This window comes from Lepisma saccharinum, chromosome 10 (genome assembly GCF_977018435.1).
Source record: "Lepisma saccharinum chromosome 10, izLepSacc3.1, whole genome shotgun sequence".
Classification (NCBI taxonomy): domain Eukaryota; kingdom Metazoa; phylum Arthropoda; class Insecta; order Zygentoma; family Lepismatidae; genus Lepisma; species Lepisma saccharinum.
In genome coordinates this window covers 16,844,711-17,133,068 of record NC_139238.1, presented here as the reverse complement: position 1 = coordinate 17,133,068, position 288,358 = coordinate 16,844,711, and the positions used below count along the sequence as shown (strand labels likewise).

Genomic DNA, 288,358 nt, shown 5'->3' with positions numbered 1-288,358 from the left:
GTTTTCAGATTGAAGCGACAAGCGATATCGGGATTTCGCAAGAAGCATTCGATCTAAAGCAAACCATTCACCAGTCACGCTTACGCAAGTAACAGGCCGGGGCAACACAATGCACGGTATTGATATAACGGCCCATTCCGAGCGACAAGCGACACCTGCAATTTGTCGTGTCTCTTTAATTCGGAAGGTGTTGTTTATTTTTGTATGTTGGTTTCCAAGAGACACGTATCGCTGCAGTCTGAAAGCTACTTTCGAACCAATTCACCACGAGAAAATGCACGTGTCGCTTGGTCTGGGCTGTTGTTTTCTCAGTACCATGCATCGTGTCGCGTCGGTCTGTTGTACTCGTATGCAAGGTGAATTGTTTCCTTTAGAGTAAAGGGGGTTGTTACTTGTCGCTTCGGTATGTAATCTCCGTGACACTTAAAAGTGAATCCTCAGTGATAAATGACATTTTTCGAACCGAAGCGACACGACAAGCTGCACGTGTCGCTCAGATTTCCAATGGTGTGTATTGTGCCGCCTGAGACTTGATTTCCCATGAGCGGTAAATGCTTATTTATAGACTAAATGGGCCTGTGTCGCTTTTCACTTCGGTACGAACCACTGCTATCGCGTGTCGCTTCGGTTTGAAACCTCACTAAGAGGCGTGCTTTTCACCACAACACAATACGCAGATAAACGTCCAACATGTTTGTAACAAAATGCAAGTCGTACAAATCCTTTCCGGGTACCAATCCTTTCTTCGTTCTGCTTGTATCAATAGGTTTCGTCTCTCTACGTCCTCGGAAACCTACGAGAAGTGATACTTGACTCAATAAATTTGTTCCCGATCGAACTGTACAACCATATGCTACCCAGCTGACACCCTATTTCCTTGTAAAAGAATCTCCACTTTGCCCTTTCATATTAACGTCCATAGCACTATAAGCGTAACCGGATGTTCGAGGGGGACCAGACGAGTGCACATGCTCCGCAGTAGCTCCGCCTTTAACAGCCCCTTAGCTGCCAGTTTAATGCAACACGCACAGCAATTGTGTTCGACGCAATCCGTGGAACACCGTGGGAGTCAGTGTTACCAACTATCTAAAAAAGTTATCAGACGTGAAAGACTTCATGTCAGTGTAAATTTGGGTGTATATACTCAAACATCAAAGAAGATTTTTTTCGAATAAATACGTGTGTGTGTGTGTGTGTGTGTGCATTTAATATGTACGTAATTTAAAACATATACATTAGTGTTCACGTGCTTATGCGAACATTATCAGGCGACGCGCCTGCATACACCATACATACACCGGTCTGGAAGGTAGTGTAGACACCAAATACACTACTTGACTCCAAATCAACGAACTAATTTAGACGACTTGGTGTTGCACCATGCAACCAACTAGACGCTTTGGTGCAAAGTGCAGCCAACTAGACTGTGAGACGGGACTTATACTTGCAATCGGTGCACGCTGAAAGTTATCTTGGTTGGAAGTTACGGAACTGTCAACAGATGGCAGAAACTGTTGTAGTGCGGAGAGTGCTAGAACGAGTTTTCTGCTTTTCGCCAGTATTTTATTTCTAGTTTCGTTTAACTTTTTAACAGCCTCCAGTGTCGGATTAAGGTGGGTGCTATTGATGCTGCAGCATTAGGCCCATTCCTGAAATAGGCCTAGATGAAAACAGGCGAATATATTCCGAAAGCTGAACAGTTTTCTTTCGCTATATTAACCTGAAAATAAATCTTAGAATGGAATTTGGAGCCCAATTTCGGACGCCTAGGCACAGATAGTAAAATTTTCACCTTGAAAGTTTGTTGTATACAAAAAGAAAAAAAAAATCCACGGTATGCAGCATCAGGCCCAATTTCGTCTTAATCCGGCCCTGACAGCCTCTACTCTGTATTGGGGAAAAAATAAGCAGCAACAGAAGAAAATAAACAGTTATTTGTTGTAATAATATAATATAATATACAATATAACAAACAAACATGTACGTCTTCTTACATGTATTTTATTACAATTATTAATGATCATTGATGTGTGTACTATGGTTGCAAGAAAATGTGCACAATTAGGAATTTCAGCAGAAAGTAACTGTAAAAAGTAACTTACAGTTAATTTTCAAGTACCAGTAACTGTAAATGGGTTACTTTTTAAAATGACTCACTGTAACCAGTTACTTTCTGAACCAAGTAACTGCAAGTGTAAGTTACTTTTTAAAGCTTATCGAGCACTGGATAGTGGAGAAGTTTATCCTGTATCTTCCTTCGCGTCTTTCACTTTAGCATCCAGAGATGACAGAAATCTGGCACCCCTTTATGCAAGTAATATCTATCAATTTTAACATCAGACTCTGTAACTGTAGCTACTTAACACGCATATTGAATTTATGACGGAAACACGATATCGGAGATTATGTAATGCAATGTTATTACTTTCTTTCTTTTTCCCCTGAAAAGTGTAAAATACGTTTTCTTACAAACGACAAGAAATGATACGAAATAAACTCTTCAACACGAAGCAGTTATGTAAAATCCCGAAACTGTGTGCTGTAGAATTTGGGATTGAGAAATTCACTTCTTTACACAGGAATAAGCTTGAAAATACTCGAAGAACCAGATAAATGTGCTATTAGAGAGGAATTTTCCCACTTGTGTAGGATTTTTCCCACCATTTTAACACTGAAATGCCCATTTCAGGTTGCCTACAACTTTTCATCCCGAAATGTATTCATTTCTTGTACTTATATCTTGACCTTCTATTTACCAGAAATATGTCTCTCTGCTTATCACAGAGGGGCACTTAAAAATAAACAGAGTTTGCAAATTTTGTTTGAAATGTTTTAAACGGTGATTTTAATCAAACGTGTTTTAAACAAATATAACGTTTAAAACATGTGTCAAGAACACTTATTTTCTTAGATGAATAGTTGATAAGGAAAATCTTAAATCATCCAAGTACTGTGTTTCTAGTTATAAAGTAAACACTTGACTAACTTCTCAAAATACCTATTTACTTGTAAAGTTCCCTTGTGGGCTGTTCGAAAAGGTTCAACTATTCCACCCTTGCTAGGCCTCGCTCTATCCACGTAGTAGCTACTCTTTCCTTTTTAGACATGACATTTTATATAATGTAACAAAATACACTAACAACGTTGAGTACGGAACAAAACTATTTTATTCATATACTATTCAATTGTAGAATTGTTCTCAACATGTTTTTAACACTTGTAAAAACAGGCGTGTGTTTCAAAAGTTTCAAACATGACGCTTTAAACACTAATGACATTTCTATGCAGGTCAAAAATTCGGTTATGATTAATTCATGTGAGTGTTAGAAACAAATACATTTACTTTAGATTTTATGTCAACTGAGAAATAGGATCTGTGGAATAACTTCAACCCTACCTCCATACTGACAGATACGTTATCTATAATTGTTTGTTTTTGATAAGAAGGTATTGCGACTCACACTTCGTCGTTCAACTTTCTATAGCGGGTTTTACAGGTAGAAAAAAAAAATATTTCCTGAGGTGCAATACAACTACTATATTTTACTATTCCGCACCAGTTACAAACACAATATACACATATTCAGTTTCGGACATCGAATATGACAAGTCGTGATTTTCACAAATACTTGAATAGGTATGTTCGTTGGTAAGGTGCAATCATTGACCCGCTATCAGAGACAAAAGGTAGATAAAATGCCTGTAAGATTAGTTAAGAAGAAAAGTACACAAAGCAGGTAAGATTAGAAGTGTTGCCTGCCCTCTTGGTTGTTGCACAAAATTACGAAATGTATTGAACGGACATAGAACAGAAAATCAAGTTAGCTAACCTTTCCCTATTTTATTTGGTTGCTCAAATTGCTTTTCTGCCTTTGAAGGTAGTGGAGGAAGGAATTTATTCAGAATTTTCAGTCAATCAAGGTGATTTCATCATCTTAAGGGATTACATTATTTAACCCAGTGGCGCCGAAACCGGGGGGGGGGGGGGGCTCTGCTTACGCTAGTGGCACTGTGTCAAGTACATAAGGAAAAACTGTAAAATAATATTGACACTAAAGGGACCATGAAATATTTCATTGAATGTTGTTTCCCTTCGTAAAAGTAGAGTAGAAGTTGAAAATATTTTGTTTTGCAATATGCCACTGTATTATTTATTCACGATTAGTATTTTTTACTTTATATACCTGTAAACATATGTGTGCTACTCATGGGCGTCCGGAGGGGGGGCAAGGGGGCCGTGCCCCCCCGGAAAATGAAACCAAAAATTATATATTTCACACATATAATTTCATTTCAGCCACAATAATGTGTTAATTATTGTATGAATATGATAAATTCAAATTTAAGCAATGTTTTTTGAGGCAACAACACAATTATTGGGGAAAATGTGCCTTGTTTGTGCCCCCCATGAAAAAATACCTTCCTTGCCCCTCCCTGGAAAATATCCTGCGGACGTCCATTGTGCTACTTACTTCATACTGCATTACTGTGGCTAGCGTTATACAATACGTTAACAACGTTAGAAAATACGTTTGTGTGTTATATGTGTGAGGAAAAAGTACAGCACATAAACAGAATATGATAATGCAATTCTCAATCAAAAGTTACTACATAATTATATAATCACAATATGGTAATAATCGGGGCCTATGATTTAACCTTAATAATAGATCGCGCCATAGATATCTATTGTCTTTTTTCATCCACAACCTCAATTTCTGTGCAAATGTTTGCACCGCTATATACACATAACCTAGTCTTGAGTCTCGAGAAATAGTCTGTAGCAGCGATTCTCAAAGTGTGCTCCGCGACGCTTTCCGTGAAAAATCAAAATTTTATATTTAGCAGACCTAGGTCCGCAAGGAAAGCGTGATACTGTTTTCACGGCATCTGACAAAATTTGTGCTTTCAATGTAAGGATGTATTTAGGGTAGGGGTCCTTGGGGTCAGGACCCCCCCACTGAAAGACTAACCAAAATTATTTTTTTTAAAAAAATACTTTCTTTGGTAGGACAACTATGTTTGTACAAATACTAATTATATTAACTACACATAAGCCAGATAAATAATACATGCTATTCTTTATCTGTTCGTGCAACAATAACAGTAATAATAATTATTAATTTTCATATTAAGATATCATTATCATTATTTCAATCTTATTAATATATCATTATCATTATTTCAATATTATTGATATATTGATTATAAACTATTATTACTATCAATTACTATTATTATTACTTTATTTTGCAATTCTGGACTGAATGTTTTCGAAACCACGAGCTTGGTAGATTCCCATAGTAGTCAATAAGTCAAGGGGCGAGGGTGGGGTGGGAAGGGGTTGACATTTTCGAAGAGAGAGAGAGAGATGAAAAGGTCGCGGCCCAGAAAGAAAGAAAGAAGGAAAGAACATTCTTTTCTCTCTCTCTCTCCCTCTCTCTCGGGAAGGGGGCGGAGTGGTGCCCCCTCCCCCCCAGCTTCTACTTCCCTTGAGAGAGAGGGGGCAGGGGGCATTGTCTCTCTCTTTCCTCTTTCTCTCTCCCCCTCCTTTCTTCTATCATCTCTCTCTTTTTCTTTCTCTTCCAGGAGAGAGAGAGAGAGAGAGAGAGAGAGAGAGAGAAAAGAAAGAGAGAGAAAGGTGAAAGAAAGAAATTCCTTCTCTCTCTCTCTCTTTCTGGAGAAAAGAGAGAGAAAGAGAAAGGAAAGTAGGAAAGCAAGAGAGAGAGAGAGACAGAGAGAAAAGGAGAGGGAAAAGGAAGCGAGAGAGAGAGAGAGAGAGAAAACTTTCTTCCTTCCCCCCTCTCTCTCTCTAGTGAGAGATAGAGATTCTTTCCTCTTTAAAAAGAGAGAGAGAGAGAGAAAGGGGGGAGGGGTTGGACCCCCAAGGACCTCCTGGAAGAGCTCGAAGGAAGCATCGGAATACTTTTAATAAACTACCGTTGGGTGAATAATTAAAACACTTTTCTTTTACGAATACTTTTCATGCAGTTCTAAGAGCATTTACATACAATTTTATTAATATATTTTTTTAACTAGATGCTAGAACATCAGAAAAACTAAAAGTATACGTATGGTGTTAGCTAAAACCAATACTTCTGAGAAACGCAATTCCTGAATTCTCATTGGCTGCAAAAATACAAATTTGTTCTGACGGACATAGAAAAGGTGTTGGGGCTTCGCTCCGCAGTTTGAAAAGTTCGAGAACCGCTGGTCTATAGTATACATAACCTACACAGCCTGTCCCAGCGCAAACTTTACAACGGAAGGGAAAAAAAGCTGCCAATTTTTCAATTTGACGCCTACCAACCCAAGAAAACCTTAATATTATCCTGAATATGTGCAACCACGTAGCACAAGTTTTAGTTGCCACTAATGGATTGACTTTGGTAAGTACACTTTGATAAATGACCCCGTTTATCATTTTTGTCTATGAACAAATTCTAAAACGCGGGTCAAAAATGGTAATTGTGAAATATTTTATTGTGTACCCCGCCCCTCCGAAAAAAAAAATGCGTATGCTAGTGCTGGCGACGTCACTAAATTGGATTTCATTATCCCTTAACTGAAAAGCCACTCGATTTTCATAACGTATTTGTAGCCTTGAGGTCCTCAGGACCCTGACTTATCATGTATCTGAATGAGAGGGGTGTAGATTCGTATTGCCACGAGACAAGACTTTGGCATGTCTCGTCTCGTCTCGTCTCGTGAAAATGCCACATTGTGTAAAAAAAAAATTGCCTCGTCTCGTGAGAAACAGTAGTGTGGACAAGTCACTGATTCGAGTTTTGGGTTGTGTTTCACAAATGAAAATACAGGGCGTGGGATTGGAGTCATGCATCTGTTAGAAAATCAACTCAAAAGGCCACCAGTACAACATTTGTTGGTTTCATGCAAATCAGCTTTAACTTCGTCATTTAGTCAAGTTCGGCAGAAACTGCAAGCAGGCAAGGGTGTGTTGTGGACAAGACCAAAGAGGAGCAAAATTAAGAGCTGCACTTATGTCTAGGGACAAATTGCAAAAGTTTGGATCAAAATCGAACTATACTAAAACTGCCCAGCAAGAGTGGATGAGAGCAGGGTTGTGAGAGTCCCAGGAAGGAAAATCAGAAAGCGTAAATAGGTTCTGGACCGTAAAGAACCTTTCAATGTGTAAAATATTTCAATTCGGTCCAGGAACTTTTTTCCGGATTAATTTAAATACGGTCCAGGAACCTCTTTTCCGGATAAATTTAAATACGGTGTAGGACAGGGGCGGCGCCAGAAATTTTCGACCGGGTGGGCAGAAGCTCCATATTGATAGATTAGGGTGGACAGTATAAATGTAAGACCATATATAGTATATAATACGTATGTATCCCCCTCTCTATTACACTCCCTATTTTCCTCTTACTTCTTTTCCCTTTTCTTTTCTTGTTTTCCTCTTTATTTTTTTAAATCTATTCTCGCATCTTGTTCCATTTCCTTGCGCTTTGTCTCTAATGGACACAATTATTTCAAGGAAGTATTTACCCATGCGCAGCCATTTCTAATCACATTCTTTCATGCATGTTAATACAGTGAAATAAATGTGAATTAGGTTTAAGCTTGTGTTGCAAATACAAGGCACATACTTGATTTTATGTATTCGGCGACAATAATAGAAAGTGCGATGCTAGACAAGCGTGAAGTTGTCTCGTAATTTAAATGCATGTTCCTAAGCATTTTTCATCGTATGAGTTTTTGACTGAAAGAGTTTTCTTACTTCTTGGGGGTCACTTTTCCTACCTTACAGGGTTTGTACAACTGACAAATCTATCTGAATGTTTGTAGTAGCGGCGATTGGGTGACAACATTTGAGGGACAAGGACAATATACTTTTCTTGGTACGAAAGGCTTAGCTTAAAGAGGCCATAGTGCGGGGGCAAAAAGTGGCAAAATGTGGCGGGGCGAACTGCATCCCCCACTTCACGCTCTTCCTAATCGCCGCCACTGAATGTTTGGATTAAAATGAAAATTCTTTGTTCATTGTCCGTGAACTATTCCTAGGCTAATGAAAGGCTATTTTGACAAAATATCACTCATAAGTAACAAACAAGCAAGATTGAAAAATCTGTTCAGAATTGAAGAGATTATTAGCTAAGTTGCTATTCGTTTTCTAAACAGTCATGTTACTAATGCGGAAGAAGCAATACACGTATGGTTACATGTGCATATTTTTTGAGGTAACACAATGATTTAGGACACAAGGAATTAATCGAAGTTGATTACCGTACCAGTAATAATTCATCTATTTTTCATAGATGACTTGGGTTGTATGGCGTGACCATTTCGAACGCACTAGAATGTCAACCTCTATCCTGTGCAGCATACCCTGGAGACTTTATTCGTTCAGGGCAACGAGTCCCTGGCGCCTAGAACCACTGTCAGGGTAATAATTTATGAATTCATGAGGGTTTGTATTTTGAGTGTCGGCATGTGTTTGTTTACGCCCCTTCGTTGCTTTCATGAAACTTATCGTAGTCATTATCAAATTTAGCAGAAAAATGACTTAAAATATAACAAATCAACCACAACTTACTCTTCCAAAAATGGAGTTTCATTAGTTCATACCTCTTAGAAAGTTGAGGTGGTAGTTTTATTTGCACAGCGTTTCATTAGTGGATCAAGGCAGCTAATTCCGTGAACAATGATGTTGTTTTCCGAAAGTCTCAAATATTTGTCTCAGGCAATCCAATCCCCCTCTTAAAATGGACGCATCTTCTGTGGTGATAAAATGACACGTTTGGTGCGAGTTCTTTCTGTATATTTTTTCCCCAATGGCATAACGCTGTCGCATTATAATGAAGAGGTTCTGTGTTCGACTCCCCCTTCCTCTGGTGGAAGCAAAATGCACACTGGTCCGGACTCCACTTTAAACTGTAGGTTCAGTCCCGATTAGCCTATCTGAGCATAAAAGTGGATTTAAAAACAAACTAACAAAATCATCTTCTGGATACTTCGTGACATAACTTTTTTTTTCTTTACTTCAGCTGCATCTACAGATTCTGTTGACATTTTCGGCTGATTCATGTGACAAAATTTATGTGTGGAACAAGGATTTCTAAATAGGATAAGCCACTCATTACCAATTCTGTAGCTTTTTCCATACATAACTGGTATATTAAAATTTATTCACTTCGGTATTGTAGTGAATATTGTGATTCTTTCTTATTAGTAGAACAAATATAAAGTTGATATTTCGCATACCATATTGATATTTGAAAATGACAGGTATATAAAAATTGTAATGAAATAAAAAAGAAGGCACACTTCTGGAATTTCAATGCAGAGCTAATTGAAACTTTATTATACACTCTAGCATACTTAAACCCGAAGATTTATGGCTGCAGCAACACAAGCCTTCCATCTGTGCCTATCCAGGGCAAGATCAATCCAGTATTTTCCATCCTTACTGATGTATTTTAGGTTCATCTCAACGTTATCCCTCCATCCTCGTCTTGGCCTTCTTACTGGTCGCTTACCATCAGGTTTCTTAACAAGAATCCTGTAAACTATTATTTCCTCTGCCATTCGTGTCACATGGCCTGCCCATCTAAGTCTTCTTGATAAACTTATTCTAATAATAATTTAAAAGTCGAAATAATTTATTGTGTAGCCGGAGGAAGTAATGCTAAGATGATGTTTTTATTTGCTTATTTGGAGATTATTTTAACCATACCCAGGCCGGGATTTATGTACGTATGTGGAGGCCTGGAGCTTACAGAACCAAGACCTCACTCCAATTCCCTCTACACAGTTTCAGTTATAACTTCTCGCCAAGTTACATTGTGTGGTTTGTTATTATACTTTTTACCACATCCGAAGTACCTATTTTTTTCATTGTGTGGTACTTTTCAAAGCAGTCTTTCCCAGTGAAGGCCCGAAGCTGCAGTCTTCAAGTTCACCCTAAATTCTGATCAAATCTTGAGCATACCCTGCATAATTTTGAGCCTCCTAAGCCTACTACCTACTTTTAATCATGGAAATATTCATTTGATCATAGTATTCATTTTAATAGCTTTTTATGGGTTGATAATATGTGAACATTTCTAGTATAGATGATATTCACAAGTAAAATATACATGTTATGAACACCAGAATACACTTATTTATTGAAGCATTTACATATCCCCAAGTATATGTACTTATTGAATTTGATTGGGTGGGCAATCGGGTGGGCACAGGAAATTTTGGGTGGGCGCTTGCCCACCCGTGCCCACCCCTGTCGCCGTCCCTGGTGTAGGATACTTTATTTCGGATCAATTTAAATACGGTCCAGCAACCTTTTCTCGGATCAAATGTAAATACGGGGTCCAGGAACCTTTTTTCAATGAAAGAATCCGCAACTTGGACCGAATTTAAATTGTGCGAGAAAAAAAGGTTCCGGTCCTACAGCAGAACCTAACAGAATTTATCCTGGATGAGAGGGCGCAGGCAGACTCAACGTGCAACCATCGCGCTACGACGCCAGGGGTCCCGGGTTCGAATCCTGGCCTGGGCATGGATGTTCGTGAGTGTCCATTCATCAATTTAATCATATCATAATTCATCTCCACCTTCGCAAATTAGCCAAAAGTGGCACAAAAGACGAAGTAAAATAAATCAAATAAAATCAAATCAAAATCAAATCAATGTTCAATCATTTCCTCGCAGTCGGACAGGGTCAGCGACGTCGGAACTCATTTTGGAGTGGGGGGGGGGCAGGTTTTGAAATCCATAAAACCAATATATATATATATATATATATATATATATATATATATATATATATATATATATATATATACAGTAGAGCGTCGATTATCCGAACGTCGGTCAACCGAACGACCGCTTAACCGAACTGTGTACTCGCTCGCACCTGTTACTCTCCCACCCTACCGTCCATCATCCCCCTCACTCCCAAACCAAGCTTCCCACAGTAGTCGCCGCACTGAGCCACCGCTGGCGGAACATTGCTTCTAATGGGGCCTTCATAAGGCGCTGCTGACCGGCCAAGCCGCCAGTCGCTGTGTTTCAACAATCAGCACACTTCTGTCGGTTTGGCACTGGCTGTAGAAGTAGCGGCAGTATCAAAGCTGTTCACAGCAACAGCTGCGCCAGCTTAGAGTTGAGGCGTGCCGCTCCGCGCAGTTTGAAGGATTGCGCGCCCCCAAGAAGAGCTTCTCACGGTGCAAACATGTACAGTTCGATTATCCGAACAAACCAGTTTTCCGAACACCCATGTCCCCCAATTACTTCGGATAATCGACGCTCTACTGTATATATATATATATATATATATAATTAATATCGCATTATATTTTATAGTTATAATTATATAGTTATTGAATATCCACAGTGGCAAAGCCTCATAAGAGGAAGCCCAGAGGCCTCTATTACGAATTATTTTGTTACTTATAATTCCATTAAACGGCGCTACTACATGAAATCTGAAATTTTAGGTCTTACGATAATTACAGCAAACTTCCATTTCTGCATGGCACCCGATCTTCTCATGCAGCGAGGAATTCCTTTAATGATTTTGTAACATAACTGAAAACGCACTACTTTTAAAAGGGGGCGAAGTACACCTGCAATCGTATTGAGAAAATCCATGTTTCTGAAAGTTTCTCTTCTATGTGTTGCAAAGAAAGTTGCCCGTGTTCTCATATCATTATTTTAGAAATCGTAGTATAATTTTAACAAAAACGTCGCATACTAAAAGAAGAATTAAATGAATGAAAGAGTTTAAAATAAATAATTTAATGAGAGATTTGGTTTATTTTACTTCACTTTTCTGCCATTTTTGGCTAATCGCGAAGGCAGACGATGAGATCGAGGCAATGTGGTATATTTTATTATGTAGGCGCTATATTTTTCATAATTTAACATATAAAATATTTCTGCTTCCAAAATGGTGTACAAAAACGATTCTTTCACCTTTACTGCTATTTTCAAATTTCAGACTTCTATTCAGAGATTGAGATTAAGAAATGAAACAATCAGTAATTTTAGAGCATTTGCTATAGTCTAAAATTTTGCAACGAAGACTTTCAGGTACATGGTTGGAGAGGGCCGAGGTGTCAAATAAGGGGCAAGTCTCCACGCTACGCCAACAGCTTTAAAATTAGATATTTTGATCTGTAATTATCATAAAACTAAATTACCTAAAACTAAACAATTACTTCTCTCACAAGGTAAAAATGAATCAATCACCCGTGAACATAAGAATAAATGTTGTTACCTCTCTCTGAGATTAAAAAAAAATACGTTATCAGCCCCGAACATTACGTTTAAAACAAACAGTAAACTTTTAACAAATCTAAATGGTCAAGAAATAAAAGGTTCTTCCCTTTCCACGAGAGGAGGTGGTTTATACATTCCAAGGTTTGCAGCATTAAAGCCCGAAAGGGCAGGGAATTGATGGTGTATCGAGACGATACTTGTCTGTCTCTAGTCTTGTCTTCTTCTGTCCTTTCACACAGAAAATATAAATTAGTAAAGACAACGTAAGGAGAGAAGTAAAACTTACCAGCCTCTTAATTCTATATCAGGCAACTATTGCAGTGCAGTGACGCGATATTTCAGTCGGTCTACTTTCTGCAAAATGATTTAAATATATAAATGCACAGTTGTATAGCTTGGTCCGGAAGGAAATACAAACTCATCACTACAATTTTCCAGAGTAACTGCCGAAACTAGTGATGGGTCGTTCGTGAACGAGTCGTTCCTTTTGAACGACTCCCTCTTGGGAACTGTGAACTGCTCGCTCCTTCGGAGTGAACGAGCAGTTCCTCTGTGGTCGTTCCTCGGAGTCGTGAGCTTTGAGTGTACGTTGTCAACCGCTTCTGCAGTTCCAGCTCCGTCGATGACTCATGACTGCGAGAGAGAGCGACGGTGTTTTGTTTTGTTTCTGCTGTGTACGTGCTCTGGTTTTCTTGTGGTAGGTGGAGTAGTAGGCGGTGTTCCCTCTCTCCTAATTCTTTTCACTCAAGCTAACTCCAGCAAGTCCTTCCCCCCCCCCTCCCCTCACTTCAGCTGCACGAAACCAACATCGAGAGGAGTTGATCGTTCCTTTGAACGGCTGCTTGAGTGAGCGAGCTCCGGTGAACTGCCTCCCGAAAAGGAACTGCCATGACAAGTGGTAGTTCCTCAGGAGTCGTGAGCTTTGCTTGTATGCTGCCAACGCTCCCAGTCGATGACTCACTCCTACGAACCTGCGCGAGAGAGGGAGAGAAAGAGAGAGCGCGAGAGCGAGCGAGGTCCCGTCTTTTGTTGCTGGTTGTTGATAGCGGCGGTTTTCCGCTTAGTTATGCGTGCAACTCTGTTTACAACAGCAATGCTGCAGTAGCTCAACAATGAGGGAGGGATGATGATTTAAGAGGTTCTTCAGTTACCAATTTGGTTTTCCTGATTTTTTTAAAAAATACTTTTAGTTGAAACTTTTGAATTTCTTAAAATTTCGGGAGGGAACTGCAGCCCCATGAGTCCCCCTCGACCCAATCACCCATTCAATATTACATAAATTCTGAATTCAACCTAAATTTCAGGATCTTACTAAACATTCTGTAGATACTCTTGTGAGGATATCAGTCAAAAAAATAATGTTCGTTCACTTCCAATCAATATATAATTCACTATTTGATATCGCTGTGTAGACAACAATGAAATTAATATAAACTATAAAGGATGGATAATATTGAGTAATCGGAAGTCGACGTAGCTCATCGTCCCCCCCCCCCCCCCCCGAGAGAATCCACTCTCAAAAAGGCCAAGCACGGCGAAGCCGGTTGCCTAGGGGTAGCAAGCGAAAGCGTGGGTCTCCGCCTCCCTGCCTCTGCCTGAAATGCGAGCGAGCGAAGGGTGCATGTTGACAGGAAAAGATGTCCTGTACGACTGGACAAAAAAAAAAAATCAGACTCTCAGACGTTTGGCAACACCGCTTCCGCCCCCCCTTTTCACACTAGCACAAGTGGAGACGAAAAGTCTGGGGTTCCTCAAGTCCAAACTCTAGCCGGAGTGACTTTAGTAGCTGTTTATGTTTTCTTCCATTCTTGCGCGAAGGCGGATTCCTCCCCTCTAATTCTTTCCATCCCCTCCCCCGCCCAACGAAACCAACTTGGAGCTGTGTTGGTATGGTAGCTCCTGTGAACGACTCTTTCAACGAGCAAGCTCCAATGAACTGCCTTTCTAAAAGGAACTGCCTCGTCCGAGAGCATGCTCCGTGGCCTCGTCGTTCCTTTGAACGACTCCTGGTGAACGACTCCTTTCGGTGAGCGAGCTCCGATGAACTGCCTCCCGAAAAGGAACTGCCATGACCCATCACTACACCATCTGCAGTTATTTTACTCTGAACAATGCCCTTCCTCTGTCGTTTCTTCACATCAGGCAATACTGAAAGCACTGTGTAGAGGCAGAACAACCAATGGATGAACTTTTATTTCTTGGCCATTTAGATTTACTAAAAGTTTACTCTTTGTTTTAAATGTCATGTTCATTGCTGGTGAGATCAGCACCAAGCTCCGGCCGCATTTAACTCCCAGGGTTACCCATTCATTTGAAGCTGGGCGAGCCCCGGAGTCGATTTATGCGGGGACAAGGCCGGAAAAATTCCTACCTTAGATCACCCACACCGAAAATCGAACCTGGGTCTCCGCTTGGGAGTCTGAAGCCCTACCGAATAGACGAGGCGTTCGCCTCGAATTTATTCCACCTTCAACTTTTTACCTAGAAGGTTCAAACTCCAACTGGCACCCCTGATTTGGAGCCCTTGCGTCCCACAGGGGGGACTCATGACGCGCCTGAGTCATCGGAATTTTTTTTTTTGGGGGGGGGGACAAAATTTCGTAATTTACGTGCCAATTCTAAATATCTTCACAGAAAATTGAGGGGATCGTTTCGTTTGATTGACTCGTTATTTATTTTAGTTATGGTTGTTAGATGTTCTGCATCTACTTCATGATTTAACAACTTCCACAAGAATACTATTTCCTGTAGCAAAGTGAACTGTACTTTTTCTATCTTTAGTCTTTTAATTTCAACTACAATGAAAGGTTTCGAATGTCATGCGCCTTTTGATTGTTGGCATCTCGACCCGTGGTAAAGAATGCCTGGTGTTTTCTTTCCGTTTTAGTGTTGGATGATTTCAGGCACGATTAGTTTCGCTTGTATGTGTTCCCCTGTGCTACGACTGACTGGAAAATTGTAAAATACTGCCAGCTTTCATCTAAACTTACATATTTCGAAAATTTATTTTTTTAAAAAATGAAATCAAATTATCCACATTCAAACAGAAATCAATAATTGCGCGTTTATCCAAACTATATTTGTGTGTGTATTGGGAAGGGTTATGATGAACAATTCTTTTGGGGGGATTTTGAAGAACGACTTTGGGGGGGATGGGCACCCCTGCTCTGCCCCTCCTTTCATCGAGGTACGCTGGGTTTATTGTTTCACACCGCCAGCACCTGCACATACAATACCTGGGAAAGGAAAACTGGGAACCGAAGCAGCGAATTCAAACGGGAATAATTGCACGTTACTCTTGATTTGCTGAGACGTGGCTGCAATTCTTATCTGCACATGGATCTTCCTGTCACTTACTTCTTGCTGGTAGCGAAAACTTGAGTCCATGTTCATTTAACTAGTGCAAGAATATTTTTCCTTTTTTTTTTCAAAACGAAACATAAGTTGGAAAAAATATAGATAATTTTTAGCACGCGACGGGGGGGGGGAGTAAAAATACTATATTGCCCCCTCGTTGATGAGTGGGGGGACATGCCGCCCCTGCCCCCTCGGTTCCGACGTTCCTGCACAGGGTAACGCTAAGAGTTGCACATTTTTGCTTCGCTTTTGCATATATGTATTCTCAAGTTTTCGAACTGGAAACAGATCAAACATGAGTGAAACGACCAAAAACACAAGACTCTTGGTAAACCAGCGCGTACGCACTGTTTTTTCTGAACATTCATGCTCGCAGTTGGAGAAATCACCTGCAAATCGCTTAAAAGTAGCATGTATTGGTTAGTTGCATAAACAAAACATTTCGAAGCCGTTGGAACGAGCCTTAGAATCGAGATATCGACGTAAAAATTTAAACTCGTCTTACAAGTCAAATTTAAATTTTTTTTAAAATTTTCCACTCCACCCTAATGTACAGCGATTTGTGTCACTTCGGCACGAAAGGTTGCATTTATTTCTGAAGCTCCGTTTCCAAGTGGCAAGTGTCGCTTCCTCTCACGTCACATAAGTAGCGTACTTCCGTTGTAAAGAACTATAATTATCGCAATAGACAATAGTATTACCTCCTTATTCATTGAGCGTCACTTCCTAAAGATAAGATATCATCCGCAAACTTCTCTTCATGAGTAAGCATCTTACAGCAGGTGATACCATGGAACCCATATATGGTAGGATTGGAGCATTTCGCCAACAAACAATTGCCTACAAACGAAAGCATATTCAGATTTCAATCACTTTGATCAACCTCAAAAATCATCTCGCCGGAACTAAACTGTCGAACAGAATTTAGTTATAAAGTATCCTATGTTTAGAAGATGGCGCTTTCAAACGTCATCTGAGACTTGATAAAAATAAAAATACTTCTTTAGTTCTTGGAAAACATAGTTGAATGTATACCTGTGCCATGGATGCTACCCTGTGAGTGTCATTTAGGCAATTTCATCAAGTCATCATTCACCCTCGTCGCCACGATTAGCTTAATGTGACAAAATTCGGCGTAAAATAACAAAAATTAAAATAAAAAATTCTCAGTCTAATCACTAGGACTCCGATTTCTACGACCTAAACGTATGCTTTTCTGCACTAAAATTACCAAAGTATGACCTAAAAGTTGAAAATATAACCTAAAAATATTTGTAAAAGTTACAAAGTATAACTTTATTAAGCATTTTACAATAACATTACTGTCTTTGGGCCCGCACCGTGGCCTTGCGATGTGTCAGGCTGTGGGTTTGGATTACGGGATGCGCGCTGGTTGGAGTCTTTTGGAGGGAAACGTAACAACTTTTCTCCTGAGATTTTGGTCAGTGTGTGGGACCGGTGGCCACCCACTAACATGAGGTAATTGGGGAGCTACGAATGAGTAGCGTAACCTAATTTGGAAACCTATAATAACGACTGGGGCTTCGTCGTGCTGACCACACGTCACCTAGTAACTGGTTAGATGCTCGCCCACTGCTGAGGCATGTGGAAGTGAGGGCGCCAGTCGGTAGGTAAGCCTTTGCCCACAAGCGCTCTTGCGGCACGGGCTATTATTATTATTATTATTATTATTATTATTATTATTGTTGTTGTTGTTGTTGTTTCCTTCTGCAGTAAACAAACACCTAAAAACTTGTTAATGTAGCAAGGGCATGCATTAACGAAACACAAACTAAAAGCCGTGTAGGAACCGTGGGTTTGATTAATTTAAAACTAATGTTACGTTGAAACAGGAATGTGCTTCATTGCCTTGACTGGATGCTGGGTGAACCACAGAGCCGTTCTATGCAGGAATTAGTCCGGAAAAATCACCTACCCCTGCAATCGAAGCCCAGTCTCCCGCGTGAGAGTCAGACGTCCTACTGAACCTCCGCGATTCTGTGTTTACATGTAATACAAATGCCAAACCAATGGTAAACCAGATGAATGACAAGAGAAAACAGTGTTGTAACACACGCACAAATTGTGGACTGCCGAGTAATGGAAGACTGTCATCTGGTCCAATTAATCGTAAATTAACACACTGTTACCAACCTTAGGACGAGTTTTACCTGTGGTCTGCGGAGAACACCGAACCGAACGTACGAGCAAGACTATCGGTGAAGCATGGGAAGGGGAGGGGGAGGGAGGGGAAGCCATGGTGTGGGTGGCCACATTTTGAGTGACCATGTCCATCCCATGGTACAAATAATATTCCCTGCAAGATTACCTTGTACCAAAATGACAATGTCCCGATTCATACCGCTACATTTGGTCAGTCATGGTTCGATGAGCATGAAGACGAGGTTTCGCGCTTTTCCTGGCCGCCACAGTCACCGGATCTCAATGTCATGGAGCCCCTGTGGTTAGTTTTGGAGAACAGTGTTCGGACTCGTTATCAGCATCCCTGAATGAACTTGATTTAGTTGATTGGTTGATTTAGTGTTTTAAGTCCACTTTATGCACAGTAAGGCTAATCGGGACTGGACCTACAGTTTAAAGTGGAATCCGAACCACTATGTCCCTCCATCGGGTATCGAACCCGGGACCCCTTGATTACCTGAATGAACTGGAAAATGTTTTACACAAAGAAGGGAATAAGATTCCATTAACCACCATCCCCATTCGCCCATTGCAAGGAGAATTCAGGCCGTCGCGTAGGCTCCCCTTTTCACCTCCACACTCTTCAACACCCAGGGTATCCTACATGCATGGGCGTCCGGAAGGGGGGGCAAGGGGGGGCCGTGCCCCCCCCCTGGAAAATGAAAGTCAACCAAAAAATATGTATTTCACACATACAATTTCATTTTAGCCACAATAATATGTGTTAATTATTGCATGAACACCATAAATTCAAATTTAAGCAATGTTTTTTAGGGAACAACACTATTTTTGGGAAAAATTTGTCTTCGTTTGCCCCCCCCCTGGAAAAAAATACCTTCCTTGCCCCTCCCTGGAAAAAATCCTGCGGACGTCCATGCCTACATGATATCAGATAAGGAAGTATAGCTTTTGTCATTTGTTTCCATATTCTTTGTCCGACCCCTGTACATGATTGAGGAGAAAAGAAACCCTACGAACTCAGTCATTGTTGCGTAGCAGGGGTTATGGCAGGTAGAATTTAGTTATGCTACACCGTGTTCCCTTCTGATGGAAATATTTCTACATATCCAGGATTCTAATGCCTACGAACGATCTGGTCATGTTCTTGCCTCTAATTTCTAAAAGGTGTTGGTCGGAATCCCATCCAAAATTAAAACTGTGCTCATGCATTTTAAGTTAAAAATGTATGTTAAGGTTCGTACTCTGCAAATGGAAAGGGTATACGAATACATTGAAAATCCCCAGCTTGCCTTTTTACGAAGTAACAATATATATCTCGTTATCTCTTAATTGTTCGACTAACTTCACCACCCTTCGAGTTTATAAACAATTCCTGTTTAACAAATAAAAATAGTGGGTTTGATAGATCCTCTATTGTTGAAACAATTGTTACGATTGACATGCCCTAAGCTCAAATTTACTTTATCTTTGCAGATACTTAGGTGATGATGTTGTCTTTGACGATGGGTGATTGACTGGTTGCCAATCAGAGATTTCGTTACAAAATACATTTTGTTTCCATTTGACAGCTTTGTTCTAGAAAGGTTCGCATTCCATTTTCATTAAAAACATTTCATTTCCTAAATGCGTGGGATAACAGCGTCATCTTGTGTCACACACCACACTTGTTTATCTTATCAGGTTGTCCGGTTGTGAAAGATTTGGATCTCTCCACAAACATAACGAGGTGAGCTGCTTCATACGTCGATATCAGTGCCTTCGAGCCCGGTTGAAAGTCTGGGCGTGTTACAATAATGGCGAACATTAAGAACTGTTTTCTCACAGTTGGAATTTTGGGGTTTGTTTTGTGTGCGTGTGGGGACGAGGTGGGTGACAATGTAGAACTGTTCCCCGAGATTCCCAAAAGTGAACCAAGGGATGTGGATGCGAAGCTTACATTCGACCTGTCGACTTACGGTGAGTTATCTTTCTTGTCTCTTACACCTTGTGAGGAAACCTATCACTTTTACCTGCAGTTGGACTCGTTTCCTATCACGGCGAAAAACAGAGGACTGAAAAAAATTTCAGTTTGAAGAAAAATAAGCGATTTCCAAAAATTAACACCCTTTAAAGCATATAAGTTCCACATTGTTTCGGAATTTTCTGAGGGTGAGTTTCTGGGAAGAATGTCTAGATTTGTAGAATATGGCAATGCCTCCCAATTTACCTTGTTATTCCAAAGTATTATGTTTTATATTTATTTTTATAGAAAATATTAAGCCAATAGACGCCCATCAACCCTCCTTGACATGCCCAGGTCTTAAATTTAAAACAGTTCGTTTATTGTCTCTCTCTTGAAAAAAGAAGTAGTGGAATTGACAGCGTTGAAGAGTAATACAAACACGCCCCACCATGTTCTGCACCAAGTTCTGGCGGCTACCTATTTTACATATGTAAATATTATACGTTGTATATTACACTTTCTTCCGTTTTCTATCATACTGGGCGTTCGTTTTATTCGTCTATCATTTCATCACTCAGAAGATCCAAAACGTTTGCCTATCACTGACCAACGTGATGGATTGGCGTGATCGTTGGCGAAAAAAACATGGCGTCGCGACTCATGCTAATACGCATATGTATAAATATATTAATATCAATTAAAGTAAAATAATCAAATTATATCTAAAGCCACTCGCGTAAAAAAGAAATAGTAAGTATACTGTTGCAATAATTATTCCATGCATTCTATTTAGCATAGTAGAATGGTTGGTTTTCCACGCCGAGGTCATGACGCCATCTTGAAAGGAAAACAAGTGCCAGTGATTCATAACTAGTGAGTCTTCTTCTCTTGATGGATTGGTTAGCAATCCCATAGCTACATGAATATTTTAGGGAATTTATTACGGCGGGACTCAAAACTTTTTTGGTTTGCAGTAATACACGTGACAATGACGTAGTGAGGTTTGAACCAGAATGCCACGCCCATCAGTCAGGTGGTCAGTGGCGACGCCAAGGAGTGTCATACTCCCCAGAATACGATTACCTCCCTCCCCTCCCCTCAATTTTAGGGCCAATATTATTTTAAACATTACCATGTCCCTATAAAATATTACAAAACGAACTCTCAGAAAAACAAAACAAAATTTTGCTTCGATTTATTTCTGAGACTAGAAACTGCATTCTCCCCCGGAAGTGTTTACTGCTTCCATGGCATTGATGCGAACTGTGATAGCAAGAGAAGCGACCCCAAGGATTACACATGCAGCCTCGAATTATTTTGTTTCATTTCTTGATTTACTGTTGGTTGCAAGGATATCACTGATTTGGTAGTGTTCCAAAATTGCAAGAAAGATTGCTTTCATGTTCGGAAGTATTTATGTCTTTGAGTGTAAGTTTTCCTCCATGAAAGCAATGCAATCTACTCAGAGAAATCTACTGAATAACGTCCACTCCATGATTTGTTAGCAGTGGCGGCGCTTGGGTTCCAAAACTAGGGGAAAGGAAAGTTTACTTTCCCTTGGCAAAAAGTAGAGGGGCACTGTCCCTCACCCACCTAATCGCTGCCACTGTTTGTTACTCTTTTGCCTTCCAAAAATAGTTCCTTTTCTGAGAGATATACACTTTAGTGGCACAACAGGGTCAAGGCCTGCACATCGGCTTTTCGGCATAGCTCTTAGTTATCCCAAGGTGACATTTTCATTTCCGTAACTCTGCAAGTAGTTCTCTCTAGTGATCGCCACCTGATCATTTCACCGGGGCTGTGCTCTACCAAGAGTCGTATCATTAGCAGGTGCAATCATTGGCCTCCTTGATGACATAGTTGTAAAGTTGCCATCTCATAATCAAGGGGTCCCAGGTTCCATACCCGGCCGAGGCACGTGGTGGTTTGGATCCTACTTTAAACTGTAGGCCCAGTCGCGATTAGCTTAACTGAGCATCAAATGGACAAATGCAAAGCAACAGAAACATTAAATGATGATGCACCTCACGTTAAGGAGACCCACTTGCAGAGGCGCCGACTTGAAAATGTTATTGGGGGGGAGGGGGGCAAGAATATAGCCATGCTTGTTGCAAGTTCTTGGCTTGGCACATAAGGTGCAATAACTTGTTAAAGTTGCTTGTTTCATTAGTATGCCCTTGCATTGCAAGCCCCTGCACTGCACTGTTTTTTTCCTTTCTTTTTACCTGGCTGAGTACATTAGCATTAGAATTCAGGATTTACATTTAATTTCAGTACAGCTTCCCTATGGCAGCCTGAACTTTCATGCACTTCCAGCTTTACTACCACCTTTTTCGGTGGCGTGCCCCCACCCCCCTTTTGGTCCAGAATTCCTGAAAATCTTGTGTTTTGGTGCAGAGAAGGTTCCAAAGAACGTTTAGAAAAACACCTCCAGCGGAGACAAGTATTCAGAGATGGTACGAAAAGTTTAAACCTACAGGAAGTGTAGCAGATTTGTTACGTAGTGGGAGGGCAAGAGAGAGTGACGATGTGGTGGATGAAGAGCATGGAACGGAGTCCAATGAAATATCTTAAACGAAGATCCTTGGAACTGGGAGTGGCGAGGTCTACGTTACACAGTATCTTACGCAAGAAGGTGAAAGCCAGGCCCTACAAGTTGAGATTTGTGCACGATCTGATAGAAGAGGACTGTGATGAGGAAATAATTTTGTGAATTGATATTAACCGATTAAATGGTGATGGTAGTGATGCCCTTCAGTCTCTTATTATGATGAGGCCATGCTCCATGTTTCGGGAAAAGTGAATAAACACAATTGCCAAATTTGAGAGGTTGAGAATCCACACGAGTTAAGAGACACATAAGCGGGATAGCCCCAAGGTCAGTATGTGGTGCGCATGGTCCTCATTGGTCCATTCTTCTTCGAGGAGGACACAGTGAACGGTGCCGGCTACCTGAAAATGTTACAGACATTCGTTGTCCCAGAACTTCAGAGGTTAGGTATCATAATGAGGTCCACTTCCAGCAAGATGGTGCCCTCTCCCCCAATTAGCCCTTGAAGTTCGTGACTTTCTTGATGGTCAATTTGGGGAGATAAGGATTAGCTGCAGGGAACCCACACCTTGGCCCGCAAGATCACCACATCTTAAGCCTTGCGATTACTGGCTGTGGGGACATGTCGAGACTCAGGTGAATGCACAGAAACCAACAGATCTTGACGACCTGAAGTTTAAGATACGTGATGTACCGGTTAAGCACCATCAAAATGCAATTCTCGGATTCAAATGAAGATTGCAAGAGTGTTTGGACGTGAATGGTGCCCAGCTGGAGATCTCACGATAAAACAAACTACATCAAACATTAATTTTAAAGTTTCCTCTGTGTAACAAACAATATTTCGTTGTAAAAAACCTATCACTTTAAAAGTTATAGGTTTTTAGAATCCTGCAGGACATTTAAAATACACTGTGTTTCACACATTGTCGATGTTCAATAAGTTAAATCAGTCACACTATAAACCATAACATGAAAAATGAAGATCAGCATAATTGTTGTTATTTGTAATATTATTATTATCTTCATTATTATTACAGAGAGCAGTTAACCAAATTACCTCACCTATAAAGTATGGAAATTTCTATTAATTATTTTGTGAGACACAGAACATAACAAGAAGTGCAAAAATAAATATCTAACATGAAAACTTGTGTGTTTTATAAAAGAAATGCCCAAACAGTGATGAGTCATTTGACCTGGTGAAAATGGCACAAAAAGTATGTTCACCATCTGGGGCAAAGGCAGTCACTCTGATTGCTTACACATTTGAAGAGCCAGAGGCTGAACCTCAACAAGAGTGGATAAAGAAATTTGAATTTGAAATTTGAAGGTTACCACATAGTCTCTCGTGATGAATTCCAAAATCTGATGTAATATTAAGTGGAAAGTCACCATAGCAGCAAAACAAGCCACTTACGTGTTTAAAGAGCTGTAGGTGTTGCAAACTTCATTTCCTCTTTCTTGTTGAAGAAATGCAATATCAGACCACTTACACTTTCACAGTCATAAACTCAGTGCTCTGAGAACCAGTGTCCTCCAAGCAGCTATTAATTGAATTATCATATTTATCCTATTTAAAAGATGATTGGATTATACTGCATCTAGTCCACTTGCTGCTGTTTTCTGGCTTTTGAGACTGGAGGACAGGGGCTCTCCAACTGCACTCATGATGCTGGGCGATCATCAAAATTTTGGAGATCTCCCACTTGGCATGGAAACAGGGACTGTCCACATAAAAGGTGGGGCTAACCATTTTTCTCCATGATAGCCCACTGTCTCTCACAGTCAACAAGGAAATAACAAAGTATAAGATAAACACACGGGAGAAGAGTAAATATCAAAAAGTTAAAGATATACAAATAAACAACAGGAAATTTGAAATAGTTGAGAAGTTCAAATATATAGGGGCAATCTTAAAAGATATGAATAATATAAGTGCAGAGATAAACAACAGAATAGCTGCAGGCAATAGATGATATTTTTCCCCCTTGAGGTTATTCAGATCAAAGAGCATATCTAAACATGTCAAAATAAGGCTCTACAAGACTGTAATAAGACCCACAGTTACATATGGAGCAGAAGCATGGTGTCTGACAGCACAAGATGAGAAAAACCAACTCGTATGGGAACGGGAAAGTCTTAAGGAAAATATGTGGACCAGTGAATAAAGGGGACTCTGGCATAAGAACAAACAAAGAAATCCAGGACTTATCAGCAACCTGATATTGTGAATGAAATCAAGAGGATGTGACTAAGATGGTTAGGACATGTGGGAAAGGATGGAGGGAAGGAAGTGTGTGAGAAAACTAATGTATTAAAGACCAGAGGGAAAAAGAAGGGCAAAGGAAGAGGTGGCTGCAGGAGGCTGAGGAAGATCTAAGGAAGCTGGGACTGGGAATGAGAGGATGACACAAGAGATACACCACTTTGGCAGTCCATTGTGGAGGAAGGCAAGGTCCTACAGGGGCTGTAGAGCCACAAATAGCCCACTCTCACAGTCATTAGTCAGCTAAACTTGAAACACACAACAGCCTTTGAGGGCCAGGGCTTACCTACTGACTGCTGGCCTCACTTTGCATGCCTTACCAGAGGTTGGAGATGATCCAACCCATGATCCATGGAATGAAGGGAATGAGTCATTCCCTTACAAAGTAAAAGTATTAACTGTGTTTATGTTGTCAATTTATTTTTACAGTTTCATTAAAACTATTCTTAGGTAGTCTCATATGAGCATAGCTATTTCTAAGGGCTGTTGTAAAAATAGCGAGACATGTGTCCTCGTCGTGGTCCTACAGGTAGCCAGCAGACGACCATCAGTGTTGCTCACCCTCGGGAAAGGAAAGGGAGCATTCAGCATTCTTAGTAGATCTTCGACTCTGTCTTCAGCATGGGGAATGCATGACCTTCACTCATTCCATTCTCAGTTTCTTTCGATTTAAATCCGTGCAAAAAAAAAATATTTTGCAGTATTTGTTTCTTCGTTTACAGCGAATTTTGTGTTGTCAGTTATCCCAGTAAATTTCATGTGTGTTATTTCTGGAATTTGTATGAAACAGATAGGTTTAAAAATCATACTTAACAGTTGATTAAATCAGCACGGTTCAATTGACTCGGAAGGGAATGAATCCACAGAACTCATTCCGGGTCTTGCGGCAGATAGCTAAGGTGCGCATGACAGGGTAGGTGGGTGCTAGAAACACTCTTCGTTCAGGGCTTGAGATCAAGAAGTTTTGAAGAGAAAGGGGGGGGGGAGTTATTTCTGGTGGTAGATCAATGCCCGATTTAGACTCTACCGGGTGTAATAAAGTAAAAATGTGTTCGACATTTTAATCAGACGAATTGTGGAATAATAGGTGGTTGCGGAAGAGCATTAGAACTCCACTGTTGGCTTTTGGTCACATTTTCAAATGAGATCTGTCCTAAGCCCACTTCATGCTTAGACAAGCTAATCGGGGCTGGACCTATAGTTTAAAGTTGGATCCGTTGTGCCTCCACCGGGTATCTAACTCTATATCCCTTCATTACAGGCGACAACATTACCACTCTACCATCCGGCAGGACCTTTTTTCAAATAAAAAAGGTTTTATAGTTTATAGATCAGGTTTTGATGACATGAACAATTTACTTAAACATCACAGCGTCATCGGCAAACTCAAATCCATGCCGAAATTCTCCTGACAACGTTTGCAACTACGAGAATAAACTTGTAAGATCAACAGTGTAAACTGGACATAATGAATCAAAAATAGGAATTAAAGTTTTTACAATTAGTTGATGAAAATAATGCAAAAAAATGTTTTCCTGAAGACACTTTCTATTCTTTGAAATTGAGTTATGGTCATCATTTGACATGGTTCGTCATAGAAGTGAACTAAGTGTCCCTTATTCCTCAGATTAATATATCTCGATGAGAGTACAAAAACCTTTGCTTTACTTGAAAAAAAGCTTTTTTTGAATTGTTCAAGTTAAGTTCGTTCGTTTAAACAATTCCCGTATCTAGTGCTAGTGCTGAATGATCTTTTCATCATTTCACCGAATTCACTGTTAATGTAGAAATACTCAAGGACAGTAATTGAGAAGACACTGCTAAAACTGAACTGAAAATGCAGAAGAGGAATTCTACAATTTAGTGATAGAAGAATTCATAAAGGAGGCGTTAAAATAATAATGCTTTTTTAAAATTTCTTACGACATGTGCTTCCCTTGCTGTAAAAGTCACGGACCGCCCCTGATCCAACCAATTACAGTACGGCAACCCCCCCCCCCCTTGCTGTTGTAGTTTTCCATGACCCTGTTATGCTATTTATTCGTAGGTCCCCTATTTCCTCATGATGGTGTTATAATTCCCCAAGAGACTTGTACCAGGGTGCATTATGTAGACTGAGCCCAAAGCCTGATGCCTTAGACCACATGGCCAGGTATGGACAAGTGTGTTTCTCAGGCATGATAAATCTTAAATTAGCAACCGAGTTACGCTGTCCTCCAACCCCCATCCTAGTGGACGACTTCTAATGAATGCAGCAGAAGATTCCACTCCCAATATGTCTGTAGTTTTGACCTTGAAATCTTTGCCAAAATATGAACTGACGTATGATTTGTAAATGCTCCTGGCAAGATTGATATGCAACCTCCCCCAATACATGCCTCTTCTACAATGGGGAAACAAGCAAATGAGACATGAGTCTAGATTTCAGTGGCTCATCATGAAAACCTTATGCTGTTTACCACAACATTTCTTGTTATTGGGTAGCAAACATTAGTATTGCTGATGTACGCGTGCCTACAATGAACTTTATGGAATGCGTGGATGGTGAGAAATGGTAAACTGCTATCAAAAAATGAAAGCAAAATTTAGCACACCCACTCACCCTTCTCTGAAACAAATTTAAAATAGTTGCTCCTTCAGTACTGTCTAACCTACAATGATCATAATCATGATCATTTATGTTTATCCATTGACCAATTATTACATGAGTATGAACATCATAAAGATACATGAATACACAAAATAACTAATAATAATATGTGGAAATTGGTATACTTTGTATATTGTAAAAATACTTTGCTACTGTTCAGTTGGTAGAGAGAGCGAGTATTCTTTAAAAAATAACACGTATGTAGGAAGATGAAGAACAATTAGCTGATAAGCAGTACAAGATAATCTTATCTCACTTCAAATAACTGGACACGACCCTGATATACTAACTTGTTTTCCACACAAGTTTCCCTTTAATTCTCAAATCAAAGACAATTTACTAAATCCACCTATCCACAAAACAATGGGGAAAAATAAAATTCTTATGCATCATAGTTTAGATATTTGATTCCAAATTTCAGAGATTTCATCAAAATAATACTTCTTTTTGTGCAGAGAAGAAAATAGAAAATAGCTAAAATGTAAATACGAGATACGAAAATTGCATGTTACAATCATGTATGTTAATATAGAAAAGAGTGCCAAAAAAACTTTTCAATTAACGTTGTAATAATGATAATTTCATTACTTTTTTGAATAGAGTAGCTACAGTAAATTGTGTCTTTTGAAATTAACCAAGTGTAGAGAGGGTAATTCAGAAATTTGTTATTCCACATTTGGATATTTTCAAAAGTGTTTTGTCCTTACCTTACAAAAGTCAATTCAAATTGTTCATTACAATGTTAAAAGCAAAGAAAGTGTACTATTTAAAATATTTATCAAACACACAATCCGATGTGGATGGTGACAGCAGGCTAGAATTGATCTCCAGGGGGGCTCATGGGTTATCAGGGGGGGGGGCTTTGTAAACCAATTCCATTTTTTAAAAAAATTAACAGTATTAAATGAAGAAAAAATATGTGTGGCGGGAGGGGTCATCACGTTACATACAATTTATAAATATCACACAAATACTAAATTTCTCTACATCTTTTAAAATATCTCTTGAAATGTTAATTTGCTTGTAACTGAAATCATCCCTTACACACTCCACATTGCTTTATATGATACAGATATTTATATCACACAAAAATGCACAATATTGAATCACAGTGCCTACAGTACATTCCACCCCCGCCTGAAGCAATGAATCTCCACTTCGTTCCCAAAACTTGGGAGCTGTTGACCATTGATGCAGATGCGAAGAAAATTTGCATGATGACATCAAAGTCACAGATTTCTGTCTAAATGGAGGCCGCAACAGGGGCAGTGAAGGTACAGATAAAGAAGCTCCTCTATGAAAGAACTTACGAAGTCTAGATAATCTTCTAAATACTTTCAGCTACTTAGACTTCATCTCATAAACAAGATGAGCGAATGTAATAGCTGCTCTTCATGTTCTGTAAATTTATCCTTAAAGTTGTGAGCTGTCTATAAATTTTCACTCTTCACTGCAAACAAATTATACAAAATAGTTTTACCTAATGTCAAGGGTGGCTGATGACAGTGCCATGGGGGGCTACAATCAGTTCCAGGTGGGGTTGAACCCCCCTGACCCCTGCCTGGGTGACAGCGGTGTATTAATTAATCAAGCAAAATAAACCGGTATGCAGCAGATACGTCCCCACATTTCTTGTGTAGGGCTACGTGAAAAAATATTCTAATTTTTAAAAATTGTGTAAGCGCCAGTAATGTTTTCTGCCACCACTGTTGTTGGATTTGTGTTGCAAATAATATGTCACTAATGCCATGGGCATATTGGGACCTAGCTTGTGGGGATTGGGCAGAATCAAAGCTGGGGCTTAAATTTGAGGGGGGGGGGGCAGAATAGAAAAGTTTTCAATTCCATAAAACTAGCATCCAGTATTATTTGCTAAATAACTGTTACATTTGCAAAATCACAAATATTAATCTTTGTTACTTCGTTCCTCAACTTTCAGAAGTACTCTTGTAAAGATTAATAAACCTATAAAATTTGGGGAGGGCTAGCATCCCCCTTGCCTCCGCCAAGTTACGTTATGACTAAAGTCACAAAGTCAAAATTCTCCAGTAGATTTAGAAGCTTGTGTCTAATAGGTGTCTAAAATAAGTGATAAATTATTAAAACATTTGTTTTAAAAATACTTATTTCATTAAAATTTATACTATAACTTTTTGTATTTTTGCTGAACAGATCCTTTGAGATCAAGAAGAGCCCCACCAAATTACAGGGAAGTGCATGCAGATGCACCATATGTGATTACAGAGTCACGGCTGGCTGAAATCAGGAAAGAGTTTATATACTGGTACTTTGACCAAGAGTACAATGGTTTAGGATTTGGGGACTGGCAAGAAAACATCCATGCATCCACTCCTCAGTTGCACAAGAATCTCAACTTCCAGCTGCCGTTCTTTGGTTTTCGATACAACTATACTCGGGTAAGTGTATGGAAAAAATTATGCATAGTGTCCCAAAATAATGTTTACACTCTTTGAACTTTAATAACAGAGAAACTATTAAAGATGACTTGATCGGGCTTTTTGCATTTGAAGCTGCAATGTCTATTTTGAGCATGGTGAGAGCATATATGCCTTTTTTTGGGTCCTGTCACAGCCTACCAAGCGGTGGACATTTGTTTACACAAAATGGCAGAGGTGAGGATTTTTTTTCTTTCGAGAAACATGAGAAGAGTTGAATATCCATTCAGATCTCCTGATTTAACACAGTTAAATTACTACCTGTGGGGAACTGTAATGAATGCTGTGTACATCACAAAGCCAGAAACACTGAGGGACGTGGAACATGCAATTGAGACAACCTACGCTTCCCTTCCTACAGAAACTGCATCTGCTGTTTATCGATCTGCTCAGATTACACATAATGTATTACTGCCAATGGTGGTCATTTTGAACATCTATAACGTTAAGGTATGTGACACCAAAAGAAGTCCATGCTTGCTGTAATTAGTGTTCCTGTTATTGACGTTCAAAGAGTGTAAATAATATTTTGAGACGCTGCATTTACAGAATATGTATTTTGTAGAATAATTAGAACAATGGAGGTTTAATTACATTCCAACTGGGGGTTACCACACGTGCTCTGTTTCTTGGAGTGCATTTTGAAGGTATTGTTTATGTCATACAATTTGAGCATCACTGAATTCTCATTAAGAAAATTTTCCATTTGGAGATATCACAGAATAAATTACTCTACTATGATTTACTAGGGTATAGTATCTGTAGTAGGGACTTCTAAATACCCAAATAACAAGCTCTCTCTCACCTTTGGTGTTAGCAGTCCTGGGTTCGATTCCCAGCGGGAGCCTCCAAAATTTCCATGTTGACCCAGCATCATGAGGACAATTGGGGAGGTAATTGAAAAGAAGAAGTACTAGTTGGTTCTGGTCTCAAAAGCCAGAAAAACAGTGGCGATGGGACTCGATGAAAATGTCAGTCTCACAGACCCTGGCTATTAGAGGCTGTTCCACCATTGAGCTTTCAGTATGTGTAATTGATACTCTACTATAATCTTCTTGTAGATTCTCTAAAAGGTTTGGTATTGTTCTCATACAATTTCAAGGACTTTATAATTTTTTGACCAATCTTAAATTTTTGTCAAGAATTGATTCTTTGAAGAAGTATGGTTGAAACATATTTAGTAGCTAAAACAAGTGTTCTAGGTTACCAACCACATTAAGTTGGCATTAGCATACATTTCAAGCACATATATTGTTCTCATCATCAGGGAATGTTGATTTCAGACCAAGTGTGAGGTTAACACATTATTTGCCACGTGAGTTGTATTTGACAGTAGTTTTACGCCTGGGGCCTCTTCAGCATATTTAACTCACACCTCCCTTTACTTTGGGAGCCTCGTGGTGCATCAGCAACTCATGCTACCATGCTATAACATACATGTTACGTGACGAGTAGCCCGATGGACAAAATTTTGCAGATGGTTCATGAAAATCTTATTTAGTGATGCTGTTATTGTTCCCAGCTGGAAAATTTTTCAATTAGTTCTGATAGTCAATACGAGTTTTTAGACACTCTATCGGAACCGATGGGTCTATCGGAACCGATTGGTCAATTGTAATGAATTGGTTTCTATTGGAAAGTATTTTATTGTTTTCAATATATTGCTTATGGAAAAATCTCATCTATACAACTGTAAATGCAATGGAGAAATCATATAAAACAACTAAAATAAAACTCTGGTAAAGCATGTGGAATTTGTAACTTAGAAAAAACTTTCACATAAAACAAATTCTCAAATATATGAACGTTTTTAACTCCGTAGCTTCATTGTGTTTAACAAACTTATAGAAAATCGAAAAAAAAATGCTGCTTCAGTCAAAATTGACATGTTGTTTCTTCCTTCATACATGCAAAAACAGCAAAAAAAAAATAGGTTAAACAAAGAATTTGACCCACAACACTTGAGAAGGTGATGAACAAACAAAACACTGTCGAGATCGACTTAGTTGATCAAAAGATTGCTCATTTTTCCAATTGCATTACATACAAATAAGATTAACCATGGAAATTCCATATTGAAAAAAAACAAGAGCTAATGTGAACATTTATTCCAATTGCGTTAAGGTTGAGTTGGTTCTTAAGAAATAGTTCTTCTTGGGTATTTATTAAGATAAATCTGACTTCAGTAGTATGCATTAGAATTTAGAAGAAATTCAGTCAAGTGTGTTGTTCTTCCAAAGAACTTCTAAATTACAGGAAATGTGGTGTCAAGAATTAAACTACCTATGCTTTGAGTCAATAAATGAATTTATAACATATTGATTCTACAATATATACAAACTTACAATTGGATACAATTCACCAATTGGAAATTGTCTTGATTTTCCATTTGGTTTCAGTTGAGATTCTGATTGAAACCAATACATTCTGATAGCTGTATTAGGCATCCAATAGAATCCGATTCATTCCAATTGAAACCAATTCAATCCAATTGAAATTTCAATTGGAATCAATAGAAAATTCCAGCTACAATTAATACAAACAATAAAAAGTGTGGATGTACATCAATTTATTTTATATTTATTCTTGTCTCTAAATTTAATTTAAATCTGACAAGTAAGCAAAAAAACATTTTCATTCATGAACAGTTTTAAAGTTTTTTCCATTGTGTATTTGGCTTTAAATTATTGCTGGCAAGTTCCTCGAACAATATCGAGACAATAGTATACTGCAGAGTCATGTTGCAAATAACAAAAGATGCAATGCTCAGAAAGAAACAATAAATATGCTGTGAGTCAAATATAACTCACGTGGTGTGCAGTATAATAATTGATTCTAGCAGTGCATGAGTTGCATATGACACACACATAAAATAATTAAAAATAACAATTTTTCATCTAATCAAGAAACATATTGCTTTCAACGTTTTTTATAATATTCTTGTAATATAACATTGTGGCCCCAGAGAATTCTTCTTTCTTCTAATGTGGCAGTGAATGTGCTAAATATGCATGGATGAGGAGGTGGAGCTTAGATTCTGTCCTGTGATTGGTTCATCTGGATCTGGGTGTTTATTGTCATACTGTTCTTCTCTTTCAGTTATCAATGAATGGGTATTTGGAATTCAGTGACCCTCCAGAGAACTACAAGTATCCGCTAGTGTTTCCTGTGAGAGAGTGGCCAAAGAGAAACGATCCAGCATTCATTGGGATATTTTTCAGCAAATGCCGAATTGGTGAAATTCCAATTACAGACATAGACCAGAGGAAGCCTGGAGTGTATTTCCGATTGGAGAGGGACCTGCAGGGAAGAACTGACCAGTTTGGTGTTGAAGTGCGTGAAAGAGTCATGTGGGACATCAGAGAGGGCGTTATTGGTTCAGAAACCTTTGTTCCGAAACATGTGGCAATGATTACTTGGAAGAATATGTCCTTCGCTGGTGGTTTTGCAAATGCTCTTGGAAAGGTAAAAAATTAGTAAAATTACATTGTTTCAACATTATCTAATTGTCTATATATTTTTTAAAGATACCTTCAATTAAGTATACACATTCAATCAAAATCTAACTTGAATTTGAATTTCTGTTTTAAGTCTATGCAAAGAGAGGCTAATCAGGACTGGATGTAGAGTTTAAAGTGGGATTCGAACCTCTGTGCAATGTGCCTTCAGCAGGTATCCAAACTTGATTACAAGGTGACAACTTTACCACTATGCCATTGGGGAGGTCTGATCAATAAAAACCTAAATCAATCTCGCTATTTACTTATTCAATCTAGAGATTTCTACCCAAAGTTCCAAAACCTGGATTTGCTATCCAAATAACAAATCAAGAATTTGATACCTAAGTCCCAAAATTTATCATTCCAATACCTTGTAGTATTACTCGAAATCTTTAAATTGATTCCTGAATTAAAAACTTGATACTCAAGCCCACAGTGAGCAAATCTAATATGAATTTACATTTGAAAGCGATGCATATATAAGGGAGGGCTATTGACTAGGGCTGCTCATCGGGACCCCTGGCATCATAGCTTGCTGTGCTAAACACTCCAGCATGGAGGTTAGCTCCTGCATGTGAATACCTACACCCTTCCCCTAAAAGCAACAGTTTAATTCCACTGAAGGTACAATTATAATGCAATCATATCATTTGCACACTGGAGATATATACTAATGTGCTCTGTTATTCACCCAACCAAATGGAATCATATATATGCCACTGTATGAAACGTCATATTTGGGTTTATAAGTGATATCTTTCCCACTAGACCAGCTGCGTGTAAAACTGGCAAAGTAATAATCCAGATGTCACATCCTCTTTACAAAATTTTTGGGTATGTTACTTCAAATAGAAAGATAAAGATAGCCAGAGCTATAGATAAGACATAAGGTATGACATCAATGCTAAAATAAAACCATGATGACAATTGGAGTTTTCTCGTTTAGAGAGCACAGAGCAAGAGCTTTCTTTTTTAATTTGTGAAGAAATGTCTCTGACTGATAAAATATTTTTTTCTCTAAAAGATACTTCTAAGATAAGATAAGATAAAATAAATTCTTTCTTTCATAGTCAACATATAGTGATTTCTCAACAAAGATTTTAATGTATGATGTATGAATTTTTCTATGGAATGGATTTGTTAGATGTGATATTTATGTTGATATTAAATTAGGTGATTCACAATGAGTTATAAAGTAAGTATGAACAATATATGTAGAACAACTAACTGGACTGGTAAAGTCACTAGGGCTTTGCAGTGCTTTCCAATGTATTTATTCTAACACATCAGCATGTCACTGCTGAAGTCCAAATGTTACAAAATTAACCATTAGCAAAATAATTTGGCCAGAGATAAAACGAAAATAAATGAAATTAAATCAAATCATTTCTATTCACTTTTCATATCATGGGAATATAATGACAAAGAGTTACATGAAACACTGATGTAGAACCACCACAATTATGGTCTGTCGGCCACACCCCAGACCTTTTTTTGTTTGCCCCACCCAGGTTACTTATACGAAGTCAAAGTTTATTTTGAAGTATTATCCTTAGTTTAAGTATAATGTGATAATGGTCTGGAAGTAACTGTTGATCCTACATATAAATAAAGTTTATCTCACAGTATATTTGCTGTGAGTCATACTCTACAGTCACATCTTATACCACCCAGTTCACTGCCTACCTTGAACACAATCAAATTGACAAAATGGGCATGAGTTGATGTAGTGTGTCTTTTAAAGGCATCAGAAGATCTGGACATTGTCGTCACCACATCTCCATACACCTATCATTATTAGCACTGAAAATATGCTTCCAGGGAAGCAACCCTGTCTCCACACTTGAAACCCATCACCATTTTTCTCAGTGACTGTCAACAGTACATGCGCTGCACATATATGTGTAGATATTATTCTCAGTAATGCTTGGTAAGTGTGATACACCTGAAACTTTCAAGACAGAACATTCTCCTAAACAATGTCTCTAAGCATTGTAGCATTTGTGCATGCATAATGAAAACTACACAGTGGGATAAAAGTCGCCTTCCCTGAAAATGTAAATTGCTCATTTCCTGGAGAAAGTTACTTTTGTCCCACCCTGTACTTGTACACACTGTATAAAAGTTCCAGTAAAATTTGTTACAAAGTTTTGGAGTAAAAGTTTGGACAATATTTAGCAGGGATTTGCCCTTAACAAGATCTAATTCTCCTAAGTTAAGCTCGTGCAAGAGAAAAAATAAATTAAAAAAAAAAGAAGCAGCAGCAGAAGCCTTGGATCCCATATACATACCAAAGCAGTGCTCAAAGTGGAAATTGCTAGCTCAGAGATTCTCTGTCAAGTTTCGGGATAGGTGGGAAGGGGGGGGGGGGGGTGCTTGTATGGATCAGACATCCATACATTTAAGGTTTGGTGAGCCACGAGGACATTGTCGGAAAAATTCCCACCTGAGAACACCCACCTTACTGACTAGACCACTGCAGCCCTTCATAAGAAAATAATGGAATAAAATGGAATAAAAATATAATCAAATAAGGTGATAATAGACAATTGCTAATGGAGAACGTTAGAAAATATAAAATGGAAAAACAAATCTAGTAAAATTATCTGCAGCACAAATGTGGAAAATTCTGATTTGTTGATTCCAAACAATATTTAAAATTTATAAATTTTCATTTGATAGCCAAATAACAACTGAATCAGTAGTTTCATCCGGTTGTGCACTTCTGAAAATTTTCTATCTAGGAAAACTAGGGGTTTTTATGTAAATGTTTTTCAATGTATTTTGCGTGGTTTTGTTTTTAACTTCTTTTTAACATTTTACTTTTTCTCTTTCCAGACAAACACTTTCCAAATGGTTCTCGCAACTGACGAGGTGTACACATATGCTATATTTAATTACTTACTTCTGGAATGGACTTCACACACTGAAGCAGGTGGTGATACATCTGGTGGGGAAGGAGGCGTTCCTGCTTTTGTAAGTATATGGAAAGGGAAACCTTAAAAAATCAAAATGCATTTATTAGCTTTGATTTGGAAGGCTGAAAACAGCCTGCAGATAAATAATAGGAATATTTCATGCAAGTGATTAGTGTCCAGTGTGGTATTTCTAAGGGAGACGGTGAGAATGTCCTTCTGGATGCTGAATACCCCCTGTGCAGGCATGAGCAGATGGGGGAGGTGGGCTCCAAACCAAGTGTCTTAGAAATAATAACAATAATATAAATGTTTAAATTGATATGTTAATATAATTTATAGTCTATTCATAATATGTAAATTGTATTGTCATTATTACATGAATAGGTAAAAAGATGGTATAAGAATAGAGATACAACAGCACATATTCATTATCTAACTTACGTATAGTTAAGATCACCAAACAACTGTCCTCACAAGAAAATTAATGTCAAAAAGATAAAGGATTGAATATTTATTGAATAACATAAAAGGATCGATTAAATGAAAAGTAAAGTTCTGATTAATATTTTATACATATTATTGTAAGTAGTAGTGTGCAAAAATCTTCAAAGCCGTATAATCCCCATCTAATCCTTGCTTACCAATAAGTTCAGCAGAATGAAATAAATAAACCTCAAGGGCCTCCTTGGTGGCATAGTGGTAACGTTGTCACCTTGTAATCAAGGGGTCCTCGGTTTGATACCCGGTGGAGGCACATAGTGTTTTGGATTCCACTTTAAACAGTATGGCCAGTCCTGATTAGTCTTTCTGTGCATAAAGTGGACTCTAAAAAAAACTCGAGAAATAACCCTCAATTGTTCAATAAATGCTAAAAAGTATATTTTCATTATTTAATTTTTGTACTTGGTAAGTCTTTCTGGGTGAGTCAGGAGCTCCCCCAAAATACATCCATCCTTGCTCCTGTTGTTCCAAATTTCTATGGAGGAGCATGCTTTATACTGTCCATTCTTCAAAAGAGATTACTGGAATTCTCCTCCCAATGGAATTTTTTCAAATTTCATATTGTTAGTTGGAGTTGGATTATTTTTATGCACAGCTAGGCTAATCACAATTGGACCTATAGTTTAAAGTGGGATCTGTACTGCAGGCGCGGAGCGTCCATGTAAGCCGTGTAAGCTGGGCTTACACTTTATTAGTTCTAGTAAAATGTATGTAATTATATGGCAAAATTCGTAAAAACTTCAAAGTTTATCTCGGCCCGATACCAGTCTTCGAGATCCTGTTTGTTAGATTGCAACACTTCAGCACCAGATGGTACATGAGAACTCCCGCCTTTTGCTTGGGGAAAGTTGTAAGCCGTCTGAATGTTGCCTTACAAATTTCTAACCGCGAAGGAGCAGTGCTACCGTCGCCCAACGTATCTGGATGGAGAAGAGCAAGGAATATAGGGAGAAGAGCGCGTCGAAACCCTAGGTGTGTAAACCTACGGGCAGAGGCTTACAGCAGCGTTGCAAACCTCATGTTTAGAAAAAGTGTTGTTCATGGACGTCCGCAGTATTTGTTTCCACCAGGGAGGATTAAGCAAAGTATTTTTTTTTCAGGGGTTGGGGTAAACTAGGTATATTTCCCCTTCTCAAAATTCAATTTGAAGTTCACATTTTTCTGCAACGCACTTACAATAATTAACAATTTGATGTGACTCAAATGAAATTATATGTGTGAAAATGGTTGACATTCATTTTTCAGGAAGTGCCTCCTCTCCTTTTCCCCTTCTGGACATCCATGGTGTCATTTAAACTCTAAAATTAAGCTACATACTACTAAATTCTTCTGGGATTTTCATATTATAAATATTAATTTATAACAAAAACAAATATAAATTCGAATGGTTCAACCAACAGCATGGGTTCGACGTTATGTGAAAAGTTTGAGAAAATTCAACCACAACGAAAAGCGGCCTGTTGTTTTATTTATATCTCCAACTTACAAACGACTTTTTAAACTTGTGCGAGATTTAGCACCATTATGCTTGGGTTGGCTTCACTGAATACGCGCCAACGAGACACAGGTCCTGCAAGAGGAGGGGCTCCAGCGTTGTCGGGTATGAATGGTTGACTGCAAAGGAAATTTGAGCCGGTGGTGCTTCAAGGAGTTTTTTTTTCCAGGAACAGGGAATTCTGAAGCAAAAAACTAACAGGAAGGGGGAAAAGGAGAAACCTAGAAATGAGCCGGATACGGGAAAACTAGATACACATTGATGTGCTAAATTCTTGTTGTTTCTGTTTTTCGCTTGTAGGAGAGCATAAACATTAGAAATATTAAGATCTCTGTTTTCTGTTTATGTATGAACTCAGCTGGTAATAATTTAGTTAAAAAGTGAAATAAATAAGTAAATAAATAAATAAATGTTAATGAAAACTGAATATTGAACCAATTTTACAAATTTCATGTCAAATGTGAACCAAATATTATTAATTACATAGTCCATGATTCAAACACTCTTCGAACAATGTACGAAAAGTCTGTTTATGATCTTTTAGGTGCTAGATTTGCTTTTACACTATCCTAAGAAAGCACTTACATGACCTTTGATATAAATTTCTGGATATATCCCTACAATTTGTGAGCATTTCTTTTATATTTTATATTGTATTTTTTTTTTTTACTAAATATAGGGAATTTTAAGGCAAAAGGGGAATTTATTTATATCCGAAAGGGATATTCCCCTCACAGTCCGAAAGATCACTGCTTTGAGCAGTGATCAATTTTGGATCTGGTTTAATTTTGTTTCCCCGTTCTTGTTGTGTGTTTGTTAAAGTCTCGAGGTATTGCTTTTGCGAATTCCATCTATTGAAAAGCAGACTGTCGTCCGTCCCTGTGCTGTTGTGTGATAGTGAAGTGCATTATGGAATAAAATGAGCGTGATTGTGCAGTGGGGTGGAGAACTTGTTGAAGATGCCGTTGTTCAGCAAGGATTTAGCCAAGAAGAAACTTGTGGATATAGGAAGGCCCACCCCTTCCTTCTCTAGCAAAAACGAAAAATAAAGTAGTAACAGAAACGAAAAATAAAGTGCGCCAATTTTGCGATTCATGGTAAGGAGATGATACTTGGTTATGCGGTTGTAAAAAGTATTCAGCACTTTTCTGTTTCCTTCTGTTTTCGTTTGTTTATTATTATTATTATTATTATTATTATTATTATTAATTTTATCTAACTTTGCATATCTTTTATCGATACGTTACTTATTGTGATAGGAATAACACTGACTTATTTATCAGATATCCAGAATTTTTAATTTAGTGAAAAATTCCAGGGAAGTGTTCTGAAAAAATTGGGGGGGGGGGGTCGATGTGTGTGGATAAATCACTAACCATGTCAGCCCAAAAAATAGGCACAACGGGAAATAGCCTTCGTCATGTTAGGCTTACACTGTTGGAAAGGTCACGCTCCGCCACTGCTGTACCGCTATGTGCCTCTACTGGTTATCGAACCCACGACTACTTGATTACAAAGACATCGGCATAACCACTATACATCGGGAGGCCCTCCATTCTGTTAGCGTCCATTTACCAAATAATAGACAACTTCTAAGTTGGGCAATTTTTAATCCTTGCAGGTTGGATTCAATGCTGGAAATGGGTCACAAGCTGTGGAGTACTTGCCTTACTCCCAAAGAACAACTGTAAGGGATCTTCCAATCAGAGGCTGGGCAAATGGGTTCCCTGGGAGACACATATTCAGGATAGACGAAAAGATTATGCTTGGAACGTGCAACAAAGATATTGGTATGTATTTGTTGATAGTTTTATTTCTTTTTTCACCCCCCCCCCCTTTTCTGTCATACTTGAAAGTAAAAGTCTTTAAAAATTATAACTTCGTAACATGTATATTATACTATTTCTACACTATTTATTGTCGGTATATTTTTCTAGGACAGAATGTGTCATGAAAATTATGGAATTTTAGAAATTAAAATGACATCTAAGAAAAAAATAACAATTCCAGTTCTCATAAGAAGTAAAGCTTTTGTATTATGCACAAACATCCTTTCACTTTCATGAAAATTATATTTCCAGTGTAAACAATGATTTACTTTGACATTAAAAATATACTTAAAAAGAATAAGTTTAACCATGCTTAACCTCATTATTTTAGAAACGAATTTTACAAATATGCTATACAAGACAACAGATGTGTCATGCTTACACAGATACAGTGTATGTACATAATCAAGTCTACATGCTAACACAATCACACAGTTCTGTAGATGGGTCAATTTTGATCCATGATAGTTTTTTTGTATTATTTACAACAAACGAGATTATGAAAAATAGGCTCTTTTCCATATCTTCCAACCCATATTGTGAAAAATATGCTTTTGTATTATGCACAAACATCCTTTCACTTTCATGAAAATTATATTTCCAGTGTAAACAATGATTTACCTTGACATTAAAAATATATTTAAAAAGAATAAGTTTAACCATGCTTAACCTTATTATTTTAGAAACGAATTTTACAAATATGCTATACAAGACAACAGATGTGTCATGCATACACAGATACAGTGTACGCACATAATCAAGTCTACATGCTAACACAATCACACAGTTCTGTAGATGGGTCAATTTTGAGCCATGATAGTTTTTTTGTATTATTTACAACAAACGAGATTATGAAAAATAGGCTCTTTTCCATATCTTCCAACCCATATTGTGAGAAATCTTTAGGTGATCAGATGATTATAGGTGAATCGATTCAGAAAATGGAGATCACATTTGAAACAAGTAAACAAAATGACATAAAAACAGTCATTACTTTGCAGACACCTGTCAGTGACCCACATTTTGCAGCCCTGTGGTATTGTTGTGGTCCTGTAGGTTGTATTATTGTGCTCAACTACATAGGGGTAACTTAAGGGTCAGGCTACTGCCCAAGTTGCTCCCCACGAGGACATCAAACTGGCCGTGCCTCTTCAGTAGTGCCAAAACCGTATTTCACATTATAAAAGCATGGCTATTTGTTTTACAAAGATTGTGCAGACAAAAATTAATTGACATTACTGCTGCACAACTTAATAAGTATATTGCAAACTCATGCAGCAATTTACTGTTGTTACTGTTATTTTGATATCATTGTGTAGGTATTAAATAAATACATCTACAAAAAATATGTTCTTTAACAGTAATACATAAGATATTTAAAAAATAAAACTTTTTTTTGCCTTGTTAAAACTGTAAATGTATAATTATCATTTTTTTTATGAATGTTGGAAAGCATAGGGACCAGGGTGGAAAGTTATGGGAGTGGCAGTAGAAATTATGGAGGACACCAAAAATTCACCTTGCCATGGTGAAAATTTTATCTTGAATCGTCCCTGCAACTATAAAATAAGTAATATATGTGATTTCTTCTTTTCCTTTGCAGCTGGTGCCAATTTGCCATTAGTATTTGCTCCAGAGAGTGGAAACATGTTGGGAGGAACTGTGGTTAATATAACCGGCCCATGTTTCGACACAAATCAAAGAATAAGATGCAGGTAATGTCTTATCAATTTCCTACCATATTCATGTGTCCAATCCACAGTAATATTCCTTACAATGTAAATAAATAAACATGTGTATTTACTAGGGCTAGAATTTTCATGGCTTTGCATATTTTTTTGATATAATATGTTCCTGAAATATATAGAAATTCATGTTATTAGAAACTATTCAATTTTAATGTGCTTTTTAAGGCACGTGTGTGCATTGGCCATTTATGGATGATTGAGCACATTTTAACCTTCTCCAGTAATATTCAGCCCATTCTTGCTTTTTCAAAGTGTAAAGTACTTTATTTATACATTTAGGTATTTCCCAAGGACATATCTTGTAGTGTGTAATGCTAGAGTGGGAACCAATCGAAAGCTCACAGTCATTGTCCTGCCTTTTTCTTCTGCCCATGAAGGTTGTTAATAGGGGTACAGGATAGAGACACCCTACGGCTGATTAATTTGGTTTACTTCATTTTTCTGCCGCTTTTGTCTAATTGTGAAGATGAGAATGAGTGGTGATATGATGAATGAATGAAGAGACATTCACAAATAACATCCATGTCCAGGCTGAGGTATGAATCCAGGACACATTACGTTGTAGTATGCTATACCATTGTGCTAACCATTCCACATCAAACTAATACTAATATTTAGTGACTGTAACAAATATAGGTCATATTTGAAATCAGCATGCAAAATGACATAAAAACAGTCATTATATTATGTATATGTAAGATAATGGTACATTTTACACACCCTTATCTTTTTGGAATTCTCCTTTAGAAGATTATGAAGATTTTATATGTGGTCCGAGTTAATGCAAATGTGAGAAAGGAATACCTGTTCATCTACTTCAATCAGTACTTGAAGTGAGGAGGTACGTGGAGGGGAGGATAACATCCCCAGTTAAGAAAATTTTCATAAAGCATCCAACAGCTAGAATAATTTGCATAGACATTCTCCTCCTATTGGGAGTTAGGGTGGTAGTCAGTGGTAAGGCATCTGACTGCCAAGCAGGAGACCCAGGTTCAATTCCAAGGGTGGGTGATCCAAGGTTGGAATTTATCCGGCCTTCTCCCCACATAAACTGTCTCTGTGGCTCACCCAGCCTCAATTATGGGTACCTGGGGGTAAGCCTGGGTGGTAAAGGTGGCCAGAACATGGTGCTGATCACATCACCTCCAAAATGGCCGAGATCAATAGAATGTGTGAGGCCCTACCCCTCCCCCCCATCCCCTCATGGCATGGTGCTCTTTATGTTTTACCATCCTCTACCTATGCAATGTCTTCATGTTCATCTCCAAACTTGAAAATTATTGCATAACTGTGCATAAAGTAGGCTTAAAACAAAAACCCAACACTTTGGGTGGGCATTGTTGAATATAAATTTCTCTTTTGTCTTTCAGGTTTGATACAGAAGAGGTTAATGGAGCAGTTGTAGATAGAAACAGGGCCATATGTATCCAACCCTACTTGATGGCTGAAGGTTTTGTTAACTTTGAAGTAGCAATTGGAGATGGAAAGTATGATTGGAAGGGGAAGTATTTTGTTGGTAAGTATTTTTTATATGAGAAAAAATAAAAATATTTACAATAAAACCCAAATGTTGAAGGTGAACTGCAACAACTATTATGGATCACATAACACAAAACATATTTCATGTTAAAAAAAAAAGTCTCTTAAATATCAGACTTGCAGCTGAGTTTACTCTCTCAAACTGTCTTCACCACAAGGTGGAAAAGAGAAATGTTACCAAGTTATATTACATTAAGAAAGATCAGTTTATGGATATGCTTGTTACATATAGTACAAATTTGCAGGTTTATCGTAATATTATAAACAGAGCAAAAAAAAATGTACTAATACATGTCTGGAAAATATGTTATTCTACCTCTTTTGTACAACCAGTGATAACATAAAGATTCATTTTTTCCTTGTTTAGAAACACCTGCTACAGCTCCAGAGAGAATCCATTTTGAAACCAATGACATTCATGAAACATATCCAAAGGAGATCAAAATCACATGGGAAAGGAGCAATTTGACCACCAACAACAATGCTCAAATACGAATTTCAATTTGGGGTTACAGGGAAACAACAATAAGGCCAGAATTGATGTACATTGATAGCATTGAGGTAATGTATCTGACTATCAAAACAAATTCAATTTGATTGATTAGACAAATTGAACTTAGATATAGTGCATTATTAGAAACTTAAATTTTATCTTTAGTCTTGTGAAATAAATATATTATAAACAATCACTTTTCTATTTTTCATGTTATCACACCCTTAAAAAAACTGTAAAGAGGTTTGAAGTGGTAATTCTATTATATACACTAGTAAAGTTTTGAATTATAAGCTTCTCTATCATAAGCCGTCTCTTCCCACTCTACTCATTTTATACTTTTTAAACCAGTGTCACAATTATTTTAGTCCTAACAAATACTTATTTCACGAGTCTAAATGTTGGCTGTATTTCCAAAAATACCACTTTAGTTATTTCCAAAATATTCCTATTGATTTACGGGCCTCCACGATGGAGCAGTGGTAGCTGACTGCCATGTAATTCAAGGGGTCCCAGGTTCGATACCCGGTGGAGGCACATAATGGTTCGGATCCCACTTTAAACTGTAGGTCCAGTCCTGATTAACCTTACTGTGCAGTGGATGTAAAACACCAACTTCATCGATTCCTATTGATTAATCAATTTTGCTGACTCATTATATTAGGTAGTAGTGGTATATTTTTCTTAATTTCATACATTTCCTCTTTTATTTTTTAATTTTGCAAAAGTTTAGGTAATGGGTGACTAATCCCTCTAAATCACCCCAATGAGTACATCATTCTTGTTGCATTCTAAAAGATGAGCTTGTTATAGAGTATAATATATTTTTCTTATCTTTACAGACTAGTACAACCAACACAGGAATTTATCGCATCAGACCAGATACATACAAGAACAGAGGGAATTGGGACAGGCTTGAATTGCAGTTTGGTTTTATCCAGATCAATTTAACCAATCCACAACACTACAGCAACAACCTAACTGTTACTCCGTAAGTAAAATTCAATACAGATCAGGATCTTATTTCAGGACTTAATGAACATGTGGCAACTTTTGTTGATCATCACATTAACAAATGAATCACAAGCATCGAGCACCAAGATGTACATAAGCTATTAAAAATTTAGCAGAAAGGAAGGAAAAGCAGTTACATTGTAAATAATATTATAAAGAAGAACTTTTGTACAGCAAAGTGCTCCCGTGTGCTTTGCACCATGCCATGAAGGCATATAAGGGGGTGTGGAGTTCTTAATCACAGCTGAAGGTAGAGGTGATGTGATCAGCACCATGCCCCTGCTCCTGGCTGCCTTTACCCCCCAGAGTTTCCTCCAGGTACCCACTTTATACAATGCTCGATGTGCACCGGAGCCACTTGAACAGGTGGAAAAAATTCCGGTTCTCCCCTGCCAGGGATCAAACCTGGGTCTCTTGCATGGTAGTCAGACGGGCTTTGACTACTTGATTGATTTAATTTATTTTACTTTGCTTTTGTAAAGATGCGGATGAATGATGATATAATGAAATTTATGAAGGGGCACTCACAAAGAACACCCATGTTCAGGCTGAGATTCAAACCTGGGACTCCTGGCATCACAGCATGCACTGATAATCACTCCGCCATGGAGGTCAGCTGATCAAGTATGGCATATGTGAAAAACAATATGTAGGTGAGCAATTTGCAAAAGTACATTTACAGGTGAGTCATTCCATGCGAAATCAACACAGCCTTTGACCTGACCATCTCCGATTTTCATGAAATTTGGGGAGTTGAAACTATGCATGGAACTTAGTAACTATGAAAATTTTTAGTCTCGTGCGTCTTGTAATTGTTAAATTATTCAAGGTCAAAGTTAGCAGAAATTGCCCTTTTTGAGTCCGCTTAGCTATACTAAATGTGCTGTAACTCCGCCACTATTTCGCCTAGAAAGCTCAAATAAAGCTTATTGTACAGGAAATTGAACAAGCTTTCCAGTGATATATAACAAGCCCACACTATGTGAACATTCTTCATGGTAAATTTCTACGTAGATTGATGGGCAGATGGGGATCTATTAAAAGGCATGCACATTCCCCAGATCTAACATCTTAGGAGGACTTTTACCTTCAGAAACATTTGAAGAGAATGGTGCATGCACTAAAAGTCCCTGATATTGACCATCTGAGAGAAGGCATAGTTGCTGCTTGCGATGATGGTGCACCTGCTACATTGCCAAATGTTCTATGTGAGTGTGAGAGACGTCAACGAGTCTGCTCACAGGAATATTGACAACACTACAATGTGCATCTATCGTAACTGAAAGATATGCGTATAACGTTTTGCTGGCTAAAGATACGTTGGAGAAACTTTCGTCACATAATTTCTCGTGAAATTCTAGCCTGATTTGATATTTCACATCACCCACTTTCCTTTGAAATGTTTGCGTTGAATTCAAAATGGCGGTCAACAATATGCCGGACCTGCGCTTGACACACACAGCTAGAGATCTCCCTGTGCCTAACCTATTTCTTTCATGACTAATTATACCCAGGATAACTCCTTTACATTTTGTAGGGGGTGTTAAAGGACTTTTGACTCGTCATAGTTCATGTAATGAGGCTTTTATCAGTCACATAGTTAAACATATTATTTTGTATCTTCTGATCCCACTGCAGTCCCAGAATGATTTTTTGATATGTTTTAGAGTATGGCATGAGGGACCAAATATATTGTTTTCACGATTTTTTGGTGATGACATGTTTTGAGATATTCAAGGTCAAATGTCAAGGTCACGTGACAAAATTATATTTTTATCGAAAGGTGGGCTTGTTATATATCACTGGAAAGCTTGTTCAATTTCCTGTACAATAAGCTTTATTTGAGCTTTCTAGGCGAAATAGTGGCGGAGTTACAGCACATTTAGTGTAGCTAAGCGGACTCAAAAAGGACAATTTCTGCTAACTTTGACCTTGAATAATCTAACAATTACAAGACGCACGAGACTAAAAATTTTCATAGTTACTAAGTTCCATGCATAGTTTCAACTCCCCAAATTTCATGAAAATCGGAGATGGTCAGGTTGAAAATTGCACATATCTGTGTTGATTTGGCATGGAATGACTCAGGTGTAACATGAACTGCTATAAGAGAGCATGGTTTGAAAGACTGTATTAAAAACAGCAAGACTTTAAAAATGGAGAGGAAAGGCAGAAAAAAGAAAAGTTGCAGAAGCCCAATTTACCACCACTTTCAGGGCACAATCAACAAATAACAATCACCAAATATTACAAATTTTGATAATAACAGACATTAGTAATATCTACCTACCTAGGTGCATACGTAGACATGTTTGTGTCTATATGATATTCTTGTACTACAGATAAATTGAAGGACATAAACAGTTATTTAACAATTAATTGATTACTGCTGCTTTCAGAAATATATTGTCTTTAATTCTTATATCATTGGTGCGTGTTTTCTCCATTAGATTTTAGACAATACAAGGCCAATGTACTAAAAAATATGTATTTTAATTGTATTCTTATTTCAATCATGCAACAATGATAATGTGTTTTTTATTTTTATTGTAGTGTAATGAAGTGTATTTTTTCATTTTTACTTTGGTGTAGTGATGTAATGTACTACACAATGTTTCTTCTTTTTTGTTATGATGTACTTAACTAATTATTATTTCATTATGTATCTTGACGTTTTCCATGCCCATTTAAACAAGGGTCAACGGAAGAAAAATAAAATTCAAATTCAAATTCAAATTCAAATTGTATTCTGCTCTTTAGTTATGTGCACTACATTGAAATGTTGAACAAATTTCATAATTTTATCCATTATCTTATTCATATTCATATTATTTGTAAGATGGCTGTGACTGCAGAGACTATTATACTTGCATTCTAGAAGCTATTGTGCCTGACTTTAAAAATTAGATTTGTTTCAAAATACATTCATATGTTGGTATCATGAAATGCTCTATGTATATGGAGTTATCTCATCTTTACTCTTTCCTAATAACACCAGACTCTCTAACCAAGCAGTGTGTCCAGTCACAGTACATTGATTGTATAGATTTGCCAAGATAAAATCAAGTATGTAGTAACTTTCCAAATGCACTCTACTTGTGATGTTTGTTGGTACAATATGTAAAACACAACTTGCAGGCAAAAGTGTAATTATAATTTCTTCATACAGTGTAATATGGAGCAGACCTATTCCATTAGGTTGGTATTTTGCCCCACAATGGGAAAGGCAATTTGGAAAAGAATGGGCAAAATATCTCTGCAATGAATGGATAAAAGACGACCGATACTTGAAGAACTTTGCATCTGATTTACCAATGTGTCCTTGCACAATGGAACAAGCTATGTCAGACAAAGGACGGTTTGTTCCAGACCCTCAGTGTGACATAGTTGCAAATCCTTCCTGCATATATCACAAAGGAGCTTTGCATTGCGTTCGACTGGGAATACCAACGTAAGTGTCTTAGTTCTTGCAATATGTACATTTTCTTTTTAACTGTTCAATAGTTTTCTAATCCAATATAAAATGGCAGAAATTTCATAAATAACCTGAATGATTCCTGCTGTATTAATTTAATGTTCCTTTTATGAGAGTTTTTTGGTGCCGATTCCAATATAGAACCAGGTTTAGTGCATTTTCTTGAGAATAATGTTCACATGGTTCAATGTTATTATCACTAAAGGTTTGTACATTTATTTTTAATGCTGGATAATATATATTAGTGATAAAGTGTAAATAACTTTCTTTTAATTTGTACATACACTTTCTCCTCCGTGATTCGATTCTATTTCATTATAGTCTTGATGGTGCAGACCAGCAATGTTGCTATGACAAGAATCACTACTTGATGATGACATATGACCAGCAATGGGGATCTAGGCCAGCAAGATCCCACAATCTTGGAACGTTGCCATGGAATGAGGCTAACAAGGTAGATCTATATGCTATGTCTAGACCTCCGATTTTAGGTTTTATAACCAGAATGATTACTCTAGCACCATGATAAAATTCAAGTATAATTCCCAGTATTCAAAGCGAAGTTTCCAAAAATTCAAGGCTACAAGCAGATGTTTTCTCTATTTCAACCTTACTTATTAACACCTCCCCCCCCCCGCCCACCAAATATATTAACAATATAAAAGGTCTGTGGGATTCCAGTTTATCCACAACTCTAATTCTCCCTATAAATATACTTCTGTTTGCCGATGACTGTAAACTCTTCACAGAAATCTCATCAGAACACGATGCTTTAATCTTACAGCAAGCTCTTCCAGAACTACTTGTGTGGTGTCGCCAGTGGAAACTTCAATTGAATCCTAAGAAATGCCCCTGCCTCACCATTTCCCTAAAAAGGAACAAACTCGATTCTGCTTATTATCTTGAAAACAATCCCATCAAAAAAAAGTTTCCTCTCAAAAAGATCTCGGAGTTATCATCGACGAAAAACTAAACTTTAATGAGCACATTACAAACACTACTAAAAGAGCAATGCGTCTTCTCGGTCTTCTGTACAGATTCACTGAAATCCAAAACCAATCATCCATCAGCATATTTTACAAATCTCTTATCTCCCCCATCTCTTATCTGGACCATGGCTTCAAAAAAAATCTTTCCCAGATTGATTCTGTCCTCAACTTTTTCTTCGCCATTGCTCGCCACAGAATACCTTCTCTGAGGCACCTTCACAAAACAGATATTATGTCTGTCTTCAATATCCAACCACCACACACTCGTTGCGAATTAGCAGACATGACATTTTTGCACAAAATCATGAATGGCAAACTTAAACGCGAATTTCTGCTCAACAAATTTCATCTACGCATCCCCTCACGGCCAACCCGCAACGTTAAGCTCTTTCACAATCCCACCACAAGGCTCTCCCTTCTACAGCAGTCTCTTTTCTACAGGCTTCCTCGCTCATACAATAACCTGCCTCCGAATGTGGACATATTCTTGCCAGAACAAAGTTTTAGAAAATTGTTAACGATGTATTTATAATTTTGATTTGTTTTCAGTGCCATCTTGTACTCTATTTTGTTGTTGTTGTTGTTGTTGTTATTTTCCTGCTGTTACTGTTTCAGTGCAAAATGGTCATTCAGTACTGTATCTGAAACTTTAGGTAAAATAAATAAAATAAATAAATTAAACTGCACACATATATATTTCCTTTGCAGGTAAATAAGAAATAACAAATTACATCAGCGTTTCATTTATAAATGCAACAGCTAATGAAGTTTTATAGTGCCTAAAATAACCTATTTTACTTGTTAGAACTTATTGTAGGTTTTTGTACCTAAATCAAACTTTTTTTTTTAGGTCTTTATGTATATATTAAGATTTTACAGGATGCTATAATAATGGCACTGAGAAAGAGCTAATTATATGCCATTGTTCTTTACAGGTTCCCACTCTATCAAACTGGTATCATGACATGATCCCTTTCTACTCATGTTGCTTATGGCAGCATGAACAGGCAACCACATGCGAAACCATGCGTTTTGAGAGAAGGCCAACTCAGGATTGTGTATCCTACCAATCTCCTGCTGTAGGTCAGTAGAACTTCGCATCTGAATCTGATTCAACAGTTGTTATTATTTAATATCATTTTCTTCCAAGGCTTGATTTATTTAATTGCGTTATATGCAATTACATGACAAAAAAAAAGAAAAGAGAGAAAAGTCAACTGAAGGGAATAAGAGACACTCATCAGTCTTGTATTGTCGAATCAGTGTCTCCCATTTCCGTCAATAAATAAATAAATATACACAAATACACAGAGGGGGAGTTGATGGAGCTGCAGCTCCCTCTGAAATTTTGAGAAAATTGAAAATTTCAAATGCAAACAATAAAGTTTACGGAAAAACAAAAGTGGTAAATGCAAACTCCTTTAAAATGGTCTCTGGTTACCATATTTGTCTTTGAACAACTTTTAAAACTAAGGTTAGAAATGGTAATAATTAAATATTTTATTGTTAGGGAGACAAATTTATGGTAAATAAAAACTGAGGAGAGCGGTAAATAAAATGTTAGATCAGTGGTATATACCAGCAGTGGAAAACAAAATTGGCACACACTTTTTCATTATGAGAGGAAAGAACATACAAAAGAGCTATAAATTGATAAACTACTTCATGTTTATATACTCTACACATAAACAAGTACTTAGCTGTCCAATCAAAAAGAAAACATCAACACAAAATCACTTCATTTCTAAATTGCATATTTCAAGTGATTTATTGTATGTATTTAAAGGATATCCTTGCTGTCCAACAAATAAAATAATCACTACTGCACATACACAAACACATGTTGAAAATCACATGATGATAAACAAAATTCATTCATGACTGAACACAAATGACACCATTCTTTCCTATGATGTGCGGGAACAGACTAATCTTATTGCTGCTACAGCTAGCAAGTTCAATGAAACTGGAAGTTGAGTAGACATTCGGGGGAAGAAAGGAATGCAGCTTGACAGGGAGCGAAGTTTTCGAACTGAGATTATGTGCATGGGAAATCCCAATTTGCAGCGTCTTCCTGATGTGATCGAAGATAAATCGTTCTTCAGCTGCAAGTGGTAGGAAACTTTAGGCAAACGTTTCATTACAAATCGACAGTTTGCGTGCACAATCTCGATTTCCGGTTTTTGCGTGTTTTCTACTTAATTTGATGATATTTCACGGTTATTTCGCAATAAAGCGTTCATTTCGTGGAAAAGCACACATTTCGCATTACTTGGCCAATAAAACCCATGTATATTTCATCATTGGGGGTGTAGTTACGTGCAGAATGTTCAAAATTGAATCTTTTTTTCACATTTCACGATTTCGCGCATCGCGAAAATTCAATGTCCCTATTTATTGTGTATCGCATCCCTTCTCGAAAGCAGCCCTCTGAAAAAAAATTCTGTGTATGCTAGTGTACATGCATACACACACGCATTCACATGGTGGAACTTCTTTCTTATGTTCTTGGATTTTTAAATTTTCCCATTTTATATATTTTACCTTTCCTGTCCCAGTGAAGAAAAATATTTTAGACTTGTCCAAGATTATATGCTTTCCCAAATTCCCCACCACCCACAGTTCCCTGAAAAATGTGTAATTGATGCTGTACTTTATCTCTCTGTGCATGTGTGTGCACTTATTTTGAAAAGGTACACAAATGTAAGTGTCAAGTTGAATATTTTCAGATTATCTAATAGGTTTTTTGTTTGAGTTGGTTTTTATGTCTACTTTATACACAGAAAGGGTAATTGGGACTAGACGTACAGTTTAAAGTGGGATCCAAATCAGTATATGCCTCCACCAGGTATCAAACACTGGTCAGTATGATTAAGTAATACGTTTCCCTGATAGCAAAATAGTGGGTAAATTTCATATTTGATTTACCTTGTAACAGGAAATGAAAAAAAAAACATTCAACACTAATCCTTCAACCTTGATGTAGACCCATCACCACACCAGAGAACAAAATTTCAAATAAATTGGAGGAAAAATTACATATTTCACTAAACTGTTGGAGACAGACCATCTTCCAACAGATCTGAAATTATCCCCCCTAACGAGTCCCAACCTAGAGGAGTAGAGAAGAGTCGAATACTATAACTTTAAACAGGGTGGCCCTGGTCGATAGCCTGAGAGAATATTTTCATAAATACAAAGTGTCTTGTGATTCCAATGTATCCAAAAATTCTAATTCAATTCAATTAAACGGTATACATATTTAAAATTTTAATTTAAGGTTCAGAGTTTACATTTGCCATTTCACATACTCAGACTCGAAATACATCTACAATCACATGTCCCAAATTTTAAGGAATATACTAATCTACGAAAATTTGTTAATTGTAGAAGAATTTCAAACTCAACATTACCCAGTCAACTTCAAGATATCTTCTCTTGCAATAATCTTCTGCCTGTCAGATAGATTGTGCTGCAAAGGGCACTAACAAAGTAAACTGATTGAGAGAATTCTGTTTTATTTTCCATGCAGATTTATTTTCCTTCCTTCATAAAATAAAAGCTAAACTGTTAAAAACTTGCCTCAGGGCATTTATAAATATGTATAATTTCAACGGGATTTGGATTAGCAAAGTTGCAATTTTTCACGTCTACGGAGCCAATAATTCATGCATAATTCCTGGAATTTAATGAATTCCCGGTGAATAGCCACCCCTGTTATAAGTATACAAACTAACAAATACCAAATAAAAGCATGAGCCACCACTGTACTTATGTGTCTAACAATTTTATTTTCCAGCTGCTGTATTTGGAGATCCTCATATCATCACATTCGATGGGTTTGAATACACTTTCAATGGAAAAGGAGAATTTGTGCTTGTTCATGCTGATTCAGCTCGACAAAAAATGGATGTACAAGCTCGATTTGAACAAATTCCAGTGAATAAATATGGTGAAGCAAAAGCTACACTACTGACATCTATTGTTGGTAAGTGATGATGTAATGTATACTTCTTAGGGGTCGTTATAGTGTAGTTTATAATAAGAGTTACATACTAACTTTGACATTTATTAATAGAAAAACACTGTGAGTTGCATTTTGTTTGGTTTCTTGCCATTTTAAGATTCTTTGATATACTTCCCTTTAGAAGTTCCAATTTTTTGATCTTCTCAAACTAACTAACTCACTCTCTAGCCTTCTTGGACTCAACGTTATATCTCCATCTTCATCTTGGCCTTCCTACATGTCTCTTACCATCAGGTTTCCCAACAAGAATCCTGTAAAGTCTTATTTTCTGTCCCATTCATGTCACATGGTCTACCCACCTAAGTCTTCTTGATTTAATTATTATAAAATTATTTGGACAGGAATACAAATTGTGCAGTTCTACATTATGTAACCTTCTCCACTCACCTGTTTCCTCATCCCTTTTAGGTCCAAATATTTTCCTAAGGATTTTATTTTCAAATACTCTCAATGTATGTTCCTCTCTTAATGTAAGGGACCAAGTTTCACATCCATATAACACTACAGGCAAAATTACTGTTTTGTATATTTTAACTTTTAGTTTCTTAGATATTATAGGAGAAGATAAAAGTTTATGAAGAGAAAAGTAACTCGCATTTCCTGAATTAAGTCTGCTTTTTATTTCCTCATTAATATCATATTCATTTGTTAGTACCTGAATTTGGAAACTGATTCAAACGACCCAAGTAACCACCACCATTATGTTGGGCCAACGGTGGTTGCCAACGTTTGCCCAACCATGGAAACGTGAGTCAAAATCAGTTTTATAAACAACTATTTAATGCTAAGACAACTTTCAGGAGAATGCTGAAAATTCTAGACTGTAAAATAAGTGACATGTAACAGTGTTTCTTTTCGAATATTACAGTCACAGCACACACTGGAAACATAATATATTTTTAATAAAAGTAGATGCTATTCTTTACTTGCAGTCACTCACCAGTCCTTTGTCAGCTGCCATGGATGAAAGATGTGTTGGGAATTACTTATTATTGTTTGTCTCTTCTGCTGTAGTAGTACAAGAACATTCTTACAGGTGTTATTGTGAAGGGTGGTTAAGCAATGTTATGTGCAGACTAAATTCCATGAAAGATGGAAAAATTAGTAAACTCTAGAAGGTTTTTGTACTACAACTTGAAGGTATGGTGCCTTGTAAACAATGATATCATCTGACTGAGAAAGTGCTGTGTATTTTTTTATTTTCATAAATAACTTGAACTATTGTTTACATTTGGCCTCACAATAAATTATGTATATATCAGAAAACAAACCTATCCATTCTTTAGTTTTCAGTACGTTGGGCCAACATAAAAACCACACGTTGGCTCAACGTTGGAACCATTGGCCAACAGTATGTTTTTGCGTTGGGCCAACCATTGGCCAACCATTTTCAGTACGGTTGGCCCAACGTTGAGTCAACCACTTTTGGTTACTTGGGGAGTTATCAATAATTAAATTTTGATTATTACCTAACACTTGGTTTCGGCCTGTAAGCATATACGTATTTGGTTTTCTCTTTGCAAACTTCCAACCCTATATCTTTAGCTGCTTTTAAAAAATATTTTAGCATTATTCTTAATTGTATTTCTTTGATCTTTTCAGCAAAGGAAAATTCATCTTCTACTGTAGAAGTTCGTCTTCGCCCCCCAATTGCCCGCTGGAGATACCATTTGGATGTGTTTGTAGATTCAAGGAGAGTCTACTTTGACCGATCTGCACTGAAATTCCAACATTTTCATGGTATGAAAGATATTTACATTTCTATTATCCTAATATTTTTTACCAATTAACGACACTTATTATCACATTAATATAATTAGTTGTATTGCAGTCACTCTTTGTGAGATATTATGTAATTATATGAAATATTGTATGCAATTTTTGTAATCAGTATCATTTTGCAACTACAATAAATTAGTTAATTGGAATTAAATTAATAGTAATGTTGATGCATTTGAAGCATAATTCCAATGTAATTATGTTAGGAATGAAGAGCAAATTTATTTGAGGTATTAAGGTTACCCTATGCATTTCTTTTCATTACAATTCAACACATAACTACTAAAGGGTGAGTGTAAAGAATCTATTGTGTAAAATTAGCTGTTAAGTTATCTGTTGATAGAAATAAAATACAATATACATGAAGAATTGCAGCCGGCTCAGTGGCCAAGCATGTTAAGTGGTCAACTTTTTATCACCATCAAAGTTCTCAGGTTCAAATTCTGGCATGGTTATTCTTTGTGAGTGTGTGTCAATTTCATTGTATCATCACTTATCCCTATCAGTGCAGTTAGCTAAAAGTGGCACAAAAGTGGCTGTAAATAACAAAAATACAAAATAAAAATACATGAAGAATTACAGGTTAACCAATAACTTTTCTAGCTTTAGTATTCAATATAACATAATGTAATGCTATATTCTGTTCTTTGCTATTAACATCTTTATTACAAATAGTTGCACAGATTTACTTTCTCAAGCACACAGGAGTACTAATGTGTTAGAATATATTTTTATGGATTCATTTCAGGCGTCACCGTTTACACACCAACTTACATTTTGAACCAATCAGAGGTGGTTATAATGTTCCAATCAGGTGCAGGAGTTGAGGTGGTGGAAGAGAAAGGCTACATGACTGCACGTGTTTATTTGCCCTGGACATTTATGGTAAGTATTTCTAAAATGCAGTAATGTAATTTGTTATAGATGAGCACATTTTATGCCTCCTGTCATCAACATCCTCACTAGAATCATGGAGAGTAAGTACATCATGATACGCCTAAGAACTGATCTTCAGGAATTTAGAAAAAGTAAGATAATATTAGTTCATGCTTTGGGGTAAGAGGGCATGGTAGTATAAATTAATATACTGAAATGAAGTTCTCACTTTTTCTGCAAAAGGTTACTTTTTTTTTATTATTATGATGATGTTCCATTAATTTTGGTGGTCACTGCAACCTTCTCACAAGTACTAATTGTAATGTTGCTTAATGAGTTTGACAGGTACCTAGTAATTTTCTTTCTTTTCTACACTAAAGTAATACCAATTAAAAGTGAATGTGTATGCATTTTACATTTCTGTTGCAATAAAAATCTTCATCAAATTTTGATATAGAGCAATTCCAAAGGTAACGTACTGACACTTTGGAAGTAATTTTATTTATATCTTTGTATGTGATTCATGAAATATATAATGAAAAAAATATATAACCTTCTTTATAGTAATACCTATCATAATTGGAGGATTTGGAAATTGATTAGTACCTCTAAAAATTGAGGCCCCCGATATAGCCTTCCAGAAAATTTACAAGTAGTGATCTTTCTACTTAAGTAAAGTAAAGTGCTCCCCTGTGCTTTGCACCATGCCATGAAGGCATATAGGGGTGTGGGGTTAGGGCCTCACACTTTATTGATCTCGGCTGACCTGGGTTTGATGTGATCAGCACCACGCCCTTGCCTGCCTTTACCCCTCAGTTTCCTCCAGGTGCCCATTTTTTATGATGCTGGTTGGGTGCCGGAGCTGCTTAAACAGGTTGAAAAAGTCCCGGTTCTTCCCCACTGGGGATCAAACCTGGGTCTCTCACATGGTAGTCAGATGCCTTAACGACTGAGCGACTGCAGCCTTTCTACTTTCATAGCAAAATTTCTTCAAATCCATTCTGTCAGTACCATACAAAAATAAATTTGAAGGTAACACACTGACACAATTAGCAACCTATGAATCTGGATTTTTTAAATCAAAGTTGGTGGAACAGTATTTGATGAGGTAAATTTCTACAGACAGATTTTAGAGTTTCTATTCACAATCTAAAGATGTTCTCATTTAAAACAATGTATGGCACATTACTCTTCACTGATATACAATTTTGACCTCAAGATTGACACTTTTCTGGAATTGTTCTATACATGTTTATCAAGAGAATACCATCGTGGAAGTCATGTTGTGTTACACTGTATATTGATTTCTTGATTTGGTGTTTTAAGTCCACTTTATGCACAGTAAAGCTAATCGGGACTGGACCTACAGTTTAAAGTGGGATCCAAACCACTATGTGCCTCCACTTTGAATTGAACCCAGGACCCCTTGATTACAAATTCAAATTTTCTTTATTAAAGGGCGAGGTTTAGTCTGTGGCTGAAGGCGACAATGCTACCACTGTGCCATCGGGGAGGCCCTACACTGTATATTGCCCTATAAGTGTGAAATTTAAACTTTTGTAGTACAATCTTAAGGGTGAAATGAAAACAGTGGAAGCATTTTTATTTTAATTAGAATTGTCAAAAGCGAGTAATAGACATATATTCATAATTTTTCCATCTTTTTTTGTTATTATTATTCCATTTAATTTGAAGATAGGGGCAATTATTTGTATTTTAAATTGTAACATCTTTAATTAAAAATATTATTCCTAACAATAGAATTATTCTTTCCAGAATGAGACGAGAGGCTTAATGGGGAATTACAGTTATGACATAATGGATGATTTCACTCTTCCTGATGGAACATGGGGCCCTGCAGGTCAAGTCAACAACTTGGAAGTGATTCACAAGGACTTTGCTCTCCACTGTAAGTATGGAATGTATTTGTTCTCATCACACACCGATTTTAAGAGAATTTCATTAGGATAGGCCCAATAGTGAATGAATGTTTGAATACATTTGCAAAATTTAGAATTAAACTAAGGAGAGTAATGAATTCAGGCTCAGATTTACAGGGTCTTGGGGGCTCTAGCCCTGGGCATTCATATCTACAAAGGAGCCTCAATTGGGGCTTCAAAAGGATCATGAAATGAAAAAAAATTAGGTATTTGAAATGTGAAAAGATTCCCTCAGGCTATGACCAGGTGAGATCAGGCAACTTTTCCAATCTTTCAAGAGCTAACATCACTTTTTCAGGGTAGAACCGCAGTGCTGAGTGTCAACCCGGTTAATGTGTATTTGAAGGTGGAGGTTCCTGGTGAAGGTGGACCAAGTGGGAGCTGTCCCTACTGTATGCACGCTGCCTGTTGACTATTTATAGCCAGGCTGGGTCCAGTTCAAGCCCGTAACTGAGCTTGTGTTTTTCTCCATGAATGGCTATTGCCTCTTTAAATAGCCACTGCTTCTTCGAATAGCCAGTCATGGGGAAAAACACAAGTTCAATCATGATGCGGGGCTCAAACTGGACCCAGCCTGGCAGCAGGCACAGCTCCCGATTGCTCCACCAGCACTGCACTTCTACTCTGAAGATGAGAGTGACATTAGCTCTTGAAAGTTTGGAAATGTTGCCAGATCTTACTGGTTTGATAGCCCAAGAGAATCTTTTCATAATTTGCCACCAGGAAAGCTTCAAGACTTACATTTGAAATGTGGTAAAAATATTACTAACAATCTGACATATTTTGACCTAAAAGTTAAAACTATATTTGTTCACAGAAGTTGAATTGGGTAGAAGTTTAAGTCCACTTTGTGCAAAGATAGACTAATTGAAACTACAGTTTAAAATGGGATCTGTACCACCAATTGCCTCCACAAGATCAAACCCAGAGGGTGGGGGATCATGATATTATTAACTCCAGGGCTCTATTTATCTAAATGTGGAAATAAATAAATTATGACGATGTTGGGTATGCATCAGGCATTTATTGCTATTTTAGTTTTAGAGGTCACTGTACATTACTACAATTAGTTTATTCTCATTTCGGTGTTACTTCCCCAGGGATGCTTGAAGATAAAGAGGAAAAAGACAAAGGAGGATCATTATTTGTGCATGAATATGGAAAAACTGCTAGTTACTATGCAAACAGAACTTTTGAGCCAGAGTGGAGGCTTCGACCAGAAGAAATCATACCAAGTAACAGGTAAATATATCAGTGGTGTACTCTCCCATGTTATGTAGTTTACCACCTTTAAACCAACTTTTTTTCATACTTATAGAAATTGCTGGAAAATTTGAAGTTGTCAGATGCCTGTTTTCGTTTTACGTGCATGCCTTGATTGGTGTTTTATTCCTATTATATCTAATTAACATGTATTAAATATATACAACAAAAATAATTGTTGCAGTAAATCAGGTGAAATTTTCAGAAAATGCCACTGAAATATATTATTATGTAAAGTACTCGATAAGTATCGGCAGATATGTACATCAGTGGAACCTCGATTTTATGTTTTGCAGGGGACCATGCTGAAAAAAACTTAAAATGCAGGAAAATGAAATCAAGAAAAAAATTTATAACATTTCGCTATGTTGGGACCATCAAGATCGAACGTATAATAGTGAAAAATGTAAAATCAGGGTTCCACTGTTTACCATGATTTCTTTATCAAGCACAAAGCTTCTGCAGTCACCTAATCACATACATTAGTTGAGGAAGTAAAAAACCAATGGGATATTTGTAATTTTATATTGGATTGGGTGAATGCCAGTTATTGGCATAAAAAAATTCACACTGGTCTCCCCCCTAATATATGGACTTTTGTTAACCACAGTGAGAAAGAAGAGGGGATCCATTGATATCTTTTACAATTTTAATGTTATAATTTCTTATATTTTAAATGAAGTGTTGTATGTTTTCAATGAATTTATGTATGCACTTTGTAATTTCAGAACACAAGAAATAACAGAAGCTCATGCCTTATGTGGGGACTCTTATCAGTGCCAGTATGACTATGCTGTTAGCTTAAACAAAGAGCTGGCATTTTATTCAAAATCTCACCAGGACAGTTATGTAAACATCAAAGCTGCAAATCAGAAGAGAGGTAAAATGTCTTGTTTAAATTATAGCAGCTCAGTAGCATAAAACTGTACATGTTCGTTCATGAGTACTCTTTCAAGTTCAGAGACCAAAATTTTCCAAGTTCTATATGTTGAACCAAACTGGGAATGACAAGAGGGCGGTGGTAATTGTCATCAACAGGGCACCCTCTTGAACAATGAATCAAAAATTGTAACAGAAATTCATTGCAAATTATTAAAATTTTGTCTTGGTGTGTGTGCACTACTACAAAACTGTTTTGTGTTACCTGTACCAAGATCAAACTATCCTACAACAATGTAGGTTTATTGTTGTCCTATTAAAATATTTTATTAAGTTTTCTGTTTCCTGTAGACCCTAATGCTTATCAATTCTACTCAATATTGCAGTAATGTATTATAAATTACCCAATTTCTGTTGTTATGGCAGAGGAGTGACATAAAACAACAGGAACAGAATAATTTACAAAGCATTCCTATGCCATATATTGAGTAGAGTTATTAATACTTAGGAACTACGGTATACAAGAAAATATTAATAAAATATCATAATTGAACAACATTGTAATAATGATGCATGTGCTTCACATATAATAGATTACCACGATGAAACATTATTGGGGCATTCCATGTGAAAGTATCCCTGAACCTCATTTTTAAAAATTAAATATAATGCTGTAAATTTATCCTATCTTGTGAGTGAACAATCTTAAAATGTCATTTGCATAAAAATTCAAGTATTATACATAATTAAGGTAGAAGGTAAAAGGTATTTTACATATTGCTCGTTTATTTTAACCTTTTGGTTAATTTGTGTTTTCTATTGTGTCCCACCCGTGACACCAAAAAGCAATTAATTTCTCCTTTAACTGTTACATTTCCCCCTCAACTCTACTAGAATATTAAAAGGTCAATTATATTCTCCCTTTCTCTCTAATAATTTATTTTTCGTAATTTGATAATTCACAGAAATTAAAATAAATCTCTTACTATGTGAAGAGGCAGTGTTTCACCTGTCCCACTCGTGACACAAAATTGTTCACTTATGGCTACAAATCTGGGAAAGTATTATAAGGGTAGTTATGTTTAAACAACACTGTTAAGTTTCATATTTCATTGCACAGAAACTTTAAGAAAAATGTTGCTTAACTATCAGTAGAGTATTTAATAAAAAATAAAAAATGTAGTCCGCGTGCTCCACCCGTGACAATAGAATGCCCCTATTTTATAATTGTAATTATTAAATAATTAAAAACATTTAATTGCAGCATGCCAACATGCATTTCAGATTTTGACCCTTTTTCATTTACATTAACAAATCATATATAATAATAGTTCTTTAATATAAGAACTTACAAACTTTATGATTTGATTTGAGTTATTTGCATCCAAGGACTACAGGTTTTGTACATGTGACTTCCAGAAACATTTATACATGTTGATATTGGTGGGAATCACTACAAGTATTAGTATCAGTTCAAAGTGATATCAGCTCAACCTTAGTTTTAACTACAGGGTGTCTGAGAAGTCCCCATCCTGTTGCGACCATGTTGAAAATTGGCCACTATTCGGTTGTTTGCAAGTGAATTCATTTTTGTGGTTGGTATCCCTGCTCTGAAGGTCACTTGTTATGCTCGCCTGAATTCGTATGTAAGTTGTCACACCATCGCTGATGTGAGTGGACATGTTTACAGTGTTGAGGAACGGCTAGTGACGCAGCTGTGGGTGCATGAATGACAAAGCACAGGGCACACAATGTACTGTAACATAATGTAAAGTTCCACAAGTATAGTGCATGTAAATAGATACATGTTTATAATAAATAAATGTCATAAGGTATATATCTGGGGGTAATATGTACTATTTAATGTAATCTAGAGGTGAACACTCTGCAGAACTAAGTTAATTATATACATATGTAATGTATGATGTTCCTATATTTCTATTTCTACATAATTTTATTTGCATCTACATGTGTTAGTTAATACTATTATTAATGGCACACATAATGCATGGTTAGTTTGGCAAAGAATCCTCTCAAAATATATTATTTCTACAAATGTTCTTGCCAGGGTTGTAACTCGATATGCAAACACACACAAGTTAATACATAATCATAAAACTGGTATTGATATTGTATTTCTTTCATAATAGTTGTTTCCTGTGGTATACTGGAAACACCAAAATTTGGAAGAAAAAGCACATTCTTATTTGTGCCTGGTACCAAAGTGACATTTGAATGCAACACTGACTTCCATCTCATTGGTGATGAAAGAAGAACATGCGGTCCTGATGGAAGGTGGACTGTACCTGAAGATGGATATACTGAATGTTTGCGTAAGTTAAAATATGTTCTTTCTTATAATACTTTATTCATTGTCTCTAGTCATTTGGAAGTCATCCTCAATTTGGTCAAACAATTCTAAAAAAATATATGATTTATGTTAAAACCCAGAAGTAATATGCAAGTATTTTACAAAGCAGATAAAAGATCCATGCAAAAACATTTTCTTGATAATTTCTATCTTTACAATTTGGAGAGTCTATTTATTAAGGTGCTCTGTCCTGATCAGATATCTGAGCATGCACGAAGCGGATTTGAAACAAATTTTACCTAATTAGAAAGTGTGCCTCACGCCGAAAAACTCAAGGTATGTACTGATCTGATCACATATTGATTACTCAATGAAAATCTCCTTTGCAGGCCCTTGGATTTCAAACTTCTAAGAACCAGCATTTCAAATAAATTCTACTCTCACAATCTGGGAAGAAAGAAAGTACTGCATAGTTGAATTTGATTTGCTATTTGGTATATTAATATGTTTAAGTGTCTTCTTATTAAAGCTGAGTGGTACTATTGCTTGAATTGTAAGTACAATGTTTGTAACAAGCAACAAATGTTATGGTGTTCAAAAGTCCCTTAACGTGCCCTATAAAATGTAAAGAACTTAGGTTGGGTACAATTGGTCATGATAGAAACCGGTTAGGTCTAGAGGGAACCATATTGGTGTGTTCCAGACGATCGCCATACTGAATTCAACTCAAATTTTTTAAATGGAAAGGGGGTGATGGGATATATCAAATCAGGGTAGAATTTCACAAGAAATGCAATGGTGAAGGTTTTTTTTTCAACCTATCATTAATCAGGAAAAAGTTATGACTGCATGATTGTAACAAATGTCTCATTTTCCCTATGTGAGAAAACAGTGCCAGAATCTCCTAACATGTGAGAAACACATCGAGATCGTACTGCTGTCTGGGGAGAGAAGTCCATGTGCCATTCCAAATGATTTTAATCAATGGCACCCCCAACGAGATCCAGTATCACATGTGACAGTTGCACAATTACTCCAAAAGTTCCAGGAGACAGGATCAGTCATGACAGGCAATGATCAAGACATCCCAGAACTTTCATCGATGCGCCAGGTGGATTCTGGCATTGTTTTCTCACCTGGAAAATGAGACATTTGTTACAACAATGCAGTCATAACTTATTCCTGATTAAATATAGGTTGAAAAGAAAAAAATCACCATTGCATTTCTCATGAAATTCTACCCTGATTTGATGTACAACATCACCCACTTTCCATTTAAAAATTTTGAGTTGAATTCAATATGGCGATTGTCTGCTAGGAACACACCAATATGGTTCCCTCTAGGCCTAACCTGTTTCTATCATGACCATTTGTACCCAGCCTTTACATTTTATTGGCAGTGTTAAGGGACTTGTCAATTCAGTTATTCATCTCCATTCTAAATGCAAATAATAGTTCTGACAGATATTCTTGTTTATCACAGGCGACTACATTTATTCAGGTCAACAAGCAGCAATAACATCAGGAATAATTCTTGGAGTAATTGTTCCAATCCTTCTCGTTTTAATTGCTATATATCTCTGGCACATACATGAGCGTAAGAAAAATTATCCGGTAACAACAACATGGAGATACGACAACAAGGAACCAGATCTCATGGATGATTCTGGAACGAAATTTCTTCGAGAATCAAAACTGGAGGACGTGGATAGTAACGGATCGAGCAACAATGGGTACAGAAATGGGAACGGTAACAAAGGCGGAAACTTCTTTAAGAGAGGTTATGACAAGGTGTATCGCACCCACGAGCCACTTCCTGGAAAGCCTAATATAGAGTTTGAGGATAAAGTTTGGGATTTAGATGACACCCTTTCCAGCAAAGCAGAATCTGACTCCACTGCTACTGGTAGCAAGATTCACACAGACATTTAATGTCATCTGGTTTATATTTCTTTATTGTTAGTTGGAGGAGTAGTTCTAATGATATGTATAGCTCATGTGTAGGGTAAGCAATCTTTACTTACTTCATTAGGTCCTCAAACACTTTTTTTGTCTTCACTTTTTTTTACGGTATTAGTATTTGTCCCCTGTGTGAGTTTCTTTATATCCTCATAGTAGTAAGCTTGTCTTCAAGGTTTCGTTTTCCATGGAACATATTGAGAAATCATGACAGCATCACATTACATTTCCTTTCTATTTACACTTTACTGTAATGTACATGCACACTTAGTACACCTAATTCATTTCACATATCCTTCGAACACTAAATATTTACTGTGTTGCAAAAATAAATGCCTGCTCCTTTAGTATACACAGTGTTAACTTAAAGGGGAAAAGTTACAATAACAGGAATTTCAAGCATGTTAGTATTATTACACAAAAATTTATATGCTCTCTATTCGAAAAGAATAGGTATTACTATTTGTAGGCACAACAACTCATAACTAAATACCATGCATAGGTCATGACAATGAACTAGTATCCTAGCATCACTGGCATATGCCGGGAGAGCTGATGGGACTACAGCCCCTCCATAAACTTTTGAGAAAATCAAAATTTTCAAATGAAAGCAATAAAGAGCTCAGGAAAAACCAGTGATCAATGCAAACCCAATTACAATTTTTAATTTAAAAAAAAATAAAAATAAAGATGACAATTACAAAATACTTTTTGTATCCACCTTTATATTTCCAGCCCTCTCTGAAAAAATATCCTCCATATGCCAGAGGCTCTTACTGAATGAAAAACATTTGCATGGCAGAAAAACTCTTGTACACTCATTGTGTCAACTTTTGTTATAACGTTTCCTTATAAACATTCATCTTAAGAAGAAAAAAAATCTCTCATTAACACATTAATCTTTGCACATTACTTTATCTTCTATTGACTTCAAAAACTGTTCTTAAATTTGTAGATTAAAGTGTAATTTTGTTATTATTCCATGGTTAGTTATTATTTGTGTATTTACATAAAGAAGGCAGAGCAATGGGAAATCAATTTGTAATGTCTGTTTGTACCAACTAAACTGCACATTTGTTCTATTCTTGTGCAATGTTATGTAGTGTTACATTGTTACATCCAATCAGTTAAGAATTTTTAATAAAATTCAAAATTAAATTGCATATGCTTATTTATTTCTCGGAGCTAGAAAAATGGAAAAATTTCTATTCCACATTCAACTGTGTAGGAAAATTGAAATGGCTTTCCAGGTCGTGTTAATTTTTTTCTATGTAAAAGTAACTATTAATAAAACATTGTCAGCATTCCCATTTCTGTACAACCAATCTATATAGAGAGCTATGCACATGTTATGTGGAATGGAAATTTTCCAGTCATTCCACATTACCATTTTGCGGAAATTTTCTGTTCCACATTTTTATTTGCACTGCTGCAGTGATGCAACATGGGTTCAACTCCTCATCTGGGCAGTTTCAGGAAGGAATTAGTCTGCTTATGTTTCTGCATAAATAAGTGTGTTTGTAATTCACCAAGACTCTTGTCAAAGTCTCCATGTTGATGCAGTATCAAGAGAAGAACTGAGCAACAATAATAGCAGATTTCAATCTAGGAAGTTCATTAACAGTGGCAATGGTTCATGATGGACAGATCAAGTACCATCCAATGAAAATTCACCTTGACAGTCCTTGGAAAGGTCTGTTGCATCACGGTAAAGCTGCTGACCAAGACAGTTTTATTTACGTACAAAAATAATAAAAAAATACAGGTAAAGTTTTGGCCCTGTTTCAGGGCCTTCTTCAAATTAAGAAACAAAATCAAATGAAAGACTATCACTCAGGAACACTATATATATGGTAGGTCCAAGGTATAGACACAAATACACAGGTGTCCATCTACAGTGTCCATAAACTGTCAGGAGATGTCACACAGGGCTGTGCAATTACGCATTAAAAAAAAGGTTTACTACATGACACATACATTGCAACACCATTAAGCCTTGTTTCCATGATAACCAAAAACTCAATATGCTGACCAAGGCAGAATTTATTTTATTTACAACATAAACAAAATGTTACGTTTCAACCTTCTATGAAGGTCTTGTTCAGACTCTATATTCGTATTTGGTACAGAGTCTGAAGAAGACCTTGCTAGAAGGTTGAAACGTAACGTTTTTGTTTTTGTTTTAAATAAAATAAATTCTGCCTTTGTCAGCATATTGAGTTTTATGTAAATTACATGTAAAAATGCATAAAATACATATGAAACATAAAATACGTAAAAAACTTCAATCAAACATAAAAATTAAAAGAATGCAATGGTTGTTGTTATGTATGGCAGTTGGCAGTGGTAGAAAACAACAACACAAAAAAAGGCTTTAAAAAACTTTCCTTCCAAATTTGTATGTGCTCTTACATTGGAATTTTAAAAACTGCCATATTCACATTCACATCATAATTAGCCTATTCAAGTGTATAGTACATATGATAAAGGAATTTGAAGCTGTTACTAAAACTTCCAAATCAAATCCAAATAAATTATCATTAATCATTATGTTATGTTATGTTGTAAATACAAACAGGTTTCTCAATTTTTTTTAAGTACTGTATGTGACATAACACTTATATTTTTAAAAATCTGTTAGTATAAACAATCTTCAGAAAATAATGATTTTGTGCTGAATATGTAAGAAAATTTAAGTTTAAAACGTAAAATAATTAAAGTAGTATTTATATTACTAATTTACGAGAGAAAATTAGTTTTTTTACAACGAGTAAATTACCTTGCCAACCTTGGTCACAGACAGGACTATCAGGAGAGAAGACATACCAAGATAAGGACTCACTCACACATTCATGTGTATTTGTGTCGAGACCAGGGATATCCAACCTTTTTACCTTCGCGGCACCCTTGGGAATGAGATTAAAAACTTGGGGCACCCTTGTTAGATTTTTCTTTTTTTAATTTTTAGTCTTAAATCGAAGTGGAATATGTTATCAAGAGCAAGTTGAATTTATTGTCAAAAAATACCTACTCCAGTACTAAGGCTACTTATTTATTGAAAGATAATAGAAGGAACAAACATCACGATAGAATATTGCTTACTACAATGGAAATCACTCAAAAGAGTTTGTTTTGTTAATATGAGATTAGTGATTGATACTTAGAGGACAAATGTTTAACATCAGGCCTACTTCCTAGTAATCTTTGTTTCTTGTATATCCCTAAAATATCTCGCGACACTCCTAGGCCGATATTGCGGCACCTTGGCACACCAGTTGGAAATCATTGGTCTAGACCCTGGGCCTTGTTGTGTATATGCAGTATAATCTTCCTGTGTGATATTTTGATTTTGTTTCTTTGTCTGAAGAATACAGGGTTGATTTTTTTTTTTTTTTTACGTAAATGCCCTGGTCAGCAGCTTTAGTGTTTTTGAGGCAATTCGATTGCAAAGAACCGTTCTTTAGAACATACTGGCATGGGGCTAAGGAACAACTGTTACCGGTTTGTTATGGTGGCTGAAAATTGCTTCCAAAAGAAACTGAATAACATTTCTTGTGCTCATTTCGTGCCGAGGTGTGTGAAAGATGTTGCATGTTAAGTATATGACTGCAGTATTCAAGTGACAAACCACAGAATTATTGTTTGTAGATATGTTATAATTATTCCATTGTATTAAACTTTTCTTTATTACGTTCAACTCTTACTAAATTCATCATGAAGAGTGATTGATTTCACAAGCTTAAAGAAGTCACAAAAAAAGGTGGTGAAATTGATTACTTTAAAGAACTATACAAATGAGTAATTAGTAAGAATAAATTTTTGTCTCCTTCTCTATTCATTTAGTACTAATAAGTTAGTAAACACAGACCATCTTCTTCCACATACACATTTCGGGGGGAGGGTTAAAATTAGAATGAAACTATTAATTTGTCTTCTATGAACTTCTTTGAATTTTCTTTTCTCAACTAACTGACAATATTTTTATGCTACAAAATCATGAATACAAGAGAGCAGAAGCTCTCTTTGTATTTCAAGACTGAATCTAACTAATTCTCTAGCATTCTTAAACCTGAAGGTTTACGGTTGCCGCAAGCAGCCTTCCATCTCTCCCTATCCCGAGCAAGATCAATCCTATCTTTTCCATCCTTACCGATTTCCTATAGGCCCATCTCAACATTATCCCTTCATCTTCATCTTGACCTTCCTACAGGTCTCTTACCATCCGGTTTCCCAACAAGAATCTTGTAGTTTTTTCTTTCCTCTTCCATTCGTGCCACATGGCCTGCTCATCTAAGTCTTCTTGATTTAATTATTCTAACAATATCTGGATACAAGACCGAATCTACAGATATCAATCGAAATGAATTTAAAGTTATGTGGGTAATAATTCTGAAAAAGGTATCGATAATGTAAAAATTCACGAGGTTAACATTTGTTTCAGTGTAAAAAATTACTACAGGCAATTACCAGTAAGGTAGCAGTAGTTGCCGAAATGCTTCTAAACAATACAAGGGGGCATCAATAAGTTTTGCCTGTTGAGGCATAATTTGTTTAATAATGGAAAGATTGAAACAATGAACATACATGTAGTATGCTTATAGTGTTCTCTGCTCAGAGTTACCCTTCCACATAGTTTTCATCACGTTCGATACATTTACTCCAGCATTTTACACAGGCCACGAAATCAGTTTGGAAAAATTCCACAGAACATTCCCTGCCCAAACATTTCAGAGCTGTTTAACTTCTCCTAGGCCCTTGAATCTAGTGCCACGAAGCACACAGAGACTTAAGATCTTAAGTTCAAAGAGGGAGAAACCGAAAGTGTGGACAAGCCAAGGAGTGGCAGGCCATCAACGTTGGTTACCGACAACAACCGCCACAGGGTTGATGAGCTTATTCGAGCGGATAGACACATCACCATCCAGGAAATTGGTGACGCAGTGCACGTGTCGTATGGGTCAGCAAAGGCAATGACTGAGAGTTTGGGATACCATAAAGTCTGTGTTTCGTGACAAAAGATTCAAGGACTTACAGGAGGTTAAAACAGCTCTGAAACGGTGGGGCAGGGAGTGTTCTGTGCAATTTTTCCGAACTGGCTTTGAGTCCTGGTTAAAATGCTGGCTCAAATGCATTGGACATGAGGGATCTATGTGGAACAGTAACTCTGAGTAGAGGACACTATAGGCAAACTATATGTATGTTCATTGCTTCAATCTTTTCATTATTAAACAAATTATACCTCAACAGGCAAAACTTATTGATGCCCCCTCGTATTATTTAGTATATTTTACAAAGAATAATATCTGAAAAATATCTTGCATGGATCAATCGCTGCAATTGTTTTGTGCAAAGTTCTGATGAGGTAAGTTTAACATTTGGCATCTTGCGGGAAATGTGTTGACAGCAGAGCTGTTGCTAGATTTCAGCATCTGGTGTGAGAATAGAATTTAGTGGCCTCTGCAACAAATCACCTCATGTTGGGGAAAATATTAATATTCTTACAGTTTATACTTTTATTTAACATTCATATATATGGGTGCACACACACAACATACACACAAAAATATATTTCTTTCTTTGGAAATCAATATTTTACAGTGTGCAGTGATGTTTACTCTTTTCCAACTATTTGCATTTGTCAGTTTTTTTTGGAAACTTACAATAATATAAATACTGTCATCTTATTAACGCACATCCTAATCATCGCGATTAGCCAAAAGTGGCAGAAAATTGACACTTAATAACTAAAATCAAATCTACCAGTGTGAAATGTGGTATCTTTTTTTATCCTCAGTGAATTCTTGCATGTTCAGTTCATCATGCTAAAAAGCAAGTAACAGCAAGGACACAATAATAACTGGAATTCCCACGCCATTTCAGATGTTACTTGTCAAGATCTAATCACATTTTTTTATTATGCAGTGATTAGTATGAGTTGAGTTGAGTTGGTGTTTTAAGTCCACATTATGCACAGCAAGGTTAATCGGGACTGGACCTACAGTTTAAAGTGGGATCCAAACCACTTGTGCCTCCACCGGGTATCGAACCCGGGACACCTTGAATTACAAGGCAGCGACGCTACCACTGCACCATTGGGGAGGCCCATGATTAGTATGAAGAAGTACTGTGGGACTTACCTTGCATTGCGTAACATTTCTTATTTTTTCTTATTTTTTGATTTATTTTACTTTGCTTCTTGTGCTACTTTTGGCTAATTTGCGAAGATGGGGATGAGTGATGATATGATGAAATTGATGAATAGACATCACAAACATCCATGCCCAAGCCAGGATTCGAACCCGGGACTCCTGTGCTAAACACTTCACCACGGAGGCTGACGCATCGCTTAACAAAAATACAGCAAAAACACAGGCAAACTTTAAACCCAAGCTTTTGGGCCTACCTTAATTTATGACATAAATATCCACTGTTTGAGGATTAAATCTCAATATCTTTCATTACAGGTGACCAGGAATACAATGCAAGACAAGCTGGCATAACTACTGGTATAGTTTTGGCAGTATTGGTGCCAATTGTTCTAGTAATTTTGTGTGTTGCATGGCATATTTTAATGAAGAACAAAGAAGCAGATGCAGATGAAAATGATCAATATGAAGTGCGAAAACCAATCTACTCAACGTAAGTATAATGAAGGGTGCATTCCTAGTCTTGACGAAATGCACGAATCAAATGAAAAAAACTGAGCTGGTGAAACAGACTAGGCGAAAGTGCCAGTCAAAGTGTTTTGTATATAGAAAGTTTCCACATGGCATCCAGTGGAAGGCATGTCCTTCCCAAAGAAATAAACTCACTGGAGTCATTCATGCTCATTTTAATCACATTTTAAGAACAGTTAAGGTACACTCATCTTGAGCATGTTTCTTCGTATCGCTCTCTGTTAAAATTATAATGCATTTCTGAACTAGCGCAGGTTGAAGCCACCATGCATTAAACTCATGCAACTTTTGGAATGTGCTCAATATATTTATGTTTCCTCAAGTAGAAAGTACAACCTACGTGAAAAGTAGTATTGATTTTTAATATACATATATATGTTCACCAGCTCATCTTTTTCTCCACTGGTGGTATTCAGTAGTTACCAATGGTGTCAGATTAACAAAGTTCCCTCTTTGGGGATGGATAACTTCCTTTTAGTTGCACCTAACTAGCAGCGGCGGTGCCAGGATTAATCACCTGGGGTTGCTGAGGGAGTGCAGATTGAAATTTAGGGGGTGCGATGTTGAAAATGAAGAAAACCTAAAATATGCATGCATGTTTTTGTCCCTAAATCAAATATTAATCAACATTTAGTACGCATCTATGATAATATGCTAATGAAACTGAAGAATACTAATGACTTGCTTCATTTTTGCCTGATATTAGCACAACGACGATGTTTGGAAATTTGAAAAGAACAGCTTGTTCAAGGGGGACCAATGACATATATGGAGGACTAGAGGATTTTTTACATAGATAGGCAAGACAAGGCATTTTTCCACGGAGAGGAATATCCCCCCATCCCCAATAGCAATGCTCTCTCTCTCTAAATAAAAATCTTCAGTTTGAAGTTACCATGTTCCTGCAACGATCTTATAATAATTAACATAAATGACCGTGACTGAAATGTACGCTTTTAGATTGATATCCATTGTTTTAAGTCCACTTGATAGAGTAATCGGGACTGAGCCTACAGTTCAAAATGGGATCCGAACCACTATGTGCCCCACCGGGTATCGAACCCAGAATCCCTGGATTACAAGGCCCAAGCAGTTGAGGTACGCATTTCAGTTATTAATCAAATGTTAAATACGTTGTATAATTATAATTAAGAACAACTGCTGAGTGTTCAGTTTGTGTGTGTTGGGTAAAGAAAAGAAATCGGTACTATGCAACCTAAAGTTCTGCAATTTGAAAAAGAAAATAACACAATAAATACGAAATCATGTAGTAACTTTTATGTAATTATCAATTCACTTTTTTTTTTTTGACTGCTTCACTTTTCTGAAAATGTTTCGTTACTATGTTACCCCTCTTTTCGTTTTACATAATTCATAACCTACCTTTCGTCTGCCCAGATGCTGTGATGTCAGGACAAAACTATAAGTGCACAGCAACTTCTTAGTTAAAATCCCTTGGGCCGCACTGTCCCCAACAACGAACTATAACATTTCTTCGCTAATTTTTGGCCTCTTCATAACAGTCTTTGAAAATGTCTGAAATAGTACGTTTACTAGAACAAATAGAACGAATTAACAAGGAAACTACCGTCACGATAGTGCTCACTAGGTTCATTGAAAATTTATAGTCCAGAGGGGTGATTGCTCAATTTTTAGGCTGGTTTACATTTTACCAGCAACTACAGTAAGTTGATCGGTTCACCTCTTCTTTGATGAATGACTTCTTACTCAGTTTCAGTAAATAGAGTTAGTAGAATGAACTCTGGTGTAGTCACTGATGTTGATACCATGTAAAATTAGAGGTCTTCAATGGTTACAAAAAAAAATCAGCACACCAACATGTACATGAACATACTCTATGTGATCAAAAGTATCCGGACACACCGCAAAACGTGTGTTTATCATAGAGGGCGACACAGTACTGCCATCTACTGCGTGGAACACATAGTCAGCGAACTCGGTAGTCTGCAGACAGTGTGAGACAGCAGTATGGGATGGTCTGAGGAACATGGTCAGTTGGTTGGGTGCCACTTGTGAAGGAAGAATGTGTGTGAGATTTCCACCCTCCTAAACATCCCTCTGTCCACTGTTTCCGATGTTATAGTGAAGGGAGGTGTACAACCCAAAAGCGTGCAGGCCAACCTCCCATGTTGACCTCCAGAGACCATCGAGTGTTGAAGAGGGTCGTACAGCATTATCATCAATCATCCATCGCCACCATCACACAGGAACTGTATCAGGATCTACTCCAAGCACCATTACTGTTTGGCGCAAGGTGCGGCAACTTGGTTTCCATGGCCGAGCAGCTGCCCATAAGTCAAACATCACACAGACAAATGCCAAACGCTGCCTCGTGTGGTGCAAGGAGCGTCGAGACTGGACCATAGAACAGTGGAAAACCGTTGTGTGGAGTGATGAATCACAGTACACAATGTGGTGATCCGATGGTAAGGTGTGGGTGTGGCGAATGCCTGGTGAACGACATCTACCAGCCTGTATAGTGCCGACAGTGAAATTCGGAGGTGGCGGGGTTACAGTGCGGTCATGTTTCTCCTGGAGGGGGCTTGACCCCCCTTGTTGCTTTACATGGCAATGTCACGGCACAAGCTTACGTTGACATTTTAACATTTTCATGCTGCCTACCATCGATGACCAGTTCGGGGATGACGATTGTGTCTTTCAACCTGACCGAGCACCCGTCCATACTGCAGGGCTTGTGGGGGAGAGGTTTGACGACAACAACGTCCCATTAATGGACTGGCCTGTGCAGAGTCCTGATTTGAATCCCATAGAACATCTCTGGGATGTTTTGGAATGCCGACTTCATTCTAGACCACACCGATCCACATCAATACATCTTCTCATTTTGTCGCTCTGCGAGGAATGGGCTGCCATTCCTCAGGAAACCTTCCCGGCACCTGATTGAAAGTATGCCTGTGAGAGTGAACGCTGTCATCAAGGCTAAGGGTGGGCCAACACTGTATTGACTGCCAGTGTTCCCGATGGAGGGTTGCCCAAACTTGTACTTTATTTTCAGGTGGGTGTCTGGATACTTCTGATCACATAGAGTATCTAATCAGTTCCTGTATGAAATACAAAATGTATCACTCAAATTTTTGTGAATTGTTTACTTACACCAATAGACTTATATCCATTTTTTGCATCCACTGATCTTGCAATTTATATTCTTCATGATGCAGTTTCCTTTCTAAATTTTTTATTTTGCATGTTCGTGCACATTTGAAAAGTGCAGCCTGAAGAGTGCCCACCAAAGGGAGTAGTATAAAACAGGTCTCACCCACTAAAGGTTAACACTTTGTGGTCTGACCTGAAAATCTCATATTTTTCTATGGAGACTTTTTTTTTAAGGAAATCATAGAAAATATGTTGCTAAGTTTATTATTATTTACCAAATCTTTCTGAAATATACAAATACCTTCAGATTCCAAATCATTGCTAAGTGCAAAATCCAAAAAAATTCTCACATAATGTGCAAGTAAATTGTCCAATGCTATTCAAGGGTATAAGCAAAATGCAACATAACTTGACATGAGTACAAGTAAAATTCAGCAACAAAAGAAAATGTGCCATCTAGTGGTTGGAATTTGAAAGAGGTTGTTACAATGCACATGCACAAGAGTCACGGTGCAATTATAGCCTATCGTTCATTCATAATACAAGTGTACAGTGAAGGGCAGGCTATGCCCCTCACCTGGCTTATTGGACAGTAGTTGTCTGACAGGCTATGCCTGTTGCACATCCGGAATCTAATAAAGCTGGGAATTTTATATGTTATGGAATCAGATATTACAATTACATGGGAAATACTAATTAACTGTACCATAATGGACTCTTACAGGCCTGCAACAGAAATGTACAACAAACGTGGTGGATCAGATGAAGGTTCTACTCTACCTACCAAAAAAGAAACTGAAGTGGATTAACATGCAGTTGCCTGCACAGAGTGCATAAATCTTAGTGTCTGAAGTAAAGACACTTTACAAAAAGTGTATTGTTTGTTGAATGCCAAGTGAAGAGTGAATCAGCCCATGTCTGTTTTTGTATTAACAATGTGCAATTAATAAAAAGAGTGTGAAGTAAAAATGCCAACCTGTGACTCAATGGTGATGGTATAAGTGATGGTATCATTGGGGACTTAAGAGTACAACAGTTAGTAAGATGGGATACAAACTTAAACACAACCAAATTTTGGAAAATGATGAATCATTATGTCAAAAATTTTGTACTAAACATACTATCAAAATTTATATTTAGATTGAATGTAAGAAAAATGTTTAAGGGCAGAACACAATTTCCTTTCATGCAAAAATCATGAAGAAAAGCGTGAGAATTGCAATGTACAAATTTCAAGCTTAATTTAATCGGTAACAGTTACTCTGCTGTATACGAAAATACAATAATATTTACATGATGATAATAATAACTTAGGAATATGTAGTTCAATAATGTGTATGATTTAAAAGAGGGGAAAGAAAGTAAAAAAAACAAAAACAAAAATTTCCCAGCCCTTAACAAAAAAAAAAAAAGAATTGTTGAATTAACTGAAAATCCCACATGTTTCGAGAACCAATCTTGTTACTAGTACGCGCTTGCATGGAAGTTAAGTAGATCAAATATGTACTTGCTGTATAAATTCAATAACAAAATAAAAAATATTCACTCCTTTTCAATTCCTATTGCTACCTAAATATTCATTACAAAATTATTCATTATCAGTCCATTAATTTATAGTCTTCATTATAATAGTAAGCATTAAATACACGGATTGATAGAAAAGGATATTCTATGTTCATCCCTGTAAATAGTTTTTGTATCTTTAGGTAATTATACAGAGTTAGCTTTAGAGAATATAATTGATTCTTCAAATTAGATTTTACTTAGTAGCATGTATATAATGTAAAATCAATAGTAAAGTATTTCCAAATATATATTGGCCATTTATTATCAATTAATATAAATTTCAATTTGTTGTCGTTATGAAAAACATAATTTTGTTCTATATGCTGGGTAAAATTACTGTAAATTTCAATCAATCAGATTGGAAATGATAAGCATCTTTGCAAAAATAAAAATCAAAGCAAAATTTATAATTTATAAATTTATAATTTATGACTAAAATCATACATTAATGTAACTGTACCTGAAACTTTAAAAATACCTGATGTACCACACTTGTCACGTATCATGATTTATTATGACACTAAGGGACATTTCAGACCGAAGCTGGAAATAAGTCAATCAAGAACAACGTTTCACACTGCATCATGACAGGCTGCACAAACCTGGGTTCAATTGATGAAATCCACACATGACATGTGTCATATGTTGATTACGGCATTGGTGTGAAATAATAAAACTTTGAAGAAACAACACCGTAACATTATTAAAAATAATGTAGGAGATTAATAATTTGTTTGGTGAGAGATCACATTAGAGTTAGAATGCAAAATGTAAACAAAGTTAATGGATTACTAGCCTCGTCTAGTGAGGGTATAGGCTGTTTTTCACTACTAATAATTATTCACCAAAAGTCTTAACTGCAACATTTAATTTTTTACTCATCCTGTTGTTTTCAATCACTAAACTTCTTTTCTTCATATTAGATAAATTTATGATGTTCTCTGGTATGATGTGAATGTATGAATGCCAATTTGTTGTATCGCATATCATACTATTTAGATTGGGAAAGTATTCAGCACAGAGATTTGTATTTCTATTGTAAATACTACTTCCTTTTCTCACTGTGATGATCCTAAACATTTAAAACTTTAATGATTTGATTTTATTACTTTCTTCTTTTTTTGCTGTAGCTTTAATTTCTTGTAAATTGCAAATATGAAGTTTTGAGCATGAATATATTTTCAAATATAATTGTACACTACATTGTTCAATTCTGATTATTTTCAGCAGGAAAAAACTATGTCAATTGTGTTATTGTAATTTAAAGGCAATATTTGTATCTAAAGGAAGTAAATAAATATGTTTCTTCTCTATAAACAGAACTAATTTATTATAAATGAATACACCTTTGTAATGAAAATTTTCTTAACTGGGAGATAGCATCCAACCACCCCCCAAGTTTCCTCTACTTTGAGCACCATACTTGGTAGATTTTTGCCCCCTGTTTCAATGTTTTAAATTGTTGAGTCGGTAATCGTTTTTCCACATTTTTTCCATTTAGTATTATGTGCTATATTTATACAGTTCTATTTATTGTGGAATATAAATTAACACTTGGTTAAGGCTGGACTTTTAGCCAATGGTAGCACAGGCTTTTTCCAATTTTCTTCTCTTTTCGATTAACCATTATGATATTTCGTAATCTGAAAAATTACATATGCTTAACTAGAGCATTCACGTGGTTTACTATTGCTGTTGCCTACATATTATTATCAATAGTAACACTTTCGAACAAGTGTTCTTGGGTTACCAGCCAGGTTAAGTCTATGTTGGTTTCCAATGTTTCGAGCGCATCCATTGCTGTCATCATCAGAGAATATAGAAATGGAGACCAGAGTGTGGTTAAATATATGACAACTATGTTGCGGAATTTGGATTCTGTCTTCTTATTGGCTCTCTCTGGCTGACTGAGCTGGAGTCCCACGTCCCTGTTGAGATTGGTGCTTTCCGTGATATGGCTATGGCTTCTTTTACTCGTCGGTCCCAGTAACCGGCACATTTTATTATTTTGATGTCAGAAAATAAAACTCTGTGTCCCTCTGTGATGCTGTGTTCTGCAAGTCCTGACTTTTCAGGTTGGAATAATCTGATGTTGCGTTGATGTTCGTTGCGTCGTTGTTCAATGGTGCATCCTGTTTGGCCTATGTATGGTGACCCACTCTCGCAAGGAATATGGTATACCTGAAATCCGAAGCTCCAGGTTATCCTTGACTGAGTGGAGAAGAGCCTTGGTCTTGAGTGGTGGTCTGTGGTTACTCCGTGTCTTGCGAGAATTCTACTTAATTTCCCAGAAGTGTGCCCAGTAAAAGGTAAAACTGTTGTAGTGGGACGTTCTCCTGTGTTGCTGCTAGCAGAGGGCTGTGTGGTGAAGGGACCACATCCTGATGTTCATCTGGTCCAGGTGGTGAAGAATCGGCCCTTCTAAGGACCACAGCGTTGTCCAGGGTTGGTTTCTGCTGAGATGTCACTGCTTCTTGATTGCCCTGTTAATATCACTGATGTAGTATCCATTCTGTTGTAGTGTGGTTCTAGGATGGATGAGTTCTGAATGTAGGTTATTCTCATCCGAAATGGTTACTGCTCTGTGGGCTAGTGTGTTGAGAACCACAAGATGTTGAGCCTTGTGGTGGAAACTATGGGCATTAAGATTGGTCTGCATGGGCTTTCTGTATACACCATGCCCAAGTGTTCCATCTGGTTTGCGGCAGATTAGGATGTCCAGGAAAGGGACTTGATGTTTGAATGGCAGTTGTTGAGGAATTCAAGGAAAGTATGTAATGCCGGTCGTCCATGTGGCCAAACGACGAATGTGTCATCCACATATCTGTAGAAGCAGGATGGTGAATGCGGTGCATCCTTCAGGGCTTCGTGTTCAAAATGCTGCATGTAGAAATTTGCTATGGCCGGTGAAAGTGGTGAACCCATGCCGTCGGTTTGTTTATAATATTTCTTGTTGTGAAGGAAATATGTAGAAGTGAGCATGTGGCGAAAGAGGTCTACTATGGCCGGTGGAAAGTGGCTCCCCAGAACAAGGAAACAACATTGAAGCTGACGAGGATGTCGGTTTCGGGAACCTTGAGTTTCTTCAGTTCTTGGATGAATTCAGTTGAGTTCTTAACATGATGTCCACATTGCCCGACTAGAGGTTGAAGCAGGGATGTGAGGTATTTGGCAAGGCGGTAGGTAGGACTGGCTATAGCACTTACAATGGGTCTCAAGGGGACCCCTGCTTTGTGTATTTTTGGTAGGCCATATAATCTGGGAGGCTGGCTGCCATGAGCTTTCAGGTGTTTGCTGATGTCTTCAGTTAAGCCGGATTTCTTGAGAAGGTGGTTTGTTTTCAGCTCCATTCATGCGGTGGGGTCCCTGGTTAGTTCTTTGTACGTGTGGTCACTTAGAAGTTCAGTGATCTTCTCCTGGTAGGCTGCCGTAGGTAGTAGCACTGTCGTGTTTCCTTTGTCCGCCGGTAGAATCGTGATGTCTGGATCTGAACGGAGTGATTTCAGGGCCGTTCTTTCGGCTCTGGTGACGTTGGATTTTGGTAGGATCGTTCTCCTGAGGGTCCGCCTGACTTCATGGCAGATTTCTTCCTTGGCGTCTAAAGGTAGGTCAATAACAGCTCGTTCTATGCCGGAAATGATGTCCTCGATGGGTAAGGCTTTTGTGTCGGAGCAAAATTCAGTCCCTTCTTCGATATGAAAGTTTGGGCATCATCCACTTTCTTGTTGGTGAGGTTGATGATGATCTTGTTCGTATCCAGTTCTGGTCTACTGGGTCTTTAAGTCTGTAGTTTTGTGAACTTCTTGGCTTGTTTGGTGGTCAGCTTCAGTCGGAGTTGTTCTGCTTGGCTTGATGTCACGACATCTACCCATTCCCATTCACAAGGTGAAATCTGTAAGGAGATTTCAAGGTGTAGTGAAAGTAGGGAGCGATCTAGATGGTCCAGCAGCTGACGGGTGTAGTGGATCCTTTCTTTTACCAAGGAAAGGCTGGTGCATTGTAGAATCTTGTTGACGACTGGAGAGTGAAGGTGGTAACATAGTTTTGTAAAGTTCGGTGTCGTGTCCTGGTCTCTGCATCTCAGTAGAAAGGCCAAATTGGTAAGTAGGCGTGCCTTCTTCTGTCGCAGGTCTTTCAGGTGGTGAATCCTGCGAAGTCTCTTCTCCCCGTTTGAATCTGGCAGCCATTTTCAATCAGCGGAGTATGGTGATTTTAGCATTTCCAGACCTTTCCCTGTAACTTCTGTTCTATAATTCCAAATGTAATGATTCAAAACCATTGTCTTCAAAAACAAATGCTCTTTCTTCTTGTTTATTATCATTTTTGCTTCCAGAGTAGTTGTTTCTATGCTATATTACAATAAACCCAGTAGAATTCTTTCATAATTTCCCATCCTTGGGGCACAAAATAACCATGTAGGGGACAAAACACCTTAACCGTATTTCTTATGTTTACTGTGCAGTGCCGGGTAAATTCGAAAATTGTTAAACATATGAGGTGTCTGAGCCCCCTTTTTTTTCCAAAAGCTCCCAAAATTTGTATGTATCACCAAATGTAATTGTAAATCCTTTCAGAGGTAGACTTGTGATTACACTGCACTACAGTAGGTCATTATCTTGATACTTTTTTGGATACAAAACCATTTCTGAGATTAGATTTATATATGTCAAGCATCCCATAAGGATGTGTAATACAATAGAATATAAGTTTTGTTTAACACATTTCCTCTTCTGGTTTACCCATGAACGTATGCTCACCTATAATTCTCAAAGATACTTCATATTTATGCTTCACGTACAGAAGCATGACACTGCACGTAATGAAAGCACTTGGCCAGATGGAATCAAAAATAATGAATCTGCTGATCGGCTATTGGCAGAGAATGTTTCAACTTCAACTTTATCACTCTCTCTCTATTACCATCTCGCGCAATCTCAATTATTTAGTCAATACTAACTAGAAGACTGCTAACTTTTACCTAAGTGCACAGTTGCATGGACCAGACAATGGGTCCCTGCCAGCAAAATATATATGACTTCGTGTTTTCAAACTTTTGTTGGAAGGTGACTTTATGTTCACAACGGCTAATCAGGAATGAACTTAAAATGTAGAGTGGTGTAGAGTGGAATTCGAACCACTTTGCAACGTCTCCACCGAGGAACAAACCCGATACCTTTATTTACAATGTGACAGCGTTACCACTACATAATCAGGAAGGCTCGTGTTGTATTCTCGGGTGATACTTTGGCAACTTATAATAATAATGTGTGAATTGCTCACAATCGAATATCAACTAAAGGTTAAAAGATTAAAAATCAGTAACTTATGTGTGTGAGCCTGAGATTGGTCAAACAACGTTTCGAAGGTTATACTACCTCCTTCTTCAGGTTGATATGATGTTTTCAGACACGTGACATGGTGCCTCGTCGAGAAAGTGTAGGTTGAGGATTTAGGTCAGGGTACCCCGAGCACTGATCGGCAGTTTGCCTTCAGCAACTTTGAACATTCTTTTGATTTAATAGAGTATTGCACGGTTTTAAGTATGTATATTTTACAACATCCTTTTAGTAAGTGTTCTTTCCTATACCTTTTGACCTAAATCCTCAACCAACACTTTCTCGATGAGACACCATGTCAGGTGTCTGAAAACATTGTATCAACCTGAAGAAGGAGGTAGTATAACCTTTCTTTGAAACATTGTTTGACCAATCTCATGCTCACACACGTAAGTTACTGATTTTTAATCTTTTAACCTTTAGTTGATAAGAAGCAACTTATAATTACAGAGTTTATTATACCTAATACATATAGTGGAGTGCTTTTGATTTAAATAAGTGAACCTAAGACTTACTTCATTCCTAAACAAATTATAAAGTGCTCACATGCACAATATTTTGCGACATGATAAATATAATGATTTAAATGCTGGCACGTCATATAAATTGAGCAATAGTTACATAAATTACAATCAAAAGTCATGTTTAATGTTGAAAATTATGTAAAATATTAATGTCCATTTTATAAAAGATATGAATATCGGTAGCGGCTCTGACGGTCATGATAGTCATGCTCGGCATGATCTATTTTACAGCAAAATAAAACGTATTTGTGCTTATTAACATGAAAATATGAAATCCATACTGTGACATCCTTTTTTGCCTTATTTTTCCTTCGAATTCCTCGTTTTTCTCAGGTGCACGGCACAGTCATGCTCCTCGTTAGAAGCAGTACTTTTGCAATGGGAACATTGTCTGTTGCAGAAGCTCCCGTTGCTTCGTGTTACGTGGGAAGTCATGCCATTCTCCTTAGGCAGTACTTTTCTCTCATTGGTCGAGACTTTGACAGCATCTACACTGGCACATGCGTCACCACAGTGGTTTGAAAAGGGCATGTGCGCAAGTGATTTGGGTCAGCTGCGGTTCCTCTCCCGAGGTCCAAGTAGTGGTTTGTTATGGCGTTCGAACGGGAGTTTGCACGTTGTGTTTGGTTCTCTTTTTGCGTGTGTGAATGTCATTTCCGATTCCAAGTCTAGATAGGTGGTTTTTCTATCAAGAAAAGTGGCTAGTGTTCGCATGCGCGATCTTCTAGAAAGTGTTTTTATTTTATCTGTTAATATAATTTATGTGTCTGTCTCAACGCGATTACGAAATTCAAGCATTCTAAGGGCTGCGTTCTGCTAATTGGTGAGCATGACCATATTGATTTCTTTCCAGCCACCACTGATGAATATATATAGGATATCCAACATTGGATTTTCTTTAGAAAGAGAAAAAAATTATGCAATGCATGTGCTTGGAGATTTGTGCTGCATGTTTCAGTTTTGTAGACTTGAAGTCAATGGGAACCTCTAGGAATACTTCGATGTAAAATTGTTCCCTTGAGTTCAATATGATATGGTTACAGAGTCCAAGACACAAAAATTAATCTAATACATAATGATAATGCTTTGAAGATTTTCACTCCAAGAGCTTCAAAGATATTTGAGTGACTCATGAATTTTGACTTACCCTGTATCTACATGTAGTACATAATTTCATATTTAGTTGGTTGGTTGGTTGATTTGGTGTTTTATGTCCACTTTATGCACAGTAAGGCTAATCGGGACTGGACCTACAGCTTAAAGTGGGATACAAGCCACTATGTGCCTCCACCAGGTATCGAACCCGGGACCCCTTGATTATAAGGCAACGACACTACCACTGCGACATCGGGGAGGCCGAATTTCAGATTTGATATACATTTTTAATAAGTCTACGTTTCAAATGTATCTATAGTAATCTATTGTCTTGCAGTTTCTTCATTTCGCATTGTACACGTGCTTCACGTAGTATTGTGAAGAGGCTAATTTTGGGTAATTCTAATCTTAAATATCTTTCTTATTTGGAAAAACACCCTCACCAAATTTTAATATTATGTTGCGCCTAAAGAGTTCTCTCTGTGGTGCAAATTTCACGTTTTTCCTCCATCCCCCCCTTTGGGAGTACAGGGCATCAAACTTTTGAATTTTTCAAAATGTTCAAATTTTGGGAGCTTATGGGGAAAAATGGGGCTCAGGCACCTCATATGTTTAACAGTTTTCAAGCTTATCCAGCACAACACAGTTAACATAAGAAATATGGTTAAGGTGTTTTGCCCCTTCATGGTTATTTTGTGCTCCAAAGATGGGAAATTATGAAATAAAAATATACCAGGTTTATTGTAATATAGCATAGAAACAACTACTCTGGAAGCAAAAATTATAATAAACAAAAAGCAACATTTATTTTTTAAGACAATGGTCTTGAATCATTACATTTGAAATTATAGAACAGAAGTTACAGGGATTTTCGTAAAGGTCTGAAAACGCTAACATCACTGAACGCCGCTGATTGATATTGGCTGCCAGATCCAAACGCAAGCCTGAAAAAAATATTCAATATCGGTTTTGATCACTTGATAGATGTAAAAATAAGTGGTTAAAATATTAATAACACTGGTCGACATTTTTTCAAAAGTTGAACGATGTCTTGAAATGAATAGGTGACTCTGAAAGGATTTTTCATGCTGAATTCAAATTTGAAAACCGTTTTGCTCCATCACGTCACAATTTTTCACAAATCGTGAAAACTGAATAGCATATAGGGGTCTATTATGGTATTATTGGGATCATTTGGGGTTTATATAATCATATTACAGACACATAGAATAAATAATTTTTGCAAATATAGTAATCAGTGGGACATATATTGAGATTGTAAAATCTATATTATATACTATATTCATGTACATTTTCATTTACACATGTCTAGAAAGAGATATAACATAGTGCATTTCGAATTACCGAGACTCAGGATCAAACTTCATTCTTTTTGACTTTCTGCCTTCCCTGACACCCGAAGTAGGAACATCTCTTTTTAACATCCAACAAAAATCTGCCATCATGGAAACATTCCATCGTCCCTGGTATCTCCGTTCCATCTCTGCTATGTCCTTGTGAAATCTTTCCCCGTGCTCCTCGCTGAAGTGTCCGAGATTACTCGGAAAGAAATCTAGATGTGAGTTAAGGAAATGCCATTTGAGGCTCATTTTACAACCAAGTTTACATAAATTCGTTAGCAGATTTTTCACAAAATGTTCATAGTTAACGTGTTTTTCATTGCCAAGAAAATGGGCAACCACCATTTTGAAACTTACCCAGGCATCCCTTTCCATAGCAGTCATTATTTCTTCAAAATCTGCATCCAACATCAGTTTCCGTATCTGAGGGCCAACAAAAATACCCTCTTTGAGCTTACCCTCAGTGACGGATGGAAATTTCCTGGCAATGTAGTTAAAGCATTCGCCGTCTTTGTCTAACGCTTTCACAAACTGTTTCATTATCCCTAACTTAATAAGCAACGGAGGAAGAAGTATTTTAGACGACTGAATTAATTGCCGTTGTGTCACATTCTTCTTCCCTGGAGAGAGAGATTCTCTACTTGGCCACGTTTTCACTTTCCAATGATTCTCCCTGTCCCGACTGTCCCATTCGCACAAGAAGCAGGGGAATTTTGTGTTCCCAGCCTGGAGACCCAACAACAAAGCTATCACTTTGAAATCTCCACAGACAGACCAACCATGTTCTTCATATTTCACTTTCAGTAGCATGAACCTCAAAGTTTCATAAGTTTCCTTAAGCGACACAGAATATGCAACTGGAATTGATGGGAACACATTACAGTTATTTAACAGAACACCCTTCAGACTAGTCTGTGATGCATCAATGAAAAGTCTCCATTCACTTACATTGTAATAAATACCATACAATTCTATGACTTTCCTTATGTTGTTACAATAAACAAGGTTTTCGTCTTCAGTAAAGTATGGGAGTAGCTCTGTCTCTCGATGCCTGTACCATGAGAAATGTGTTCCTGGAGACAACAGGTTTTTCTTACTCAGTCGGGAACCAAGAATTTGGGCACTCTCCTTTGGTAAATTTAGGTCTCTTACGAGATCATTCAGTTCATGTTGTGTGAAAGGTTGCGGAGTGCCTGTACTTGTACCAGGACAGAAATCGTCACTGTCATCATAGTGTGCACGTTCAACTTCAGTATCACTTGAAGTGCTGCAATTATCACTACTCGTACGTGGTACAGGTACAGGTACATCTGGCCCATGAGGCACGGGCCTAATGGCCGATTGTATGTTGTTGGGATAGCTCACATTGCTCTTGTTCTTAGCACTGAAACCGCTAACATCTATAGCACAGAAATAGCAGTCATCAATGTGATATTTTGGTTCCCACCATACCATTGGTATTCCAAATGGCAATGCTTTCCTCTTGCCACACTTCCACAATCGCAAAGCTTCCACACATGTTTTGCAAACTTCATGCAGGGCCCAGTTTTTGTCCTGATCACCTACTTTAACACCAAAATATTCGTGGTAAGCAGACCTCACAAATGTGGTGATACGTTGTCTTTGCCTCTTCACTACATAGCTTCCACAAATGTAACAGAATACATGGGGCGAGTTCAAACACTTCCTGGACGACGACGACATTGTCTCTCGACACAACACAGAACGAACTATCGACAATGACGAAAACTTTATCACATATTTTGCATTCCCTACTGCTATTTACATATATAATATCTACAATACACTTAACTAAGGTTTTCGGATCACGTAACCTTATACACGGTAAATAAATTAAAAACTGTACTATTTGCATTAGTTGGTATCGAATAACAAAACTTAGAAACAAATTTATTGAATCATTCATTGTTACTAGGCATCTTCAGCAATTTTGTTAACCCTTATGCACACGCGCCGGGGTGGAATCCACCCCAGACAGTCTCTCTTCTTTACTACGTTTAAAAGTGTTTTGTTTCTGTTGGTGGCCTTCCAGGTACCTTTCCGTTGTTTGCCCTTCTAGTCATTGACTCAAGGTCAATCAGTTTGCGCGCCGCTGTCACTCAGTGAACATCGTCAAACTTGGCCAGGGGTGCTTTACACCCCACGCGTGTGCTTACATTACACATTTCCAAAATGCTGCTTTTTTAGTTTTTGTTATTTGTTTTATCTAATTGTTATGTTTTTTTATGAACTGTAGTCTAGATGGTGTTTTAAGTTGCATATTTAAAAAAAACTCCAAAAATGGATAATTTGGGTAGCAAACAAGCGAGGATTCTGTCCATGTTGGATGAGTGTGGAAGTGATAATGAATCAATTGTCGGCGAAGATAGTGATGCAGAACAAGACAGTTTACACGAAAGTGAACATGATACAGAAACTGAACAAGACTGTGACAGTGGTAAAAGTGAAGAAAGTGACAGTGACAGCAAACTACCATTGGCTCACAGACTTAACACTTATATAGGGAAAGATTAAACTACTGTATGGAAGAAACAACCACCACCACAAAACGCAAGGACAAGAGCTCATAATATTGTAAGTACACATCATCCTACTGTAAAAGCCGCTGCTAAAGAAGCCAAAAACCCCACTTGATGAGTGGTTGTGTATGATAGACGAAAGCATAATAGACAGCATTGTAAAGAGCACACCTTCATCTACTGCGAAGAATGCCGCCCAGAATAAATTTGAACATTCACTCACAAAAACCTTTGTCAGTAGCTAAGTAACATGTTGTAAATTTGATTTAAATTTTATATTTTTTTATAAATGTATCTCTTTAAATAATACTCTTGTTTCGATTTTATCAAAAATTAAAAAAAGCACTCTAAAAATTTTGTTGGTTTGGGAAAAAGTTTTTATGATATTATAAACAGCTGGCTAAATTGACCAATACTTGATGGTGATTTACTAATAAATTTGTATAATAAACCTATGACTAAAATACCTTCAGTTGTTTCATTGCCCTGTCTTGTAACCACATGCAAGTAAAAAACTATTTTTTTTGGGTACAGTTAACATTTTTACTTCTTTTTTAACAATACTTTAAAATACAGAAGAAAAATGTAACTGTCTAATCAACAATTATTCAAACCACTATACAGTTGTTTTACATAGCTAAAATATGTTTAACTATTATGGAAAAGACTAATTGTTAACAAAAAAACAACAGAAAACCTTTTTTACTCATACATTTGTAAAAAACTGCAATATAAAGTGTGGGGTGGAAAACACCCCATGCGTGTGGTTGTGTCACAAATATTCACGCGTGTCCATAAGGGTTAATCATATAATGTAATAAGAGGTGCACTGCCATCTATCGGGAATATTATTAACTTCCAATTTCTGGGAAGGAATTACGATTTATACAACAATGAAGATTTCTAAATAACTGAGGGTGATACAACAAAAACAAGGTCACTTCTGAAATCAGCATCAAATGTAGTTTCAGAAACCACAATTAGTTTCCAAACATCAGAAACCATGTCGACCAGTGTAATTTTAAAAATGGTAAGGTGACAAATTCAAGATTGGTTGAAATGGTATGTAATGACTTAGATGGATTTATTTTCAAACTATTATTTTACATATCAAAATGGCAATTTTAATTTATATACAATACATTCTCTATCATAGTTTCTTTACTTTTCATTGAATTTTGACACTAGTGAATTCATGTTGTTTCATATAAAATAATATTTTACTTAATGATTTCATCCTATAATTAAAAGAATAGTGATTTTGATTGAAATATTTGAACAGGATTTTTATGTAATACTTTGTTTGGAGTATGAATTCAGTAATTTTGGATATTTGTATGTCAAAAGAATCCATGAAGTCAGAATAGTTGCTTAATTACAATCACCATCATTCCATAAACTCGTAAATAACCATACGCAAACAATTATTTTTATCTGGCATAGTTAGGTAACTAACTAACATGGGGCCTCGAGTGAGTTTTCAAGTTGTCCCTCCCTAGGGCGAGCTCTGGTTGCAACTAAGGCCATGTCTGGCTGTCGAGGTGATGATCCATGCTAACCAATATGTGTCAATACACAAGGTAGATGAGGCATGGAACTGCCTACAGCATCATGAATGAATCTTCCATTAAGAGTGTGCACGATAGGTCCCACACTAAAGTCAGACCACGATAAGAAGTGGTGTGCAATCAGAACGCAGAACGTGACCAAATTCTGTCTCCTCGTTGGCTGCCATGTGGCTGGGGGTTTTCTGCGTTGCCACGTTCGCACAAACAGACGGACAGGCTAATCAGCTGTTGGCAAGCTCGGGAAAAAATAAAACATCACACGAAATTAAGCATGTACGTATCACTATGCTAATATATGTTATTTCCGTCGTAAAGTGATAAATTAACGAATCTAGAAGTTTGAATCTGAAGTTTCTTGTAGCTTAACGTTAACTTCCCGTGTGAATTTTACTTACTGGCAAACATGATACATTTTCTCTTACTGCTCTACACAGCAACCAAAAACCTTCACTGAAAGAACCCCTGTTGTGTTTTTATTATGGTACATTGCAAGCATCAGCTACCCGAATCTTTTTACTTGTGTTGTATCGTATCACAATTACCTACAACAGAAAATCCATCCTGTGTTATGAACAATTGTGGCAAATCGTTCTCCTTTGATTTCAGCCGCATCTCTTTGCCTTCTTTGTCACACCGTGGCGTTCGTCTTTTTCGCAACTCGATACCGACCGCAGCTCTGTCCGCCTATTGTTTTTGTATAGGAAACTCGCACTTTGTTTTGTAACAACATGGAATTTATACTTCTGTGACATTGTTTAAGCTTCAGAACGTACAAATGAAATGTATTTCTTGAAAATTGGGGCGAATTACATATAAACAAATTACGTACAACTTGTTTCGTTAACACGTTTTAAAATTATATTTTGCGGAACCTACAAAAATTCACCTCTAAAACAAAATTTCACAGAACTGAGTTACTGTATTACGGAGAAGAATTTATCAAGAACAAATCAATTGTGTGTGAATTGATTGATTCATTGAGATGGTGTTTTAAAGTCCACTTTATGCACACTATGGCTAATCTGGAATGGACCTACAATTTTAAGTGGGATCGAACCACTATGTGCCTCGACAGGGTATCGACTTCTTGATTAAGAGGTGACGATGCTTACCTTACCATTGTACCATCGGGGAGGTACATGTGGGTGTGTGAAGAGAGATGATTTGGGAAGCTACCAATTACTTTCCTCCTTCTTTCCGACATTGCAGTACAATTTCTCCAAACAACTCTTACAAACGCACACACAAATGCCCGCTCACGCTCAAAAGTATTCAATACAGAAATTGGACTGAATATTTAAAAAAAAAAAACACTTCACTCAGCCAAAAGCTCTCTGCCTATTAACGCTGTTCCTTCAAATATGAACAAAGTCGGAATGAGAACAATAGAAGTGTCCTGTTGTGATATGTTTAACCAGATGTTTAATCCTACATGTGTTTCTGTGAGCTCGCAAAAATCCTGAAGTAAGTCAATCTGGCAACAGCACGTCACTACCAGAGCAGGTGGTTCCACGCCGGTTGCTAGCACGTCCCAACTGTAGTTGTCTGATGAATGTAAATGTCACAGAATTGACTTAGCTCTGAAGCATCGCATGTAGTATCATGTACATCATCAAACAAATTGTTGTGTGTCCACCCCTTTCAACCAAAATTCAAATGCACCTCCAAGGAATGGACGTATACTGCTTCCCCAGCCATGAAAAACTTGAAGGTTATCTCAGTATGCAAGGTTCTGCTAATCATATGATTCGCAGGGTGTCCTACTGGCAGCCTTTAAGTCTGATGATGACACTGTCAATGCCACCTCATATACCTTGCAGAAACTGTGCATGTCCATTCAGCCCAAACATTACTGAATCAATTAAGGACATTCTATGGTATCAATTAGAATATGCAGATTATGTGTATTTATTGACAGATTGCATAGACAGTTTCAATCACTGGAAATATTATTCTCACAGATTTCAATGCCCATCTGCACACAACCAGACAAATGCAGGAACGTTGAGCACTTGGAACATTCACTTCATTAGCCAGATTTAGTATCTACCTCTTTGGGAACATCAAAAATCACCTGACTCATTGCCATTTTGATGATGAAGCCTTTGTGCAAGCAGCCAGCAACCTCGTCTACTCATATTGGTCCAACAGTTGGATAAGTGTCTGAATGTGCAGCAGGATTGTGTGGAAAAATAAACCAAAAAACTTGCAGTAAGTTTTTTCTATCAGGTTTTGCAACTTACATAAAATTCAGTGGCTAATTGCAAAGATGAGGAGTTTAGATGCCAGAGTTTCGTTAGTCTGCAAAATGTAGTCCAGGGTGTACTACATGGAAGGCAGATTGAGAATTGGGTGCCTTTGCAAAGGGCCATCCCTATGGGCCATCCCTTACACCCACACACTCATATTTGTATTTATGAGAATTTACTGAACCAATTATGGACATTTAATGTTATCCATTGAGCTGCTTGGGAGTAAAACTTGATAACCCACAAAAGTATGAAACTGAGAAATATGCAGGTGAAAGTTAATCCTCTATATTGTGGCCTATGTGTTACCCAGATGTTGCCATGTGTTTCTGACTATAAGTGGCTACTGAAGAAACTTCATTCACTTATGTACAGGAACGGTTGTGGGTTCTCAAGTTTTACTCCCGAGCCACTCAATTGGGATATGTAAGATGTAGATTTATTGGCAGATAGTATAGGCAGTTTCAAACATTGGAATGTTTCCCAAAGATCTACAGAAATAAAATATAATAAAAAATACAATAGAGAAACCCTTCCCCATGTATATGTACAAAAATCTACCATAAAGTGCATCTAGAGAGATTTGATAACTTGAAAAGCTTCATGAAAATGAGGATTGGCCCTGCTTGATCTAGTGTTTTGTCCACACACCCACATCATCCCAACATTTACTTCAACACTCTCCTAAGATTCTTCACACAGGCCCAAGTTATGGTCATTTTCAGGCTAATGTTATGTATGCCTACAGATGGAAAAATAATCCTTAGACAAAAAGGATCATACTTTTGGACTTAAACCTCCTGCTTTTGGTATACTAGGCCCGAATTTAATACAGTAGACAATCTATATGTTTTGCTGATCTCCAGTGCCAAAACTGGAAGAATTTGAGTCAGTGGACTTCTGTATTTCCAAGAGATACCAGGTGTGTCGGTTAATAATTCTTAATTTCGTCACTGGATGGCACTGGAAGCAAGGGTTGGCGCACAGTCTCAACTGTTACATCAGTGTGTTGCCAGGACAGTACCTGTCAAAATGCCGCGGATGTGCAACCGAGTGATCGTGATCGTGATATTGGGTTTGTGTGGTAAACATGTCGACCTACAAACCAAATAAGGAGCACGTGCGGCACGTCCTGCTTTTCTTGTTCAATCAAAAGAAAAATGCGAGTGAAAGCCATTGTATCCTTGTGGAAACGAACGGTGACAATGTCCTAATGCACGATGCATGTGTGCATTGGTTTCGACAATTCAAAAGTGGTGATTTCAACTTGAAAGACAAAGATCGCCCGGGCCAGCAGAAAAAATTCCAAGACGCCGAATTGCAAGCACTGTTGGACGAAGACGATACGCAAACACAACAACAACTGGCAGATAAATTAAATGTTGGTCGCCAAACCATATCTGATCGTCTTCATGCCATAGGAAAGATCCAGATTGGGCGACAAGACACGGAAAAGTGATTTTGCAGCACGACAACCCTCATCACACACAACGAAAGGCGTCAGAGACACCATTTCTGCACTTGGCTGGGAATTCTTTCCCCACCTGCCATACGCACCAGACTTAGCCCCTTTGGACTACCACTTGTTTGCATCGATGTCTCACTCACTTTCCCAGCAACACTTCAACAATCACGAAGATGTAGAACAATGGCTTGCTGACTGGATCACCTCAAAATGTGAACGATTTTTCTGGTAGGGCATCCACAATTTGACGGACAGATGGGCAAAATGTATAGCTAGCGATGGTGCATACTTTGAATAAAGCATTTGTTACCTTTCTCCCCAGATACACTTGTATTCTTTCGGATCAATTAAGAATTATTAACCGGCACACCTAGTAGGTTGATGAAAATTATCCACCCCTCTTCATTAAGTTCCTTCTAAAGCCCCCACCCCCTCCAAATACTTAGCTGGCAAGATAGAAGGGTAACAGTTCCATATATCAGAAACACGTTAAAATCGGATATTTTGTGTTTCGCATGGTTCATACTTACCAATTGTGTATTGTGGAACAAAGTTCAAGGTGCCATTATGCTTTTTACACGAAAACAAACATAATTTCACACATACAAAGTGATTTTTTTTATTCCTTTCTTCGCTTCCTTAACACACAATATGGCGGCCACATGTTGACTCACGTTGTGGTTATGCAGTGTTTCCAACCCTCTTCACCAAAAAAATACCTACTATCGTGTTCATCACCTGTGGAAATTGTACATAATGCACGGGTAGCTGACGGATAGCCCCATGAACCATTATGCATGGTAGCTGACGTTTAGCCCCACGAACCATTCAAGGATAGCCCCACAAACCATTATGCATGGTAGCTGACGGATAGCCCCACGAACCATTTCCGATAAGGTTAGGTTAGGCAAGCATAGTGAAAAAAAGGGTTTGGAAACACTGACAGGGGCTTAAGTGGTAGTGATTGCTGCCACACCAGTTTTAAGCTATCTGATTGGTTGACGCGAGCTCGCTGTTCATTGGTGGACGCATGAATGACGTATTACCTTGAAATGAATCTTTGTGGAAGAGTAAATGAATCTTTGATCTTCACTTGTGTCTTTTGTTTGTGGTAAGAACTAAGAAACAACAAGTAAATATCTTTCTCCACGTTGTGTGGTGTAGAGAATATCATTTTACACCAAGAATTCACGATCCTTCAGGAACAAATAGCATAAAATACGTGCTTGAATTACAATATAAGTGAGTAATACTATTATTTTTTGTGTGTAAAGACCACTGGCTGATATCTACGGGCTGCAGTTCATTTTCACTTTTTATGTGTGGGAATATTTGATTAATGTTATTAGACGTGATGTGTAATCATGGGGCGCATTGTAAGGATAAGCATGTGTGCAAGTTTTGAAATCATGGTTAATTATTGTTCATAATTTGTAGGAAGTGAATATGTAGTTTGCTGTTGCAGGCAGCTGGACGAGTGATTCTGGGGAAGGGGAGAGGACTGATTTATTTGAGGGAAAACTATTTTTACGTGCCAATTTATGATGGGCTTTATTCCGCAAGATTTTTAAATCTTGAAAATACATTGGCAGCATTTTTATTGTTCCACAGCTTTCGTTTATCTCTAGTCCGCCCAAGTTCCTTTTGTTTTTACATGGTTCGATTTCGATTTACGTCTTTCCCAAAGAAAGGATTGTTTCTCTGAACCTCCTGTAATCCAAGTTAGTAATATTAATAATTTCCAATATGTTGCACTGATTTATATCAAAATACACTTCCACGAGCAGATTGTTTGGTAGGCATAGTTTGTTAGCACCTCTTTGCAAGGCATTCCTGCTCGTGCACAATACATTTCTCAAAACATAATTTATCTTTTAATTAATACGTTGTGCAATTCATAACTGTGCTAATTAGTTTCTCATAGCTTGGAACCTATTCCCACAATCATTTCCAGTTTTGTGAACACTTCGTAATGCTCGTATAAAACTTGCAATGCAAAAAATCATGAAACATTCGGAACTATTACCTAGGACTTGCTGCGATTTGCAAACACCAATTTCATCTTCTACAAACCATAAATATTCTGTAATTGTTGACATTCGTACTTACCTACTCTGCATTGCGAAACATTGTTTAACAAGGGATTTAGCTTTTTTAACGAAAATAATGTCCATTTTCAAAATATCGAGTAATTAATCTTCCTTGTTTTTCCCCTTCCATAGGTATTTTTTGGTTAAAATGAGTGCTAATGCAACCTAACCTAACAGGCCTAACCTAACCTCGTAGGCATACCCACGGGCTGTCGTGAATTTTTGGGGCTACCCGTGGATGGTTGATGTTAGCCCCACAAACCATCACGAGGATGAGGTATGCCTACGAGGTTAGGTTAGGTTCAATTAGCACTGACGTTAGCCCAAAAAATTCACGATAGCCCCACGAACCATCACGGGGACAAGGTATGCCTACGAGGTGTTAGGTTAGGTTCCATTAGTACTCACATGCAAACATGAATTAACAGTGAAATAACTTGACCGATGAGAGAGAACACTTGTAAGACCTATCACAATTCTACAGAAACTCAATTACCTAAGTACTTTCTCATGTAAATTTGAAGAAATCCATTTCCCGGCTTCGAAAACTTTACCAGCTTTTGCTTAATTTATAAAGTAAATTCACAGCACAATAATTATGCATTTATTATGAAATAATTTTGATCTTGATCATGCATTAATTCAAATTATTTAAACATATGTCATGTAAAATTTAGATGTGGATAAAAATTGTATCTTACAGCAGGTTTTATTTACACATTGTATACTTATGGCATAGTGCAGATAGAGCACGTATTATCTGCTATTACAAAACAGTACACTGTACTGACACGAACACATGTAAACATTTAGTTTGTTATGATTGTGTTCATTACCATGTGCAAGGTATATTTTTTATTTTTCTCAGGTTCCAAGTTCATTCAGGCTTCCCTAGGATCCAGGCTCAGGAGCATTAATGCATGCAAGGCATGGTATGGGATTTGTGCTTGGGAAGTGTGTTGTACATAAAACTTCTCAGTTCAAATCCTGTATCAGCCAGCACAAAACATCTTTCGATGCTCGTAAAATATTAGGGATATCAGCATATCATTATTATAAACAAGAAGAACTATATTTCCTCTATTGGCAACCCCTCAACCTATTCATGTTTACTTATGTAACACTACTTATTTTTTAATGGTTAAAAATGTGTGGTAGCAATTAATGTAAAACAACGTAACTTTCAAAATAGTTAATACATGAAAGGAAATTGCATTAGAACATGATTTCTTTAAAATTAATTTGTTGCACCAAAGTGTAAAGAGGTTAGCAAAGTATGCTATGATGCCAGGAGTTAAGGGTTCAAATCCTTGCCAGGACATGGATGTTATTGTGAGTGTCCTTTCGTCAACTTAAACATCTCATTCCTCATCCCAATCTTCATGATTAGCCAAAAGTGTCAGAAGAGCAATGTAATCAATCAATCAATAAATAGGTAAAGAATATGTGAACGGAGCATTTTTATTTTAAATCTATAATTCCATATGGTTCTTTCATTATTGTGTGATTTCTAATCCAAATGGGTTAAAAATGTCAATATTTCTTTTTTTTTTATCTACAGGAATGCATGGTATATTCTGATGTGTGCAACTTCTAATCATTTCTTGACATTATCATTGGATGAAATTTCTGTTAATTGGAGGGGTAAGCAAATGTGACGCAAGTGGTTGTTTTATACACAGATAATACCTGAGCAGCTTGGTGTTACATGCTAAAACCATCAAACCTACTTGCATATGCATCTGAAAATGTTAGACTGGTTAAGTTTGATTTATTTTTCCTCTTAGATGCAAGTGTTAGTAGGTTAGGTACGTCAGGGTTTATGCTTTTAGCATACTTCAAGTTGCTGTCGCTAGCTGCTCATAGGTAATGCTTTTTTTTTTTTTTTTTTTTTTTTTTTTTTTTTTTTTTTGCGCCAGGTGGTGGCAGTACTAGTCCATTTTCTTGGCAACAGACAATGAATGACTGTCTGCTGAGAAATCCATACATAACATGGGACATGAAAATCGTTTCGAAAGAAGTCGCAAGTAGGCCTGTCTTTTATGTTTCCATAGTATGTGCATTGTCAGAAATCAAATTCATATGTACAAATGTAGCATGTAAAATGAAAATATTTTATTTATCAATTAGAAGGTGGAAGGTACCTTACACCCCATATGATTTTTTATTATTATTATACATATGTATATATTACCAAAAATTTTACTTTTATTTTATTGCATATCCAACCTCAGCTTTTCTTGCATTTTTGATTACAGCATAACTTCTGTATTTTTAATTTCAATCTGCGGTATATTTCATTCCCAAGCCAAGTACTTCAAATTCTGAATCCAAGGTTAACAAAATTATTTGTACACACTGATTCATGTAATAGATAATCTTCAAATATCTGTTTGTACGTGCCATAAGTTGATCTTTTCTTGAAAAGCTACGTGCAATGTATTTTTGTGGTTTGGATTTTAAGGTTTTTTAACTTTTTATTTCAGTATTGGATTCAGAATGAATTGCATTTGCACCACACCATACTCCAGGTACATCTAGTTGGGCTACAACTCTACAAAGAAGTCTTTGGAAGATCATTTTTTATCATGTTTTATGATTGGTTGTAGGAATTTTTTTGAATTGTAATAAATGTTAATGTTTTTTGAATGATGGGATGCATTTCATTATTCTTCAGAGGAGAATGACATCACATGTATGAGTGTAGACCTGGAATCCCTAAGGAAATATAATCATGAGTTAAGAGAGACCTTTTGTGTTCCATATAAAGTGGTTCTGGCAGCGGCGGCTCTAAGGGGAGAGCCGCCGTGCCATTGCTCTACCCTCAGAAAAAGAAATAGCACTTGCTTTGCCAGAATATAGTTAAATTAATACATTTACGAACAAGGAGATTCGAATCTCGAAAGCGTTCCAGCTTACAGCCGCCTCAATTCCTTCGCCGTTCTCTCTGGCATAGTCTGCCCTGCACGCAGAGGCATGCGTGGAGGCATGGAAAAGTCTCCGTAGTCAACGAGCGAGGAGGTGGGGTGGTAGCCCAGTGGTAGCCATGAGACAATCAACCGAGCCAGGTCGCGTCGTTGCACGACGCGAGAGCTTTCGCATTGTGTTGACATAGTTGCAAACTTCACAGAGAAGTGACTAATCCTGACCGATTTGTAATACTCGTTGGAGAAGTAATTCGCGAGAAAGATACTTTCCTGCATACTTGGCAAGAACGAATGTAATATCTTCCCCAAATTTATATAACCATTTAGATAGATGCGTCTAAAGAGCCATCCAGACTTTTTTGTTATCAATTTCTTCCTTAAGAAAAGATATATCCCTTGCTCTCACGCACACAGACACTCATGTGTTGCAACTGACGTTGACAACATTACAGACATTTACTGTAAGTACAAAAGAATTGTCTAAATATCAAAGGGATTTCGCATCACCAGGGGATTTTTTACTTTAATATTCGTAAAAAATCACACGTAAAATCTGTCAGTATAAGAATTTCACTTGGAGATATAATTCAATTTCTTGCATTCAATTCTAAAAATTGTAGATCTACAGTTCATTTAGCAGATAATCATATTTCAGTTGTTAGTAACACTGATCGTTGATGTACCGTCTGCCGTGTTGGGGTTGCAAATTATAAACAAAGCAAGGCGAGAATACCGATCAACTCTGTGTCTCTAATTGTCCAGTGTTTTTCTTTTTAGTGAAGTGAAAGTGTCCGATGGTGTGTGAAAGGAAGGGTAGTTAGTAAAGATGAGTCAGATTAGAGCACTATTACATACACCATTTTCCAAGGAACTATACGATATTATATTAAAGGTTAAACAACTTGGCTGTCCCACGCCAGATTTAAACATCAATTCTATTTAAAAATATCAAAAAAATGGTAAAGGTGACAGGCGTCGAAATTTTAATAGTCGCATTTATTGCTTAGAAACTCTGGCCGGCCTGGGCATCGGTGTTCTTTCTGAGTGTTCACTCATCCTTACCTTCGCGATTAGCCAAAAGTAGTACAAATGCGAAGTAAAATAAACCAATCTTAGGAACTCTGAATTTTTGTCTGCAATTTTAGTAAACAAAGTTCCATTGAAATTACCTCTTTCATTAGATTTCTATGACATATGCTAGCGAAAATTTTTCGATTTCTTAATCACGTTGGCACTACCCATCATACTAGCTGCCAGCCGCCAATGGGTCCTGGTGTTAACACTTATCCAAGAACAGTACAATTACTTCATGACAAACAGGAATGAGAATACCACAGATTTATGTTTCGCAATTAAAACAATAACAGAACTTGACATATATAAGGCAATACATAGTATACACTCAAATGCAGCTGGAGCTGATAAAATCACAGTTAAAATGTTAAAGTTATCGCTTCCCTTTGTACTACCTGCACTAACACAAATCATCAATTTCTCTATTTGCACTGGAGAATTTCCCTCCATATGGAAGGAAGCTCATGTAATCCCACTAGCAAAGAAGAAGAATATTCAAAGTCTTGATGACCTCAGACCAATAAGCTTGTTGCCTGTTGTCTCCAAAATTATTGAAAAAGTAGTGTGTCAGCAACTCACCAAATTTGTTGATGCGAACAATATTTTACCAAAATTACAGTCAGGTTTTCGCAGTAAACATAGTACAGCCACTGCACTCACAAAAGTAGTAGATGACTTCCTTCATTTCATGGATGAACGGTGTGCAGTTATACTAGTCCTCTTAGACCTCAGCAAAGCCTTCGATAGTGTACGGCATGATCTACTTTTAGCTAAACTCAGATATTATAACTTCAGCCCATTAGCAATCAAGTGGTTCAACTCTTATCTTACAGACAGACACCAGAAAGTACAAATGCCTGGCACTCCACTATCATTTTCAAAATCTGTGCCAATAAAAACTGGGGTGCCTCAGGGATCAATATTGGGGCCACTACTGTTTACTTTATACACAGCAGACTTATCGAGAGCAATACAAACATGTACATACCATTTCTATGCTGATGACACACAGATATACCTACCTACCACGCCAATTACAGTTAGACGTGATGTTATGGTCCTCAACAATGAATTAAAAAGAATTTCCACCTGGTGTGACTCCAATGCACTGATATTAAATCCCAAAAAATCCACATACATGTTACTGGGGAACAGACAAACAATTACAAACGACAAGTATAACGACATAGTCTTGAAGATACGTGGGACGTGCATACCGCATAAAACAACATCTAAAAACCTGGGTTTGGTGATTGATAGTTCTCTCACTTGGACAGAACACATCAATGGACTGTGTAGAAAATCATTCTACATTCTCAGAAATTTATATAGGTCTCAAAATTATCTAACGGAAAAAGTTAAACTGAAGCTAGTTGAGCTCTTATTGTGGTCACTCTTTGATTACTGTGATGTAGTTTATGGTCCTGGGGTCTCAGTCAGAGATAAAAGGAAAATTCAGGTGATGCAAAATTCTTGCATACGATTTGCATTGAACATAAGGAAATATGAACATATCCTGCCTCATTTGAACACAAAGAAAATATTAACAATGGACAGAAGAAGGCATCTGCACTATATCACCTTCATAAACAAAATTTTGAAAGTAAGTAAACCAGATTATCTATTTAGAAAAGTTAAAGTAGGCACTCAAATACACTCACACTTCACGCGAGGGCATAACAAACTTTTTACATATCATCACAGTACCGCCTCCTTCAAATCATCATTCTCGGTAAATGCAGTTTCAACCTGGAATAAATTGCCCATAACAATAACTAACCAATCAACACTGCATGCTCTTAAATCCACAGCAAAGGACTATCTACTATGTAAACAGTTTGAATCTAGAAGCACACACGAATAAAAATACATCCCACAATGTATTAATGTCAATGTAAGAATTTGATATTACTTCATGTCAAATATTTCTATTCTTGCACCATGAAACATTACCAAATATGCATTTATGTGTACATGTGTGTGTGCCTATATATATATATATACTTAAAATTGTATTTAGAATTTAGTTTTATGTATTTTTTTCTTTTTGTGTATACATATACTCATTAATTGTATCTTTACAGTTCTTATTTGATTTGCATTTTTTTTTTCATCTTTCTTACTTATTTACTATTATTTGTATTATTATTATTATTATTGTTTTTCTTTCTTTTTTTCTTATTGGATATACAGTATATACCGTTTGTAACTGTAGACTGTATTCTGACAAGGGTTAGGTGGGAGAACAGCGTACGCTGAACCTCGCCCGCTCAATAAAGATATATTATTATTATTATTATTATTATTATTTCATCTACAGGTGGCTGGCTATCAGAGCCCAAGGAAACATTTTCTGGATAAAAAATTATTGATTACAGTGTGTTGCAATGTACCTGTTTCTGGAATATTCAAATTTCTGAATACATTGTTACATACAAGGGCTACATATTACAAAATTCACGACTATTCCAGAATGAATTGGAGCAATTTCTCATGTGTATGGCATGAAACTGACCAGTGGCGTGCCAAGGATTTTCAAAAGGGAGGGGTTATGTATACTTTTTCTTGGTAGTAAGCCCTCATTTTGTCATATTTTCCTAACTTTGACGTTCTTCTTTTAGGAATACTGGGCCAAGGGGGGGTTATAACCCCCACCAACCCCCCCTTGGGGGCACCACTGAAACTGACATATCTTTTAAAGAGTTGCAAAATGTCCTAACTTTTTTTAACTTTATGTATTATTAATTATGCATAACAAAAAATAATAATAGTTTGATTATGGCTATGAAACATATGAAATACATTTTAAATTAGTCACCAACTGCTGTATTGAATAAATGTCTTAGGGCAATGTCTAATGAATACTTCAGTGGCGTACGCAAGGGGGGGGGGTTACGGGGTTTAAACCCCCCCTTGAGCTTGTGAAATATTATGAAAAATGCCGTGGAAAAAATTTAAATGGCCAATTTACCACAGTCAAAGATCTGGGACAATACTATTACTATTACTACATCTACTACTACTACTACTACTACTACTACCACTGATAATAATAATAATAATTTGAATTATTATTTCCATGTAGCATGGAGAAAAGCACAGCATTCCAAGCACACGCGTCTTTCAGAGTGATGCCTTGCACAAGTTCTTGAAAGTGAAATATGAGGGTAACTATGATTTAAAAGAGAAATAAAATGTTTTGTATTTCAGTTGCAACAATGTTCAATACTCTGGTGTACGCAGTTTTTTTGGGGGGGAGGGGCCGGAATAGTAAATGTGGATAACACATGGTTTCGTTTTGGAGGGCAGGATGCATAATAAAATATTTCGTATTTTTGGAGCTTTTCAGTCCATGGGCGTCCGCAGGATTTTTTCCAGGGAGGGGCAAGGAAGGTATTTTTTCCAGGGGGGGCCAACATGGCATATTTTTCCCAATGATAGTGTTCATCCTTCAAAAAACATTGCTTAAATTTTAATTTATCATGTTCGTGCAATAAGTAACACATTATTGTGGCTGAAATTAAATTATATGTGTGAAATATGAAATTTTTGGTTGACTTTCGTTTTCCAGGGGGGGGGGGGGCACGGCCCCCCCCTTGCTCCCCCTTCCGGACGCCCATGTTTCAGTCTATTAAAATTGTGTTCAAAGACAAAAATGGTAATCGGGACTCACTTTAAAAGAGGTTTCGTATTTACACATTTTGATTTTTTAAAGTTCTTAACGGATTTTTATTTGAAAATTCTGATTTTCTCAAAATTTTGGTAGGGGCTGTAGCATCATCGGTAGAGGCATGCATATTTCGTTTTTGACAAAAAGAAAACGAAATTTGAAATAACACATTGCAATGTTAATTTTTAAGGTTTTTGAAGGGTGTGAGGTGCATTTTCCTACACTGTTTTGTCACGAAATGATGCGAAATGAACTGCAAAATGCGAAATAGACTCTTAAACACGAAATTTACCGTTTATATACCTACGCGACACTTTCTGAAGTCTGAAGTATCCTGTGTGTTATGCAATTCACGGAAAATTGATTAATTTTTGCTGTAAATATTTGAAAAGTAAAAATGGACTCCTCTATATAGGAATAAACTTAATATTCTGGTAATGATTTAATGTGCTATTAGAAGGGATATGTTTATTTTGTGTAATAGTGCAGTTTTTAAATCGGGATTATATTCACATTTTTAAAACCAAAATGTAATTTTATATACCGCTTTTTCACCGCTATAACAGCGAAATTTCATTTTATTTACAGCTTTTGAACCCGAAATTGACTCTGTTTTTATACTGAAATTTTGCTTTTTTATTTACCAAAAGTATGTGCCTCTAACCATCGGCCATGCCTCTACGTACGCCAGTGTTCAACGAACATGTCTTTTTTTTGTGTGAACAATGAGAATTAACTAAAGAAAGTTCTTGGTTCGTTGTTAGAGGCTAATGTATAGACGAAGGCTAGGCGGACAAGAATACAGTCACCAGTCTGCCTTCCCATTGTATTATTTACCGCAGCACGTTTGAATGTCTCTCTTTAAAATGTCTCACCTTGTTGACTAGACAATTATTCAAACGACAATAAGCTTAACTATTGGAAAATGTTTTGTTGGTAAGAACAGTGAGACAATCCAGATGTGAATTATCGGGGACATTTATGCGGGGAAGAAACTGGAAAAATTTCAACCAATTTCGGGAATCGAATCCGGATCTCCCGCGTAATTGGCAGATGCTCTACCGACCAGACCACCGCAGCTTCTTGGATGAGTTCCATACTTTAATTATTTCAATTTATTTTAATATATTTTCTTGTTTTATGGATTTTCTTCACCCTTAAAATGTCTCACCTCGTTGACCAGACAAAAACAAAAACAAAAACAAAAAAAATGCTCCCAGGATTTGATAAAAATTGAATGATTAGAAAGTAATTTATTTCTATTGTTTTCATAAATGGTATATTTATGTAGATCTCTATTACATAATAGTAGTAGTGGTATTAGTAGTAATTCAGCTAATTAATTAACTATAAGTATTATTAATTAATTGTGATTATTATTATTTAATTAAAGTATAATAAATCAAAGGTAATGTGAATTTGGAGAAAGTTTTAGAAATAACCCCCCCCTTGACGAAATCCTGCGTACGCTACTGGAATACTTAGTCACAGAAGCAGCTTGATACGAGGTACACTCAAGTCCTACATGTAAGAACTTAATATTTTTTTAATAATGACAAATGCACATAGTTTAAACTAACTTCACAATTACATACTGTTTCATTCACAAGTTCACTACACATTATTAAGAATGAATTACAGCACAGTAGGTTATAATTTATGCAAAAGGGAAAAGAATGATGTGCACTTATTTTTACAAAATTTCAATTATAAACAACATCATTAAATTTTCTCACATATAAGAATATAATTTCCAAGAATCCTTGGTGAGAGGGGGTTTCACTGTATAGTTTAAAGTAATTTACATTTCATGTGCTATATCCTCCATCAGAGCTATGTTTGTGTTTGGCTGCCTTGGTGCCCTAATAGATTGGGTTGTCGACTGATCATCTTGTCACCAAACGTTTGCAACATCGCACCACAAGCGTAACTCCAGAGAATTGAAGCCATGGATTTGTAACACATTGCTACTTCCACCAGCTAGAGGGTTGGAAGGACGAGTTCTCACCCAGGGATTGCGTTAAGACGAATCTCAATCCTCTAGAAGTAAAATAGGGAGGCAGACACCTACTGACAGAATAGAAATTAGAGATACTAGTGTTTGGACTCCAATTTGAAATTAACCAGTAGACTTTTATGTTGCAGCAAAATTTAGCTTATTCGATTCTGCGTTATTCTATGCTAACAGGTTTTTTTGTGTTTTTTTTTTTTGCAAATGATTGCTGTATTGTATGTAAGTCTACTGGATCATTTTTAAATGGAGTCCAAACTGGAGTATCTATAATTTTTAGTCCGACAGTAATTGTACACCAATTAAATTAATTTAAAATGTCCAAAAATTTAATATTGGTTCACACACATTACATACGAATTTGCACGAAATGAAAATCATATTGTTGGGTCTTGCTCGCTCCTGGCAGTGATAAGTAAAACATTTCATGACAATATGTGCACTGCCTTTACTTTAATGAGTCAGATTGGCTCATATGGCGGTTGTAACAGATTCTTGCTTCGAATCTTGGCCAAGGTTATTTACATGATTAGCCAACAGTGTTGAAAAGCAATACAAAATAAGCTACATTTAAGTTGTTTTTTTATTATTTGGAAGCTGCTCATTTTAATAAATATTATAATGGTTGTTACAAATGTTTGAAGGAAGACTATCTTTAAAAATATTCATTACTCAATAAAATAATGATGGAATTTCTTGTAAAGATGGAAATGACATTTTAATGAGAAATCTATTTAATTGTGCCATACCAGCAACAGGAATGGTAGGAAAAGGTTATGAACTGAAATTATGGATTATTTTCCCATACGACAACCATGCAGTGCGAAATATAAGCAGCAAATATGTATTGCTGCCAGAACACATTGTTGCAGGAGTGATTTGAATGAATGGCCATAAATTGCTGCCACAACACTTTGTTGCAAGAATGGTTTGATTGAATTGCTGCCACAACAGTTTGTTGCTGAAGTGGTCTGAAGGAAGCCGCTCTTTGTAAATATTCGTTATTCCACAAAATGTGGCCGCGGTGGCTCAGTCGGTAACGCGTCTGACTACCATGCTCAAGGTCCCGGGTTCGATCCCCGGCCGGTTCAAATCCGGGAACTTTTCTAACGGTGGAAGCGGCCCCGGCGCCTACCCAGCGTCGAATAACATGGGTACCTGGGGGAAACCCTGGGGGGTAAAGGCGGTCAGGGGCGTGATGCTGATCACATCACCCCCACTCACGACCGGATCAAGAAAGTGTGGGGCGTTACCCCCACACCCCCTATACGCCTTCATGGCGTGGTGCTATGCACAGGGGAACACTTTACCTTTTATTCCACAAAATAATGGCATAATTCCTTGAGAAAATCCATTTAAAAGCAGAAATTATGTTTAAATAAAATATTTTCTTTATGTGGCATGCATTTAGTTTTGAAAGATACGAAACGGATAGGGTATTGCTGCCACAACACTTCATTGTAGGAGCGGCTTGAAGGAGGACGTTTTAAAAATTAAATTTTATCCGACAAAAAAAAAAAAAACATGACGGAAATCATTGAAGAGTGTAGATATGAAATTGAAACCAGATATTTAAAAACATATGGCATGTATGTTGTGGAAAAGATAAGAAACGAGTATGCTTTGCTGCCACAACACTCTGGGTTGATGGGAAACGCTCTTTAAAAATTAACCATTTTTTCACAAAATAATGGCAGAACTCCTTGAAAATATGTAGAAATAAAGTTTAAATGAAATATTTCTCCACATGTGGCAAGCATTTAGTGGGAATGATACGAAACGGATATGTATTGCTGCCACAACACTTCGTTGCAGGAGAGGTTTGAATGTATTGCTGCCACAACAGTTTGTTGCTGAAGTGGTCTGAAGGAAGCCGCTCTTTGTAAATATTCGTTATTCCACAAATTGATGGCATAATTCCTTGAGAAAATCTATTTAAAAGCAGAAATTATGTTTAAATAAAATATTTTCTTCATGTGGCATGCATTTAGTTTTGAAAGATACGAAACGGATAGGGTATTGCTGCCACAACACTTCATTGTAGGAGCGAGTTGAAGGAAGACGTTTTCAAAATTAAATTTTATCCCACAAAAAAAAAAACCTATGACGGAAATCATTGAAGAGTGTAGATATGAAATTGAAACCAGATATTTCAGAACATATGGCATGTATGTTGTGGAAAAGATAAGAAACGTGTATGCATTGCTGCCACAACACTCTGGGTTGATGGGAGACGCTCTTTAAAAATTAACCATTATTTCACAAAATAATAGCAGAACTGCTTGAAAATATGTAGAAATAAAGTTTAAAATGAAATATTTCTCCACATGTACGCAGCATGCAGTTCACGTAGCGAAAGCAACGGCAATTGTGCATCGGTGAGTTATTTCTCTTGAAAAATACATGATTTCCAGGTCAAATAGATTCCACTATGGAAGAAAATACCTCGACAAACGTTGGAAAGCTTGCAGAAACTCGTTTCCGTAAGTAGTTTATTCTGTAAAAATGAAGAAATGTGTTTCCGATAGACGGAACTGTTACCGATAGAAGTATACTGGTAGTCATTTTCGCCCCAAATGCTAGAGCTAATATTTCCCGAACATTTTCTGCTCAATGCTGTTAAAATTGATTTGATTTGACCAACAAGCAAGAGCTGAGGTAGCTGAGTTGTTAGGGCATCTGACTACCATGCGAGAGACCCAGTGGGGGAGAACTGGGATTTATTCCACCTGTTCAAGTGGCTCCGGCACTCACCCAGCATCCGATAAAGTGGGTACCTGGAGGAAATTCTGGGGGGTAAAGGCGGCGGGGCGTGGTGCTGATCATACCCCCCCCCTTTGGTAGTGATCAAGAAAGTATGGGGCCCTAACTCCACAACCAGCGTACGCCTTCATGGCGTGGTGCAAAGCACAGGGGAGCACTTTACTTTTACTTTGACCAGCAAGTAAACAAACGGTTATGGGTTTCCTTTATTATTGGTTATCTTTTAGTTAGACATTGTAAATCGAGGTTTTGTACTACATTGACCATGATTAATTTCATTTTCAATTTCCCCAATCAAAGACGGGTTCTCCTTCTTGAAACTTCAAGAGCTGCCTGTAATATTAAGGAGAAGGGGGTTTACTTCGAGCCATATTATTATGTGGCGACAACGATCGAAATTAAAAATATTAACTAGCTGACGGACAGGTAGATTTGTCAAATACGTTGGATATATATAAAATTTCGAAGGTTATTTTTGCCATGCAATTACCTCCATCATTCTATGCCTCTATATAGAATTACGCGTATGTTATTTCTCGAAAACACCGTTGATTTATTTCCGAAATAAATCGCTAATTCGCCTCTCATTATAAAATATACTGTACTTTGATGATTAAGAATAATTTCAAAACATAAACAATGAAATCACAAAATGGCAGAGCTTCACGAAATTTTGAAAATTTCCCAACTTTGTCGAAATTGCGAATTTTTCCCGTCCCGAAATCGGGATTGAAAAACATTTCCCGTCCCGACCTCTAGTATACACAATACGCATCCAGTTGAATTCGCCAAGCGGTAAGTGGATGTTTGAATTTGAATATCAGGGCTGGTAACTCTGCAACACTGCACAAATGTAGTGCCCATTATCCCGTTGTGGAAGAGATTTACCGTGATTGAACATTATTTGTATTTGTTTTGTTTTATGAAAATTCATCTACATTTAACTTTACATTATTTTTCAGCATTACATAATATCACCTATTATAATAAAATTTACTTAATGTTTGGAAATGTGTGGTAGTGGACAAATTCAGTTAACTCGAATACTGATTGTGTTGGTTTTCGTTGTTTACGGTATATTTGCTAGGTTGGACAACTGAGTTAAATCGTGGTATTTGTTAGGTTTTTACTGTATTTTTGTGGATGAAGATAAGGAGAACCACGTTACATCTTCAAAATTGGAAGAAATAGAAACCTATCATCAAGTTGGTACGATACTAAGGAACATTAATTTTGGTGAGCCATTGCACTGCTAGTTTTTGTTTGAAAAATTCAAATACAATGGCAACGTTAGAAGATAAGTTGCTCGGAGAACAAACGTATGGTTATTGCAGCAGCAGTGATAGCGAAGGGGAGAACGAAGTTGAAGGTGTGAGAGAATCAAATATCCGATCAGGAAGAAGCGAAGCTTGTGAATGGGACGGTTCCTCCAGTAATACTGGTCCCAAGGGCGTAATAAAAGATTGGCAGAGATTCAAGCAGCTAGAAACAGAAAAACGTGAGAAGCAAGAAAGAGAAAGACTTGAGCTTATCAAAAAACTTTCTCTTACTTGCACTGCCTCTTCTGAGGAAGAAAAGAAGAAAGATAACTTGGATTCAGAGCTGGATGAGCTGCTGCCTGACAACATATTGCAACAGTATGTTCAGCAGCGTATGGAAGAAATGTTGGCCAAAGCGGCAGCGCTTCCCAAGTTTGGAAAAGTTATTAGCTTGAATACGCAGCAGGAATATTTAGATGCAATCGATAAGGAGAATAAAGCTGTAACTGTCATTGTACATATTTATGAAGATGGTGCAACGGGGTGTGAAGCTATGAACGGATGTTTGACATGTCTGAGTCAGGAACATCCACAAGTAAAGTTCTGTAAATTAAAAGGATCAACAGCTGGTGTAAGCAGACATTTTAAAGTAAGTGGAGTACCAGCACTTTTAGTGTACAAAGGTGGTCAACTTGTCGGTAACTTTGTGCGCCTGGTAGATGAATTTGGTGAAGACTTTTTTGCTGAAGAAGTGGAAAGCTTCTTGATACAACATGGCATGCTTCAAGATAAGTCTTGTGTACCTCAACTAATTCGCCAATCGCAGCCTCAGGAAGAAAATGATAGTGATCTCAGTTTGGAGTGACAATGGTATGTCCTAATTTACATTAATTATTGTTAACTAATGGCATTGATCTCACCTTTTTCAGACATATTCTATTTGAAATATCAACATAACAGTGCCCAGAAAGCACACATTTCATTTAAGTATATATAAATGTCTTGTCAAGAAAGTAGCTACAGATGATTCATTTCTGATAAGAGCATTAGTTCTCCATTAGTTCCCTATAAGGGGTCCAATGTATAACGTTCAACACGTATTTGTGTGATGGAAATTTCATAAATTATTTAAGGATTCTGGGGGAAATTACGCAGGATTCTGCTCTGAAATGGGCATTTTAATTTTTCTCAGTATTTCTTTTTCCAAATACACATTTCATTAAAGAAAACACATGGTATATTATGATTGTGTGTGAGAATAGGGGAAGAAGCATGGGTATACTGCAGTTCTCCTGTTCTTGAGAGACTCAGTCCATCGAAAAATAGCTAGGTAGGTGCCTTTGTTTTCCAAACGAATGTAAGCTATTTTTAACTTCCACTATCGGCATCTGTTGTTGATATATCGGTTACCACTTCTGAGGCCCCAGAATTTGGAATGTTTTTGGCATGACTTGCATTCGAAAGAGACAAAAGAAAGAAATGAGAAAACAAATTGATTGTCTTTGTTCAGTATGTAGCAGTGAATTATGGTGGGTGGATGTTGTTGAGGTCAGCGTTGAGAAAGGAGAACGGAGCAAGAAAAACTGGAACCTTCCCGAAATATAGTTCTATATACGTGCCTGTGATGGGGATATATATAACTACAATGAAAAAAAAAGAGGCTGTTTTTGTTCTTGTGACAAGGAGCATGATTTCGCGCCTGCAAATGGCATTAAAGTGGCCTAATTTGTTGTTATTACAAATTTAAAGAAGTTCCATCAAATCAATGATCCTTATCACTTCTGCCTCTTCAGTGTCTCATTTTTGTGCACCCGCTGAACTTGAGGCCCTAGGATAGCCTAGTATCAAATTCCCTCTGCAACTATTTAAGAAAATCGGAAAGACTAGTGCGTTTACTTTTGACGCTTTATTCTTCTTGTGAGGCTGAAAGTAGTTTGTGCTTTGCATCGCCTTAAGAACTACGTATTTACGAAGTACCATGGCCAAGAAGCATCTTAACTCTGTTGCAGTGTGTCAAGTACATGAGGATAAGCTGGATAATATAGAGACTAAAGGGATCATGAAATATTTCGTAAAGTGTTTTCCTTAGTAAAAGTCGGGTAGAAGTTGAAAGTATTCTGTTTTGCAAAACGTGACTTTTATTTAAGGCTGCGACTATTTTCACCAGGTGGTGAGAATAGCATACAGGGCTATTTTCACCAGGTGGTGAGAATAGCATACAGGGCTATTTTCACCAGGTGGTGAGAATAGCATACAGGGCTATTTTCACCACGTGCTGAGAACAGCGTATTTATGGTAAGACTAGGTAATACTGCATTTTATTTTATTGTGTAATACACATTGTTACAATATTTTATTAAATAATTGTACACCCCTTAAAATTGATGGAAGAACCAAAATTTTAATAGTACCATTTTACTATTAATGATGATGATAATAGTTACACAAATTTTTATTTTATTGTGTAATATACATTGCTACAAATAATTGTATACCCATTGAAATTGTATTGGAGGATAAAAATGAAACATTTAGTACCATTTTTATTATGATCATGATGATAATAGTTACAAAAAATGGTACTATTATCGTATGAGGGAAACACCTACGAATCATATATTTCGGACTTCTTTACATTGCTAACGTGTTGCGGAACATTTCTTAAGGCGAAATAATGCATTTCTAACTAAGACAATGTCTATTTTTTCTATTTACGAGTACTTACTGTTACTTGTTGTTTTGAATCTGTGACACACTATGGCCGTGATAGCGTACTGGTTTAGGGGGCGTTCTGAGTGTGTTTTGTCGATTTATGCAGTGTTGCAACCTCGTTCACCGGAAAATATCTACTTTCGTGCCCGGATTTGAAATTATGCTAATACGTCGCATTTACGTGTAGAACTTGTAAAATAACCTTGCGATTTACCACATTCATTGTCCCATACACAGCAATTCGGAACCATCTTTCTTTCGCAATTCGTTAATGCTCTTCCTTTACGCACAACAATCTTGCAACCTTGAATATTGACGTCAGACGAGGAATGCCTACGTGGTTAGGTTAGGTTCCATTAGCATAAATACAAAGAAAAATTAATATTTTCGCTAAGAGACGCGTTACCTTGTATTGCCTAACATGAAAAAGCTCTCTCCTGTGACGTCAGAACACAATGTTGCTACAGTGTTGTGCGATAAGTGCCACCCATTCGGGGAAAATGGCTTGTTCCGTGGAGCTGCTGTTCTTATGGTAGGGTTACGTTATGTTAAGAAAACATAGTTTATTTCGTTTTTTTATCGATTACCATACTTGACCGCCAATTATTACATGCAGATTCGTGATTAGGAGGTCTCAATTAGTGAGTAGGCGAAATTTCATAGCAATTGGAGAGTGGTCCGGTATTGTAAACGCGTTCCAAAAAAAAATTAAAAATACTCGACACGTGGTTCTAGTGAAAACACGGCGAGGCTGAAACACTGGCTACGGGGTTGCATCATCTTAACACACGGAACATTGCACTCTCATGCAGAAAGCAAATGGCGGGAGCAGAAACAGCGTGTCGGACAGAGATTTTCGCAGAAAACAACACGCATTCACATTAAAATGGATCAAATCTATATTCGGGAACTTCAACAACGCTAAAGAAAATGATTTCCGTAAGTACTTTCTCCTGTAAATTTGAAGGAATCCGTTTCCCTCATACGATAATGTTACCCAAAAAATAAAATGCTTGTAGCCATTTTTTTTATTTGATGCAAAAAACTCCCTGCATATAGGTCAGTTGCAAATGAACATATTTACTGTTCAGTGGGTTAAAGCAGTACTGTCATATGTCAATCACCAAAACTTCTGGGAGCACTGTTTAATGTGAACCACAAACACAACAGCTGGCAAAGAAATTAATATGCTTATCAACACTTATGAAATTTATATTTCATTGTCTTCACTCATTGTGGTACGTATGTGCTAATTCTTTTTTTTCTTTCTTTCAGGAGATGATGTGAAAAATGCTGTGTGCAACAGTACAAAAATTACAAATTTTGTACAATTGTGATACAGCTTTAAGAACATTGAAATATCTATGTTCAAATATTTTTGATTAAGTAGATGTAGGAGCTTTAATATCTTTATTAATGTGGACCAGAAATGTTTGTCAATAAGCAGACATGAATTTTTTTGTTTTTATGTATACAGAATGTGTTAACACAATAATTACGGGAAACCAGGGCAAAATAACCCCTGCAAGGTATAGTACACCATATTGTGCATAAATATCACAATACACTACACACACGTTTTTGTGCACATTTTGAGAATAGTTCTGAAAATTTTAAGTTGGCAAAATAACACAGTCTAAATGAATAAAAAAGATAATAAAGACAATCATTTTGGTTGATGGTATTCTTAGGTGATGCTTGTGTTGCTGCAGGCTTAAGAAGGTTAGTTTGTATTCTTAAGAGAAACGTTAAAACTATCAAAGATCAATTATTTATGTGTGTGAGTACGAAATGTCGATCAAAACAACGTTTCAGAGGTCATGACTGACGTTAAAAAAGTGTTAGTTGAGGATACAGGTAAAAGGTCATGGTAAAAAACACTTATGGAAAAAAAAAACCCTCATTGTAGCTGTAACATTCACACTAATAAAACTCAAATCTAAAACTGCATGTTTCCTATTCTGAAAACACTTAAAAGAAACATCCTAAGTGGCTGTTAGAAGCCACCTGGCCAGTGCTTGGGAGAAGCGAATGTGCAGCGTATGCTAAACACGGAGAAGGAAGTTACCTTCCCCTCCGTAGTTTGAAACTGGTGCGTCACCAGTCCAAGGTGAACTCAATTTCCGCCTCGGCACCCCTCTTGACCTCGGATGTAAGCACTGGCCAGGTGGCTTCTAACAGCCGCTTAGGATGTTTCTTTTAAGTGTTTTTAGAATAGGAAACGTGCAGTTTTAGATTTGAAGGTTACAGCTACAATGCGGTCTGGTGTCTAGGAATACGTATTTACCTGAAGAAGGAGGCAGCCATGACCTCTGAAACATTGCTTTGATCGACATTTCGTACTCACACACATAAGTAATTGATCTTTTTAAAGTTTCTCTTAATTAGCTGTGAGTAATACACACATCACAAAATGTTAGTATGTATTCTTAGGTGTGCTACAATAACATATACTCACAGTCATATGTTTATAAACATTTTTTTTAAGACTGAGGCTACATACAAAATGCAATAACCAGGGAAATTGCAATACAGTCACTTACCTTACATCAAGAGGTCTTGAAATAATGTTTTCTGCTGTGAAGTTTTAAGGAAGGGTGCAGATACATAGTGAAACCAACCTTACCGACAGTCTAAACCTTAACTGAAAAGGTGGTTCATTAGTTTACCACATGAGCAGGAAGTAAGCATGATCATTTTGTCCTGGTCTCCCTACCTTGAAAAAAAATATTAACAAAGCATATATTTACACTCTTCCCATTTCACTGAACACAAATTATGTTCTTTGGGCAACTTTTCTCTTCAGAAAGAGCTGTCTGTGGCCAAGGCAAGGATAAGGGCATTGTGGGAGAAAAAGTGTTTGTTGTTGGCAATCAAATTCAGCATGATTTCCGAAGGGAATTCCAGTAATGGATCAAATTTGTAGATTTGTAAACTCAATTACAGACCAATAGTGGATCTGTAAAATATAAGGCTGAGATGATACCGATGCTGATGTATTAGTATCGGAAAGTATTGGCTCAAATGCAATTACTAGGGGATGGATTTTAAGGTGAAGCACTTTTCCGAAAATATAGCTGTTTTCATACAGATTCTTTGAGATATGTATTTTAGGACGTGAGTAAGATGCTTTGTTGCACCTTTTCCTGAGATTAGCACATGTATCCCCTCTTTAATGCTTCAGCACCTTTTTGTTTCAAGTTTTGTTAAAAATTGGACAGAAAAATGAATGATTTTCACTCTTCTTGAGCAGCTACATAAAATCCTATAGTCTCAATTTGTAGAGCAGAACTAGGGCTATAAAATGGTATTGCAGCCCCAATAGTTCCCAAGATAATGTAGAGAAAACACAAACTTTAACAAAACCTATTCAGTACAACCGCAGTTCTCCATGCGGTCCGCAAGCATTATATACAGAAGGTGCAGAAAAAGAGAGCAGTGAATAAATGCATTTATCAGCACCTTTTTGAAAATATTTTCAGAACTTTTTTTTTACCTTTCCCAACCATATTTTTGCACCTTAAAATCCTATACCAGTGGATATTTTTCAGGAGTCTTGGAATCTCAAGGGGTCCACAAAAATGTTGCATGACACTTTCATGGAGTCTAAATTATACAAAATGCAGAATCCTCTTTATTTTGATAACAACATTGAAAGGAGAAATTTTATTCTGATTAAACAATCATGTGAATATTATTATTATTTTAGAGCAAAGCACTGGTAGATTGATATGCAGTGGTTCCAATGGAAAACTATGCCTGGCTCTTAGGCTCACCAACCCCGTATAAATGGATACCTGGGGGTAAAGGTGGCTGGGCATGATGCTGATCACATCATCCCATATGCCTTCATGACATGTGTTCACATGCACAGGGGTACATTTACCTTTTGATTTACAAATATTCTGAACCACTTCAGAGGCAAATTGTTTCAATTTGAAAGTATCGGTATTGGGTAAAAGTTGTTATTGGTACAGTCATAATAAAATAATCAATTCTACCAACATGCCATTTTCAACAGATTGACAAAGAAGACTTCTGTGCACAATTGAATTAATTGCGGAAATTTGTAAAACAATGTTAACTCTCTACTAGACTCCTATAGTATCATGGAAAAGCAATGGGCAAAAAAGTACTTGAGGTGTTCTAAAAACTCTGTTAATTGCTATTAGTGAAACAAAGTTCATGTCTGAATCAATAAGTAATAACTAAGAATAATAATATTTGTAATGTATTTATGATTTGTTTAATGTTTTAAGATTTGTATGCAATTATTTGATAACATTATATTTCCCTTATTATACAGTAATTTGTGAACATTTATTGTACAAAAGTAGTGTGTTTGTTAACTCATTCTTATAGATTTTTTATACTATTGTAGGTAATTGCCTCAACTTCCGTCATTAAACATACAGGTACTTATAGTGATATTAACATGCATTTTGTACTATGCTCCACTAGAGGCTATTAGGCTTTTGTGTTAAACTTGCGTAGGTTGGGAACCCAGATTGACGTTTTCAGTCACGGTGAGGGTAAAATTGTGATTTAAATACTGCCATACAGCGAGACTGCACTCAATTTGGGTCCTAGTGCAAGGATAATTTTTAAATATGTACTTTAACTGAAAATATGCTGTCAAATGTGGAAGTTGGTTATTTCTATGTAAGTGCAATGTTGTGTTCTTCACGTTGACAGAGCTCTACGTAATGTTGATTCATCTTTAAATAAATTGAGATCTTTCTGTATATGTTGTGTAATTTAATGATCCAATTATATTCATATATTTTTATTCCTGGTTGCTATTTACCATGGTGTGAAGTGCACATATACTGGTTTGGCAGGTCTGAGTTTCCTGTGCCCAGCTTTGGTACTCATTGTGTCAATGACATGGGAATTTTTCAAGCTTTAGTAATTTTTGATTTAAGTTTTTCAAGATAAAAAAACTAAAGGTGAAGGAATTTTTAATTCTGGGAAGATGGAGTTGGGATTCCACTGCACCAACATATCTATAGATATCAGTATCAATTGTTGCCTTGGGGAGATTTCATACCGAAGCAACATGTGATGCATGTTCCTTGGTTGGGAGGAATAAACCAATGAAAAAAACTGTTTCACACCACAGTGCCATGACAGGCCTTCGATTGTTGCCTCTTACTTCAGTCTGAAATCTCCCTTAATTTCAGGTAAATGATTGACTAATTGTGATAGTTAGTTTTTGGTGTTGAATGTTTGGCTTTTACATATATCAGGTAAAACTCTAGTATTTGATTGATTTGGTTTATTTTACCAATGCATTTTTGCCACTTTTGGCTAATCGCGAAGATGAGGATGAGTGATTACATATGAAATTGATGAATGGAGACTGACGAAGATTTGAACCTGGAACCCCTGGCATTGTCGCCAGCAAATTATAATCTTCAGCTTTATTTCTTCCCATGAATTGTTACCATGCTGTGTCATGGTAAAAAAATAATAATAATAATAACACCATTAACCATGTATAGCTCAGATTAATTGATATTCTATTGGTATCAGATGATATAGGCATATCAGTTTATTTATGCGTACATTTAGTAATATTTTTACTGATCCTATGCATCTATAAATAGCTCATAATTAGGGGCATGCATATTTCGTTTTTGACCAAAAAAACGAAATTTGAAAAAACACATTGTAGTGTTAATTTTTCATGTCTTTGAAAGGTGTGAGGTGCATTTTGTGACCATATTTTGTCACGAAATAATGTGAAATGAACTGCAAAAAGCGAAATTAACTCTTAAACATGGAATTCAGGGTTTATTCACGGACGTGACACGTTCCGAGGTCTGAATTATCCTGAGAGTTATGCAATTCCCGGAAAATTGATTAATTCTGCTGTTAATATTGGAGAAGCAAAAATGGACTCCTTTACACAGAAATAAACTTAATACTCTGATAACTACATAAATGTGCTATTAGAAGTGATATGTTAATTCTATGGAATAAGTGTAGTTTTTAAATCAAATTTAGGATTATATTCACAATTTTAAAACCAATGTGTCTTTTTATATACCACTTTTCATCCATTTTTCACTGCTATAACACCGATATTTTATTTTATTTGCCGCTTTTGAACCCGAAATTGACTCCGTTTTTGTACCGAAATTTTTCTTTTTTATTTAACAAAAATATGTGCCTCCCCAGATAGCATGTAAGTTAACTGCAAGTTAAATCGACATTTGATTTAACTTGCAATTAACTTACATGCTATCTGGGTCTACTCATAATTTAGAGCAAACATTCTGCCATTTTATATTTTTTTTATGGATAAAAACGTTTGACTGGATTTTGTTAACTGTCTAAATACATTATTTCTTTCTCAAAGACAGTGGGATGCAGCACTCATGTTCTTCAAGGAACATTGATATGAGACCAATATTTTATTGGTTATTGGTAAGTTTTATATCAGTGCTTTATTGGTATTGGCAAAAATTTCATATCTTTTCTTAATAAACAGCTCACTGATCATTTTATAACAGGTAAGATTTCACAAACTTCTCGTTTTGCATCATCAGACCCAATAGAGTTGGAAGAAAACACTTGTATATTACATAATTTGTGAAGTAAGATCCAAAATGGTTGCTGACAAAAAACATCATCTCACAGTTGTCAGTTTTTTTTAAAAAAAATTATAACAGGTCAACATTTCACATCGAGTATGTATGTTATAAAATAATCAGTGTGTTATTTATAAATATATGTACTGAATAATAATGAATTTGCCAAAAGAAAATGTAAACCAGTTTCTTGTAAAAATAATTTGTTGCATTGTTACATTTGTGAGCCGTAACAGCTCAGTTGGTAGAGCATCTGGCTACCATGCAGAAGACCCAGGTTCAAATCCCAAGGCAGGTGATTGGGACCAGGAATTTTTCCAGCCATTTTCCTCTTTCTGCATGGCTCTGAGGTCCACCCAGCCTCATATAGATGGGTATACCTGGAGGGTAAAGGTGGCCAGGGTGTGATGCTGATCACATCATCCCAGCTATGGCCGAGATCAAGAATATGTAGAGCTCTATACCTCCACATCACTTCATATGCTTTCATGGCATGTGTGCACATGCACAGGGGTACCTTTACCTTATTTTATTATTATTTTTTTTTGTTTGTTCAGACGAATTTTCATTCATATGGTCTTGTTGCCACCATGCAGTGTGCACATACGCAGTGTGAGTTCGAGTTGAGTCGTGAGACGACATACAGGTGTACGCCTCGTCATATTCGTGTACATTTGTGAGGAACTCTTCATTATATTTAGTGTTATTTACATGCTTCATATGATTAAAGTTTAAGTTAATCTACAGATATGTTTCATTGTGCCAGAGTGAATGAATACACGAAACAACACACCCAGGAACTAGGAAACTATTCATGGTCCTCCGGGCCGGATAAATGGTTGATTCGATTCGTTACGGCCAGGTCATCCATTGAGTTCCCGCTGAGAAAGTGCGCTTTATTAACGACTTAGTGTTTGAGCTTTGAGAGACAGTGTTTTTGTGCTTACCAGCAATTCAATGCATCTGGAGTCTTTGGAAGTCTCTTATTGCAGCATGTTTTGTCTGTAACTCAAACAGTTTCTGATATATGAATAATTGACCAACGATAAGGATTTTTTCAGCAATAAGGTTGTCCATTGTCTACTGCTTCTATTTTTAACTGTTCTAACATGGTGTTTCAAGAGAGCACCACTTCTCTTGTTTTCTAACATAGTTTTACAATAATTTAAAGTAGAACAATAGATAATGGATACAGTCTAATTAACAGCATATGAAAATTTTCACTAACATTCGGATAAGACTGGATGCATAGTGCAGGAAAATGTAAAATGCAGGAATGTAAAGCCAACAGCTGGTTTCTCAAAGGTCACAAGGCCAGTTATTACAAGAGTTAAATGAAAAACTTAAAAGACCAACAAAAATTACAAGACAGACTATATACAGGCGTAACGAACCATAAAGTTCGTGGGATCTTACGAGTACCTAGAATGTTAACCAATTAATCAATGGGTGATGTATGTTACTCATCATTCATCCTCTGATGAGAGCACTTGTCATTGGCATGACGAGTTAATGCTTGGCAATGCGAAAGGTACAAAATCAAACTAAGGAACTAAACTGCAGAAAAGACAATGGTCACTCGTTGGGTTTTGTGAACCTTTGAACCTGAATCATGGCTGGGTGTTAGGATAATTACCTGTCTATCTGATGAATTAGGCTGAATAGAATATACGAAGTCCTCTGTTGGCTTCTCAATTTGTCGACCAGAGCACCGTCCCACTTCTGCCCTACTGCTCTCCTAACCTCTTCTCCCTTCTCAACTCCAATCCAAAAGTCAGTCCCCTCTCAGCTTGTCTCACCTCTATATCACTAGGCCATCGAGCTCTTCCTCCATGCCGAATCGTGGTTTTTAAATTGCCACTATGCAAACCGCCGACTCAATAGGCAGAAGAAACTACCTATTTCCTGGATGGCTCAGGAGGTTTGCATAACATGACACAGTGCATTGTTAACATGCCTCAGAGGCTGAGACAACTGAGAAAAACAAGTGAATGCCCTGGTCAACGTGAAGCATTCAGAGAGACTTAATAAAATAAACATATAATCTTAGGGATTGATACGTTCTACCGCCGTGGAGAAAATTTTCCATGTTGAAAATTTAAAAGTCAAATCGCAAAGCTTGACATGACCCAGGTTCGCCAATTCCATATATTTTCTTAGAAAATACGATACGCAGGTCAAATTTACATGATGTATCAACTGTTATTTTTGAGACAATCTCATGGCTGCAACACTGATCAAGTGAGCTTCAAAATGACATTCTTGTCATTTTAAAGATGGTGCCGCCTCTACACACTTCCACCTGTGAAGAGGAGTGGTTTCTTGCCCTCTGTCAGCCTAAAACTTACAGAAATTTCTCGGCAAATGATAATTCAATCTCTCAGTGCATGCTTACCACACCAGCAAATTTACAAATGGAGGAGAAAGTTTGACAATGGTCTCAGTTCGCAGGCAGATGGGTGAAAATGCCTTCACAGTGGCTCATAAGTGACTGCATGTAGACCCCAAAGACTTAATTCTTCTTGAAGTATACAGGCAATAACTCGAACTTGAAAATATATGTAGATCAGATCAGCAATAGGTCTGTGCTAAAATGCAGCAAACTTGTGCAATCCTACATACAGAAATCTACTTGATAAAGAAAAACAAACAGGTTTTCATTTGACTCCTTTGATAAACAAAAACAAACTAAGGTTTTCATTTGACTCCTTTGTATTTTACAATTGAATACTGCAGCTTTGTAATATGTTTTGGAATATATCTTAAAAGGCAATGTTACTAATACAGGTTGGTTCTTTGGAAATGGTACAATAACTGGCAACCTGTCTTCCCCATATGGTACATGCAAGTATGCCACGAGTCATTTGCAGGTGTGGGTTCAGGCTGCAGGCACCTACGTGAGTGGACAAAGTGTTATAGCTGTGCTCTGTGAGTTTCCTGTAGAAATAACAGGTGAGATCTCATGGGGACATTGACAACTTTCTTGTCACACCTGCAAGATAAGGTACTTAACACACAATATGGTTCCGTCAAGATGGGGCTTCAGCCCACACCACAATGACCAAATTGAAGCAGTTTCTTCCAAATCAATAGAACTTTAGATAGATTTGGGGATGTCCCTTGTCCAGCCAGGTCTCCAGATCTGACTGTCCAGTGAGTTTTTTTTTCCTCTGCATATATCTCAAAGGCAAGGTTTCCTTCTGGTGGCTATAGGGTATTGTAGATTTGAAAATGGCAATTTGAGAAGAGATTTAAGCTATTTCACAGGACATGATTCACATGTTACGAGAATCTTCTGGGAGCACCTGTAGAAATGAATTAAAGCCGTTGGAGTCATTTGCTTGATGTTGCAAGACATGGACATAGGCCATGGAATATCAGTAATTACTTGTGTAAATTAGACAACCAATAAAAAAATAACATGCGTCATTGCAGAATATAAAAAAAGTTAAAGTAAAGTGCTCCCCAGTGCTTAGCACCATGCCATGAAGGCGTATAGGGGGTGTGGGGGTAACACCCCACACTTTCTTGATCCGGTTGTGAGTGAGGGTGATGTGATCAGCATCACGACCCTGACATCCTTTACCACCCAGGGTTTTCCCCAGGTACCCATGCCATTCGATGCTGGGTGGGAACAGGGGCCGCGTCCAACTTTAGAAAAGTTCCCGGATTTGAAGAATATTGCTTTATCTTTTCTACTATTTCCTGAGGACCACCCTGCATTTCATTTTTGTTATTTAGCATAACTTTTCTGCCACTTTTGACTTATTGTGATGAAGATGATGTGATGAAATTGATGAAGGGACAATCACAAAGAACATTCAGGCTGGGATTCAAATCAAAACCACTGGCATCATAGCACGCTGTGCTAACCAATCTGCTATAGAGGTCGGCACCCTGTATTTTCAAATCTTAGATGGTAAGACAGTGGAACCTTGATTTTACGTTTTTCAGGGGACCAAGTTCAATGAACTTAAAATGCGGGAAAATGTAAAATCGAGGAAAATTTTATAACATTTTGCTATGTTTGGATCCATCAAGGTGGAATGTATAATGTGCGAGATTATAAAATCGGGGTTCCACTGTATGTTTTTTTGAGTAGAAAATTATAAATGAATCATTAAAAAATAATATTTTATTCAATCGAACTTCAGCAAAAGGCACCTGCACAATTTTCAAAGCATCATAAAAGAAGGTTCATTCCTTATCAAATTGCACTATCATAATTTCTCTAGTAGAATGCACCAATTACCTTGATCATAATAACTTCTTAAAATTTTCACAGTTTTCATGTCATTGCACAAGGAATCCAGTTCACCTTCTTCAAACACATGGTAGAATCTATAAAATACTGGTGTCTCCTTGTTTTCTTGTTTCTCGTAATCAAGTACCTTTTTACCTGCATCTGGTTTCAATTTCCATGGAACAAACAAATCTTGATGCAGGAAATTTGTCCTGTTCACGTGCACTGGGAGTGAAACTGAATTTTCAAACCCCGTTTCTGCATTCATATTAATTTTTAAAACATCTGCAGTTCCTTCAGCTTTTGCTGTTGTACACGGTACTGGTGAAGTTAGTGCGTTGGTACTACCAACCAATTTTGGTGCAGAAAATTGGTCACGTTCAGGTTTCCTGACACTGCACACGTGTGACTCGGTTTCACTTGGAACTTGCTGTTTCCGTTTAGCTGCTTGTTTCAAGTAACTGGATTTCTTCTTATTCCTTTCTTGTTCTTTCGCCCACACATACAGAAGTGCCTTGCCTCCGCTTTTCAAAATTCTCACTATTTCTTGTAGTGCTTTCATTCTTCTTTCCTACATGATAAAGATAAACGAATAAGTAATGTTCAATTAATCAACAGTAAACCACAAATATCCATTTTCCTTGTAAAAATTAGGGACTGATATGAAATTTTTGCCAACACCTATAAAGTACCGATATAAAATTTATTGATATTCTGCCGATCCGATATAAAATTCTAAATGTTTCCTTGACCTCTAATAAATACATGTTACCAGGTGAATCAAGCTTTTGCAATGCGAAAGACATTTACGTTTAAGAAAGTAAGGAAATGTCATAACATATACATATAAATGTATTGGACAGGTTAATTTATCTGCAATCCTACTGATTAACTGACATGTCTATATCGGCCATTACTGACAAGAGTACCCTAGGAAAAAAAAAATATAAACAATGCTGAAAAAACAAATTGGAGATTCCAAATACTACAGGGTTATTTTTCTTTACAACAATACTTATGTTTTAACAATACTCTTCTCTGTACCTTTGTTGCAAGGTGGTGAATGACAGCAATGCTTAGACAACCATCAGCTATTCCAGACCTCAGTGGCAGTGACAAACAATTGCAAGAGAACACCTCAAATCCCAGTTCTTTGCACACTTTCATAAGATTCAGGCTGTGATCACAACCTATCTGCAATGAAACAAAACCGATATGCTTGAAACAATCCTGTGGATTATTAATATTAATACACTGTTAATAAGTGCTACCCTGATCATTGTACACGGAGATACTACCAAAAGGTCCCAGGTAGTTTCATGTAAATATATGCAAAATGAATCATTACAATTGAGTAGCTTTGGAGTAAAGCTTTATAACCCTCACTCTGATCAAATTTGATATAACATTGGGTTCAGTTGCTGCACAGTCTCTTGTTGCTCACACGTTAGTGAACAAAGTCCATCCAGTAGCCGTTAATTGGTAAAAATACTGGGTCTTGGCAATACATAACCCACAATGCAATGGATGGACTTTCACTTGCATTTTTTATCAGTGCCACACTTTTGTGGATTATCAAGTTTTACTTCCAAACCACTCAATTAATGTTGTTTTTCAATGTACAGAAAAATGGAAACCGCATGGGAGCTGAAGAATAAACCTGTCATTATAATAAATCAATATAACAGTAAAACACCATCATCGGTGAAAAAAAATTATATTACTTATTGATTGATTTGCTTTATTTTACTTCGCTTCTTGTGCCACTTTTGACTAATTTGCGAAGATGGGGATGAGTGATGAATGGACACTCACAAACATGCATGCCCAGGCCAGGATTCGAACCCAGGACCCCTGGTGTCGTAGCACGATGTGCTCACCACTCTGCCCAGGGGGCAACCATTTACTTATTGAACCCAATTAACTCTTTCGCTGCGGTCGTCGCTTTTATGCACAGCACGCCAGGTGCCTTGCTCCGCGGAAGTCGCATTATTGCGAGTTCATACTTCCACTCGCTGCGGGTGTCGCATTTCCGAAGTACGTCGCTTTTAGTAGCCTTCTGACATCTGTTGATAGTACTTTGAACTATTTCAACTTGTAGTTTTGTTTTTATCCGTATGATGTCACTAATTACGCCTCCGTTTAGAATTCTTTGACATACAAGCATTGAGTGCTCTGACATGTCAGTTTCAAATGCATGTTTGAATGTAAACAACATGGCTTCGTCAAGTCGTCAACACTTGTCTGATAATGATATTACTCAACTGTTATTTGCTGACTCAGAATCAGAAGGTGAATTAAGTTGTGACGATAATAGCGACAGTTTTTATGAGACTTCAAGTGGTGACAGTGATTGTGTAGTGTCTGATGAAGAATTTGTACCGCCGTCCGTATCATCATGGAGCAGAATGCAAAACAGCATTGATCTAGGTGCGGGAATTTCAAAATTTTTCAAAATATCATACCACCAGGGACTACAGAATAGTTTGCCAGTGCAAGGAATGACTTTTGTAAGTTCTCTATAACATATTTTGCAATGTAATTTTGTAAAATTATTCTTTCTAAAAAAATTCAAAATTTTTCCAAATATCATACCACCAGGGACTACAGAATGGTTTTCCAGTGCAAGGAATGACTTTTGTAAGTTCTCTATAACATATTTTGCAATGTAATTGTGTAAAATTATTGTTTCTAAAAAAGTTTGTAAAATTATTGTTTCTAAAAAAATGTTTTTTTTTCTTTCAAAATTTCAAAATTTTTCAAAATATCATACCACCAGGGACTACAGAATGGTTTTCCAGTGCAAGGAATGACTTTTGTAAGTTCTCTCTCATATATAATGCAATGTAATTGTGAAAACTATTTTTTTTTATAAAAAAATATATTTTCAAATTTAATTACACAGCCAAGGGATATTGTGTGCCAGAGAATTCCGCAGCGAAAGAGTTAAGCAAGAGCTAATACTGGTGTCAGTACTTCACGAATTGAAAGGAGAAACCAGTAAAATAAATCAGACAAGATAGCTGCCTGCATTTGATATAAAACATATGCTGTACTAGATCCCACGCGTTTGTATTCATAGTTTTATCTTCTAACTCCATATGTATGGTATGAGAGAAAGCCAAATGAAAACTTTAATTTGTTTCATGGATTTAATCTAGGAGATATCTGCATGTGGGGTTGTCCAAATTTGCAGCATTTTTGCTCATACCATTTGCTGATCCACATATATTTTCAAGTTTGAGTTAGTGCCTGTATACCTCATAAGAATAATCTTTGGGATGCTCGCTCAGTCACTCATGAACCACTGCAAAGGTATTTCCATACATGTTCCTGCGAACTGAGGCCATTGTCGAACTTCCTCCTCCCATTTGTAAACTTGCTGGTATGGTAAGCATGCATAGAGGGTATCGACTTCTAATTTGATGGAGAGACTTCCAGAGATCAACAAACCACCTCTCTTACTGGTGCAAGTGTATGGAGGAAGCATCATCTTCAAAGTGAAAAAAACTCACTTGATCAGTGTTGCAGGTTTAGGTCCTTTTGTAAATACAGTCAAACCCCGATTTTATGTTTTTCAGGGGCTCGTAAATAAAAAAAAACATAAAAAGCAGGAAAGCATATGGGAGGGGTGAAACTCAAGTGTCAGTAAGAAATTACTACATAATCGACTTTTTAGGGGTATATTTTGTCAAAAATTGTTTAACAACAGGATAGAAGTATGATTATGAATTTCTAAGGAAAAGCAAGAACTGCTGTGAAAATCAATGATGGATTAATGGGACCCACTTTTGTACGTAGGGACGGTGGATGACTACTTCTAACTGCCACCTATTAGGTTCAGTTTATGCATCTGATTGTGCGAGATCTCAGTTTACTCTGTAAACTGGTAATTAGTTGCTAGTTTTTGAAGTCCCGGGTAATTGGAGGGGGGTGATCATTTATAGTTAGACGATAAGCATCTTTATATACGGTAAGTGTCCTGGATTCGGTTCACAGTGGAGACATGTAGAATGATTCAGATCCCACTTTAGCTCCATGTGTGTCCAGTCCCAATCAGCCCAACAACATGAAGTGAACAAAACAAGCTTTGTCAAACTTTCGCATTGTGTCCGCTGCTGTGTTTTCCTAATCGTCAAAGCAAAACAAGTTTCTGGGACAAGATTGAAAACACTGCCATTTTTCTTCCCTTCAGACTGAATGAGTCATAACTCTGGAGCCAGGAGACGAAACATTGGCGCCAGTTGCCTGCTGCTTGCGAACACTCCAACCGTTTTTTAATGGCAGGAGGGGAAGGGGGAGACGAACAGATGGTGGAGCGGCATGCCATCTTATCAGAAGTGTGCTCATTCTCGCCCGGCCAAGTTGTAGAAAGAAAAGAAGGAAAGTGGGGGTGGGGGGACGAAGGATCACTGCTTGACACTCTCTCATGTTGGCATGTCAATGCTTCAGACATCGGAGCAAGATTTCCAATGCAGGGCATTAAAGAATGAGAAACCGGCTGGTCTTTTTTTTCTTTTTACTTGCAATACGCTATGTTCGTTGAATGCACGTATTCAGGTTGAAGAGCAACTGCATAATTTTAGACGTCAGAGGAAAAGAGACGGGAGATCGCTTTTCGCCTTTATGTTAATTGGTTAAGATGTCTCGTGTAAGGAGCTCACTTCCACACGAGCAAGAAAATCGGGGCAGCAATACTTAGCACTTTTCAGTAATTACAAGACTAGTGATGATACCATAGGAAGCATGAGAAAGCAACCCCCCCCCCCCCCTTCATATGAGAAAAAGGCGAAGATAAAGTTCCCCATGCACTTTGCACCATGCCGTGATGCATATACAGGATGTCTCAAAAGTAATAGCGCAAACTGACACAGGTGAAAGTACACGATAATAGATGGAAAAAAGTCTCAGTAAACATTGATCTGCAAACGAGCTATTTTCGGGACAATTACGAATGTGTAATTAAGCCGCCACTGACTTCATTGTTTGTAAACGTCAACCTAGTTGGTCAATTATACAGTAAGAAAAGTCATTGGAGATCTCATTGCTTTTATTGAACATTCTACCCTGTGTACTGATTGTATCCATCCTCTTCGATTACAACGCCATCTCTCGGAAATGTTTTGTTTTGTAAACAAAGAGCAAACCTCGGAACGTGCAAGGAGTAAAGCACTCAGTGTTTACAAAATGCAATCAGTGACGGCTATTAACCACACATTTGCACATATTATTAGCATTTTACCAACTAGGACGACGTTAACAAACAATGAAGTCAGTGGCAGCTTGTAATCACACATACGCGATTATCTCGAAAACGGCTAGTTTGCAGACCCATGTATACCAAGACTTTTTTTCTTCTATTATTGTGTACTTTCACCTGTGTCAGTTTGCGCTATTACTTATGAGACACCCTGTATAGGGGATGCGGGAGATTTGTGCTCAGCACCATGCTCTGGCTGTCTTTACCCCACATACTCTTCAATCTCTGCCAATTTGGAGGTGACGTGATCAGCACCATGGTTGGACAGTCTTTACCCCCCAAGGTTGCCCCCAGGTACAAATTTATTTTAGGCTGGGTGAGCTCAAGAGCCGCTTTATGTGGTAGCTTAGATCACCCACATTTTAATGGCATTTAGATGTGCACTAAATTTGGCCGCTCTCAGAAAATATTGCCACACCCCTCATTTATTCACTCATTTTTCCTGGCCCCGTCACTTTACAAGACACGAGTCACATAATCTGCATAAAATAATCCATTCTCTGCCTCACACAGAAAAATACGTGTGTCCGAACTTCGCTCCCCCCCCCCCTTTCTTCCAAACAATTGATTTGACAAGAATATTTTTCCATCAGAGTAAAATATCGCTCATCTACCCATAGAAAAAAATAATCAAGTAGCTTCAGCTTCATTCTGATGATCAAATGACATTAGCATTCGTGAAAAAACTTCAGATTAAAAATAATTTACAGTGAAATATAGACTAGATCCATTCGTATTTCCTTAGGAATCTAAACGGCTTCCCATTAAAGAAGTGCAGTTCTTATTGAGTACAGTACAGTACTTCCTCTCCCCCTTGACAACCCAGGTGTATAGGATGCAGAGTGTGAATGCAAGGCTCATTACATCGGCAGGTCCATCAGATCTGTCAATGAAAGAATCCAACAGCACCTAGCAGATGCGAAAAAAGCCCAACCCACTACTGGTCTTGCTAAACATATCAAATACAATAGCCATAAAATTCAAAAGGTTCGAGTCAAACACACTGCCCACACGCTCATAGACACCAAAATCAAGGAAACGCACGCCATAATGCACTTCCCGCACGAACTAAACATACATAGCGGGCAAGCGCACCACACTTGGATTCCCCTACTACAGCAGTTATCGCCCGGAAATAGCAGACGACACACCAAGACGCACAGCGCGCCTAACGGCAGCCAGAGAACTACGAACAAAAGACGCATGCCAAGCAACAGTGCAACAAGTTCCAACGAGGATGGTGGCAGTGGCCACTGAAATTAATCGAAAAAGAAGAAAAAACAGCTTAGCGGATAAAAGTGAGTACTAGTTTCTCCATATTTATATACTACCGCGTCTCTCTTTTCCCAATTATGAATCCAATTCCTTCTTTAGTATTCTTCTAGTTTATTGCTGCTACTTGCAATTAATTTATCTTTATCAGGTGAAGAACAATGTTGACTTTCTATTACATGTTCAGCAAAACCTGAACATTTTTCTTTTTTCATGATGTATCTAAATTTACTGTCAACAATTAGAAATTGATTAATTTTTCAAGTACAGTCGGAACTTGAATTTACGTTCTTAGGGTCCTGTGGCTGAAGAATTTAGAAAATATAAAACCTGGGAAATAATTCTAATAAATTACAAGGAAAAATATCAAATGATGCATCCTTTTTCTGCCACTTTTGGGTAAACGTGGTGATGAGGATGAGGGATGTTTAAATGAAATTGATGAATACACACACAAAAAACACCCATGCCCAGGTTGGGACAAACTCGGAAACTCCGGTGGTGAGATCAAAAGTCAACCATTTAACATGTTTGGCCACAGAGCCTGCAGGCAATTGTTAAAATCCAGCAATAGTAAATACATAAAAGCATGATGAGTCGATTTTTCTAGAACAGAAATGGTTACAATGGTACCTACCTCAAATATGTTTTTATTGAAGCCAAAATACTTTCCATTTCCACAGCCAACATCCACTAGCAAAGATCCTGAAGGAAGTGAGTGGACGAATTCCATAACATTTGGCCACGGCTTATGTCTGGTGTCACTAAAATGTGAAGCTATTTCTTCATAAACCTAAATAAAAATAAAATATCATTAAATATTATTTTACAGGATGGAATGGAAGCAACACACACAAAAAATTCTAGAAAGGCCCTGTCCAAATTATTAGCCATGGTTATCTAGTCCAAAGGGTGCAGGACTACCACACAGAAAATGATTTTTTTGATACCCAGGGTGGGTGATATAGTCAGAATTTTACCAGCTTTGTCCCAGTATGTAGTGACTGGGGTTCCCAAGGCCTCAAATAAATAGGTACGTACTTGGGGTAATAAAGGTGGCCAGACTGTGGTGTTGATCACATCACTTCCAAAAAGTGGACGAGATCGAGAATGTGTGGAGCCCTACTTACATCCGATAGAAACTACTTTCTTCCCTTTCTCTGGTCAGAGAGATTATACCTGACTGTTGAAAAGAATATGATTCATTGCAAAAACCTTAAAATGATTGCAATCTACGTTAACCAGTAATATAAATAATATCAAATATGAGGGCTGGTGCATAAGTTATGGCAACTATATATTTTTTCGAAGTTAAACAATGGTACCACAATATGATCATATGTCCCAGAAATAATGGCACCCTTATTATGAGGACATGTCATTACATTGCAGTGTGATGAACTTTTACGCCAGCCTGCATTTTTGAAAAAAAAAAATTGGACATCCATTTTTTCCACATCACGTCAGGACTTTTCTCAATTTCACAATCAAAATTTTCATATTCGCCATTGCATTACATGCATTACCTAACGCAACAAACTCATCAAAAGAATTTATGCAAGAGAAATTTAGGTTGTTTCCAAATTAATCAGATTCTGAAAGTACTTTCAGTGCTAATCACGGAAATGACATCCATTTTTCCCTATCATTTCAGAATCAAAATTATCATATTTGCCATTCCATTACGCCTATTACAGAACACATCAAAATTAATTTAAGCAAGCAAAATGTAGGTTGTTTTCAAACCAATAGGTGATTCTGGAAGTATTTTGAATGCTAATCATGTACATGATATCCACTTTCCCCATCATGTCAGGATTTTTCACAATCAAAATTATCATATTCGTCATTCCAGTATGCCTATTACGGAAAGCAATAAAATAAATTTAATCAAAGGAAATTTCGGATGTTTACAAACCAATAGGGTATTCTGGAAGTATTTTTAATGCTGATGATGGATATGACATAAATTTCTTACCATCACGTCAGGATTTTTCTCCAAGCCATAAAATTCAATCAACCCACTACATTATAACATTCAGTTTTGGACATTTTGTGAAGGATATTTTCATGAGGGATTTCGAAAATGGAACTTATGTAATCAAAGTTTACAATTTTCATGTCAATGTGTCTTGTGAAAATAGAAGGTGGATTAAATGCTTACTACTTTGTGCATTTATAGTTCAAACTTGGAGGATTTGCATTCTAGAAAACCAATATTTTATCATCCTTTAAACAGAGCCATCTATTGAGGAAATCATGGAACTACACATTTTATTGTGAAATAAAGGCACTTAATATATTGAAATTTTCTGGAAAAAAAATAGACTTGATGGGTAAAAATGGATTTTATTTTTGGAATCAGCATACTGAAATTATTTAGGGACAACAGTCATCTGTGAGTCATCCAAACCCATTCAGGCCTGTGTTATCATACAGAGGACTGTGGTAATTCTTTGTTGAGCCGCCATTCCACAGCATGAACAGTGTTCATGTATCAAAACAGCCATACTTCAGGACAGAAATGCCAGAGGATGCCACAGTGAGCTGGTGGAAACTGAGGGAATAGTAGTATGTGCCTCTTTCACTTGTATATTTCGGATTTTCGTGCAGCTCTCGCATTCTCACAAAAAAAAAAAATAGTTGCCCCAACCCTCGTATATTTCTCCAAGAATGTTTCATTTATGATATATTTCATATATTATATATTCTATTTCCTATATTATTTATGTGAACAAGAACAAACACATTCAAGTTCTAAGTTAATGTACTACGTATAAAAGTCTACATACATATGACTGGATACACTATTACAAGTGACCACATCAGTGGCCAAGCAATTTGATCTGTTGACTTACAATCTCGTTACTAATAGACCACGATCTTTAGGATTGGACCTACACATACATTTTCTCCCAAGATGCTTACTTCCCTAGATATCATGCAAGAAAAGTTGGGGATGGGGTGGGTAAGTAACAAGAAATAATGAATTTCGATATAACTCTGCTTCTAGTTGTTAAATCAATTTTTATGAGGGCTAAAAATGATCAAGAAAATCCTTCCTGAGCAATTCAAGAAATCATAAGTTATTAACTTAACCTTTGTGCACAACCCTTCAGCAATTAAAATGTAATCATCATATGAGCATTAGACAAAAAAAAAACACACACACACAAAAAGAAGCACATTTTCTAGCATAGTGTGAAAAATGGTACAGCAATAAACGTTTTATGGTTGTTTTGTTCCTATGAAAGGATATACCTTACTCTATGAACATGTAGTGTTTCCAGCTTGGCTGCAAGTTTTTCATCACACTGCAAAGGCTCATGCTGCAACTTGTACTGATATGTATCACAATTTTGTACAAACTTGCAGTCACAAGGTGTTCTTCTAACACGGCGAAATGTGAATGAAGTTCTTTGTTGCCTCTTCTGAACAGTCAAGCCGCCTCCTGCAGCAGGAATTACATCCATGGTTCTAGGCACAATCCCATGTGTCCAGTCATATCTGCAAATACAAGTCAAGCGCTTATAGACTCCGGAGGTTCATCAAACTTTCATAAGACAATAAAAATAAAAACAAAGCTTGTGGCTTAGAGCTTGGTCTGCATTTTTGGAGTTATGTTTCCTTAGTTCTCACATGACAAAGGAGTCTTACGATAAAAAATATTATTCAATTGACAAATATACAAGGTGGGATAAAAGTCGCTTTCCACAAAAATGTATTGCTCATTTCTTTGCTCAAAATCTTATATTACTCACTTCTTTACAAAGTTTGTTCAAAATCCTGTTTTGTGATACACAATTCACATCGTTTAGGTACTGATTGACAGATTTTGGAACAAAAATGACAATCTTTATTGATCTTCTCAAACGCTAGTTGGATCAATTGTTGCACGTAATGCAGATCCGTTGGTTTTTGAGAATAAACAACATCTTTCACGATACTCCAAAGTGAAAAATCAATGGTGTTATGTCACATGATGTGCATGGCCAATCTGTCGTGTCTTTCCATTCTTGGAATTGCTGATTTAATTTGAGATTCATTGACAAATACGAGCAGTCGTCACACACAACCCAACACACAATAATCAGTGACAATCCAACATCGGAAAACAAATGAAACATGAACAACATGGTGCCAAATCCCACCACTTATACACGGGGTACTTGTTTGATCAAGTTATGACATCTGTGTGTTTATTCATGAACAAGCATTAAAACTGGGAACTAATTTGTGGGGAAAGCGACTTTTATCCCACCCTGTATGTAAAGAACATTGGTATAAACATATTAAACTTTTTAGGAACCTTTAACAGCTTTTCTCAGCTATTGACTAAATTACATTAGGAAGATTATAACATCCCTGTACTGTGAGTGTGGTGCAGATGAAAGCACATCCAATCATAACAGCTCGACTGGTTCTGAAAAGATTTAAACGAAACAGGATACAATGGGCCATCCATACACCTTGTCAACACCTTTGAAAAACCCAACTAAGTAAAACAAACACACTAAGTTACAACTATATTAGGAGTAAAAATATTGTATTATGAAAATAAGAAGTGGTAACAAAACGTGTAAACAAAAATTGAAAAATGTAACATGTGGATAGTTCAGTGGTTAAAAATAAACAAAAAATAGAGGAAAATAGTGCAGTGGGATGCATAAGTATTACCAAGCAAATTTCCCATCACCATGTTTATTTTCTTTATTTTATGCAATGAAAGTTTCAAGAATTGAAACAAACACCAACAATCTGCTGACAACCTCTGCACTAGCATTAAATTGTGGATGGCCAATTCCAGATAAAATTTTATCCAAATTTCAAATATCTGGATATCTGATATGTGGATTATTTAGATATCAGAATTCCTTGGATTATCCAAATTTTCCAGATATCCAATATTCGAATTAACCGGATATTCAGATTATCCGAAATGATCAGATATCCGAATGTGTGCATTATCCAGACAGTTTTATCATTTATGGGCTATCCACATATTCTTTTAATTAGTTATTTTTGTATTTCACTGTATGTATTTTTCACAAACTCTTCATCAAATCTGTTCTATCCAGATATCCAAAAGAGATATTGCGATCCGCGCGAGAAACGAAAGGCGAGAGACGTCGTCGTCTACTCAGCTGGTCCAGGGATCCGTGCCTCCAGGTTACGTTGCCGCTAACAGGATAGGTGAACCTAACCTACTCACCACCTTTGGGCTTGAATGAATTTACAACCTGGCTATGTAACCTGGACATACTTATCCCCGTGCAGCTCTACGCTGTCCTCCCGTGACCATATACATGGAGGATGACCCCAGTTGACCAGCATCCATTCCGAGGAATGATTGCTGGTTTATCATAGGAACTTTCAGCCTATTTAATCCGGAGCGAGAAGCACGCTTCCCGGACTTATCCACCCAAATATGAATTAATAAACCAAGATGTTGGAAAGACACATTTAATAATCTTGGATTTCTCACATTTAATTATATACAAGCACTAAACAAACTTATAAGGGTGTTTTTACATATATAACCAACAAATAGGTAACAAGAGCATGGTACTTACATAGTCTGCTTCCACTTCATCACACATGGGCCTTTGTGCACTTCACTTACCACTCCAACTATGAATGGGGGGGGGGGTTTCCTCAGAATTTACACTAAAATATGACCGGGTCTTAAGGCAGATGGTTATTTACTTGCAAATGCACTGTTCTAGGGAGATCTTTGACAAAGGATGTGCTGACTAAATGTGGATGCATTTGGATGCCAATCCCCTTGGTTTTCTGAAGGCTCTTTGTCCTCACCATGTGGTTTGGAATTGTTCCGATTTTTCATGGATTCTGGTTCCATGCACTATAGGCCACTTTAACCCTGCAATTTGTCCATTTTGTACACTATTGGACTAGTTCTGTCCACTTAGTAGGTATTCCACACTATTGGACACAATGGCCGCTCCATTGTTCCTCTCTCCAATGGCCTACTCTGGCCCAAATTGCTGGAGCGATGTGTACTGCTTCAGATCTCAACAACAAGTGAAGTTCAAGATGGCGTCCTCTCCTGGTAAATACTATCTGTTCTATTGTCTGGAAGCTACACCCAGGAAGCCATCTGATTGGTCCACAGCAGCTTGGGTTACTTGTCTTCATCAAGTACCTTAAGAACTCCACTAGATGGCAGTCTAGTCGGGGCTAGTTCCACTGGCTCTCACCAGATGGCACTGGTGCTGTGAGACCGATTGTCTTTTGTCAAAAACATCGATTTTTTGATGTTTTTGGGGTTTATTTGTGCTAATAATTGTGACTTTGGGTTATTTTCAGGGAAGGCAAGTTAATTTGTGCTTGCACAAATGTTATCCCGAAAATCTATCTATTAATAAAAAAAATTGCATGAAAAGCGACATGTGCTCATTGGATTATGCCTACACACAAAAGGTTTTCATTTTGATAACCAATGAATTTTGGTCAGGGACTTATTCTTTACTTAATATTTTGATGTTTTATCATACTTTTACTACTTAGGCCTAATTCCTGCTAATTTTAATACATCTGGGAATGTCTACTCCTGTTAATTTTATATGGAGTGAATTAGCCTTGTACTTTGGTTGGAGTGGAGTGGTGCCTGTATGTATTGGGGATGTATACCCAACCTTTGGTTGGTTATAATATCACAGAATTTGAAATCCAGATATAAGTTATCTGGAGTTTGTGGCCATCCGTAGTAAAAATCTGTTCCTTAAAAAAACATTTAAGATGCAAAGAAAAATTAACAAAAATAGCAATGGATTTTTTTGCCGAACAATACTTGTGCATCCCACTGTACAGACTTGCAGAAAAGGCACTGAAATTGTTAGGTTTGTCTTACTGAAGAAAAACTCGCATTGAAACCTACCTTGATTCACCCGACATTACCAAAAGAGATCTCTTTGGCAGTATAACTGGAATATTACGACCATCAGCATGTTTGAAGTCCATAATAACAGACGAACCTAGAGAAAGTGACACAATTGGGTCCTCGAAAGCACTATGGGTATCTACATGTGGTGGAATACCTGTAACAAAGAAAAATGTGTAAAGTATTCAAGGATGTTATACCTGTACCAGCTACATGCATTGAAATTTGAATAAATCTACGTATGTTTGGTGAAGAATATTGGAGTCTTGTTGCAGCTACTCAGTCTGCTACGAATTATGGTGAACATGGATTGTTTTGTAGCCAAAATCTGACATCAATTTGTGATAAGTGTTACAAACTTTTTCATGTATAATCAGTGGTGTGCCCAGGATTTTCGAGGGAGGTGTGAATGTGCACATTTTTTAAATAGTCAGTCCTCAATTTGCCATATTTTCCTGCCTTTGATGTCCTTTTTTTAAAAAAATACTGGACCAAAAGGAGGGGGGGTTATAACCCCCACCAATCTCCCCCCTGCACACACCACTGTGTATCATATACCAGGTGGCCACAATCAGGGGCGCTGACTTGTCAAAATTATTGGGGGGGGGCCTCTGATCACTGAAATAAATTAATGAATGACTCCCTCCCTCCCTTTTTTAAGTTTTGGCCTCAGTGTTCGGAATCTCGTAAAAGCCCATGAATTCCTCAAAAATATTAAAATTTTCATTTACAGTTCGAATGCAAAATGTCAATTGTTCACAGATGGATGTGACACAAGTTTCGTCAACCATAATAGCAAAATATTCCCGACTTTTAATATCTGCTAACACGGACCGCAAAACAGATCTCCCTAATATATCAATGATTTTGTTCAGAATGTCATGTGAGAGCCATTTGTAGCCCGAACGTCTCTCCTAGTTCATGCACATCTTATTTTGAAACTGTTTTTAGTAAAAAACTTTAACAATACTCATAATTATATTCTTAGTATATAGTAATAAGTCATGTGTTTGTGTGTCTCTGGTCATAGCCCTCCAAAGTTGATGGTCTAGAACATTTCAAATGTATATTTAAAGTTAAGTTCATGTGGCACAATTCAGAGTAAACTTTACAAGAGAAGCAAAATAATACATTAGATTCTCTTAAGCAAAATTGTTTGGGGGCTCTGCCCCACATCGATAACATTGGGGGGCTCGAGCCTCCCCAAGCCCCATGGAGTTGGCGCCTATGGCCACAATGAAACTTGCCCTACTCAAAGCTCTCTGGAACCTGTTCGAAGCAACAAATTGTGTTGAAACCGATATAGATGCTGTGGAGACCATGGGGAAGCTAATGCAGACCAAAAAAGTTCAAATTTTCACCACCAGGTGACAATGTGGCGCTGAAGTAACAACCACCAGTAATTTGAGTTTATGTCTGTACAGCAGTGTTCAATATGCATGCTGTCAACGTGAATGACCCTTTAGAAGCGTAACACAGTGTGATGAATGGTCGCACAAAGAGTTTCTCGAGATGTTCTCCACTGAGCACCAGATTTCAGCGTCACATTTCCACACCTGATGGTGAACATTGAATTCCTTTTTGTCAGCATTCTCTTCCCTGTGGCCTCCATAAGCCCTATACCAAGTTTCAGCGCAATTTGTTGCTGAATAGGGCAACTACTATAAGTGTGGCCACCTGGCATTTATGACTAAAGTGAAGATTCATTAAGGTGAATCAATGTTTGGCATGTAATATCAGATCGTAGAACATTTGGTATTTACAGAATACATCCATAAGGGAGAAAAATATTAGGGCTGATACCTATACATACTATCAGCATTTGGCAATTCCAGTGGTATTGGTATCAGAAAGTACTGTTTGGAATTCCATCACCAATACAGACAATTTTTTCTGGAGTTTTGAAGTTTTGTGTAGACTGGTTGCCATGTGGCACTTTCAGTCTGAATGTCCTGGAAATTATGGAAAATAAATAATTTTCATAATTTTTGAAACAACATTCTGGATAGAAATGAACTAGGTGACTAAATGAGTTTCTCATGTGAAATTATGAATCCTTTACAGCAGTTCTACAGTTCCACTGGAATACTTGCATATTAAAGTTGAGAAATATTCTTAACTAATTGGAACTGTTGCAATTTTCAAGTATCGTCACTGCTCTCAGATCAGCCCTAGAAAATACAGTGTAGTTGGCTATGGTACCAGATTTGCTTTGATCAATTTCATCACAGGTGCATAAAAATATTCATTCAATGCAGTTATAGAATATATAGTAGTTTAAAATACAATGGATAATGCCCAGTTAACACTGCATGCAAATAATAAATAACTATTGTCACTAACAGATAGCCCACTTCCACTATAACTTGCTTAATCAAGAACAAATTCTAGATTACCTTGTCCAGGTTCATACTGATTAACAGTTAACTGATCAGGTAAACTTCTGAAGTAATCACATGACATCATTCTTTCCAGTATTGGTGAACATTTTGATGGAATGCCCTCAGACAAAGGTGAATTCTTATCAATGTTGTTGTTATCATATCGGAATTCATAGCTGTAATGTTTCACTTTTCTATGTTTAAGCGACTGACCTGAAAGTAAATTACATGTTTACTAAAAATAATAAATGCATCACTATGCTTGTATGTTCAGTTAATTTCCATTGGCTAATTGTAACAATGAGAATGAATGACTATTAAAATAAATTGAGGAAGGAACACTCATCTTATTTTCTGAGCCTTGAAAACAATGCTAAATCTGATATCAGTCCATTTCTCTTAAGTTAGAACCAGATAACATTGTTCTTATTTTGCCATCTTTATTGCATTTTTCTTCATTTTTGAGGTTTACCTTTCTTCTCCACTGTTCTTTCATGAATTTTAATTGCATAAATAATAATAATAATCCTGTGCGTAACAGCCCATGAAAGGCCTTGGCTTACCTACCGGATGCCGGTCTCCCTCCCACGCTTTCCTTCGTCACCTCTAAGCGTGGAGATCTTCAACCAGGATTGGAATAGTCGGGGGGTCAGCCCGACGTATCCCCGGCCATTGTAGTACGTCTACAGGACCGAATTACGCTTACTCATTCGAAGCTCCCCAATTTCCTCACGATGGTGCCACCGGCCCTATACACAGGATGAAAATTCCCAGAGATTAAACCCATGCCGTCCCGCAGCCGCCGCCCAAAACAAGGTGCCTTAGACAGCACGGCCACGGAGGAGGACTTGTAATTGCATTTGCTAGCATAATTTATGTATTTCAATTTCCTGACATGGTCTTCTAAGCAAGTTTCCTATTAATAGAAAATATGGTCAATGGGAATGCATCATATTTCAACTGAAATGTTTGGCAATGGATTAAATAATTAATTGTGGTATATTTATTTTCCCTCCACCACTTAAAATACTTTGTGCGACGTGAAGACTACTTTGAGGTTCCCTTGCTGGCCACTTGCTTGGGTTTTAGTCACAATGTAAAAAAATTATAATCTGATGTATGAGAAACACAACTGTATTTTTACATGTTGACCCACTACTGTATTGTGCAAGGCCCACTCTGAAAGAACGTGAATTACTTATACAGAAAAAACTTGAAGTAAAAATAAATAAAGAAAACCACATTAGCACTTAATTGCCTTTTTCGCTTTGCTTTTGTAGTTTAAAACACCAAACGAGTTTTGTCGAATTATTCAACTACTCTCTTGTAATTTATGAAAAATCAAGTTTTCATTTCAAGAGCGAAAATTATTTTTAGGTCATTTTTTACCATTTAATAATTTTAAGGATAATTTTCCTAGATTATTTGCCATTTTAATATGATTTTTATTGATATTAACGATCATTTTGCCCTACTTTTTAAAAAAGCAAACATCCAAATATGCAGTTCTTGTGCATGGAAAAGTACATTTTATTAAGGAGGCCAATGAACCATTTAGAATTTTATATCGGATCGGTAGAATATCGGTTAAAGGTATCGGCAAAAATTTCATATTGGTCCATCCCTATTATAAAGTAAATGCCTCAATATGTACTTTCTTTAGGAAAACCAAAACTTATTTCAGTCAGCTGATTACATATACAGTGTGTTTCGCTTAGAGGGATTGAGAAATAATTGATTTGTAAATAATGGTTCATTAACACAGGTTTTTCTTGCATACCTCAATATAGAAACTCTCAGAGTTTATGAAAATTGTGAATGCAACTTGAAGCGGCGTTATACCATTAAAACACCTGGCGTAACTTTCCAAAGTCCAGGAGTGTGTTGATTTCGTGTTGGGTTAAAGAATGAAGTCTCTCATAGTTCATGAACACAACTATATATTATAATAACGGATATTATATACACAAAGACACAGGTTATACGACGACCAAGTACCACCACTTGTGGTCGCGTCACGCTCGCTCACACACACACATACGAAGACAAAGACACTCGAGTTCAGTCAGTCCTATTGCGTCATGCATATGACAGACCTCCCTGCCATCTAGCGAGCAACTCTAACATCATTTTTAAATTTTAATTATATTACAGTACTGAACACAACTCGATGTGTGGACCTTGAGATGCCCTGCAGACATCTAAATATCCACATTCTTACCGTCACGTGACATGTCTTGTTGCTCTACTGACTAGTGCCAGGCTTGTTCCCGCATTACACATTGGAGCACATGCGCAAGTATGTGCATTCACTCGGTGCATAAACTTGGAGAGTTTCTGTATCTTGTAAAATCATAACAATATCTTCCTCTGTTTTTAAATGGTGAGCATTTATTTCCCGACCCTTCTGACCAGAGCACAATTAATCAATTACACATCTCCTTCAATGAGCATTGGAATTTTATGGTGGATCGGTAGACTAACAATTATCAGTAAATTTTATATCGGTATCACCAGAAATTTCAAATCGATTCATCCCTATTGACCAGTACAAAAAATGCAGAAACTTTGAATTTTCCTTACCAAATGTTACATACCTAGGTGAGGATCTGACCCATTCCAATCTACACAAGTAAGAAGCTCTTCTTCCTCTTCTTCTGTTACAAAATCTTCATGAAGAGTCAAACCAGGAGGAAGACTATGGTAACTCCATACAGTTTCATCTTCTGGTACTAGCAAAAAAAATTAAAATAAATAGTTTTATTTTTTAAAAAAGTGTATTTAAAAAACAGTGATTCCCCAATCAAACATCATGGGCAAAAAGAATCGAGCTCAGTGTTAAAACAATTTTCAGTTACTCAGTGAATAGGTCAAAAGAGGAGCCATTCCTCAGTAGAGAGCTAGTACTTTCGATCTTCTTTCTAACAAGTGTTATCCTAATGATATGATAAGCTCCATTTTATTATTATTATTATGTGATACTATTTCAACACGATAGTATTGTGTACATTTTTATTTTATAGAAATAATTTTTACTAAAGCTTGTATTTAGATTTACATTAAATTATATACATCCCAACACAAACATTTATCTACTTTAGTTTTCAGTACATTGGCCCAACATACAAAACGCCCTATTGGCCCTATGTTGGCACCATGGCCATAATCAGTGTTACCAACACTATGTTATATTTGGCCAATCACTTTTAGTACGGTTGGTCTAAAGCAGTGGTTTCCAACTTCAAAAGGTCCGAGGGCCAAAATTATATCCAGCAGTTGATAGGCGGGCCGCATTTTTTTGGGGGGGGGGGGGGGGTTAAAATTTCAAAAATTGTAAGTACTGAACTGAAAATGTAGTACTTTCGCATGACCTAAATTTCTAAAATGAGGCAATAAAACAATGGAATTACAAATCAAAATTGTATAATTACAATTTATTTCACACACCATACAAATAAGAATCCTTCATAGTAAGTGTTCAATGTGAAAATTGAGCCCGATCTGCTTCTTTTATTAAAGTTGTATTTGAATTTCTGCATTTGAAAGCCTCAGAAGGTGAAGCAGTGAAGAATCTACCAGTCTGCTTCTGTAGCGGTTCTTGACTAACTTCATTGAATAAAACACTTTCACACGTGTATGTGCTGCCGAACATCTATGTCATTCTTTGCCCAAAACTACGAAGGTTTGGAAAGCGTTCCTTTGAAAGGTATTTGAAAAACTCTGGCCCCTTTTCTTGCCTAATTTGAAGGAACACATCGCCTTGCAAATCACGCAATTCAAGTTGGAGAGAAGCTATTTTAATTTTTAATCTTACGTCTTTTGGAGACATTGCTCATTTCGATATTTGCACAAACTTTAACAATCATTCACAGTACAATCCGAGTTGGAACACTGGAAATCTCTTCGTACTTCGTGCGTAGTAAAACAGATCTCTATAGCGCCGCTCTGCAGTTTGTTTCTGAACACAAAGAGTGAAGCCTTCGCGGAAGCAGGCGAGTTCATTCCACATAGCGAAGGGATGGAATGCATGGTGTGAAGAGAAAGTTACGTCACTTTAGATTCTTCTGATTATCATTATTGACTGCAAAATCAATTCTACCTGTGATATTGTCTTTCTTCACAGAGCATCCGTTCCTTCAGTAAAAAAAGAACGTGTTTTAATAAAAATAAATAAAATTAATGTATTTTGCAAACTGGCTTCGCGGGCCGCAGAAAAAGGCAACGGGGGCCGCATGCGGCCCGCGGGCCGCCAGTTGGAAACCCCTGGTCTAAAGTTTGACCAATCACTTTTTGTAACATTTTGACACAAATGCAGTGCTTGAAATGGAGCAAAGACAATTTTCATAAAGGATCCCCAGCTAGGATAATTTCCATAAGCATTTCCTCATCTTCAAACTTGATTAAGCATCCCCCACATAGGAATTTTCACTTTGAGCACTACATAAAATGAGAATGTGAATTTGAATGTGAATGTGAATTTGTGCAAGCTTTGAATGCGGTATTTTATAATATACACTAGCGGCAGAAAGTTTAGACTCACCTGTAAAAATTTGTAATTCATTGAAAGTAAATTTAAAATGTGACAACAGGCGACACTACTGTGCTGGAATTTCACTATTGATATACGTATATAGAATGTTTTTAAAGCTGTTTTGATATGTCTTGGAAATTGTAATCTATTTATCGAATGATGTTTATGTAATATCAGTGTGCAGTCCTCTTCTATAAACTTTCCCCTCTGTTATCTGTATGCTCTTAACAAGTTCTCACTGTCTTTTAATACATTCTCGCTATGTTAATCTTCAACGTTGCAATGATATTACTGCCTACTGATGAGTTATTGTGGGGTCAGTGGTACTTATACCAGAAGGGATTGTGTGTAATTTTAACCTACAGTACCTGCTGTTTCTATTTGAACCTTGTGAAGTATTAGTGCCCAATTGGACGTAAAGGAACAAGTTCGCATTTACCAGCAACTATGGGGAAAAAGGCTAATATAAGCCAAGAAATGTGCATATAAGGAAATTGGATGGTCAAACCGACAAATAGCAAAACAATTAAACATTTCCGAATGCAGTGTCCATAGAGCAGTTATACGAAGAGAGGAAACTGGCAGTCATGAGGATCGGCCACGCTGTGGGCATCGAAGGAAGACGTCTATCGTCGAGGACAACCACATTGTCATCCTCAGTAAGCGTGACAGAAGGTGTTCGGCAGTGGACATATGTTCAGAAATAAATAAAAGAAGAGAGCAACCAGTGTCTGTCACAACAGTGAAAAGTCGTCTGCATGCAGCTGGATTATTTGGTCCAGTAGCAGTTCGTAAACCATTGTTGAAAGCCGAACACAAGCGTAAAAGGATAGACTGGGCCATCGAACAATGAAAACAAGTACTTTGGATGGATGAATCAAAATATGAAAAATTTGGTTCTAACCGCCGCCCTGGAGAAAGAGTTTTGGAAGTGTGTATTATTAAAACAGTGAAGAATGGAGGAGAAAGTGTCATGGCATGGGGATGTTTTGGTAACAATATGGTTGGTGATTTAGTGAAGAGCGCAAGGAACACTGGAACAGAAACAGTATCATTGTATTCTTTCACGCAATGCTGTACCATCCAGGACAAGATTAATTGGTCGAGGATTTGATTTACAACAGGATAATGATCCTAAACACACATCAAAATTGTGTAACCAATATGTTGCAGGAAAGGAAGCCGAAGGAACATTGCAGTCAATCATTTAGCCTTCCCAATCACCTGATTTGTCACCAATTGAGCTATTGTGGGAGCAACTTGACAGGAAGGCAAAAGCAAGGACCCCAAGCTCTGTGGATGAGCTGTGGCAGTGTCTACTGGAAGCCTGGGAAGGTATGAAAACAGAGACATTAGAAAAACTTGCAGCAAGAATGCCATGCATATGTAAAGCTGTCATCAAATCAAGGGGAGGACACATTGACGAACAGGTACTGTGATGAAATTGCATTTTTTTTTGTGTGTGTGAAAAATTGGTGTCTTCTATACAGTGTTATAATACCCAGGGCTCAAAAAATCCCGGTCGCTATGGCGACTAAAAATTTCAGCCTGGTGACTGTGACCTTATGCTGCCATATGTACAAAATTTTGATCATTCTAAGTTTAAATTGCAGTACAGCATAAGTTAGCAAATGATTTTTTTTAAAAAAATCAAATTTGTAAACATTCCAGAGTGTCAGTAATCATTTCTTACTCTTTGTCCCCAACATGCCATTTCCTGTTTTCTCAAATGATTTAGCGATGTTTTGAATACCATGATACTCAGCTTCTTATACAGAGTGTTTCAAAAGTTGCACACCCCAAAATTTGAAAATGTATATCATGAAAACCGTAAGAGATATTTACACCGGGTTTTTTGCATTATAAAGTCTCATCCATTGAGATATTTTTCAATGCTTAAAATTATCAGCTTTCTCCATACAGAAAATTTAGATAAATTAATAACTGGCAAAAGGCAGCATTAATTTTTTTCCAGAAATGAACTTTTGAATGAGAAAAATACGTAAGAAATTATCGAAGGATCATAATTAGATGTCTGATCCCATGTCAATCTGTAATTTGCGACCAAAATTGGTCATGTGCAACATTTGCTGGGTTTTTTATTGGCGATTTTATGGGTTGAGTGAAAAAGTGCCATTTTTGGGACATATCTGGCAATGCTAGCAGGTCGAAATATTGTCAAGAGACGCACGCCACATGTACCTAAGTATTGACTATACATTTACGTGAAAAATCATAAACCAAGATTTTGTGCCGAAATTGGACTCTTGAGAGAATCCTAGTCTGCCTCTGGTTACACCAAATTCTCTTCGCTCACATTCGAAGCTACTACGCCTCTTCTTTAAATTGATTCAGCATGGCGTATTCTTTGGAGCAACATGTGTGCATTGCTGAAGAGTATTTTACTACTCATTCTTACACTCATGTGCAAGAGGTTGTCCAAGAAAAATCCCCTGCTTCTCCTGTACCTCACAAAGCAACTGTTTTAAAACCAGCCAAACACCAACATATGATCCCACAAATTGTTTAAGAGTTGGTATTATTATTGAAGATTAGGCACACACAGAAGATATACTATGTAGAAATTTTCAGTGAAAAATGCAGGCTCGACCAGGACTCGAACCTGGGTTTCTGGCATACCGTACGATTTCTCTAACCACTAAGCTACTGAGCCGGCCTGGCCTGATTTCTCGCTGTCGCTGTTTTACCTGTGTGGAATCGTCTCTGCCAGTGCTACCGCAACGAGATCTGTTGCCTTTGAAACACAGTAGACTTCGACATTGCCTGGTTCCTCCCAGCATGGAGATGTTAATGCATTTTTCGCTTAAAATTTCTACGTAGTACATTTCCTGTGTGTGCCTGATTTTCAATAATTAACATCTCTACGCTGGGAGGAACCAGGCAATGTCGAAGTCTACTGTATTTCAAAGGCAACAGATCCCGTTGCGGTAGCATTGGCAGAGAAGATTCCACGCAGGTAAAACAGCGACAGCGAAAAATCAGGCGAGGCCAGGCCCGCTCAGTAGCTCAGTGGTTAGAGCAATGGCACAGTATATCAGAAACCCGTGTTCGAGTCCAGGTCGAACCTGCATTTTTCGCTGAAAATTCTATGTTGGTATATATTGTTGAAAATCAATTCTCAGATGTTTTCAGCAAATTAACAATATTTTTTAAAATAATGTAATTGCTTTTATTTGGATACATGCTGACATAAATTTATTAACCCAGTGATAGCGTACATGATTAGTTTAGTGCAGAAAACCTGGTGTAAATACCTCTTACGGTTTTCATGATATACATTTTCAAAGTTTGGGTTGTGCGACTTTTGAAACACACTGTAGCATGCACAATAGCTAGTACATAGTTTCCTGGCGCCTAGCTTTGAAGAAAATTTTTCGAGCACTGAACATACCCATACAAGTTCAAATATATGCACTATGATGGTTGGTTTCAACTAATAGCATTTTATTTTCATTTAAAGAATAAATTTCATATGTGAGTCTAAACTTTCTGCTGCTAGTGTAAAAAAAAAATGAAAGAATTTACTAAAGCTCTTGCCATGAAAACAGTCCAGTCAAGGTCGGAGCTTCTCCTTGCAACCCCTAGCCTTCCAGGGTTGCTACACTTCTTCTAAGCTGTTCAGTCCACACTTCGCACTTTGTATGTATGCAGTTGATTGCATCTTCGCTGGTGTATTCTGTACGGATTATTTGATTGTGCATTCCTTATGAATGACATTGAGGAGCAGTGTTCTACGTGCAGTATAATAGCAGATGGAAGTGAGAGTGGTGTACAGCTGGCAGCCGACGAGAAGAGCGCTGGCAGAAGAGGTGTGACGTACTGCCAGGCGACTCCACTCTTTCGCGTGGGGGAGGTGCTCTTCCGCCAGAACTCTTGTCGTCAGCTTGACAATGACCCACCAAGAAGAAAACAAGACTTCCTTCTCCCCGACCACCCCCAACCACCCCTAAATTCTGCAAATGAACCTGACCCTCCCTTTCCCTCTGTGCCCCGTCTCCCTTCATTCAGCGATCTTCTCGTCGGCTGCCGGCTGTACTTGCCTGGCAAATGCACCGCCGCCCTGGAGAAAGAGTTTTGGAAGTGTGTATTATTAAAACAGTGAAGAATGGAGGAGAAAGTGTCATGGCATGGGGATGTTTTGGTAACAATATGGTTGGTGATTTAGTGAAGAGCGCAAGGAACACTGGAACAGAAACAGTATCATTGTATTCTTTCACGCAATGCTGTACCATCCAGGACAAGATTAATTGGTCGAGGATTTGATTTACAACAGGATAATGATCCTAAACACACATCAAAATTGTGTAACCAATATGTTGCAGGAAAGGAAGCCGAAGGAACATTGCAGTCAATCATTTAGCCTTCCCAATCACCTGATTTGTCACCAATTGAGCTATTGTGGGAGCAACTTGACAGGAAGGCAAAAGCAAGGACCCCAAGCTCTGTGGATGAGCTGTGGCAGTGTCTACTGGAAGCCTGGGAAGGTATGAAAACAGAGACATTAGAAAAACTTGCAGCAAGAATGCCATGCATATGTAAAGCTGTCATCAAATCAAGGGGAGGACACATTGACGAACAGGTACTGTGATGAAATTGCATTTTTTTTTGTGTGTGTGAAAAATTGGTGTCTTCTATACAGTGTTATAATACCCAGGGCTCAAAAAATCCCGGTCGCTATGGCGACTAAAAATTTCAGCCTGGTGACTGTGACCTTATGCTGCCATATGTACAAAATTTTGATCATTCTAAGTTTAAATTGCAGTACAGCATAAGTTAGCAAATGATTTTTTTTAAAAAAATCAAATTTGTAAACATTCCAGAGTGTCAGTAATCATTTCTTACTCTTTGTCCCCAACATGCCATTTCCTGTTTTCTCAAATGATTTAGCGATGTTTTGAATACCATGATACTCAGCTTCTTATACAGAGTGTTTCAAAAGTTGCACACTCCAAAATTTGAAAATGTATATCATGAAAACCGTAAGAGATATTTACACCGGGTTTTTTGCATTATAAAGTCTCATCCATTGAGATATTTTTCAATGCTTAAAATTATCAGCTTTCTCCATACAGAAAATTTAGATAAATTAATAACTGGCAAAAGGCAGCATTAATTTTTTTCCAGAAATGAACTTTTGAATGAGAAAAATACGTAAGAAATTATCGAAGGATCATAATTAGATGTCTGATCCCATGTCAATCTGTAATTTGCGACCAAAATTGGTCATGTGCAACATTTGCTGGGTTTTTTATTGGCGATTTTATGGGTTGAGTGAAAAAGTGCCATTTTTGGGACATATCTGGCAATGCTAGCAGGTCGAAATATTGTCAAGAGACGCACGCCACATGTACCTAAGTATTGACTATACATTTACGTGAAAAATCATAAACCAAGATTTTGTGCCGAAATTGGACTCTTGAGAGAATCCTAGTCTGCCTCTGGTTACACCAAATTCTCTTCGCTCACATTCGAAGCTACTACGCCTCTTCTTTAAATTGATTCAGCATGGCGTATTCTTTGGAGCAACATGTGTGCATTGCTGAAGAGTATTTTACTACTCATTCTTACACTCATGTGCAAGAGGTTGTCCAAGAAAAATCCCCTGCTTCTCCTGTACCTCACAAAGCAACTGTTTTAAAACCAGCCAAACACCAACATATGATCCCACAAATTGTTTAAGAGTTGGTATTATTATTGAAGATTAGGCACACACAGAAGATATACTATGTAGAAATTTTCAGTGAAAAATGCAGGCTCGACCAGGACTCGAACCTGGGTTTCTGGCATACCGTACGATTTCTCTAACCACTAAGCTACTGAGCCGGCCTGGCCTGATTTCTCGCTGTCGCTGTTTTACCTGTGTGGAATCGTCTCTGCCAGTGCTACCGCAACGAGATCTGTTGCCTTTGAAACACAGTAGACTTCGACATTGCCTGGTTCCTCCCAGCATGGAGATGTTAATGCATTTTTCGCTTAAAATTTCTACGTAGTACATTTCCTGTGTGTGCCTGATTTTCAATAATTAACATCTCTACGCTGGGAGGAACCAGGCAATGTCGAAGTCTACTGTATTTCAAAGGCAACAGATCCCGTTGCGGTAGCATTGGCAGAGAAGATTCCACGCAGGTAAAACAGCGACAGCGAAAAATCAGGCGAGGCCAGGCCCGCTCAGTAGCTCAGTGGTTAGAGCAATGGCACAGTATATCAGAAACCCGTGTTCGAGTCCAGGTCGAACCTGCATTTTTCGCTGAAAATTCTATGTTGGTATATATTGTTGAAAATCAATTCTCAGATGTTTTCAGCAAATTAACAATATTTTTTAAAATAATGTAATTGCTTTTATTTGGATACATGCTGACATAAATTTATTAACCCAGTGATAGCGTACATGATTAGTTTAGTGCAGAAAACCTGGTGTAAATACCTCTTACGGTTTTCATGATATACATTTTCAAAGTTTGGGTTGTGCGACTTTTGAAACACACTGTAGCATGCACAATAGCTAGTACATAGTTTCCTGGCGCCTAGCTTTGAAGAAAATTTTTCGAGCACTGAACATACCCATACAAGTTCAAATATATGCACTATGATGGTTGGTTTCAACTAATAGCATTTTATTTTCATTTAAAGAATAAATTTCATATGTGAGTCTAAACTTTCTGCTGCTAGTGTAAAAAAAAAATGAAAGAATTTACTAAAGCTCTTGCCATGAAAACAGTCCAGTCAAGGTCGGAGCTTCTCCTTGCAACCCCTAGCCTTCCAGGGTTGCTACACTTCTTCTAAGCTGTTCAGTCCACACTTCGCACTTTGTATGTATGCAGTTGATTGCATCTTCGCTGGTGTATTCTGTACGGATTATTTGATTGTGCATTCCTTATGAATGACATTGAGGAGCAGTGTTCTACGTGCAGTATAATAGCAGATGGAAGTGAGAGTGGTGTACAGCTGGCAGCCGACAAGAAGAGCGCTGGCAGAAGAGGTGTGACGTACTGCCAGGCGACTCCACTCTTTCGCGTGGGGGAGGTGCTCTTCCGCCAGAACTCTTGTCGTCAGCTTGACAATGACCCACCAAGAAGAAAACAAGACTTCCTTCTCCCCGACCACCCCCAACCACCCCTAAATTCTGCAAATGAACCTGACCCTCCCTTTCCCTCTGTGCCCCGTCTCCCTTCATTCAGCGATCTTCTCGTCGGCTGCCGGCTGTACTTGCCTGGCAAATGGACATTAAAAAAACAAAGTAAAAAAAAAAAAAAATTGGAAACGTTTACAAGATTTCTGGAAACATTGCATATAAAGGAGAAGCAAGGAAGAACACCAACTTTGCACAACTACAAAAACTTACGGTGGAAGCCTGTAGGATTTCTGAAAAGTCAGTACAACGTATCAGCAGTACTTAACCTGAGGCTCGAGGTGGGAACGGTATCTTTGGGTCATCACTTTCTTGAAGTGTAAACATAATATAGTATGATATTGGCCTTCCTTGAACAAGCCCTGTTCATTTAAAATTAAAAAAAAACATGTGTTTGTTGGATGTAGTATGATCTTGCAAAAATATGACACCGTCTCGGTGGCACAATTCAATAAGTGGTTGAATCCTGCCTCTCATCACTGAAGTTCACTGGTTACAGTCCTGGCCTTGTGTTCTTTGTGAATGTACATTAATCAGTGCCATTCAATCATTCATCCTCATCATCGTGATTGGTCAAAGGTGGCAGTAAATCTGTGCTAAATAACACAAATACACAAAAAATAAGCCAACTGCTATAGTAGAATTCACTTTCAATTGCATATTTTTTCATGGAAACATTAACATACATACATGTTTCTTCCATCCTTTTTTTTTATTTTCAACATCACCCCCCTTAATTTGATTCCGCATTCCCCCCAGCACCCCTAGATGATTAATCCTGGAGCCACCACTGGGTAAATCCATGTCAAGTGGTCCAGGATATGAGTAACTCGTTGCTCGACAATTTTTTAAAAAATCTAATTTTCTCTGTGCAGTTACTGTACCATGTTGTTAGTTGAAAACAGTCATTATTTTAATTTTAGTGGCTGTAGGTTTCGAGTGGCTGCCATATTTGTTTTCAAAGATCCGCCATTTGGTTACCAAATCTGAAATATCTCAGCCCCTAATTATCCTATCGATGTGGAACAAATACCAAAACGATCAGCAGACTGTAAGCTACTAGACTGTGTATTAGCCATTGTTATATATGAATTATGAAAGGGTGAAATTTACGTTTGAAAAAGTAGGTCATTGATGCTAAAAGTCCTGAGTTTAGCAGATAATATTTGCACGAAGGGAAATGGCCAGGAAGTTGAGCTTTACTGGATAAAGAGCTCTGATATACACTGCTCAAAAGAATTAGGGGATAATGTGAGTTTAGACTTTGCATGGACAGCCAGACGATAGATAGGTATGAAACCAAGAATGCCAGTCAATGGGAGTCTAACACATGCCAAACAGGCAAGGCAAGGACCACTTGTGGAACATGAAGGCAAAATTAGTGTCAACAGCAACATGTTACATGGGAGTCACCAACGATGGACTCTGAGAGAGCAATGTCGCCGCATGGAAATGGACCTCTAATATGGTGTGTGGTGTCCAGCAATGATAAAACTGTTGCGCATCGCTGTGGCATAGAGAGAATCAGGTTATCCAACAGGTCTTGGAGGATTCTGTGCCACTTCTCGATGAGGACCTGTTCAAAGCTCCTGAGAAGTCCGGGGAGGTGTTTACAGACTTGCAATATGTTGCTCTAGTGAGTCCCACGCATGCTCGATAGGATTCAAGTCAGGCGAGCACGCTGGCCAGTCCGTCCGCTCGATACCTACCTCGTCAAGCAAGGTGTCCACCAGCTGTGCCCGATGAGGTTGAGCATTATCGACCATAAAAAGGAATGTGTCCCCTACCGCTGCAGCGTAAGGTACAACTATGGGTCGCAAGATCTCATCACGGTATCGCATTGCTGTCAGCGATCCATTCCGGACACTGTAGAGGTCTGTACGAAGACCGATACTGATGCTGGCCCACACAAGAACTCCACCACCACCAAACGCATGTTGTTCTAGCACAAATTGTGGATTGTTGCGTGTTCCTCTTTCCCGCCACACAAACAGTCGTCAATTATTGAGATACGTGCTGAACCACATCAGAGAAATCAACAGGGCGATCAACAAGGCAGTTTCACTTCAGCAGAGACCAAGCATGGACAACAGTGTGACCCTTAGAAGGGCCGATCCTTCACAGCCAAGAGAAGTCGAATATGAGGACGAGGCCCTTACAAGGACCGATACTGCCCTCTACCAGTAGCAACACAGGACAGGAAAGCCCTACTGTTAACAGTTTTACCATTCATAGGACACTCCTTAGGGAGGTTAAGCAGAATTCTAGCCTGGCACGGGTGAAGACCATTCACAGACCGCCACTGAAAACCAAGGCCCTACTCCGGTCTGCCAAAGATGGCCTGGAACTCCGTATTCCAGGAGTTTACCGAATACACTGTGAATGTGGGACACCATACATAGGCCAAACGGGATGCACCAGTGAGCAGCGGCGGAATGAACATCAACGTAATATCAGATTATTCCAACCGGAAAAGTCAGGACTTGCAGAAACAGCATTACCGAGGTACACAGAATTTTATTTGCCGAACACCAAATTAATAGCCAAATGTGCCGGTTACTGGGACCGACGGGTAAAGGAAGCCATAGCCATTTCAAGGGAAAGCACCAATCTCAACAGAGACGTGGGACTCCAGCTCAGTCACGCCTGGAACCCACTCCTCTGTAAAAACAAGACACCAGCCAATGACAACACCAGGATCCAGAAAGAGCCAATAGGAAGACAGAATCCAAACTCTGCCACATTATAGTCATGTATATTAACCTACACTGATCTCCATTTTAACATTCCCTGAAGATGAAAGCAATGTATGCCCTCGAAACGTTGGAAGCTAACTTCAATTTAACTTGGCTGCTAACTCGAGAACACTTGTTCGAATCACGTTGCCAGGAAAGCTACAATTCCTACTTTTGTTTCTTATTGGCAACACTGTTGGTGGGTGACATTGACTGGACTGTTTTCATTGCAAGAGCTTTAAAATTTATTTATAAACTAATTAGATATATTGAAGCATACCTCTCTCTACATGGGCTAAGTATAGTGGACCTTCAGCACACACTTCGTTTCTGCCATGCAACGTCTCTACAGCAACCTGAGCTTCACTGATGCTTTGAAACACAACAAAGCAGTAAGACTTATTTGGCAGCATTACAATATTATCTATTGTTCCAAAAGGTTGGAAGACATTTATAACATCTTCTTGTTGAAGGCCTGTAAGCAAGCCTACATTGCACAACATCACATTCTGCAAACAAAACAAGAGAATAATAATTAGTGCTCATATTCAAGCTGCATTGTCATATATGCTCATACTTTGCAAAAAAAATATTACTGAAATTAGTGATCTAAGGTCGGAACTCTTTATTGAAAGTCATACTCAGTCCAGTGGCCACTGCCACCAACTACCCTAGCACTTGTTGCATTAAGCAATGCATACTGGATTGTTTGTTGATTATAAGAGGTGCATCAGCACTGAGGATATTTGCTCCTTTCCCTTAACACAGGGGCATGAGCCCTTTTGGAAAAAACAGGGTAGCCTACTTTAAAAGAAGTGAATTGAAAGAACAAATATTTCAGATCAAATTAAAACAGTGAAAAACTGAAATCAGCACCCCAGTGGGGTCAACAAAAATCCATATGAAAACATTCAAAAACTAAAACTCATTGATAAAAGATAAGGATGTAATGGCACTAGCTACAAGGATGGACAAAAGGCACGAAGAGCCTCAAGCCCAGTGGTGTATGTAAGGGGGGTTACGGGGTTTAACCCCCCCCCCTTGAGCATTTAATATATTATGGAAAATACTGTGGAAAAATCTGCACAGTCAAACATCTGCAACAATAGTAATAATAATAAGTATTTGAATTATTATTCCCATGCAGCATGGAAAAAAGAACACCACACATGCGTCTTTAAGAGTGAATGCCTTGAAAATAAACACAAATTCTTCAAAATAAAATATGAGGGCAACTAAGATTTTAAATTGAAAAAAAGATGTTTCATATCTTGGCTACAACAATGTTCAACGAACATGCATTTTTTTATTCTGCTATCTGTGCATAAAATGGACTTGAAAGATCAATTCAAACTCAAAACCTTTAAACGCAAAAATAAACTTAGTGGAACTAAGCAACATGTATAGAGTGACTGTGAATTATACATCGTGCCTCTTCATCATCCTGGGCGAGTTCCATACTTTGAAATTTATTTTAATATAATTACTTGTTCTCATGGATTTTCTTCACACTTAAAATTTCTTACATATCATATACAAATAACCACTAACGAGAGAATTATTTTGCCAAAAAAGTTGACATGCTCCTAGAATTTGTTAAAAATCAAATGACTAGAAAGTAATTTCGTTATATTCATAAATATACTTATGTAGATCTCTACTATTTAATAGTAGTAGTGGTATTAGTAGAAACAGTAGCAGCAATAGTTTTAATAGTAGTAGTACTTAAACTATAATAAACACTGGTAATGTGAATTTGGAATTTTACCGTTACACTACTGTTCAAGCCTGTAGTTCCAGGCTTGAGAAGAGGCTGACCCAAGTTCCATTTGTTTTATTTTATTGTGATTTCATCATGCTACGAATGCAATTTTAACATGGTTCAATTTCGATTTACATCTATTAACACATACTGCAGAAGCTTAGCGATTACTTGAGATTTTGTTCAAAATATGTTTTTGTAGTTAGGTTAGGCAGGTCAGGTTTGGTTCTCTTAGCATTAAAATAAAGTCCCTAAATGCATTTGGAGCGAATAAAGAATACAGAGAATGTCTCCAATTTCGTTAATTTTTTGTATACTATCTACATTTGGCCTTCTAATCACGAATCTGTTGTTAAAATGCAGGGGTCACGTGTGGAAATAGGGAAAAAGCCGATATAAGTGGATTTTTTTTTCTTAAAGCTCTTGCATTGTTTTAGGTACAAAAATTTAACTAAGCTTGCCTAACCTAACCTTACCGGAAATGGTTTGTGGTGCTACCCATGCATAATGTAAAATTTCTACATGTGACCCCCGCATTTTAACAACAGATTCGTGATTAAAAGGCCAAAATTAGTTAGTATATCAAAAATTAACAAAATTGGAGACATTCTCTATAAGTGTTAACAACATGACAATATACAATAATGAAAATTATCTTACCGTATGAAGGTAAAAATACTGTCACACAGTAAATTTCTCATATCGGACAAATGGCTGAAATTTGCTAGTTCATTTAATTTGAATATTCGTACTTACGTATTCTGCATTGAGAAACATTGCAGAAGGTGGCATTTTGCTTATTTCACGGAAATAAGCTCTATTTGCGACATATCTAGTAAGTATTCTTAGTTTCTTTTTGCCTTCGGTAACATGCAAAATGGCGGTCACAGTTTCACTACCGTACTCGGCATGCAGTTTCCACCCCACTGCACCCAAAAATACCTACGTAGCCCCGCGAACTATTTCCGGTAAGGTTAGGTCACGTATAGGTTACAATAGTTAAAAATTGGTTTCGAAAAAAATATGCGTACCCGACGAACCATTGACACATAGCCCCACGAACCATTGCCACATAGCCCCACAAACCATTTGCGGAAACATACCTTCTTCAGTTACAAAAACACGTGTTTGGAAACACTGACCGGGATTACGTCATCACACACAGGCTACATCCACTTGGAAGTAAATGGATACAAGAGCTTTCGTGCATCGGTCACACATTTATATCGAAAAATAGATGATTCACTGGCAAAATTCAATGAACGATGCGAGAAAACACTTCCCCGAACTTCCACAAGTATAAAGAAACTGCATTCGGTAAGTAATTTCTCCTGTAAATTTGAAGAAATCTGTTTGTCCGATACGAGAAATTTACCCTGTCACACTGAAATGTTCACAATAATACGAAAGTGGCATGAACAGAAGTATGTATGTTACAATTTGTATTATTACAGGATGAGTTACTGTTTTACATCAGAATCAATATAGCTTATATATAACAGTACTAATTTACTATAGTGCAAACAGATTTCTTCATTTTTACAGCAGAAACTACTTACCGTGATAAGTTCCTGTACAATTGTCTAACATTGGGAAGGTGTTTTGTGTGATATGGGAATGTATCATAGCGGAAATTCATGTTCTTCGTTGAAAATTCATGCTCCGACGGAGAACAGCCTTTGGAGCGCACACCTTCGTACATCATCACGCGTCGTGATTGTGTTTTGTTTATGTTCATTGGGTATCCAGTGTTTCGAACTGTCTGTGTTTGCAACGGAAGTTAGAAACATGATGTGTCGTGGATGCGTGGTGAAATTCGTACCGGGTGTGGAAGATCCAGTGGATTTTTGAATTTAATTGAACACGGGATCGTGAAGAAAAGAAAGGAATGTCCAAAATGTGGCAGTGAATGTAAGCTACTCGTTAGAAGGAATGGACTGTGGGTATATGCATATTGCCTAATATGACGTGTCGTGGATGTCTGGTGAAATTCAGGTAAGTTTTCCATATCCTGGAAACTGATTTCTTCAAATTTACAAGTTTGGGGCTCATTTGGGGGCAGGTGACTCCGGCCAATTTCTAACATGCCTCTATAGAGAAAGCCGGGTAGCCGGAGTGGAGTGGAGGCGGGGCCACAGTAGGTCAATTATCCCAGGGGCGGAGCCAGTTTTTTTAAAAAAAAATACATCAGATGAGCTTTGTTCACGGGTATTTCTTTGGTTCCAAAGGTTGAAACACTGCATAACAAATGAAAATCGACAAAAGACAATCACGACGCACGATTATGTAGGAAGGTGTATGTGCCATATTGTGTCTGAGGCAAGCGAGAAGACTACGAGAAAGAAGTACTCTTAATATGAAAAATTGCAATTACTTTCATCAAAAAAACGTCAATACATCTTAAGGAATGTTCCGCGAAGCAGATAGGTAAGTACAAATGTCAAAAATTGACAAAACGAAGAAATTATAGGTGTTTGAACTATAGTGAATTCTTACCTATATAACAGATAAATTATTGTTGTTAAGGCGCGGATGTCTTTTGAAAGAGTAGGTTATAGACAGCTTGTGGTAATGATTAGATAAGCCGAAGACAGATTTCTTCAAATTTACAGGAGAAAAGACGAGAAAGTACTTACGAAATTGCATTCTTGTGGACTTTCTGAAGCCGGGGAAATATTTTTTCGAATCCTGCAACTTATTTGGCCTGTAAATAAGGTATTTTTCGTCATTACATGCATCTCCGTTGCAGGATAGCTCGTGCCACCATTGCCGTCGACTACGTGAATCAAATGTTCCGTGCGTTCGGTTATGTAACTCCCGGTTTTATTTTTCTAAATTTTCCTGACCTAACCTTCTGTGAATGGTTTTTGGAACAATTCAAAACGTTTTGTGAACAGATTGTGCGGCATTTATAGATGACAATACTGCATATAGGCTGACTACAGACAACGTGAGTCAAGATTTGGCCGCTGAATTAGCAATGACAAATGAAGAATTATAATGTTAAAAATAACGTGTTTTTCATGGAAAAAAAAGTGATCCCCAGGTTGAAAAATGTTCTGCTATGCATATGAGGTAAGTAGAAATTATTTTTATTTGAAAAAAAAAACGAGTTGAATGTGTCTCCGACTTATCTAACTGGTACCCAGCTTGGTTATTTGAAGTGCAAGTATGCTGGTACATGCTAGAACTGTTGAAAGAAATAAACATTAATATAATATTATAAGGTAGAACAAATATTGGAAAATTAAAATAAAATCTAATATCTTTCTGCCAGAGACCTTTGAAGGTGATTCCGAAAAGTTTATCCCAGTATCTCTTCTTAACATATGTTCAGATCTTCTCTTCTTTTTAAAAGCTTTCTTCGCAAGCCTCTTATCCAAAGTTTCTATTTCAGGTGACAAGCTGGCCATGGTACAAAAAAAAAAAAAAAAAAACTACGACGACTAGCCCACTTGAACAGCCTACTACAACTCGCATATTTTACACATCATATCATAAAGGACAATTATTTTCACCTAGCTATGAATATTACGTTGAATATATTAATTACGATTGTGAGGTTTGTCCAGTTTCCACCATTAATATATTAAATCTTGCACTATGTAATGTGCAGACCCAAAAAGTACATTCTCTGCATGCAGAAGCAGAACATTGCGATTTCCCTCAAGGAATATAGAGGTACTTTCATCGGGGACAACTTACAAAAGAATTTGTGCTGCGGTACGGGAGGGTCATTCAATTAATCCTAGATCGCATCTAAGGGTCAAGAGTCGGCCATTACGCCAGTGATCCCGAGCTTCTCGGGAAGACTTCGTTCGATGATTGTATGTGTGTATCACAAAATTAAATCGGCGAAATTAAGCAAATTCCTAATCCTGACCAAGATATGACCTATGATATGACCTAACTATTCTATGATATGACCATATGCCACAGACTAAAACTTGCTCAACTGTTGAGTTAGCAAACCGTCTTGTTTGATGTTGCTGGTTTTGTGGAAGAGCATCACACTAAAAGGAGACAAAGGACCTACAACTTTATTTTAACGGGCGAAACGTTATAATTGAAACATTTTATGTATTTATAAAATGTATCCCTTCGCAGATTGCAAACAATTAGTTACTAAAAATTAGAATCATATTATAAAATATTAGGTCAATTAATTTTTCTTCACTATTTCATTAATAGTATTTCAGTTGATTGTTCAGTATCGGTTGAGCGAATGGATGCAAGATGGCAGGAATTACTTTAAGTTCGGATATTTGGAAGACTTGGGAACGAAAAGGAAAAGATGAATTGTAAGTAGAAGCGTGTTGTTACTCATAAAACGAATTTAAAACTCTTGCTGTTTTGCTTGATAGTAAAGATGATGCCAGGAGAAAATTGTATATACTCATAGTTGGCCTCCTACATTGTGTCCATTTTGGATTTTATTTTTTTTGTAAAAAAGAGAAAATGGAAACAGGTGTTTAATAAATTTTCATTCCCAACACTTCGTGTTATTTTGCGACTATTGAATACCTGCTAAAATTCCTGAGCTGATATATGAAGTAGTTTTAAAGAAAACTACGTAATTCACTACCATGAAACTTCTGTTCTTGACGGACGTACAGACCGTTCTTGACGGACGTACAGACCATTGCCAAGTCCCTGTAGATTGTTAAGGCGGCTTTACAGAGAGGCAAGTGAAGGCACCTAATCTCGCACATTCAGTCCAGGCTGCTTTAAACCAAAGCTACTCGGAGCAATAAGTAGCACGCTACCGTTTGCCTGCGACAAGTTGCCAGGTTTCTTTGGCTTGCCAAGAAAGGCGGTAACACTGTTGATCACGTTCAACTAATAGGTGGAGTGGCCCAGTAACTCAGATTGATGGCTTAAAATATTAATAATATCTTTGTTCGCTGTGAGAGGTTAGACATAAGTTCTATCAAACAACCAATACATTACAGGATTCTTAAATTTCTAATAGGTTTAATTTAAAAATATTTCGTACTAAATTATACTTTTTAAATACAGCAGGTTGCTGTTTATTCATAGTGTAATTTGTAAAATACTTATACATAGTATGACCCAAGTTCCTTTTGTTTTATTGCGATTTCATCATGCTACGAATGCAATTTTCTGTTAACATATACTGCGGAGTTTTAGCGATTACTTAAGGTTTTGTTCAAAATATGCTTTCGTGGTTAGGTTAGGTTAGGCAGGTTAGGTTTAGCATTAAAATAAAGTCCCTAAATGCATTCTACTAAGGTTCTGATTTACTTCTACATTCATTCCCACACTTCTAAGATATTTACTCTCTCTTGTCGACTGAGAATATCTTGTCCATGACAAGTGCGTAACGTAATTTTCAAGTTGTTTTTTTTCAACATAAATAACTTTGGTATAATTTAACAATACAGGGAATTTATCCAATTTGTTTGAAATTTGGGTACTAATTTACTATCCTTCGGACACATTTATTTATTTTTACAGAAGAAACTACTTACCGTAATTAGTTCCTGTAGCATTGTCGAACATCAGGAAGGTGTTTTGTGTGATTTGGGAATGTTTCAGAGCTGAAATTCCTGTTGTTCATTGAAAATTAATTCTCCGACGGAGATAGCGTTTGGCACGTACATCTGTGTATACCATGAAGTTCGTACACCTTCATACACCGTCGTGACGACTATCATGACGTGTCGTGATTGTGTTTTGTTGATATCCAGTGTTTCGAACTGCCTGCGTTTGCGACGAGAGTTAGAACTGTGGATCGAGGGTTTGGAGAATGACGTGTGGTGGGTGTGTTGTAAAGTTTGTGCCGGGTGTGGACAAACCATTGTCGCTAGCCCCACGAACCATTGGCGCGTGGATAGGTTAGTAGGGCCACGCAAAGGTTTCAATAGTTAAAAAGATAGCCCCACGAACCATTGGCGCTAGCCCAACGAACCATTGGCGCGTGGATAGGTTAGTAGGGCCACGCAAAGGTTTCAATAGTGAAAAAGATAGCCCCACGAACCATTGGCGCTAGCCCCACGAACCATTGGTGCTAGCCCCACGAACCATTGGCGCTAGCCCCACGAACCATTGGCACGTGGATAGGTTAGTAGGGCCACGCAAAGGTTTCAATAGTGAAAAAGATAGCCTCACGAACCATTGGCGCTAGCCCCACGAACCATTGGCGCATGGATAGGTTAGTAGGGCCACGCAAAGGTTTCAATAGTGAAAAAGATAGCCCCACGAACCATTGGCGCTAGCCCCACGAACCATTGGCGCGTGGATAGGTTAGTAGGGCCACGCAAAGGTTTCAATAGTGAAAAAGATAGCCCCACGAACCATTGGCGCTAGCCCCACAAACCATTGGCGTTAGCCCCACGAACCATTGGCGCGTGGATAGGTTAGTAGGGCCACGCAAAGGTTTCAATAGTGAAAAAGATAGCCCCACGAACCATTGGCACGTGGATAGGTTAGTAGGGCCACGCAAAGGTTTCAATAGTGAAAAAGATAGCCCCACGAACCATTGGCGCTAGCCCCACGAACCATTGGCACGTGGATAGGTTAGTAGGGCCACGCAAAGGTTTCAATAGTGAAAAAGATAGCCCCACGAACCATTGGCGCTAGCCCCACAAACCATTGGCGCTAGCCCCACGAACCATTGGCGCGTGGATAGGTTAGTAGGGCCACGCAAAGGTTTCAATAGTGAAAAAGATAGCCCCACGAACCATTGGTGCTAGCCCCACGAACCATTGGCGCGTGGATAGGTTAGTAGGGCCACGCAAAGGTTTCAATAGTGAAAAAGATAGCCCCACGAACCATTGGCGCGTGGATAGGTTAGTAGGGCCACGCAAAGGTTTCAATAGTTAAAAATTGGTTTCGAAAAAAATATTCGTAAATAGATCTGATTAAGTTTGTCGACGGGCATTTCTTGGGATCCGAAGGTTGAAACACTGCATAACAATTGAAAATCGAGAAAAAACAAGGCCGATGCGTCATTCCTACGCGTTATTATTTACGAAGGTGTCCGCGCCATGTTGTGTGTGAGGCAAACGGAAAGGTAGGAGGAAGAGGTAGTCGTAATGTGAAAAATTGCTCTTACTTTCATCAAAACAATGTCAATACACGTTCAGGAATGTTCCGCGAAGCAGATACGTAAGTTCGAATGTCAAAAATTTGGCAAAAGAGAAGCCGGACGTGCAATTATGTGGGAAGGTGTACTCGCGATATTGTGTCTCAGGCAAGGAAAAACACCTACCAGAAAGACGTTCTGGTAATGTGAAAAATTGCAATTAATTTCATCAAAACAACGTTAATACACCTTCAGGAATGTTCCGCGAAGCAGATACGTAAGTATCAATGTCAAAAATTGACGAATCCAAAAAAATAGAGGTGTCCGAAGGATAGTAAATTTTTACCGAAATTTGGGCCTCGTAATCTCGAATCTGCACTTAAAATTTGGTGCTCACATATAAATTTGGGGGCAGGTGAATCTGGCCAGTTTCTAACATGCCTTTAACAGGGACTCTATAGAGAAAGCTGGGGAGCCGGAACGGAGGCGGGGTCACGTTAGCGGTTGAGGGCGGTAGATCAATTACCCCAGGGGCGGAGCCTGGAATGGGTGGGAAATTTGGAAATCAAGGGTGCAGAAATAAGAACTTACTTTAGATTATTTTGCTATTTCCATGTGTGAGCGCCAAATTTTAACTGCAGATTCGTGATTAGAGGGCCAAAATTAGTGAGTGTGCCGAATTTCAAACAAAATGGAGAAATTCCCGGTATTGTAAAATCGCTCCACCACCTGCATGCAGACAGCATTGCAAACTCATAGAAGTAAAATAATCCACACGAAAATCCAGCGTTTTTACAGGATTCGTTACGTAAGGTAAAGCAATGGCCAATTTGTAGTATGGGATACGCTGCTGCAAATGACGTCTCACTTTAAACCCAATGCTCTTTCTTTTTTTACTTATTGCTTCACCTTTATGGTTAACTCTTTGCACCAGTAATCATTTCCCATAAATTTGGCTTCTTTCTTGCATGTGAATTGAATATATTTTACTTGCATTTTTTTAAGCAAAGTGATATAACATGGTAATGTATATTTCTAAGGATGATATAGATAGGAGTGTATTTGAAATTTGTTTGTAGATTTTATGTAAATTGTATCTTATGTAAATAAAATATATAATGGGCATAAACAGCCTTATGCATTACTGTAAGTCCAATAAATATATTGATGATGATGATCAAAACAAGACAAAGAAAGTTCGTAAATTTATTGCGGTTGGAAACTTTGACAAGCATCCTAATAACGATTTTTGTTCCGCCAAATATAGTGCACTTCGTAAAATAACTTGGTGACATGGCAAGGCAAGATAAGTGTGAATATTTTTTAGTAATATGCATTGTAATTTTCAATGAGCTTAGAGATTTGTGTACATAACATTGGTTATTTTCTAAAAATAATCATGTGAACAACAAGGAAATAGTGCAACTTTGTAATATTGCCTGACTTATCCTTAGAAAAATAACATGCCGAGTTCAGTGCGTGCGGGAAGGTCTCAGTGTTCTCCGAGCTTGTTTTCAAAACACCAGCAAGGAGAGCCTTTGAAAAGGGGTGAGAAACAGATTCTACTCAATATTTATGTAACGTTCTGTCAGTGGTATCCTGAGAAACCAGTAAATGAAGTGGTTAAGTTGGTATCCCAGTGCAGTGGTGTGTGAGTGTCTGCAGTTTTAAGGGTTATGAAAGAGAGAATGACCTGGAGAGTAACAATGTATGCGGCTGCATATTCGTCTGATGTTTTGAGAGCGGGTTCTCACATTCAGAGGCTCTTATATAAAATGAATAGGTGCGGCGAACTATGAGTGTAACAGCAGATGTTTGTGGTCGTGAATCAGCTGACGCGGAGTGATACATCAAATCTGTGATACCGTTTGTTTACAGAAGGTCTCAGAGTTGGTGATTTACACTTTAGATTACTACTTCCACCTAGGAAACATTTCGTGTGTGATGCAAATTATATTTACTTGTCATTTATTTACTTTTGGTATAATTTTTATTTCTCATGTAAAAAAAATACTTCGAATCGCATTACTTACTTGGGAAGATTAAGGTTAGATGATTCAAGCTTGATTCTAGCAGTAAGGGATTTCATTCGGCCAGTTATATTAATGGCATTAGCATAACTATGAGATTATTATTGGAGGTGGAGCAGGGGGCATCCAAGTCAATAGGTTGTTATGTACAATTATTTATGTATATGTGAAGTGAGAAATTCCAATATCCAGTGAGGATTTTCTGGGGGAGGTAGGTGGGTTGTAAGTTACGAGAGTCCAGACACTTTCTACACTAGGGTTTCCCAATAGGAAAAGCTGACATCATGCCCAAGGAGCTGGTATGGCAACACTGTTTCAATATGGTGTTTGCCAGCTGAAAGTTATGACAATCGTAGTCTGGTTATAACATATTTTTGTACCCCCTTCCCCGGTAGTCTGCTGATTGTTGGATACACTAAAGTATGTACCTCCTCAGGGAATTGCAACCCTGAAAGCTGATCACATAGCAACAGCATTAAGTATTACACCATCCAGCAAGAGTAGAATCAAACTGTTGGACAAATATTTTAGAACAGATTATGTTAACAGAAAGGTTAAATAGTTTTTGATTCAGTCAACTGTACCCTGTCTCATATATCTCTGGAGCAAGGCCACGCATAGCATCAGAGAAGGGGAGGAAATCGAGTGGGCAGAGTGAAGCAGTACATGCTGTTGCAAAGGCTGGTAACTGCAGTCGCTTATCCCTTCTCCACGCAATCCAGTTCCCTCTCATGTGTTCATTGGCTGAGCAGTCTTATGTCACTACTTGCGCAGAGACTTTTTTTGTTTGCCTGCTCCAGAGATAGGTGGGACAGGGTATAAAGCAATACATTTTAAAATATACATTTTTAAACATAACCTGAAAAAACCCAATATACCCAGTTTTGCTCAGTTCTTTTTGGGTTTTATCTGGAAAAAAACCAGGCAAAATGCCAACCCTGACTGAAAAACCCTATACCGTGAACTACAGGCATAACTACGTATATATAGTTATGCCTGTTGTTGCTGTGTTACTGTTCAGCCAGTGGTGAGCACTTACATAACCTAGTTTTAGACATAATTTTTCACACATCAATACTTTCTGCAATTTTAGAAAAATGAAAATTTGTTTTTCAATCTCAAGACTTTTTCCCTATCCTGAACACAACTTGTATACATTATTGCAGACTTGGAACTCTGATCTTATTGAGCTGGCTTTGTGTACAAGTACAGTAAGTGGTTGGTTGACTTTTGATCTTGTCACCGAAGTTCATGGGTATGTTTTTTTTTTTGCGAGTTCCTCTTCAATTTCATCTAAATCCTCAATGTCAAAATTAACAAAATGTGCTAAATGACAGTATTTCATGAGTATGTTGTTGATAACTTATTTTTACTTTCTAGCCTGAAGTCTTGCAAGCAATATATAAAGAATGAAGACAACACAAGCCCAATTTTTAAGGAGCAAGGTGAGTTACTATTATGTGTATTTATCATATATTGATCTATAATTTTGTGTGTTTTTCTTTATCTTTCGTAAGTTTTTTTTTTCTCTACACACACACACACACACACACACACACAGCAACTTTCTAAAATCATATTCACTGAAATACTGAGAATTTTCTTCTGGTTGCATGATCTGGCTGCAAGGCTTTGTTCCATATGACACAGAATTGATAGAATTGTTTGTCATTAAGCAATCTTAAATTGTAATTGACTGCATTATACTAATATACAGCAATAAAGAATTTTGGTCACAGCCTTCTTCTCATAAATTAATGCAAAAGCTAAGAGTAAAATTACACTTCAGTCCCGCAGAATAAACTTGAGACAAATGGCTGCGGGCTGCTGGCACTGCTGCAGGAGTACCAACCTACAGTGAACGCTTGACTCTCACGCGAATCACGGGCAATCAGCTGACAACGGGAGATGGGAGATTTGAAAAATTATTACATTGTGTAACGGAAATATCACTGTATTAAGAGGACATGCTAAGAAAACTATAAGTATTCTATCTTACGCAATAAATGGATAAATAGTTTATTCTTTACCTTTAATCCATAATTTGAAAACACCGAGGCTTTATGCACTGCCGCTTTGCTTGCTTCACCAGTCACTGCACGTGAGTCCTTTCAACAGTTGGTAACATTTCGTGTGCCCGAACATTAGAGTTTCCGTTAACCTGTTACAGTGTTAAGTCCCCTGCTCTAGCCAATTCAAGCGTAGTTGCATCACTCACAGTGGCCATTTCTCTCAAGTTAATTCTGCGGGACTATAAATTAGGTTATGTTACCAACTGACTGTACAAGTACAGTTTTCCATTAACCATTTCTTTCAATATTTATAAAAATTAGTGAACATAGTAACTAGTAAACATATATAGAAGCTCCTGTGCTACTGTACATTTGCATATGACACGTTATGTGTATAGGTATTGTCAGGAGAAGAAATGTGTTGTTTTTTTATATAGAATCATTCAAACACCCTAAAATTCCTGTAATTGATAGGATGCTTAAGTTGTGGGAATTTCAGCACGTTTCTCTCTTGAATACATCCCTAACAATGGCAGTTTTCTTCTAAGTGACTAAGTGAAAATAATGTTCCCACTATTGAAAAAAAGCCTGGTTCAGATGTGCATGATGTGACCAATATCAGTGAATTCCTGGTAGGAGCCACCTTAATCACATGTAGTCCCACTTGTGTACTAAATTTTTATAACAGCACTTTGGGACTGTGTTCTAGATTCACAACTAACAAATATTCACTTTCTTTCTATTGTACATAGGTTTATAAATTAATAGGGAACCATTGAGATTAAGAACACTGTATCAATGTCAATATTTCAAAAGTTGTTGATTTCGATTCACCTTTGTTTGATAGGAGGTTTAATTTAAAATATCTTGTGTTAAAGAAATATGACTGAGTTTGTATCGGATTATTTAAAGTGAAATAATACCTTAGTAAGTTAACTTTTGCTCTTTTAAATTGCAATGTAAGTTGTATAACGGAAACCCAGTTTAGCGCTGAGGACTTGAAATTCAGTTTTTAAATTGTATAACATCTGCTCATCCTTGGTGTTCTGTATGAACTATATATTCAGTGTGATGTACATTTGCAAGAAATTTTCCCCTACTGGCCTCAATTTCTAATTTGAAACACATGTAAAAAGTGAATACGTACTTGTTATTTGTGAGTGTAAAAGACAGTCACAACTTGCCAGAACATTTTATTTCTGCGTGACATTTCAAGATAATTCTTTGTTTCTGATTATTAGATTCCTCATTCTTGTCATGTATGCATGTATATTAAGTAGACATCTTGCATAAGTTTGTAAAAATGCAAAATGTGAATTTGAAGAGTTCCCCCCCTTATAATTTTAGTTCATTTTTATTACAGGTCTCCAGTCTTTTTTTTTTATCTGATTTTATAATTTTTTTCAGGTATTTCACGTGCAGTGTATACACTTGTGTGGCGTGGGATAAAAGGACCTCTTCGATGGGAATCAGCAGTCCTCGCATTGGGTGAATTAGCAGTAAGTAACCACCTCATTAATACAAATCTAAATTGGCATGTACAGGGAGACTCATAGAAAAAAAAAGTCATGCTGCTTTCAAATTTGAATTCTGATTTTCTTCTTTCGTAGAGAAAATTCTGCTCTAGCGTTCCTTGAAGCCAAGAGACTGATGAACTCTAAGTATAAATGGTTCGAAGATTGTAAAATAAGACATCAACATTTTTGTTGTCGTGTTTAGGTAATATTATCTGTACAAATAGTTGAACATAAATTCTGAGCTTTCATGGACTGATCTCTAGTTGGTTAGAGGATATACCTAACAGCAAATGTAGAATTTGAGTTGCTATTGCATTACGACAGTCTTAATTTCAGCCTAAATTACCCATATTGGAATTTTTTTGCCTACTTTGAATACAAATATGTTTGTCCGTGTGGACTTAACTCATCCCCCCCCCCCTGCTTTTTCACCTCATTAAGATAAAAAATTTAATGAAATGAATAGTAAAAATTCAAAAAATAATTCTTGACAGAGATGGGGAAAATTTGCCTAGGAAGTTTTGTGCATCTACTATTTATTATCCCCTCACCCCAAGGAAAGTTAATGAACTGGATAATGTGACTTGGCTGCTTGTTTCATACCTTGAAAATTGGTTCACTTGACATGGATTTGAGCCACGTATCATGTAATGCAAACAACACACTAAAGAATTTGGAACTTTTGTTTGGAAACAACCATCATATTAAGCAGTAAAGTATACAGTAAAACCCTGATTTTACATTTTTCAGGGAACCAAGGTGGAAGAACTTAAAATGTGAGATAATGTAAAGTCTGGGAAAAATTTATGATATTTTGCTCAGCTGGGACCATGAAGAATGAATGTATAATGTGGGAAAATATAAAATTGGGGTTCCACTGTAATTGCCTAATTTATAAAATATATATTTACACATTTAATGCTAGTTTATGTGTGTGTGTGTTTTGTGGTTAATAATAATTTGTGGCAATGAAGCAAGTTCAACCAAGCTGGACTGCGAATTAAATTGCAATAAACGTTTTTTTTAGGTAAAGTAATAAAGATGAAGGAAATATCATCAACAGTAAAATTTAAAATTGTGTTTGTGAAATGTTAAATTAGTTATTAGCAAAGGAAAATTTACTTAATTGTTTTCTTCTTTTGCAGAGTTTTCATCATGAAATGCCATCAATCATTGTTGATGTCATAGGCATTATTGATACAGAGACATCATGTATGGACAACCCTGATGAGAGGAAGAAATTTTGTTCCATTGTCAAAGAATCAGAAAAGGTGAGAATTTTCTCTGTTACTCCTTTTTTAAAGCCTCTCGTGATTGGTAACATTTTTGTCAGATTCTAACTTCACCTCACTTGTACACTTCTGTTCACATAACGTGGCACACTGTATATGGTTGAACAGTGTAAGAATGTGCTATTTTATCTGAATAGGAGTGTACCTGCTGATATACCCTTGTGTTTGCTCTCTATGTTTAGTTGTTTTATCTATTTCATGTCATTGCCACCTATCCCTATTGTCATAATTTATCTACAAGGGTTGGATAAAAAGTAATGGCAACACTGGTATAATTGGTACTTGACTGTATTGGCAGAGGAGCCCATGTTACATTCCTTGAAAGTAATCGCCCCTCATCTCTACGACCTTCTGTCACATGTATGGAAGGCGTCGTATACCGTCAGCGCGTCCATCTCTGTCGATGTCCCGCAGTGACTGCCCTATAGCACGTATGATGGTTTCGCGCGTGTCGTAGTGCTTCCCGCCCAGTGGTTCCTTCATTTTGACAAAACGGTCGTAATCACATGGTCTCATACCGGTGAATACGGCGGTTGTTCCAGTACCTCCAACTACCAGGTATGCATTGTTCGCAGTGTGACACCTTGCATTGTCAAGCAGGATGATGGGACACCGTGCCGTCGCTTCCTTCTTAATGTGAGACGAAGGTGGTGTTGAAAGAAGGTGCAGAAGTAGGCTGCGTTGACCGTCTGCCTGAGAGACGTTGTTCTTCTTGCCTAAACATATTGTTAGGGTGCTTGCACTCTCGTCCTCTGCTTCAAAGCACTGCTGTTATTGACTGAATAACATACAATCGCTCCACTCACTATACTTCCTCGTCTGACATTCCTTTATCAGCCACGAAACGCTTGTGGCTCTGTGACTCACCCCTTTCACGGGACAGCAGTGTTGCCATTGCTTTTTATCCAACCCTTGTAGAAGAGTAGATACAAATGTTTGACAAGGAACAACTAACAAACTCTAGGATTCATGGTAGGTGTGGTTAATTGTAAGATTTTTTTTCTCTACTTGACCTTGTGGCATGTGTATTCCATGCATTTGCTCATTTGACAGAATAGCCAAGATGAGTGTTAATTTTTGCTATATTTACTTTGCTTTTTGTGCCACTTTTGGCTAATTTGCGAAGATTGGGTTGAGTGATGATATGATGAAATTGATGAACGGACCCGCACAAACATCTATGCCCCGGTCAGGATTCGAACCCGGGATCCCTGGCATCGTAGCTCAATGTGTTAACCACTCTGAAATGGGGGCCGGCATTGTATTGAAATTGTTTTAGGTTTGCAACACTGATCAAATTGTAACTCAGAGTGAATGTAAATGTTGCCTTGTTGATCTCAATACCTGTCACTTACTGAATATTTACTGGAAAATAAAGAGAAACTGAACTTGCCAATATTTTCAGACACGTTTGGAATTTTTTGGGGATGGCAACATTGTCACTTGAAGAAAATTACATTATGTTGTAAACCAGAGGCCTCCAAACTCGCTGAGCCATTGAGCTACTTCCCACATTTGAAAATACATTATGAGTTACTAATTGTTAGAGGCATGCATATTTCGTTTTTGATGAAAACACGAAATGTGAACTAACACATTCTAATGTTAATTTTTCATGTTTCTGAAAGGTGTGAGGTGCATTTTCCTACCCTGTTTTGTCACGAAATGATGCGAAATGAACTGCAAAATGCGAAATAGACTCTTAAACACGAAATTTACCGTTTATGTACCGACGAGACACTTTCTGAAGTCTGAAGTATCCTGTGAGTTATGCAATTCACGGAAAAGTGATTAATTCTGCTGTAAATATTTGAGAAGCAAAAATGGACCCCTTTATACAGGAATAAATTTAATATTCTGGTAATGATTTAATGTGTTATTAGAAGGGATATGTTTATTTTGTGTAATAGTGCAGTTTTTAAATCAAATTTGGGATAATATTCAAATTTTTTAAACCAAAATGTCATTTTATATGGCACCTTTTTCACCGCTATAACAGCGAAATTTAATTTTATTTACCGCTTTTGAACCTGAAATTGACTATGTTTTTGTTCCGAAATTTTGCTTTTTTATTTACCAAAAATATGTGCCTCTACTAATTGTGGATTGAATTTTTTACCTTTGTTTGTTTATAAAATCTTTGATATGTAATATTTTTTTACAGCACTAAGACGGCAGGTGCCTTGGGATTGAATCCAGGCATGAGCGTGTATTTTCTTTTTGAGTGTCATCATATCACTCATTCTCATCGTCATCATGTGGCAGAAAAGAGACACTAAATAACTAAAGTCAAATCAAATCACATCAAATTATTATTTATAATTTCTCTGCAACATACAGAAGCTGTTATTTCTGAAAGAGATATCAAAACATGTACTTTTCTTACAAACAGTAAAATTTAAAACTTACCCCTAATGATTATCATGTGCTTCTTACCATGTTAAAAGATGACACTCATTTTCATCAACAATATTTGTTAGGTTTGGTGAATAGGAAATGAAACGTAGGAGTACTCACGGAGAGATTGGCATTAATGCTGATGACTTCGGAAGGGAAAAACCACAAAAAAATATATGGACCAAAATATGATGGTGAAGGATGGAGAATACTTTATAATCATGAATTGAAGAAATTTTATAAATTTCCTGATATTACAGCTGAAATCAAGGCAAGGAGATTGATCTGGCAGGATATCTTATTAGAATGAATGATAACAGAGTAGCAAAGAAAGTATTCTTTGTAAAACCTGAAGGCAGACGATGAAGAGGGTGACCCAGGATGCGATGGGTAGATGATGTGGAGAGAGACATCAGAAGATGGAGACAAAAGGCGCAAAATAGACAAGAATGGAACGGCATTGTTGAGAAGGCTAAGGGTATACTTCAAGGGCGTAATGCCAAAGGAAGAAGAAGAAGAAAGGTGAATAGGATGACAGATATTGGAACAAGTTGTACAGATGTTTATCGTCAAAAGCAGATCTTTCTGCCACTCGAATATTGCCACCCTTATCTGCAGTCTATTGTAGCCAAACCCCTCACGAGCTGCTGGAAACGACCTCCGAGCTACTGGTAGCTTGCGATCGACGGTTTGGAGATCACTGTTGTAAACTGTAGTATTTTGTATGTGTACATGGAATTTATGGTTGATTGAGTATATAGTAGGGATGGGACCAATTAATCGGTACTCTATCGGTATCAGCCGATCTAGGCATATTGGTGTATCGGCAAAATTACAGATTATTTTACCGATCCGATATATTGATAAATATCTGATAATTTAGTGCATAATTCTGCCATTTGTTGTAATTTTTATGAATAATTGCCATGCCCTTCTTTCTAAAAAAAAGTAAATGTCTAAATATGCAACTCCTTTTGCACTGCAGTCACCTTGAAACACACATTTATTAAGGAGGGCAATGAACCTTTCAGGTTCTTCAAGGACCATTCCTAATTTTATATCGGATCAGTAGAATATCGGTTATCGGTATCGGTAAATTTTATATGGGTACTTTATCGGTATCGGCCAACATTTCATATCGGCCCATCCATAGTATATAGTAACAGAGAAATTAATTTTCAGAAAAGTGTCTGCGATACTTCCATTTCTGTGCATATGCACCAGAAGGGTTAAACCGAATGAGAGGAAAGAGTGATCTTCCCTCTTCTTCACATGCTCTTTGATCTGGCAAATGATGGGAATGTAATATTTTTCTTCTTTTGTTAGCCAGTTTATGAGAAACAAGAAGCATGATGCCAACAGTTGACATCGAGTTTCGATTGATATGATTGTGACAGTAAAATCATTCAATTCGATGTTTGCAACTAATCTTTCCTTTTCATTTTCAGTATCTTTCAGGAAATCTGTTGAAAGAGAGACTGGAAATAGACACACTGCAAGATGTGGGAACCTTGAAGAATAGAAATTTCTACACAAAATTTATCAAAGTGAAAACAAAGTTATAGTAAGTTACCATTAGCATTACCTTTAATTCTGCGGAATGTGTGGGACGTTACCCCCACACCCCCTATACGCCTTCATGGCGTGGTGCTATGCACAGGGGAACACTTTACTTTACTTTACTTTTATTACAATCGTCTGCTGTGGTTTTTTTTAATTTATAGAAAATTTGTTTACAATTTTGCGGTGGAAAATCATCACACTATATACAAAAATTAACCAAATATTATAACTGTACATTCTGAATTATTTTTTGTTTGAAATGCTTTGTATAATTTGATGTGACAGCATGATGTATTGGTCAACTCATATTCTCACTATCAATTGTTCCAGGATTGAGTCCTTGTCTAGGCATGGGTTTTTCTGTCCCTTCATTCATTTCATATAATCTTCATTCAAACTCATCCTCACGAGTACCAAATTTAGTAGAAAAAGTTTGTAAATTTTGAAGAAAATACTTATTTCATATATTTAACTGTATGTAAAAAAAATTTCCTTTACTGCAAACAGTGAAGCTGTGAAACATTGTTAATCGACTTCATTGGATTTTTGTTCCTCTTTACATTGTTGTGATTTACATTATGCAACATTAAGTGTAAACCAGCCAAATTCCATGGCAGAGTTGTTAGCACAGCATGCTATGGATCCCTGCCTGTAGATGGGTCTTCTTTGTGAATGTGTCTTCATCATTTTCTTAATTTATATCGTAATTCATCCATCATCATCGTGATTAGCCAAGAGTGGCATAAAAGTGATGCTAAATTAACAAAAGTCAATTAATCAATTACGTGTAAACCATACTTTACCTCATTTCAACTTGCTGAAGAGAAATATTCATGAAAAATTATGCTCCTATTTGGAGTGTGTTGTATAATTTGCTTTTATGTCATGTGCCATTTCTCGTGCATGCTTTATGTAATACAATTAGGGATGGGACCGATTAATCGGTACTCTATCGGTATCGGCCAATATAGGCATATCGGTTTATCGGTAAAGTTGCCGATTATTTTACCGATCCGATATATCGATAAATATCTTATAATTTAGTGCAAAATTTTGCCATTTTGTAATTTTTATGGATAATCTCCATGCCCTACTTTCTGAAAAAGTAAATGTCTAAATATTCAACTTCTTTTGCATTTCAATCAGCTCGAAACACACATTTATTACGGAGATCAATGAAAATTTCAGGGTCTTCAAGGACCATTTCTAATTTTATATCGTATCGGTAAATTTTATATCGGTACTGTATCGGTATCGGCCAAAATTTCATATCGGTCCATCCCTAAATAAAATAATGCTTTGAAAATGATGGAAACTTGTTTGCAGACTGTAACAAAGAAAGGGGTAATAGTGAAGCTAACTAGATACTTATTTGAAAAGCATATTAGTGTTTTCCTTTCAATTTACGTTTGTTGCAAGCAAGTGAAAAGGTGTTTACTTGCTTCTAACAACTGTAAATTAAAAGAAAGTTTTTCATTGCATGCAATGCAAGAGGAATGCACTATTTTGCATTAAAAAGCCACTTTTGTGCTTTATATGAATAAGCTATGCTTCTTGTGTGTATATTTGCTTAGATAATCAAGTTTAAAGTCAATTACACATTTTTTTAGGGTACGGGCTTAAAGAGAACTTGATCTTTCAAAGCATATTGTTCTGCTGGAACCAGGGAAGTAAAGAGTATGAATTAGAAAAGTGTAAGATTCTGCAACATAAAATTGGAGCTTCACTGTTTGATTCTTTAAGAGACCTTTGTACACTTTATTAGGAGAACAAACATTTCAGAGTAATTACTACCATTGTTTTTTATATTTCTTTTAGCTATAAACAAAGGAAGTTCAATTTGTTTCGGGAAGAGAGTGAAGGGTATGCAAAGCTCATTACAGAATTAAACCAGGAGATCTCAGGAAGTGTTAGTGCAAAGTATATTTTGGAAGTGATAAAATCGCTCATAGGTAAGTTATGAATTTATGTAACGATATAGCATTACTATAAAAGAAATAGATGCTTCCAAATGTTATATGGAACCAAAAATGTTGAACAGATAGACACACAGTACGCATAGCATAGAGCTGGGTTTAAAATTTTTATGACTGCAGTTGTTAATGATGTCAGCATCACTTGAGTGCCTGTTGCATCATCTAAGCAAAATGGCTGTTAAGAAATCGACGACATGCGGAAGTTTAGAATTACAGATTCGCAACAGGTGGATTTAAATGTCACTCCCTCAGGGAGATTCGAAATTACTTGTATCAAAATGTGCCTCAAAATTGGATTGCTTGTTCAGCAGACCAGAACATGGCAGACTCCTTGGCCACCAAGAAGTCCAGATCTAATATCTTGTGATATTTCAGGGTGGCTACTCACCGGGAATTATTGGCTTCGGGAATTATAAGTGAATTCTGCGTGAATTTTTCTCCTTAGATGTGAAAACTTGCAATTTTTATTAATCGGAATTCCATTAAATTTATACACATTTTAAATGCCCTGAGACAAGTTTTTCACAATCTAGATTTTATTTTTATGGAGGAAAGAAAAGAAAGCTGCGTGGAAAATAAAACAGAATTCTCTCAATCAGTTTACTTTGTTAGTGCCCTTTGCAGCACAATCTATCTGACAGACTGAAGATTATTGCAAGATAAGATATCATGAAGTTCATTAGTTGAATTTGAGTTTGAAACACAATTATCAACTTCTCATTGATTAGTATATCCCACAACATTTGTGACTTGTGTTTGTAGATGCATTTCAAGTCTGAGTATGTGAAAATATCAAATGTACACCCCACACCTTAAATTAAATATTTTATATATATATATACCTAGAGGTACATATTTTTGGTAAATAAAAAAGCAAAATTTCGGTACAAAAACAGACTCGATTTCGGGTTCAAAAGCGGTCAATAAAATAAAATTTCGGTGTTATAGCAGTGAATAATCACATCAAAAGTGCTATATAAAATGACATTTTGGTTTTAAAATTGTGAATGTAATCCTAAATTTGATTTAAAAACCACTTATTACACAAAATAAACTTATCCCTTCTAATAGCACATTTATGTAGTTACCAGAGTATTAAGTTTATTCCTGTGTAAAGCGGTCCATTTTTGCTTCTGAATTATTTACAGCAGAATTAATCAATTTTCCGTGAATTGCATAACTCACAGGATACTTCAGACTTCAGACAGTGTCGCGTCTGTATATAAACGGTAAATTTCGTGTTTAAGAGTATATTTCGCGTTTTGCAGTTCATTTCGCATTATTTCGTGACAAAACTGGGTAGGAAAATGCACCTCACACCTTTCAGAAACATGAAATATGAACATTATAGCATGTTATTTCATATTTCGTGTTTTCGTCAAAAATGAAATTTGCATGCCTCTATATATATACACCGTTTTAATTGTTTCAGTTAGATTTTTGAACACATTGGCATTACACAGACTCTTTAAATATATTTGTGTGGGTGGTGAGATGTGGTAATAAGTAATGTTGAAATAGAGAAAACATCTGCTTGTAGCCTTGAATTCTTGGAAATTTCACCTTGAAAACTGGGAATTATACTTGAATTTTATCATGGTTCTAGAGTAGCCACCCTGCATTTTCTTGTGAAGCTATATCAGAGGTAAAGATTTGTTTCTCCACTTTGTGGAAGTGTAAACTCATCACATCATCTGTTTAATCACCTAATGACAATTGTTTAAGCAAAACCGATGAAATACTGCGTATGAATACAATATTTATTTTACTTGTATTGAAGAAATGTGCATAAGTTACATTTGCGAGTATTGTTGAACATTGTGTATAAAAAACAAAAGATACGTCCCCGTACAATTTGCACCATTCCAGGATGCATACATAGTGGCTTTGAAAGTGATCTGATCAGCACCATGCTCTGGCTGCCTTTATCCCCCAGGGTTGCACAAGGTACCCATTTATTTGAGGCTGGGTAAGCCTCGGGACAAGGCCGGAAAAAATTCAACATTAGATCATCCACCCTGGGAATCAAACCTGGGTCTCCTGCGTGACAGTCAGATGCCCAAAAGATATGTGCTGAAATATAAATACAACAAAATGTAAATGTTCATTGTATATATGATTTATAACATTTAATATGATTGAGAGTAAGGGGTGACCCTTGCTACGGACACTCATATATCTACCTCCCTTCCACGTAGTACACCCTGGACTGAAATTTGCAGACTCGCGGGGCTCTGGCATTTGAACTTGTGGCCAGCATAATCCTCTGTGGGGCTCCAGTTGTGTGCTGTCCTTGTATGTTTGTGATTGTGCTTTCATCTTATTGCCATTCATCCTCATCTTCGCGATAAGCCAAAAGTGGCAGAAAAGTGAAGTAAAATAAATAAACGCAATCAAACATTTAATATGATGGTGCAAGGTTCAGTTAGATATGCATTACTCTACTGATACAGAAGGTTGTTTCATCCTTGTGGTAGCTTTGTCGAATCGCCACCAGAGGCGCTGTATTTGTGGCAGCGTTGTGATCCACATAGCATGGGTGTATTTGACGGGATCCAAGCAGATACTCGAGATTTACTACCGCTCTATCAATGGGAAGGATCATGCAAAGTGACTCTGCTCCTGCAAAGAAAGTTTCCCGAAAGGGTTTATGGTAGTGACAAGTTTCTGTGCAAATGGGAAGCTTCCTATACACCGTGTGTCATCGAATGTGAAGATGAATGCAGCCTACTACATTGAGCATGTATTAGACCCCATCTACATCCAACATGCCCCTGCTTTGTATGGCAATGACATCGACAAAGTGCACATCCACCACGACAAGGCGAGCAGCCATACTGCGAGAAGAACAGTGGCCTACGTGTCCTGTATGGAACAGGAGACTGGTGTGAAGGCTATCCCATTTAGAGGTACCTGTCAAGTCCCCTGATGCAGCCCCCATGGACTTCCGTGTGTTTGGCCTTCTGAAACGGAACATCAAAAAACGTCTCGCAACTATGCTTGGTGGTCTTTGGAAAGTGTGCAAGGATGAGTGGGCAAAACTTGATCAGGCTGTGCTCAATAAATGTCTCTTACAATGGAAGCTCCGTTGTCGTGCTATTGCTCATAGAACATGCTCGCTGGTGGAAACGGGGTTTTACAGCATAGTAAAATGGGACGAATTTCACTACCATAAGGATGAAACAACCTTCTGTAATAGTGAACCATTAAGTGAAAGAAATGTAGTAAAATTTAGATTCAATGGCTGAAATATGATTTTAAAAAATGATTTTTTTTTTTTCAAAAAAAAAAAAAAAAAAAGAATTTTATTTCTTGAAAACCAAGAATTAATGTTTGTAGTATGATATTGTAAGAAATCCCTAATGGTAGAAAATGATGTCCACTCTGGCCTAATCTAAATGCATCCCATTAACCGTGTAAATGTAAATTTATAGTGCTATCTTTAAGTTGAATCAAATACAATGTTTATATTTGTCTTACTGATTCCTAATGCTAACTTTTTGTTTCAGGTTGTTTTAATTTAGATCCCAACCGTGTTCTGGACATAATTTTAGAATCGTTTGAATGTAGACCAGATCATGACCATTTCTTCATCCCATTGTTGCGGTCATACATGTGTGATGCAAAGATTATTTGCGAAGTTCTTGGTTTCAAATTTTGCTTCTATCAGAACAGTGTGGAAGAGCCTACACCTCAATCTTTGTATACAGTCACGGCACTTATGTTACAACATGGTGTTATAAAATTGGATGATATATATTGTTGGGTAAGTTGTTTACTGCATTATATCATTGTTGTTGTAATGTTTTAACAGTGAAACTTCATTTTTACATTCTTGAGTTGGATGTTTTCCTCCTAAATGCATTTTGCCTAATTTTCAAGTGTATGAGCAAGAGATTCACTAATATGTATTGTGTACAGTGAAACCTCGATTTTACGTTTTTCAGGGAACTGAGTTGAAAGAACTTAAAATTCAGGAAAATTGTATAGCATTATGCTCTGTTGTGAGCATGAAGAATGAATGTTTTATGCGGGAAAACCGGGGAACGTAAGATTTGGGTTCCACTGTAATGGTAAAGATATGGTGGAGGGATTGTAGTAAAGGAAATAGCAGGAGATGACGAGGAACAGCAATTCCTTTTGTTTTTCTGGACAGGGTTGGAATTCATTCTAGTATTATTTTGCCAAATTTTGTAATTAATAATTACTTTTAACTATTTTTTTATGAACCGAAGATAAGAAAGGCATACTTAATGATAGGGTATTATAGTTTTACAGATGATAAAGGTCTGTGACACTTTATTTGAACAGAAACATACATTTTCCATTGAAAGATGTGGGAAATTACTAAAACTTGACTAACAAACTAGTACATTTACAGTTGCAGCAACATAAGCCTTCCATCTGTCCTATTCTGTGCAGGATGAACTCAATCCTGACCCCATTGACTTAAGGGGGATTATAGAGAATAGACAAGTTTTGTCATTTTCATTCAGACATTGATGAAATAATGGACTCAGTGTAAAATGAATTGGCCATGGTAACTGTTAGGAAATAGTACAGAGTAGTCCATATGTGCAGAGACATCAATTTAAAACAAATGTGGATGGGGAAACATGAATCTAGAGTCCCAGTACACGATACCTGACCTCCATGTTGGAGTTAGCACAGTGTGCTATGACACCAAGGGTCCAGGGTTCGAATCCCAGCCTGGGCATGGATGTTCTTGTGAGTGTGTGTGCATTCTGTCTCGTCTGGAATTTCAAAACGAGACAGAGACTTGTCCCTCCATCATTTTCATCATATCATCACTCATCCTCATCTTCGTGATTAGCTGCAAGTGGCAGAAAGGTAACGCTAAATAACAAAAATCAATTGAAACCAAACCAATACATGATGCAAGAAAGGGAGGCATGTTGTTAAGATATGCTACCAACATGGTTAGCACTCTGGGATTCAACTTCACTTTTTAAAAATGGAAAGATGGTTATGTGACATCAAAATGGGCTAGAATTTCACAGAAAACATTTCACTTTGAATTGCATTGAATCGAAGCATGAAATTAAACACCATTTATATGTGGATCACAAATGTCCTTTTACATGTTTCTTTGGTTGATGTACTCAATTTTATAATACAATTGAAATCAGCCATTCAAATTTTCATCATGCTTAAATATAAAGAGCAACAGCTCTGGTGTGAAGATTTATTGTGATTTTTATTGATATAGTGCAACTTTGATTTTGAAAATGTATAATCATCGAAAATTTTATGACACATTGAATTATTGGGACTAGTAAGGTAGAATGCATAAAACAGGTAAAAAGTAAGATACAAGACAGGAACATTGGAGTTCCACTGTACTAAAAATGCACACATCTGTTGGACCCTATGGGACTTCTTGGTTTGAGGAGGACAAAGATATAATTAATGTTTGTTAATAGATATACAGTAATCTGATATTGTTTTATTGTAAGATCTATTAGATTACATATTTTTATCTATGCATTTTCTATTTCAGTTGACTCCTGATGACAAGGTGATGCTGAAGGACAGTGAAAAAGATTTGAAAGATGCCAAGGAATATGCTAGAAAATTAAACTTGATCTCAACAAAAGAGAAAGAGGAGCAGCAAGAGGAAAAGGAGAACACTCAGGAACGGGTATTACATTTTATTTTTCCTATTTTTTGCATTGTACAGTTATTGCACAATAATATACTGGGTGATCCATTTGAGATGTCAGAAAAGTAAACCTTTGTACACAAGAGGTTAATGTACGTATCTCTGAGCAGATTGTTGTAATATAAGCAGAAAGGATATAAGTTTCGAATGAGTGAAGGTTTACAAACTTCAGCCACATGGTGGCGCTAATGTGCATTGTAACAGAGGTGGTGATCACATCACAACAGCGCATACAGTATGTTGCATGGTATGCGAAATTTTCTAGTATTACATGCATGCTACTGCCGCCATGCAGCTGAAGTCAGTAACCCTCCACTCATTCGAAGCTTTCATCCTTTCTGCTTGTATTACAACAAGCTGGTCGGAGATACGTAGTTTAACCTCTTGTGTATAAAGGTTTACTTTTCTGACATCTCAAACGGATCACCTGGTATTTCACAGAAACGTCGCAACGTAAAACTTGTGTTTTTATGCTTGTAATGATCATAGACTACAAGAAAAATAATATATTTCACGTCTTAAATGTGACTTCATTATTTATATTTTTCCGATGAAAGCCTTGGGGTGGTTCTGTCCAAAGAGAATTTTTATTCACCATTTGGTTGCCATATTTTTTGCATTGGAGTGCACCGTTGTGCTTTTCAGGTATTAGTTTCACTGAAGTGTTGAATTTTCACCTAAATTCATGAACAAAATGTGTTGCAGAAACCTTTGCGATAATGCAGTGAATCATAAAAGTTCCAAAATTGCTATTCTTAGGAAGTCACAAATCAGTAAATTAAAATTCAGTGGCCAAGTAACCTACTCTATGCTACTTGGATAGTGCTCAGCTACATAATGTGACAATACAAAAATTTGGGTAGTGTTCATACCTGGTTTGCATGTAAGTAAAATTCAATTACTGCTCTCAAGATCTGCGGATGATGCGTAATGCCATTTTTAACCATTACATTAAATAGAAATTAGAAATTTTAGCTTCTGTGTCTACTTTATCTTACCTTTTGCTTTATCCACAGCACTTGTGGGAAATAAAATTTTGTGTGTAACTCTACTCCAGAAATTTATATATATAAAATAAAAGAGTAACAAATTAATTGGTATTGTCCAGTGTAAGCATATCCATAATTTTAACAGCTCTGATATTTCTCGTGATAGCTTATGATGTAGTGCAAAATGCTGCTATTGGGATTGGTGAGAATCTGTGAGACTATCAGTATCGGCCATGGATATTGGTTCAAAATAGGGATGGCTAAATCTGGATATATGGATTTTCAAATTGTCTTTATATCCAAATTGTCCACATTATCCGAATTATCCAGACAGTTTTATTGTTAATCTGTTTTACGGGCTATCCACATTAACTAACTAACTAACTAACTCTCTAGTCTTCTTAAACCCGAAGGTTCATGGCTGCAGCAACACAGGCCTTCCATCTGTCCCTATCTTGAGCAAGATCTATATACTCTTTTCCATCCCTACAGATTTCCTTTAGGTCCATCTCAACGTTGTCCCTCCATCTTCGTCTTGGCCTTCCTACAGGTCTCTTACCATCCGGTTTCCCAACAAGAATCCTGTGAACTCCTCTTTCCTCTCCCATTCGTGCCACATGGCCTGCCCACCTAAGTCTTCTTGATTTAATTATTCTAATAATATCTGGACATGAATACAAATTATGTAGTTCTAAATTATGTAACCTTCTCCACTCACCTGTCTCCTCATCCCTTTTAGGTCCAAAGATTTTCCTAAGGATCTTATTTTCAAATACTCTCAATTTATGTTCCTCTTTCAATGTAAGGGACCAAGTTTCACACCCATACAATACCACAGGCAAAATTACTGTTTTGTTTATTTTAACTTTTAGTTTCTTAGATATTAAACGAGAAGACAAAAGTTTATGAAGAGAGAAGTAGCATGTATTTCCTGAATTAAGCCTACTTTTTATTTCCTCTTTAATATAATTTTCATTTGTTAATATTACTCCTAAGTATTTGAATTTGGAAACTGGTTCAAACGAGTTGTTATCAATAATTAGATTTTGATTATTACCTAACACTTGGTTTCGGCCTGTAAGCATATATTTAGTTTTCTCTTTGTTAACTTCCAAACCTTTCTCTTTAGCAGTTTTAAAAAATATTTTAACATTATTCTTAATTGTATTTACATCATCCCCTAATAAGTCTACATCATCTGCATATGCTAACAACTGAGACACACCATTTAATTTTAGTCCTTCTTTATTTTCCTTTACCTTCCTAACAGCATTTTCTAAGGCAAAATTAAAGAGCAATGGAGATAATGCATCTCCTTGTTTTAACCCAGCATGTTGTTTTAACCCATCATGAATTGTAAATTTGTCAGACACATTAATACCCACACGAATTTTACTTTCTGTTTCACTGGTGCATACTTTTATCATACTAACAAGCTTCTTAGGTATTCCAAACTCGACTAATATATTGTATAATTTATCTCTTTTGACCGAATCATATGCTTTTTTGAAATCAATGAATAGCTGATGGACATTTTGATTATATTCCCACTTTTTTTCAAGTGTGTGTCTGATGTGAAAAATTTGATCTGTTACGTTTAAATCCACATTGATAATCACCTATAATTTCATTAGTGTATGGGGTTAGTCTTGCTAAAAGAATGTTAGATAATATTTTATATGTTGTTGAGAGTAGAGAAATTCCACGGTAACTATTGCAGTTCATATTATCACCTTTTTTAAACACAGGAACAATTATGGATTCTTTCCACTGTTGAGGGATTTCTTCTTTATTCCATATTAAACAAATTAATTTATGAATTTGACATATTAACGAATTTCCACCATATTTAATTAACTCTGCTGTTATTAAATCAATGCCAGGTGCTTTCTTATTCTTTAGCCTTTTAATAGCATCTTTAACTTGTCAAGTTAGGTTCTGGAACTAAAGGTTCCGCTGTGTGTACTTCATTTACTTCTGATTCATCTCCTACATGAACATTTAAAAGGTCATTAAAGTAGTTCTTCCATCTATTTAGAATATCGCTTGGATCAGCTAAAAAATCACCGTCCTTATCTTTTATCAAGTTTACTTTAGGTTGCCACCCCTTTCTAAATTCATTTACACCTTTATATAAATCTCTGATATTTTTGTTTTTGCTGTGTGTTTCAATTTTGTTAATTGTGCTTTTCAAGTAATCTCTTTTTTTACTTCTAAACGTGAGGTTAACTTCTCGCTTTATTCTATTGTAATATGCTATCCACATATTATTTTATTTGTCATTTACATATTTTCACTTTTATTTGCCTTATCAAATCTGTTCTAGCTGGATATTTCGATTATCCCAAGAAAATTTTATATTAGACGAATATCAAAGTTGCATGTTAAGAAAATGAATTATTGACTGCAGTTTACTCGATTTACAATCTTGCTGGTGAAGTTCTGACCATCACACATGTTGTATCTTGTAATCTGTTTCACCAAATTATTAGTTCCTTGTTTTCGATATATAAGTCGAGAGAGAACAGATCCCTGTGAAACACTTGTTTGATTGAGATTTTTTTTCCTTCCATTCCAGTACATTGGAAATCAGAAGTTTGGTTTATGTGAAGCTTTGTTGAGTATAGGAGATTGGAATCATGCACAACAATTGATGAAGCGACTGCCAGACCATTACGCTGTAGATCAGCCTCCAATAGCTAAAGCTTTGTGCAAGTTGTTGCATTCGGTTATTGAACCTTTGTATCAGAAGTAAGTACATAAACTATGTATATATTATTTACATTAATGATACTAGGAGCATTGTTACCAGAAAATATTAGATTGAATTTAATCACTATATCAACTGATTGCACATAATACGAAAGGACACTTGCTGTGTTTACATATCCTGGCAATTATTCAATATGTGCATGTCTATAAATGCTGTGCCCGTTTTGTGTGTTAAATGAGGATTTCATTATTATTTCATGTATTAATAGGTGAACGTTTTAGTTCATAGCTATAGTAGATTGATGTAGATCCAATGGAATACTTATCTTATTAGCATTTATAATAGATTACCTCCAGTTTTTTTTTAATCAATTGCATTATTTACGTATATAAAATAAAGTAAATGCAAAACCCCAACGGACTAGACTGGAGACCCAACAATACAATGAGTAATTTTTGGTAGTATAGGTGTTGGTTGAATTAATTTACGACAAATTGTTAACTTAAAAATTTGTAATGTGGGAGAAGAGCTAAATTCGACAACTGTTTTCAACTGTGTCTTCTCTGGATGCTGAGGTGAAAGGATTTTCATGGACTCGCCTAACACAATGAAGCTAGGCTTCCTTGCATGCCAAATATAAAACATCCGTGCCACACTTCAGTTCATTTCCAATTGCTCGTGAACACTTAAATGTTTTGGGTAAATTGCCATATTCATTTGGAATGTGGTGGTCGTGCAAGGAAGAAATCATGGTTGAAGGAGTTGATCTTGACCTTGTAATATAAGAGAAAGAAAGAAGAACTAGTTTGATTATTGTCACTACATGCAAAGTAGTGGAGAAGCAGCAGTTGTTAGTCTGACATTGTGGAAATAGATGCTTTCCCCTGTTAATAGTCCCTGGAGATGTGGCAAATGAGTCAGTTTAGAAGAAATGTGCCTGCTTTAGGGTGGCACCCTGTACTTTAAAGATCCCATCACAAACCACACAGCAGCAGATGACTTAACCTGGCACCTACAAGCATTAGCACATGGCACCAACTAGGAACACAGCAGACAACGATGAAGTAGTGACGTTCTACCTTCTCCATCCTGGACATTGTAATCTATTTTAATGAAGGCAGTGACCATTGAAATTGATTTCCCAATCAATGAAAACTGCAATTTGAATTTTTTCTTACACAACACACCATTTATGTTTCTGTATGTTTTCCTGTACTACCCATGTAAGATATTTGTAAGCATATATCATAGTGCGATGAAAACTTGGTGTGAGCATTGTTTTTGTATTTATTTTGTTATTTCCAGGCACTGTGGACTTTCATCCAAAGTTTCACGTAAGCGTCCTCAGTCTCTGAACAATCCACTTGCTCCGCAACCAGTACGCACGTTTCCTGAATTTAAAGGAGTGATGCCTATGCTACTAGCATTGGGTCCATCTTTGCATTATGATCCCATCCTTATGTACAAAGTGCTACGAATAGCAAAAGCTGCTCTCTCACAGGTAGGACCACAACATTTAATCCAAGGTTTCTTTTTCAGCTTAATTTGTTGGGTTTGTGGGATGAGGAAGTTTAGTCGAAGTTCTTGTTATCAGCTGATAGGCATTGTGAAAGATTCCATCATTTTGTTGTTTGTTTAACCCTTTCCCTGTGTTCAGCATAATATTACACCCTTGGTCACTATAGCTTATTCTGTGTTGGGCGTAATATTACACCTGCGAACATCTCTGATTGAAGTAACCTGTGTTGAACGGAATAATACGTTTTTTTGTTGGTGAAACATGTTTTGCTATTGAAGAAACAACGACCTTTTTATTTAGTCAGGATTTTCAGTACCGACAAAGAAGAAGAAGTAGTAGTTCAGAGGAAAGTAAACTGTTTTTATGTTATGCTGACAAAGTGCAAATGTGAGTTCGTTTGTGTGCCGCGTTTAGTCAGTTGCTTTATGCACATTTTTTTGGTGTTGCGTTATTTGAACTGTTGGTGATTTATTTTTGGTTTTTGAGTTTGTGAGTTTCTAATAGTATTGTCAAACAGGATTGCAAAATATTTTTCCCCTTATCCCTCATACCTATTGAAGATAATGCAATGAAACTTGGCGGACGCATTACGTATGGACCATAGTATTTTTCAAGGTAGATTATAATCGGGTATCTATATTCAGGGCCGGTCCAGAGTGCTCCAAAGTTACCAAAAGGGATTTTGCGGAGGGAAATTTCCCGAATTATTCCCGATTTCCCTTTCCTCATACTTGATGTACACATATGTGCATGGTGCCATTTGAGAGCCGGTTCTATTCTGAAGAGAAAGACGTATGAACCATGATACTCGGATGAATTGTGATGCAGCAGTAGCTACTTAAAAATATTACTACGCAAACTCAGAAAAAAAAATACACCGAACGGGAAACCATTTTGTCAGAAAATTTCACAGGGAAGGGGTTAATGGTTAAGTATTCTGTATATTCTTACCAAATGTACCGATTTTCTTCCCTCAGACAGAGTTTTAACCTCCCGAACTTGGGAAATGATGAGTGTTATAGCAAATGTTTTTAGCTTTTTACGAAGAGCAGGTCTCTTCCACTCTGTCTTTGAGTAAGTTTTGTTAACCTTTTTAATGTGTTGTGTTTGTCCTGTGCAAGTCCCTGTACAACCTTGTACTTTAAGGGCTCTTTACACCACTTTTTTTTTAACCCTAAGTTAATGATTTTAGATAAGAATTTTTCCTCATATACTTACAAGGGTGCAAAATGGCCATAAGTTCTGATGCACCCAAAAATTTCAACTCACTCACCCACTGACCTTGTACAGTCATGAGCAAGAGTTTGTTTTAATGTGGTAAAGGAAATCAATTATGTCCATTCTCCTCATTGAATTGTTATTAAGCATGCAAGCACACCCACTCAAATATACATGTTGTCCACTAACTGTGTAATCAAAAGTTCAAATACGATAAATTTTGAAGTTCTAATTTCATGACCTATGCACAACTTACTTTGGCTTCTGACTGTACATCCTTATTTAACAGTTATTGTGTAATTAACATGAACTTTGCTTTCAATAAATGCACAATTTTTGTGCATAAAAGTTCATAAAAATCTGACAAATGCAATTATTTGTGTTTATAGTGCTCATCAGAGCCTCAAGTAGCTGTGGAAGATGTTAATGGTACATTATATTTTGATATTTTAACCTTACTCGACGAAGTCATTTTGCCCTCACTCTCTCACATGGACTGCAACTGTTGCATAGCAGAGGAAGTATGGAATGTTATTAAGAAGTACCCATATCAATGCAGGTTAGTATATGCATATTAGAATAAGTTAAGTTTTAAATACCACAGACTAAAGCCATTAATGTAATGCCTGTTACCTTGAAATTTTAGAATTTCATTATTACATGATTGAGTGAAATGTAGTTTTAATTTCTGCTTGAAAGTGAAAATACCATCTCTCAGAATTAATTAGGTTGATTTTACATCAAAACTAAACTTTTCTCAATCTGAAATCTTGTCAAGTCCATAAAATTTACAAGGAAGTAAGTGAAATCTGGTTTGTCCCAGGGATCTGTGGAACAAGACTGTGCATAACAGTATAGGAAGGGAGAAAGCTGAGTAAAGCAGTGCATGCTCTTGAAAACTGCTGGTAGCCGCAGTCACATTTTCCCCTCCATGCACTCACTTTCCCTCTTATGCGTTCATTAGTGAAGCCCTCTTGAGGCACCACTTGCACAAGGACTTGTTTTCATTTGCTTGTTTCACAGATTTGTAGAGGAATCTGTACTTTTAATAAATATGCAGTTAAGGAATTACTGTGAAATTATGTTATTTGCAGTGTAATCCTAATCACGATTATGACGTTCGTGGATTTTACATTTTTCTACATGGAAGTTTCGTTGTATATAGTCGAATTACGATAATTCTTTTTTCTAAATTATTGATAGTATTTGTTCAGATACATTACCTTTAGATCTGTTGATATGGACGATGATTTTAGTTCGCCATTTTTTTTTTGCATTGAATTACAGTTGAAAATTACACTAAGTTGTGTAATATTTTTGCATACTTTGTTTTCAATGTATTTCCGTTATTTCTTTTTGCAGGTATTGCCTGTATAGTAGATGGAAAAACGAGACATACCAACACCATCCAAAATTACTGAGGAAACGAGGAGAAGCATTGAAAAAGATTAAGTTCATCATGAAGAGAGTTAGTAAAGAAAACATTAAGCCAATTGGTAGACTAATAGGAAAGTTAACCCACAGTTGCCCAGGTTTCCTGTTTGACTATGTAAGTGTACCCTTTATTATTGTGAAAGAAAGATAATAATTAACTGGTGAATTAGTTATGGCTGGAAAGCTTCAATACCCTGACTCTTTATGTTCCATTTAATGTTGTATCACATAATGGAATATATTGCGAGACTTGAAGATTTTGTTTTGTTATGGTTTATTTATGAAGGGAATTCTTAACCACGGTGTCTAGCAGTCTGGAAAGCATGGAAATTCTGTGTAAATCAGTAGATTTACTTCTTTTTTGGAAATGTCAGGAAAATTTGTGTTTTTTGGAAAAGTCATCATTTTTGTAGTAGTGCACTAAAAGTATGTTTGAACGAAGAAAGAAAAGGACAAGCAAAAAATTTTAAATTTGTTGTAGATACTATACTTTAGTTTGGTGAACTGAGTATTATTATTCATAATTGGGAAAAAAGAGATGCGGTAGTATATAAATACAGAGAAACTAGTAATGAAAGTAGAAATTATGTAGCAAATACTCTAGTAAAAGGGCTTACGTTTTGAGCTGTTTTTATGTAGAAATGTACTACAGTAAGTGGCTATTGGCATTTACCACTGTTTTGGGTGTGTGCTTGATATTAGGGTTAAAAAACCTGGAAATGTCTGATAATTTTGTTTTTACAAAATTAATGTACTTCCTATTGTGTCTTATTTTTGTTGACGTTAACTCACTTGTGACAGGGATCCATGTTAGAATTGATAAAATATAGTTATATGATGACTCACACACAGATAGGCAAACATTAGAAGCACTGGGTATACTCTTTCATGTGTACACTAACAATATATAATATATTTTTTTCAGGTTCTTTCACAAATCCAAATATACGACAATCTCATCAACCCTGTTGTTGACTCTTTGAAGTATCTGACGAGCCTCTCGTATGATGTACTAGGTTTCTGCCTAGTGGAATCTTTGGCTCAAGCAGACCAAGCCCGTTTAAAGCACGACAGTACAACTTTGTCCATGTGGCTACAGTGCTTAGCAAGTTTTTGTGGTGCTATATTCAAGAAATATAACATTGAACTTACCGGCTTGCTACAGTATGTTGCAAACCAGTTAAAAGCTCAGAAGAGGTAAGTCCTTTCCCATGTGCTTGCCGTTAGGATTGAAGTTTTGATATCTTTAAGGACCTTGTCTGGTTGATGTCATCATTATCACCTTGGCCTTTACATTATACCAGCAAAGTCGTTTCTTCAAAGTCATCTTCTTTCAAATAGGAGCATTCTATGACAAATTGCCTTTAATCTCTAAATGCAATGTGTAACTTTATTTTATCTTGTTTTATCTTGTCTAAAATTGTCATTTGAATGGAAATTCAAGTATGTACATAATTTAGTTAATAGTAGAAGGTATTTTTACATATTGTGTTTATATTTTAACTTTTTGATTTACTTGCCTGTGGAACACCTAGAAACATTTAATTTCACCTTTAACTGTTTCCATTATCTGTGCATAAAGAGGACGTAAAACAAAAATCCAATCAATCAACTGTTTCCATTAGATTTTAAAATTCACAGCAATTAAAGCAAGTAAAGCTCTTAATAAGTAGAGGAAGTGGACAAAAAATTGTTTACCTATAGCATTATAGTACTGGGAAAGTATTCTAAGGATAGTTATGTTTAATCAACAGTGCTTAGTTTCATAATTCACTGCACTGTAAGAAAAAATGTTACTTAACTATTAGTAAAATAAATGTCACAAGTGTAGTCTGTGTGTCCCACCTGTCATAATGGAATGGCCCAAAAACCACTATGATAATCCAGACACTCAGAAATTACATCTGATTACAATTGAACTGCTCAGGAGTAAAACTTGATAACCTACACTCCATTCAAACTTGTGATAACATTAGGTGTAGTTACTGCACAGCCTCCTGTTGCTCACATATTAGCCGGTAATTTACAAAAACACACGGGAACATTTGGGTAATACATAGAGGCACATATTTTTGGTAAATAAAAAAGCAAAATTTCGGTACAAAAACAGTCGATTTCGGGTTCAAAAGCGGTAAATAAAATAAAATTTCGGTGTTATAGCGGTGAATGATCACCTCAAAAGTGCTATATAAAATGACATTTTGGTTTTAAAATTGTGAATATAATCCTAAATTTTGATTTAAAAACTGCACTTGTTACACAAAATAAACGTATCCCTGCTAATAGCACATTTATGTAGTTACCAGAGTATTAAGTTTATTCCTGTGTAAAGGGGTCCATTTTTGCTTCTCAAATATTTACAGCAGAATACTTCAGACTTCAGAAAGTGTTGTGTCTGTATAAAAATGGTAAATTTCGTGTTAAGGAGTCGATTTCGCATTTTGCAGTTCATTTCAATTTTGTGACAAAACAGGGTAGAAAAATGCACCTCACACCTTTCAAAAACATGAGAAATGAACATTACAGCATGTTATTTCATATTTTCGTCAAAAACGAAATTTGCATGCCTCTAGTGATTGTAGTTAAATGGTCACATTTTGTTACTTAATATTTGCAACAAACTGCCCCACACTGGGGACAGTTGCACATTTTGTCTCTCACCCTCTTTAAATTGTATGTGGATTAATTGTAGTAAAATTAAGGAATATATTTTTTATTCACATTTATTCTACTTTGAGTATTGCACTTTACTTTAGAATAATAATTATTAATATACAGTGGAACCTCAATTTTGTTTTTCAGGGGACCAAGGTGGTTGAATGTGGGGTGGGAATGACTTGAAATTCAGGATAATGTAAAATGTGGGAAAGCTTTATGAGATATAGCTTTAATGGGACAATGAGAATGAAATACACTGTGTTCAGAAATTATTGATAGATTTTGTAAGGCCATATTTTCACCAAGGCCATATTTTCACCAATAGTGAACAAAAATACATGATACTACTACCATTTGAAACAGGAATATTTGCCATTTTACACGACCTTAAATGCATTCGTTGTGAACCCCATGTGTGGCAGGACATGTGTCTAAGCGGAACTTCCACTCTCGCCAAATCTTCTCAAGCATGTCTTGTGTGACGTTTCCGATGGGACTCTGTGTGTGATTTCTGCCTGTGGTGTTTCATCAAAGATTTTTTTTTTATTTCTCCACTTCCATGGACACTGCCAGAATTGCGAAGGTGAATGGACATCGCCATTGGAAATGTCACAAGACGTGCTTCAGAAGGTTTGGCGAGAATGGGCTAGAATGGAACTACTGCTTGGACACCTGTCCTGCCGCACATGGGGTGCACATTAAATGCATTTTAGGTCTGTGCAAAATGGCAAATATTCCTGTTTAAAATGGTGGTAGTATCATGTATTTCTGTTCACTATTGGTGAAAATATGGCCATTCAAAATTGATCAATAATTTCTGAACACCTTTCATAATGCGGTAAGATGTAAAATTGAAGAACATATGAGCTGGGTTCCTCTGTATTAACAAAATATGAAGGTTCTCAAAAGCAATACTTTATTTCAGCTTGGATTTGTTGATCCTGAAGGAAATAGTCCAAAAAATGGCTGGCATTGAGGCTGCTGAGGAAATGACGTCAGAGCAGCTAGATGCAATGGCTGGAGGGGAGCTACTCCGTGGTGAGGTAAGAAAGAATAGCTTAAAGAACTTTTCTTTGATATCCTTCATCATCTGCATGTCCTTGTGTAATTGCTGGCTACTTGAAAGCAAACGTTATCAAGCCTTTTTGGGCTGTTACGTACATCAAACAATTACAGCCCGATAATTTTATCCAACAGTGATACAGAACTTGCTGATTGTACTGGCGGTTACCCAGCTACCCAACATGTTTTTTTTCATAGCTTTGTGGTAGATTTGGGTGTGTTCAGTACATGATGGTACCATGTAGGTTCTTCTTAAAGGTTTACATAACTACTTTTTGTACATGCAAAATAATGTAATATGGTTATTTTGAATTCTTGCATTCCTTAGGAGTGTAAAGTGGCTGGTCATGTAAGGTGTGCTGTGTGTGTGTGTTTTTATCTTGGTGTAAACCTGAGAAAGTTCTGGGAAACAGGATGAAACATCACAGGAACAATAAAAAATAACATTCAAAATAACGGTATTAGATTATTTTGCACGGTGGTACCAAAGGCAATGTACCTGTACTGAGCAAATGCCATGCCATATTAGGTACATTTTGAAAATTAGAGTTGAGCAGATACCACTTTTAACTGGTATAAATACAATATGATATCCACCAATGTGCCTAGAGGCACATATTTTTGGAAAAAAAAAAGCAAAATCTTGGTACAAAAACAGTCAATTTCAGGTTCAAAAGAGGTAAATAATATAAAATTTCGCTATTATAGCGGTGAAAAAATGGTATATAAAATGGCATTTTGGTTTTAAAAATGTTAATATAAACCAAATTTGATTTAAAAATTGCACTTACTACACCAAATTAACATATCCCTTCTATTAGCACATTTATGTCATTCCCAGAGTATTAAGTTCATTTTTGTACAAAGGGGTCCATTTTTGCTTGTCAAATATTTTCAGCAGAATCCATCAATTTTCCATGAATTGCATAACTCTCAGGATAATTCTGACTTCAGAATTTGTCGCAACTCTAAATTTCGTGTTTGAGTCTATTTCGCATTTTGCAGTTCATTTCGCATTATTTCGTGACACAACAAGGTAGGAAAATGCACCTCACACCTTTCAGAAACATGAAAACATTACAGTGTGTTATTTCACATTTCGTGTTTTCGTCAAAAACGAAATATGCATGCCTCTACTAATGCCATAATGAAAACTGGAAAAATTCAAACTAGTTCAGAATATTTATAAATTTGAACATGTATGGTTTCCATTGAAGCTATGCTACAGCAATCTACAAGGTGGCTACTCACTGGGAATTATGCATGAATTTTTCTCCGTAGATGTGAAAAATTGTAACTTTTATTCCTCTAAATCCCATTGAATTTATATACTTATTTATAAATTCCTTGAGGCAAGTTTTTCGCAGTTTAGTTTTTATTTTTATCGAGGAAAAAAAAAACTGTGTGGAAAATATAAAAGACTTCAATCCATTGAATTTGTCCGAACAACTTATCTGACAGATGGAAGATTATTGCAAGATATCTTGAAGTTGATTAGGTAAATTTTAGTTTTGAAATAGAGAAGACATCTGCTTGTGCCCTTGAATTTTTGGAAAGTTCACCTTGAAAGCCGGGAATTATGCTTAACTTCAAGACTTCACATAATTATTTAATCACATACTCAGTTCCCCCCACAATCTTGTTGCATAAATTATGCATTTTTGCACAATTTCCAGGATAAGGTGTTGTGCTCCATTTTTGTGTACTGCATGAGCTTCTCAGATGGCAGAAAGGTAGGGATGTGCTGAAGCCGATTACAGATGTATGAAAATTGGCAGAAATTGCCATCGGCAAAAATCCGATATTTAAACCACTACAGATAATTCTAGAGTTTTACCTTCTAATAAGTTTTATATTTTAATTTTGTAAGAGTCATTGAGAGTTAGGTTAATGGATCTTCATCAGTGTGGAATTTTTAAGATAAAATTAGTGTAAAAACTCGCAGATCAACCTACCTCAATATCAGTACATTGCTGAACCAACTATTCCACGTGATCAGGATCCACTGTTGTATTGGAAATTCAAAAATGAGTATCCAAACCTGAAGCATGTGGCAAGAAAATACTTGATTGATTGGAAGCGGCCCCAGCACCCACCCAGCATCGAATGACATGGGTATCTGGGGGAAACCCTGGGGGGTAAAGGCAGTCAGGGGTGTGGTGCTGATCACATCACCCCCACGCACGACCGGATCAAGAAAGTGTGGGGCGTTACCCCCTATACGCCTTCATGGCGTGGTGCTAAGCACAGGGGAACACTTTACTTTACTTTACTTTGATTGATTTGGTATTTTAAGTCCACTTTATGCACAGTAAGGCTAATCGGGGCTGGACCTACAGTTTAAATTGGGATCTGAACCACTTGTACCTCCACCGGGTATGGAATCCGGGACCCCTGCAAGAAAATACTTGGGATAACTGCTGCATCAGTATTCAGTGAGTGAGTGTTCATTATTGCTGGACATATTTGCGATAAGAGAAGAAGTAGGTTACGTCCAGAAGTGCTTCCAAAATTCGTGTTTCTAAAGTTGAATCTGCCAGCATTAATTTTTTTATTATATCTGCGACAGTTCATCCTGGTTTCCCAGAACTTCCTCAAGCTTACACCAAGTGTAGAGTGACTAGCCATTTGAGGTTGTATGTTGTATGTGTATCTTGCTGTAAGCTTGAGAAAGTTCTGGGAAACCAGGATGACTGTCGCAGATAAAAGAAAAAATACTAAAAATAACTGCTTTCTTGTACATTTGCATCTCTTGAGAACATATGTGTACATATGATATGCAATAGCAATGTACATAGCAAATTTATTTTGTCATGCTGAAAATAACATCCCATTTCTGTTGAATAATCTTATGTATCGGAATCTGTTAAATATCGGCATCGGTAAATTTTCAGCTTCGTTACATCCCTACAGAAAGGTATTGAAAATCAAATTTCAGCTGATACTTTACAATACTGATGCATCGGTATCGGTCCAGTCCCGATTAGCCTTACTGTGCATAAAGTGGACTTAGAACACCAACTCAATCCAATGCATTGGTATCAGCTCAGCCCTAGTGATATCATTTATTGCTAAATTTGTATTTTGTTTTCATTTACAGGCAGGGTACTTTAGTCAAGTTAGAAACACAAAGAAATCATCGCAAAGACTGAAGGAAGCCCTTTCAGAGCAAAACTTGGCAGTAGCTCTATGTCTTCTAATGGCCCAGCAGAGATACTGTGCGGTGTATCGAGAAACAGAAGAGAGCCATTTGAAACTAGTGGGAAAATTGTATGACCAAGTAAGTATTGCAACCTAACAGAAATTATTCTTGGCCTGCAAACAGAACAAGATATCATTCTGATTAAGTTGGATTCATATTTGGAAAATTGTAAATTGCAAACCCTACACCCAGCCTTTCTGTATAAAGTTCTCCTTGGACATTCCAGCCAAGTGTTGGTGCGTTACTTTGAACACTTCTTTTTATTTCCCTTGTTCATTATGTTATGGGGTTCACGGGTAGCTGAATGGTTAACACTCTTGTATCTGTGTCTTGTGTCTGTCCCAGTTTCAATCCTCAATTGGAGGTCCAATGTTTCAGTGACAGTTTGGAAGCTGTTGGAAAGAAGAAGGAAGCACATAAGAGTCCCATCGCCGCTGTTTTCTGGCTTTCAAGTCTGGAGCTTTCTACTTCTTGTTTTCAAGTAACTCCACAATTATCCTCACTTTGCTGGCTCAACACCAACCTTTTTTGAGTTCCCTCTGAGAATCGAACCTGGCACCGTTCACACTGAAGGCAAGAGTGATAACCATTTTGCTAGGTGGAAATGTACAAATAATTATTATGGAGTGAATTTAGTTTTCTTATTCTTCAAAAGATTGTTGTTTTGTATCTGATATTTTGACACACATTTTGTAGTTCATATATTATTTTTTATTCATAAATTTAGTTGAATTTAGTATGGTAAGCATATTACATTTGCAGCAAATGCTTTGCACTTATTCCAAGAAATGAAATTTATATTGTAACTGACACATGTAAAAGTAAATAGAAGAAATATGTCAAATTCTAGGCTTCACAGTAGTTCACTTGTACAAAAAAATGCAGAAAGCACAAAATGAATACTAGACCTAAAGAGCCAAATGGTTCAAGTTGCCAAAAAAGAAAATTCTCAAGAACTCCCTGTCTAAGAAAGGCTAATTGAGATTCCCTATTGGATAGGCTAATTGAATCATCCGATTGATTGATTTAGTTCATTTCACTTCACTTTTCTGTCAATTGTGGCTAATCGCCAAGATATTGAGACTTCTGAGTACTACTCTACAAGTGCAACTGTGGAAAACAGTTACAAATAAACTTAGGAGCCCGATCGTCTCGATCGAGATGCTCTCATGTAACTCTCGGTGGCCTGATCGTCTTGAATCTCTTGGTTCATTTCACGTACAGCGGTATATCACTCATCTCTCTAGAGGGCAATTAGCCTCCGATCTACACTCGTTTAATTAAAACTCTGCATTTTCCTCAAAATCAGCCTGGGCATCAAGGGGGTTACATGTGAAAATGGCCTTGGGCTCCAATAGGTTAATGATCAAATACATCAGAATAATTGCCTTCATTTGTTACCTGTAGGAAAAAAAACAAAGACAAATATGTTACGAAGCCTCATTTTTGTCAAAAATTAAACCTAACTTGTTTTCATACTATGGGAATGAGAGATGCGGTAATAGATAATTAAGATACTCACGTTTTCCGCGAAGCTGTTTTACATTATTTTCTATTATTTCGGTAGCCACTGCCACCATCCTCATTGGAATTCGTTGTGTTGTTGCTTGGCGCGTTTCTGTTGTTTTTTCCTAAGTCGCCGCTAGGTGTGCTGCTGTCGCCTGCATGTCTGCGTATATGTCGTCTGCTGTTCACGGGTGTTAATTGCTGCAGTAACTTGTTATTGGTAAATTTTATGTTGAAACTTCTAACATTTTATGGCTTTGCAGCGTATGATTGTTGATTTCATAAAATATTTTTATTTTTTCAGTGTCAGGATACCTTGGTACAGTTTGGAACATTCCTTGCTTCAAGTTTGAGTTTGGAGGAGTATGCACAGAAATTACCAACCATACACAGTATGCTGGCTGATTATCACATTCATGCTGATGTGGCTTTTTTCTTGTCACGGCCAATTTTCACGCATGAAATAACTGTAAGTATTTATTTTTCATTTATCTTGGAGACCTTTCAGGCCAAGGCTATGAGTGACAGGTGTTTCACACTGAAATGAATACAAACTGCTTGCACTGAAATAGGCACTTTCTCTTCCTCTGTATGTGTACAGTGGAACCTCGATTTTAAGTTTTTCAGGTGACCAAGCTGAAAACTTAAAATGCAGGAAAATGTAAATTCGAGGAATGTTTTATAACATTTTGTTATGTTCTGACCATCAAGATTGAATGAGTAATGTGCAAGAATGTAAAATCAGGGAATGTAAAATCTCAATTCCACTGTATTAGGGATGGAACAGATTAATCAGTACTCTATTGGTATCTGCCTATATAGGCATGTCGGTAAAAGTACCGATAATTTTACGAATCTGATATATGTATAAAAGAATCTTACAATTTAGTGCAATATTGTGCCATTCTGTTATAATTTTTATTGATATAAAAATGTAATGTCTAATATGCAGTGGTGGCTCAGTCGGTAATGCGTCTGACTACCATAGTAAAGGTCCCAGGTTCGATCCCCGGCCGGTTCAAGTCCGGGAACTTTTCTAACGGAAGCAGCCCCGGCACCCACCCAGCATCTAATAACATTGGTACCTGGGGGAAACCCTGGTGGGTAAATAATAACATTGGTACCTGGGGGAAACCCTGGTGGGTAAAGGAAGTCAGGGGCGTGATGCTGATCACATCACCCCCACTCACGACCGAATCAAGAAAGTGTGGAGCGTTACCCCCACACCCCATATACACCTTCATGGCGTGTTACTATGCACACAGGGGAGTACTTTACTTTTTTGCACTTTTTTTTTTAAATATGCAGTTTCTTCTGCATTGCAAAAGCTTCATCCATCTAGTAAACTTCATTTATTAAGGAGCCCTAGTATGTATAAAAAAGCCAGTGCTCGTGCATGACCAGCAGACAGGTGACGTGATGGACATTATTGAGAAAACAAACCTGGTCTGAGTAACACACAAGCAACATGCGTAGCTTCTTTGACTCTGATACAAAGAAATGTATTTATTTCCGATGGTTTATTTCCAAGTGACAAAATAAGGCTAGGGTTGAACCAATACCGATAATAGTGACAAATTCCCACCAGTGCTGATACTTGAAAATTGTAACCATTCAATACTGTTTTGAATATTAATTAATTTTAGCATGTAGGCCTTGTAATGGACCTGTAGCACCGCTTTAATCATTTAATTACGTAGTTCATTTTTCTCCACAATGCTCTTGCAAACATAATGTAAATTAGATAGTTAAAAAATCAGTCAGCATTTTGCATGTACCCCAGGTGTCTAAAAGCCTGAAAAATACTTAGATTAACTTTGGACTGATCCTTTCTGACATTAGTTGATACCCCCCCCTTACATTGTGTACAAGAAATTTCTTGTTTCCGCGTTGTGAATTGATAGTTTTTTACTATTGATTTTGAAGGCCCAGGCAGCAAACAAAGAAGGGACGTGCACCATCTCCGTCCCCAATACCGTATATTCAGTGAAGCAGGGCAGTGAGCCTTAATGGTATTTAATATATAATCGAAATTAATTGTAAAAACTATCAGTTAACAATGCGGAAACACGAAATGTCTCATACACAATAGTACCCCCCCCCCCCCTTCCTCCACATTGTTTTCTGTGTTGGCCCTGCCTTATCTGAAATGTATGTCCCTTGTCAACAAGTTGGTAACACATGTGGGATATCATACCTCATCATTTTTAAAACTTATAAATTCAATTCTATGTTTCATTTTTTCTTCCAGAGTGAATTTGATGCAATGAGGAGAGATAATCCAAACAGCACAAAAGATCAAGAATGCCAGATGTATGTGCAAGCAGCAGAGAAGGTGATAAGTCCTCTTGTGAATTCCATGCGACCTTTACACCCACCGAAAGTATGGGAAGACATTTCCCCTCAGTTCCTAGTGACATTTTGGTCCCTGTCCATGTATGATCTCTTTGTTCCTAAAGAAAGTTACGAGAGAGAGAGAAACCGGATATGGCAGACATCCCAACAACTGATCCAGAAAGATAGTGTAAGTATTAATTTATTATTACAAAGGAAGTAAAAAACTAGGTGCAGCTTAAAATTTCTATGCCATAAATCAAGTTGTGGACTCTTTTTAACACTTTTATTGCCAGCCAGTTTCTATTAGGATGTATGTATGTACTCCCAGGCTCTGGATGAATATGGATGTATCTGCCACTGAGGGTTTCCATTTCGAGTCCTGGCATGAACATTGGTGTTCCTTTGTGAGTGTCCTTCATCACTGTGAACATGCATATTACATTTTTGACACAAACTCAAAATGTAAGATTACATGTTGTAATGTTCATTTTCGAAAGATTAGAGGTACACTTTCCTACCAAATTGTGTCCCAAAATGAACTGCAAAATGCAAAATAAATGCGTGGAATTTGGGTCAAAATTATCTTCTGTTATGCAAAATCATGAAATTTTATTTAATTCTGCTTAAGAATCAAAGATGGACATCTTTACACAGGAGTAAACTTAATGCTCTGATAACTGCATAAATGCGCTATTCGAGAAGAAATCTTTGTTTTATGTAATAATTTAAAAATCAAATTCAGGATTATATTCACCATTGTAAACTGCTCGATCCAGAAATGAACCCAATGTTTATAGCAAAATATTGATCCTTTATTCACCATAAATATTTGGCCTTAGCTAAAGAAAATTGGAATACTATAATTTAGGGATGGGCCGATATGAAGTTTTGTCTAATACCGGTAAAGTACTAATATAAAATTGACTGATAATCAATATTCTACCAGATATAAAATTCCAAATGGTAGCAATTTGTTCTCACTGAAGGAATGATCTTAACAGACTTTTCCCTATTTCAGGGGAGTAAAGGAAAGAAAGAACAAGAACGATGCAGTAACTTGAAAAAAAATTTAGATGATGAGGAAGCAAAGCAACTTGAGCATGTGGAAAGAGTTCTGACAAGACTAAAACAGGTAAGTGTGAATAGCTTTTTTAGAGCATGTTTGATATGTGGAAATTGCTTTTACAACCATCTACTTTTCTCTTTATTCCACTTGCAGATTGAGAAGAGTGGAACCCTGCATGGATTTTTTTACCTTTCACGCTTTTAATACAGTATGCAATTTCATTAAGACAGTAAAAGCTAGTATTTTTCATGCTTTCATTAGTTGAACAACATGCAAATCATCTTAAATACCTCATGAAAATCCACACAAAAACATAAAGTTTAGGTTCCGCTATATCCATGAAATCCATTCTACAAATTTATTTAATGCATTTATGAGACACCACCAGTTTTATAACTTGAGTTGGTAAGTGAGACTTTCAAGAATTGTGAAACATTTCAGACTTCAGTCTTATTTAAAACCAAAAAGGTCAAATTGCCCACTCGGTTATGGTAGCATAGGAAGTAGCTCACACCATTAGCAGAAGAAGAGTATTGTTTTACATTAACTAATAGGAATATGTGAATTCTGCATTTAAACAATTTAGATGTCATTTATGTAAATACATTGAATAAACTTTAAAACAAAACACACAAAAAATTAATAATTAACAATTCGTGTAACACATTAATGGAAAACTCCATGACACAGTTTTATATCCATAAATCAATGCATCTATTTCTTCATTATGAATCCTGTTTATCACTGGGATTTATGACATAGACTGTAGATACATCAAAAATTGACTTCTTGCCAATATATTTTTTAAAATCCTCACTTTTTATTTCATCAAGTTATCTTATCAACATTTTGCATATCTTTTACCAGTACCTATAACCAAACTGCTTTTATGTCTAGTATACCAAAATAGACTAGATATTAGTAACTGTGGCTGTTTTTTTTATTATTATTTTTTAAAAATAGTACAGTGTTTTCTCTTGTAGTCTACAGTTATTACAAGCATAAAAACACCTTCATGATGGTTGCGGTAAACGCGGTTTAAAATTACTTATGTGAAATTTAGAAAATTTCGCACTTCCGCTTTGCTCATATAAGATACAAAAGATATGCCGATGACACCATAGTAATTTACAAACAGGAAGAGGACCTAACCCATCTCCTAACTGCCCTCAACAACATGCACCCTAACATAAACTTCACTGTTGAAAGGGAACAAAATGGCCACCTTAACTTTCTCGACCTCAGCATCCGACAACACCAAGACAAATTCATCATATCCGTATACAGGAAACCAGGTTCGGGCACCCAGTACATCCATGCAAAATCCAACCACCCACCAAAACAGAAAGCTGGAGTATGGATGAACTTTTACAGAAGAGCCTTCACACACAGCTGCACAGAAGATGACCTGCATGATGAAATAGCATGCGTAATTGAAATAGACCTAAACAACGGTTACACCGAGCGCCAACTATCCATGTGGTGCGCAAAAACAGAAGTCCAGCTCAGACACCCAAGAAACAGAGATAACCTGAACCAAAATCCTAAACCCAAATGGATCGCCTTTCCATACCACCCCACCACATCTGGCAAATTTGCCAAGGCCCTCAAACCTTTCAACATCCGAGTGGCACACAAACCCATATCCCAAATCGGAAGAGCACTACCCAACTTCAAGAGATACTACCTACCCAAACTTGCATCCCCCCGGTGTCTACAAGACCACATGCCAATGCCACAACACCTACATTGGCAGAACCATCCGCACTGTCCAAGAACGGATTAACGAACACGTAAAAGATGCCAAAATTGACACACCAAAATCATGCCTCTCCCAACACCTCCACTCCACTAACATGTCCTCCATATCTCTCTCTTTTCTCTCTCCTCCTTCCTCTTCCTCTCTCTCTCTCTCTCTCTCTCTCTCTCTCTCTCTCTCTCTCTCTCTCTCTCTCTCTCTCTCTCTCTCTCTCTCTCTCTCTCTCTCTCTCTCTCTCTCTCTCTCTCTCTCTCTCTCTCTCTCTCTCTCTCTCTCTCTCTCTCTCTCTCTCTCTCTCTTTTCTCCCCAACCGGCTCTGTCATAGAAAACACCATCAAAGAAACCCATGCTATCATCCAACAGAAACCAGCACTGGACAGGCACACCCAACTTGGCACCCTGCCCTCAGAAAGATCCCCGACCTGAAAAAGAAAAGATGCAGTGCACATACTCGACCCCCCCCCCCCCTTTCCAGCCACGTGGGGAACAGGAACGGCACATTTCCAAGCAGCTCGGCCCAGCCCCCCAACCCCCAACTGGCAACGCCACCTGACAACAGGAAGTAGACGACGCAAACCAAGATGCGCATGCCAGCGCCGCCGAACGGGAGAAATCCCAACTACCGCCACCCGGGAACAAACAATGCGGTGATGCGGTACCATCTCCGCTTCAAACGCCGTACCCTTTCGTGAATGAAGACAGTGAATCTTCGAAATTAATAGGATTTAACCATTAAATTGTGCAATGCGGAAGTGCGAAATTTTCTAAATTTCACGTAAGTAATAAAAACACAGTTTATCATTCTGACGTTTCAGGAGATTACACGCTCTCTTCATCAGACAATAAAACAGACTGCTTTTTTTCACAGTTAAGTTGCTATATTACAACAATGTAACATTGACAACTTCCATTGTATAACTGATTCTTTTTTGTTTAAAAAAAATAACCATTGTTATAACTATATCTTTAATCAAAGTTAAAAGAAATGTCTGATGAAGGGAACGTGTGTTTTCCTGAAACGTCGCAACGATAAACTGCGTTTTTATGCTTGTAATAACAGTAGACTCCAAGAGAAATAATTCTACAATGCAAGCAATGCATACACACAAGAAAAATTAGTACAGTAGTTGTTGATTAACTGAGTATTCACTAATAAGTTCAAGTTTCATTTTTCCGTGGAGTTTTTGTTTGTTTTTGTATTGCGTACATGCCTGATGAAGCTACCAGACAGATGGAGAAATCGATCGCGAACAAAAGATGTGCAGAAAAATAAAACATGAACTTATTAGAGAACTTATAACCTCTCTCCACATAAATTCCAAACAGATATCTTTTGATACAGTGTAACTGAGTATTAACAAAATTAAGATTTAAAAGAGAAAATGTTCCAGCTTTTTAAGCTATATTATTGATAAGAATCAAATTACATGTATATATCTTATTGCAGGAGAAGGATTCCTGGTTTTTATCAAGGTCTGCAAAGTCAGCAAAAAATGAGACAATCACCCAACTTTTCCAGCTGTGCCTCTTCCCTCGCTGCATTTTCACGGCTACAGATGCAGTGTATTGTGCAAAGTTTGTTCACACTATCCATAGTCTAAAGACTGCAAACTTTTCCACCTTGCTGTGTTATGATAGGGTGAGTATTTGTTCTAGTAATAATGTTAAGAATGGGGGTAAGGGATATCCTAATTTACCTGAAAAACTATAAGGTTTTCAAAACATCAAGTTATCAGCATTTTGCAGTAGAGTCGCCCCAGAAATGTGTCTCCTGGTATTGCAAATTACTTTTAAGTAGCTCTGTCTGATATTGTCTGATGTAGATACATTGATACCAGCCTAGCGGCGATTATGTACCAATGTTATTTTGGAACATCATGGAAACCATATCATGGCAATCTACTCAAGTTTCGATGTAAAATATTCTATAATTGCATGCGATGTATTCATTTAGTAACAAGATTAATCTCTTAATTGCTAAAATAATAAGAAGTATGCACTTTGCACAATTTGCAGGGCATATATAGACTCTTTGAGTGTCACATGACATTTTCGTGGACTCCGGAAAGTGTTGGCTGGTATCTGTCCCACCACTAATATGTATAAATATTTTGAACAACTTTTAATTGTTACAGTATATCGGTATCAACACTTCCACCAGCTCTCAAAATGATATGCATAAAAGCAATAACAAAATGAAAGAATTGGACACTAAATTACTAGTTATTTATAGAAATGTCTGATCGGTAAAATTTGGTTTGACAATTTCACTGATGAATCAAAAATACTAATAAGTGTATCTATTAATCTGTTCCATTTTGTACCATATGGTGTGTATTTTATAGTATTAACTTTCTGTAAATTAATTCTCTTTGGTTATGTGTGCTTAGTTGCTTTGTTTTTTCTTTGTAGCTGTTCTGTGACATAACATACACTGTTACTTCCTGTACGGAGAATGAGGCTAACCGATATGGCAGGTTTCTGTGTGCCATGTTAGAGACTGTGATGAGATGGCACAAAAGTCAGGAGATATTTGAGGAGGTAATGTTTCAGTTCCAGTTTGTAGCCGTCTTTCATATGAGGTGACCAGTTACAGCTACTGGGCAAATAACCTGCAACTGAAGTCAACCATTTGTATCGCTTGCAGGTGCATAAGCAGAGTGTTTGCTGACCGGGAATTCCTTGATTTCTATGTGAATTTTCTTCACAAATAAAGTGCAACACCTAGTATGAAATTTTAAGATATTTATAAAGATTCCACTCAAATTAACTAACTAACTCTGTAACCTTCTTAAACCCGAAGGTTTATGGCTGCTGCAACACAAGCCTTCCATCTGTCCCTATCCTGGGCAAGATCAATCAAATCTTTTCTATCCTTACCAATTTCCTTTAGGTCCATCTCAACGTTATTCCTCAGTCTTCATCTTGGCCTTCCTACAGGTCTCTTACCATCAGGTTTCACAACAAGAATCCTGTAAACTCTTCTTTCCTCTCCCATTCATGCCAGACGGCCTGCCCACCTAAGTCTTCTTGATTTAATTATTCTAATAATATCTGGACATTAATACGTATTTTTCTAAGGATTTTATTTTCAAATACTCTTAATTTATGTTCCTTTTAATGTAAAGGACCAAATTTCACACCTATATAATACTAGAGGCAAAATTACTGATTTTTATATTTTAACTTTTAGTTTCTTAGATATCATATGAAGTTTATGAAGAGAAAAGTAACATGCATTCTTGAATTAAGTCTGCATTAGGGATGGGCCGATATGAAATTTTGGCCGATACCGATGAAGTAACGATATAAAATTTACCGATACCGATAACCGATATTCTACCAATCCGATATAAAATTAGTAGAGGCACATATTTTTGGTAAATAAAAAGGCAAAATTTCGGTACAAAAACTGAGTCAATTTCGGGTTCAAAAGCGGTAAATAAAATAAAATATTGGTGTTATAGAGGTGAAAAAATGGATGAAAAGTGGTATATAAAAAGACATATTGGTTTTAAAATTGTGAAAATAATCCTAAATTTGATTTAAAAACTACACTTATTCCACAGAATTAACATTTCACTTCTAATAGCACATTTATGTAGTTAACAGAGTTTTAAGTTTATTTCTGTGTAAAGGGGTCCATTTTTGCTTCTCCAATATTAACAGCAGAATTAATCAATTTTCCGGGAATTGCATAACTCTCAGGATAATTCAGACCTCTGAAGGTGTCGCGTCGGTATATAAACGGTAAATTTCGTGTTTAAGAGTTAATTTCGCTTTTTGCAGTTCATTTCGCATTATTTCGTGACAAAATATGGTCACAAAATGCACCTCACACCTTTCAAAAACATGAAAAATTAACACTACAATGTGTTTTTTCAAATTTCGTTTTTTCGTCAAAAACGAAATATGCATGCCCCTAAAAATTAGAAATGGTCCTTGAAGAACCTGAAAGGTTCATTGACCTCCTTAATAAATGTATGTTTTGAGGTGACTGCAGTGAAAAAGAAATTGCATATTTAGACATTTATTTTTTAGAAATTTGGACATGGAGATTATCCATAAAAATTACAACAAAATGGCAGAATTTTCCACTAAATTATCAGATATTTATCGATATATCGGATCGGTAAAATAATCGATAATTTTACCGATAAACCGATACACCGATATGCCTATATCAGCCGATACCGATAGAGTACCGATTAATCGGTCCCATCCCTAGTCTGCATATTCGAGTATTTCACTTCAATTATAAACATCAATTTAACATTGTTTTGGTTTAAAATATTAAAAAAATACATCCGAACATAATAATACCTGTTATGTAATTACAAAATACAGTTTTTTCCCACATAATATTCGTACAAAATCAATGGAAACTGAATTTTGCATAACTTCCAGGATAATTAAGACTCCACAAAAGTATTGTGTGGCGTCTTTAACACTCAAAACACCAGAATAGTATTGGCTGGTATCAGTAAATAAGAACCTACTAATACTTTCCTGTACCAATACCACTGATATTGGCTGATACCAATACATCGGCATAGTATCTGCTCAACCCTGATAAAACCCTTGAAATTCAGGAAAAATTAAAATCTAAAAAAAGTTTACAACGTGTTGCTTTATTTGTGTCATTAAAATTCCATCTATAATGTGCTAATATGTGAAAATTGAAGTTCCACTTTAGTTACAATAAGCATTGTCTACCGTTTGATTTTTTCATTTTCAGGAATGTTCAAATTACCCTGGATTTGTCACAAAGTTCCGTGTTTGTAATCAGTTTTCCGAATCCAATGACCATGTAGGGTATGAAAACTACAGACATGTTTGCCACAAATGGCACTATAAAATCACAAAGGTAAGCACTGTGATATAATATATTTTTAAATTGGACTTTCTAGTTTTCACATTTGTTGGGTTTTTTTTTTCTGATGAAGGAATGCTATAGTTTTAGGTAATCTCCACAGAGCTTTGTATTTGTCTTGAGTGTCTAATTTCATCTGTTTTGATGATTTCTCAGAAGCATTACTTTGTCATATATACAGTAATTTTTGAGTTGAGAATTACATTCAGAAAAGGCAATTTTTGTAATTTATTCCAAGTTTTGGCATGTGTGAAAAATCATAGCTGTAAGAATTGTTATGTTGTCTTTGCTATTTTCCAGGCCTTGGTTGTGTGTCTGGAATCAAAAGATTACGTCCAAATCAGGAATTCCCTTATCATCTTGATGAAGATCCTGCCTCACTTTCCAGTCCTTATAAAACTGGGACAAATCATTGAAAAGAAGATAGACAAGGTAATAAGAAATTGCATAATTTTTCTTGTATGTATGTATTGCTTGCTTGTAGAATTATTTCTCTTGTAGTTTAAGGTATGCAAACATAGAAACACAATTTTTGATGTAACATTTTGGGAGAAAAGTTGCAGTTATAGTTATAACTAACATTGTTGTAACTGTAACATTAATCAAACTAAAAATAAATGCTTGATGGAGGGAACATGTGTTCATCCAAAACGTTATGTCAAAAATTATGATTGTATCAACTGTAAACTACAAGAGAAATAATAAATATGCAGTTACAACATTTTTACAATATATTTGTTATTAAAAAATAGATATGTATTGTGCTATAAGTGTACTTATAATACAGGTATGTCATTTTATATACTGGTTTTGATGCCAAAATGTAGTCAATTTTTGTACCTAAATTTTGATATTTTATTCACCATAAAATTAATAATTGCTTGTAGGTGAAAGAAGAGGAAAAGAACCAGAGACAAGACCTTTTCATTTTAGCAACAAGCTACAGCGGTCATTTGAAATTAAAGACTCCAAGTATGATGAAGGAGAGTGACTTCCATATTACTGACAAAGTAAGTATTTCATTATTAGATTAGCATCTTTGTACTCGCTATTTTATTTAATATTTGTTGTAGGAATGGAACATATTGTTACTCTATTGGCTGATATAGGCATATCAGTTCTCCAAATAATATTTCCCATCTGATATTTCAATAAATATCCTGTAAGTTAATGCAAAATTCTGCCATTTTGTTATATTTATGAACGTAAACCTGTAATTGATACATATTTGGTTGTAGTGAGTGTTTAAATATGCAACACTGAAACAAAGGCAAACATTCTTCAGAAATGAGAGGAAATGAAGTTGCAATTTCAAGATTGTGTATTGTGCTGTCTCCAAGTTTTAAAAAATGCTGAGCAATTCCACACAATCTAAATTTTATGAAAATTATGCAATTTTAATTATTTGTGGTACAACACTGTGGGAAAAATGGATTTTATGATTGATTACCTTGTGTGAAATTACGAATATTTTAAAGCAACATTCTAGTAGATTCCTATTGTATAGTTCCAGTGCAAGACTTATGTAGTTAATAATAATATTCTGATCTACTTTGAATTGTTACAATTTTCAAATATCAGTATAAGTGGCAATTGCTAAGAGTATTGGGATTGCTATCAATACAAAGTTGTATGCTAGGGCTGATCCAATATCTCTCTGAACTGATACCCATACTGATTCTGATATTCTTACATATTCACACCGACACCCATGCTTGAAAATTGTAACAATTAGATGGTGTTCCAAATATTGATTAATATTAGTGTGTAAGTATTCCATTCCAATTATATGCATCAATTTATCAAAAGTTTTGATTTAAAATGTTCAAGAGTTACCTAACATCAGAATATTAAAATTAGGGATGGGACGATATGAAATTTTTACCGATACCGATAAAGTAACTTAAGTAATTTCGTCCACAGATCATTCAATGTTAAGAGTTTTGAAATGAATGCACATTTCCATTGACAAAATATAGGATTTAGATATTAACGAAAAAATAAACTTTCATAATGATATATTAGTTTGCAGGTTAAGTGGTAGTGCTGCCGCAGGCTGAACTTCGCCCATGAATAAATAATCTCTATTTCTAGCCGAGCAACTCGAACATCATTTTAAAATTTTAATTATATTACAGTACTGAACAAATTCCAATCATGAACAAAGTGCACTGTGAATAACTGACAATGCAAGAAAATCTAAAAATCAGAAATGTAAAATCAGGGGTCTACTGTATTTCTTGTCAGTCACACTGATTTCCCAAAGGTAACATTTTTTGACATCATTGCTGAATTTATTTTTATCTTATATTATAAATTGTTTTATTTTCCTGTACTATTTTGATTGCCTGTTTGGACATTAACTGATTTTTATTTTCTCCATCCATTGCATAAGCAGCCATCCAAGAGTGCCCAGGAGCAGTCTCAGAAGCAGGATGCGATGAACAATTCCGTTACAGCAAGTGCAAATAAGCAGTTGAATGGGGAGGTCAAGTTAGGTAAGTAGCATTAGTTGGGTGTGTATGATGTTACAGGAAAGCCAAGAAAAGAATGTTGGTGTGAAAAGGATATGATACATAAAAAATTGAGGTTCCACTGTATACGGAGAGGATAGATTAACTAAAACTATTCAGTATTATCAAGTGGCCTCTAATTTAGTGCAAAATTATGTCAAGCACATTTTTTAAGACTTCATAACTTCAAACTTCTCCAAACAAGAAATTCTATCCACTCTACAAATTCATGACCTTTCTCTTCGCCGTCAACTCTCAGATTTAACACTACTCTTCAGAATCATCAATGGACAACTTTTCACCAGCGAACTCTTGCCACTTCTTAATATCAGAATCCCACGTCCCAACAGTAAATGCAACAACTTCTTTTACATTAAATCTTCAAGGCTATCCTTAGAACAAAGATCACTTCTCAACAGGCTACAAACCATTTACAACTCATTAAAAGACGCTCCGGGCTTCCATTTATCAAAGCAGACTTACAGAACGGCGTGCATAAAGCAGCTGAAGTATAAATAATATTATTCTTGATCTAGTTGTTATTATTCTTGTTATATATGTATATGTGTGTGTATGTGTCCATCTTATTATTTTGTTTATTTCTTTTCCGGTTGATATCCTGATGTAAAATGGATTTTTCTGTATTCAGGACTTTTCAAATAAATAAATAAATAAATAATGTTCATGTGATATGCACACATTATCAGCATTAGCTTGTGCTGCTGCTTTGTACTCTTTTTTAGTACTAGCTGTTATAAACGGAAATGAACTCCACCCATGAAAATGAACACACACATGCTGTTTCTCATCTCTATGCACCTCAGGTGGGTCATGATTTCGACGGTGGCCAGATCACGAGCTACTGTTCGACAGGCTGCTTAACACTCTCATGGGACTCCTCGTGCTCTCGGTAGTGATAATAATCATAGTATCGCTCACCATACTGGTCATTTTTGCTTGCTCTCTGCTCCAACTTCTCTGCATACCTCTCTTCCTAAAAAAATGTAAAATCCGAGAAAATTTTATAGCATTTTGCTGTATTGGAACCACCAAGATCGAATGTATAGTGCACGAAAATGTAAAATCACTGTTGCACTGTATACTGAAAAGCAGTGCTCGAAAAATTTTCTTCAAAGCTAGGCGCCAGCACTGAAAATCAGGTGCCAGGAAACCACCTATTAGCAATTGTGCACACTACAAAAGTCACGCAATCCAAACTTCGAAAACGTATATTATGAAAATCGTAAGAGATATTTACACAGCGTTTTCTGCACTAAACTAATTTTGTAGGCTATCACTGGGTTCATAAATTTATATTAGCCTTTAACTAAATAAAGGCAATTATATTATTTAAAAAAAACATTGTTAATTTGCTGAAAACATCTGAGAATTGATTTTCAACAAAAAATACCAACAATTTGTGGGATCATATGTTGGTGTTTGGCTGGTTTTAAAACAGTCGCTTTGTGAGGTACAGCAGAAGCAGGGCTTTTTTATTGGAAAACCTCTTGCACATGAGTGTAAGAATGAGTAGTAAAATACTCTTCAGCTTCAGCAATGCACACGCACTGCTCCAATGATACGCCATGCTGAATGAATTAAGAAAACAGGCACAGTAGTGGCGAAAGTGAGCGAAGAGAATTCAATGTAACCAGGGGCAGCCTCAAGAGTTCAATTTCGGTACAAAATCTTGATTTACGATTTTTCACGTAAATGTGTAGCCTATACTTAGACACATGTTGCATGCGACTGTTGCGAATATTTCAACCTGCTAGTGTTTCCATATACGGAGATACGTCCCAAAAATGACACTTTTCACTTACCTATAAAATCGCCAGTCAAAAATTCATCAACCGTTGCACATGACAGACTGACATGGCATCAGTCATCAAATGTCTAATTATGACCCTTCGATAATTTCTTACATATTTTTCTTACTCAGAATTTCATTTCTGGAAAAATTAGAATGTTGCTTTCTGTCAGTTATGAATTTATATAATTTTCTGTACGGAGTGAACTGATAATTTTAAGCATTGAAAAATATCTCAATGGATGAGGCTTTATAGTGCAGAAAACCCGGTGTAAATATCTCTTACGGTTTTCATGATATACATTTCCAAAGTTTGGGTTGTGTGATTTTTGAAACACACTGTATAAGATGCTGAGCATCACGGTTATCAAAACATCGCTAAATTATTTGAGAAAGCAGGAAATGGGGTGTTGGGGGACAAAGGGTAAGAAATTGTTACTGACACTATGGAATGTTCACAACTTTGATAAAAAAAAAAATTAAAAAATTGCTAATTTACGATGTACTGCAATTTGAACTTAGAATCATCAAAATTTCGTACATATTACAGCAAAAGATCACAGTCGCGAGGCTGAAATTTTTAGTCACCCTGGGGACCGGGATTTTTTGAGCCCTGCTGAAAAGCATTCGTTCCCTGAAATGTGAATAATACAGAAAGCATTTTTTGAAAGAATTGTTAACGAGACATGCACAGGTTTTAATTGAAAGTGGTATCAATTCATGACAATATATTGCATCATAGTTTCTGGTTTTAAAAACATGGGCTAATTTTTTTGAAAATATTGTAGAGCGAGAGAGATCATCTGACAAACACAGCTCTGACAAGTCAAAGGATCAAATGTCCAAAGAAGGAAAAGAGAAGACCAGAAGAAGTGCTGGAAAACAGCTGGCTGAATCCAAGCAAAGTGGGTCAAAAGGAGATGGAAGTTCTAGCCAGGGTGAAAGCAAAAGGGAAACTGCAGGGTAAGTAAATGTATATCAGAACCACTTTTTTCCTCTTGTTTTAACTCATTTGGTGCATCATTTTTATGTGTTTTTAAACTCCTGTAAGTACTCGAGGAAGCCAAAGCATCGAAATAAATTCACAACTACTTTTAAGTACACTTTTTAAAATTTTATTTGTTATCCTTTATTACAATATTATCTGTGGTATCTCCCAAATATAGCTGTGTGATATCAAAGGTCAAGATTGTTTGAATATCACTTTAATTAAATATCTTTCAGTTTGATGTTCGTATTGCAATTTTAACTAGGTGTATTGTGTTGTTCTTTGGATAAGCAAAATTTTGACTCCTTGAACACAATGGAGTCATTTAATCTGTAGTCTATAGTTCTAACAAATTCTTTGAATAAGAAGAAAATAGCAGTCCCAGTCCCCCAAGTTTACGATCTCCACGTTTTGTTTGTTTTCGAGACACCAGCATCACTTAACTCCCTTGACAAGAGTCAAACAATATGGTTGACATGCTGAGACATGTTTGTGGAGAACTGGACTATGAAATCGATATCTGTCATGTTACAAAAGGGTCACACACAGAACATTTGTAACTTAGCCATGTAAATTAGAACTATTGTTTCTGTAAAACTTTGAAACTGTATTTCCTTTAGGCTTACCCTGTATATTGAGGTTGATATTTTTATGATATCAGTGCAACAATATTTTTAAAATGACTTGCTATTAATATATCTAAATAACGCACAGCCCTATTCCCAGATTAATTGGAATAATGCCATAGGCACACAGAACATTTGTAACTTAGCCATGTAAATTAGAACTATTGTTTCTGTAAAACTTTGAAACTGTCTATTTTCTTTAGAGTTTAGGCTCACCCTGTATATTGAGGTTGATATTTTTATGATATGAGTGCAACAATATTTTTGAAATGTTGACTTGCTATTAATATATCTGAATAACGCACAGCCCTATTCCCAGATTAATTGGAATAATGCCTTAGGCACAGAAGCATTTTTTTAAAAAAAAATAGAGGCTGCAGCTTTAATATTATCTAAATCAGTATAATCAAATACAGGAGCAGCAAAGCCACAACATGCCATTCTTTACATGTGATTGTTTTCTTCTCTGCAAAAAAACTTGTTTTAGCTTTTGTAATTTAGCTATAGTTTCTGGATGAAAGTAATAATAAAAAAATGAATAGTGGAACCAAGATCATATGTTATTAAGGGGTTTGTGACTGATGAATTTATATGTGGGGAAAATGTAAAATTAGGGTTCTACTGTATGTACTATTTGTTGATGTTTTAAAGTGCACCACAGGTGAAAAGTTGTGTACTACGTATAATCACCAGCATAAAGGCTGTTTGAGTGAAATCTTCACATTTTATAGGGTGAGCCAAAAGTCATAATCTGATATTGATATAATATTGTTCATAATTGGGAAAAGAGATGCGGTAGTATATAAATATGGAAAAACTAGTACTCACTTTATCCGCGAAACTGTTTTTTTTTCTTCTTTGTTCTATTAATTTCAGTGGCCACTGCCACTGTACTGCGAGTTCCAACGAAGATGGTTGCAGTGGCCACTGAAATTAATAGAACAAAGAAGAAAAAAAAAACAGTCGCGGATAAAGTGAGTACTAGTTTCTCCATATTTATAATATTGTTGTAGTGAAAATGTGGTTATTAATGCATGAACTGTAATTAAACTGAGCAAGATACATTAGAGAGTGAAATTGGACAATAATACCTGTAAGATTAAAATCAGGTCAGCTTTCAATGGTCGAACTTCTCCATATGTTGACCATTATTCTTGGTTCACAACATTTGGACAGACATCTATCAGAAAACTTGACTCCTAACCACTGGATTTGGTTTGAGTGACGTCTATCAGAAAAAACATGAATTATTACCACATAACTTATGTGAGGAGGATAAATGTTTCTCTCAACCTATTTTTACATCAATTTTGCAAATAATACATCCTTGCACTATAAATAGTGATTGTTGGCCCATTTGTATGCTCTATTATGATGTTTTGTCCTTGAATTGTGTAATCTTTTTTTCTAATAGTTCTGCAAAGGATAAAAGTGATAGAGAAAAGTCCAGGGAGATAGACCATGAAGCAAAGGAGAAAGCATCTAGGAGAGAGGAATCTGAGAAGGAAAGACACTCAAGGGAAAGGAGAGAGGAGAAGAGTCACAAAGAAGAGCGATCATATAGAGTAAGTAAAACATGTTGCATTATTACCCCACTCATGCTTACAGCCAAGGTTCACTGCCTGAGGCTGCATGGTATTGTATTTCATTTATTATTGAGCAATACATGCTTTCAGTGATTTAAATTATGTTTTTTAAAAACAAAATATTTAAAAAAAATATTTTAGTACATTTCAACAGAACTGAAATAAATGTACAACTTACTCAAAACTGTTCTCCATGTCGTCAACAGATAAAAAGATCAAAGAATGACACTCCATAATGCTAAACAAAGAAGACTAATTTCTGTAAGCCTTGTTATGTGTGATTTCTAGAGGCACATATTTTTGGTAAATAAAAAACCAAAATTTCGGTACAAAAACGGAGTCAATTTCGGGTTCAAAAGCGGTAAATAAAATGAAATATCGGTGTTATAGCGGTGAAAAATTGGATGATAAGTGGTATATAAAGACATTTTGGTTTTAAAATTGTGAATATAATCCTAAATTTGATTTAAAAACTACACTTATTCCACAGAATTAACATTTCACTTCTAATAGCACATTTTTGTAGTTATAAGAGTATTAAGTTTATTTCTGTGTAAAGGAGTCCATTTTTGCTTCTCCAATATTAACAGCAGAATTAATCAATTTTCCGGGAATTGCATAACTCACAGGGTACTTCAGACTTCAAAAAGTGTCGCGTCGGTATATAAATGGTAAATTTCGTGTTTAAGAGTTAATTTCGCTTTTTGCAGTTCATTTCGCATTATTTCGTGACAAAACATGGTCACAAAATGCATCTCACACCTTTCAAAAACATGAAAAATTAACACTACAATGTGTTTTTTCAAATTTCGTTTTTTCGTCAACAACGAAATATGCATGCCCCTAGTGATTTCTTATCTATACATGCACAAGACACACAAGATACGTAGGTTCAAATTAAACAACATAACTTTAATGCATGAAAGCCATACACCTACATCTCATACACGGTTACTATGACAACCAATCAATAACATGCTATAAAATACAAATTCTTCATCTTCCTCTTATCATGTGTCTATCATCTCCTCCTGGAGTATCTTTTTTTGTTTAAAGTGCTGGTCTCAGCATATCTATCAGAAGATCTTTTAAGTCTATTCCATCTTCAGAGTGGCGTGTGTTCAGCGTCTGTATTTGGTTGGTTTTGGTAATCTCTTTTACCCTCTGTACCATTAGGTCTATTGGTAGCTCTTTTAGCTAGAGTCAAGAACTGGTCCAGACCGAAAGGATCGTCTTCATCTTTCTCACACTGAACATGTCCGCTGCGTGTTGCTCCACGGTCCGTGCCACTGAATTCCTTGTCTGGGACAAATCTGTTTTGTTTTCATTATTTTCTCCAAATCATCTCCATAGACATCCTTGTCCAGATCTCTTGATGATCTGTAAATATGTTGGCCCAGAATTCCTGCATCCCTCCAAGGTCATCTCCGTACCCACTGTCCATCCCTTTTGGTTGGTTGAACAGCCTCTGGTCAAACTGAGTGTCTTCACTGTCCATGCTCTTAGCTGGCATTCCAAGGGCAATCTATTCACTAACATCCCTCTCCCTGTCTCTCTGGAGCTTTGATTGGAGGTTGGTCATCAATGTGAATTTCCCAGGCTTGCTCCAGACCTGTGTCAGAGATTCCACCCAAACATAAGAGTATGGAGGTCCAAAAAGCACATTCATTTCGTAATCAGCACCATGATACCATATGATACCGTATGATGAGTAATATTAGGGATGGGCCGATATGAAATTTTGCCCGATACCGATAAAGTAACGATATAAAATTTACCAACTCGATATAAAATTAGAAATGGTCCTTGAAGAACCTGAAAGGATCATTGACTTCCTTAATAAATGTGTGTTTCAAGGTGACTGCAGTGAAAAAAATACATATTTAGACATTTACTTTTTAGAAGTAAGGGCATGGAGATTATCCATAAAAATTACAACAAAATGACAGAATTTTGCACTAAATTATCAGATATTTATCGATATATCGGATCGGTAAAATAATTGCTAATTTTACCGATATGCCTATATCGGCCGATACCGATAGAGTACCGATTAATCGGTCCCATCTCTAAGTAATATGATGAAATCGATGAAAGGACACTCGCAAAGAACACTCATGCCCAGGCTGGAATTCAAACCCTGGACCCCTGGTGTCGTAGTCTGCTGTGCTAACCACTCTGCCATAGAGGCCAGTGGATAATGGAAGGGACACTGAAATTAATAAAACCTTTACAAGTAAGTTGCATGGAAAAATGTCTCAAGTATTTCTGTGTATATATTAGACTACAGAGTCTTTCATTCCCAAAACATGACGTTATGACTTTTATTGACTCTTCCATTGTGAATATGATTATGTGAAAAACTAAAAGTGCAATTTCTGTTCTTTTTTTTTAGGAAGAGAGGTACGCAGAGAAGTTGGAGCAGAGAGCAAGCAAAGATGACCGGTATGGTGAACGATACTACGATCATTATCACTACCGAGAGCACGAGGAGTCCCATGAGAGAGAGTTAAGCAGCCTGTCGAACAGTAGCTCGGGATCTGGCCACGGTCGAAGTCATGAACCACCTGAAGTGGAGAGAGGTGAGAAACAGCATGTTCGTGTTCATTTTCGTGGGTGGAGTTCTTTCCCGTTCATAACAGCTAGTACAAAGAAGCAGCACAAGCTAATGCTGATAATGTGTTCATATCACATGAACATTATGAAGTTCTAAAAAATGTGCTTGATATAATTTTGCACTAAATTAGAGGCCACTTGATAATACTGATATGTTCAAGTTAATCTATCCTCTCTGTATATAGTGGGACCTCGGTTTTACATTTTTCAGGGGATCAAGCTACAAGAACTTAAAATCTCTGAAAATGTAGAATTGAGGAAAATTTTGTGACGTTTTGCTATGTTGGAACCATCAAGATTGAATGTATAATGCGAAAGAATGTAAAATCCGGGAACGTAAAATTGGGGTTCCACTGTATTTTACCTTCCTTTATGAAATAGGGCAAGACATTAAAAAAATTAATATCTATTTTGAATTTTCCTACATCTTAACTTCTTTAGTCTCCTCAAGAAAAATGAATAATGGAGTAGTTAGAATTACACGTATGTAGTTAGAATGAAAGGGTACAGTGAAACCTCAATTTCATGTTTTTCAGAGGACCAAGCTGAGAAAACTTAAGATGTAGAATGAAAAATTGGGGAAAATGTAATAAGATTTTGCTCTATTGGGACTATAAATATTTAATGTATAATGTGCAATAATGTAAAACCGGGGTTCCACTTTAAATAGCTGCAGTCTAAACTAGTGGTGATGGCAATTTACCGAGTGTCTAAGACAAAGTGCGAATTTTGTTTTTTAAGATTGAATTCCAATGCACCGTATGGCAATTCTGAGTTTCAATGTATGATCTCAGTGTTTATTATATAAATTGGGTGCAAAATTAAAGATACAGGCAATAACAACCACATTCTGTACACACCAGATTGTGGGTGTAATGCTTGCATACAGGTTATTTATGAAATGCGTAAATTTGTAAGGAATAGAAATTAGTTGACGAGTAGCTACTAATGTTACATACACTAGATCCCCCATTTGTTTTCCAATCATTAATATTCTTGTGTAACCTTTAGTGGACGGCTAGTTTCAAACAAAACCAACCAAATTATGCAATTGGTATAGCCACAAGAGCCATAAAAGATCAATATTTTGGTACAAAAACTTGACATATTTCAGAATCAAAAGCAGTATATAAAATGTTCTTCTTAAAGGTTCGCATAACAACTTTTTTTATATAGATGCAAAATAATCTAACACTGTTATTTTTAGTGGTTTTGTTTTATTTTATCTGCGAAGTTTCGTTGTGAGGTTGTGTTATTGTATGTATATTTTAGAGGAGCTTGAAAAAGTTCTGGGAAATGAGAACGAAATGTCGCAGATAAAATAAAATAAAGCCACTAAAAATAACAGTGTTAGATTATTTTGCATCAGTATATAAAATGGAATTTCGGTGTTAAAATGGTGAATAAAGACTTGAATTTGATTTAAAAACTTTACTTATTACACAAAATTAACATTTCACATATAATAGCACATTTATACAGGGTGTCATTTTAATGGCGCCACAGACCTATTTGTAGTCCTATTTGATTTCAGGTTGCCACTTTTAAGTAAAACGTATAGAGGATATCAAAACAAACAACTTTTGTCAGTAACATTTTTCTCGGTGCATCATTTCGGCGCTACAGTCGTTCAAAAAAGCCTGTTTTGCAGCCTGAATGTTGACAACCACACAACATTTGATTGCATTTGTGACGTCATATCCCGTCGTGAAGCGATGCATCCTAGGGTTGCCAGGAATACACATATTCTGTGAGAAATGACAGCTACAATCAGCCACATTATGTACCGTAAAACAAAACGAGAAAACACGTTCTGTAACCTAACAGTAAGTAAACAAACAATACGAAAAATGGTAAAAAGAAAATAGAATTCAAGTGGAAGTAGTCATATCGAATTTTGTGTCTCATCTTACATGACAAATATTTGCAAATCTAGTTACCAAGTTGGCATCTACAATTTAGTCTATCCACTTCGTCCTTCTGATACTAGATGTCTGTGGCACACTGAACATATGACAAAATAGAAATGAAAGAACTCAAAATTCCGAAGGTAAGCAACACATAATATAATGTATACAGGGTGTTTCTGGCTGATGATACAAACTTTCAGGGACGATGGAGAAGGGCACATGTATCAATTTGAGATAAGGAACCCTGGTCCGGAAACGACTTAGTTGAAAGTTATAAGCGAAAATCGGTGTTGAAGATGTAATACTTTTATTACCTGCACAAGTTTTGCAAGCTGCTACATTCACAACAGTTGTTCAAAGTGGTGTTCCCCAGCTTCGCTGCAGGCATGACATCGTCGCACAAAGTTCTGCCGTACCCGTTGGAACAAACCCGTGGTCGTTCGAACAATGTCACAGGAGATCCTCTTCAGTCTCGACAGGTGTCTCATACACAAGACATTTCACATGACCCCACAAGTGGGGTCAGAACAGGTGACCGAGCTGGCCACGGAACAGGATCCCCTCTTGCTATCCACCTTTCACGGAACGTCTGAGTCAGGTGTTCACGAACAGTATGTTCAAAGTGAGCTGGGGCTCCATCATGTTGGAACCACATACTTTGACGAAGATCAAGTGGGATATGTTCCAACAATGCGGGGAGTATGTCCCCCAGAAACACAAGGTACACTGGTGCAGTTAAGCGGAGAGGAAGAAGATACGGGCCTATTAAATTTTCGCTTATAACATTCGACTAAGTTGTTTCCGGACCAGGGTTCCTTATCTCAAATTGATACATGTGCCCTTCTCCATCATCCCTGAAAGTTTGTATCATCAGCCCGGAAACACCCTGTATTCAGGGCATTATGAGGCAAGTGACAAAAATGGTTGAAAATACAGGATATAAGTAGTAGTAATACAAGCTCCTCGACGACTGTGTTTATCTATGCACCGGATACACGTGTAATAGTTTGCAACTGTGAACAGGGCAGTATATTCGCTACTGATTCATAATTAGATTATTACTGTGGTTGTACGTGTTTTAGCTGTAATGTAACAACGTGAACCTCAGATACTTCCGTTATCAGCACAAAAGTATCACAAGGCATCTGGACACAAACCTGTAGATATCAACCTTGCAATGTAGCTGGGTGTAAACAGCCACATGTAAGCTGTTAGTCCAATAAAATTTATTCTTGTTGATATTTGGCATGTAGGCTGAGATAAAATCCGATATTAACACTTCATTTTGAATAAGTTTTTACCATTTCTCAAATCGTTGGTTCATTTCCCCCTTCCCCGGAGATGACTGCTGATCTGGCTGGTAGGCTATGGCTATGATGTTCGGTCTACTGGGCATGTTTCTCGCTTCGTTTTGCAGCTAATAATGTGGTTGGTAGTTTGTTATTTTCACAGAATTTATGTGTTTCTTGCAACCCTGCCATGTGCTGTTTCGCCGCAGGAAATGATGTCACAGATATGATTAAATGTTGTGTTGGGTTGCTAGCATCCAGGTGGCAAATGGTCTTTTTTGAATGGCTGTTGCGTCGAATCGATGCACCAACGAGAAAAATGTTACTGAGAAAAGTAGTTTGTTTTGATGTATTCTATACGAATCTGTGGTCCGTGGGCACCATTAAAATTACACCCTGTATAGTTTTCGGAGTACAGTATGAAGTTTATTCTTGTGTAAAAGTTTTTGTTTTTGCTTCTCATATTTTTACAGCAGAATTAATCAATTTTCCGTAACTTTCATAACACACATGATAATTCAGATCTCAGAAGGTGTTGCATCGTATATAAACCCTAAATTTCATGTTCAACCATATATTTCACATTTTTCAGTTCATTTTATATTATTTTGTAACAAAACATGGCAGCAAAATGCACCTCACACCTTTCAAAAACATGAAAAATTAACACTTCAATGTTTTATTTCACATTTCATGTTATCGTGAAAAACAAAATATGCATGCCCTTATTGATAATGTGTTCACATCACATGAACAGTATGAAGTCTTAAAAATGTGTTTAACATAATTTTGCACTAAATTAGAGGCCAGTTGATAATACTGATAGAGTACCAGTTAATCTATCCTCTCCGTATATTTTACCTTCCTTGTTTGAATAGGGCAAGACATTAAAAAGATATCTATTTTGAATTTTCCTACATTTTAAGTTCTTCAGTTTCCTCAAGAAAGATGGAGTAGTTAGAATTACACGTGTGTACGTAGTTAGAACAAATGGATAAATAACTGCAGTCTAGAGGAGTGGTGATGGTAATTTACTGAGTGCAAATTTTGTTTCTTAAGATTAAATTCCAGTGCACCATATGGCAACACTGAGTTTCAATGTATGATATCAGTGTTTATTATATAAATTGGGTGCAAAATTAAAGATACAGGCAATAACAACCACATTCTGTACACACCAGATTGTGGGTGTAATGCTTGCACACAGGTTATTTATGAAATGTGTAAATTTGTAAAGAATAGAAATTAGTTGACAAGAGTAGCTACTAAGGTTAAAGACACTACATCCACAAATTTCCATGTGCTTTTCAAACATTATTAGGGAACAGATTTATGTATCAAAAAGGTGTTAGATATGTAAATATATATTTAGTTATTTTAATCAAAATATGGATTTAAATGTAGATGTACAATTGTGCAAAAGCACAATTTTCATTAGGCTTACATGATATTAATTGTAATGCAAAATTCAAACAAAATGTTCTTAATTTTCTGCTACCAAAACATTGGATTTCTAAACTAGACTTACATGACATTAATTTTAATCCAAATTTCAATAGAAAATGTTATCTATTTTTTGTTACCAGACTGTTAGGTGCTGAAAAGTGAATTTCCTCTTGTCCCTAAGATGCATTTATAATAGGGATGGGTGGACCTGAAATTTTGGCCAATACCAATAAAGTACTAATATAAAACTTTGCGATAACTGATAATCTATTGATCCGATATAAAATTCCAAATGATTCTTAAGAACCTGAATGGTTAATTAACCTCCTTAACAAATGTATGTTACCAGATGACTATAATGCAAAAGAAGTTGCATATTTAGACATTTACTTTTTTTAAAGTAGCACATTGAGATTATCCATAAAAATTATAACGAAATAGAAGAATTTTGCACTAAATTATTAGATATTTATAGATATATTGGATTGGTAAAATTATCGGTAATTTTACCGATGCACTGATATGCCTATATCGGCCGATACCGATAAGAGTACAGATCAATCTGTTCCATCCCTAATTTATAATGAAATTGTATTCAATATCACTTGAAGTAATGGAAGTATATTTAAAATCTGTAATGGATGTCACTGAGAAACCTTGATGTTGTCTTCTCTGTTTTTTACTAGATGCATCGTCTTATGTCAAGGTTTTAAAAAAAACAGAATACAAATGAGTAGAAAACCTTAGGAATTTAACACAAAAAGGGAAAATGTAGTAATAGCATGACTATGGAATATATATGTTGAAAAATATGGAAATCACATGTAAAAAAAATGCTAAAAACTAATGTGTATAAAAATATAGAAAATTAAAATTGCATTTTTCAAGCTTGTTCACCACAGTTCGCAAAGATAATACCAAATAACATTGATTTTAGAATCATATGAAGATATGTATTTACATATAAATCTGTTCCCTGATCATTAACATTCAATTTACCACAATGTATACCTGTACCTCCTTTATGTTAATGACATTTTTAGTTATATGCATATTTTCTCTTTGTGTTGCAGATGTCAAAAGAAGGAAAATGGAAGGCATTGCCCCATCGAAGGTTAGTATCGAAGTCTCCTAGTCCGGTTCTACATTCTGTGGGTCTTTGTGTCTCACAGATTAAAATGGCATTGAAGTGCAGTTAGACTTTGAAGCAGATCTCCATTACATCTAAATATTTATTTTGAGTTGTGTTTTTTAGCCCGTTGGAAGATTTCTGTGAAATAATTCCAGTGTCACAGTGCCAGCCAAATCTTTAAATTGCTGTTTCCACATGGAGCATAGCATTTAAGAAGAGACTGAAGTGTACAGCATTTCGAAGCAATTTTTTTGGGTTCCATTGTTTCATCCTGAAGTCAGTCCCAAGAGGAAATTCATTTACTTCGCGATGGAGTCTTGTGTGAGGATGTAAAGAAAATAATCGAAGCATTTTTTGAGCAATAACTATTGAGTGAGAGGTGTGTGTGTGTGAAGAGGCGCTTGTAGAGACTGTTCTTGTAGCTACGTAGATTTAAAAGTGGTTGTTTTGCTGGATGTAGTAGTTTATATTTCTGCGAATTAGTGGAATCTTCATGGAGGTCCCTGGTAGTCTGCAAAATTGTAGCCCAAGGAGTTAAATGATCTCATCGTTTATGGTTTATATGCAAGGAAGATATATTTTAGTTACGAGATAAATTGGGATCCAGCAACTCATTATATTAATAAAATAGCATTTGGATTTCGATGGTTTCATATTTTTAATGCTGAGAAAAGTACAAAATGTTTGGTTGAATTGCAGTTACAACACATAGCTGTGTTTGTAGTGGATCTCATTTATATCTTAAGATTTCTTGAAAGAAGATTGAAGAGGAGAGATTACTAATAAAGATCTACATTAAATTTGATTGATTGAATGAAAGAAGAAAAGAGAAATGAGGCTGAATTTTCCCAGAGCGCTTGCATTTCTCAGATGATATACTGAAGTCTGGTGTAGCAGTTATTAACTATGTACAAAAGGAGAGAAGGGAGCCACTTGATGCATTTTTATTGCCCTGTAAGATATGAGCAGATTTCTTGTTAACTCCCAGGAATCTTCGTTACATAAAAGCAAGAAGAAGAAGAGTTTTGCTGTTGTTAGAGCCTTATTTTGTACAATGTTAACCAAAGAAATAATAATGGAAGAAGCACCTTCCTTGTAAGCCATAATAACTGCCAGAGAGCTGAATGTGATGGGCTTCCATGGATAATATTTTATAATCACCTAGGCTCAAGTCAACATGGAAGAATTTAACTGTGATGTTCACTTCGTTGGTGTCCCACATTGTCAGCAGTACAAAGTAGTATGGATTTTCTGTTGCTGGTGCCATAAGGCAGCATCGAGGCCTTAGTGTTCAACTTAGTCAATTGTTTGAAAATGTTCAAAGGATCATAGCAGCTGAACGGACATGTTTTTTTTTAAAGGACGCTCCTTTTTTTTTTTTTAACAAAAGAAGATATGATTTCGAGGAAACCAAGAGAGAACTTTGTTTATTTTGGTGCTATGGAGGGATGTGTGCGAAGTTAAAATTCTGGTGTTATCTGATGGGGTAGTGCTCGCTATTTAGATGACTTTTATAAAGTGCTGTGTCACTGGAGAAAATATCCGCTGCCCAACAGTTAGTTTCGAAATCTGCCTGCCGTGATCTTGCTGAATTTGCTGGTGTAAGGATCCATAAATGTTCCTTTCGGACTTGCAGAGCGGTAAGTACCGTTTTTACTTTGTTGATCTATGCCTGCTTATTCCCATGATAAGTGATTATTTTTACTATGTGATTAGGATCCAGTTGGAAGAAGAATGGATTTGATGTAAGTACTTACACTTCATCCAGGTCAGGTTTATCTCAAAAGACTGTAATATAAATGAGAGTATAAGGGAAGACTTGTATTTAGTGGCCATTGTAATGTGAAATCTAGTGGTTGTTCACCCATCTCTAACTTTTCTCTATTTGAAGATTATACACACGCATCAAACAAATGGTGTTATAGACTACATTATTCTCATCTAGGGGATATGCTAATGCTTTTAATTTAAGAAAGACCTAAAATTTTGTGTGGCGTATAATCAGTGGTAAGCTAATGTGTAAAGTGTGAAGGATGTTTTATCCATATTGGTCTGATGTTTCTGGTATTTCAGGGAGCTTATTTTTCATATATATCTGCAGTCTACTTTGAATATAAAGATTATTAGGTTAAAACCATTCATTACAGTTCTGTGGTCTTCACATGTATGTACCAGCATACATGTTCATAGGCATGCTTGCAAATCAGTCTCTGTTCATTTCTCTCTTAATCATGTGTTGCATTAGTTGGATCCTCCATAGTGTGTGCTGTGTGATGCCATTTTAAGTATGCATCACAGCCACCGTGTGGATTGTCTTATTATGCTGGACTCGCCAATTTGTCTTGTATGTCGATTGAGGTTTGGCAGTGCCAGGTGATTCATTGTTTGATTCATTCTTGTCTTTGTGGTAGACAAGATCCTGGTGTATTGTTTGAGATTGTATTTAAGGGAGCTTTTAGAATAAAATGGCGTGAATGCATGACCAACAGACCAAGGTGACATGTGCAGTTTGGCATGTCACTTCGGTACAAAAGATTGTCTTTATTTCTGCACATGTCACATGTTGCCTGCTGCATTTTTGCCTGTCACTTTGGTCTGAAAGTTTCTTAAATGTTGCCATTTAATGTGTTTCTGTGCTCTATAGGTAACCTTAAAGTGATCACATCCTTTACAATCCTTCTTCAAAAGTAAGCAACTTTTTTTAATGTAAGGGGTTCAGTCCTTGTAAGTGCAAAGCAGACAAATACCAACTATGATTAATGCATCAATTTCTTTATTTTACCAACAAGTAAAGAGTGAATCACACAGAGCTAGATTATTTACTCGGATGCTTTTTGGTGCTGGACTGGCTACCAGACTAGTTTTAGCAACTATTTCTGATTGCAACTTGCTTCTTTGATCGATGCTGTGATAACAACCAATCAGAGCAAATCTGGCAAGGAAAAGTAGTTTTTGTCTGTAGTTTTCGAGTATTGCGATTTTTGTGTTTGTTGCTCGATGGAAATAAAAGTAGCGGAAATGAAGTGCATTTGTTTGTATGTAGGAAATAATCCAGAGCAATGAGATTTGTACACAACATATATTTTTACCCAATAATGAAAATTGTTATTAGTATTTGTTTGACATGTTTAGTCTAGCAACATTTTTTTTATGGATGAATTCTGCGAATCTCATGTATGAGATTCATTAAAAAGCCTGTTGATAACCATTTCTTCTTTCAAGTCAAGTTCTATCTCATACTTTTCTTTTTTGTCTTAAATCTTTAATTTTGTCAATTGTAAGGGAAATAGCAGCAGTTCTCCTACGATATTCTTCCTCAAATTGCTCGTTCATCTTTTTAGCTTGTCTGCTCTGTGCAATGCATTGCAAAAACCAAAAGTCTACCAACAAATGTGGTAATGAGTATCATGCAAGGCAAAAACTAGCAGATGAGAAAGTGCCACACCACTAGTCCAAGTCCAAGCAGGAAATCTAGGCTCGTGTGATTCAGTCAAGAATCTGGTTGAAGTACTTGTCTCCTCGACTTTAGCAAAACAAGATTTGAAGCATACTTCGAATTGTTCACTTTTATTATTTGGCAGTATTGTGTTGAAAAATTCTAAACAATTGTTTTAACAGTGACAATAATATGACAGATCATTAAACACCTCACTTCAGAAGATTTACATGCTGATATCTGACAGTAGCAATGTCAGAAAATTTGATTTCAGCATGCACTATGTGCACTGGTATCCAATCCTCCCCTGCACCCTGTGGGCAATACCATTGCTACCTTCTCGTTCATTGTTGTCTCACCTTTTCATCACAATTAGTGTAAAGTTACAAATAAATTGTTACACTACTCATCTTCAATGACTGAAGAGCAGTGGATAGTGTCAGGCAGGTTTCTATAGATTTGATGTGTTCTCACAAGCTGCTGACCAGCAAATGAAATATGGTGTTCTTTTGTTATTCCACATTGCCATTAAGCCAAAAGCTGATGCACACATAAGATACGCCGATGACATCCTAGTCATTTACAAACAAGATGAGGGCCTAAGCTGACTGCCCTCAACAGCATACACCCTAACATAAAATTCATCATAGGGAAGGAAGAGAATGGCCACTTCAACTTTCTCAACCTCAACATCTGATGCCATCAAGACAAATTCATCACCTCCATATACAGGAAACCAGTCTCAGGCACCCAGTACATCCATTCAAGATTCAACCACCCCCCAAAACAGAAAGTTGGAGTATGGATGAACTTTTATAGGAGGGCCTTCACACATAGCTGCATGGAAGACGACCTCTGTGATGAAATAGAATTAAGTGTGAAATCACAGAAATAGAACTAAGCAGTGGTTACACCGAGCGCCAGCTATCCATGTGATATGGAAAAGCAGAAGCACAGCTCAGACACCCATGAGAGATAACCCAAAACCAAATGAATCATCTTTCCATACCACCCTACCACATCAGGCAAATTATCCAAGGCCCTCAAATCCTTTAACATCAGACTGGCACACAAACCTGTATCCCAAGTCAGAAGATTCCTGTCCAATATCAAGAGATACTACCTACCCAAACTTGCATCCCCTGGTGTCTACAAGGCCACATGCCAATACCATGACAGCTACATCGGCAGAACCATCCACACTGTTAAAGAACAGATCGAGGAAAATATAAATGATGCCAAAAAAGACACACCAGGATTAGGCCTTTCTCATCACCTCCACAGCACAAAACATCTCCTCCACATCCATACTTCAACTGACTCCATTATAGAAAACACCATCATAGAAACCCATGCCATCATCCAACAGAAACCAGCACTGAACCTAGACATTGGACAGGCACCCCCAACCTGGCATCCCATTCTTCAAAAAAATCCCACACCACAAGAAGAAAAAATGCAGTCCCTCCACTCAACCTCCCTTCACCCCCCCCACGAACATGAACCACACCACACTGAGCAACACAGTGCAGCAGACAGCCCAAGTCCTCAATCACCACCCGACGACGGAAAGAACAACAGACGACACAAGCCAGGAAATGCACACCAGTGCCACCAGATGGGAGAAAATGCAACTACGTCCACCTGGGAACTAACAAAGAAGTGACATGCCCATCTCTGTTCCAGATGCCGTACCCTTCGTGAATGAAGGTAGTGTGTAAAAAACTATCCAATCCGCAATGTGGAAACACAAAACTTTACATACGTAATACTTAAATCACGTTTACCACATCCATCATGAAAAGCTGATGTCACACATGATGTGAAGAAGAATTTAGTGAACAGATTGATTCATCGCAAAGCTTTCTGAACCACGTGCATCAACATCCAGACATCAGGTTTATCATAGAGAGGAAAAAAGGTGGTAGCTTACCAAACCTGAACATCCTCAAGGAAGAGTACACATGGTAAACAAGCATGTGTATCAAGAAGCAAGGTGCAAACTACTACTTTTGACTGCCAGGTTGAACTAACCCCTGAGACTTTTTCTGTAACTGTACTTGGATGCAAACAAAGTTATTTTTCAGACACCCTGTAGTCACACTTTACGTAAATGTTAACTGAACTAGCAGTACCAGGAAGACCCTACAAAGATGTGAACTGGACAAGCTAACACAACATGTTATCAGAAGAGCAGAGTGTGTATGTCCAAAGAAGAAAATTGTCAGTTTTTATATCCCCATTCATGAATTATCCACTGATGTGTTTACCTGATGGAAAACCAAATAATAAACACAAGGAATGAAGACATAGCAAGGTTTGCACAAGTTGTAAAGCTATAATATAGGAAAGCCACAGATTACAAGACCGAATACATGTAACTACGGAGGAAAATGATTGAATTGAGACTATATATACGCATATATGAAAAGACAAAAGGGAAACCAAGAGGGAAATTGATATGTACAATTAAATAAGTATATGAGAAGAAGTGGGCTATGTTGGAGAAGCTTCGTGTGCCAATCTGTGACAGTCTCACATAATAAAACTTGATAAGAAAATCTGGTATGCAAAAATTTGACTAAAGCAGTATTAGGGGCATAACCATAATCAATCTTGGCAATATCTATTACTACCACCACCCATAACAGTAATCCTTGGATCTGTCTGCATGGATACACCAAGCTAGACTATCTGGAATGCTTTATTGTGATTCAGTGACCATGAAGGGATACAGCGCTAAAGGAAACACCAAAATAAATGTCTCCTCTTTCAGAAGACTTGAATGACTGGAGATAGTATGGATTGTTTAGACACATTTCTTCCTTACTGGAGATAGTATGGATTGTTCAGACACATTTCTTCCTTATGCAACAACCTATGAAGAGCTGTTAACCTCATGGCCTACGAGACCAAATCCAGTCAAAAGATCCAAAACTCCAGCTAAAGACCGGGAAATGATAGAACACGAATTGGAAGAACATTGAAAAATTACGGTGAGAAAAACTGGACCAAGCTGAATATGCTATCAATGAAATAAGGGATAGACTTCGCAGTCGTCAAAATATCCAATTTTATCATAATAAAGAAGCAGCTGCCAGCTGAAATGAGAAAACCCAGTCTTGTCTGGGACACACATGGTATTGTGGACTGACAATAGAACATCAAACCAAATTGTCTAGACAATAGTGAAAGTGTAGCAATAGAAGGTTGTAGATCTGGACGAATCATCTACTGCTCTGTGCTGTGAAGATGAGGAACAAAGCTTGGAATTCTATCCATAGACCATCTTAACTGATTATTGAAGAGAACTTTTTGTTATGTTGTGCCTAGCAGAGCAATCAAATTTGTGTTGCAGAACTGTTGTATGTTTAGGAAATGGATTTTTAGGTGCTAAAAAAGGGATCTAGGACTTAATAAATTCCATTTTAGGACTTTTAGGTGCTTATAATAAATTAATAGGCATAATTATTAATTAATAATAATGTCATGAAATTAGTGGTTTCAGATGCAATTTGCATACAAAATTACTATTTTTAGTGGAATGAATACTATTCTTAGATTATAAAAATATACAATTTGTCCAATGTAAAAACTTTTATCATATTTTGAAACACTGCACCACCATATGCTTTTCAATGTCCTCCTTGGTGAAGTTCTTCCAGTTTTCCGTGAATAGGCGCTTGTACAGTCACTTCTCAGTTGTAAGAATCCCATTAACTTTCAATGTGATTATTACAAGCCAGAAGTGTCTATGACTGTACATGGAGAACCTTCCCTTCATGCACAAACTTCATAAATGATTCCCAAGACAGGCTTGGTTCTTCCCGAGACATAGTGGTAACGTTGATACCTTGGAACAAAGAGGTCGTAGGTTCGATAGCTGTTGGAGGCACATAGTGGTTCGGATCCCACTTTTAACTGTAGGACAAGTCCGATTAGTCTATATGTGCATAAAGTGCGCTGAAAAGACCTCAACCTCAATACTCAATACCCAGGTAGATTTGCAGCCATGGTAGCTCAGTCGTTGAGGGCGTCTGACTACCATGCGAGAGACCCGGCGGGGGAGAACCGGGATTTTTTCCACCTATTCAAGCTTCTCCGGTGCCCATCCAGCATTGTATAAAGTGGGTTCCTGGAAAAAACTGGGGGGTAGAGGTGGCCAGGGGCATGGTGCTGATCACACCACCCTATACACTTTCATGGCATGGTGCATAGCACAGGGGAGCACTTTACTTTTTTTTTTTTTTACCTTTACCAGGCAGATTCTCAGTAGTCTTCTCTCCTTGTTGAACAGTTTCTACACTAGGACAGTTGTAGTTTCCGGTGCAAACCCACCACTTTCACCTATTGTGTCAGTGGGGAAAATAGGCAAGGTGATTACGTGCAGGGCTGTATTTCCTACTCGTTACAGCAGGCACTAGAAACGGCCAATCACAGTGAGATATTCTTTGTATAATACACCTACGGTCCCTCTGATTGCCTGGGAAGTACATCCTTTAACAATGGAGAATGCCTTATCCAGCCAGTTTGCTTTACATGTTTCCAATTTTGTGATGCAGGCTGGAAGATGGCGGAAATTTGCACAGATGTTGACACCTCCTACAGTTAGATTGCTTTGTATGCCAGTCTGATTCCTTTAAGGTATCAATTTTCCAGGGTCTCAAAGCTTTGTGGTGGAAATTAAGGGTCATTCTTAATAAGTTATTGTTAAAGTTAAGCGAAAGGTTTAAAGGGCATTTTTCAGGTCAAATTATGGTTTTAGGCATTTGTATGAATTTATTGTTCATTTAGGCATTTTAGGTCCTATAGAATTTCAGTAGAGGGGTTCTGTGTACATGAAACACAGACATCTGTAAATAGCATATATCTAGGATATAGCAAGAAGAAATAGGTATGGGCCTAGAAATCCATTCCGTATTTATCACGCAAAAGTGCCAGGTTATTCATATGGATGAGTGTGGGGTAATAATATAAATGAAATAATTTTTAGGGAGGATGCCTGTAAATAATAGTAACTTTCCAATCTACAGTAAAAAGCAAAGACTCTTCTTTCCCAGGAAAGTCATTTTTGTAGTATGAACTTAAACAGAGGACCATTAAAGAAAGTCAGTACTTAATGAGTTTTCATGTCATTCCACTTAATACTTACAAGAAACAATTCAGACAATTAAGAGTAATTTCAATTCATTGCTACCATTCAAATGCATGCAGTATTATTAGGTAAACTAAACAGATAAATTTGTACTTCAACAGATTTGACATTATTATAAAGCTACTCTTAGACAAATTTACTGCAGATATGTCAGCAGGTTGCCATTAACAACAGTATTTGTTCAGGATGTTCACTGACAAGGAATTCCTTGATTTTAAGAAATAACTACCATCAGGGACTAAACGCAATTTCGTTGTGAATATTCTTTTGAAAAAAACAAAATGAAATCGTTTATACTGAAAAATAAATGGGTGAAACTAAACATTTATAAACATTTTAGTATATCTATACTAGTTGTTTTGTGCTTCATTAAGAGATCAATGTGAGATATATGAGATATAATTTATTCAGACACTTTCCAATGAAGATTTTGCTGTTTTGAGTGTGAACAAGACTAAAAACTCTCCTATCTCATGTTTAGGGACTCTAGGATCATAAACAGGCTCCATTAAGTACATTTTGTGATTGATATTCCTACAAAAAACTTTTGTGAGTCTTTTATTCAGGAAAGCAAATACATTACCTGTAGAAAGATACACACCTATTTTAGTTTTTCACATAGATTCCACCAATAATGAGACACTTATCATGCTCCTGCACTTGTTTGGATAAGCCGTTGGCATGAACCTCAGTGCCCTGCTTATGGGGAAAGGTGCTATAGAGCGGCCACAAGGAAAAGAACCTTCGGCAAAAAAGTCTCCGCACAACTTCCCTTTCTTCCGTTCTACTCTGACCATAAGGAAGCATACTCCACTCTGCTCCTTCCCTCCATGCGGGAGTGTGGTGCACAGGCTTTTTTGCTTCTGGTTCCACTCTTGTAATGGCACGTTCCATATCTGCAGTGTGGTTTACAGGTTTAACAACAGAATTTTCTCAATCTGTTTGGTTTGAAAGCATCCTTTGCAGAACAATCTATCTGACAGACAGAAGATTATTGCAAGATATCTTGAAGTTGATTAGGTAAATTTGAGTCTAAAATTCGTGCACAATTTTTGTAGATTAATATATCCTGTACCATTTGTGACTTGTGTTTGTAGATGTGAAATGTCAAATGTAAACTCCGCACCTTAAACAAAATATTACTATATATATGCCATTTAATAGAAATGTTATAGAATTGTGGAGATAAATTGGAATCGCACAGACCCTTTATATTGTTAATATATTTGTGTGGGTTGTAAGGTTGAAATAGAGAAAACATCTGTGTGTGCTCTTGAATGTTTGGAAAGTTCGCCTTGAAAACAACTGGGAATTATACTGTTATCATGGTACTAGATTGGCCAACCTAAACAAAGTTCAGACAGCTCCATTTTCAAACTAGGAACAAGTGTGAGTTATTGGGTGCAAGGTCAGTGCTATACAGGGGATGGATGGTCTATACATTCCCAACTGAACCTTCACAGAAAGGCTGCCATTGTTGCTGCTGTGTGAGGTCTCGCAGAGCATGGGAAGTGAGCACACTTGTTCTCATTGTTGAATAAGGCCTTCAGTCCTTTCACGTAGCATGTTAGAACACAAGGGGTCTCAAGTTTGAATCCTATCCTGGACATGGCTGTTTGCGAGTGTACCCTTATTGATTTCATCATGTCGTCACTCATCCTCATTCTCCCAATTAGCCAAAAGTGGCAGAAAAGCGATGATAAATGACATGCTCACATCTGTAACACTGTTCGCCAATGGGACTCAAGTGCTTATGGAGTGGACGTGCTCAGCATGAAGATCACTCTCACCCTCCTACTTCTGCACATGTGCAGCACAGAATGTGGAATCCACACAACCCTCTTAGAGACAGTCCCTTAACTGCATATGGTATAATTTCCTCATGGATACATTACTATCAAAAATATTACTATGGAAAACTTATCCTCGTAAATAACACCACTGCATAGCAATTAAAATTTATTCACAAAAATAAAAACGTTTGATTTGCTTGATAAACATTTTTCACACATGTGTACCATAAGTGGCATTTTTTGTGCTCATTATTTTATTTTTTTAATTAAACTATTTCGTTACTGTTGACTTTTTCTACATGTGAACACATAATGTTAAAATTAGAGCTGGCATTGGTTTCAGAAAATATCAGTTTGAATGTTAATACTAATAAGTACAGGTAGACACAGGAACCTTTCCAACAAATACATCGCTCAAAAAAATTGGCATGTGTTTCAGCAATTATTGTTGTTAATAGTCTAGAGCAGGGGTTTCCAACTGGCGGCCCGCGGGCCGCATGCGGCCCCCGTTGCCTTTTTCTGCGGCCCGCGAAGCCAGTTTGCAAAATACGTTAATTTTATTTATTTTTATTAAAATACGTTATATTTTTACTGAAGGAACGGAAGCTCTGTGAAGAAAGACCATATCACAGGTAGAATTGATTTTGCAGTCAATAATGATCATCAGAAGAATCTAAAGTGACGTAACTTTCTCTTCACACCATGCATTCCACCCCTTCGCTATGTGGGATGAACTCGCCCGCTTCCGTGAAAGCTTCACTCTTTGTGTTTAGAAACAAACTGCGGCGCTATAGAGATCTGTTTCACTACGCACGAAGTACGAAGAGATTTCCAGTGTTCCAACTCGGATTGTACTGTGACTGTTAAAGTTTGTGCAAATATCAAAATGAGCAATATCTCCAAAAAACGTAAGATTGAAAATGAAAATAGCTTCTCTCGAACCTAAATTGCGTAATTTGCAAGGCGATGTGTTCCTTCAAACTAGGCAAGAAAAGTGGCCAGAGTTTTTCAAATACCTTATAAAGGAACGCTTTCCAAACCTTCGTAGTTTTGGGCAAAGAATGACATCAATGTTCGGCAGCACATACATGTGTGAAAGTGTTTTTTCTTCAATGAAGTTCATCAAGAACCGCTACAGAAGCAGACTGGCAGATTCTTCACTGCTTCACTTTCTGAGACTTTCAAATACAGAAATTCAAATACAACTTTAATAAAACATGCAGGTCGGGCTCAATTCTTACATTGAACACTTACTATGAAGTAGGTACATTGAATTTTCGCGATGCGCGAAATCGCGAAATGTGAAAAAAAAATATGCAATTTTGAACATTCTGCACGTAACTACACCCCCAATGATGAAATATGCATGAGTTTTATTCGCGAAGTAATGCGAAATGTGTGCTTTTCCACGAAATGAACGCTTTTTCGCGGAATAACCGTGAAATATCATCAAATTAAGTAGAAAACACCAAAAAACCGGCAATCGAGGTTGTGCGCGCAAACTGTCGATTTGTAACGAAACGTTTGTCTAAAGTTTCCTACCACTTGCAGCTGAAGAACGTTTTTTAACTTCCATCACATCAGGAAGACGCTGTAAATTGGGATTGCCTATGCACATAATCTCAGTTCGAAAACTTCGCTCCATGTCAAGCTGCATCCCTTTCTTCCCCCGAATATGCATTTTAGAAATGAAGTGATTTTTTCTTGATGTTTTCTTTTTGGTTGGGCAGCTAAGTACTTTTGTATGTGTAAAGTATATAAAAATGAAGAAATAGTTTATCAATTTATAGCTCTTTTGTATGTTGTTTCCTCTCATGATGAAAAAGTGTGTGCCAATTCTTTTTTTTCCATCGCTGGTATATACCGCTGATCTAACATTTTATTTACCGCTCTCCTCAGTTTTTATTTACCATAAATTAGTGTCCCTACTATGAAGTATTATGTGTATGGTGTGTCTTTAATTTCTTTCAGTTCATCAATAAGTATTGGGTTTTTGTGAAATAAATTGTAATTATACAATTTTGATTTGTAATTCCATTGTTTTTATTGCCTCATTTTAGAAATTTAGGTCATGCGAAAGTACTACATTTTCAGTTCAGTACTTACAATTTTTGTAATTTGTAAGCCGCCCCCCCCCCCCCCCCCAAAAAAAATGCGGCCCGTCTATCAACTGCTGGATATAATTTTGGCCCTCGGACCTTTTGAAGTTGGAAACCACTGGTCTAGAGTTCGGATATGCCTTCCAACAAAAGTTGCACGGATATAAACATTTGCAATCACTATAAAATATTAGGAAAATCTTCACTTTCATTAAGAATGTTATAAAGCTATCCATTTTTTTGTATTGTTTGCTAAAGGAAAATACACTATTGCAGAGACATTCATGCTGGAATCTGTGATTGATCACTATTGGTGCAAAATTTTTGGACATCATGAAAGGTTGTGTGTATTTTGTACACCTTTGGAAAAGTATTGAGCCATATCGATGATTAAATTTATACCAATACTTTCCCATTCTGTTACAGCATATTGCTTTAAGCTCAACTCTACTATATACACTGAAGTTAATTGGCACTCAACATAAAATTCCATTCAGGTACCTGACTGATATAGACCCCTTTCTCCACTTTGCATCAAACTTATGTTCACATAGATTTAATTAGTAGCCTCTGCAGAAGATCCTTAAGTAATATGTGTATTTGGTAAGGTGTGTAAAGAGTTCCCTGCGCTCATTGCACTGTCCCATGAGCATGCATACATAGGGGCCAACAAGTTCACAATCTGTCACTTTTTTGGAGGTGATGTGATCAACACCATACTCTGGCTGCTTTTACTCTGCAAGGTTGCCTCCAGGTACCCAAGTGACCCCCAGAGCTGCTTTATGCCGGGTTAAGGTTGGAAAAATTCCCAACCTTGGGATCGAATTCTGGTCCCCAACGTGTCCTACCACCTGGACCACCGAGGCACCTAAGGTGTGTACCTGTATCATAAGTATTTTGTGTTTTACTATTTGATTCCAAATTATCAGATTGGTCTAAAGTTATGTGGCCCACTCTTCAGTCAGAATTCTGGTTTTCTTTAATTTATTTCTGATTACAGATGGATTTTTCACACAATAAATTTTGCATAGTTAAGGAAATTCTGGTGATTTTCTAAGTAGAAAGCTCATGCCCATACTAGGCTACAAATTATGACTTTGAGGCAAAGGTAGCTAGCCATGTTTAACTAATTTGGATGTGCTGAACATGAATATGAACATAATGTCTGAAGTTAGCTCTAGTTTCCGAGATAAGGAATGGGGAGAGGTGTGGATGGTCCTTATCTGATATCCTACATATCAAGTGTACGATTTCTCACGAGATGGATAACCTTGAGTGCTAGGTGGATAAAACATACATACTTGTATGTTGTTTGACTCTTGAAGATGAAAATAGCCATGAATGGACCTAAATAGCTAGTAGCTAGCATGTGTGTGTGTGTTAGGGTGATCAACTCTCCCGCATTCCTGGGATCTCCTGTATTAGATCTTTTTTTTGGGCAGGTGGAAGTGATGCCATATCTTGCAGTAGTTGATTGATGCTTAGGACTAAGAAACATGTAAATTTGTAAATTTTTATTCTCTATTGTAATCTGTATATTATATAAAATGTAAATTAAGTCTTTTTTTTTTTTTTAATATTATCCATTCCATAAACATTTGCTGTGCTGCGCCACTAAAAATGAGCAAAATTTCTCGTGACTAAATCTCCCTCAAATTCATGGCCGAAAGTTGGTCACCATAGCATTCGTGTGTGTGTACACACAAAACAAACATTGCATATTTGCATATACAAATTCTATGATTGAGCTACCTAACATCACCTCTATACCTGTCACCTCTCTCACATGGAACCAACAGCCTGGTCTTCCATTAAGGACCATCCATTCCCACTGAATCCCTCGTTGTCTTGAAACAAGAGGTAATTTGTGATTTATGCATTCATACTTGTGATCAGTATGTCCAAAGTAGTTAAATAGCAGCTCTTGCCTCAGATACATTTTGATTCTTGTCCAGTCTGATTGAATAGAACTGATAGCATTACCAGATCTTTTGATGGGGTGGAAGATCTTCATCAGAAAGTTTGTAAAACAGGGAAGTTAAAAGATCTGGTAGTACTTTTTTCATCAATAGTAGTGTTTCCAACTTGTATGAAATCGAATCTGCGCTATTAATTTCCTTTTTCAACTTTAGTTTATTGGCATTGTATTATTTATCGAAAGAGAAATTAGAAGGATGAAACACAACAGTAAAATAAAGTATGACCTGTTCTCTTGCTCCCACTCCTATTTCTTGCCGGTTGTTTTCATAGCTGTATTTGCATTCTGATACGTATCACTTCACATACTGGCTTTATGCTTGCTCTCAGGGGTTCATGACCTTCGGAAGCAGATCCATAAGGAGGAAACATCTCCCATCAATCAATTTTAGTTTTCTTTTGATTTGTTATTTTGCATTGCTTTTGTGCACCTCTGGGCTAATTATTGTGTGAAAGGACACCCACAAATGAATACTTATGCCCTGGCCTGGATTTGAACTCCGGATATTTGGTGGCAAGATTGAGTCAACTGTTTGTGGTATTTGAAAAATTTTCAGTAAATACTCCTGAAGATATCATATTATGTAAGTTATATGTGTGTAAATTAGCAACCAGAGAGGAGATGCTTTAACCACAAATGGGGGGGAGAGAGATTCCCACTCAACCTCACCTCAGATACTACCATCTCAGCTCAATGTGCTCGGCCCCTACAATTTGAAGAAATGAGAATTGCTTTGAGAGTTTGTGGGAGAAGGTATTTTAATGGACAACTTTAGTTAATCTATTTAAGGCCATTAGATTATGTTGGTAATAAAGAGTTCAACAATGTCTGAGCATGTAGTGTATTGGATTCACAATCTCTAGGCTGAAGATTCTGTGTTCAAGACCTAAACAGAGCATCAGCATTTAACTGTGTCAATTGTTTCAATTAATCCCTCCCATGTTCTTCAATTGTCATGATTAATCCAAGGAGGTAGAAAAGCACCTTCAAGAATACAAATAAGGAATAATGTGCATGAAAGATCAAATACACAGTAAGATGCTACTTTTCATGTTTATATGCAAAGGACAACACATTGTTTTGTGATGTCACAAACATTCCTCTCCCCCTTTTTACCTGGTGCTTTGATGAATCATGGCTTTTGTATTTTTAGATGAATCAGAATGATAATTGTGAATGCTGCAGAAAGAAAGGATTTAAAAAACACTGAAGCTCTGACTGAGACTTGAACCTCGAGATTGAGAATCTAACAGGCTGTCTCTAACTTGCTCAACCATAGTAAATCATCTCTAAAATCTTGCTGGGGAAAATATTGTCCCCCCCCCCCCTTTGAAAAATGTTGATAAATCTGCAGGTGTAATTATTTCATTGTTATGTAAAACTCTACACAAGGGGTAAGAAAGAGTCAATAAGATTTCCTCGAATTTGATTGTGTCAGTACGAAATATGGATATTATATTGAGTAAATAGTTTCCAGGTATCCTTAGGCCTTTCCAACCATTTTGTGTTAAAAATGTATCATGTGAAGTTTTGGAGAGTAATGCAGCTTAGTTTTCTGTTTGGAATTTTTCCTTCAAATTTTATACTGAAATGTGGTAAGTGAAATGCTGGAAACAATTATATTTGTGAATTGATATGCAGTAACAAAATGACACTGATATGAAAATAAGTCTTTGGTTATGAACTCAAGCTTAAATTTTCTGTGTTGATAAAATGGAAAGAGTATCCTGAACAAGAAATTACAACAGTTTCATGTGGTACTACAATAAATTTAAACTTCCTGAAGTTAAGTTATTTGAAAGAATTATAAACTGCAGTGAAAATGTGGATTGATATTTTTATTATTATTGTCAATTGTCATTATATATTATCAAGGGGGCCTTTTATGTATGTTCATGCGAAACAGAGCATTGTTTACATTTTCTCTGAAGTGTGAAATAAAAATATCATGTTTCACTGCTACAGATTGGCAGACAAAAATACTCCATGTGCTCAGACATCAACCAAATGCTCAAAGAAAAATATTAGGACTCGTTGGTGTGTATTATTTAAAAACTTAATGTTATAACATTATTTGTATTTACATGCTCATTGCAATTTTCATGTGAAGAGTTAAGAGAAATATTCCATGTGTACATTATCGCATGTATTATTCAACATCACCATGACAGGAAGTGATCAATAGTTGAAAACGTTCTTTACTATCTGAGCAGTCATTGTAATATGAAGTATCATATTAATTTTTACTTTCATAGAAATGTTATAAGGAAAAGAACCAGGTTATAATAAAACTCGCATTTAATGCCATTGACAGCAGATGGAATCTTTGCCTCTTGCCAACACCAACACCACTGTGCATTTTATTTGCAGGTGGACATATCTGCATATGGATCATTCCATACAATTTCAACCAATTTTTAATTACCTTGTCGCTTCACAATTATAAAAAATATTGATAATTTAACTGCTTATTTTTATATCCTTTTAAGTGTTCAAAGCAGCTGTTGATTTTTTTTTATTTTCAAGTTTGCATTTGGATCTGGTGGCCATTTTTAATTAGCCATGTTTGGTGCTTGTAGCTTTTTCAGATGTTTATGAAAAACTTCATAACTTCTGTTCTGTAATTCCAAATATAATGACTCAAAAACAATTTTCTTCAAATACTCTCTCCCTTGTTTATCAACAACTCAGATTAGTAGTTTCCAAGATATACTACAATGAATCCAATGGACATTTTTTCATAATTTCTTGTGTTTGAGGCACAAAATAACCACAAAGGGGACAAAACACTTCAGCCATATTTCTTATGTTTACTGTGTATTGCCAGTTAAGTCCTAAAATTATTAAACATGCAATTGTGCATACCCAACCCCTTTTTTCTTTTCTTGTATAGGCTCCCAAAAATTAAAAAAAAAAAGTTTGTTACCCAGGAAATTTACAGTGAGACTTCGTGAAGCTCAACAGAATATTAAATGTCACGTTTTTATTTGATTCAGATATGCTGTGAATAAGATAAATATATTCTGCATTAGAAGTGGTCATAATCTGGACACCAGATTCAGAGATTCAGCTTGCGAATTCAACTGTACTACAGTATGTTGTTTTTTTCGGTATTTTTCACCCATAATTTGGATGCAAAAACATTTGTAGGGTTAGATTTATGCATATCAAGGATATGCACAAAGGATAACATAAACATAAAGTCTTATAACATTTATGCTGTTGGTCTCCCTCTTACGGATGCACCCTCACAATTCTGAAAGATATTTTATGTTCATACCTAACTGCGAAAGAGATGCAAATACATGAGAACATATTTTACTGACTCGTTGCACCAGACAATGAGCCACTCTCAGTGAAATATTTTATATTGTGGTTTGAAAAATTTGTTGTAAGTGTACTTAATGCTAAACTTGACTAATTGGGATTGGACCTACAGTTTAAGTGGGATTCGAACCAGTGTGTGCCGGCCCCTGTGGTGGAGTGGTTAGCACATCATGCTACGATGCCAGGGGTCCCGGGTTCGAATCTTGGCCTGGGCATGGATGTTCGTGAGTGTCCATTCATCAATTTCATCATCTCATCACTCATCCCCATCTTCACAAATTAGCCAATAGATTAGTACCTGTTTGTAGGTCAGAGTTCAGAGATCGTCGTATGAGAACCAGAGGGGCATAATTCAAATTTATTAGATTTACAAGAGAAAGGGGAAATAATGTATTCTTAGGAATATGTCTGACTTAAAACGAGTCTATAAACTGGAGAAATGTTTGATTTCTTATTTGTTTTGCTTTATTTTACTTTGCTTTTTGTGCACTTTTGGCTAATTTGCAAAGATTGGGATGAGTGATGATATGATGAAATTGATAAATGGATATTCACAAACATCCATTTCCAGGCCATGATTGGAACCTGAGACCCCTGGCATCGTAGCATGGTGTGCTAACCACTCTGCCACTGGGTTATTGAAAGGCTGACATTTTGCATCATATATACCTAATTTGAGCAATCACTACATAAATTGAAATATATATCCATTCTCAATGTTAAAAATTTACAAGGGTATGTAATCAATCGTATCCATTTTCAGGATTCTCCAGGAACTATCTGAAAATGTACCCCCGAATTCAAGAAAGGAGGAGGAGGGATTTGATAATATATGTCACAGCAATTAATCTAATACATAATGATCAATCTTTGAACATTTTCACTATAATTGTACATCTTTTTGATTCACTGCTTTTGATTTGCAGTGTATCCAAATTATGGATGAAAAATATACCCAGAACTTTTCTACTTACTACCTACTGCAGTACAGTCGAGTTTTGTTGTTTTTGAACAAGGGTTGGTTGAAATTGCATGGAATTAATCTTAAGAGTGCCATGAGGTTTTTAAGGCACTATACCCATACTACCACACCAGTGTTTGTGAGCTGTGTGCTTGTTTGCACAGTACCACTCACCAAGAGGGGTACTGTTTGGTTCCAATTCTGAGTTGCCGACAATAAACTGGTTTTCCTCGTCAGTGTTATCTCTTAATCTTATTTGATACATGTTGCTTAGTACTTCAAAAATGTATAGAAAAAAGTAAACTTTGTATTTTTGATGATCTCACCCCCTCATTTGTGACAATATATATAAAGATAATCTGTGTAAATTTTCAGTAAAATAGGTTTATATTTAGAGGTCGCGCAGATGCATTGAAATTTCATAATATGTACGAAAATGCGCAAGGGTGGGTGATTAATAAAAGAGTTACTTTACATTTTTTTGTATCTATAAAAACAAAATATTTATATTTATAACATGGAAAATATGAAAGACAAATCAATACATAAGATACATAACACCTCACTCCTCAGTTCTGAAATTATTTCTTGAGGATACTTTTCATGCAAGCTTGGTACTTTTTCCAATATTCCTGGACCACTTGAAGAACACACTGTTTCTGCTCTTCTGCCAATAGTTAATCATCAATGTTTGGTCCTGATATGTATTTTACTGCCAGGCATTTTCCTTTTCTTTTCCATGTAAATCTTACATCCGTCCCAGTGCACCCCCCTCAGCGTGGCTTTAGCCTTAGATTTAAAGGCCTTTGTAATGTTAGTAACTAGATCGGAGCAGATGGTTTGCCTTTATCCCTTCTTATGGACGAGTGACTAAGTGTAAAATATTCAACACTTCGACCAACACTTTGCAATGTAGTAGCTTCTTCCAAGGTTGCTTTTTTTTATGCCGTCCTACGTGGCGGAGTGGTTATCACAGCATGCTACGATGCCAGGAGTCCCGGGTTTGAATTCTGGCCCAGACATATGTGTTCTTTGTGAGTGTCCCTTCATTAATTTCATCATATCACCATTCATCCTCATCATTGTGATAGCCACAAGTGGCAGAAAAACGACGCTAAATATCAAATAAAGGGTGACACTCCGCCACTTATATTGATCCTATCTAGGATGGAAGCTAGTTTTGGTGTGGTAACCACAGGCTTACTTGTACTTGTGTTCCTTTTTCTATTTTCTGTACCTTGACTATTTCAGAAGAGCCTTGATATTGAACATACTCTTCACTATCACTACTATCTTCAAGAGCTTCGTCAATGGTTACATTTGTCCGCTGAATTATTTTCCAACATAACAAACACGTACTCACACTTGTATTAGCACTGGCGGACATCTGCTGCCCATTCGATTCTGAGCATCTCTGCCTTCTTCCTCTTTTCACCTCTCGGTTCTTTTTTAGTAATGGTTCTGTCTATTTTCATCATATAGCCCTGTCGATCTTTTTCTTGTTGTCCAATAAGGAATTCTCTATCCTAGTTGATTTTAATCATGCTCTTGGCATCAGCATAAGCAATACGAAACAAGTCATTTAATTTGACAACGAATGCTGTTTCATCAGAACACAGAGTTTCACTCGTTGGTTTGCTACTTTCTTTGCTTGGATCTACGTATCGAAAGGTTTTTCCAGCTAGGCAATAGGGTGTTGCTTATCATGAATGGGAATGAGAGCCTTTGACCAAAATAATGCAGCTCATCTTACCACAGCTCGTAAATTTTCTCGAATAGTCTTGTTTACTGTTTTATGGTAATAAGAATACTTAGAACTTGCCAATTAGATGGGAGTTTACTGCCTTTAATTTCCCTCCTTTATGACATTCTAATGGGTAAATTGTCGTATTCCAACGTGTTGTTACACAGCGTGATGGAGCTGTCATCTTGAAACATAGTCAGAAAACACTAAAATAACATAAAAACATGATATTTATGTCGGATAAACACACACGGCAAAAGCAATACAGCACAGAGCACAGCTCACGACTGTGAAGCTGCTCGTTCTACGCATGAAAGATAGGAAAAACCGGTGTGCGTCTTGCAGTGTACGGCACGCGTAACTACTAAGTGAGCACCACCTTGCAATTGCACTAACACAGGTACTGAGAAAGACAGGACAAGTGGAAAAATCTTATTTCCTTAACTAACCGCACACTATTTAACTTGTAGAGATGTTAAACTTTTAACATTATACTCTTTCGACTTTATTAATATTTAGGATAATGACACTATACATTAGGTAATACAGGGTGATCCATTTGGGTATGGATAAAATGGATGCGAATTTTTTTTGGTCAAATGTAATTACCTGAAATATTGTATACAAAAGACTGAAAGGTGGGAGTTTTTATTTTTATACTACTGACAGTCTACATGGCCTCCATTGCGAACTCTGCACAACTCATAACAGTGATTCAATTCATTTCACGTCTGGTGTAATATCTCTGGGGTGATTCTGTCGAAAGCCTGTTTGATTTTGAGTTTCAAATCATCAATGTCTGTGGGTTTCTGCATTTCAGTACTTTACACATGCAATACTGACAATGCAAAATAATCTAACACAATTATTGTTAGTGGTTAATATTTTATTTATCTGAGACATTTTGTTCTGGTTTTCCAGAACTTTCTCAAGCTATACTAAGATATACGTACAAAAACACCTCCTCACATGGCTAGTCACACTACACTTCTAAGGAATGAATGTGTGTCCTTTTTTCCTCCTAGGTAAACTGGTTTTTCCTTGCAGGTGTTCCTTACAGCTGGCTGTTTCCCCCCCTCCCCTCCATCCTGTAACCTTCTCTTCTTGTCTTCTCTCCCCTCTTCCTTCTGGTGGCACTGATCTTTTTCTCCTGAGTGTGCTATTCAGAAGAAAGATGGAGAAAAAAATAAGAAACATCTATGCCAAGTATGGACTGAGAGCATCAAGAAATGGTTTAATGAATACAAAGGAGAGAAGGAGAGTGATGAATTGGCAACAGCAGGGGTATATGAGGTAGAATGTGGTGGATATAGAAGCAAATACATAGGAGAGACAGGGAGAAGCATCAACGAGACAATTAAAGAACAGAGGAGAGAGATTAAAGAGGAAGAGCCAAGAAGAGCATTGAGTGAGCATATGGGCACAAGATCAAGAAAGTACAAATGAAGGAGAAGAGGGAAAATGAAATAGAGAGAAAAGTAGCAGCAACAAAGCAGATATGCATAAACAGGGGAGAGAAAATAAACAAAAAGGAAGGAGAAATTTGGTATGAAATGTGTGGAACTGATAAGAAAAGAATGTGGAAAGTAAGTTAGTTAAGTTTCCTGAGCCACCTTCAATTTTCTGCACAAAAATGGAAGATTTTAATTTGCCAGATTAGTTAAAGGAGAAAAAGAAGGTCAGTGCCACCAGAAGGAGGAGGCGAGGGAAGACAAGAAGAGTAGGTTACAGGATGGAGGGGAGGGGGAAAAACAGCCAGCTGTAAGGAAGACCTGTAAGGAAAAACCAGTTTACCTAGGAGGAAATAAGGACACACATTCATTCCTTAGAAGTGTAGTGTGACTTAGCCATGCGAGGTTGTGTTTTTGTATGTATATCTTAGTGTAGCTTGAGCAAGTTCTGGGAAACCAGAACGAAACATCGCAGATGAAATAAAATATTAACCACTAAATATAACTGTGTTAGATTATTTTGCATCTATAAAAAGTGGTTATGCGAACCTTTAAAATGAACATAAATACTGACGATGAAATTCTCATTGGACTTGTATAACACACTCACACTTAACATACTAAAGGACACATTTAGTCCGTTGCTGGTTCGTAAACGCCATTTTAACTATATCGAATCAGTTCAAACTAAATTGTTGCCAACACACTACAGCAAGCTCCATGTTTCATGCATGAAAACAACAACACAAAAATTTTTCTACTATCACATTTACGTTTCTATTAATGTTTTATTTTAACCATACCAAAATGGATAGGCCGGTACATTATCCATTATACTTCATGTCTCCATTATGCTAATTTGAATAAGAAATTCGATGGTGTTGCGCGACCTCTAAATATTATTCGATTGAGCTGAAATTTTGAATAAATAATGTTCATGTTTATTGTCAAAAAATGGGTGGATGAGAAGAAAGAAATTCAAAACATTATTTTTTTGAAGCACCCTATCGTTCCTTAACGTCAAATAATAATATTTACCATATCAAAAATTATGTAAGTGACAGAACTGTTGCATTTTTTTTGTTACTTGCTAGATGAGATGTTAGAGATCAAAGAAATGTTCGTGCCGTTTACTCGGAACCATTAACCGTTGCGGCAGCAGTTAATATTGCTTGCTACAAAACCATGCATTTAATCAGAATTATTATAATCATTTATTTCACTGTGTGGTAGGCATAAAACATATGAGATAATGAGTGTATAATAGCAGAAGAAAGTTACGTGGAATTAGGGTCTGAGAATGCAAAAAAAATTACGTGTACTGTCAAGGAATCCATCCCTCCTTTCTTCCCTCAGTATCTTTAGTTTTCACTTCATTTGTTTAATTTTGTTTTCTCTGAATAAACATAATTGGAAATAGCATGGCATACTTTCTGACATTCTAATTTTTGCCCATATTTCATGATTGTAATTCATCTTTCAATGCATAATAAATGCCAATAAACTGAACTTCAACTTTTCACGTATATTCCATTCACAGCATAAAACTGTGTTTTTATAATGAACTTCATTGACCCTTGGCATAACTGAGTAATTGGATGGCTTGTTGACTTACTGGAACCACATCATCAAAGAAGTAGTTATCCACAGGAAAAGAGAAACCTCAAGAAGAATCATAAGGTCTAAACTGGGCCCAGCCTAGCTGGCATAGTCAACCAGGAGTATGGACATTGGAGAGACCACACTTGTCTGGCCCAACACCTACACGGGACTCCTTCCATACCAAGTACTTACAACTGATACACCTCTCCATTTAAAGGTCGATATATCTGGAATTGGCATGGCTGATATCCGAGAGAAGCTCTTCATTATTCACTACCATGGAAGCTTCCTAGAATTATACATGCACCTCTGTAAGAGGAAATGCTGCCGTGGATCTGCAGATTTGAAAATCTATGTACTAAGAAAGCCAAACTCTTGTCAACACTGGTTTTCTTACAGAGTTGCAGAGAGAAGAATGTCATACCTAACTTTGCAGCACTGATATGTCCAATCAAGAATATGACAACGTACAGGATACTGAGCTGCAGCAGCATCACTTTAGTCAGGGAAGTATTTTACCTCACAATGACAGACAGAAGCCTATTTCACAGCCATGTGGAAATCTCTTCTTCCATATTGCAGATGGACTGGGACTGTATGGATCTGCAAGCCAACAAGACCACAGCAAAGCAGAGTAGTAAATACATCTGTTTAGCGGGCCTCCCCCATGGCGCAGTGGTAGCGTCATTGCCTTGTAATCAAGGAGTCCCGGGTTCGATACCCGGTGGAGGCACAAGTGGTTCGGATCCCACTTTAAACTGTAGGTCCAGTCCCGATTAGCCTTACTGTGCATAAAGTGGACTTAAAACAGCAACTCAAACCAAACATCTGTTTAGCCTCAGCCAACCAATTGACATCTCATCAACAAACCAGGCAGAACATTATCCACCGCTGCGTTGTCAACCTGATGGACAAAGGTACTATCTCCATTTCATCAAAGGGCTTGAACTTTGCTCCGGCACCGTAGGAGCATCCCAACTGAAGACACAATGAGCAGTATTGAGCAAGATGTAAAAGATCACCCAGTTACAGTCGCCAAAAACATGCACCAAGAAGTGTACACGGTCCTTAAAAGGGCAGTCTACCAAAACCCAACATCACAACAGCCGAGAAAGCTGCACTCGAGCAACCAAGGGCAGAAAAAAAGGGCTGCTTCTGTTGTACTCCAGTCCACAGATTATGACAGCAAAATATCAGAAATTCTAACCGACAGCACTAAACCCTACTCTGAGACCCCACTCTGCAGTAGAAAGGAATACCTGAGAACTGTTGAAGAAAACCATAGGAACTATCATCAGTGCCATTGGGTGTCCAACAGACAGACTTGGCCAGATCCCTCGTGGCATGTGTCACTCTTCGATAGAGTGCCACTTCAAGATTAATCTATTAGAACATTACTTTGTGCCAGACATTATCAGACTGTTCAAACATACCCTGACATAACCTACTTCAACTACAGGGTCAAGTATTACAAACTGATAGAGGGGCAATAAGATCTCTGCTCTCGCCTGCCATATTGAACTTCTTCATGGAGAACTTGGAATGTTAATCTTTTCATTCAGCTCCACAGAAACCTGCCATGTTTTACAGATACATGGATGACACTTTTGTTACCTGGCCATATAGTGAAGCCACCTTTCTGGACTGCCTGAACAAGCAGCATCAAAACATCAAATTGAAAATGAAGACTGAGACTAATTGCATGCATCCAGTTCCGAGACATCCTCATCATGGATGAAATGTTAGGACACAACTCATACAGGATACCAACACACAAATCTATACCTCAATGCCAAGAGCTTTCGCCATCAACAGTCCTTTCTACATTGTTTCACTGGGCAATCCCCATCAGCCACACACAGCTTTAAGACAAAATGGATACACACAGTGCATCATCATCAAAAAAGTCATGGACAACAAACAAACAAACTTGGACACCCCAGACAACCAAGAGGAGAGAAGATAGCCATCACTCCGTACACTGGAAACCTGTCTGCAATCATCAGCCACATTATCTCAAAGCACAGCTTCAAAACTATTCACAAACTGTCACAAATCAGAAGCTGACTACTAAATCCAAAGACAGTTTAGGACAGAAGACACCTGGGATTTACCTTATCATCTGCTCCTGCAGTAAAGCATGCATTGGAAATTTTCCTCCAGAAAATTAAAGAGTTAACAGAATATTTCATCCACGAGGCCCATAGAATTGATTTCACAACAACGAAGATCAACAAGTCATCCAATTACTGGGACTGCGTCATCAAAATAAGCAAAAGGGAAAAGGAAGACCTCAAGTCAAACAGGGGGATAGTTAAGCAGGAGTGTGAATGTCAGACACACAACACCCAATTGGCTACCACTTATACCAGACTCCTTCATCACTATATACTTAAATCTTGCTTCAGACACCTCTCTGCACTTAAATGCGTGAAGATGAGAGTGGCATTAGTTCTCGGAAGCAAATCCAGAACTGATCTGATATTCTGTTCCGGTTAATACTGTTTTCAGTTCAGAAATACGCAAATCTTTGTTAGTTTGTCTTCATTTCCCACTGATGTGCTTACCCATCCAAAATATGGCAAATCTTCCATAGTTTTTCAACAGTTTTATGCACTTATTGGTGCATTTCTCAACTTTTTTGTGGGGCCAATCTTATTAATGTCCTCCTTTGTTTCGGTTCTGTTTTTCTTCCTGTTTGGATTATTCCTGCTTCACGAACCCTACTTCCTTTCCTTTTATCCTTTTTATCTTTCATTACTTTCCATCCTATCTCTCGAACAGAGGTCTCTTTTTTTGCTGTGACTGCATGCCATACTATGATGTTTCATCATGTTTTTTATTTGTCTGTTATGGCTGTATTACAAATTGATTCTTTCCATGCAGAAAGTAAAGTTCCAAACAGATGACACCACGGAAATAATGACCATGTCTGGGAAACCTATTACACGTACATGCTTTCCATATAGGTTATGTCCTCAAGACAATGGTGTTTCCTTCTCTCCTTTCATTGTAACATACGAGGCCTAGTCAAAAAAGGAGTGAGAATGAACTTTTTCTATCACACAGTGAACATGCAGCAGTGAAACAAATTTGCACAAGAAGAACGTGTCTCGTGGAATCGGCAGATAAAATTGCCCATCTGGCAACACTGCACAAACAAAACACGAATGGTCAGAAGTCGCGTAACGAAAATGGAGTCTGTTCATGAGGAGCAGTATGCAGCTTTGAAATTTTTCGTCCGTGTGCAGAAATCTGCCACAGAAGCATACGAAATGTTGCTGCAATCATACGGCGAAGATGTCCTTCCACAATCAACCACATTTCGGTGGCTCAAACAGTTCGAGGGGAGCTATGTTTCGACCACAAAGCAGGGCAGTCCGGGCATGAACGAGATCATGGTTAACACAGCTGTCGTCATTGTTTGGGAAGATCGCCAAATAACAATAGATGAACTGGCAGACGTGTTACACATTTTGCATGGTAGTGTGTTCACCATTGTGCACGATCGCTTGTACATGAGACGCGTATGTGCAAGATGGGTGCCGTGATTGCTAACACCTGAACAGAAGTAGGTAAAAGTGGAGGTGTGTTGGGAGCTTCAGCATCTGGTAGTGGAGCATGGCAAGGCCTACCTGAATTCCATCATAACTGGTGACAAGAGTTGGCTTCACCACTACGATCCCGAAAGCAGGTGAGCACAGTCTGGAAATCACCCAGTTCTCCGACACCAAAGAAAGCCAAAGCTGTTCTGTCGGCGAATAAGGTAATGGTGATTTCCTTATTTGACTACCATGGAATGGTCTACCAACATCAGGTGCCCCCTCATACTACGGTTACTGGACAGTATTCCTGGCTGAACACATACGTCGAAAATGCCTTCCATCTGGCTCGACAAAACATTGAATGTGTCCCACACCCTCCATACAGCCTGGATCTTGCTCCATGTGACTTTTTTTTTTTTTTTGCTCCCTCCTCTGAAATCGGAGCTGCGGACAAGCGTTTCAACTCATCAAAGGCCGTTCTGAAGGAGACGGAGGTGGTTCTGGAGACTGGTTCCAGCATGTCTTCCAGGACTGGCAGACACATTGAGCCAAAGTGTATACAACTCAATGGGGACTATTTCAAAAAATACCATATCAACCTGGGCCCTGCCTAATGTATTTCATAAGTAGAAAAAAATTAAATTCTCATTCTTTTTTGACCAGCCTCATACCTTAGTGTGGTCTAATTTGGGAGAAGGATACTTAACAAGGGACAGCAAAAGGTTAACAATTACTGATAAGCTCAGACCTGGATAACATAGCCTTCATCTACATAACCTGCTTCCTCACTGTAGACCAGATGTGACAGTTTCAAAACTCAAATGAGAACTGATTCCCAATATTTGTTTTGATCTTCTCAGATCAGTTTAGCTGCTTAGATCTACAAATTTTAGTACCTATCACTTCAGATCCAGCTGTCCAGGCTGGCACCATTTCACTGGATGAATCAAGTCATGTAATTTGTAAGGTCTGCATTCTAAACCAGCAAGAACATCAGCAATTGGGATCCTAGGATTCATTGTATGAGCACATCTGTAATGTGCCTTTCTTGTAATATTTACTAATCATTCAGCATACCTTGATCCATTATTTTTTTAATATAGATTTGTGTTTAAATTATACCCCTCATCACCTGGAAATGTAATTGAATGTCCATGACCAATCCTCGAAGAATGAAAACACTTCAGAAAATCAAGAACTTTCGGTTCATTGTATGGTGGTATCATCCATGTCAAAGTGTTATGAACAGAAAACTTAACTTCTGATTTAACTGTTGTTATTGAGTCTGCAGAAGTGTTGAGTTGGGGCATATTTCATCCTTCTGTAGAATCCATGGTACATAACCATGGACATTTAGCCAAAGATCTTTATGTCGTGGATCCCACTTTAAACTGTAGGTCCAGTTCCAATTAGCCTTTCTGTGCATAAAGTGGACTTAAAACAAAAAACTCCAAACACTTTATGTTGCATTTCAAATCATTAATGTGGAAATTACTGCAAAAAATGTGTTTTACCCCTCACCTTTCATGAATAATGAAAAATCACAGCTCTCATTGTACGTTTGGAATACTTTTCAGTACAGTAAATATGAAATCATAAAACAACCAATATTTGTTATGATGTAAAAAATTAGTGAAAATATTGGCTTCCTTTTGGGTGGAAGTGGCTGCGGTGGCTCAGTCGGTAACGCATCTGACTACCATGCTAAAGGTCCCGGGTTCGATCCCCGGCCGGTTCAAATCCGGGAACTTTTCTAACGTTGGAAGCAGCTCCGGCACCCACCCAGCGTCGAATGACATGGGTACCTGGAGGAAACCCTGGGGGGTAAAGGCAGTCAGGGGCGTGATGCTGATCACATCACCCCCACTCACGACCGGATCAAGAAAGTGTAACGCGTTACCCCCACACCCCCTATACGCCTTCATGGCGTGGTGCTATGCACAGGGGAACACTTTACCTTTTTTTAACCTTTTTACCTTATTGGCTTCCTTTAGGGAGGCCAAAGCAACCTGTTGAAAGAAATTACTCAATTTTTTTTATATCAAAACAGCTTTGTAGGTTTTTTGTTTTGGTACAGCTCGATGGAAGATGAACATTAGGTTCCAAAAGGTTTTTTTTTTAAAAAAAAAAAAATAATAATTATTCTACCATTGTACATTTTAATAAACATGAAAATTCATGGTGGGGGGTGGGGGTGTCCTCCTTTGAACACCTTGCCCTTTCAAGTTGTGCCTATGGGTTCCGGCATCACACCTCAGCTCCCACTGGTAATACAGGGTGCTCGGAAATTCCCCTTACAAACTCCTAGGGCTAATAGAGGGGACTGAGTAGACAATATTTGGAATAGGAATCCATGTCCGGAAACATACCGTTTCCATGCTACAACCATGACAATGTGTCGGATGTGCCTGTGTTGGTATGCATCCGGGTAGGCACTACATGACGTCAGAAGATCACCTGATGACCTAAAGTGTAATTATTTATTACAACCATGTCAATTGAGGTGTTAACGTAACGTACAAAAGTGAATGACGTGTGTGTCAGTCCATAATACAAACAAATTTATTTGATAACAATGCCAAGGGAACAAAAATGAAACTTACTATTCATTGATCTGTGTCAACAGTGGAACGCAACAATTTGTTTCTGTTTTCTGCACTGGATGTGTCGCATACGGCACTGCTCAACTACAACAGTGGCTCGATGTGACGACCACTGACGTTGTTTCACACATTGTACCGACGAATCATGTTCCGGTACACTCGCTCCATCACACCTGGTGTCCCGTCAATTTCTTGTGCAGCAACCATAACTCGTGCCAGCAGTTCGTCCTCTGTCTCTACCTACCCGGTTGCATACCAACACAGGCACATCCGACACATTGTCATGGTTGCGTTTCCGGACATGGGTTCCTATTCCAAATATTGTCTACTCAGTCCCCTCTACTAGCCCTAGGAGTTTGTAAGGGGAATTTCCAAGCACCCTGTATATATGGAAATACCAGAGGGTGGGCTTGTAAATATCATCAGCTCCAGCGCCTAATTTTTTTGAGTGTATAAGTTTTATAGTCCTTCCGAAAGTTGTTCGTAAAAAAAAATTATTTTCACTGCAAATTTGCTCATTGCACTCAGTTCCGCTACACGACACATATCCAATACATTTTTCATAACACCTACTACACATACCTTTCACTGTATTATTCGTGTTTCACCTTCCATAACAAGGTATGCATAAACACCCATGAAGAAAATAATCCCTCCAAAACCTGCAACTTATTTTCATCCACCTCAACCAAACACCAGAAAACCAGCTGTGAAGCAAGCTTTGTGCCCCCTCGACTTGGCCAGACTAGTGCAAAACTTTCAAATGTTTGGAATCCCAGAATCTTGTGGAAAACTGAAAGAATCTTGGAACTTGATCCCATTCGCAACCCCACATCCACTGACACTTCTTGCTGGGACAGGAAAAAAACATTCTCATGCCTGACGCAAGGGTCAACGTCCTTGAGGGGGAGAAATGGATGCATGCTTCCTTGCAAATGGATGGCCCGCTTTAGAATCTTCTCATAGCCATTCCCAGAGTGCAAATGCACACATTGATCTTGAACATCAGTGCTCGGTGACAATTGCTATTCTGCAATAAACTTTCATGCTGAAGTCACATTCTTCACTACCTGCCTCATAGGGGCTTGCTGCATGCTCCTCATTTTTGGATCCTGTGGAAATAAGTGGAACCATTTACATTGTGGTAGTCAGAGTGACTACAGTGGAATCTTGTTTTTACATTTTGCGAGGACCAAGTTGAACATACTTGAAATGCAGGAAAAGTGAGGAAAATGTTATATCGTTTTGCTATGTCAAGACTGATTGTATAATACGGAAAAATGTAAAATCGAGTTTCCACTGTATATCTAAGAGAAAGTTATCACTAAATTTGACTGAATTTAGTTCCTTTGGTGTTACAGTATGCAGTTGTTTACTACACAGAGAAAAAACAAAGGGCCTAAGGTATGCCTAACATGTTACAAAAATATGTGGGAAGCAATTAAATGCCACCCTGATGTTTCCCATGGCATTAATGATCCTCCAATTGAAGTGACTGGATAGAAGTTTGAGAATTATACTTGAAAATTACACATATAATTTTGATTTATTTTTCACATTTATGTGTGTGTGTCTGAAAATAATCAGAAAATGTAGTTGATGTAATATTTTATTTTTATAAACTTAATCAAAAAAGTTCTGTCGACGATGTCGTATGTCACGTGCTCAGCACATTGCAAGTTCCAAGGTTATACAGGTGAGACGATCAGTTAGTTGTCGGTGGGTGTATGCTGCAGTTCAATGAGAATGTTAGTGAAGACAGGTGAAGCATGGGTACTCCAAAACAATGTGATAAAATGCATGAGTTTAAACTTAGAACAAATATGATAGGAGCAGGGAAGAAAATATACCAGTTTTCGGCAATGATGTGGTGAATAAAGTGTGGTATCTTCCCTCCTCCACCATACACAATGCAGTATTTTGCACTGAAGTCATCTTCGATGTATTTACGACCTGCTCAAAGGATTTGGGTAGATACTATTGATTCTTTCTCTATGCATTATTTTACATTCCTTTATGCTGCTTGAGTTAATTACAATGAATGATGAACTGACTAAATGCATGATGCGACAAAGACAGTAATCCATCATTGCTTCAACCCTTACAATGTGGACCAGCTTTCTTGGTATTTGTGCCAAAAATGGAACTACAGTGTATTTTCAGAGGAAAACTTGAAAGTCCATACTTGTTGTTATGAAAATTTAATATATCTGAAACTACTAATTGTAGTTACAAGTCATACCTCGTTTTGTTCAGTACTGACCAGGCTACAAGCACATGCCGCTAGAGAACATGTTTGCCATCGGCTGGAAATATCAAAGTTTTTAAATTATTTTTTTAATTAAATTTTGCCATCCCTGATGTAAGCCATGTATAACTGTATTGTCCTGCGTATGGTTCAGTATTGTACAAACAATGGCTCACTAATTGTTTATGTTTATGTCAAAAAAAGAATTCAAGACACACCTCATGTATCCAGAAAAATAGGGAAAACAATGCATTCATGTTAAAAAAATTTATCTGACACTATGGTTATGAGTGATGCCTATTTTTTTAAGTAAAAGTAAGGCTACAAACACATGCTAGCAAAGAAACAAATTTGAAATTTGGCTGTCCGTCATATAGGACATGTCACTACATGGTTGAGTATATCAGCGGCAACTGAGTGCAATGGTGGTATCAATAAACTATTATCATGCTATGATAAGTGCTTGAATGGACGTGGTGAATATGTGGAATATTATAAGAAGGTATGTAGTTTCTTTACCATATATATATTTTTTTTTTGCACACACGTGTTGTTTCTGTTTTACATCAAAACATTCATTTTTTTCTGGATGACCCTCATATGTCTCAAAAGAATTACCATATTCTTTTGTGTGTTGTGTACCTGCAAGTGCTAAGTTGCATGTAAATTTTTCATAAACTGAGGAGTAATATATATGCACAAGACACTTTTATTACCTAGAACCATGAACAGACACAACTTGCAGAACTGGTGTGTGAGAATTATATGGGAAGCAGACCATGTGATGTCTCCCATAGTCCATTCTCACACAGCAGTTCTGCACCGCTGCTTGTGAGTTGTGTGTCTGCAGAAATGCCCTCTTCTCATAACATGGTGCAAAAAGCTACCAATATAGATATGACTTCTTTTGTGCATCTGGCACCCTTGCGAGCATATAACTCTCAGTTAACATTCCCCTATCGTAGAAAAGTGCAAAAGAACCTTTTTTATTTTATTTTAGTATTTCATCTACATTGTTCGTCCAGAAAATATCCAGGCATGTTGAACACCTTTAGAATTAGTTACCTAGCTTTGATTGAAACTTGGTTACCAGTCAGAAGGAACCTTACTGTCCATGTGTGTGAAGAATCACTCTCATATGCTGTGTACTTCTTTAACCTTCTCTGTGGGGAGCCACGATTGTCTAGTCTAGGGCATCTCACTTCAATGCAGGACACCTGGGTTCGATTCCCAAGGGGGGTGATCGAGGGTCGAAATTTTTCCAATCTTGTCCCTGCATAAAGCTGCTCTAGTATGCACCCAGCCTCAAATGGGTACCTTGGAGCATCCCTGAGGAGTAAAGGCAGGCAGAGCATGGTGCTGATCACATCACCTTCAAAATGGCCTAGATTTATATCATCGACATCCCCCTCTATGCCTCATGGCATGGTGCAAAGTGCAGAGGGAACTTTACCTAACCTTCTCTTCAGGAAATTGTGTTAAAACTAAAAATTCCATAATTAAAAATGTACGCATAGTCTCATATTGGACAGCATGCTATATTGACAGCATAGTCACAATATTATTTGTGTATTGCACAATGAATCACTCCCTAGATCCTTCTACATCAATTTTGAGTATATTCTGCAGATGAATGTGCAACTTGAGGTTAAAGATAGTCTCTTCACTCATGCACTAACTGGTTATATAGTTCCATCATGCCTATTGACCGGTTCTCAAGATACTCAACTTGGCTGTTTACATTGTTTGGAGAGGCATGCATAGATCATGAATTATGGTGGTTAAAGGTCACAGAAATGAACTAAAAAGGCAGTGTGATAGGATCACGTAATTTTATGTGTATATTATAAATAAAGAATATGAAGAAAGGAAAAGTAGGGGAACCGATAAATTCTGAGCAACTGACGTCCTGGTTTATTTAAAGGCACCAGGACATAAGTGCATACCCTTGAATGTATGCCAAAAAAAAAAACTATCGTTTAATTTATTTCAGATGTCTACCTAATATTTTGAACATGTTCTACTGCTGTACTTGCATCATTTTGTTGTTCAATTAAATTTAAACAGAATCAGGATCTCTTTGAGGCACCAAGAAAGTACAAATTTGTTGCATTTGTATATGCTTGGGTCGGCTGGAAAAGAATGAGACTTGCCTGATTTGGACATGAAGATCCCATACCAGCAACTTCAGATTTTTAGGCATGCTGGTCATATTCTTACCCTGCCTCATCAGTATGTTGACACCATCTCACTAGAAGCTTCATAAGTGTGTGACTGAACCAGTCTTTTGGGGGTGGTATGACATCAAGAGCAGACAGCCTCCTGTAAGTACTCTTCATCGGTGATATTTCTGGCCACGTACTGGCTTTTTCTTGCCATCAAGGAAGGCATACTGTTAATGTGTTTGAGGGGACCTGGCGTTATTGTGTAAAAACAAAAATACATGTTTGCCATTTCCCTGCCTTTCTGTTGAATTCTCATAATGGAGCTGGTTGCAGTAGCCCTCACCGTGGGGGGGTTTGCAGAGCTATCCCAACAGCAGCATGCTGGCAGCTGTTTCCCACTTTCCCACATGTGAATTTTTTTTTTTTTTTTTACTGGCTGCTGTTGTGCTTCCAATGTATTGATTGTTGCTTCTTAATGGGCTTTTTGATAAGCTGAAGAAAGACTCATTGTTGCCTGTTATAGTCATGTTCCATGATGACACAACAGCAAGAGAGCATCTCACTTGTTCACATTACAACTGGCACTACACTACTGGGAAATACAGCCCACCCCGTGGTGCCACTCGCAGAAGTAATCTGCACTTCCACTTGGCAAGTTTATGTGAACAGTTACATTATTTTCTAACCAAGCTAATAAAAAAAGTATATGAAGTCATATTACACTTGTGAAATCGTTTCTTAATTTGCATCTCTCACACAGGTAGGTAACTTTAAATGGAGTCAACTGATATCACCTGTGTTTAGAACATTCAAACTCAAATACCATCATGCTTCCTACTGTCTCAATCTTGTATTTCCTTTGTGTGGGATCTATACTTCACCTCTCTCCTATGCCATTCCACTTGCTTTGCAGTTTTCGATATTACATTTCTGTCTCCAATGTACATTTGTCAAATAATATTTTGTTGCTTACATAATGACTTTTATCTGTGGTAGCTTTCTTATTCATAATAAGTAGGACCAGAATTTTCATGACTGCAAAATTTTTACATGTTCCTAAACTACGTCATGACATTCATGAACTCTAAATTGCTTCATTAGGGCATGTGTACCAGGGTGTTCAAAAAAATGTATACACACTATAAAAGTATGTCATACATGCAATACGCTTCAATTTGCGTTGCCTATGGGTTCAACGTGTAGTACTATTGTTCAGAAACAGCAACAGATAGTGTTAGCGACACAATGCATTGGGCAATGTGATGCGCAATGCGATGCAATGCAATAAGTGGAGAAAATTCAGCGATAACGCAAACACGGCTGTCATTCGAGGCATGAAAAAAACATTCTGGAGTGGTATTGGAAGTTCGCCTGATTTACCCCCCTAGATTTTTACTTGTGGGGGACTGTCAAGGACGTAGTGTACAGTAAGAAGCCACGGTCACTAGTGGACCTACGTCATGAAATTGAAATGGCTTGTGAAGCAATCCCTGTGGCTACTGTGGAAGATGTCATCAGGAATGTACAACATCGTGTGCAAAGGTGTTTGCAGGCTGGTGGTTTGCAGTTTGAGCACTTATTGTATGCAGAAACTGTGTCTATGTTGTAACTTTTTCCTTTGTATTGTTGTAATACTCACAATAATATAGCAGCTATTCCATTTTAAAGTGTGTATACATTTTTTTGAACACCCCTGTATATGCATATTTGACCATTTTTACTTTGATAGAACATATGTTCACCATTTTTGAATCATATTCAACTTTTTTTCAATTGGTTTTTCAAGATATGCTTTTCTCTTAGGCCAGCTGCACACCGTATTCAACGCGATGCAACATGATGAGTCACAAAGCAACGTGACGCAACATGAGTCACAAAGCAACGCAATGAGTCACTTTGTTCATTAGCTAAAATCTGATTGTAGATTTCATCCAAGTACGCAATAGGTCTAGGTCTTTATTAAGTCGGGAAGCAGGTAACAATGCATTTTAGGTATACTATAACATTTTACAGCAGAATCAATGCATCAATGTGTATGTAGAATTGATGTATCAGTTTATATGTTGTGAATTGAATATATTTCTGTCACAAAATACTATATTAACCATTTAATGTAATAGTGGCTTCCCCGATGGCTCGGTGGTAGCGTCGTCGCCTTGTAATCAAGGGGTCCCGGGTTCGATACCCGGTGGAGGAACGAGTGGTTCAGATTCCACTTTAAACTGTAGGTCCAGTCCCTATTAGCCTTACTGTGCATAAAGTGGACTTAAAACACTAAATCAACAACATTTAATGTAATATTAAAACACTGCATTTTATTGCTTGCTTCAAGTTGCCCCCTTTTCCTGTCTGTGGCTGAATTCGATGGATTCACACATGTGCAGATCGTTTTGTCGCAATGTGACTCTAGTCAAATGTTTCATCCGGTGTACGGCTGTCCATAAGAGCCTCATGTTAAACCTTCCCGAGTCGGTTTGCAACAAAAATGACACGTCGCAATGTGTCAGACCTAATGTGTGGCTGGCCTTACACTTAGCTATTCTTGAAGTGGATTGAAGTTGTTCCTCTTATGTTCAAAGCAGAAAGAAGCTTTTTTCAAGTTTTTTTTTAGCTGGTAGCATGCTACCATTTATGAAAAATGTGCATGAATGGTCATTATACATTGCAACTCAGGGCTTGCAAAGTGAACTAGCAAGAAGTATGTGGAAATATCATAGCATATGGCATTGATATTTCATAATTTTTATGTGTTTCTCTTCTGTTTTTTTTATTTTATTTAAAAATAGTTCATTCCATGAAGAAAACACATTATTTTAATTATAAGATTACTGTATTGTTAGAGCATATAATATTTTAGAGTATAGTTATGGAAATTTTAGGTCATAAATTCCTAGCTCTACTAATAACCATTTGGTGCAGATGAAATATCTCGAGAGTTGACTGACGTGTTCACGTAAAGGAAAAAAAGTACATACATACTTTTGCAAATATTGGGTGCCAAAATATGAATTCTTACCTTATGGTAAGTGGCTAAAAGTTGATAATTAGCTGGTTAGAGGTTTGGTGAATATGAAGTGAAGGGGTTCAAACTTGAATTCACATTCTTTGTGACACATTGGAACAAGCATTATCATTCAAGACATCTGAAAACATTTCTAAGCTAGACTTATTTTTGGACTAGTCTTCATATATCAAGAATGAAGAGGACAGGAAACCGGAATAAATTAATACCACTTCAGGAACTATGTAAATGAATATAAACATATTTTAGAACAAAACTGTTCTATACTGGTGAAGCAAGTGCTAAATTCCAACATGTATAACATTAGCTTATTTTGAAAATAGTATTCTTATTTATTTTCACATTAATAAAAGAGAAGAACTTTTCTATCAGTTACTGTATTTTGAGAGAATTATTTCCACACAAATTTTCTTTCGAGGATATTGACTGTACTATTTACGTTGTATAGTCATTGGGTCATTCCATATTTCTTATAGTCCAAAAATTATAAAATAGATTAAGACTTGAAGCTTTCCTGGTGACAAGTGCTGAATAAATTCTCTCAGACTATCGACGAGGTCAATTCTGGAACAGCTTTTGAGAGCTAACCCCACTCTCATCTTCAGGGTAATAAAAAAAAAGCTTCTATGAGAGAATTTATTCAGATTAATATTTTGTTGAAAGATTCCAACATCAACCACTCAGATTATTGTTACGGAATAACAAACTTAGCAAATGTCATGCACATTATAATGAAATTATGTCCTTGAAACATCTATTTTTAAAAATGAAGATGTGTTTTTGAGATTTTGGAAATAAAAATTAAGTCTTCTTCCTCCAACAGTGACTTGCAAAATATATACAGTTCTTTTACCTTCTTTGTATCGGAAAACTCTTTATGTTTACCACGTATCTTTAAAATACCTTAATGCCTCCCCGATGGTGCAATGGTAGCATCGTCACCTTGTAATCAAAAGGTCTCAGGTTTGATACCCAGCGGAGGCACATATTGGTTCAGATTCCACTTTAACCCTTTCGGCACGGATAACGTATATATACGTTCTTCTTTTTTGAGTGCTTATGAAATTTCTTGCTTGTTTCTAAGCGGTTTGGCAATTGTTTCTCTGCAAAGGCTGGATATTTTAGTACATAACTTGAACGGTAGGTGCAGCATAAGTTGGGTTTCTTTGTTTTTTCTTACATTTTACGAGTGATGCCTGTTCTGTGTTTTTTGTTTGCACAATGACCAACAATGCTGTCCCAGTTTGTTCCCGGCAGATATACCAGGTGTATAAGCTTAAATCTGCTGTTTGCTCATAGATGGCGTTAGTGAGCGTATGAAGCTACCATGAGCACGCCATACCTGGTGTTTTTATGAGTTGGACATCTGCCAACACAAATCAGTGCACATCGTTAGCAGGTGCAGACAACAACAGACAGTGTTCCTGTGGTAAGCATGTCTAGTTTTGTGCCAGAAAAAGAGCATATGCGGGAAGCTCTGCTTTTCTGCTTCCATTTGAAGAAATCGGCTGCCGAATCGCATCGAATGCTTGTGGAGGCCTATGGTGACAGTGCTGTATCGGAAACAATGTGCAGGGATTGGTTTCGTCGGTTCAAAGACGGCAATTTTGACCTGAGCGACAAGAAGCGTGAAAATCGGCCCAGGAAGGTTGAGGACCATCAATTGCAGGCTCTTTTGGACGAGGACGATACCCAAACGCAAAAGATGCTTGCCGAGCAATTGGGTGTTACTCAAGCAGCCATTTCCATGCGTCTACGTGCCATGGGAAAGGTTCAAAAGATCGGAAAATGGGTGCCGCATGAATTGACCGATCGGCAGCTGGAGAGACACCAAAACACATGCGAAATCTTGCTTGCCAGACAAAAAAGAAAGTCTTTCCTGCATCGGATTGTGACTGGTGATGAAAAGTGGATATATTTCGAGAATCCTAAACGCAAGAAATCGTGGGTTGATCCCGGCCAACCATCAACATCTTCCTCGAGACCAAATCGCTTCGGCCGGAAGACGATGCTGTGTGTTTGGTGGGATCAACAGGGCATCGTCTACTTTGAGCTGTTGAAACCTGGTGAAACTGTCACTGCCCACCGCTACCACCAACAACTGATCAAATTGCACCGTGCTCTGTGTGACAAAAGACCGGATTATCAAGAAAGACATGACAAGCTGATTTTCCTCCACGACAACGCCCCATCACACACGTCAAGACTGGTCCAAAACTACTTGGAGACACGCAACTGGGAGGTGCTACCCCATCCCGCCTATTCACCAGACCTGGCCCCTTCCGACTACCATCTGTTTTCGTCGATGGGCCACGCCCTCGCTGAGCAGCACTTCGATTCGTATGCAGACGTCCGAAAATGGCTTGATGAGTGGTTTGCCTCGAAAGAGAAGGACTTTTTTTGGCGTGGTATCCACAAATTGCCCGAGAGATGGGCAAAATGTGTAGCTCGCGAGGGCAAGTACTTTGAATAAATTTCTTGTTGCTTTCTATGAACAAACCATGTGTTTTTCTGACTACAAAACAGCAGATTTAAGCTTATACACCTGGTATGTGTAAAAAATATGATTTGATCGATACAAAGCAAAGGTGTTTTACCTCCAATTTATCCCTTACTGAGGACAAATGTGAATATCCAAATGTATTCTGCAAGAGAGACATCTAGCGTGATTTTCATTAAAAAAGCAGCTAAAACTCTATGCCGCCCATCAAGGGCTGAACCCATTCACATATACACCACCTTTCACAATATACATCAAACATCTAGACACTTACATTAGACATCACAAACTTCATACACTATGATACCACTATTTACAAACATAATATTTTGTCAATTTACACTATTTACATCTCTCCTACTGACAATTCACAAATCATTAACTAGGTATTAGTTCCTTTGTGCCTCGTAGAATGCTTTGAAGACTATCACATGAAAGTGAACTTCTGTTGATTTCACGTTATCAGGAAACCAAAACCTATAATCTAGCATATGTTTGGATGCCATAGTAAACTGAACTTCTCATTTTTTCATGCCACATATTTGTTTTTATGTTGAGCTGATTTTTACATTTCTTATTCATATTGTAATTGTGTTTGGTTTGCAACACTGATGAAATTATAAAATTATACCACATAAAAATATAAAAAAACACCTTATTTGAACGAATATGTATCATTGGTTGAATATTTTTTAAAAGTAAATGATAATGAAAACTTTTAGAAACTTTTATTATTATGAGATGGCAATACTGATGCTTGAAGGAAATTTCCTAATCTTTTGTAAATTATTTTGTAAACTTTAGTATTTTGTATTCAAACACAAAATTGAAGGTCTGAAGATATGATTGTATGCCAATGTCAACTTTATTTCTTGTATGCTTCATGTAATCTTTCTTTCCCCAGATGAATGGTAAATTTACTATTTCTCTTGATGTTGAAACCGCTTTACGTCACCGATGTCAATGTAATCGTACTTAATAATAAATAGTAATAGATAAATTATAAATAAAAATGTTACCTTACTGTAATGAATATCCATAATCCACTGAATACTTGGAAAAGTAAAGATATATATGTAAGAACAAAAAAAATATTCTTCAGATTTTGAAATATATTTTGGAATGGCAACACTGACGTTTAAAGAAATATACATAATGTTTCTGTATGATAACTTTTATCCCTTAGTATTTTGAATCAGTGTGTGAAATTTCATGTCTATATAGCAAATAGTAACAGAAATTAATTTTCACAAAGTGTCAAAAATCATACATTGGCTGTGAACTTTCCAATTATATCCATACGTGCCGAAAGGGTTAAACTGTAGGTCCAGTTCTGATTAGTCTAACTGTGCAAAAAGTGGACTTAAAAGCAACTCACTCAATCAAAATACCTTGAACAAAACTTACAGCAACACTCATGCACCACACTTGCTCAAAAGAAAGTAGAAAGAGTGCAGGGGAGATAACGGTCACATGTGAAACAGCTGGGGATGGGCCACCGCTGGTGGTGAAAGCTTGATAATGTAGACATTCATAAATAGTTGATACATCTAAAGTAAATGCAATTTCAGAGGTAGGAAAAGGTCAGCAAAATTGGTAAAAGTTGTTTTCTTTATTATTATTATTTTTGCCTGTAATTTGTCAGTTTTTTGTTGTTTTTTTCCCCAAGATGCTTTATTTCAAGCCAGATGTGTGAAGTAAATACATCTGCTTCTTTGTTTTCTCTTAAAATAGATGAAATTACAAACACACGTGAAAGGCCGTTGTTTTATTTTCTTATACTGCAGGATTATGCCTGTCTAATCATTTTATTTTATACTTGAGCTCAAAGGTATGCAGTATGCACTTGGCACACACAACTATGGTTTCTCCTAGGCCTAACCTTTTTCGATCGTGACAAATTGAACCCACATAAATCCTTCATATTTTATAGTGGGTGTTCACTCACCTTGTACATAGAATACTGCCATTATGTGTATGATATTAAGTATTTGTACTCTTCTTTAATGTACTTAAGTTATGACTTGTACTCTTTTTTTTAACATAATCTTGTAATATTCTATGTAAATTTCCAATGAAATGTTTCTGCAATGAATATGTATTCTGTAACTCTCTGACTCTTCTATGACCTTCTCGCATGCCTTCGAGCTCAAGTTAAAAAAACAAAAACAAACTAAAAACATTGAAGTGATCAGACCCTTTGAGGTTCACAGAGCAGGTTCTGTGGGGATGCCTACATTCTAGGCATGTTATCCTTATGGCAATGGGACAGGGTCAGAAAATGTTGCCCGGATCCCAAATTTTGTGTGGGGTGTTTTTAGGTCCATTGGCACCCAACTAGGGGTGATTTGCTAAATTCTCACATTTTGGGAATTTTGGACCAGACTAGTGTGCAAGTGGGAAGCATGCTGCTGTCTCAAACCCAAAATGGTAAAAAATGACATATGTTGGGAGGCAGACTCCAAGAAATGTTGATCCATATACTGCATCTGCAATAGTAAATGGGGATTCATAGGCCTGAATGGTGATAAAATATACTCCTAAAATGAATGTGGTTATTAGGGCTTGGGTGGTTTGTGTATTTTTTTTTTCTAGCAATCTGTGATGTTATCAGGCTACAGTAATTCTGGATGCCAGCAAATTGCTGTATTTAGACATGCAAGCACTTGCTGGCTTCCACAAGTCCAAGCTATTGGCCAACCCTGGTGTAGTTTAAGGACTTAGACCATAATAAATTTGTGACAAAAATGTGTTGCAAGTTTGAAAATATTGTGGAGTTTCAAGGATAAGAGTGATGCTTGGTAATGCTACCAACTCACATAGTTGGTATCCTTAGAAAATCTCTTGCTTCCAGGAAAGTCTCAAGCTCTTGTATTAGGAATGATGATATCATACTAAGAATAATGTCTGATGATGAAATAAATGTGATATTTTGTTACATTTGACAGTGAAGTTTGTAAAAAGTAATCCTGTTTTGTAAGTAATGGTTGGATTTTTTTTGCTTTTTTTTATTGAATTTATGTCTTTTTATGAATTCTATGTAGTGGTGTTCCATTTGTGTTGTGTGTGTATATGTATTTGTGGCTTTTGTGTTATGTTCATATGCATTTGTGGCTTTACAACCAAGAATAATGTCGTCTTGAATTCAGCAATGTTAACCTTAGAGATCATTCAGAGGGATCTGTCCAAGGAAATATCTACTTTGTAGCAGTAGTGCCAACTTCAATATATATGTATATACATAGTAAACTATTTTAAATTTGAACTGGATGTAATTTAAATTACTCTGTATTTCATACAGAAGTTTATTTCCCTTGAAATCATCTTTAATGAGACATGTTTTTGTTCATTTGAATTTTGGATAATTCAACTTTTTCGTGTTCCCTTGAAGTTCGAATTCTAAAAGAGTCTACTGTATATTTTGACTTGCCTAAATAGTATTTAACATGTGTAAATATCTGCTTTTCTTGTGGAATTGGGGGGGGGGGGGTAAAAATCCCTTGGCCCCCTAAAGTTGGTGAAATGAATGGCAGTTGGAAACTAAAAGTACTATTGTCAGATAATATCAGTTTCCTATTGCTTTATGATGAGCCCTCTTTTTTTCCCTAACTACAGTAAATATAAGAAATGTTAGTAGTAAATGACACCTTATCCTTCCTACATAACATGTAAGAAGAAAATGCAGATGTGCTATTTGTGTATGCTGGTACAGTCTGCACACTTCACTCATATTCAGTGTATCTGAAAGTATGGCTACTTGTACAGTGTGAGTCTGTAACACTGTAATAGGATGTGAAACTTGCAACAACACTTCATTGAAATGTTTGGAGGTATTTTCATAGAGGAGGTCAATCAACACTTCCCGCCAATAGGTGTCTTAATTACAAACATGTAAAAAATGTTAACTGCAAAAGTTAGTTTTATTTTATTGAAATATTAATGGTCGTTGTGTGGCGAATGTGTATTACATAAATATGGCATTATATTGTGTGTTTCTACTCTTCATTGTGTAATCATTAAATATAATAAAAAGAATAGTTGGTATGAGAAGGAGAATAAAGATTTGGGAGAAGTTTGAGATGAGGGTAAATAGCCACTATATTCACATACTGACATTTAAACTGTTTTAATATACAGACAAAAATAGCTCAAGATCTGTGAAAAGTTATTAGGATAGTTATATTTTAGCTCCCTTCGTGCATTCTTTTTCCAGTCTGTTATGAAACTGTTTGTATATAAAGTACAAGAAGAAATAATATATGTTTGTATATAAAGTACAAGAAGAAGTAATATAAGTATTCTTTTAAATACTTTTCTAATAAGATTTAAAATAGTGAAGTACATACATTTTCTTTGATTTAGCTGTATCATACTTTGACAATTTGACACAATAAACAATGATGTTTTCTAGTTTGTTAGGGCCAGTGGCATCGCTTGCAGTTCACATACGAGTGCTCACAATAATGTTTTGTGATTTACTCCTCTCCCTTGTAACTTCATCTTCAATTGAAAAAGTGAGAATTACAATTCAAAATATTTTTCAACAATTTTCCACCAAAATCACGGTATATTTGAAGTAATACAAGAAAGACCTAGGGGAAATTGTCCCTTTTCCCCTAAAATCTGCCAGGTTTAGCGAATTCTCGCTAAAGTTTGCAACTATGTAGCACAGACATTTTCGAGTCCCCCTAGACATGCCTTGTATATGCTGCACTCTGGTGCCGAATGTAAGAAGTGTTTCCGCTTGCATCAGTGTTCGTACAGCGAAGTGAACATCTTCGGGATATAGTGGCCAACAGCCCCTTAGCTGTCAGCTGTATTGCACAGCAATTGTGTTCCACGCCTTCCATGGAACACTGTGGGAGTCATGGTTACCAATTATGTAGAGAAGTTATCAGACGTGAAAGAAGTTGTGTCAGAGTAAATTGTGTGTATATACTCGTACATCAAACATTGTATTTCTTCAAATAAATATACGTATATGTGTGTGCATTTAATATATATGTAATTTAAGACACATACATGAGTGTTCATGTGCTCTTGCGAACATTATCAGGCGACGTGCCTGGTTAGGGCTCAGCTGACCTTTCATTGATGCCAGTGAAACCATTTTAGAATTTTCCTCTCCTTTCAAGAAACTGCTATGATATTCCAAAATTCCGTAAAAATTCATTTTCTCTTTGTGGTGGTCAAGATTTACGAACCGACGTCCATGGAGTGGTTAACACAGCATGCTATTATGCCAGATATCCAAGGTTTGAATCCCAACCGTGTCATGGGTGTTCTTTGTGAATGTCCCTAAATCAATTTAATCATATCATCACTCATCCTCATCTTCGTCATTAGCAAAAAAAAATGGCAGGAAAGTGATGCTAATTAACAAATGAAATTAAGATTTTCGAGCCAGTCCAAACTGTGAAAAACACCACCTGTGTTCTGCCATCCCAGCTTTATTTTGGAAGCCTCAAACTTCAGGATGGATGGTGAAAGTGCACATGATGTTGACACGTTCCTGTTAATAACTCCAGTGAGTCTGTACTGATGTCCAAGGAGATGGTTTGTTTTGAAACAGTCCAGTGAACACTGGTGCATTAATTTGTTTTCACATAGTCAATCACTCTAAAGTTCTTTTCTGTGGAAGATTCCATTTCTGGGTGTGGCAGAGCCTGGTAGTGAAGATACATAAAACTATTAAACTATTGCATATATCTGGACAACAGTGAAAGCAAACCACACAAAGATTCACGGAAATGCTGTAGAATGAATTTGAAGCATATGCAATTTTTCAGATTTTTTAATATCATATTGGTTTTTTGGAAGAAGTTGAAAATTCAAAAAAAGACTTTGCTGGCATTGGCCAAAGGCCCATTTGAGCTTTAAAAAGTGTAATCCATTCACTGGTAGTAATTGCAAGACTCAGAAGAAAATGTTTACTGCATTAAATTCACAATATATCTGTATCACAGAAAATGTATGTACTTAATATGTACTACAATATAAGCATTATAAAATGTACGTTAGAAATTATGTAAAATTAAAAAAAGATGAATGGAAGTAACAGAGCCAAACAGAAAGGGTGACATATGCTTGTACATTGGGCAGCAAAATAATAATAGACAAATTGCCCATCACTATTTTTTTTATATTTTTTTTTATTTTACATCATTCATGTGTATAAAGATGGTAAATGTACTGATAAGGGATCAGAAATTGTCATCTTCTTCGTTGGCATTTCTCTTTCAGTTGTTGTGCCAGGAACTGTGTGAAATAAAAGAAAGAACATGGTGATGAACACTGACTGTGTAGTAACAAAAATAGTGAATTTGAAAATAAAATTACAAATTAATGTAATAATTAAGATCACAGGTCAGTTGTATGTTCCATGTTCATGTGTGCGCAGCATTTACTGCCTTCTATGGTAGGAGCACTAGGATATGGATAATATCTACTTTGGAACGCAATACTGGACCAATATTATTGAAGGATTATACATTTTGCATGTAATTGCAAAGATAATTGCATTCTGTGGAGTCCACAATATATCCAGGGTCTGAGTTGGTCAGTATCTGTTATTAAAATCAAACTCAAAGTCCTAATCTCTAACAGTTAAATGAGAACTACTACACACGTGTGTGTAGAATAATATGCATATAATTTTGTTATAGTTGTGTTACAAGGGCTGAGAGAGGTGGTGATTATATGTATCATACACAAAAAGTAATCCACCAGAGTGCAGCGATACTCTTGCAATTGAACGATGCAATGCATTGTTTTATAATTTTTGAAAGCAAACTTCAGTCATAACTGTTTATGTGTAATTTGTTTTGAGGTGCTTTTGTTAGCTACAGAGGCTGTTCATCCCAAGGAACCAGAGTTGCTGAACTGGTGGTGGGGAAAGCTTGCAAATGGAAGAGCGTCACGTCGTCGACAAGTAACCTCAATTTTTTTGTTGGCTTTTGTCTTCACAGAATCTGAAGCACGAGGAGAGGAAACAGGAGGGGGAGAAAATTGAGAAAAAGGAGAGGCGTTCAAAGTCAAAGGACAAAGTTCGTGATAAGAGCACAGAGGAAGAGAAAGAATTGAAGAAAGAAAGGAAATTGGGAAGGAAACGATTGTTGAAGGTAAGCATTTGAGTTGCCCTTTTATCATATGTAATGTGTTTCTTTTTTTCTGCTGAATTATAACCACCTATGTAATGCTGTGTGGAATCACATTCTACCCTTATAAATGATATGTACTGTTCTTGGTATTGGTTACAAGCTGCCTGTAGACCTGGATCATGCTGTCCATGAACGGACAATGAAGTTAGTAATAAGGTGTGCTTTGTACAGCGTATATTGATACACTTGTAGGTTTAATTGTATCTTCTGCAAATATGCTGTATAAAGAAACAAACTGCCAAGAGTACTAAGTGAGATGAGTGTACAGCTACGGTGCATAGAGCAGTTGCACCTATCATTCCATAGGACTCCACTTACACTCTCTATGTTCGTCAAGATTTACAAGCCAGCCTCTATGGTGGAGTGTTTAGCACAACATGCTACAATACCAGATGTCCCTGCACCTATTTCATCATGTCAGCACTCATCCTCATCTTCGCAATTAGCAAAAAAGGCACGAAAGTGACTCTAACTAACAAATGAAATCAAGACTTACAAACCAGTCCAAACTGTGAAAAACACCACCTGTATGTTCAGCCATCCAAGCTTTATTTTGGAAGCCTCTGCACATTATATTCAATTAAGCTCCATCAGCCTCCATGTTAGCACAATACACTATGATGTCAGGGGTCCTGGGTTTGAATCCGGGCCTAATCATCAATTACATATCACCACCCATCCTCATCTTTGTGAATAGCTAAAAGTGGCAGGGGTCTCCCCGATGGTGCAGTGGTAGTGTCGTCGCCTTGTAATCAAGGGGTTCCGGTTTCGATACCTGGTGGGGGCACATAGTGGTTCGGATCCCACTTTAAACTGTAGGTCCAGTCCCGATTAGCCTTACTGTGCATAAAGTGGACTTAAAACACCAACTCAAACCGAACCAAAAGTGGCAGAAATGCAAAGTGAGGTAAACCAAATGAATCAATCATTCATGATCCAACAAGTATCCGGTTAGTGGTTCAGCTCATCCCGTACTCTTTCTTACATGTTCCTGTCAATAGTTCCAGTGATTCTCAGTTTCACCACTTCTGTATTGATGTCCGAGGAGGCAGATTGTTTTGAAACAGCCCAGTGAACACTTGTGTGTGAATTTGTTTTCACATACTCAATCATTCTAAAGCTCTTTCTATGGAAGATTCCATTTCTGGATGTGGCCGAGCCTGGATAACAAACCTTTTTCGAGCAAGGCCTCATCTCCAAGAAGCTATCAACTCGCGGGAAGCCACAGCACCTAGCGACCTGTTGAGTGAGATGAGTCAAGGCAAAATGGATAATAAACCTTTTCCTGCTCCCACAAAAATAGGCAATAATTAGGCTGGAGCGTTCGATGAACTAACCGATCTCTAATTGCGCACTGGTAATGATCAGGCTGCATAGTTCATACGAACTAACCCATCACTTAACTTGTGGCGGAGCCTGGTAGTGAAGATAGATTATATGGAGATGTATTGTCAATGCTGCAGTGTTGTGGTTTCACTGTTACCAATAAGATGTGAGAGTTCCCTGAAATCATATTCATCATATACAGAAAAGACACACATAAAGTTGCAGAAAAATCCACATTTCGAATGCCCCTTACATATGGATTTGATTCTTATGCAGATTGCAAAATTTAATTTACTGTTTCATCGGCTTCTTCACAGTCATAGTTAATGGTATGAGTTTTTTAAATTATAATTTCTAATCTTTCTTCCAGGACCGTTCTGAAGGGGCTGTTCTCCAAGCAGAATTGAAAAGGCGGAAGGATGAAGAGAAAGGTAACAACAAATATTCACTTCTATAGTTTTAACGTACCATAGATTAGAATGGTGCAGCATATCTTGATGCTGCTTTTGACGACCAAGACAGGAGAAATATGCATTTTATAACTTGATCTGTTACGGCGGTCCACCCAAGTGGGGATGCCCACTGCTAAAGGTTACATGAAATCTCAAATACAACTATCATGGCCGTGTGCACGAACGAAGATCAAATTTTAAACTCTGATCGGGAAAGGATCACTGGAAAATTCCATTGCACGAAGACGGTTCAACACTTGATCGCGATCTAGGAACATCAAAACGAGTTTATCTTCTGAATGGCCATTCGAGACCGTTTTGGTGGCCGATCCTGGTTCACGATACTGACGCTTCGACTGCAGGCAGTTGTTTTTGAATATAAACAAAGCGGAAAGTGATATCGAGGGCGTGCAAACGCTAGATATGTTGGATGTACAATGCTGATAATTCGAGAGTTGTGTAAACTAAAAACTGCCAAAATAATAATAATAATTTGTGGTTCTGTGGTGCAAAGTCGAAATTTTTCTAAATACTGTACTTTCTATCCCAGAACACAAAACATGTGCAAGTGCAAGGTAAATTAGAACAGAGCAATGTTACGATATTGCTACATGGTGTTGCTACACGACATGACAATATAAATATATAAGAATTAAGAAATGAAAAATTCAAATACTTACCACAATACAGTAATAATAATAATAAAATATCTTTATTGAGCGGGCGAGTTTCAGCGTACGCTGTTCTCTCGCGAATGTATTTCGTAAGGCATTGAAGTCCCGTAGAAGAAGGTTCCATGCTTTCTCCTTATTCTTTTGTCTTATGCCGTCAGTTCTTTTTTAAGGTTATTATTTCTTTACACCCTACTACATCCTTGTACTCGTCGACAAGGTTGATCAGTACATTTCTCAAATTCAGATAAGTTTGCAGCCCGAATTACTTTCTTCTCCTACACGTTGATACTTTAACACATCACACTATTCGGTGGGGTTCTTGATTGTCATTTGTTTTAGCCAACCAATCAGGTATAGCCTTACAAATTAATCTCGGATCATTTGAACGGAATCTCTTGAACGTCGTTTTTCGTTGGTGCAATGCAAATCTTTAAACCAAGTTCATTTAGAGTGGATCAAAATTGATCCCGCTCATCTGAACTTCGAAATAATCGGCGTTGGTGCACTCGGCCATCAGTCAGCCAAAGTTACCAAGTTTAATACCTATCCAAAACCAGCTCGAGTTTCATGTTTCAACCATCCGGGGGCACTGGCGTCTATTCTCTGGAATTTCACAGTAATTTCCTTACTAACCGAAAAAAGCAAGTCCCTTGTATAAACGATTAAAGAAAAAATTGTCAATTTAAATTTGGTCACCCTGTACCATAGAAATATGGAAGGGAATCACCACAGTACCCTTAGAACCAACTATTTTGAACCTAGGGAACTTTCAAACATTTAAACAAAATTCTGTTGACAACAAATTCCCCCCCCCCCTTTTTTTTTCTTTTCACTATGCTGGAATTTCATATAGAATCATGCTCTGGGTTGTATTAATATTGGATGGAAATTTCAGATTACAGGTCCAATTTCTAATCAAAATCTTACCCCTCTATCCATCATGCACCCAGATGTTTCCCCCACTGAAATAGAATGACATGATTAATATAAAATCACCTGTGTAGTGTTTACCTGGAAAACGTTGATTATTAGGTGGAAATGCAACACAAAAATGCAAACCACAGATTTATTTAGAAATAGCTCGATTTGAAATATTACAGCTGAACTTTCATTACACTTTTCAAAAATCACACTTCTTTAAAAATTACACGAGAAAAATAGAATTTTCCTTTACCAGGTGTAAACCCTTTTGTGGTGAGTGCTTACATTTTCTCACAACAATCAACAAATTAAGAAACACCCAGATAGATTTGCTACTTTCTATAACTTAACCTTTTGGCGCCCAAGGCCATTTTCACATGTAAGCCTCTTGGTACCGAGCCGATTTTGAGCAAAATGCAGAGTTTCAATTAAATGAGTGTAGATCGGAGACTAATTGCCCTAGAGAGATGAATGAACCAGATTCAGACTATATGAAATTTACGCAATTTCGGCATATATGTGGTGGGTGGGAGGGGGCTAACTCTCAAAATTTCAAAATTTCGAAAAAAAAAAAATTGGTTCCCCCACCCTCCCCCCAAGAAAAAAGTACATGACAGTGTCGACATGCACATGGAAATGATCGCTGACATGTAAGGAACACAAAAATATTTGCATTATTATCATATGACCAATGTAACTTGAGTTGTACCCCCAAAAGGAATGGTCGGCACGCCACTGATTCAAGCTTCAAAATGCAGTGGTACCTTGAAATTACTTTAGCTCAGAGACTATTTGCCCTGGAGATATGAACGATATACCGTTGTACACAGAATGAATCACAGATTCAGATGATATATAATTTATGCACATTCGGCGTATATATGGAGTGGGAAAGGGGGGAAATCACCTGAAAATACTTTTTCTTTTAAAAAATGGAGTTTCGCCCCCCCCCCCCAGAAAAAAAGGATATGAAAAGTTCAAAATGCACATAGAAATTATCGCTGGAATGTAAGAAACAGAAAAATATTTGCATCATTGTCGTATGACCAATGTAACTTGAATTGTACGTACAAAAGGAATGGTGGGCACGCCACTGATTCAAGCTTCAAAATGCAGCGGTACCTTGAAACGACTATAGCTCAGAAACGAAATGACCTAGAGATATGAAAGATATACCGTTGTACGCAGAATGAATCACAGATTCATGCGATATATAATTTATGCACATTCAGCGTACATATGGAGGGGGAAAGGGGGGAAATCCCCTCAAATACTTTTCTTTAAAAAAATGGTGTTTCTCCCTGCCCCCCCTCCCGAAAAAAAAGGTCAAAATGCACAAAATGGAAAATTTATGCAAATTTGGTGTATATATGGAGGGGAAGGGAGAAACCCCCCCAAAAATTATTTTAAAAAATTGTCACTTCACCCAAGAAATGTCCTCGCACTTGGGCACAAAACGACACCTACGCACAACATTCACGGACGAAAAGCTAGAACGCAGTGAAAAATGAGCGGCGATTCTTGCAGCTGCTTGAAATTCTATTTTTAGACAATGCAGGGTAACCCGTCACAACTTGTGGACAGTTGTGCAAAAAAAAAAAAAAAAGGTTTCCTTCAGCATGCTTCGAAATTCCATTCTCACAACACAGATTCAACAACCAGTCTTCCCCCACCCCGCACCCCCTGCATGCACCCTCACGGAAAACTTTCATTTTGACATCGGATACTGATAAACAAGTTTCCTTCGAATGCAGTTAACAATGCAGTTGTTCTAACTGTTAACAGTTAGAACAACAAAGCCCATCTTCCTTTATCGGCAAAAATTTGACGTTGAAAAGAGCCGCAAAGAGAAGTACCTTTTCCCCTCCATTTTCATGAAGACAAAAAAAAATGCAAAAAAACATTTCTGTTAAATACATGTGTTAGGAACAATATAAAAAAATAAAATCTAAATTCTAGCCAAAAATAGAAAAGTTATAACGTAAAAACTACGACCTTGACACAGCGTCTCGATCGAGATGCTTGGGACAGTGAGGGTTACATTTGGGTATCTCGTTCGAGATGCTTGGGCGGAAAAAGGTTAAAGCACTATTTAGGTTCAACTTATTTATCTGTATACTATTATACCACGTAATCTTTCTAGTTTAACAATTGCAAAATGCCAGTCTGAAGAATGCATTCTTTAACATTGCATAAACTCGAAAACTCCCCAGGCTACATGATAATTGTTGCGTAATAATACTATACAGTTTTAAGGTTAATGATTTCAGATAACCGTAAGATTTTATGTCTTTGAATTACACGGAATACTTGTGTATTACTAGATTAATGTTCAAACTATACGAAGGGAGGTACCTCCATCAAGTAACACATCTCTTTCATTTTCTTACATCTTTTTTGATTTCTTTTGGTTGCTGCGCAATATTCACAACGAGCGTTATCGTTAAGCAAAGTTCGGACAAATCAAATATTGTACGAAGTGCGACAGTGTTCACTATAATATTTTTGCAATGGTAATTCACATTTTATTTATGCTGCGCAATTGCTTTGTAGTGGGAAAAAGTCTACTCAGTGTTGCTGCTGAAACAACTAGTAACGGCACACGCACGTCGGCTATGCATAGCATGTTTCATGATTACTTTGCGTTTACTAACATATACATTCAGTCATTTACTTGCAATTGGTAAATTTGCTAGATGCGGGACAATGCCTTGACCACACTTTTTATTTATCGGAAGCAAATGGCTTTACCTTATGACTGCGTCATAGCAAACCTGCTTTTTTGCTTCCACCTTCCTTTGGTGATCGCTCGTCAGCCAAGCCACATTCCACCAAAGTATTGAGTTGTGGTTCACTACTCTTCTCTGTGCACACGATAGATGATATTACAACTCGTCTCCATGCCCGTACAATGCAGATGCCGAACGATTAATTTGCACTGTCTTTCTTGACTCCCGTACCACCTTCCTTCCACCATTGTTTCCAGTCCCATGAGGTACACCCTCTCTCCTCCTTCCTGCACCAAACTTCCGCCAGCACGCCCCTTAGTTCCTTGCATTAAAACTAAAATTTCACAAATCACACCTGTACATGCGAGAAAACATCCTTTATTTTACACTTAAATGAACTAATCAACAACCACTCATCAATTCCTTTAAATACAGTATGTTAACATTCCGAACGTAATTGCATCACCCCATGTACAATTTGCATATCATTTGCCTGAATCAAACATTGTAATCACCATTCGGACCATTACCGTAAACTTGACATCAATAATATTCACGAGATTAATGAGGTAAGACATTACAGTGAAGGCAGCATCCTTATAGTGTCCGTTTGCATTAAATCACATTAACAATTGTACACTTTTAGCAATTTGATACGTTGCAAACTAAAATTTTATTGTTTTGCCTGTATTACAGATGAGATACATCTGTTGGCAATCTTATGTACTACAAATACAAACTCCGTACAACCTGCATTTCTCTGCCATCTAGCAGTGCTGGACACTAAATGTACTTACTCTACTTTGGGTAAACAATACATGTTTTTAATTATCCCCTTTTAGTTTGTTCTTCATATTAATTGCATTAACAAGAATTAAGAATTACTCTCAAAAATTGAAATTATGACAGAATCGTCATACTGTACAGGGAAATCCATAAATTCCTTCTTTGGTTTCTGGGATCAATGAAAGAGCTACCAAGACAGACGTAGCAAGAAGAAGCATATTATTAGATGCAAAAACGTGGTCAAGATTTTGTAGAATGGGTCCAGCATGCACAGAGTGAATGCATCTTTTCCCTGCTAGGAGCAACAGTGTTGCACTTGCATTGTAATTTGCCAAAAATTGGGCAGCAGTGAGGGTACAATGCACCACAAAGAGGCACCTGTAGACAGAACAATTCGCAAGTGTTACACGAAATTTGTGCAGACTGTTTAATTGGGCACTCCACTGAAAATGACTGTTGTTCTTTCCGGGCTATGAAGCTCACCTGACCTCACCACATGTGACATCCTGGACCTCTATGCCACAAGACATGCCAGACCTTCACCAAAGGATTTCCTAATGCAAATTTTGATCATGCGGGGCATGATAAAGTAGCATTACATTGACGAGGAATCCAAAATATCCTATTCATTTTTTTTTTATTTTTTTTTAGTGCAGGGCCATATAGAAATGACTGGGTGTGATATCAGTGAAGCAAGTAAAATATAAAATTATGAATATTAAATTTCAGATTGCTACATATGAAATTTTCACAAACTGATTATGTACATCCCAATTCTAACTTCCTTCTGTAGGGTTTGGACAGGTAATTCAGTACTTTATCAATTTGGTTGATACAAGCATATTGGTTTAACAGTAAAATTACCAAGTACTGATCTGATGTATATATTAATTGTGTAATTTAGTGCAAAGTTTTTGCCATTTTTATATTTGTTTTATGAATTTAGAGGTGTAATTCATGCAACCATGTGTGTAAAGTGAATGCCTAAATAAAGAAGAACTTTAAAAAAATACATACAAATTATTCTCTTCCTGAAAAACTATGTTTTTGGTCTATTTCAAAGAAGTTTAAAATGTTAGAAAAGATTCACAACATTCTTTAAAAGATTAAAATAGAAAGTTTCTTTTTTTTTTAAAAAAAAAAAGTTGTGATCTGTTTATTCATTACTTAAGCAGCTGAAGGAATATTTGTAATTTTATATTGGGTTGGTCGAATTGGTAAGTTTTGTGTTGGTACTTGTATCACCAAAAATGTAACATCATTTGAACCCAACAATTGTGTAATGTTTAAACTTTCTCCTTACAGCTAGAGCACAGAGCCATCAGAATGGAGAGCCCGTGGAACATGTTCGAGACAAACACCATTACAGCCGGGTAGGTCAGCCTCACAGGACAATTTCCATGGATGTTGGGATTAGGGGTCATCTCCAAGAGCCCTATGCAGAGAGGACCAAGGCCCTAACAGTATTAAGGCTTGTAATAACATATCTATATCTCCCTTCATATCACTTTTGGGCTAAAATTCCGAACAGCTGATGCTGAGCAGAAATCAGCAGTTTTCACTATTGCTATGAACATCCTTATACAGGGGTCTAATCTACACCTCTCTGTCACGTCGTGTATGCTGGCTCTTGTGTGGGAAAACCGAGCATGTTCTGTATCTTTGCATGGGCATGAAATTTTCTCTGCACGCATTATCTTTACTTGTCTTCCATTGCCAAGATTGGGAAGTTGCCTAAAATAACACGTAGGATTTCAACCTTGCCTGATTGCATTTATATTTGGTGTTGCAGAAGGCTTATCTAGATCATTACATCAAGGGGTTGCCATACCACACTGATAAACCCACACGATGCATATCAAAGTGAACATTTTACTCTAAAGTCTCGTTTTGATGTGAGCCCTTGAAAAATTGCATTCTGTTTATCCTGTACATATTCAACAAATGGGCATTGCCAGAAATGTTTATAAGGGGAGGGTGGGTCAAGCCATTGGTAAAACTTATAGTAGAAGTAATAACAATAATTATCATCATTGTTATATTAAATGCACGTAAGTGAATTACTAACCTTATCCACGAGGCTTTTTATGGTTCTATTAATTGGGTGGCAGGAATCACGAATCCCCAAACATGATGGTTATGCTATTATACAATAACAATTATAATAAACTATTAAAAAATAAACCAATTTTATTCAAAATAATTATTATTATATCCTTGAGGAGACTTTTATACTTCTGCAGCTCATTCATGAAAAAGCTTTAAAAGTTATGGGGAAATGTTACTCATAAAGTATATTGGGTAGGGGGGGGGGGTTATGGATGGACAGATTTGATCCCCACTCTCATGATCCAAGGACATGGTGTAAATTTACAGTTGCCAATAACATTTACCTTTTCAGTCAGATAATCTACAAAAAGCGATAATATTCTATGGAAATGGTATCATGCCAGCAGGTGAAGTTATAAAGGTCAGTTCCTCCCTCATAAATCATGCATATATGTACTGCAGATATGAGTGTATGAGTAGATGGGACACCATTTTGTGCTTTTGTATTAAATAAGGGCTTTGTAGATTTTGTTGAAAGGTATTCACACCCCTGAAGGTGCCACTTGTGTTGATGGGTTACAAAATTTGTCCATAATGTCATTTTCCAATGGAAAAATAAAATGAAAACTTTGATTATGTACCGATAGAAAATATAATTTTTCAGGAAGCAGGAGCATCCAAATGAAATATCAACAAACAAAATACTATCAAGAAAGGTTTTTACCTTTATGTCCTTTACACACTGAAAGTTTGTTCGTGTTACATCGCAGTACCATGTGTGTACATAATTTTGTGTAAAATTTATGTTGGTGGTGTTTCCTGCAGTTATAAAATGGGTGATCAAATTAAATGGGTAACAGGTGACACCCCCAGCATGATATTACCTAACAGAGTTTCAGTGTATTTTGTGTCGTATGTGTCAAACAGAAATCATTGAATGCAAGCATAGCCAGTCATGTTGCCATCCTGTGCACTCATTAAATGGAGAATGTGTGTTTCAATGGGAAAATTTTGTGTACTCGTTAAGAGTGCAACATGCAGTCAGACTGCACATAGAGAACAAAAACGAATGTCCTGGAGGGTAAAAGTCATGAATTGTGGTCTCTACTTCGGGACAGTAGTTACTTACTTTTCACCCTGTGGGGTCACCTCAAAAAATATGTTACGGCTTGATGTGCACATGTAGAAGCCAAGGTGAAGAACAGTATGACAGAGATTGGTGGATCTCACAGCCCCTCCTTGAAAAGATTATACACCAGCTTCCACAACAGAGACCTATTCACTGCAAACTGCACACTGGAATAAGCATTTACCTCTCTATTTCAGACACACTATGCATGCTATAGATAAACGGCCCAATTTGAGTTGATTGACATCCAAGTGACATGACAACACAATGTTGTTGTTAACACAGTTAATACTTTTGCAGTTACTGTATGTAGCGCTAGTGGTGTTGGTATACTCTGAGTAGGCTAATTGTTTAAACTTTGTGGTTATAAGCATTATGAGGAGGAAATAGTTATTTCTTGAGCAATATAATTATACTAACAATATATAATTTTTTTCTCCATTTACAAATCTGTTTATTATAAAACCTGCAAAATATATGCAGCAATTAAGATTGAGAGGTGCATGTGTGGTTGTGTAGGCAGGCATGTGATGGGTATGGTACATAATTTATTCTGGTTTGAAAGCTGTGCTAAATACCAGTCATACAAATACTCAGATGCAGTAATAGAATCTGTACTTTTAATCCTTAACCTTTTTTGTTTTTTTAATGTTCTTATGGAGGTGGTTAATCATGAAACTTTCACATTCCCACATAACCATATTAACATAGGGCTATTATACAGGGTGATTCAAAAGTCGCGCGACATAGGACAACTCCGTTATTTGTGCAGATACCGAACAAACGATAGAGGGCGTAAGTGTAGGAAATATGTTGTTGGAAATCATGAGCGTAATTGTTGCAACAGCAGATGGACCATTTATTAGTCTTGTTATTAGTTATTACTGCACAGAAAAATTCAACATTACCGTCATGATTTAAAACATATTTTCCAACAATTTTGTTCTTGTTTCCTGCACACAATGAAAATAATACAAATGCAACATCACGGTCATGATTTCAAACATATGTCCAACAATTTTGCCCTCTATCGTTTTTTCGGTATCTGCACAAATAACGGAGTTGTCCTATGTCGCGCGACTTTTGAATCACCCTGTATATAATGCACTACAGGATGATACATGGAAAAAGTGTTTTTCAAAAATGTATTTTCTTGTGAAAAGTTGGACCAAAGTTCATAATTTAGAGAGAGAGAGAGAGATTAGATTCATTGTTAATATCTTCCCATTTGCAGAATTTATGCACTCAGTATAGGGAAAGCCAGTGTTTTGTCTGCCAATTTGAAATTCATTGTCTAATTTCACTATAATGGAATACCAAACCAATTTTCCAAGACAGCCTTCAGGCAGGGTGGTAGTTGTAAGGTGGGTGATGAGTGGAAATTCTCTCCCCCCTCCCACTGGCAAGAATTTTTTTTGGAGCAGATGGTACGTATATGATACAGTATATAAAATATCCTTATGGTTCAAAACAAGTTTCTGAATCTTATATGGTAATGCCATACAACTCCAACAAACTTTCAGTTTGTAAAGGACAATATTTTGCTTACACATTGCTTACAGCTGAATTAATTTCAGCTCAAAACTTATAGCATTTGTGACTTTCCTCCTTTACATCCTTTACGTCCTTACCAAAAATATTTTTAGTTGCTTATTCATGTTCATCATCTTGAAATCTGTGTGTATCGTATCTTCCTAGGTTCAAATTCTGGTATAAGAGTAGGAAAATGCACTGAAACTGTGTTAGGTAATATTTGGCTATTTCAATTAATAGGAAGGCAGGTTCTAATGAGTATTTCTAAGATTATACTTTGTTTAGAAACATTTTTGAAATGCACTCTTTCCATAAAACAAGTTCTTGTCCGATAGAGTATACCCTTTCACTTCTTTTTTTTTATATGTAGTAGTCAGCATGAAACTGGATTTTGCTGGATATTCAATTGTAATTGAGATTGAAATACCAACCGGGTACAGGGTAATTCCCTGTGCAATCTGCTTATTCTCCCCATGTTGACACATTTTACATTTCCTCAACTTTTTGGAGCTACTTCTCTCCTTCAGTTGTTGGCTCCTGTGTTCCTGTCTTTTAATTTACGAAAAATACATGTGGGTGCTTGTTCTGAAGGGACACAAAGATGGCCTCTAGTTCCATGTGATATCGATACAAACTAAATAATATGTGAAATGTACATTTTTGTGTGTGTGTGTTAGTGTTTGTTTTGTTTTGTTTTTCTGTTGTAAGAAGATTATCATCACACTTTCCTTTTTTATTCTGCCATAATTGCATTGAAAATGTAAAATTAAAAATTATGCACTACTTGACGTTAAGGCTTGGGGGATGGATATATACAAACGCTTGTATTTTCTTAGGACACAGTACAATGAGGTGCGTAAATCTTACTAGGCAAATTGTACAGTAGAATGTTATTTTCACTTTGTTTTATGCAATGCTAAGTTCAAGATTGAAACCAAATGTCAGTGAAGCAGTTGACGATATCTGTACCAGCATCAGTAGAATTGCATTCCTTAAAAGTTTAATAATAAAAGTATAAGAAAAATAAATGAACAATTTGCATGGTAATATCTCTGCATACCTCTGTACCAATTACGTTTTTCACAAATCTTTCTTTGTCGGAATAAATTGTAGTGTTAAGTATGTAAATAAGTGCAAATAAACTTGACTTTTCCAGTAAAATATAATGTACATGCTCACATTAAAATTTATGTGCTAAGTTCCAGGTTTGAAACTGTGCATTCTAGGATTTCATTCATGCAAGAATGAAGATACTCACTTCTTGAGAATCTGCTTTGCTACCCTTGGGGTCACTTACACATGAACACTTGCTCATTTTTATCAGTATGACCCGGTATTGATGCTGTATTAAGGAAGAGCAACAGATATTGATGTTTAAATTTGAACCAATTTTTTACCACTTATATCTGCATAAGTCCCACATTGTTGTGAGCTAATCTCACTAGAAATTTCATATTAGTTGGTAAACATCAAACAGATTTATTTTTATGGTTTTTCCGCTATTTTATTTCAAGTGTAACTGGAATGTGAGTTGGCAACATTATGATTTATATCCATTATTAGCTGTAAAATTATCATGAGATGGTTATGCTGAGTATTTTTTCTTTTTATTATCTTTCTTCTGCTGCAGTTATGTTAATCTGACAGTCCTCTTTTCTCCTTATTGCCCAATAATTTATACTTCTGATAGAATATTGGCACAGTTGGCATCTCTGTACTCAAAGAGTATTTCTAGATGCACATATTTGTGGAAAACAAAAAAAATAAGAATCTCACATTGAAAATCTATATAAAATTATATTGATTTCAAAATTTTATACTTATTCACAAACTACAAATTTCAATTCCATTCTAATACAGTGGAACCCCGATTTTAAGTTCCTCAGTTTTACATATTTTTTTTTACATTTTTTTTTTACATTTTAAGTCTTCATTGTCCCAAAGCACGGAAATGTTATAAAATTTTATCTGATTTTACTTTTTCCTGCATTTTAAGTTCTTTTCAGCTTGTTCCTCTGAAAAATGGCCAATCACATGTCATGTTTCAGTCTGAAACTAAACATGCATGTCTGTAGGTAAACCTTAATGTTACATGCAGTGGCAAACATTCTCAGGAGCTACAAAACACCCACCCACCTCTTCATATTTCAAGTGTATATGTACATTTGTATGCATAAACAAGGTAATTCAAAAAGAATGAAACAACTCTACACAGCTATTATGGCATAACTATTTATGATAGAAGATCAAACATGGCATCAATATAAAGAAAAACTCTGGAAGTTTTATTGCCACTTGGCACACTTATGTAGGTTTGCCGCAACTCTGCCAATGATCACTAGTGTGGCAAAATGGCAAGTGACCAGCAGAAAACATATTGTGTGTTGGAGTTAGTGGACTGATTCAATCACATTGGTGCAAAGACATTTCTGCACAAGTTACTGTAGTAATGTGTATATTCCACCCCTTCCAAAAGATCTGCCAGATATACAGTCGTGAATTGTTAGTGTCTTGGAAACCATAGTCGACGACATGCTGTCTTTCGTATAGCAAAGAGCTTGATTATCATTTGGACGTTTGCCGCACATCATGTGGTTCCCTTATTGGATCATTGAAATGTGAATCATGTGAGGAAAACTTTCAGATTTTCTACCTTAAACAGTTACGTCGTAATAACCGTGTAAAGATGTTTCATTCTTTTTTACTTACCCTGTATTTAAACATTTTATCTGTCTTTTCATACTCACTATGTTGAGAAAAATGCTCAATACCAGCTGACCACCCGTCCTTTAGACAGGGGTAGCTTATGCTGGGTATATGGAATGTTTACCACTGGTCACATATAGACACACAAGAACAAACTGAAAGGAAACCATAGTAGATACATTAATGTAATGCAGTATATTACAACATATGTTCTAACTGAAATATGTTTTAATTGGATTATTTCCAGGAAAAGTCGCCTTACACCAGAGACAGAGAACGACCTCATGATAAAGAAGTCCGGGAGAAACAATATCCTTTTCATAAGAAATAACTATATCAATTACATTAATTGAAGCATTTTATTTGTAAGATTCAAATTTTGATCATCTTTTCAGTGTGTAAATTTACTTGCATGCAAATTTTATTTTTGACACATGGACACAAACATAGTCCAAATTACTGAAAAACCTTTTTCCATTTACATCACAAGGAATTGGAAAAATGTGAAGAACTCATGGAAAATCTTCTAATTGATAAATGAGTCTGAATGAAGCACATATGTAGGATCAGAATATGCTCCATAGGTGGTGGCTGCACACCCCTTATATTCAGGTCAGTACCCCCTTCTGCATCCTTAGTTTTCATCTTGGTAGTAGTAGTAATCAGAAAATGAATGAATTATGGAAGCAAGTTTACTATTGAGGAAATGAAGATTATTTTAATTTTATTTTAATGTTTTCTTTCTATTATTATTATTATTAATACTAATAAAGTAATAATGAGCATTTATCTCTTGTAAAGAGTGTAAATATAAGCATTTTTTCTTTGACAACATCCAGCACCTCCTTCCTCAAAAGTAAAAGTTTAATTTACATAGTGGTTTAACATAACACACTACAAAACAAAGGGATTAGGCTTAGGTCTCTGAAGATGTAAAACAATTTTTATTTAAATAAAATAGCACAATTCTGCAATTCAGGAGATGGTATGTCTGAAATGAACAAGTACATTTCATCTCTTGTAAAAGTTAAAACCACTTATCCAATGTACGTTATTAAGAAATGTAATTTATGAAAATAATTCAAATGCTTTAGAGAAGCGCTTTTTTATTAGACATGAAAGTGCTCGTATCTAATTTTCAATTTGTTGATATTGTTTGGTAACAAATCCACAAAGGGAGAAATACACTTTGCAACTGAGATGTAGAAATGTCAGATGAGTGAAGTTATTGCAGTTTTAGCAATACATAGATTTGGCTATACCAGACAGTACTGATTAATTTGTTCCATCCCTAATCTACACCAGTAGTTGGTTCTTGTATTTCTTTCTTCAGTGTGCAGGGGCTACAAAATTAGTAGAGGCATGCATATTTAGTTTTTGACAAAAACACAAAATGTGAAATAACACATTGTAATGTTAATTTTTCATGTTTCTGAAAGGTACGAGGTGCATTTTCCTACCCTGTTTTGTCACAAAATAACGCAAAGTGAACTGCAAAATGTGAAAGAGACTCTCAAACATGAAATTTAGAGTTTATTTACTGATGCGATACATTCTGAAGTCAGAATTATCCTGGGAGTTATGCAGTTCACGGAAAATTGATTAATTCTGTTGTATATATTTGAGAAGCAAAAATGGACCCCTTTATACAGGAATAAACTTAATATTCTGGTAAGGTCATAAATGTGCTATTAGAAGGGATATGCTATATTTGTGTAGTAACACAGGGTGTCTACCAGTTGAGAAATCAACAGATAGGTCAAGCAAGTCATGAAAAAGTCAAGAAATTATGTTTTTGGTCAAGATTTCTTTTCTATTTTTCACAGTATTAATATTTACGAGCATTAATAATGGAAGCAAGTCTAGGTCTCTTGTTAAAGTACAGCTTCAGTTTTCATCTTAACCGGCCTTGTGGTAGGGGTTATACATTGAATAAAAATATCTATTTTCTTAATTTTGCAACTATACCTAAGTTGGGGGTGATTAAATAAATGTAAAGAAAAAGGATGAGAAAGTCGAGAATTTTTAAAACCAGAATGTCATTTTATATACTGCTATAACAGCATAATTAATTTTATTTGCCGCTTTTGAACCCAAAATTGACTGTTTTTGTACCAAAATTTTGTTTTTTTTTCTTTACCAAAAATATGTCCCTCTAAAAATTACATTTAGATATACAGTTGTTACTTGGACATTGAACAGAAGTGTGTTAATGCTGAAGGCAAACAATTGGAATATGCAATAGACAGTTGTTAATTCTCATTTATAAGAATAGCTCATTGTTATTTCATAAAACTATATTGTACAGGGTCAGGCAAAAGGCTGGTCACGTAGGAAAACAAATATTTGCATACAAACATACACATGATTGATATGTAATGGATACAGTTACAGTACATGTTCAATACGTGCACTATCTGCTTGAATGCATGCTTCAATTCGACACTCCAGTTGCGTAAGACGTCTGGTAGTGGGGTGGGTCTGTTTTAGGATATGATGCCTGTGATCCTTTTGTTGAAGTGGTCCAGGTTCTTAATTTGTGTAGTGTACACGATGGTCTTTACATATCCCCAGAAGTAAAAATTCCGGGGTGTTGGGTCTGGCAACCATGGTGGCAATTCACCTATGTAACCTACTTTTGTCTCAACCTGTATTGCATTACAAGTTACTTTTTACTGGCACGTTCCGTAACTGCATACCTACATTTGCACCCCCTTGTATATATGAAAAAGAAAATTGAATGATCGCTATTATCCTTAATAATATTCACTCGAAGATCCAATGAAGGCAAGAGGAGGTGATGATCGTGGCAGCAGACTAAGGAGAAACTGAATAACTAGACGTTCAGAAAGCAGCAGAAACTCACACACAAGAACAAGATCTTCAGCTCTGTGTGAAGAGAAAGAAGTAACACCTGTTTGGTCGACACAGCACTTGGGATTACAAGAAACAATTAATTCCTACTGATTCTGTTTTCTGTGATTGATTGGATTTGGTAAAAAGAAAAAAAAGCCGTGAAGAGATTTTTCATGGAAGAGTATTTTATGTGAATGTGTGAAAATCAATTGTGTTATAACCAGCACGGAATGGCCATGCATTTAATATATTTGTTTGGTATCGTTAATTTTTTGTCAAAATTTTAAAGTGATTGGCTGAACTTTGTGAAGATGAGTTGTGATGTGTGTTGAGAGCAAGTAGTACCCCACCAGATATTTGTAAATTGTGGGAACGAAAATTTTGCTGAGTAAAAATTGAATTTTTAAGAAGTGTTTTTCTTACTCTTTTCATTTCATACCTGTTTCTCGAGTAGTTACTGATATTGACACATATACACTGTGTTTCAAAATGATTTGAACGATTTCAACTTGTTATATTTTATTTCTAAATTGTCAAAATAAGATACAATTTCACACATATCTAATGTAACTATTGAAGTTTAAGTGCCAATGGTTATCGTGAAGTTAACTCGCAAACGCTCAATGTGAACACCCTTCATCACTATGCACATACCAATACGCTAACTCCATCCAGACATGTCTCGGCATGTTCTCATCAATGATTTGCACTGCAGTGCTAATGCGATAGAGTTCTTTGCTGGTGGATCTTTATGAAATCATGAACGAAACTGACCTACTCTTGCAAAATGCTTTCTCCTCACCACTGTCAGCCATTTTACAACTGGTCAATCTGGCACATGGCAGCAGTACTTAGAACTACTGAGACTGTTCAAAAAAAAAAAAAAAAAAAAAAAAAAAACTAAACTAAACTAAAGGGTGTGTTCAAATGTATTTCACGGGATATTCGAGCAGTGATTATGTTGCATTGCTCATGGAACACGTTTTTATCGTTCAAATCATTGTGAAACACATTGTATAAATAAAAAACATATTTATTGTCTGTGCACAAATTGCAGCCAACAACAAAATTATTTATATATGTTGTTAGTTTGGCATGAACAGTGTGTTTCAATCTCCTATAATCCAAACTGTGATCGCTGATAACATAAAAAAAAAAAAAAAGGAAAGTAATAGATATTTTGGTGTAAAACATGGTGACAGTTTGGTAATTTTTGAGTTACAAAGTAAAATGCACCATCCTTCAATTTTCAAGTGAAATTGCCATGTCATACAATTTGCATTGGACTCTGTGAAGCTTCCTGAAATTGGTAAACACAACACAAAACAATTTATCTACAGTATAGCTTCTAGTGACCTTTTTTCTTAATGGACTCAGAAATGACCAAAATGCCACTTACCATGTTTTCTACATAAGCCCTTCAATTAATGGATCAACTCCCCCACTCTCCAGAGTGCTAATTTATGGAGGAAAAATCATTTTTGAAAGTAGTTTTAAGAATAGCAGTGCTATGGGTGAAGAAAAAAAACTACCTTTTCTGGCATATAATCTTAGTTGGTATCCTGCACCGTGGCCATGTGGTCTTAAGGCATCATGCTTTGTGTTGCAACTATGGGATGCGTGCAGGTTTTGAGTCTCCTGGGGGAAGTGGATGAACTTTTCTCCTGAAATTTTGGCCTCTGTGTGGGACTGGCAGCCACCCAAACCCAGTCACGGAAACCTACAACGAATACTGGTGTTTCATTGTGCTGACCACACGCCACCCCGTAAATGGTTGGATGGTCTCCCACGAGTGAGGCCGGACGTCAGTAGGTAGTCCCTGACCCTCATGGGCTGTAGTGCCACGGGGGGAATCTTACTTGGCACTCAAGAATTTTGTCCACAGATGCAGGTAGCAGGGCTCAAGTATCCAGTTGTGGTAGGTATAAAAAGGGGCAGCTCCTAATTTCCTTCAATGTTGCTGCTGCTGCTTCAAATGTTGTACCATTGTAATCCGCTAGTATCAATAGCTCATATTAAAGCTCTTGAAACATTTATCCATATATTTTTTTTTTTTTTCAGTTTGCCATTGGTTTTCTAAATAAACCTTATTTTCATAAATAATACTCAAAATCCTTTAAGAAATATTTCAACAATTTTTTGTTCACATAAGTGTCATACTGCTAATGTGCTAATTGCTCACAATCGAATATCAACAAGGTTAAAAGATTAAAAATCAGTAACTTACGTGTGTGAGGATGAGATTGGTCAAACAATGTTTCGAAGGTTACACTACCTCCTCCTTCAGGTTGATACGATGTTTTCAGACACCTGACATGGTGCCTCGACGAGAAAGAGTTGGTTGAGGATTTAGGTCAAAAGGTATAGGAAGACACTTTCTAAAAAGATGATGTAAAATACACATACTAAAACCATGCAATACTCTATAAAAACAAAAGAACGTTCAAAGCTGATGAAGGCGAACTGCCGATCGGTGCTTGGGCATCAACCTGAAGGAGGAGGTAGTATAACCTTCGAAACGTAGTTCGACAAATCTCATGCTCACACACGTAAGTTACTGATTTTTAATCTTTTAACCTTTAGTTGACATAAGTGTCATTTTCAAAAAATCATCAAAATGTGTTCATAGTTGCTGAGATAACAGTATGAAAATAGTTCGTCACAAATTCAAAGGTGATGTCATATTTCAAGATGGTTGATGCAAATTTTTGGCACCCAACCCTAAAATTGCATATCCCAACAAATACTTCAATTTTACTTTTTTAAGGGCCCCAACTGAAAAAAACTTAAAATGCAGCAAAATGTAAAATTGAGGAAAATTTCATTTTGCCATTTGGGGACCATCAAGATTGAATGTACAGTACAGGAAAATGTAAAATCGGGGTAAAGGTAAAAAAAGGTAAAGTGCTCCCCTGTGCATAGCACCACACCATGAAGGAGTATAGGGGGTAACGCCCCACACTTTCTTGATCCAGCCGTGAGTGGGGGTGATGTGATCAGCATCATGCCCCTGACTGCCTTTACCCCCCAGGTACCCATGTTATTCGACGCTGGGTGGGCACCGGGGCTGCTTCGATCGTTAGAAAAGTTCCCGGATTTGAACCGGCTGGGGATCGAACCCGGGACCTTTAGCATGGTAGTCGGACACGTTACCGACTGAGCCACCGCGGCCGTAAAATTGGGGTTCCACTGTATACTCAATTGGCAGTTTCAAGCTTTGGTCTACCTTGTAACAATGAATGCACTAAGTGATTGTACTAATTGTTGCACACCAACCACATATTTTTAGAGGAAAACTCTCAGATTAATAGTTACCGGTGATGCAGTCACTGGGCGCCAAAATGGGAAGGGGGGGTGGGGGAAGAGAACAGTTTACTCCTGTCCTTTCTAAACTTAGACTCCCTATCAGCACCGTTTACTGAATGAGTTTAGGTATCTTTACAAAATTGTCAATGGCAAAATCCATTGCAAAACGCTCCTCCAGGAATTCCACTTTTGAGTGCCTATGCGCACAACATTCAACACAAATTATTTTACACGAAAAAGCCTAGACTGGAAAAAAAGGTCGCTCTTCCACAGACTTCCCACTCCTCATGTATTTTTCACAGAGTACGCC

The 288,358-nt window shown here is 37.0% G+C and overlaps 4 protein-coding genes across 11 annotated transcripts; 3 read left to right on the top strand and 1 right to left on the bottom strand.

The window, feature by feature from the left end:
• Positions 1-19,497: 19,497 nt before the first annotated feature.
• On the top strand, positions 19,498-74,918 carry mesh (sushi domain containing 2 mesh). 2 transcript variants are annotated; one of them, XM_083129609.1, is made up of 21 exons: positions 19,498-19,722; positions 29,351-29,595; positions 32,734-33,099; positions 35,973-36,110; positions 39,670-39,838; positions 41,481-41,592; positions 42,996-43,141; positions 43,532-43,725; positions 44,500-44,648; positions 47,841-48,122; positions 48,468-48,600; positions 50,071-50,218; positions 52,935-53,123; positions 54,765-54,902; positions 55,690-55,826; positions 57,594-57,726; positions 58,858-58,999; positions 59,749-59,900; positions 62,050-62,232; positions 70,634-70,808; positions 74,706-74,918. In XM_083129609.1, exons 1-21 carry the CDS (start codon positions 19,560-19,562, stop codon positions 74,788-74,790), a joined length of 3,579 nt encoding a protein of 1,192 aa, XP_082985735.1. In that variant the 5' UTR covers positions 19,498-19,559; the 3' UTR covers positions 74,791-74,918. The 2 variants fall into 2 exon arrangements, with proteins under 2 accessions (XP_082985735.1, XP_082985734.1); XM_083129608.1 differs by lacking the exons at positions 70,634-70,808; positions 74,706-74,918 and adding an exon at positions 63,694-65,244.
• A 32,310-nt stretch (positions 74,919-107,228) lies between these two features.
• On the top strand, positions 107,229-112,081 carry LOC145994233 (phosducin-like protein 1). The gene is made up of 2 exons (XM_083130331.1): positions 107,229-108,349; positions 111,467-112,081. Exon 1 carries the CDS (start codon positions 107,502-107,504, stop codon positions 108,342-108,344), a length of 843 nt encoding a protein of 280 aa, XP_082986457.1. The 5' UTR covers positions 107,229-107,501; the 3' UTR covers positions 108,345-108,349; positions 111,467-112,081.
• An 8,826-nt stretch (positions 112,082-120,907) lies between these two features.
• LOC145994232 (tRNA (carboxymethyluridine(34)-5-O)-methyltransferase alkbh8) lies at positions 120,908-156,648 on the bottom strand. Of its 2 annotated transcripts, none has more exons than XM_083130330.1 (9): positions 156,541-156,648; positions 151,541-151,769; positions 139,442-139,576; positions 136,860-137,057; positions 134,461-134,620; positions 130,829-131,069; positions 128,200-128,355; positions 122,075-122,224; positions 120,908-121,601 (listed from the first exon to the last, which is right to left on the bottom strand). In XM_083130330.1, the coding sequence occupies exons 2-9, from the start codon at positions 151,761-151,763 to the stop codon at positions 121,008-121,010; spliced, it is 1,857 nt and encodes a 618-aa protein (XP_082986456.1). In that variant the 5' UTR covers positions 151,764-151,769; positions 156,541-156,648; the 3' UTR covers positions 120,908-121,007. The 2 variants fall into 2 exon arrangements, with proteins under 2 accessions (XP_082986456.1, XP_082986455.1); XM_083130329.1 differs by lacking the exon at positions 156,541-156,648 and adding an exon at positions 156,304-156,435.
• A 377-nt stretch (positions 156,649-157,025) lies between these two features.
• Positions 157,026-285,157, top strand: tho2 (THO complex subunit 2-like protein). Of its 6 annotated transcripts, none has more exons than XM_083129603.1 (33): positions 157,026-157,323; positions 163,481-163,545; positions 165,520-165,611; positions 166,775-166,900; positions 170,767-170,882; positions 172,700-172,833; positions 176,367-176,623; positions 178,379-178,519; positions 182,108-182,280; positions 183,548-183,743; positions 185,369-185,538; positions 186,342-186,528; positions 187,339-187,610; positions 189,997-190,114; positions 193,234-193,413; positions 195,146-195,310; positions 197,093-197,365; positions 198,197-198,310; positions 201,451-201,642; positions 202,416-202,544; positions 204,742-204,870; positions 205,177-205,308; positions 205,764-205,886; positions 207,275-207,374; positions 209,988-210,162; positions 212,228-212,378; positions 214,795-214,981; positions 220,734-220,774; positions 267,390-267,542; positions 269,278-269,338; positions 275,775-275,940; positions 282,134-282,195; positions 284,657-285,157. In XM_083129603.1, exons 1-33 carry the CDS (start codon positions 157,259-157,261, stop codon positions 284,716-284,718), a joined length of 4,707 nt encoding a protein of 1,568 aa, XP_082985729.1. In that variant the 5' UTR covers positions 157,026-157,258; the 3' UTR covers positions 284,719-285,157. The 6 variants fall into 6 exon arrangements, 5 of the variants coding, with proteins under 5 accessions (XP_082985729.1, XP_082985733.1, XP_082985731.1 ...); XM_083129607.1 differs by having other exon boundaries at positions 207,272-207,374; positions 275,775-275,842; XM_083129605.1 differs by having other exon boundaries at positions 207,272-207,374; positions 275,775-275,932.
• Positions 285,158-288,358: the final 3,201 nt, after the last annotated feature.

Bases quoted from the DNA above. Each gene is read 5' to 3' on its own strand.
- mesh (XM_083129608.1), top strand. From the start codon at position 19,560: ATGGCGAACATTAAGAACTGTTTTCTCACAGTTGGAATTTTGGGGTTT. The intron at 36,111-39,669 runs GTAAGTATATGG...TAATCCTTGCAG, and splicing joins AAGGAGGCGTTCCTGCTTTT to GTTGGATTCAATGCTGGAAA. The intron at 57,727-58,857 runs GTAAGTATGGAA...TTACTTCCCCAG, and splicing joins CAAGGACTTTGCTCTCCACT to GGATGCTTGAAGATAAAGAG.
- LOC145994233 (XM_083130331.1), top strand. From the start codon at position 107,502: ATGGCAACGTTAGAAGATAAGTTGCTCGGAGAACAAACGTATGGTTAT.
- LOC145994232 (XM_083130329.1), bottom strand. From the start codon at position 156,435: ATGGCCAGCTTGTCACCTGAAATAGAAACTTTGGATAAGAGGCTTGCG. The intron at 151,770-156,303 runs GTCTCTGGCAGA...TTTTGTTTGCAG, and splicing joins TTTCGGAATCACCTTCAAAG to AATGTGATGTTGTGCAATGT. The intron at 134,621-136,859 runs GTAATCTAGAAT...TCTTTGTTACAG, and splicing joins TCAGTATGAACCTGGACAAG to GTATTCCACCACATGTAGAT.
- tho2 (XM_083129602.1), top strand. From the start codon at position 157,259: ATGGCAGGAATTACTTTAAGTTCGGATATTTGGAAGACTTGGGAACGA. The intron at 182,281-183,547 runs GTAAGTACATAA...TGTTATTTCCAG, and splicing joins ATTGAACCTTTGTATCAGAA to GCACTGTGGACTTTCATCCA. The intron at 198,311-201,450 runs GTAAGTGTGAAT...ATCTTATTGCAG, and splicing joins TTCTGACAAGACTAAAACAG to GAGAAGGATTCCTGGTTTTT.